At 47.8% G+C, this 263,401-nt stretch overlaps 6 protein-coding genes across 20 annotated transcripts; all 6 read left to right on the top strand.

Annotated features, from left to right (window-relative positions):
• Window positions 1-10,782: 10,782 nt before the first annotated feature.
• OXSR1 (oxidative stress responsive kinase 1) lies at window positions 10,783-102,059 on the top strand. Its single transcript, XM_066244626.1, has 18 exons — window positions 10,783-11,189; window positions 34,078-34,190; window positions 40,311-40,419; window positions 47,247-47,388; window positions 63,546-63,601; window positions 70,260-70,369; window positions 72,625-72,726; window positions 75,135-75,268; window positions 78,967-79,015; window positions 79,671-79,736; window positions 82,456-82,578; window positions 87,019-87,051; window positions 89,626-89,808; window positions 91,717-91,790; window positions 94,991-95,043; window positions 98,017-98,085; window positions 98,899-98,963; window positions 99,380-102,059. Exons 1-18 carry the CDS (start codon window positions 11,120-11,122, stop codon window positions 99,452-99,454), a joined length of 1,626 nt encoding a protein of 541 aa, XP_066100723.1. The 5' UTR covers window positions 10,783-11,119; the 3' UTR covers window positions 99,455-102,059.
• Window positions 102,060-108,793: 6,734 nt separating this feature from the next.
• SLC22A13 (solute carrier family 22 member 13) lies at window positions 108,794-117,727 on the top strand. 2 transcript variants are annotated; one of them, XM_066245190.1, is made up of 10 exons: window positions 108,794-109,213; window positions 114,074-114,177; window positions 114,373-114,527; window positions 114,744-114,912; window positions 115,126-115,246; window positions 115,333-115,427; window positions 115,906-116,120; window positions 116,251-116,359; window positions 116,885-117,100; window positions 117,353-117,727. In XM_066245190.1, exons 1-10 carry the CDS (start codon window positions 108,836-108,838, stop codon window positions 117,444-117,446), a joined length of 1,656 nt encoding a protein of 551 aa, XP_066101287.1. In that variant the 5' UTR covers window positions 108,794-108,835; the 3' UTR covers window positions 117,447-117,727. The 2 variants fall into 2 exon arrangements, with proteins under 2 accessions (XP_066101287.1, XP_066101289.1); XM_066245192.1 differs by lacking the exon at window positions 116,885-117,100.
• A 135-nt stretch (window positions 117,728-117,862) lies between these two features.
• On the top strand, window positions 117,863-135,882 carry LOC136314381 (solute carrier family 22 member 14-like). The gene is made up of 12 exons (XM_066245189.1): window positions 117,863-119,328; window positions 124,208-124,293; window positions 126,690-127,190; window positions 127,512-127,615; window positions 127,822-127,976; window positions 128,723-128,891; window positions 129,705-129,825; window positions 130,067-130,164; window positions 130,442-130,656; window positions 132,188-132,296; window positions 132,912-133,115; window positions 135,528-135,882. Exons 2-12 carry the CDS (start codon window positions 124,210-124,212, stop codon window positions 135,613-135,615), a joined length of 1,848 nt encoding a protein of 615 aa, XP_066101286.1. The 5' UTR covers window positions 117,863-119,328; window positions 124,208-124,209; the 3' UTR covers window positions 135,616-135,882.
• Window positions 135,883-139,950: 4,068 nt separating this feature from the next.
• XYLB (xylulokinase) lies at window positions 139,951-210,414 on the top strand. Of its 10 annotated transcripts, XM_066246083.1 has the most exons (20): window positions 166,624-166,726; window positions 167,667-167,751; window positions 168,285-168,367; window positions 170,969-171,038; window positions 173,588-173,668; window positions 176,431-176,517; window positions 177,109-177,237; window positions 178,052-178,117; window positions 179,397-179,469; window positions 181,717-181,835; window positions 183,316-183,397; window positions 185,363-185,403; window positions 185,926-186,041; window positions 186,805-186,920; window positions 187,814-187,887; window positions 189,169-189,265; window positions 195,423-195,481; window positions 197,045-197,132; window positions 199,908-200,002; window positions 205,673-210,414. In XM_066246083.1, exons 2-20 carry the CDS (start codon window positions 167,686-167,688, stop codon window positions 205,748-205,750), a joined length of 1,620 nt encoding a protein of 539 aa, XP_066102180.1. In that variant the 5' UTR covers window positions 166,624-166,726; window positions 167,667-167,685; the 3' UTR covers window positions 205,751-210,414. The 10 variants fall into 10 exon arrangements, with proteins under 10 accessions (XP_066102182.1, XP_066102181.1, XP_066102183.1 ...); XM_066246085.1 differs by lacking the exons at window positions 166,624-166,726; window positions 167,667-167,751; window positions 168,285-168,367 and adding exons at window positions 139,951-140,110; window positions 142,053-142,135; XM_066246084.1 differs by lacking the exon at window positions 167,667-167,751 and having other exon boundaries at window positions 166,572-166,726.
• LOC136314741 (solute carrier family 22 member 14-like) lies at window positions 143,715-162,648 on the top strand. 3 transcript variants are annotated; one of them, XM_066246080.1, is made up of 12 exons: window positions 143,715-144,082; window positions 151,006-151,091; window positions 153,880-154,380; window positions 154,702-154,805; window positions 155,012-155,166; window positions 155,909-156,077; window positions 156,892-157,012; window positions 157,257-157,354; window positions 157,616-157,830; window positions 159,365-159,473; window positions 160,093-160,296; window positions 162,358-162,648. In XM_066246080.1, exons 1-12 carry the CDS (start codon window positions 143,719-143,721, stop codon window positions 162,476-162,478), a joined length of 2,247 nt encoding a protein of 748 aa, XP_066102177.1. In that variant the 5' UTR covers window positions 143,715-143,718; the 3' UTR covers window positions 162,479-162,648. The 3 variants fall into 3 exon arrangements, with proteins under 3 accessions (XP_066102177.1, XP_066102178.1, XP_066102179.1); XM_066246081.1 differs by having other exon boundaries at window positions 160,206-160,296; window positions 162,358-162,495; XM_066246082.1 differs by lacking the exon at window positions 143,715-144,082 and adding an exon at window positions 148,800-148,873.
• Window positions 210,415-219,274: 8,860 nt separating the features above from the next.
• ACVR2B (activin A receptor type 2B) lies at window positions 219,275-258,948 on the top strand. 3 transcript variants are annotated; one of them, XM_066244495.1, is made up of 11 exons: window positions 219,275-219,545; window positions 245,494-245,701; window positions 246,084-246,193; window positions 246,346-246,497; window positions 246,587-246,730; window positions 247,570-247,713; window positions 248,082-248,230; window positions 249,805-249,919; window positions 250,639-250,777; window positions 250,874-251,004; window positions 252,902-258,948. In XM_066244495.1, exons 1-11 carry the CDS (start codon window positions 219,494-219,496, stop codon window positions 253,094-253,096), a joined length of 1,539 nt encoding a protein of 512 aa, XP_066100592.1. In that variant the 5' UTR covers window positions 219,275-219,493; the 3' UTR covers window positions 253,097-258,948. The 3 variants fall into 3 exon arrangements, with proteins under 3 accessions (XP_066100592.1, XP_066100591.1, XP_066100590.1); XM_066244494.1 differs by lacking the exon at window positions 219,275-219,545 and adding an exon at window positions 224,039-224,228 and having other exon boundaries at window positions 246,370-246,497; XM_066244493.1 differs by lacking the exon at window positions 219,275-219,545 and adding an exon at window positions 224,039-224,228.
• The last annotated feature ends 4,453 nt before the right edge of the window (window positions 258,949-263,401 follow it).

Below are 263,401 nucleotides of genomic sequence, written 5' to 3'. Positions count from 1 at the left end.
TGGGTTAAATTCTTGGTCAGGCCTGAGCAGGCGGAGGCGCAGTGGATAGAGTGTCGGACTGGGAAGCGGAGGACCCAGGTTTGAGACCCCGAGCTCACCAGCTTGAGCGTGAACTATCTGGTTTGAGCAAAGAGCTCACCAGCTTGGACCCAAGGTCGCTGGCTCCAGCAAAGGGTTACTCGGTCTGCTGAAGGCCCGCAGTCAAGGCACATATGAGAAAGCAATCAATGAACAACTAAGGTGTCGCAACGAAAAACTGATGATTGATGCTTCTCATCTGTCTCCGTTTTTGTCTGTCTGCCCCTATCTATTCCTCTCTCTGACTCTCTCTCTGTCCCTGTAAAATAAATAAATAAATAAATAAATAAACAAACAAACAACAAAAAAAAAATTATTGGTCAGGGCATTCTGTAGGACACTTTTATGTAATTCCACCTGAGAGGTCAGTGTGGACTTCATTATCTTCATGTCCAACTAGATGCTGTGTGGGAAGATGTTACGGGGAGATAGGGGGGTTGCTTCAGGTTAGCACTTACTAGACAAGGTTATTTCCAAAAGACTGAGCAGAAGAATCTGATCATAGTAGGCTAACACCTTTTCTGTGTGCTGGGTGGGTAACCGCAGCAGAGACTCTGTGCTAAGGTCACGGAGAGCCCTCCCTCTGGTATGGTCTACTGCTATTTCCCAGGAAAGTAATAGTAATTCTGGAGTCCTGGTCCCTTTGGCTGGTGGAAGGCAGTCTCCTCATTAGACAGACTGCTCACCACTGTATACATAGAGAGTAGTTCATAAATGTTTGTGCACACTGCATTTGATAGGGTATTTCGCTGTCCTCATTTTTTATTTAAATTTTTTAAAATTCATTTTTAGAGAGAGGAAGGAGGAGACAAAGAAACATTGATTTGTTGTTCTACCCATTCATGCATTCATGCTCTGACCAGGGATTGAATCTGCAACCTTCGCATGTCGGGACAATGCTGTAACCGACTGAGCTACCAGGCCAGGGCTTGTCCCCATTTCTTGATGTCCTGAAATTTCCAATTCAATGCCCAGGCCTTTCCAAGTGAGAGGAGGAGAGATAGAAAGACAGACTCCTGCATGCGTCCTGACCAGGATCCACCTGGCAACCCCGTCTGGGATAAATGCTCTGCCCATCTAGGGCCATGCTCACAACTGAGCTATTTTCTTCCTGAGGCAGAAGCTCCATGGAGCCATTCTCAGCACCTGGGGCCAATGTGCTCAAAGCAATTGAGCCATGGCTGTGGGAGCAGAAGAGAGAGGGAGGAAGTGTGGAGGAGAAGCAGATGGTTGCTTCTCCTGTGTGCCCTGACCAGGAACTGAAGCCAGGACATCCACATGCTGGGCCGACACTCTTACTACTGAGCCAACCGGCCAGGGTCAATTTTTAAAAAATATTTTATTTATTGGTTTTTAGAGAGAGAGAAAGGAGTGGGAAACAACTTGTAGTTGCTTCTCTTATGTGCAAGCCCGGGGTTTCAAACTGGCTGCTTCAGCATCCAGATTGATGCTCTAACCACTGCACCACCACAGGTTGGCCGTGGCGGGGGCAATCTCTCTAATTTTGGTAGACCTGAAACCCAGATTTGCTTATTCATGTTTGGTGCTAAAGGCAAACAAGGCTTCCCAATCCATTGAGTAAGCCTTAATTTCCTTAATCAGATTTTGCAATAAGAAATGAGGCAGTGCTATGAGCAGCAGTGATTCAGCAGAAGTAATGAGAAGCACATCATGCGGATGGTGGTTGGAACCTGTCTTTCCTGAGTAAGCAGACCTGAGTCAGATATATGGTAGGCACAGTTGCTGAACCGGCATTCCCATAATGCTTTAGAAATGTTCTATTCCCACCGACTAATAAATAACAGTTATTACCTTACTGAACATTTACCACAAGCCAGGCACGCTGCTAAGCATTGCCAGGAATTCCTGGAGGCAAGTTTCTTAACCTTTCTCAGTCTGTTTCCTCATCTGTGAAACCGGCATAAAAATCTCACAAGGCTATTTTAGTGACTGCATGAGGGATTTATATTAGCGCATTGCCTGGCCAACTATAGGCACTTAAATGGCTACGAAGATTTTATTGTGCTTTTTATCTGAATTTATATTATGAAACTAGGCATTAAATCCCATGCTGTCTGAATTGACTCAGTCCCTGAGTTCAGAGCGTGAGGGATACCAAGTTATCAGAAGATAAATATGAGTATTCAGTTCCTGAGCTTACTAGTGAGATAGCTGTATTTTTGACTGTTTTTATAAACCACACCCATGCCCTGCAGATTCTGATACTCCTGCCTAAGGTTGATGATGAAATAGTATATACATTTTTGCAAATTTTCCTAAAAAAGGAGAGAAATGTTGCTCTTCATAAATTTCTAGACAGCCCTAAGGTAGGCAAAAACCCAGCCAGACCCCAACTCCACAAAATCCTTTACTTCCTTTCTAGTGATAGGGTACCCTCCCCCCCGCCACCTCACGGGTGACCCACAGCCTAATTTGAAATGCAGAATATTTGCAAGAAGGAAAACCTGTGGGTACGTGGCAGCACAGGCCAAGTGCCCAGAAATGGTCTGGGTAAGGTGGCAAATGTACATGACTGCCCTCGGGGCCGGAACAACCTCAGAAAAAGTATTCCAAGCAGGGGGAGAGGCAGGGGACCCATCCACTGAACCTAGCAGGGCCAGTGAGACTTGTGCTGGCAGAGCAGAAGAAAAGCAGCATTCCTGGAAGGAGGAGGACCCACCTGAACAATGGGGCAGAACGGGGCACAGTGAAACCAGGCTGACGAGAGCATTGAGGAAGAGATATCATCCTGGGTATCCTAAACATTGGCACTGCAAGGCATGAGACACGAGAAACCAAACTTTAAAGCAGGGGTCCCCAAACTACGGCCCGGGGGCCGCATGCAGCCCCCTGAGGCCATTTATCTGGCCCCCGCTGCACTTCCGGAAGGGGCACCTCTTTCATTGGTGGTCAGTGAGAGGAGCATAGTTCCCATTGAAATACTGGTCAGTTTGTTGATTTAAATTTACTTGTTCTTTATTTTAAATATTGTATTTGTTCCCGTTTTGTTTTTTTACTTTAAAATAAGATATGTGCAGTGTGCATAGGGATTTGTTCATAGTTTTTTTTTATAGTCTGGCCCTCCAATGGTCTGAGGGACAGAGAACTGGCCCCCTGTGTAAAAAGTTTGGGGACCCCTGCTTTAAAGGATGAAATATATTTTAGCAGAGCACACAAACATATATGAATAGTCAAGGACTTGTATCCCCATCAGCAGCTTAAAAACCAGAATGTTACCTGAATCTTGTAAGTCGTTGCGTATCCTGCCCTGGCTGCGTCCTTCTTCTGTCCCCTAGAGCTAACCACCTAACTAATTTATTCGTTGTTGTTTCCTTGCTCTTCTTAAGCATTAAAAAAATTTTTGTTTTAATTTTTTATTTTATTGAGGGTACGTAGGTGGGAGAGAGAGAGAGAGAAACATTTTTTGTTCCTCTTCTTTATGCATTCATTAGTTGCTTTTTGTAGGTGCTCTGATCTAGGATCGAACCTGCAACCTTGGTATATCGGGGATGACGCTCTAACCAACTGAGAGGTACCTGGCCAGGGCATTCTCTTCTTAAGAATTTAAACAGCCTGACCAGGTGGTGGCACAGCGGATAGAGCGTCGGACTGGGACGTGGAGAACCCAGGTTCAAAACCCTGAGGTTGCCGACTTGAGCATGGGCTCATCTGGTTTGAGCAAGGCTCACCAGCTTGAGTCCAAGGTCGCTGGCTTGAGTGAGGGGTCACTGGGTCTGCTCTAGCCCCTCCACCCTCCCACCCTGTCAAGGTACATATGAGAAAGCAATCAATGAACAACTAAGGAGCCTCAACGAAGAGTTGATGCTTCTCATCTCTCTCCCTTCCTGTCTGTCTGTCCCTCTTTCTGACTCTCTCTCTCTCTGCTCTGTCAAAATAAATAAATTAAATTTTAAAAAAAGATTTTTTTTTTTTTGTATTTTTCTGAAGTTGGAAACGGAAAGGCAATCAGACTCCGGCATGTGCCCAACCGGGATCCACCTGGCATGCCCACCAGGGGGCGATGCTCTGTCCATCTGGGGCGTCACTCTGTTGCATCCAGAGCCATTCTAGCACCTGAGGCAGAGGCCACAGAGCCATCCTCAGCGCCTGAGCCAACTTTGCTCCAATGGAGCCTTGGCTGCAGGAGGGGAAGAGAGAGACAGAGAGGATAGGAGAGGGGGAGGGGTGGAGAAGCAGATGGGCGCTTCTCCTGTGTGCCCTGGCCGGGAATCGAACCCAGGACTCCTGCATGCCAGGCTGACGTTCTACTACTGAGCCAACCGGCCAGGGCAAAAAAAAAAAAAAAGAATTTAAACAGAAAATTTTATTCCATTGTGATTACTTTTGACCTTTTTTTAAAATTTTTTTATTTATTTACTTTTTTTTTAGAATTTTTTTAAAATTTATTCATTTTTATTAGAGAGAGAGGGGAGAGAGAGAGCGAGGGAGAGAGAGAGAGAGAGAGAACAGGGGGAGGAGCAGGAAGTATCAACTCCCATATGTGCCTTGACCAGGCAAGCCCAGGGTTTTGAACCGACTTTTGACCTTTTTGTGAATGCAATCATACTGTATGTATTCTGTTAGTTTGTTTCTATTAGCAGTGTTTTGAGGTTCAACTGAGTTGTTTTATATAGTTGTAGTAAGTACATTTTCACTGCTGTTTAGTATCCACTGTTTGAATATTTTTACATTCTATTTGGGTGATTTCCTTTATTTAGCTATCTCAAAACATGATGAGTTAGGTATTCTTGCATATATTACTTAGTATGTATGAACAAGAGTTTGTTTGGGCAGGGGTAGTCAACCTTTTTATACCTACCACTCACTTTTGTATCTTTGTTAGTAGTAAAATTTTCTAACTACCCACCGGTTCCACAGTAATGGTGATTTATAAAGTAGGGAAGTCACTTTACTTTATAAAATTTATAAAGCAGAGTTACAGTAAGTTAAAGCGTATAATGATAATTACTGACCAAGTACTTTATGTCGGATTTTTGCTAAGTTTGGCAGAATAAATCTTTTTTTTTTTTTTAACAGTGGCAGAGATAGACAGGGACAGACAGACAGGAACGGAGAGAGATGAGAAGCATCAATCATCAGTTTCTCGTTGCATGTTGCGACTTCTTTTTTTTTTTTTTTTTTTTTTTTTTTTGCATTTTTCTGAAGCTGGAAACAGGGAGAGACAGTCAGACAGACTCCCGCATGCGCCCGACCGGGATCCACCCGGCACGCCCACCAGGGGCGACGCTCTGCCCACCAGGGGGCGATGCTCTGCCCATCCTGGGCGTTGCCATGTTGCGACCCTCCTGGGTGTCGCCATGTTGCGACCAGAGCCACTCTAGCACCTGGGGCAGAGGCCACAGAGCCATCCCCAGCGCCCGGGCCATCTTTGCTCCAATGGAGCCTTGGCTGCGGGAGGGGAAGAGAGAGACAGAGAGGAAGGCGCGGCGGAGGGGTGGAGAAGCAAATGGGTGCTTCTCCTATGTGCCCTGGCCGGGAATCGAACCCGGGTCCTCCGCACGCTAGGCCGACGCTCTACCGCTGAGCCAACCGGCCAGGGCCATGTTGCAACTTCTTAGTTGTTCATTGATTGCTTTCTCACATGTGCCTTGACCTTGGGCCTTCAGCAGACCGAGTAACCCCCTGCTTACTTGGACCGAGCCAGCGACCTTGGGTCCAAGCTGGTGAGCTCTTTGCTCAAGCCAGATGAGCCCGCGCTCAAGCTGGTGACCTCGGGATCTCGAACCTGGGTCCTTCCACATCCCAGTCTGATGCTTTATCCACTGCGCCACCACCTGGTCAGGTGGCAGAATAAATCTTTATAAAACAACTTACTATAGTTAAATCTATCTTTTTATTTATACTTTGGTTGCTCCACTACTGCCCACCATGAAAGCTGGAATGCCCCCTAGTGGGCGGTAGGGACCAGGCTGACTACCACTGGTTTATGTATGTGGAAATGGAATTGCCAGACTATAGGAGAAGCATAGGTCCTGCTTTTCTAGGTAATACCAAAGTGCTTTTTCAAAGAGGTTGCATTAGTTGACATTCTAACTAGCAAAGGACCAGAGTTTTGTTGCTCTTCATCTTGACTAATACTTTAGTATTCTCTGTTTTAAATTTTGCCTATCTGGTGAGTGTAAAATGGTATTGCATTTAATATTACTTTTCATTCCCTGGATTATTAATGCAGCTGGGGTTTATGTAAAGGGTCCTCGAAATATTTTTGTGGAATTGATCTTTTTTTTTTTTTTGGAATGATCAACTAGTTCTATGTCTTTTTTCATTTTTTTTTATTTTTTTAAAATTTATTTATTAAATTTAATGCAGTGACATTGATAAATCAGGGTACATATGTTGAGAGAAAACATCTCTATATTATTTTGACATTTGGTTGTGCTGTATACCCCTCCCCCAAAGTTAAATTGTCTTCTGTCACCTTCTATCTGGTTTTCTTTGTGCCCCTCCTGGAATTGATCTTAATGAATTGCTTTAAAGAATGCACATCATTAGTGTTATACAGTATTGGAATATTTTCTGCTTATAGTTCAAACAGCACACATAAAGCAAATGTGTATTACACCTCTGTGCATCTACCAGACCTTATTCTACAATTTACATACGGTATGTTACGGACCAGTGTCTGTGTATCCCCCAAATTCAAGTGTTGAAATCCTATCCACCCAATGTGATATTAATAGGCAGGGCCTTTGGGAGGTAATTAGGTCATAAGGGTGGAGCGCTTGTGAATGGGATTAATGTCCTTATATGCAGAAACAAAAGAGCTTACTCCAGCCCACTGTCCTGTGTGGATGCAATGAGAAAATGACTATCTACAAGCTAGGAAGCAGGTCCTCACCCAATGCCAGATCTGCTGGCAGCGAGATCTTGAATTTCTCAGACTCCAGAATTGTAAGAAAAAGAGTTTGTGGTTCAAGCCACTCAGTCTATGGTAATTTGTTATGGTAGCCAAGACTAAGGCAATGTAGAAATCAAATTTATCTACAATAGGCTTGTTTACCTTAATTGCTTGCTCACTTAGCTTGAGCTCATCACGTTGGCATGGTGCCAGTCTGGGTGAACCTGAAGCTACTGTCTGGCTCAAAACAGCTTGATGCTGAGACTCTACTTTCTGCACGGGCTGATTTTTTCTCCCTGTGCGCCCACCTGTTTCTTATAGGCTTTGAGCGTCTGTTACCATGGACTTTCATTTGAGCCCTGCAACATGTTATCCTTGATGATGTCTTCTTTAGGTGTACTTATAAGATTTCCCCCTCATTTGTCCAAGTAAAAGCATTAAGGAAAATCATATATATATCAGCCTGACCAGGCAGTGGCACAGTGGATAGAGCATTAGCCTGGGATGCAGAGAACCCAGGGTTCGAAACCCTGAGGTCCCGGCTTGACTGTAGGCTCATTCAGCTTGAGCACGGGCTCACCAGCTTGAGTGCGGGGTCTCTGGCTTGAGTGTGGGATCATAGACATGACCTCATGGTCGCTGGCTTGAACCCAAGGTCACTGGCTTGAAGCCCAAGGTCTCTGGCTTGAGCAAGGGATCACTGGCTCAGTTGGAGCCCCCCCCCCCATCAAGGCACATATGAGAAAGCAATCAATGAACAACTAAGGTGCCGCAATGAAGAATTGATGCTTCTCATCTCTCTCCCTTCCTGTCTGTCCTTTGCCCTCTGACTTGCTAAAGAAAAAAAAAAAAAAGCAAAATATATACATCAGCTCCCCCCCCCAAGGTATTAGCTTTCCATGGGGCTCCAGACCCCTACCTTGTTCATGTCTCCCCTATTTTCATACCCCATCTACTTAATAAACACTATGCCTGAATGTGTGTCTGTGCAGGACACTCACTGTTCCAGGGACAGGCGGGAGGCACACCTATGTGAGGTATGGCTGTTGTCCTTCTCAGAACAAGAATAAGGGATGACATTATACCACATGTGACATGTGCTAAGGGATAGATGGGAAAAAGACTCTATCAGTTTAGTTAGTTCTGGCACTGACATAGAACTGCTGAGAAAATCAGCTCATGACAGAGACATGAAATTTTGCTTTTCTTTTACATTCGGGTTTCTCATAGTGTACACAGAATTTTCTAGACTTCAAAAACTTTCATTAATGGTGCCCATAAAACCTGAATTAGTGCAGCTGTAATTACTGCTTCAAGGCATCATCAGGCGTAAAATCAGTCTTTTCCCTCCTACACTGCAGGTGCTAAAAGCAGAGCACAAGGCAGATAAGTTGCTTTTAAAGGCAAGAAAGGCCTGACCTGTGGTGGTGCAGTGGATAAAGCGTCGACCTGGAAATGCTGAGGTCGCCGGTTCAAAGCCCTGGACTTGCCTGGTCAAGGCACATATGGGAGTTGATGCTTCCTGCTCCTCCCCCTCTTCTCTCTCTTACCCCCTCTCTCCTTTCTAAAATAAATAAATAAATAAATAAATAAATAAATAAATAAAAATAAAGGCAAGAAAGGAAGAAAGGGAAGTGTGTATATATATTTTCTCTCCTGGTTTTTCAGTGAAGACAGTGATTCTCAATTTGTGGGTTTTTGTAGTATTATAGATGCTGTCTATACTGCTCATATACTTTGGGCCTTCTACTCTGAAGTTTGCTTTCAGAGAGTTCTAGTACATGAGAAAGACTGCCTGTGTCTCTTACCTAAGTGCTTTGGTGACTTCAGGAATGCGTTGAGCTGGGCAGAAGTGCAGGAGCATTAATACATGAGAGAAAGGAGACGGTGGGTGGGAAAATACCTCACCTTTCTTGCCCGTGGGACAATTCTGATGTGTGTTCATTATTCATATGGTTCACAGCAGGACTGAGCCCACACAACCACCTCTCATTAATGTGCCCTTTAATGACATTCCTTCCTTTCTTCTCTTACTCCTTCAGAGTCCCTCTTAGCGTCACCTCCTAAATAAACTATTTGCACCCGAATCCTGGTTCAGAGTCTGATTTTGGGAGAAATCCAAACTAGGACAAGGCCTCCTTTGAAAATGTGTGGAAAAGCAAGGTTCCTCTCCCCAGGAAACTATGTCATGCTTTTAGGAAACCTAGGTAAGATTTGGTGATACTTTGGTATTCGGGCCAGGGTTCCAGAACCACCCTAACTCCCCCATCCTTCCCCAAAAGATTACTGAGGGAGCCATACACAAGGACCAGCAGCCTAACAAGAAATGAGAGGATTACTTTATTAATAGCTTCAAAGTGCCTAAAACCCCTTTATACCCTGCTTCAAATACTGTGTGTGGCTGGCCCCCTTTCCGTTTCTCTTCCAGCGGTCCCCTCCAAACTCCCTCACGCACGGCAGGGAAAAAAGATGTCAGGAGCTATGTCTGACACCCATTTTGTCTACAGCAAGAGTCTGTGGTATGCTTTCAAACCTGGGAACTCGGGCACCTTTGCTGGGGCTGGAATAGTCTATGCTCTTAGTTTCCACCAGTTGAATTAATGTTTCCGTTGCAGGGTCTGGCACAAATGCCACCTCCTCTGGGAACCGTTCCCCAATCCCACCAGCCAAGCGGAAACCTGACAGCTCCATTCCCACAGGGTCCCAGGGCCGGTTTGGGTTCGGATTCCGGTCCCTGATCAGTGAGCCTGCCATCTACAGCGCAGCACAGGGCTTCTAGGGCCTGGCAGGTCCAGGTCCAGGTCCAGGTCAAGGTCAAGGTCTCTTCCTTCAGGATTACCGTTGGTCCGCAAGATGTCCAATAAGAACAGTTCCGCACCAAGCCAAACCCATGTTGATACGCTTCTTTTCCATTTTACCAAGCGCATTCAATGTTCACCGCATTCATTTCCCCAGTGGGTCTAAGAGGTCCCCCTGAGAAAAATGAAGTTCAGTGAGGTCATACAAAAGTCAAAGCCCTTGAAACCGGCCAATTCTCAACTGTTTAATGGCCCAACTTTCCAAAGCCCCCACGACAGATGCTCCAGACCCAAGGATGAATGAGAATGAGCGCAACTCGCTCCCAGCCCAGTAAGGTGGTTGAGAACCGCGACGGGCGCTGCAGCAAGAACTTCCGCCCGGGAAAAAGTGTCGTCATGGGGCAAGTTTCCAGTTCCACTCTGTCCGTAGCCCAGGGCCTTTTCTCCTACTTAGCAGCCTTCCACACTCCAAGGCTACCCCACCCAACTACTCCCCCCCGGCTTCTCCACACCCTGCGAAGCCGTTTGGACGTCTCGAGGGTGTGACGATTACGCCGTGACGTTGCTCCCGAGAAGGGCAAGCTGGCAGTGTACTAGCGATCTTGAGGGACTGGAGCCCTAGCGCGGAGAAGCGCGTGAAAGCCTGGAGGCAGGACTAACGTATGACTGATGTTCACACGTACCCATTGCCTTTCGAGTCCTTCTCAAACCAACCAATGAATGTAGTAACGTAGACGGCAACGTGCCCCCGCCGCCAGAAGTGACTCCGCCCCCTCCACTTGACCGCCCGTGGTCGCCATGCTTAGTGTGGCTACAGTCTCTCTGCAACTTGAGATTCTTCTCTGGCTCTCCGATATCCTCGCTGAACTGTTTCCTAAGCATTCCTTCCCTGGCATTGTCAACTTCCACCTTCTTGGGCTACTTGCTTGCTCTCTGCTAATCCAGCCACACTTGAGATGGCGGCCGGGAGGCCCGGGGCTGAGGCGGGGCGTGACCGGCGCGGTGACGTCAGCGCGCTGCGTGTCGGCAGGTGAAGGGAAAGTTTGGCCCGTGCGTGGGGCTGGGGTAGAGGGCGGGACAGAGGGGCCGGGTCCAGGCGAAGCTCTTTCGGCTGCTGCAGCGGAGGCCGAGGCCGAGGCCGGGACCTGGACCGGTCCAGGGAGTGCTGGAAGTGGAGGAGCGGGAGGCGAGGTCCGCCGGAGCTTCAAGTACCCGCTGCTCTGTCGCGCGGTGACCCCGCACCCCGGCGTCCTCCGGACCCCGTGGCTGTTCTCGAGGAGATTGGTGGGGTCGCGGCGGCAGCGGTTGGGGGTGGGGAGAGGCGCGGCGAGGAGAGGAGAGAGGTCAGCGATTTCGCCGCAGGACCGAGATCTGTGCTGCCGTCATGTCCGAGGACTCGAGCGCCCTGCCCTGGTCCATCACCAGGGACGATTACGAGCTGCAGGAGGTGATCGGTGAGAGCTGGCGCCACTGAGTGGGGAGGTACCGTTCTGGGCAGCGGGTGACCCGCGCGAGCTCGGGGAGCGCAGGACTCACAGATAGTAATGGGCACTCGCGGGTCCCGGGGGTGTGTGTGGGGCGCGTGGGTGAGGCTCCGGGTTTGTGCAGCGCGTGTCAAGCAGCGAGGGGGCTTTGAGTGGCGCTCCCGTGGGGCAGGGTAGGTTGGGTTTGAGGGGCACAGGGTACGTGTTTGAAGCTGAGCGACAAATGTGTCTTGGAGAGAAAGAAAAGTGCAGGCGTGGGGCAGGCCCTCACAAGGCTGTACAATAAGCGGGACATTGGAGTCGTGGCACGGCCACCTATTTTGGGGATTGTGGGAGAGGGTGCTTTAGTTCATCCCGCATCGGTGCGAGAACCCTGGAGTGCCCACGAAATGCCAGGCGTTGCCGGGGTGGAGCTCGGGGTCCTCTCCAGACGAAGCTGCAGGTACCGTGCTGAGCAACGTGGACACAACTTCCGATTGCTTGGAACTGACTTTCTAGCCGGAGAGGTCGACATTTAAAGAAGTAGGCAAATAAATTACAGGTTTTGGCAAGTGCTAGGAAGGAAATAAGATGTTCTGATAAGGAATAACCTGGAGACCTCGTTAGGGTGATTTCAAGGAAAAATCCATTTCTGAGGCATTTAAGTTGAGCGCAGAAAGATGAGAAGGAGGCTGAAGAAAGAGCATGGGGAAGATTTTTCCTACTGAGGGGTGAGAAAATGCAAGGTCCTGAGGAGGGAGAAAGCTACACGTGTTTTAGGAGCTGCAGGTGGACTGGGGAGGATGGAAAGAAACGTAAGGGAGAGGCCAGATCTTCGGGACCTTCTCAGCCCTGGTAAGGATTTTGGGATTTTAAGTGTTATTGGAGGGCTTCAAGCAGGGACATGACATGATCTAGTGCGTCTGGCTATTGTGCGTGGAGTGGATTTGAAGGAGGGCCGGGAATACCAGTTGACAGAGACTGAAACTTGCACAAACATAGATTGTAATTCTCAGAGGTACAGTGATTGGGGGAGGATAGGGACTGGGGATGATGAGGGGAGTACTGTTGAACAGCAATAATCCAGTGACTTTAGAAATAACAAAGGGGTGGGTTTAGCCACACAGAAGCTCAGTCCAATTGAACGAGCAGACCGCTGTGTATTGGATGAATGAGATTGTCTACCTGCTAGATCAGCATCCTGTCGTAACATTGGTTTTATAACAAAGACTGGCTGAAAACTCCCTAGTTGTTTTGGGGATGTGTTTATTGTACTGTATCTGTGTTTTAGAGACACTTTGTCATACGTATTTTCCTTCACTTGCCTCTTGTATCAAAACAAATCTGGGCCAAGTTTTATCTGAAAGACATAATTTTTCTTAAGTCATTTCATGGGCTTGTTTTCTTGCTACACGCTGAGTCTTGACATGTACTGGTTGGTTCTAAAGACAGTGAGCTAGGTCTCTGTCTTGATTGATTGCTCTGAGCCCCTCAGAGTTTCATACTGAAGAAAGGGATTAAATGGGAGATTCCAAAGTGATGTCTGAAAAGTAAAGAAAAAAGTCCCTAAGATCATTTTAGATGAGTCTGCTTTCTTGTGTGGTGTACATCTTTCTAGGGAGAAGAGAATGCTTGTGGTCATTCTTAATGTTTTTACTATTAAGGGGACATAGGGCTCTAGAAATTTAGAGACTGGTGTCCTCAGACCAAAAAGGTTTCCATGAGTGGAGAAGGGGAGTCTCAGTTCCCTGGGATAGGGTTAGTCTTTATCTCATTCTCAGAGTGGTCTATGGATGAAAGGGTAAGAACTACAATGTAATTTTATTTCATTTATTTATTTATTTTTTCAATGTGAGAGAGAGAGAGATAGACAGAAAGGGAGAGAGATAAGGAGCATCAATTCTTTGTTGTGGCACCTTAGTTGTTCATTGATTGCTTTCTCATATGTGCCTTGACCTTGGGGGCTCCAGCTGAGCCAGTGACCCCTTGCTCAAGCCAGCGACCTTGGGCTCAAGTTAGCGATCTTGGACTTCAAGCCAGTGACCTTGGGCTCAAGCCAAGGACCATGAGATCATGTCTATGTTCCCATGCTGATGCTAGTGGCCCTGTGCTCAAGCTGGCAACCCTGTGCTCAAGCTGGGTAAGTAAGCCCACGCTAAAGCCTGATGAGCCCGCACTCAAGCCAGGGAGCTCGGGATTTCAAACCTGGGTCTGCAGCATCCCAGGCCAATGCTCTTTCCAGTGCGTCACCGCCTGGTGAGGCTTATTTATTTTTTTAAAATATTGATTTTACAGAGAGAGGAGCTGGGGGGAGCGAGAAGTATCAACTCCTAGTTGCTTCACTTTAGTTGTTCATTGCTTGCCTGTAGTATATGCCTTGACCATTTGATGTATGTGCCTTGACCAGGCAAGCCCAGGGTTACAACGCGGCGACCTCAGTGTTCCAGGTCTGCGTTCTATCCAGTGCGCCACCATAGGTTAGGCCATTTTAACTTAATACCATAAATTTCACACATTTTTAAGTGTAAAATTCAGTGATTTGTCTGACCTGTGGTGGCACAGTGGATAAGGCATTGACCTGAAATGCTGAGGCTGTCGGTTCCAACCCCAAGCTTGACCTGTTGAGGCATATACAAGAAACAACTATGAGTTGATACTTCCTGCCCCCCCTTCTCTCTCTCTCCTCTCTCTAAAATCAATAAATAAAACCTTTTTTAAAAAGCATATAGAAAAATTTACTGATTTTTAGTAAATTTACTATATTACACACCAATCAGCATAATCAAGCTTTAGATCATTTTTATCGCCTCATTGAGATGCCCTGTGGCTGTTACAGTTAACTCCTGCTCCACCCCGGGCTAGGCGACCACAAACCTACTTTCTGTCTCTATAGACTTGCCTCTTTTGTACATTTCATATAAATGGGATCATACAACATGTGGTCTTTCGTGTTTGGCTTCTTTCACTTAGCATAGTACCATTTTTCGAAACAATTTTATGGAGATATAAGTTACATACCAAAAAATCCACCTGTTTTAAATGTATCATTCTATAGTTTTTTAGTGAATTTACAGAGTGGTTCAGTCATCACCACAATCCAATTTCAGAACATTTTCATCATTCCATAAAGATGCCTCATGTCCAGTTGCAGTCACTCCCTGTCTCCACCCCTGCTGCACGCGGCCACAGATCTGTTTTCTGTTTCTATGAATTTGCCTTTTCTGGACATTTCGTTTTTTTTTTTCAGAGACAGAGAGTCAGAGAGAGGGATAGATAGGGACAGACAGAACGGAGAGAGATGAGAAGCATCAATCATTAGTTTTTCATTGCTACACCTTAGTTATTCATTGATTGCTTCCTCACATGTGCCTTGACCATGGGCCTTCAGCAGACCAAGTAACCCCTTGCTCGAGCCAGCGACCTTGGATCCAAGCTGGTGAGCTTTGCTCAAACCGGATGAGCTGTACTCAAGCTGGCGACCTCGGGGTCTCAAACCTGGGTCCTCCACATCCCAGTCTGATGCTCTATTTGCTGTCCTACCACTTGGTCAGGCTGGACATTTTTTTTTTTTTTAACAGAGTCAGAGAGTCAGAGAGAGGGATAGACAGACAGGAACGGAGAGATGAGAAGCATCAATCATCAGTTTTTCATTGCGCGTTGCAACACTTTAATTGTTCATTGATTGCTTTCCCATATGTGCCTTGACCGTGGGCCTTCAGCAGACCGAGTAACCCCTTGCTCGAGCCAGCGACCTTGGGTCCAAGCTGGTGAGCCTTGCTCAAACCAGATGAGCCCTCGCTCAAGCTGGCGACCTCAGAGTCTCGAACCTGGGTCTTCCGCATCCCAGTCCAACGCTCCATCCACTGCGCCACCGCCCAGTCAGGCTGGACATCTCTTATAATCATATATGATCATTTGTGTTTGATTTTTTTTTTTTTTTTTGTATTTTTCTGAAGTTGGAAACGGGGAGGCAGTCAGACAGACTGGGATCCACCTGGCACGCCCACCAGGGGGCGATGCTCTGCCCACCTGGGGCGTCGCTCTGTTGCAACCAGAGCCATTCTAGCGCCTGAGACAGAGGCCACAGAGCCATCCTCAGCGCCCGGGCCAACTTTGCTCCAATGGAGCCTTGGCTGCGGGAGGGGAAGAGAGAGACAGAGAGGAAGGAGGGGGAGCGGTGGAGAAGCAGATGGGCGCTTCTCCTGTGTGCCCTGGCCGGAATCAAACCCGGGACTCCTGCACGCCAGGCCGACGCTCTACCACTGAGCCAACTGGTCAGGGCTTGTGTTTGATTTTTTTTTTTGTTTGGCATAATGTTTTTCTGAGGTTCATTCATGTTGGAGCCTGTACTATGCATCGTCTCCCCCTTTTCCAGACACCACTTGATGGACGTTGGGTTTCTGTTTTTTGTTTGTGAGCAGTCACATCAGATCTTCATTTGAACCTGTTTCCTTTTTCTTGCATGTAATTGCTGGGTCATATGGCAAATTTATGTTTTAACTTTTTAAAGTGACTGTACCATTTTACATTTTCATTAGCGATCTACAAAGGTTCCTGCTTCTGTGTATTCTTGCCAGCATTAGTTGTCTGTCATTTTGATAGTAGCCATCCTAGTGGGCGTGGAGTGGAATCTCACTGTGGTTTTGTTTTGCATTTTCCTAATGACTAATAATGTTGAGCATCTTTTCATGTGCTTATTAGCTTTCCAGATATCTTTGCTGAAATGTCTATTCAAATCTTTTGCCCGTTTGGGTTGCACTCTGCGTTCTTTTCTTATTGAGCTTTAGGGGTTTGTGTATATATTCATTCTGGATATATAATACATGATTTCAAATATTTTCTCCCAATCTGTAGCTTGTCTTTTCAGTTTCTTAATGATGTCAAAATACAAAAGTTTCAAATTTTCATAAACGTTTACCACTTATTTCTTTTCTTATTTTTTCCCCCTTCTTTTCCAACTCAGAGGAGATAGAGAGACAGACTCCCACATGCACCCCAACTGGGATTCACCCGGCAACTCCCATCTGGGGCTGATGGCTCTGCCCATCTGAGGCCATGCTCATAACTGAACTACTTTTAGTGCCTGAGGTGGAGGATCCGCAGAGCCATCCTCAGCACGTGGGGCCAACATGCTCAAATCAGTTGAGCCATGGTTGCAAGAGAGGAAGAGAGGGGGAGAGAGAGAGAAAAAGAGAGAGAGAGAGAGGAGAGGAGAAGAGAGGGGGTGAAGAAGCAGATGGTTGCTTCTGTGCCCTGATGGGGACTCAAACCCAGGACATCCACACGCTGGGCTGATGCTCTACCACTGAGCCAAACACAGACAGCCAGGGCTATTACTTTTTTCTTTATTGATTGTGCTTTGGTGTGTAGTAAAGAAATATTTACTAATCCAACATGACAAATATTTTTCTTATGTTTTATTCTGAGTGTTTGTTATAGTTTTAGCTCTAAGGTTTAGGCCTCTGATACATTTTGAGTTAATTTTTCTGTATAGTGTGAGGTAAGGTGAACTGGCTTGTTTTACACATGAAAACATAGGCAGAGAAGGGTAAAATGACTTGTGTAAAGTCATAGAGCTAATTAGTGGCGGAGCTAGTACTGGTATCCAACTCTCCTGGTGCCTATTTCAGGATCCTTGTTCCTGCATCTGTATTTGATTGGTTTTTGGATATAAACTGGAAGATGGTGGTCAGAGCCCGACAGATTAAAGGAATAACATTACAATGAAAAAACCTGACAGGAGCAGATAATTTTGTTGATAACCCTTTTGTATGTAGTAGGGTAGGATTTGTTCCCTTTTTTTTTTTTTTTTTGTATTTTTCTGAAGCTGGAAACGGGGAGAGACAGTCAGACAGACTCCCGCATGTGCCCAACCGGGATCCACCTGGCACGCCCACCAGGGGGCGACGCTCTGCCCCTCCGGGGCGTCGCTCTGTCGCGACCAGAGCCACTCTAGCGCCTGGGGCAGAGGCCAAGGAGCCATCCCCAGCGCCCGGGCCATCTTTGCTCCAATGGAGCCTCGCTGCGGGAGGGGAAGAGAGAGACAGAGAGGAAGGAGAGGGGGAGGGGTGGAGAAGCAGATGGGTGCCTCTCCTGTGTGCCCTGGCTGGGAATTGAACCCAGGACTTCTGCACGCCAGGCCGACGCTCTACCACTGAGCCAACCGGCCAGGGCCAGATTTGTTCCTTTTTGTGTATTCTATTTTATAATTTTTTAAAAATGTTCTACCTCTCGTTAGTCAATTTCTACTACTCTACTCCTCACACATTCTCACTCCATCTTCCCAACAGGGATGGGGAAAAAAAGAGTTTCCTTGAAACTAGTACAAGTGGCAAGCCTAGTACAAGTGGCACGGCTCTATAAAGCAGTTTATTCTTAGTCTAACTGCTTCCTTACCAAAATGTTTGGAGTACAGTGTTTTATAATAATCAGTGGTCTTCAAAATAAATTTTTTGATTTCTTCAGATTACATTCAATTTTTACGGAAAACATGATCAGAGTCCAGAAAAAGAAAAGGTTATAGGGGGTTATTTGAATTTTCTGTCTTCAAGGGATTATATTTTAAGGAAATGGTATAATGATGTCTCCTTTCTCACCAAAGCACATACATTAATTTGAACTGTAATTTTTTTCATACATGCTATTTAGCACTATAATATTTGGGGGATTAATTTTTTTTTAATTAAGTGAGATTGGGGAGACAGAGAGACCGATCCCCACATGTACCCCAACCAGTATGGCAAGTCTTCTATGGGGCAAAGCTCTGTGCATCTGGGGCATTGCTCTATTGCTCAGCAACTGAGCTATTTTTAGCACCTGAGGTGGAGACCACAGAGCCATCCTCAGTGCCTAGGGCCAACTTACTAGAATCAATCCAGTCATGGGTGTGGCTGGGGGAGGGGGAGAGAGAGGGAGAGAAGAGGAGGGGTGGAGAAACAGATGGTCACTTCTCCTGTGTGCCCCAACTGGGAATCAAATCCCAGACATCCACATGCCAGGCTGACACTCAACCACTGAGCCAACTGGCCAGGACCAGTGGGATTAATTTTTTACATTCTATTTTGTTTTCTCTTTTATTTTTAAAAAATTTTTTTGTGTTTTGCTACTGTTTTCTTTTTCTTTTTTTTATTTTTTTAATTCATTTTAGAAAGGAGATAGACAGGGAGAGACAGAGAGAGAAGGGGGAAAGGAGCAGGAAGCATCAACTCCCATATATGCCTTGACCAGGCAAGCCCAGGGTTTTGAACCGGCGACCTCAGCATTTCCAGGTCAACGCTTTATCCACTGCGCCACCACAGGTGAGGCCTATTTTGTTTTCTCTTTTTCTGGCAAAATCCTACAGAGAAAAGAAAATTTTCTTCCTCTAACATAATAAAAGCATACAGATTGGGAATTTAAAGGACTTAACTTTTAAAGAATTTTATTATCTTAAACATACTTTGGCAAGATTTGAAGTTCCTTAAGTATGTTTACTTGTAAAAAACATTAGTATTGTTCTCATTATAACATCATCTTTTTAGTGTTTTTGATCTCTTTTATTATATTAGAGTTTCTGACCAGGTATTGTACTGTATTTGACATGTTGAAACCACTGCAAGAGCATGGGCTTTGGGTTAGACTGACCTGGATTCAAATTCTGCCTTTTCCTGTGACAGCCTGTGTGATCTTGGACAATTCATGTAATGGTTTTAGTGTCAGCTTTTTTCCTCTAAAATGGGATAATGGTACCTACGTCATTGGGGCTGATACATGGATTAAGTGTGATTGTTTGTAGAAAGTGTTTAGCTTGTATTAAATGCAAAGAAGGAAATTTGTTTTTCTTCTTGTCTTTACATTTCCTACTTTTTAATATTGCCGTGAAATACGAGATAGGATCAATTTGAAATCTTGTAACACAAATATTTTGAATTTGTTTTAATGCTATTGGATAATCTTTCCATCTTTTACTTCCAGATCTCATTGAGGTTTGGATGGATTTAAGGATTTATGTTGGACATGGTAACACAGTGGGGTAAGGCTCTGCTACCCACGGTATTACCCACAATGCAATATGACGGCACTGTGGGGAACCAGTCTGTCAAGGGCTGTGCCATGTGCCTTTTATTGGAATGCATCTTGAAAGGTCTCAGTAGACACTGACTGTTTACCTCAGACTAAGTGTAAAAGTGTTTAAGGTCTGTGTTTAGTAAGGTAAGATTCCTCTAGTTTTGACACTGGTGTAGGTGACCCTCTAGCTTGATTCTCTACTTTCCCCTCTCCTTTTTTATTTTTAATGATTGTTCACTTCTAAAATAGTGGTTTCCAAATGCAGATTCCAGGACCCCACCTCTAGCTTCTCCATAAATGTGAACGACATCATTCTCTCAACAGTGATGCTTAATGGTTAGTTACGGTGACATTTTCAAGAAGGCCAGCTTTGGGCCAACAACGTCATCGGGTTGTATCAAACAGGGATTTCATTTGGCTGCCCCAGTGGAAAATAAATAATAATAGCTTAATAAAATACTTTTCCTCCTTTATATCACAAGAAAGCTGGGGTGGCCAAGGTGCCGGGAGGTGCCCAGGCTCTTCGTTTTTCTCTCCTCCACACGCAGCCCACGAGTCTCATTCTCACCGTTCAAGGTAATTGTTGCACCTGTAGACTCGCGATTGTGTTTCAGGCAGAAAATTATGGCGAAAGGACAAAGGCGCGTGACAGCTTAGTTGGCTCCCATCCAAAGGACTTTCTTTCCTGGAAGCCTTAGAGACGTCCATTTCAATTTTATTGACCAGAATTATGTAATTTAGCCATTTGCAAGGGAGGATGTGAAGTGAAACTTGTTAGCTGGCATGTTATTATTATTATTATTTTAGCTGGGCATATTATTACTTCAAATAAAGCTAGGTGGACGTTTTGTTATTAAAGAAGAGGAGAAAATTATAGGTTGGACAGGCAACTAAAATAGTTGGCCTCTTTTTTTAAAAATTAAAATAGTTAAATAAGCCTGACCAGGCTGTGGCACAGTAGATAGAGCGTCGGACATGGATGCGGAGGACCCAGGTTCGAGACCCCGAGGTCGCCAGCTTGAGCGCAGGCTCATCTGGTTTGAGCAAAAGCTCACCAGCTTGGACCCAAGGTCACTGGCTCGAGCAAGGGGTTACTGGGTCTGCTGAAAGCCCACGGTCAAGGCACATATGAGAAAGCAATCAATGAACAACTAAGGTGTTGCAACGCGCAATGAAAAACTAATGATTGATGCTTCTGATCTCTCTCCGTTCCTGTCTGTCCCTGTCTATCCCTCTCTCTGACTCATTCTCTGTCTCTGTAAAAAAAATAAATAAAATTTAAGAAAAACAACAACAACTAAGGTGTCTCAATGCTCAACGAAAAACTAATAATTGATGCTTCTCATCTCTCTCCGTTCCTGTCTGTCTGTCCCTGTCTATCTCTCTCTGACTCTCTCTCTGTCTCTTAAAAAAAAAAAAAGAAAAGTTAAATAAGACATTGGAAGTGAATAATTTAACCTGATACATAGTAATCAGTTAATAAATGTTAGCTTTAACCTAAAGAGGAGTTGCCTACCAATTAAGAGCATGGTGTTGAAACATCATGTAGTTCTGGTTTTAGGCCCTACCCTGCCTCTTACTAATTTATGACCCAAGTTTTACACTTGCTTACATTGCTTTCCTTACATTACTTTGTAAAATCAATAATGCCTAACACATGAGGTTTTTGTGAGTTGAGAAAAAGAAACCTAATCAATAAAAGTGCTCAGCACAGTACTTGGCACACAGAGCAAGTGTTCAACAATGTTCATACTCACAGTGCTAATTGTGAGGTAATGCCCAAGAATACTGGACTGTTTTTGTCTTTGTTCTGTCCCACACAGGTAATTTTTTTTTTCTTGAAAAGATATGGCACTGCTTGATTGATTAATTTGTTGAGCACATCCCGAACTCCTTAGATGTCAGGCACCGTTCTGGATGCTGGAGATACAGCAGCAAAGCAGACAGACGGAAGTCCCTCTGTTTTGGCGTCAATAATCTAGTGGTGAAGGATAGCAATAGAGCAGGGAAGGGATTAGGGACTGCTCGGGATAGAGGCGAGTTTTAAATAGATCAGTGGAAGCCTCACTGAGCCTGTGACATTGAGGAAGGACTTGAGAGTGGTGAAGAAGCGAATGTTGTCCTTACCTGCAGGAAGTTTGTTCTAAGCAGAGGGGGCAGGAGGCTCAGGGCCCTGAATGGGAAGCATGCTGAGGTGACTAAGGAGTAAGAAGGCGGGAGAGGCTAGGGCACAGTGACACACAGTGTAGAGGCAGACAGGTGAAGAGATCACGAGAGTCAGGTGGCAGGGACGTGTGGTCCTAACCATCAGGTCGTGTGAAGCCTCATAAACCATTGTGGGTATTTCTTTTGCTTTGAGTAAGATTGAAAATCATTGCTGGGTTTTAAAGAGAGAATTAATATGATCTGGCTTATGTTTTTTTTTTTTTTTTTTTTGCATTTTTCTGAAGCTAGAAACAGGGAGAGACAGACAGACTCCCGCATGCGCCCGACCGGGATCCACCCGGCACGCCCACCAGGGGGCGACGCTCTGCCCATCCTGGGCGTCGCCATGTTGCGACCCTCCTGGGTGTCGCCATGTTGCGACCAGAGCCACTCTGGCGCCTGGGGCAGAGGCCACAGAGCCATCCCCAGCGCCCGGGCCATCTTTGCTCCAATGGAGCCCTGGCTGCGGGAGGGGAAGAGAGAGACAGAGAGGAAGGCGCGGCGGAGGGGTGGAGAAGCAAATGGGCGCTTCTCCTATGTGCCCTGGCCGGGAATCGAACCCGGGTCCTCCGCACGCTAGGCCGACGCTCTACCGCTGAGCCAACTGGCCAGGGCTGATCTGGCTTATGTTTTAAAAGGATAACTTGGGCTGCTAGGTGGAGGATAGTTTTGTAAAGGTTCAAGGGTGAAAGATGAGGATATCGGTGAGAGAGGTAGTAGGGGAGGTGGTGAGAAGCAGCCAGATGCTGGCTGTAACATTGAAAAATTAGAGAAGTGTCACTGGATTAGATGTGAGAAGACTTGAAGATTTTTGGCTGGAGCGTCTGGGAGGATGGCATTACCATCCATTGAAGTGGGAAATCACCAGAGTGGACGGGAGAGAAAGGGATGAATGTTGCAAAACCATCGGGCCTGCCTGAATAAGTACCCAAAGCATATAGCGGGTGTCTTTTCTTTCATCTTCGTATGGAGAGAATGGCGTAATTTTTGTGATGACTATTCTTACTGCTGTTTCACCAGTTCTAGAAGCTTTCATTTTCAGCATAACTCTGATAAGAGGCTTTATTTAGAAAAGGGTTTACAAAATTGTAAATTCCTATGTTTTGCATGGTTCAGGTGACAATGCCTTACTCATCTTTTATAATGAACAATCTGGGCTAGCTCTTTAATAAATGCAAAACCTTACTAAAAATACTTAAAAACAAAATCTTTAGAATGTGTATCTGTTGTCATGATGGTTGATTAAAATTTGGGGGGAAATATCTTCAAATGATTTGGTTCATTTGATAGGAATAATACACAATTTTTGCTTTCTCTTTTAAATTCCTGGGTCTAGTAAAGTGTAGAGAGACTGGACATTTTTTATTCCCCATCATGCCTTTGGGCAGGTCCTGTTCCGTGTCAGTAGGTGAAGTTACCCAGTTTGAAGGATTTCAGGAGAAAGTTCATTCATATTTTTGTGCCTTAGTTCATTCTGCTGTGTGATGTGCACTCACTCTGCAGGTAAAGAACTGACTGGCAGAGACGGTACAGTGGGGATAGAGGGAACGGGGCATTGTGATGCACAGCAGTGGAAACAGGTGAAAGTTTGAACTAGGATATTTTACTGGAAGTTGTTTTATACTTGCTGTTATATTCTTCGTATTAGGCAGAGGCTCATTCGAGGTCATTGGAGTAGTATAGCTTTCACACCTTGACTAACATATTTCTAACATACCCTTTACATGTTTGCATGTGTATTTGTGCTGAAATAAACATTTTCTAAAATAATTTTTTTTACTATGTGCAGTGCATACTAATGTTTTCTGCTTTATTCTATTTACTGTAAGAAAAATGATGGTTGAAGCCAGTAAGTTGACTTGTAGTTTGAAAAATTCCACATGAAAGAACCTGTTTGAAGAAGAGATGGAATAGTTTCAAAATTTGTATCTCTAATCCTGTTTGGTGCAGACACTGTGGAAAGCAGTATGGAGTTACCTTAAGAAATTAAAAATGGAGCCTGACCTGTGGTGGCGCAGTGGATGAAACTTTGACCTGGAACATTGAGGTTGCTGGTGCGAAAGCCCCAGCTTGCCTGGTCAAGGCACATTCAGGAAGCAACTACTAGGACAGGGGTCCCCAAACTTTTTACACAGGGGGCCAGTTCACTGTCCCTCAGACCATTGGAGGGCTGAACTATAAAAAAAAAACTATGAACAAATCCCTATGCACACTGCACATATCTTATTTTAAAGTAAAAAAAAAAAAAAAACAGGAACAAATACAATATTTAAAACAGGGGTCCCCAAACTTTTTACACAGGGGGCCAGTTCACTGTCCCTCAGACCGTTGGAGGGCCGGACTATAAAGAAAACTATGAACAAATCCCTATGCACACTGCACATATCTTATTTTAAAGTAAAAAAAAAAAAACAGAACAGGAACAAATACAATATTTTAAATAAAGAACAAGTAAATTTAAATCAACAAACTGACCAGTATTTCAATGGGAACTATGCTCCTCTCACTGACCACCAATAAAGAGGTGCTCCTTCTGGAAGTGCGGTGGGGGCCGGATAAATGGCCTCGGGGCCGCATGCGGCCCGCGGGCCATAGTTTGGGGACCCCTGTACTAGGAGATGGTGCTTCCCGCTCCTCCTTCCCTTCTCTCTCTCTCCCTCTCTTTCACCTTTCTAAAAAAAATCAATAAATAAAATCTAAAAAAAAAATGTTTCTTTAAAAATGGAACTGCCTCTTAACCCAGCAATTCCACTTCGGAGAATGTAGCTGAAGAAACCGAAACACTAGTTGGAAAGAACACATGCAGCCCTACGTTCATTGAAGCCTTATTTACAACAGCCAAGATTTGCAAGCAGCCCTAGTGGCCATCAGTAGATGAGCGGATAAAAAAGCTGTGGTTCATTTACGCAGTGGAATACTACTTGGCTATAAAAAAGAAGGAAATCTTACCCTTTAGACCTGGAGATTACTGTGCTAAGTGAAATAAGCCAGTCAGAGAAAGACAAGTACTGTACCCTATTATTTAACTCATATGTGGACTCTAATGAACAAAATAAACTAACTAAAAAAATAGAAACGAACTCACAGAGAACAGACTGACAGGGGAGGAGGGTTGTGGGACTGGGTGAAAAGGTGAAAGGATTAAGCAAAAAAAAAACAACAAAAAACAAACTCAGACACAGACAACAGATGGTGATTACGGGAGGGAGAAGGGGTGGGGAGAGGCGAAAGGGGACATGGGGGTGTCAGAAAGTGATGGAAGGGGATGTGACTGGGCTGGTGAACACAATACAGTGTACAGATGTATTACAGAATTGTCCGCATGAAACCTGTAACATTTTATTAACTGGTGTTACCCCAATAAATTCAATAAAATTTCTAAAAATTCTTTTTAAACTTTATTTTTTAATTACAATTTACATTCAATATTTTGTATTAGTTTCAGGTGCACAGCACAGTTATTAATTTTTACAAAAATTGATGAGTTGTTAAAATCATTATAAATAGCCTGACCAGGCGGTGGCGCAGTGAATAGAGTGTCGGCCTGGGATGCGGAGGACCCAGGTTTGAGACCCCGAGGTCGCTGACTTGAGCACAGGGTCACCAGCTTGAGCACGGGGTCACCGACTTGAGCAAGGGGTCACTGGCTAGGCTGGAGCCCCCTTGTCAAGGCTCAGATGAGGAAGCAATCAGTGAACAAGCTATGGTGCTGCAACTTTTATTATTTTTTACAGAGAGAGAGAGAGAGAGAGAGAGTCAGAAAGAGGGATAGACAGGGACAGACAGGAACGGAGAGATGAGAAGCATCAATCATTAGTTTTTCGTTGCACATTGCAACACTTTAATTGTTCATTGATTGCTTTCTCATATGTGCCTTGACCGCAGGCCTTCAGCAGACCGAGTAACCCCTTGCTTGAGCCAGCGACCTTGGGCTCAAGCTGGTGAGCTTTTGTTTAAACCAGATGAGCCCTCACTCAAGCTGGCGACCTCAGGGTCTCAAACCTGGGTCTTCCGCATCCCAGTCCGACTCTCTATCCACTGCACCACTGCCTGGTCATATAAATAAACTTTTAAGATAGTCTTCTCTATCATATTTACATTATTTGTTGCTATTTTCTGTGAAGTAAAATTTTTCCTAATGAAAGATGGAATACCAGTGGGCATTCTGAATTAGTGGTGTTAAAAGTAGTAAGTTTTTTTTTTTTTTTTTAAGATTTTAGAGAGAGAGGAGAGAGGGAGAGAAAGAAAGAAGGGGGGCTGTTGAGGAGCAGGAAGCATCAGCTCGTAGTAATTGCTGCTTATATGTGCCTTGACCAGGTAAGCTCAGGGTTTTGAACTGGCAACCTCAGCGTTCCAGGTCAATGCTTTATCCACTGCGCCACCACAGGTCAGGTGCAAGTAGTATGTTTTCACTGCATTACAATAATCATTTATGTTAATTCCTTAATATATTTTTCAATTGTAGCATTGGAGCCCTGGCTGGATAGCTTGGTTGTTTTGAGCATCATCCTGATACGAGAGGTTGCGAGTTCGATACCCAGTCAGAACACATACGAGAACAGATAGATGTTTGTGTCTCTCTCTCTTTAAAATTAAAAAAGAAAAAAAATAGGCAAATGATCCTACAAGTCTCTTTATTGTCAGGCATAGGAAACATTAACAAGCTGTCTTTTGACCATTTGTTAATTATAGCAGAATTTAATGTCTTGCTTCAAGGGAGTTTTGTTTATTGAGTGAGTCTTTGAGTGACAAAAAATTATTTTGGTATATAAACAATTATGATCAATAATACCTAGGTTTAGTGTTTCATTATTAGTGAAATTATATATGTGTTTAATTATGACTAGAAATTAATAACAACTCAACTTAAAATCACATGTTCCTATATCTATGTTTTAACCCCAGGATGGTTTTGATTTATGTAGGACATGACACTAGTATATTTAAAGCTAGTATTCAGGTTTTATGTGTATAAGAAAAAAACAATCAATGTTGAATTATCCAGGGTAGAATAACTAGTTTGAGAATTAATACTGGTTCATAAGAATTCCAATCAATCAATCAAATAAGAAATAAAATAAAGTAAAAGTAAAAAGAATTTCACCAGATAGTACACTTGTGAAAATTAAAATAATAATGAATCAGGGATCACCTTGGCCGGTTGGTTCAAGCGGTAGAGCGTTGGCCTGGCGTGTGGAAGTCCTGGGTTCCATAACCGGCCAGGGCACACAGGAGAAGCACCCATCTGCTTCTGTACCCTTCCCCCTCTCCTTCCTCTCTATCTCTTCCCTTCCCACAGCCAAGGCTCCATTGGAGCAAAGTTGGCCCAGGCACTGAGGATGGCTCCATGGCCTCCACCTCAGGTGCTAGAATGGCTCTGATTGCAGCAGAGCAATGCCCCAGATGGGCAGAGCATTGTCCCCTGGTGGGCATGCTGGGTGGATCCCGGTTGGGCATATGCAGGAGTCTGTCTGCCTGCCCTTCCCCCGTGCCCCCCCTTCTCACGGGAAAAATATTGAATACAAAAAAAAAAAAAAGAATCAGGGATGACATCTATATTAGAAGATGTTTGTTATTTGAGACCAAAGGTACTCTGTAGAGGCACATTGTATCTTTTGTGATTTGAGAATGCCTCACAGTTTAGGTCAGGGGTCCCCAAACTACGGGCTGCATGCGACCCTCTGAGGTCATTTATCCCGCCCCCGTCGCACTTCCGGAAGGGGCACCTCTTTCATTGGTGGTCAGTGAGAGGAGCATAGTTCCCATTGAAATACTGGTCAGTCTGTTGATTTAAATTTACTTGTTCTTATTTTAAATATTGTATTTGTTCCCGTTTTGTTTTTTTACTTTAAAATAAGATATGTGCAGTGTGCATAGGGATTTGTTCATAGTTTTATTTATTTATTTTTTATTCATATTAGAGGGGAGGAGAGAGAGAAAGAGTAGAGAGAGAGAGAGAAGGGGGAGGAGCAGGAAGCATCAACTCTCATATGTGCCTTGACCAGGCAAGTCAGGGTTTTGAACTGGCAACCTCAGTGTTTCCAGGTTGACGCTTTATCCACTGCGCCACCACAGATCAGGCCTGTTTATAGTTTTTTTTTTTTTTTTTTGTTTTTACAGGGACAGAGAGAGTCAGATAGAGGTTATAGACAGACAGACAGGAACAAAGAGAGATGAGAAGCATCAATCATCAGTTTTTTGTTGCAACATCGTAGTTGTTCATTGATTGCTTCCTCATATGTGCCATGACTGCGGGTCTTCAGCAGACTGAGTAACCCCCCCACTCGAGCCAGTGACCTTGGGTCCAAGCTAGTGAGCTTTTTGCTCAAGCCAGATGAGCCCGCGCTCAAGCTGGCAACCCCGGAGTCTCGAACCTGGGTCCTTCCGCATCCTAGTCAGACGCTCTATCCCCTGCGCCATCGCCTGGTCAGGCCATAGTTTTTTTTATAGTCCAGCCTTCCCACGGTCTGAGGGACAGTGAACTGGCCCCCTGTGTAAAAAGTTTGGGGACCCCTGGTTTAGGCAGACAGGTATGTGACTTCCTCTCTGGCATTTCTCAGAGGGAGGCAATGGACTCCGACTGAAGGAGAGAGAGAATTACGTTTTCTTCTGGGTTTGCACACAGAAGGAGCTAAGAGAGGAGCTGCCTGACTTTGACCCATACTCATTCCAAATAAAGAGCTCAGCCAAGAAGCAAACTGCAAACTGTTTCCAGAGTAGCCTATTAGATCTTTTCTTTCTTTTTGAAAGTTTGTAGCAGCTTTATTCATAATTGCCAAACTTGGAAGCAAACAGGATGTCGTTCATTCAGTAGTTAACAGTATTGGATGGTTTTTATCAAGCATTGTGTTAGTGTTCCTAAACTGGTGTCAAAATAACTCAAGTACACTATTGGATGATGTCACTGAATGGTAAATGTTTTCTCGTATATTGAATTTTATTTTGAATTTTGCTTTACATGAACTTTGTGCAGAGTTTTTACTTAGTTTGTTTCATTGTGATGGTTGTATGTGTGGCTTTGGTCAGAGATTAACAAACAAAGTCTGTTAAATTGTATAGTTACATATATAAATTGTTTTGTTTTAATGTTCATAGCATGTTAATGTTAACAATTTGGTGGCATACTTGAAGAGATTTTTTAATAACAGATTTATTGATATATAATTCACATGCGAAATTTTCCCTTTTAAAGTGTACAATTCAGGCCTGATCAGGTGGTGGTGCAATGGATAGAGTGTTGGACTGGGACACGGAGGACCCAGGTTCGAAACCCTGAGGTCGTCAGCTTGAGCATAGGTTCATCTAGTTTGAGCAAGGCTCACCAGCTTGAGCCCAAGGTCGCTGGCTTGAGCAAGGGGTCACTTGGTTTGCTGTAGCCCCCTCCTTGTCAAGGCACATATGAAAAAGCAATCAATGAACAACTAAGGTGCTGCAACAAAGAATTGATGCTTCTCATCTCTCTCTCTTTCCGTCTGTCTGTCCCTGTGTGCCCTCTCTCTGTCCATCACCCCTCCAAATTGTTTAAAGTGTACAATCCAGTATATTCATATAGTTGTTGTGCAACCATCACCAGAACATTTATTGCTGAATAGTATTTCTCTAACAGTGTTTGTTTAACCATTCATCTGTTGTGCAATATTTGGGTAGTTTCCAGCTTTTGGTTATTATGAATAAAGCTGCTATGAATATTCGTATATGGGTTTCTGTGTAAACATATTGATATGTTTTTATTTCTCTGGGATAAATACCCAGGTATACAAGTGCTGAGTTGTACAAATCCACTTTTAGTTTTAAAAGAAGTGGCCAACCCTGGCTGGATAGCTTCGTTGGTTAGAGCATCATCCAGAAAGTGCAGAGGTTGCTGGTTTGATCCCTGGTCAGGGCACGTACAGGAACAGATTGATGTTCCTGTCTCTCTCTCTCTCTCCTTTCTCTCTTGCTAAAATTTAAAAAGAAAAGAAAGGAAAAGAAAAAAGGCCAACCCTGGTCACTTAGTTCAGTTGGTTGGAGCATTGTCCCAATATGCCAAGGTTGTGGATTCCATCTCTGGTCAGGGCACATGCCCAATGAATACATAAATAAGTGGAACAAAAAATTGATGTTTCTGTCTCTCCCCTTCCCTTCCTCTCTCTAAAATCAATAAAATAAAAAGAAATGGCCGTAGAGTTTTCCAGAGCGGCTATAGCAGTTTTTATATTTCCACCAGCAATGTGTGAGTGATCCAGTTTCATCATATCTTCACCAGCATAATTTAGTATTATTACAATATATTTTAGCTGTTCTGAAAGGTTATCAGATCTCCATTGAATTGCTTTTGCACCTTTGCCAAAAATCAATGCACCATTGGTGTGAATCTTTTTCATGGTTTTCTTTTTTGCTCTGTGTGTGTGTGTGTGTAGCCCTCTGCCAGTACTGCACTGTCTTCATACTCTTTTTTTTTGTAAGCGAGAGACAGACAGGGAGAGAAATCAGAAGCATCAATTCTTCATTGCAGCTCCTTAGCCTAGGGGCTACAGCAGAGCGAGTAACCCCTTGTGCAAGCCAGTGACCTTGGGCTTTAAGCAAACAACCTTCAGGCTCCAGCCAACAAACATGGGGTCATTTCTATGATTCCATGCTCAAGCCAGCGACCAAGTGCTCAAGCTGGTGACTTTGGGGCTTCGAACCTAGGTCCTCAGCATCCTAGCATAACGCTTTATCCACTGCACCATTGCATGGTCAGGCTATTATTTATTTTAATTAAAAAAATTTTTTGAGAGAGAAACATTGATTTGTTGTTCCACTAATTTATGCAACTTGTTGGTTGATTCTTGTATGGGCCCTGACTGGAATTGAACCTGTAAGTAACCCTTGTGTATGGGAATGATGCTCTAACTGAGCTATCCAGCCAGGGACTGCCTTTTATTTTTATTTTTCTTTATTGTGGTTGCTAGGATTTCCAGTACTGTGATCAATAAGAGGGATGAGAATGGACATACTTGCCTTCCCTTCCACTCTTCCAGGGAAAGCATTAAATTTTTCTTCATAGAGTATGTAGCTTACCTATTAGGACTTTTTATAGATATTCTTTATGAAGTTGAAAAGGTTTCCATGAGGTTGAAGAAGTTTTTCTCTATTTCTACCTAGTTTTCTAAGAGCTTTTTATCCTGAATGGTGTTGGATTTTTTTAAAAATGGTTTTCTGTGTTAATTAATATCATAAAATTTTTCTTCCTTAACCTGTTGGTATTGTCATTAATTTTGATTAAAAAGATCAAATATATTGCTGAATTTGATTTGCTAATACTTTGTTAAGAATTTTGCTGCTAAGTTCATGAGAGATACTGGTCTGTAGTAGTCTTAGGATGTCTTTGTCTGGTTTTGGTTCTTGTTCATACTGGCTTCATAACATAAGTTGGGAAGTGTCCCGCATTTTCCATTTCTGGAAAACATTATGAAAAATGGCTATTAATTTTTCTTTCAGTGTTTGGTAAGATTCTTCACTGAAACCATCTGTGGTGATTTTTTTCTGAGAACTTATAAATTACAAATTTGATTTGGAAAATAGTTACAGGATTGTGTAAGTTACCTACTTCATCTTGGCTGAGTTTGGTACTTGTTTTCAAAGACTTGGTCCACGTTTTTCTAAATTGTAGTTTAAATATGAGTTAAAATATTTTGAGAATTTTAGAGAATATGTAGAGAATTATGAGTTAAAATATTTTGTAGTATTTTTTTAATTGAGATAAGTCACATAACATGAAATTTACCATTTTAAAAGGGTACATTCAGTGGATTTTAGTATGATCAGTGTTTTGCAACCATCACCACTGTCTGATTCCAGAGTATATTCATCACCCCAGCAAGAACTCCTTTACCCATCCAATAGTGACTTCTCATTCTCCTCTTCTCGCAACCATTAATGTATGTTCTGTCTCTGTAGATTTCGCTGCTCTGGACATTCCATAATAGACCATATTCCCCCATGTATAAGACACTCCCTTTTATAAGACGCACCTTAATTTGGGGGCCCGAACTTTGAAAAAAAAATGTATTGCATAAAGTTACTAAACTCAAGTTTTATTCATCATAAATTTCATACAACTCCTCATCACTGTCAGAACTCCCATCCATTAGCTTATCCTCGTCTGTGTCTGATGACGAACCACTGTCTTCAACAATGAGTGCAAAAACAAGCCTGAAAAAGCGGGAAATGCAAGTAAAAATCTACAATCACTGTATAAGACGCATCCAGTTTTTAGACCCCAGATTTTTAGGAAGAGGGTGCGTCTTATACATGTGGGAATGCGGTTTATGGAGTCATACAGTATATGGTCTTTTGTGACTTTTCTTTCTTTCATAGCATGATGTTTTCGTGGTTCATCCATGTCGTTCCACAAATCAATACTTGCTTCTTGGCTCATGGCTCGCATTATCCTGACCTGTGCTTTCAGGTATCATATCCTTCTCTGATCTTTCTGCTTCCCTTTTTTTTAATTTAATTTTTTTTTTCTGCTTCCCTTTTATAAAGACCTTTCTAATTACATTGGGCTCAACCAGGTAATCCAGGACAATCTTCCTGTCCTTAATTTAACTTAATAACATGTGCCAAGTTTTTGCAATATAAGGTAACATTCACAGGTTTCAAAGATTAGGACATGTACATTTTGGGGAAAGGGCATTCTACCTACCACATAGACTTTAGAAATTTTATTATTATCCCACTGTTCCCTGAGGCTCTCTCACTCTCTCTCTTTTTTTTTTTTTTGACTTAAAGATTTTTATTTATTTATTTATTTATTTTGTATTTTTCTGAAGTTGTAAACGGGGAGACAGACAGACTCCCACATGCGCCTGACCGGGATCCACCCAGCATGCCCACCAGGGGGCGATGCTCTGCCCATCTGGGGCTTCGCTCTGTTGTAACCAGAGCCATTCTAGCGCCTGAGACAGAGGCCACGGAGCCATCCTCAATGCCCGGGCAAACTTGGCTCCAGTGGAGCCTTGGCTGCGGGAGGGGAAGAGAGAGACAGAGAGGAAGGAGAGGGGCAGGGGTGGAGAAACAGATGGGTGCTTCTCCTGTGTGCCCTGGCCGGTAATCGAACCCGGGACTCCTGCACGCCAGGCAGACACTCTACCACTGAGCCAACCGGCTAGGGCCGGCTCTCTCTCTCTCTTTTTTAATAAATATTTATTTAAAAATTTTTTATTATTATTTATTCATTTAGAGAGGAGAGAGAGAGAAAGAGAGAGAGAGGAGAGACAGAGAGAGAGAAGGGGGAGGAGCTGGAAACATCAACTCCCATATGTGCCTCGACCAGGCAAGCCCAGGGTTTTGAACCGGCGACCTCAGCATTTCCAGGTCCGGCTCTCTCTTTTAAAGTCTGCTTTCTCTCTGTTGTTTAGATTGAGTAAATTATTTTGGAAATTGAATTTCTCAGTTGTATGATCTCCATTTAGTACTTTTTTATAACTTCTATTTCTTTGCTGAGATTTTTAGTTTTTAAAAATTTTTAAAAAGAAGTCTTAATTCTTAAAGCGTTTTTATCATGGCTGCTTTAGAATTGTCCAACCTGAGATTCATTTTGGTGTTAGGATCAGTGTGAATGTCTCTTTTCATATAAGTGTTTCCTGGTTCTCGGTATGACATGTGATTATTATTATTATTATTGTATCCTGGACGTTCAGGGTACTTATGTTAGGAGATCTTGATTCTGTGTAAATCTTCTGTCTTCCTCGGCAGTTACTCTGTGTAAGTTGGGGCATAGGCCTGGCCTACTTTTGTCAGCTGTGTCAATCCTGTGATAATTTAGTTTTCAGAGCTCTCACAGTGCCAATCTTTTCTGCTTTATTCTTCTGGCGCCGTAGGAACTCCTGTTTGAGCTGTACACGTGTTTCCTGGGCTGACTGTTGGGTGTGGGTCCTCCATTCTGCTGCTACTCAGGGCAGGTTGGCCAGACGTTGCCCCGGGTGACAAGGATGTTTCCCCAGGCGTTGGTAATGCATGGGCAGGATCTAGCCTGTTGCTGTCTGGGTCTGGGGTGGCGACCCAGCTGTCCTGGGTAGGGACTGGGGAATCTGTCTCCCTCTGCATCTCTGCTGAGCTTCCCTTTCACAGTCCTTTGGCCAGAAAACAAGGTTTTCCCATTTGTTTGTGAATCTGCCTGTCTGTCCGTATTGCAGGTTTCGGGTTGCAGTCTGTTCTGGTGCCCACTCGTGGGTGTGTGGGGCATGAAAGCGCAGTTAGCCCACAGCGGTGCTCCTCACACTCCGTGGTCCCTAGCAGTTCACCGTCTTTCTGCATTTCAGAGGCAGTTTATGATGTTGAATTATTTCCAGAGCATTAGTCGTGCTTAGAGGAGTGGGGAAATGCGGGCTCACACCATCACATTCTAAACCGGAGCCCTGGCAATTCTGATAGCTTTCTTTTTTTTTTTTTTTGTTCGGTACTGGTGTTTATTAGCAAGTTTATGAAATGGTTGAGGCTTTTGCTTTTACAGAATCCCACTTCTTAGAGTGTTCCTCTGCATCTATTGGGTGTAAGAACAAGATAAGGGTTAACTTCTCTTGTTTAAATAGTGTGGAAATAAGAAATGTCATGTTTTTACCTATCCATCTATTTATTTGCTCATTTATGTATTTATCTTTAGGGAGTGGAGCAACGGCTGTGGTCCAAGCAGCGTATTGTGCCCCTAAAAAGGAGAAAGTGGCAATCAAACGGATAAACCTTGAGAAATGTCAAACTAGCATGGATGAGCTGCTGGTAGGCACGTCTCCTATTTCTTAAATGGAGAGATATACTGTGTACGTTCATGTTAGAGTGGGAGGCACTTGAAGCTTTTTATTCCTTTTCTAAAAGTTTGTGATTTTTTTCATTAATAGTTAATGTTTATTGTAAAACACAAAAATTCAGGTAAGTAGAGAGAAAATGTATAGTTATAATCCTGTCATTCTGAGATCAAGCTTGCTATATAATCTTTCAGACTGCACATTTAAACATCTTTGTATATTCATGATAATATAACCATACACTTTCTCTTTTTATTGAAAAATTTATCACAATTCCTTCTGTGTCTATAAATATGAATTCATGTAATTTTCAATATGTGTGTAGTGTCCCATTAAATATGTAGACCACAATTTATTTACCATATTCTCTGGTATTGGACAATTACCTTGCTTTCTCTTTTTTATTGTTAATAAGTGATGCTTGCTTATTTTTCTCTTTCCTTAAAATAATATCATGCAGTTGTGATTTCTGGGTCAAATGGAATATCCTTTCAAAGGCTCTTGGCCTCCTACGAACATGGTTTGGATCTGCATTCTGATCACTGATGCGTGAGGATGGATAGAATGACCCTGCAGCATGGGCTTCTGCAAAGGCCAGAACAGGGACGAGAAGAGGAGTCCCAAGGGTTCCTGGCTGCAGGAACTGTTCTGTGGCATTAAAGCTAGTCACACAGGGAGTGTTTCGTGCTGCTTTTATGCACCATGACACCCAGAGTAGTTTATAAGTAATGTAGTAAGTGTTCAGCAAGGGACATAAGGTAGATTTTCGAATCACTTAACTTTTTAAATGCTCAATTTCTTTGACTTAAAATTGACTTCATGAGGTTTTTTTCTTGAAGATCAAGTGCCAGAGTACTTGAGAACTATATAAACTGCCATACAAATATGAACTCGTATTATTATTTTATTAAGTAATTTCTTGGAGATTATATACAGCTAGCAATAGAAAGAACAGGAATTAGAATGTGGCTAATCTGACAGTCTAGAAGGTTTTTCCAGTGCCCCAGACTGGATTTAATTTCTGGTGTCGTCTGTACCGAGTATTAGGGAATAATCGAAATAAAAGGAAAAGAATGAGTAGAATTAGATCTTGAACTTTCAGAAGATGAGACAAGTATGTTTCCCCAGGCGTTAGTAATGCACGGGCAGAAGCTGGAGAAGAAGTCGGTTGCCAGAGTGATCTTGAGGTGTCTCTGGTAGGAGAACACACGCTTGCCTGATGGTCTTGGCTTTACGAATGCCAGCAATACTGAACAGCAGTGATCACAAAAGAAATCTAAATCGTAAACTAATTCTGTTAAAGAAAAACAGTATTTTTAACTTATACAGAGAGGGTGGGGCAAAAGTAGTTGTGAGTATGCAAAAGTTTATTCTTGGATTATTTATTAATTATTGTATTATTTTTCCATATGAACAACTGTAAACCTATTTTTGCCCCACCTTGTATATTAAACCAGTAATCTAAGAAGTCCAGTATAAATTCCTATTATTTGCCAGTTATTTTACATAATATGTAGATAATGTGAAGATGAATGAAAGTTTTATAATACTTCATGACTAAAGAAACTGAGGCTCAAAGTTTAAATAATTTCACTAAGTTCACATGAAGATAGTAGCGAACGTCTTTTTGGAGCTAGGCACTTAATGTGTATTTTAACCTCATAACCACTGCTGTGAGATAGATCGGAGTTCCATTTGATAGGCAGGGAGAGTACATCATATGATAAGTGTGACAGTCTGGATTAAAAATCAGGTCTTTCTGACTATTTTCCTACTTCATATAATACTAAAAAATGATTATAATCTTAATTCAAGGTTAGAACATCTTTTCTCAAATATCATTTGACATTCTTGAAAGTAGTATTTGTGATATTACAGTAGGACCTTTTAGAGGAATGGAACTTTGACATAGTTTAATTAGAAAAAACATTAGTTAGCCTTCCGTAAATTTTGGCCACATATTTCAGTAAGCTTTATGTTGAAAATGTAGTATTTATATATTTGGCAAATAAGTAAGCGTTGGAGGAAGTGACATTTAATAAAGCAAGTTTAAGATAATTATTTTTTTGGGGGGTGGGTTGGGGGGGCAAGCAGGTAAGTCCCCACTAAACCCAGACACATGAGGAGTATAAATCATGCCTGGCTTATTGGTGGTGTTCATGCTGTCAGAACCCAAGTCTGAGTACTCCATTTTGGAAATATATGAAGCCCTTGAGTTTACCTTAAAAAGTCTTAAAAAAAAAAAAAAGTCTATAATTAGATCAGCATAGTAGACTTTAGATGTGCTGATTATATAGTTCATTTTCAGAATTATCTTTATTTTAATGCAGAAGGGTGCTCTGGGTTCTCCAGAGAGTACTGATGGGAACTGACTACAGGGGTGTCGTCTGTGACAGTTATCAGAGGAGACGGCGCATTGCTCCTTTCTCCTGTCAAAATGTTTTCTTGTCTGACAGCCTTTGCAGAGTGTGACGGGAAAACCAGCTGTCAGAGCTTACCACATTTATTTTCTGCCGAGATTTTCCTCACAGGCTTTTCTTTAAGAAGAGCACACAGTGCAGTATTTTGAGGTCTTTCTCTTTACTAGCTGCCAGGACAAACATCTGAGGGCAACATTAAGAAGCTTAAAATGTTTTTCCTTCTACCCCAGAGGCTCACAATGTAGTCGGAGCCTAGATGCTCTGTGTATAAGGCAGAGCATGGCGAATGCCGGGAAGGCTCTCAAGTTATGCAGAAGTAGGAGGAAGAAGCAAACTCCCAGTCACGAAGGTGTTTGTGTCTTGGGCCTCCGGGGCTGGGGAGACTTTGAACAGGCAGAGATGGAGACCTTGCCTGGCTGGGGTTTAGAATCAGGAATGAATAGATATTCATACACATATTCATAAGTATTCGGGTAACTGAAAAACATTTGTATAAAACAATTCTTAACTATATTATGTGGAATGCACTCTGTTTTTTTATTGTTTTCCTTTTTTTTTTTTTTTTAACACAACTGGATTTCATGATTCATATGAGCTACAACCCACAGTTGGGTCATGAAATTTAGTTGCTTTTCATATGTGCTTTGACTGGTGGGCTCAAGCCGAGCCAGTGACCCCTTGCTCAAGCCAGTGACCATGGGGTCACGTCTCTGATCCTGCACTCAAGCTAGGTGAACCGCGCCAAGCCGCTGACCATCAGGGTTTCCAACCTGGGACCTCAGGGTCTCAGGTCGATGCTGTATCCACTGTGCCAGCACTGATCAGGTAGAAACCTAGATTCTTTTTTTTTAATATGACTTAAAGATTTTTTTTTAATTTTTAAAAAATATTTTATTTATTCATTTTAGAGAGGAGAGGGAGAGACAGAGAGAGAGAGAGAGAGACAGAGAGAGAGAGAAAGGGGGGAGGAGCTGGAAGTATCAACTCCCCTATGTGCCTTGACCAGGCAAGCCCAGGGTTTCGAACTGGCGACCTCAGCATTTCCAGGTCGATGCTTTATCCACTGCGCCACCACAGGTCAGGCAGAAGCCTAGATTCTTGAACACAGTCCTTGTTGATGTGGTCCAGATAATTAACCAGAATCATTAAAAACCTATTTATCTTTTCTATTTTAGTGTCAGTTGAGTCGGACTTTGTATAGGAAGTTTTCCCTGATAATAACTCCTATTTTCTGATAATTTGCCTCTTGGATGAAGTCATGCAGTGTCTTGTACTTCTCTTATTAAACTATTAAACTGTTTACCAGTCTGTGTTGTAAATTAGTATTTGTCTAATTTCTTTACCAGACTGTAAGTTTCATGTGGGCTCACTATTTTTAAATTTTATTTTATTGAGAGAGAGAGACACAAGACAGAGAGAGGAACGGATAGGGACACACAGGAAGGGAGAGAGATGAGAAATATCAGTTCTTTGTAGCATCACATTAGTTGTTTATTGATTACTTTCTCATATGTGCCTTGACGTGGTAGGGGGGCTACAGCTGAGCCAGTGACCTTGGGCTCAAGCCAGCTCCTTGGGCTTCAAGCCAGTGATCTTTGGGCTCAAGCCAATGACCATGGGGTCATGTCTATGATCCTACACTCAAGCCAGCAACCCTGCGCTCAAGCCGGATGGATGAGCCTGTGCTAACTAAACTAAGACCAGCAACCTCGGGGTTTTGAGCCTGAGTCCTCTGCATCGCAGGCCAGTGCTCTATCTACTGCGCCACCGCCTGGTCAAGCTGGGCTCACCATTGTGGTCAAGCACTTAACATTGTGCCTGGCATACAGTCAGCACTGGGTAAAAATCGGCTGAGAGCATGAGCTGCTTACCCCAGACAGGCTTGCTCACTGTGTTTTATAGTCCCGCTTGCATATTTCATCTTTTGTTTTTGTAATTACATATGCCTTTCACCTTGTATTGCTCTAATATCTCCACATCCAGCAGAGCTGAGCCTAGTTTCCACTTCCTCTGTGAAGCCTTCTTGCCTGCCCTACCTGTTTTCTCTGGATTTTTTTTAAACATTTATTATCTTTACTACTCTTTGTCATATATGTGCCTCCTGTGTACTCCCTCTCATATGTACTTATCTCTTCGAATCTGTATAACTGTGTCAGCAGACAGGTGCTCACTTTAGTTCCTTCTTCCTTTGCCTCATATTTACTTAGCTTTTAGTACAAAAGACTCTGCTAGTAACCTAGGGGATTGCAGAAATATGTACTGTAAGGTCCTTGCCATAAAGCCATTTGAGTAGAGGAGATAAGAAAAGAAAAAGTGGCATTTATTGAGCATTTCTTTGAATCAGGGCTGTGGGCAATTTTTACATGATTGATTTTACTGAACAAATACCAAGGTCATAGGGCAAATCCATGAGTCAGTAAAAAAGCTGTATAAAGTGCTGTAGGATTTGTTCATTCAACAAATATTTATTGAAGGTGTACCATGTGCCAGGCACAATGACAAGTACCAGAAATACAGAGTCTTAGCTCTCATTGAACTTGCAGTTTTGTGAGGGACACTGAAATGTAAACAGGTAGTCACAGTACAGTATGACAAGTTAGTATGTCATACAGAGCAGTGTGGCGAGTTCCACAGTGCTTAGGAATCCACTTTTAATTACTTGTCTTCATGGCACTCTTTCTGGTAAGGAGGGACAGACACACAAGCACCCAGGGTATAGTCAGTACCTGTGGGCCATATTCAGGGAGCTTAGAAGCCGAGAGAAGGGACCCCTAACTCAGCCTGGGGAGCTGAGAGGAAATTTCGACTGAGTTCAGAAGGAAGAATTGGTGTTTCTAGCTAGGCAAAAATAATGAGAGGCATGTACTTGAGGCAGAGGAAACAATACGGTTAAATGTCCACGGTTAGAAGAAGCGTGACTCATTTGAAGTGACTGTGGAGGATCACAGGGCCGAGGTATGGGGGAGGGGGGTGTGAGGGAGCAGCAGTGAGGCTAGAGACCTAAGCAGGGCCGAGGTATGTGGGGGGGGTGTGTGTGTGAGGGAGCAGCAGTGAGGCTAGAGACCTAAGCAGGGCTCTGCTCACGCAGGGCTTTGTAAGGCATTTCGTCAGGTCAAATCTAATGTAAATTCATGAACAGAGATTGTGTAAGCTTAGACTTCTGGCTCAAGTTTCTACTTTGGATTTAGTATGACCTTGCTTTGTTTCGGCATATTTCTCGTTAGAGTGAGAATTGTTAATCATTTCACAAAAATGGCATAAAACAATATTTTGAAAGGAAACCCACAAACAAACAAACAAAGCCACCCTCTGCTTATTAGTAATGATCCTCTGTGGCTGTAAAACCAGATTTCCCAAGATGATTTTTCAAGGACACCTTGAAGTCAAAGTATATGTCCCTGTGGAGGCCTCTGTGGTGCTGTGCCCGTCACGGGTGTGGTAAATAGTTTGTGTTTCTAGTTTCAAAGATTACTAGTGTGAGTGGAATGAGTAGAGTCACAGTGGACTGAGGGAGACTTAGTGGTTTTCATATTGACCATTCTTGGAGATGTCAGGGCCACGGAGATCCCAGGACGGTCATGGCATAGTCTTGGGGTTCCCATCTGTGTTCACTAACTTGTAGTATTGTTCTAGGCTTGCATATAATGAGTTTCCATGTTTTCTTTTCTTTGTAGAAAGAAATCCAAGCCATGAGTCAATGCCATCATCCTAATATTGTATCTTACTACACATCTTTTGTAGTAAAAGATGAGCTGTGGCTAGTCATGAAGCTGCTAAGTGGAGGTGAGTAAAATAAAATGAAATGTTAACTTCCATGGGTTGGAAAGTTAATAAAAATGTTCTTCTATTCTGGTTTGGTTTTCATGGACATTTGCATTTGAGGAGATACTAAGAATAGTATCTGCTAATGATACTAATATACGAGCTGAGATGAGTCTCACACATTGCATTTGGTTGTCATGCCTCTTAGATTTCTCTTAATCTAGGACGGTTCCCTCCCACTCTCTGTCTTCTGTGACAGGTTTGCTGAAGGGTCTGGTGTGAAAGGTCTGATGGTAACTATCTTATGGACTGTTCCTCATTCCGGACTTATCTAGTTATTTTTTTTTTCTTTCCTAGTTATTTCTTGATGGTGATGCTTGAACTTGATTTATATTCCTCTATTCTTTGCAAATTGGAAATTGATCTAAAGCCTTGATTATATTTAAGTTAAATATTTTGTGCGCAGGATTTTGTAGGTGATGCTGTGTATTTCATATTGCATTGGCTGGGAAGTATTTGTCACCTGGTTGTCTCTTTAAGGGTGATGTTAATTTTGATTGCTGAAGATTGTGATAGGCCACTCCATGGAAAGGTTAGCCTTTTTTCCCTTTGCAGTGAGCAAGTACTCTGAGATGATACTTTGGCACTGTGAGTATTCTAGTTGCTCATAAGTCTTTTGTCTGATGATTTTAGCATCTATTAACAATCCTTGTTAGAATCAATTGTTTTGTCAGGGGTTGCAGAATGGTGGTTTTTCTTATTGCATCCTTTCTTTTACATTTATAAACTGGCATTCTTCTGTGTAGAGGAACTTGACCTTATTAACTGGGGCTGTTTGAATAATCTGTGTTGTAGTTCCTACTGAAAAGGCAAGTTGAATACTTGGTTCTTTTATTTTAAGGACCAGTTTTTGAGTGTAAAGAGTTAGTTTAATAACCACCTCCAGAGGTAGCAAATGAGGGGGTCCCCCATCCCCATTTTAAGACTGTCAGATTTTTGAATATTATTACATAGACTGAAGAATTTTTTTATGTTCAGTGTCTTTCAGTCAATTATACTCTGTTCTTTTGAAGCTCAGGTTGGCCAAAATTTTGTCAGTGTGAGTCCCTTCAGGCTTGCTCTTGTGTCCTTTGGAAATGAATCCGTCAATCTTTGATAACTTCCTTGTTTTTTGATCCAAGAATTCCTAGACTCATGTTTCTATTGCTTTTCCCAGATTAAGGACCAGCCAGTATTCTTGGGGGCTCTGAGCTTTTTATTTTATGGGGAATGGTATTTCGAAAGCATAACTTGGATGCTTAGGATGCTTTTGCTGTTACTTTGTTGTTGCTTCTAGTTGAAAGAGCTTGGAAATGATAGTATATTAAAAACATGTGATGATTTTATAGTAATGCTTCCAATTCAAGTTTAATACTACAGACCTTTAAACTTTCTTCTTTTTTTATAAAAAAATTATTAATTGATTTTAGAAAGAGAGGAGGGAGAAAGACAGAAGCATCAATCTGTTCTTATATGTGCCCCGACTGGGGATTGAACCCATGACCTATGCATATCAGGACAATGCTCTAACCAAACGAGCTATCCGGCCGGGGCTAAAACGTTCAAATACACTTGAAATTGTTTCTCTTACACAGAAATTCTTGGTCCCCAGCATTAACATGATTAATTATGTGCTTCATCCTGCAGTAAATATACAGTTATTTCTGCTTTAGTCCTTAGAGTAAAATGTAAGTATTGTGATAGCAGCAGTGGACCTTTGGCGTGTGGAGAGTGGACATTTTGTTATGGTTACTTGAAGGCCCATGCCAGGTAGTAAATTAGCCATTTTGCTAAGGCATGGAGGCCAGGTGGCAAAAGTATGAGAGGATTAATGAGTGATGGAGCCACCTGACTTTCCCATTGCTATTCTGCTTGGTTTTGTTGGCATGTATATTTTGTGGGAGCATGGTTTTCCATTTTAGAATGCAGGATTACAGAAAAGAAAGCCCATATTTTTTTGCAATTTTAATATCATACCTCGTTAAACACTTTACTTCCCCAGAGAGGTTGTGAAGGAAAGAGCCCAGGCTTTAGAATGAAATTCTACTTTCTTACTTAGCAGATATATATCATTGGGCAAACAATTTCAACTCTTTGAACCTGTTTACTTGTTTGTTAAATGGGGATACCTTCTGCATTTCAGGGTATTGGGGACGAGTGAATGAGATGTTTGTAAAACCTCCAGCACTGTGCTAACATGTAGTAAGGTGCACGAGAAATTTTAGTCATTAAGAATAATAACCCCTTGTTATTTGATGCTTTTCAGTGTAGCCAGAATCACCTTTTTGTTTCAATCCCATTAGTGACACACTGGAGAAACTGGATTGCTTTGTTAAAGGCCCTGTTCATATGATGGTTGGAAGCCTTGCTAACACCAACCACCTTTCAAGATGGTGGTCAAGCATGGTTCTTTCAGTATGGACAGATATGGGAATATTAGGTAATAATACTGTGTCTTTCGTTATTGATCACGTATAGCATAATTTTTTTATTGTAATTTACAAAAATGTGTAATACAAAGTTTTTTAATGTTTTGCTAAAAGGTTCCCTGATGAATAGGAATAAATTGTCTGCTTCACTTTCTGGTCCAGACTTGTATGCCAGCCTGTCCTTTCTGCTGCCCTCTTTTTTTTTTTTGCATTTTTCTGAAGCTGGAAACAGGTCTGCTGCCCTCTTAAGCAGAATGGTTTATGTATAGATATAAAGAATCCATGTTCTCTTAGTGAGCATATGTCCTGATCACCGAGGGGGCAGGACATATATCTGGGTGGTGTCTTAAAGGTCCCTCTCTGTCCCTCCTGGTCTTAGGTTTCCTGGCACAGTGTTCAGTTCAATTGTTTTTAGCCTAGCACTCAGCACCTTTCCTGGAGTATAATTTTCAAACATGTTTCAGGCATTCTTTTTATATGTTTATGAGTCAGCAGAATCTTACATCTAAATCATTTTTTTTTTGAGAGGTAGGGAGAGAGATGAGAAGCATCAACTCGTAGTTGCGTCACTTTTAGTACTTTAGTTGCTCATTGACTGCTTCTCATATGTGCTTTGACGGAGGGAGAAGGGCTTCAAGCCGAGACAGGGACCTTAGGTTCAAGCCAGCTACCTTGGGCTTCAAGCCAGTGAGTGACCTTGGGATCATGTCCGTAATCCCATGCTCAAGATGGCAACCCCGCACTCAAGCTGTATGAACCTGCACTCAAGGTGACAATCTTGGGGTTTTGAACCTGGGCCTTCAGTGTCACAGGTCGCTGCTCTGTCCATTGCGCCACCACCGGTCAGACCATCTAAATCTTTTAAAATAATAAAAATTTTGTATTTCTTTTAGGAAAATGAAATCTTGCATTTATAGTTACAGAGTGAATACACATTTAAACTTGAGATAAATTATGCAATATTAGGAAACAGTAGGTAGAACTAAGCACTACTTTAAATTTAAAAAAATTTTTATTTTAATACTTTAATTTGTTTAATAAGAGGAAACTGTGTCAAGATAGCTCAATTAAAATTCCATTCATCAAATAATTATTGATCACCAACCAGCACATTGGTGAATCGGACTGTCAGTTTCTTGCTCTTATGGATCTCCTAGTTCATAAGGAAAAGTTACAGTTAACTAATTGTTAGTGTTTAGAGTGCCCTGAGGAAACAGGTGCCAGACTTAACCTTACTGAGGGAGAATGGATGTGCTGGGTTAACGAAGCCTTCCCTCCAGAGGTGATACTCAGCTGAGACTGAACAGGAGGTGAAGTGGGAGGTGGAGATGGTGCCAGTGGGAGGGTGGAGAAGGGGTCCAGACAGAGGGAACACTGCACAGAATTGTCTGGAGGTGGGATGGAGGAATGTGGTGTCTTAGGAGCTGGTGGAGAATCACAGCTGGAGCAGGGAGAGCAATAGGAGACCTTTGAATAACTAAAAAATGTATACACCCAGAATTAACAAAATGCATAGGTTACCTTCTTTCACATCAACTTTTCCAGCCCAGATATTTAAAGCAAAAGCATATTTTTGATTACGCAACATTGTACTGATACAGAATTTAATAAGCTAATTAAATCTTAAAATGAATTGCAGCTGTCACTCAAAGCCATCAACCAAATAGACATTATAGTTAAAATAAGCTTAAGTTTGTCAATATTTTAATTCATGTTTTCTTGTAATTATAATATTCTTTTCTTTTGCTAATTAAATATCTAATCTTGAATAATTAGATTTATCAGTATAGGAAGTTAATATTTAGAAATTAGAAGCACTTTTGATCTAAATAGCTATTTCTACAGTTTATAAGCTGCAATATAAGAGTTTTAGAAATCAAAGTAACTAATGAAGCTTTTGAAAGGAAAGAGAAAGGAGTACTTGTTGTTAAATGCTGCCACATGCTAAGGACATCGTATGGAAGAGAAGGGGCAATTTTCCAGGACCAGTATGTTTTAGTCAAGGATGTTGATCTTACTGGATTGATCATCCCTCCACTTATAAAAATCATATCGTTTGGAGACAAACTGAAAAGACATTGTTATCACAGGGGCTTCTTATCTAGCTTGTTCGGAGTATCTGTTCTGGACGTAGACTGGGGCTGTGCATTGCTTTAACTTCCCCATTGATCAGTAGATGATGTGAAATTAATAAAAATCTTCTAAGATTTTGAAAAGGAGTTCCTGCTTCAAACTTTTAAAAACTTTTTATGTGCCCTAGGGTCTTTATTGGTTTATTTCCTCAGTCCACCAGACTGAAGTTTCATAAAAACCAGCAGTCGTGCCATATATATCTTAACATACTCTCTGGCACTCAGTTCTAGATTTCACGTAATAGGGCTTAATTGTTGAATGAATAAATTGTGTTAATTTTTGATTCCTAGTAGGAATTTCCCTCCCCCTTTGTGGATCAGTCTTGTGAATCCCAGCAGTGAAGAGGGGAAGTGAGGTAATGTATTAGAAGTTATCTGGTGTCTGCAGCCTCTCTGAGTCTTTGTCTACAGAGTAAACCGCCCATCTCCTGCTGCAGGTGCAGAAGGTGGCCTGGCTTCCAGAGAGGGAGGGAAGATCTGGGAGTCCTATTTTCCCTTATGAACTTTCAATCAGTTTTCCTGTTTTCCCTTCTTTCAGTTCCCCCTCACTTGCCCTTATGTGATCCTTATATTCTGAGCTTTTTTGAAGCTCTTGGTAGAGATCACTTTTTCCCAATTGGCATACTTCTCTGTAGGCATTCAAGTTTCAAATTTCTTCACTCTGCTGAGTTACTTTTTCTGCTTTTCCTCTTCCAGAATATCGTCTCTTTTATCATTCTTGTTCTCTTTGTTCTGGCTTTATGCCCTTTAAAAAAAAAAATCAAGTTTATCAAGTTAATGGATTTCAAGTGGGAATTAAAGTAAACATGAGTCAGTCTCCCATGTTTTTAAGGATTTCATCTAGACTACTTCTTTTTTTTGTTTTTTTGTTTTCATTTTTTTTACAGAGACAGAGAGAGAGTCAGAGAGAGGGATAGATAGGGACAAACAGACAGGAATGGAGAGAGATGAGAAGCATCAATCATTAGTTTTTCATTGTGACACCTTAGTTTTTCACTGATTGCTTTCTCATATGTGCCTTGACTGTGAGGCTACAGCAGACCGAGTAACCCCTTGCTCGAGCCATCGACCTTGGGTCCAAGCTGGTGAGTTCTGCTCAACCCAGATGAACCCTCACTCAAGCTGGTGACCTCGGGGTCTCGAACCTGGGTCCTCCGCATCCCAGTCCGATGCTCTATCCACTGCGCCACTGCCTGGTCAGGCTAGACTACTTCTTTACATCTCTTTAGAAGTACATTTTTTTGTTTTAAGTGTGTAAAATAAAAAGTGCCCACCAGGGCAAGTTTTCAACAGAAGCAGGTATTTGCTTTAATTTTAGTCTTGATCATGAAGGTCTTGAATTTTAGTCTTGATCATGAAAGTCTTGAATTTTAGTCTTGATCATGAAGGTCTTGTGCCAAGAAATGGGCATCCGGTATTTGTAGTGCAGTTTATGTTATGTTCCAGTGTTCTTGGTTCAATTTCTAATATTGAAGGTGGTTTTGTTTTGGTTCTGTGATCTTCATGGGCTATTGTACTGACAAATCTTACAAATCTCTACCAAACTTAACAATTAGCATTCTGTGATTTAATTACCATATAGGTATTTTTTCCCTCTCTTCCCCTAATTTTTAGTAGGAGCATTATTTATCATCCTGGAAAGAAAGGGCTTGGTCATTCATCTGAGCTATTAAGAAAACTACCATTTTTATTTTTTTCATGTTTTTCTTTGCCTTCCCTAGTTTCTTTCCATTATTTATTAACTTGAAACATAATTTTAACGCTTAAGTTAGTTTGAATAAAAATGTGATCTTTATTTTTTAAGTATTCTGTAGTTTGACTTGCATTTCAGTTTTATTTTTCTATTTTTATTCACACAGTGTTGCATTCTTTAACCTGATGTCAGAGCCTAAATTGGTTTGTGATATCTTGTATTAAAGTGTTAATTGATGGGCATGGTTAACCGAGGCATTCTTCAGAGGTGGTTAAAAATTCTCTACTACCTTTCCCAATTTCTAATTAGAGGTCTGAAGATGACGCTGGTGTGACACTACTGTTTGGGTATTAGCAGGCTGCTTTGTGTTTTAGATTGGAATTGAGCATAAATTATTAATTTTAAACTTTTGTATTTCTTTATATTTTCTAGTTTTTCTTTCTTTCCCCACACAATTAAATTTATCAAAAGGTTTACATGTGTTCTGATTTCAAAATGGCTCTGAATCCTTGAATAAGTTAAGAATTTATGGGAAATTGTGTCTTCTGTTTTTAGGTTCTGTTCTGGATATTATTAAGCACATTGTGGCGAAGGGGGAACACAAAAGTGGAGTCCTAGATGAACCTACCATTGCGACAATACTCAGAGAGGTGTTGGAAGGGTTGGAATACCTGCATAAAAATGGACAGATTCACAGGTATGTGAAAGACAGTATCTTACCGTTTGGATAAGTACAGTGGTATTCGTGCTGTATCATTTCATTGAGACCATTTCTCATTCTTTTGCAGAATTAAACATAAGCTGAGTGCTAACGTGGTTATTTGTATTACTAGTTTCAGTACATCGTGGTTAGGGGTTTAATTAACACAGCTAGTAAGTATTTTAAAATACAAAACCAAAAATAATTCCTAATTTCTTATTTTATGGAACATAATATAAATTGCACTGAAAAGACTGGATCCCATTTCTTGGCATAAGACCTTAATGGTCAGTCACTGCAATCACTGACTAACAGTTTGGAATGTTTCCAGTTTCTTTTATGTGCTAAAATTTTTTAAATCAAAATTGTGTATAATTTTGTCTGTTGCTCTTTTGTTTCTTTTAATTATATCTTGAATATTTTTTCATATTGTAAAGTAACATTTTTATTAAAACTTCAAAAAAATAACACTTAAAAAGCTATGTTATACAGTAGTACAATGATAGTTGGGGATTTTAATACCATATATCAGTGGCTAGATCATCTAAACAGAAAATTAATGAGAATAATGGCCTTAAATGTCACATTAGACTAGATGGACTTAACAGATATTTATAGAACATTTTATCCAGCTGCAGAATATATGGTTTACAAATGCTTATGGAACATTCTCCATAATAGACCACATATTAGGCAAAAAAATAAGCCTTAAGGATGTGAGGGCAATCTGGCTGCGACATCTGTCACCCTGTTGATCTCCGGGGTTGATTCCGCTGACCTGGCCGGCTAGGTGGGTGTCCCCTTACTCCCTCACCGCTGTATGTGTGTCCCTCCTGAAGCTGCGTGCTCCGTCAAAGAGGGTGACCTTCCCCCTTAGAGGAGAGGACCGTTCTTTGGTCAACGATATACGAGTAGCTGCACTCCCCTGCTAGAACCTCCAAACAAGCTCTCAAAATAAGCTTTTAGGAAAGAAAATTGAAATCACATCAAGAATCATTTCTAACCACAAAGGCATGAAACTAGAAATCAGCTACAATGAGAAAATTGGAATAAACACAAATACTGAAGACTAAACAACATGTTACCAAACAGCCAATGGATCGAAGAGGAAATGAAACAGGAAATCAAAAACTATCTAGAAACAATTGAAATGGAAAACACCAACTTTTCAAAATTTATAAGATACAGCAAAACTGTTCTAAGAGAGAAGTTCATAGCTATCCAGGCCTATCCCAAAAAATGAGAAGAATCTCAAATAATTCTAACTCTACGCCTAAAGGAACTAGAAAAAAAAGAACAGACAAAACCCAGAATAATGAGAAGGAAAGAAAGAGTAATGATCAGAGTCGAAATAAACAAAATACAAATTTAAAAAACAATAGAAAAAAATAAAATTAAAGCTGATTTATTGGAAAGATACATAAGATTGACAAACCTTTAACTAAGCTCATCAAGATAAAAAGAGAGCCCAAATAAAATCATAAATGAAAGAGATGTTACAACTGACAGCATAGAAATACAAAGAATCATTAAAGACTATTGTGAACAATTGTATGCCAACACATTTGATAATCTAGAAGAAATGGATAAATTTCCAGAAGTGTGTAACTTTCCAAGACCGAATCACAAAGAAATAGAAAATCTGAAGAGACCAGTTACTAGTGAGGAGATCTAATCAGTCAGAACCTCTCAGCAAACAAAATTCCAGGATTGAATGTCTTCACTGGAGGAATTTACCAAATTTTAAAAGAAATACAATAATCCTTCTCAAACTCTTCCAAAAAATAAAACAGGAAGGAATATTTCCAAACTCATTTTACAGGGCTGGCATTACCCTGCCAGATACCAAAGCCAGACAAGGATACTATAAGAAAAGAAAATTACAGGTTGATGTTTCTCATGAACATAGATGCAAAAATCCTCAACAAAATATTAGTAAACTGAATTGAACAATACATTAAAAGAATCATACCATAATTGAGTAGGATTTATTTCAGAGATGTAAAGATGGTTCGACATTTGAAATTGATCAATACGCTCTGCCACATTAACAAAATGAGGGATAAAAATCATGATCATCTCAAAAGATACAGAAAAAGCATTTGATAAAATTCATCATCCTTACATGATAAAAACTGCTACCTGGGTCTGGAGGGAATGTACCTAACATAATAATATGTTATTATATTATTATACTATGCCATAATAATATGACAAAACCACAGTTTGCATCATGCTCCGTGGTGAAAAGCTAAAAGCTTTCTCTAAGATCAGAACAGGACAAGGATGCCCATTCTTGCCACTTTCTTTTTTCATTTTTTGAGAGAGATAGGAAAGGACAGATGAGAAGCATCAGCTCATAGTTGCATGACCTAAGTTGTTCATTGATCGCTTCTCATACGTGACTTGACCAGGGGGCTCAAGCTGAGCCAGTGATGACCCCTTTACTCAAGCCAGTGGCCTTGGTTGGGTTCAAGCCAGCGACCTTGGGATTTATGCTCGTCAAACTGACGAGCCTGTGCTTAAGCTTGCAACCTCTGGGTTTCAAACCAGGGACCTCAGCATTCCAGATCAACTCTCTATCCACTGTGCCACCACCCACCAGGTGCACCCTGAGCTCTGTTATTGAACATGTCACTGAAAGACCTAGCCAGACCAAGTAGGCATGAAAAAAAGAAACAACATCCAAATCAGAAAGGAAGAAGTTAAACTCTCTTTGCAAATGGCCTGATATTATATATAGAAAACTCTAAAGACTGTATCAAAAAGTATAACTAATAATTTCAATAAAGTTGCAGGATACAAAATCAATGTACAGAAATTAGTTATGTTTCTAAACACTAAGAACACTCTATCAGAAAGAGAAATGGAAACAATCCCAGTTACAACAGCATTAAAAAGCACAAAACACTTAGCAATAAATTTAACCAAGGAGGTAAAAAAATCTGTTGACTGAAAACCTTAAGACGTTTATAAAAGAAATTAATGACACAAATAAATGGAAAGATAGGTTAGAAGACTTAATATTGTTACAATGTCCATATTACCCAAAGTGATCTACAGCAGGCGTCCCCAAACTACTGCGGGTCCGCATGCGGCCCCCTGAGGCCATTTATCCAGCTCCCACCACACTTCCGGAAGGGGCGCCTCTTTCATTGGTGGTCAGTGAGTACTGTATGTGGCGGTGCCACAAAATGCAGCGTCACTCACGTACAGTACTACTTCTGGTGACGCCGGACGCATGCGTCATGGCTCCGGAAGCGCGTCATATCACGTTACGGCTAGCAGTGACAAATATGGAACCGGACATTGACCATCTCATTAGCCAAAAGCAGGCCCATAGTTCCCATTGAAATATTGGTCAGTTTGTGAATTTACTTGTTCTTTATTTTAAATACTGTATTTGTTCCCGTTTTGTTTTTTTACTTTAAAATAAGATATGTGCAGTGTGCATAGGGATTTGTTCATAGTTTTTTTTTATAGTCCGGCCCTCCAACAGTCTGAGGGACAGTGAACTGGGCCCCTGTGTAAAAAGTTTGGGGACTCCTGATCTACAGATTCAATGCCATTTCCATCAAAATTGCAATGGCATTTTTCACAGAAATAGAAAAAAACATTTCTGCTTGACCTGTGGTGACACAGTGGATAGAGCATTGACCTGGAATACTGAGGTCACTGGGTTCGAAAACTTGGGCTTGCCCAGTGCAGGTACATAAGGGAAGCAACTACAAGTTGAAATAAGAAAAAACATTTCTAAAATTCATATGGAACCACAAAGACTCCAAATAGCCAAAGCAATCTTGAGAAAGAACAGCAAAGCTGGAGGCATCACAGTTCCTGATTTCAATCTATATTATTGGCATAAACACAGACACATAGATTAATGGAACAGAATAGAGAACTCAGAAGAAATACATCCATGCAAATATGGCAAATTAATTTTTGACAAAGGAGTCAAGAATATACAGTGGGAAAAGGATAGTCTGTTCAATTACTGCTGCTGGGAAAACTGGACATCCTCATGCCAAAGAATGAAACTGGACCCTTATCTTACACCATAGACAAAAGTCAACTCAAAATGGATTGAAGACTTGAACTTAAGACCTGAAACTATAAAGCTCCTAGAAGAGCCCTGGCCAGTTGGCTCAGTGGTAGAGCATCGGCCTGGCGTGCAGAAGTCCCGGGTTCGATTCCCGGCCAGGGCACACAGGAGAAGCGCCTATCTGCTTCTCCACCCCTCCCCCTCTCCTTCCTCTCTGTCTCTCTCTTCCCCTCCCGCAGCCGAGGCTCCATTGGAGCAAAGATGGCCCGGGCGCTGGGGATGGCTCCTTGGCCTCCGCCCCAGGCGCTAGAGTGGCTCTGGTCGCAACAGAGCGATGCCCTGGAGGGGCAGAGCATCGCCCCCTGGTGGGCAGAGCGTCGCCCCCTGGTGGGCGTGCCAGGTGGATCCCGGTTAGGCGTATGCGGGAGTCTATCTGACTGTCTCTCCCCATTTCCAGCTTCAGAAAAATACAAAAAAAAAAAAAAGCTCCTAGAAGAGAATATAGAGGGTAAGCTCCTTGACATTGTTCTTGGCAATGATTTTTTTTGGATTTGACACCAATAGCAAAAGCTACAAAGGCAAAAACAAACCACTGGGACTACATTAAAAAGCTTCTAAAACAGCAGAGGAAACCATCAACAAAATAAAAAGGCAGCCTACTAAATGAGAGGAAATATTTTCAGACCAGATACCTAATGAGGGGTTAATGCCAAAATATACAAGGAACTTACACAATTCAGAGGCCAAAATAACAACAACAGAAACCCAACCCAATTAAAAAATGGGCAAAGGACATGAATATACATTTTCCCAAAGAAGACAGGTAAATGGTCAACGGGTACATGAAAAAATGCTGGACATGTATGAGGGTAATGCATATGAAAACCACAATGAGATGTCATCTTACACTTGTTAGAATGCCTTTTAGCAAAAAGACAAAAGATGCTGAAAAGGAAACCCTTGTGCACTGTTGGTAGCAATGTAAACTGGTACGGCCACTATGAGAAACAGTATAAAATTTCCTCAAGAAATTAAAGGTAGAACTCCCACATGATCCAGCAGTTCCATTTCTGGTATATACCCAAAGGAAATGAAATGACTGTCTCAAAAGAGAGCTATACTCCCATATCCATAGAAGCTTTATTCAAAATAGCCGAGATATGCAAACAACTGAAGTGTCCATCAATGGATAAAAATATGGTATGTATAGAAAAAGGTAAATACCACATGGTACCACTTATAAGTGAAATTAAAAATAAAATGTTGAACTAATTGAAACAGAATAGAAAAGTGGTTGCCAAAAACTGGGGTGTGGGAGAACTAGGGAGAAACTGGAAAAAGGATACAAACTTCAAATTACAGGATGCATAAGTTCTGAGGATCTAATGTATAGCATGGTAGCTATCTATATATGCAGTAAATTCTCAGTTAACGGTAGATTCTGCAACTTTTAAGCAAAATGATGTGTAATGAACTCAATTTTACCATAAGCAAATTGATATAAACAAGCATTGAGTCGATGCAGCATCTCATTAATATTATAATGAAAAGATGTTGAACAAAGGACATTAATATAGCACTGGCTGTAATTGGTAACAATATATTGTATTATTGCAATTTGCTAAGAGACTATAATTTAAATGTTTCCGCCAAGAAAAAAAAAAAAGAAGTAAATATGTAAAGTGACAGATGTGTTAATATACTCAGTGGGGGAAGATTCTTTCTCAGTACATAACATATCAAACCATCACATTGTACACTTGATATATCTTACAGGTTAGTCAATTATACCTGAATTTAAAAATTGCCTATTTAATCCTAATCCCTCAACAAACAGACAGCAAAAGCCCAGAAAACAACTGATTAAAAGATTGACTACCAAGTTGTAAAACTGAGGTTTTAAGGCAGGGATAGTCAACCTTTTTATACCTACCGCCCACTTTTGTATCTCTGTCAGTAGTAAAATTTTCTAACCGCCCACCGGTTCCACAGTAATGGTGATTTATAAAGTAGGAAAGTAACTTTACTTTATAAAATTTATAAAGCAGAGTTACAGCAAGTGAAAGCATATAATAAGAATTACTTACCAAGTACTTTATGTCGGATTTTTGCTAAGTTTGGCAGAATAAATCTTTATAAAACAACTTACTATAGTTAAATCTGTCTTTTTATTTATATTTTGGTTGCTCCACTACCACCCACCATGAAAGCTGGAACACCCAGTAGTGGGCGGTAGGGACCAGGTTGACTACCACTGTTTTTTGTTTGTTTGTTTTTTTGTTTTGTTTTTTTCATTTTTTCTGAAGCTGGAAACAGGGAGAGACAGTCAGACAGACTCCCGCATGCGCCCGACCGGGATCCACCCGGCACGCCCACCATGGGGCGACGCTCTGCCCACCAGGGGACGATGCTCTGCCCATCCTGGGCGTCGCCATATTGCAACCAGAGCCACTCTAGCGCCTGGGGCAGAGGCCAAGGAGCCATCCCCAGTGCCCGGGCCATCTTTTGCTCCAATGGAGCCTTGGCTGCGGGAGGGGAAGAGAGAGACAGAGAGGAAAGCGCGGCGGAGGAGTGGAGAAGCAAATGGGCGCTTCTCCTGTGTGCCCTGGCTGGGAATCGAACCCGGGTCCTCCGCACGCTAGGCCGACGCTCTATCGCTGAGCCAACCGGCCAGGGCCGACTACCACTGTTTTAAGGAGTTATCAGAACACGGAGAGAAAAAGCAAGGTTACCAGCTCACACATACACACTTTTGAATAGGTTACTCTGAGAATTGCAGCACTTTAAAGAAAATCAGTGTAAATTGGGTGATATCAGCTATTTATAGAAACATCTCATTCTAAGAAAAAAGTGAGTAATTCTTTCTGATTGTCTAAATTATCTGGCCAGCTTTAAGTCTTACAAAGAAAAACAAGTTCTCATTTATGAAGTTTAACGGAAACAGTTAACTTAAAGTATTTTTCATCTAAATTTATACTAGTTTTATACAAAGTTACAATAAGGTGTTAACAAATGACTTAAAAAGGAGGACTAAAGAATGGGCATTTGGAAATATATTTCCCACACTGTCAGGAAGAAAAGGTGCCCTAAGAACAGGACTCCTGTCCTTTGGATGGTGAACACGTACCTCGATACTGGCAGTAGACATGACACAGTTACTGTCTCACAGTTCTGATTCTGTGTTCGTCACGCAATGTTCTCGAAATAAATGTGCCAGAGGCTGTTTACTGGCCCCCAATATGACTCACCTTCTTGAATTAAAAAAAAAAGCCATTTTTACTGGGCACATGATCACCATAAGAAAGGCAACATTTCATAGCCATCCATGCAGGTCACTTAGAACCAAAGTGCAGTGCACTATTTACCAGGTTTTAGCACTACTGACTTTGGGTTCATCAGTTCTTTCTTGTAGGGGCTGTCTTGTACATTGTAGGATATATTTCGCAGCATTTCTGGCTTCTACCTATCACGGCAGTAGCACCTCCCCCCCAGTACCCACTGTGACAACCAAAAATGTCTCTAGACATTGCCAAATTCCTGAAAACCACTGCTAACGGAAAGTGGCATAACCTGTATTTCCTCTTTCCTTCCTGTCATTGAAATGTGGATGTGGTGGTAAGCCATCATACACTATGTAGCAAGAACTTAGAGATGGTAGAGCAATAAAATGGAAGGAGCGCAAGTCCCTGACTCTGTGGACTACCTACTGGGCATGTGGACTGATGTTACTAACACCCAGACTATTATGTGATGAGAGAGAAAAAATTTTTTTCTATAGCCGTATAGCTGGTCAGAGATTGACAAACTATCCTACAGGCTGGATCTAGCCTTATGCCTGTTCCTGAAAACAAATTAAAGAAACAACAACACACACCCATTCATTTTCAGACTGTTTATGGCTGCTTTCCTACTACAAAGACAAAGTAATGGTGACAGGAAATCTGTCCCACAAAGCCTAATCTATTTAATTCTCTGGCTTCTAGGAAAGTATTTGTTGACCTCTGGTATAGATGATAATGACAACTAGTATCCACTGAAATGTGTATATTAAAACTACTCTAAATGCATTGTCTACATTACCTCATTTAATCTTCACCGTTAATTCATGAGGTAAGGACTATTATCCCCATTTTACAGATAAGGAAACCTAGGCCAAAAAGTGAGTTAAGTAACTTGCCAAAGGTCACCTACCTATAGACGACAATACTGGGCATGTGGACTGATGGGTATACATTTGTTCAATATCAGTTATACATATTTGTAGCTGCTAGCTCAATAGAATTTAGAGCTGCCACTGGAATTATTTAAATAAACCAAATGGCTTATTAAATGTCAAAGTCTTCACTTCAGAAAACAATAAAAGTATATCTTTTTCCTAAACCTTTACATATGCAGAATTTATATAATTAATAGTAAATTAAGCTGAAATACACATCATGGTCCCTGGCTTTTTTAGAAAGCAGTGAATTGATTCACATGAAGTTCAGGCACCAATTTAGTCTGTGCTCAATTTTTTATATGATTTTAACATCTACTTTGTAAAATAGATCAGCTCTCATAAATGAGTATAAGAGACAGAAAAAATATTGAAAGAAATAATGGCCGTAACTGCCACATTTGAAGAAAGACAGTACAAATTAAAGAAGCTTGAAGGAACTACAGTTAAGATAAATACAAAAAGGTTTATACCTAGACTCCTCTTAGTCACACTGTTGAAATCTGAACACAAAGAAATATCTTGAAAGCTGCAAGAGAAAAACAGCTCCTCATGTTTGTGGGGAGGGAGCTTTATATTGAATGTTTGTGTCCTCTCAAACTTCATATGGTGAAAGCCATTCTCCAATGTGAATGGAGAGTTAGAGGTGGGGGTCTTTGGGAGGTGATTATGTAATGAGGGTGGAGACCTCATGAGTGGGATTAGTGCCCTTATAAAAGAGGCCCCAGGGAACTCCCTTGTGCCTCTGACGTATGAAGACACAGCAAAAATATAGTCTGTCTCCCAAGGCTCACAGCTCTGGTTCTTAAACTGCCCCTTTTTATTTCTGAAACCAGGATTTCCTTTTTTATTTTATGTTCAGTTATGTGACACATTTCCCCCTAACCTCGCCAGCAGCTCTTTGTGTTTGTGGCGAGGGAATAGTGTGTTTTGATGCAAAGGCCTGTGCAGTAATGATGAAAGCCGTGTTTGCCTCGAATCGTTTGCTCTGTTGCTGGAATGGATGTTCTCTAGGTCAGTGGTCCCCAACCCCTGGGCCGTGGACCAGTACCGGTCTGTGGGCCGTTTGGTACCGGTCCGCAGAGAAAGAATAAATAACTTACATTATTTCCGTTTTATTTATATTTAAGTCTGAACAATGTTTTATTTTTTAAAAATGACCAGATTCCCTCTGTTACATCCATCTAAGAGTCACTCTTGACACTTGTCTCATAAGTTCGACAATTATATTTAAAAATACCACAGTTTTTACGCCGGTCGCATAATTTTATTTTGTGCATTTATCTGTCCCACCCTAAAGGCCGGTCCGTGAAAATATTTTCTGACATTAAACCGGTCCGTGGCCCAAAAAAGGTTGGGAACCACTGCTCTAGGTCACTCTCTAAATCAGGGACTTTTTTTTTGTATTTTTCCAAAGTTAGAAGTGGGGAGGCAGTCAGACTCCTGCATGCGCCTTACCGGGATCCACCTGGCATGCCCACCGAGGGGCGATGCTCTGCCCATCTGGGGTGTTGCTCTGTTGCTGCTAGAGCCATTCTAGCACCTGAGGTGGAGGCCATGGAGCCATCCTCAGCGCCTGGGTCAGCTTTGCGCCAATGGAGCCTTGGCTGCAGGAGGAGAAGAGAGAGACAGGGAGGAAGGAGAGGGGGAAGGGTGGAGAAGGAGATGGACGCTTCTCCTGTGTCCTGGCCAGGAATCGAACCTGGGACTTCCACACACTGGGCCAATGCTCTACAGCTGAGCCAACCAGCCAGGGCCTAAATCAGGGACTTTTTAACCTTGACTACATATTGGGACCATCTGGGGAACGGTAATAAGTACCAATTTCTGGATCCACCATGTAAGGCCAGTGGCTGCTGCCATGGCCATGCAAATTCGCATTGAATTTGGGCTGATGGTAAAGGGACTATGGAGCCAGAAAATGGTGGGCCATTTCGTTTATTAGTCTCCTAATGGCGGACGAGCAAACAGGAAGGGAAGACCACTTCCCTCTCACTCAGGGCTCCCAAGCCCCCACTCTTTCTCTGCCTTTGGGGACTCACAGGCCCCCACTTGCCTCACCAGGGCTCCCAAGCCCCTCAGCACTCTAGCAAAACAGCTGGGTGGAAATACACCTTTTCTGGCAAACAGTCGCCTCCTCCCTAGGGAGGCAGGCAGTTTGCAATTTACAATCTGCTGCCCTGAGGGCAAGTACTGCAGCCTTCAGTAGACTATACACTCATGGTGCTGCCCAAGCCAATGCAAAATACAAGCCGAGCAAACCTAAACACACTTGTTTACCCAACATACCGCTAAAAATTCATTTAATTGATCTGGGATGAAATTTTGGTACTGGGACTTTTCAAACCTCCCCAAGTAATTCTTATATGCAGCCAAGGCTGAGAACTGCTACTATACTTAGCTTAGAGGTATGCTGAGACTTCAGTAGGCATGGGGGGGAGTTGTTTTACTGGGAAACAGAGATAGGTATTTGTTGGGCAGATAAAATATATTATGCTCACTTTGTTAAAGATGGCTCTGCCCATGTGGAAACCCATCGCCCAGGTGATATTAATGTGTGTTGGGGGTGGGCTGTGGGCAGGCAGGATCCTTGTAGCCTGGGGCTTGGTTTTAGGACTAAGCCTTTCCCACCCTTTTTGATGTGGGGTGGTGCAATCCCATCATGCCTCAGATAAGTGACTTTGTATTAGAGACTTCCCTATTTTGTATATTGGATTAAAGGTTTTGATTTCTGCATTATAAAGTGGGGCAGACCTGGAGCTTGCTCTCTCAGTTCCTGAGATTAGCATTAGAGGAGAAAGCAGAGAGGAGAGCAGAGAGAGGCCACGTGGAGGAGGCCAGGAGAAGCAGCCAAGATGGCAGAGTGTTGAAGTAGAAGCCAGTTTGTGCAGAGAGAAGGAGATGGGGAACAGAGGTGAATAAGGCTGGTGAGCTAGAAATCTTTAATTCTAGGAAACCTGGATAAGTCAGTAGCTTTGTGAGCACTGAATGAGTGGGTTTTGGAGCCCAATGTTTGTTTTACTTGCCTGCAGGTTGCAAGCTAGGATTAAAGTTGATGGCCCACCAGTTCTTGGCTCCATTGTTTCTTTACCGACTATCCGAATCCAATGCGAACCTGCATGGGCCAAGCAGCTATGATGGTGGCTGTGGCCACTGGCTTCACAGTATTTTTAGTAGGTTTTGCTACCTCACATCTCTTTAAAGTCCAGTTGTTTCAGGTTGATTTGTGTTAGCCTAGTGGATCAGGTCAAATAGTTTTCCTCCATCTCTGCTGTGTTTTCCCTTGGTCCTCTAGACTTTAGAGCAGGAGTCCCCAAACTTTTACACAGGGGCCCAGTTCACTGTCCCTCAGACCATTGGAGGGCCGGACTATAAAAATCTATGGACAAATCCCTATGCACACTGCACATATCTTATTTTACAGTAAAAAATACAAAATAGGAACAAATACAATACTTAAAATAAAGAACAAGTAAATTTAAATCAACAAACCGACCAGTATTTCAATGGGAACTATGGGCCTCCTTTTGGCTAATGAGATGGTCAGTGTGCTCCTCTCACTGACCACCAATGAAAAAGGTGCCCCTTCCGGAAGTGTGGCGGGGGCGGATAAATGGCCTCGGGGCCATAGTTTGGGGACCCCTGGTTTTAGACTGGGGTGAATAGGTCTCTAAATTAGATTTATACTTTTCTCTCTGTGTCTACTTACCCAAGTATTTTTCCCAGTAAAGAATTTAGCTCTAACAGAAATGTTAGCTGTTTAATCAGTTTAATATGCCTACATGTAGTGTGCTTGCCAGCTTTTGTTATGATTTGTTTCTTTTGACCTTTTCTAAGTTTTCCATAAACTGTTTTGATTGATGAGTCATAAAAATGTTATGGGGAAAAACTTGTGTGCTGTACTAATGAGAAAGTCAAGCATGTCTATGGTATTTCTTTTCATTTTAAAAGGAATTTGTAGCTTTGGTGCAATAGTGACATGTGAGAAATGGCAGTAAGCCGTGAGAAACAACTCACCATTCTTACTATTTAAGAGTGGATGGGGCACCTGGGTTGCTTGATACTCTTTGTGGCAGAGTAAAAACAGTTCTTGAATCAAGAACTGGATTGATCGCCAGATATTTAGTTGAAAACCGTCTTGAAAGTTCAGTTGTCCTGGTGGTGTGTGAGGACAGATTGGGTGTGTTTGGTTGTCCAGCGAGCCATTTTGCTGCATGACTTGCCTCTGCTTCTCCGGGAAGCGGTTCTGTAGATTGTGCATGACTTTCCTCTGCTCCTCCGGGAAGCGGTTCTGTAGATTGTGCTTGCGGTTTCCAAAGGGAGTCATGAATTCATTATCTGGCAGATGGCTCAGGAAAGGCAAAGGCTCTGCTGAAAAGGGATGACTGACTCTCCACTTATGAAAGACAAAACTTAGGAAACGTTATTAAATAGCTAATACATATACATGTCTTAAAAAGTTCAAACAGCACAAAAGGGCATACGATAAAAAAAAATAAGCCTCCTCACTATCAGCTGTAGCTAAATTATGCTGATACTGTATACTCTTGAGATGATGTGATGAAATGCACTTTACTTCTGTGGTTTTCCCTCCAAGAACTCATAACACCCGTCTAATCATGAAGAAAACACACACATTCCATTAGATGGGAGTCCTACAGGACACTAGATCGTTACTCCTGAAAACTCAATGTCAGGCGTCCCCAAACTACAGTGGGCCGCATGAGGCCCCCTGAGGCCATTTATCCAGCCCCCACCGCACTTCCGGAAGGGGCACCTCTTTCATTGGTGATCAGTGAGAGGAGCACTGTATGTGGTGGCTCTCCAACGGTCTGAGGGACAGTGAACTGGCCCCCTGTGTAAAAAGTTTGGGGACCCTGCTGAAGGTCATCATAAACAGGGAAAGTCAAAGAAACCATCACAGGCAAGAGGAGCCTAAGTAGAAATAACAACTAAATGTAATATATATACTGAATAGGATCCCCTGGAACAGAAAACGGGCATTAGGTATAAACAAATCTGAGTAAATGTTGGAGTTTTACTTTTAGTTAATAGTAATGCATCAGTACTGGTTTGTTAATTGTGGCAAAAATACCATAATGATGTAAGATGCTAACAGTAGGGGAAACTATACTAGGTTATGAGAACTCCTCCACACTGTCTACTCAATTTTTATGTAAATCTAAAACTGTGCTAAAAAATACAAGTCTTCCCTGAACCTCTAGTACTGTGGTCTGAAGGGAACCCACTTCTTGCCATTTTCTTGTGACTCCTTGTGGAGAGGTTTTAGGCCAATATAAACATAATGTGTGTATTCCTCTTCCTCCTGCTTTAAAAAAAAGGCAACATGCTACCTGTAATATTCTTCACTTAAGATTATATTTGGAGATAGCTCCATGTTAACACATATTATATTCATTAGTATTCATAGTATTTCGTTATATAGATATACCACAGTTGAACTGATGTCCTATTGATGAGTAGTTCGGGTCGTCCTATTTGACTGCATTGTATTGGTTTATAACCTTAAGGTTTGGAACAGAGTTAGGAGGAGCTGGCACGATGGGAGGGCATAATCAAGTTTTATTTTGATATTTAGTTTCATTGCTTGTTTTCATACTTCATTTTCTCCAGAAAACAATCAAATTTTATTTTAGTGTTTTGTTGGGTTTATTTAATATCACACTTAGTTCCATAAGAGGTTGAGACAGGCTGTGTCCTTTATGCTTATTGAAATCTATTTGATGAATATCTGGAAGATGCTTCTATGTCCTAATCATAATACTAAATAAATAAGTGCAGGTGATACAGAAATGTATTTTGATATAGGAAGTGAGATGGCTCATGATGAAATGAGAAAGACCCAGAAGTATGATCATATTTTCATGATCTGTATTAACATTGTATTATAACCTGATGTAAAGCACAGAGAAGGAAGTGGCTAAACTATACATTGTTTTTTCCATTGAGTTTTAGGTGACATCCAGATGAGCTCAGAAAAAAAGAGAGTTGAAGGTTCATGGTTGACTCAGTTGAATGGTCTTTGTCACCAAGGGAAGGGAATGTCCTCAATTTTCTCCTGTTCATAAGTATCTAGAGTCAGAAACTTCAGGTTTGTAGAGCAAAGTAAGTTAGCCTCCACTGTAAGTCATCCTCTGGGAAAATGTCCTGTAAATTGTTTGTATTTATAAGCAGTACAAAATACTCAGCAACATAATTTTCTTATGCTTTAGTATATATTCAGGAAAGGTATTGCATACTCTGGTATGGTGATGCTGCTACCTACAGTTGTGAAAACTGTTGTTCCTTGTTTACCAAGGAATGGTGATATGTAAAGATGGGAGAGAACAAGATGGACAGGAAAGGGATAAAGAATTGTGCCAAACGAGGCCTTCCTCCATGAGCTAGCCTTGCTTTTCTTTCTTGTCTAGATTCAAGGGCTGGCTCTCTTTTGTTTATTTAATTATACATGTTTTTAATTACAAAATAAATAGATGAGTCTTTTCCTACAAGATATCCAAACACAGTTCCCCTTGACTACAGTCTCACTCCTTTCCACAAAAGGAACCTATTCATTGCTGTCCGTTTGGTGTATTCGGAAAGGTGTATGTGCGTGTGTGTGTTTGTATTTAATATTAATGGTGTCATGCAAAGTGCACTTCTGTTTGATTTGTTCACTTTGCAGTATGTATTAGAGTAGTAGTTTTCAAACATTATTTTCCTCATGGTACACATAAACTAATTACTAAGGAAAAAGAGGGGCACTGACCTTTTCTTTCCTTAGTAACTAATATATTTGTGCCATGAGAAAAAAATGGTTGAAAAGTGTCTGTATTAGAGGGCATTGCAAGCCGTAACATGTTGAATGACTTTGTTCAGATCTTGGATATTAACAGGATTAATTTAACCTTTCTGCTGTTGTTGGCTTTCTAGGCTGTTACCATTTGGGGTTGTTATTCCAAAATGCTCAGTGAACCCCCTAGTCCATTTCCTGTACATTGTAAGAGTTTCTCTAGGTTATCAAGAAGTGGATTTGCTACTCACAGAGTTTAAGGACTTAAAATTTTGCCAGATACTACTAACATGTTGTTGCATGAGAAAAGCAAGTTATAGATTGGAATGGTTAGCATGATATCATTTGTGTTGGGAAACCCTCTCCCTCCAATTATATTATAAGAACATATTCCATTAATCCAACTGATAATGGTTGAAAATTTGGAGGAAATACTAGACTTGAGAATAGTTGTAAAAGGGACTTTGGCTTTTTCAGTGATGTTTAGTTTTATAACAGGAATATATTCATGTATTACTTGAGTTGCTATAGTAACCAATAAAATATAAGATGTTTAAATAATTTATATCTTTATGTTACAGTCATATAATAATTTCTTTTTACCTTTTTTATTTTATTGAATTTATTGGGGTGACATTGGTTAATAAATGTATGTAAGTTTCAGGGGTATAATTCTATAACAGTACATCATCTGTATATTGAATAACCCGTTTTCAACCACATACCGACCACTTAAAATTTTTGATTATATATTAAGGTGTAGAAAAAAAATCAATATATTTAACAAAGTAGAATAGGTGAGGGTCAAATTTTTTGGCCACTATTATTATCCACATCGCATATTTAATCACCTTGGGTTTTCTAGATTTTATACTATAGTAAAAATCTATATGTTGTTATTCTAGCTTTCTATTTATAATGTTTGGAGTCTAGTAGAAGTGACTAAAATTTAAAATTTTTTACTATTGGCCTTAATAGCCTTTAATGCAAAATGCAGCAGTTAAATATTGCTGTGTTATGTGAATATAGTAAACAGTTGCTTAAATTATATGACTCCAAAGAATACATGTTATTTTAATATGTAACTTTTGTTTTTCTTAAAGAGATGTGAAAGCTGGAAATATTCTTCTTGGAGAAGATGGCTCAGTACAGATTGCAGGTAATAATTAGTATTTCTTTTTATTTTTGATTTAATGGTCAATGGAACCACATTACTCATCTTTGTGTTTTCTTCGTTAATTTGCTCTTCTCTTCCCTGGACCTAGTTTCTAGTCAAGAATCCTATGTTGGCACATTGCTGCTGACTCTCAAGATACTCTTCAGTACTCAATCTTCATTTCTGATCGTAGACATTTCTCTGACCATTCTTCATTACCTTCTAGTTATCCACTCTTTTTACCTCATTAGGTTCTCCTATGGGTTCTTGTAGCATTCTGTTACTTTCCTTTAAAGGAGAACTAGTCAAGAAACCTCACTGAGTTTAAGAATACATATGCTATAGAAAGGTGATTCCGAGCTGCTTCTGTACTGGGAAAGATGGGGTATTTGCCAATTAGGAAGAGGCATCTGACAGGTAGAAGTGCACTTTTGGGAGGTTCAGAGCCTAAGAGATAAGAGTGGGAGTCCAGGGTCTGCCAAAGGTGCTGCTATGCTGGTAAAAGAACCCTTGCTTCAGGCTGAGAATCCAGAATGGCAGACCCCGGGCTGTTGAGCAAGCAGATTACCTGAGAAAACCTCAGCTTGGTCCCATGTACACTGTAATAGCAGTCAGGTGCTAGGCAGGAGGACAATAATCACCAAAACTTGGTTCTTTCTTTAGCTTTAGAAGATAACTGCGACACACATTTTCATGTCCTAAGGTAAGGGAATATTTAACCTAGTCACATAGTGCTTTAACAGAAAGGAAAAGATCAATAAATTTAACTCTTAAAATTAGCAGCTTCTTTTCATCACAGAAGCAACCAGCAGTTTGTCCCCATTAAAAAGGCAAACCACAGAATAGGGAAGGCATTTGCAGCATGAATACTGGTAAAGGGTTCAGATTTAGAGAATATAAAGAACTTACTAAGAAAAAAATCTGATTAAAAATAGATTTAAGATGTTCCAAATGAAGACATCAAAACATAAATGTAATAATACAAGGTGTTCAGCCTCACTAGTAATCAGTTAAAAGCAAAGTAGAATAACATTAGAATATTATGTTATACTGATTGAGCTGGCAAAAACTTCTAGCAATACCAGTTGTTAGGTTTTTTTTAATTTTTATTTATTGCTTTATCTTAAAGGAGAGGAAGGAAGAGAGAGAGCGAGAAACATTGATTGGTTCCATTTATTTACGTATTCATTGGTATCTTGTATGTGCCCTGACTGGATATTGAACCTGCAACCTTGGTATATTGGTGTGACACTCGAATCAGTCGGACTATCCGACTAGGACATACCAGTTGTTAGTTTTGATATAAAGCAAGGAAAAATTTTATACTCTGAGTGTGGGACTGTAAATTAGTACAAACACTGTATTAAGTTAAAGCTATGCATACTCTAAGACTTTGGCTTCTAGATGCATGGCCTAAGAAACTCATGGTGCTTATAAGCATTAAAAGTTTGAAACAGTCCCAGGCCCTTCATTAATATTATAGAATGGATAAATTGTGGTTAGTATATATATTAGAATACTGTCTAGTGATGAAATTGAATAGAATTACAGCTATATACAAAAACATTAATAAATTGTAAAGACAATGAAATAAGCCAGTCAGAATACAGGGGTTGGCAAAAGTAGGTATATAGTTGTGAGTATGTGAGTTTGTTTTTGTATTATTAATTATTGTGTTATTTATTATTATTAACTACTTTTGATTACCCCTGTATATAGCACGTGATTCTGTTTATGTAAATTCAACATGGGGCAATTGTGCTGCATTGCTTAGAGAAGCAAAATGAAGTGGAAAAAAACTAAAGAGGATTCTGGGAAAATGGTGACTAGGAATCACCAAGAATCTGTCTTCCCACATAGACAGCAATTGAAGTCGTAAAATCTGTCTGATATACAGTGAGGTCCTCGAATAACATGCTATGCATCATTTTGTTATGATATTGATGAGATGCTGTAGGAACTTAATTCTTGTTTGTATCAGTTAGCTTATGGTAAAATTTGTTTCATTATACCTTGTTTCACTTGAAGTCACAAAACCTATTGATGTTAAGTGAGGACTTACTGAAACTGTTTTGCAATTCCATAGTCCTTTGAAATCTTGAAAATTCTAGAGAAGATCTTGGAAGTTAAATTTTGGTTATTTTGGTCAATTTCAGAGCCTCTCATTCCTCTCCTATTAGCCACATTGCATATGTTTTTGGAATAATTTGCACAGAGCAGGAATCCTGATGGGTGTGATTCCCAAAAACAAAAGCTTTCTGTTCTCCAAATATCAGTCATCTGTGTTCTGATCACTGATTGCTGCTTCTGACATCAAAGGTGCCAGGATTAGAGGCAGGCATCCATTATGGTTGCACCCTGCCACCCCAAATGGTTTCCGGGGGATTCACAAGCCAATACCTTTTTTCCTTTCTAAAATTTTTTTCTTCTTCCCTCTTTTGGAATTAGACATTTAATCCTGGAACAGTAAACAAACAACTACATTTGCCTTAGGTGGTAGGTCAGTTGGGAGCATGATCCCAATATGCCAAGGTTGTGGGTTCCATCCCTGGTCAGGGCACATAATACAAGAATCAACCAATGAATGCATAAATAAGTGGAACAACAAATCGATGTTTTTCTTTCTCTTTCTTTCTTCCTCCCTTTACCCCTCCCTCCCTTCCTCTCTTTCAAAAAAATAGAAATGTTTAAAAAAAAACAAACTACTACATTTACAGGGAAAATTGGAAAGTGACTGCACATGCCAAGGAAAAAGTGCAGAAACGATCTGAGAAGACCTTAAGTTTATACCTCAAGGTGATGTTTGACATAGACACAGTCTACAACAACCTAAAACACAAAAACATTAACAAAAAAACAGCAAACCTTGGAAAGGGGGTAGAATCTGATCTCCACAGTTGCCATATTATTAGATTCAAATCTCCAGTTTTCAACAAAAAAATCAAAGGCATTCAATGAAACTTCAAAGTACAGCTCATTCAAAAGAAATACATAAACCAACAGAAATGGTCAGTGAAAAAGACCTGAAGGCATATCTACTAGACAAAGATTTTAAAACAGCGATTTTGAAGATGCTCAGAGAAGTAAAATGAAAACGTCATTGGAAGAGTCACTTGTGGATTTGAGTTGGCATAAGAAAGAATTGGTGAGCTCGAAGATAGGGAAATGGAAATTAGCAATCTGATGAATAGAAAGGAAAAGGCTTGAAGGAAAGTGAACAGAGCCTGAGGAACTAGTTGGACACCAGTAAGTGGACCAGCATACACATTGTGGGAAGCCTGGAGAAGAGAGAAAGAGGCAATGAGAGTATTTGATGAAATAATGGCTGAAAATTTCCCAAATTTGATGTAAGACACGAATATAAATATCTAAGAAGCCCAATGATATCCCAAGTAAGAAAAATGCTTAAAGACTTACACAGAGATACATTATAACCAAACTTATAAAAGCCAGGGACAAGAATCTTGAAAGCAGCAAGAGAGAAGTGACTCATCACAGAAGGGATACTGAATGAAGTTGTCAGCAGATTCCTCATCAAAAACTTTGGAGGTCAGAAGGCAGTGGGCCAACATATTCAAGTGCTAAAAGAAAAAAATTATCAACCAAGAGTCCTGTATCTGGTAAAACTCCATGAAAGTGAGGAATAAAAAGCATTCCCAGATAATAATAAAAGCTGAGAGAATATGTCTCCACTAGGCCTGTCCTACAAGAAATGCTCAAAGTGTCCGGCAAAGTGAAATGAAAAGATGCTAGACAATAACTCCAGGCAGTATGAAGAAATAAAGATCCAATAAAGGTAAATACATGGGCAAGTATAAAAGCTGTTATTGTAAGTATTATTGTAACAATGGTTTGTAGCTCTTGTTTTTGTTTTCTACATGATTTAAGGGACTAATGCATTTAAAAGAATTATTCATTTATGTTTTTGAACACACGATGTTGTAAGATGTAATTTTTTGGCTTCATCAACAAAAAAGTGTGGGAACAGGGCTGTCAAGGAGAAGAGTCTTTCTATGTATTGAAGGTAAGCTGGTATACATTGAAATTAGAATGTTTTAATTGTAGAATGGTAAATGTAATTCCTGTGGTAGCCACATAGAAAATAGCTATAGAATATAGACTAAAATGAGAAAAAAAAATTAAGCTTTTACAACAAAAGCAACTAAACACAAAAGAAGTAATGCAGGAAATGAGGGACAAAACTATAAGACAAAGAAAATAAATAACACAATGTCTAATGTATCTTCATATCAGTAATTGCTCTAAATGCAAATGGATTAATTCTCCAGTCAAAAGACAGAGATTGTCAGAGTGGCTGAAAAACACATGATCCAACCACATGCTGTCTATACGGGTTTTCAGTGAAATTTTTCATAAGTCAAAATGGCTTAAAGAATATTGCCCTCTTTCAGAAAGTTATCTTTAAGGCACTTGCTTTCACAAAAACACCTGCATTGGTATAATGGCTTTTTTGGTTAAAGTGAAAATTTTCTTTGGGCTTCTTTTGGTTAGTGAAAACCAGTACTCATATAAGTCTTTTATAAAAGCCAAGTAGCATAACGCAAACTATTATAGAAAGGAGGAGATAGCCGTATTGTTAAAATGTCAGTGCTACCCAAGGTGATCTACAGAATCAGTGCAGTCACTATCCAAATCCTGAGGATTTTAACCTCAAATAGTAAAAATAGTCTTGAAAATGAATGGCCAGAGCTGGAAGATTGACATTTCCTGTTTTCAAAACTTAATGCAAAATGACAATAATAAGAACCGTATGTTTAGGCATAAAGATAGAGACCAATAAAATAGAAAAGAAAGCCCAGAAATAAACCCTCACAAACAAGAAGTGGCAAAAATAGGTTTACTATTGTTCTTATGGAAAAAGAGTACAAAAATAATAATACAAGAATAAACTGTTTTGCCTACTCGCAACTGTAAATCTACTTTTGCCCTACCCTGTATATGGTGAAAAATGGTGTTGACAAGGGTGCCAAGACCATTCAGTGGGGGAAGGACAGATGGTGTTGAGAAAAATCATACTCCCGTGAAAAAGACCCATAACACGATATACCGAAATTCACTCGAAATGGATCACAGGTCTGTCTATATAAGACCTAAAACAGTGAAACTCTTAGAAGAAAACGTAGGGCAAAAGTTTAATGACATTGGATTAAGCAGCGATTTCTTAGATAATGATGCCAAAGAAGAAAAAGTAGACAAATTGAAAATTAAAAATTTCTGTGCATAAGACATTACCATAGAGTCAAAAGGCAACCCATGAAATGGGAGAAAATATTTGCAAGTCATATACATGATAAGATACTAATAATGTCCAGAATTTACAGAGAACTAAAACTTAACAACAAAAGAACAAGGTATTTAAAAACGTGCTTGAATAGGCGTTTCTCCAAAGAAGACATACAAATGGCCAATAAGCAGATAAAAAGCTGCTCAACATCACTTAATCATCAGGGAAATGCAAATCAAAACTACAAGGAAAGGCCTCCTGGCCAGGTTGCTCAGTTGGGTGGAGCATCTTCCTGATACGCCAAGGTTGCAAGTTTGATCCCCAGTCAGGGCACATACAAGAATCAACCAATGAATACGTAAATAAGTGGAACAACAAATTAATGTTTCTCTCTTTCCCTTCCTCTTTCTCTCTAAATTAAAAAAAAAATCCAAGGAGATACCACCTCTCCCCTGCCAGGATTACTATTGTCAAAACAAAACAAAATAAAACCCCCAGAAAATAGCAAGGATATGGAGAAATTAACATCCTGTTCACTCTTAGTGGAAGTGTAAAATGGTAGAGCTTGCAGTGCAAAACAGTATGGCAGTTCCTCAAATACTTAAAAATACTGTCTGATCCAGCAGTTTGACTTTTGGGTACGTAGCACCAAAGAACTGAAAGTAGGGAATCAAACAGGTATTTGCAGACCCATTTTTGTAGCAGCATTATTCACAGTGGCTGAATCCTGGAAGCAAACCAAATGTTCATCAGTGGATGACTCAATACACAAAATGTGGTTTGTGCATACATAAAATGGATCATTACTGTATTCAATTTATAAAGGAAGAAAATTCTGACATACTGCGTATGACACAGATGAACCTTGAGGAAAATATGCTAAATTAGGTAAGACAGTTATAAATAGAAAAATACTGTATGACTCCACTTCTATGAGCCACTTAGAGTAGTCAAAATCTAGAGATGGAAAGCAGAATGCTGGTTGCCAGGGACAGGAGGAGGGGCATTGGGGAATTATTGTTTAAGGGGCAGAGAGTTTCATTCTGGGAAGATAAAATGAAAGAATGGAGTGGAGCAAGGAGGTGAACCTGAGATGCTGATGATGGTGTGTGGGGGTAAAGAGGAGTGGAATGAAGGACCTGATAAGCTGGGTTTTAACTTAGTCTAGAAATGAAGCGGTGGCAGGAACTCACTCGAGCTGGCCTGTCCACTCGGATGTATACTTCTTGTTTCTTGCACAGTGGCGCCGCGTCCTGGCCTCTTTCTTTTTCTCTACCCGAATAAGACTTCCTTTGTTCACACACACACACACACACTCAACAGAAGGAAGATGTCATGCTGTTTGTATATAGAACTTTTCATTTATGTTGCTAACTGTTCTTTTTAATGCCTTGCGGCTGTTGTATTCTATTTCAGACTTTGGTGTTAGTGCTTTTTTAGCAACTGGTGGTGATATCACCCGAAATAAAGTGAGAAAGACCTTTGTTGGAACCCCTTGCTGGATGGCACCTGAGGTCATGGAACAGGTACTGTGTCTTTTTTGTTTGTTTGTTTTTAATTAATTAATTAATTTATTTAGTTGTATTTTTTCTGAAGCTGGAAACGGGGAAAGACAGTCAGACAGATTCCTGCATGCGCCCAACTGGGATCCACCCGGCACGCCCACCAGGGGCGAAGCTCTGCCCACCAGGGGGCGACGCTCTGCCGCGACCAGAGCCACTCTAGCGCCTGAGGCAGAGGCCAAGGAGCCATCCCCAGCGCCCGGGCCATCTTTGCTCCAATGGAGCCTTGGCTGCGGGAGGGGAAGAGAGAGACAGAGAGGAAGGAGGGGGTGGGGGTGGAGAAGCAAATGGGTGCTTCTCCTATGTACCCTGGCCGGGAATTGAACCCGGGTCCCCCACACGCCAGGCCGATGCTCTACCGCTGAGCCAACCGGCCAGGGCCACTGTGTCTTTTTTAAATGGTTTAGGCTGTTGTTATGAAATGGAAAAAACCGAGCAGTGTTTGCCTTTGTTTAGTGTACAGTACTAGTTAGCTTCAGGAAATACATGTCTGTTTCTCGGTTAAGACTTTCATCCTCCCTTATAAAAAACAAACAGAACTTTACAGAGGATGTATGAAACTAAGGGTTTATACCTTAGTACGCATTAAATGACCTGATCATTTTACACACAGTCTTGCTGTTGTGGTTCTGGAGGGACTGGTTTTCTCCACGTGCCCATTTCCTGTTTGCTCTCAGACAGCAGCAGTCTGATGTCACTCACCCATCACCTTATGGAAACTGTTAAATCTCAAAACCAGTTCTCATTTCTCATCTTGTCCTCTCTGTGGCATTTGGCACTGGTGGCCATTCCCACCTTTCCCTTCCTTACCTGTCCAAGTGTCGTTTTCTGATCTTTTCTGCTTGTTAGGCCAGTTCTTTAACTTCTTCTCTGGCTTTCCTTCTACTGCAAAGGACACTGCTTTCTAGGGCCTTGTTCTTGAACTCTTCTCTTCTCTGACATACTCATTGGATATTCTCTTTGCTTCCCACTTACTAATTATTTCTAAATTGTATCCAATCCAAGCCTTTGGATAGTTATTTCTAACCCTCTGGACGTGTTTTGAAGAAATGTCTTATTTGTCTATCAAACTCAGTATGTAAAACAATTTCCTTTTCGCTCTGTTACATAAATGCCTTTATTTTCCCTGTTGATGAGGGAAGGATTCCCACAGTAGGGTCATGTGGATGGTTGAACACAACACCTGACACTGGACCGATGAGATGGATAGCAATTTGTTAGTGGCAAACCTACATAGCTGTGGAGAGGAGGACACTGCCCACCACACAGGCTTGCCTTCAGGAAGAGCCCGAACAGCTGCTGTGGGGGACAGGTTTTGTGGTATCAAGAGAGTGAAATGCCCCTTGGTTTCCTTGTGAAGATATGATTGGCTCATTTGAATAATTCCAAGGGCTGGCAGGTAGCGGACACCTGCTACTCAGAATAAGCTGGAATTGTACCTGGTCCATTTGATAAGTAGGGTTGTTGGGCTAGGGGACCGTATCCTCAGGCACAGAGAGGGGAGGGGAATTTGCACTTAGGTTATTAGAGGCCCTCCTATTTACCAAATGGGGTCCAGACAGCACACAATATGGAGTTTTTATTTTAGGTCTCATATATTCTCCAAATCTATTTTTCCTCCATATTTATTGCTTAGAATAGAAAATTAAACTACTTAGTTATATAATGAGCTGGTGACAGTATAAGAGGAGAGGAATTTGGCAATATATTCATACCAACAGCTTTAAAAATATTCACACCCAGCCTGACCCGTGGTGGCGCAGTAGAGAAAGCATCAACCTGGAACGCTCTGGTCGCTGGTTCGAAACCCTGGGCTTGCCCCGTCAAGGCAGAAGGTTACCTGTATAATATTTCTTTAAGTGAACATACCATACTTAATAATTAACCCATTGTTGGTGAACATTCACTCAAGTCACCTCTTTTTTTTTTCTTCTTCTCCCTGTTCCCAAGCATATTTAGCTTTTGCCTATTTTAGATATGTTAGGCCGTAGCTGGGTAGCTCAGCTGGATAGAGTATCATCCTGATTTGCGAAGGTTATGGGTTTGGTCCCCGTTCAGGGCACATACAAGAGTCAACCAATGAATGCATAAATAAGGGGAACAACAAATCAGTGTTTCTCTCTCCCTCCCTTCCTCTTTCTCTAAATGTCAATAAATAAAAAAATTAGGAGTACTATTATGGTGGTAAAAGTAATTGAGTACATCTCTGTTCTTCACAGGTCCGAGGTTATGATTTCAAAGCTGATATCTGGAGTTTTGGGATCACAGCGATTGAACTGGCCACAGGGGCAGCTCCTTATCACAAGTATCCACCAATGAAGGTGAGGCTCATACTCACAGTACTATCCTAGCTCATGTCCCAATTCCAGTAGCAGTTAAATCTGTATTAGATATGTGGTGTTTAGTATTGAATGTACCTGTATTGTACATCGTAGTTGACCTTTTTATATGATGACAGTCTATCCCTGACTCAGACTAGTTGATATTAGGATCTGCTGCCTCTAATTTTAGTGTGTGTTTCTGACAGTCACCTTTAATGGAGATGAAGAGCCTTAATGGGGATGATGATCATTTCCATTTCATAAGGCTGTTGGAAGGGTCACAGAGTAATAGTAATTCTAGCTAACGTTCATTGAGGTCTTATTTTGCCAGGCACTGTTGTAAGTGCTTTTCATGTCTTAAATAAGTGTTCATGTGCCATGTATATGTCTTGTTCTTGTTATTCTTGAATGAAAGTTCAAATAGAAGTTTGCTTTGTGGTAGGACACAAAGCAGCTTTTATTAAAAGGCCTGTTGTTATTATTTCCTGATGTAGTAGTTATCTGAAACAGTTGTTAATCCTGTGCCCAACATTAGCAACAGAATAGCTTTTGTGTTCAAGATGGTGCTGCCAGTACTGTGGGTAACCGTTTTTATCTGCGACCCCTTAGTTGTAATCTGCACATGAATTCTATTCTTCTGCTTGTAGCTGTAGCTATTGTTTATAGTTCTTCTTGCCAACTTTGCAAGCTCTCCTGTGACTGTTTAAAATGGCAAACCACCATTGTGAATTGTTGTCGTGTTGATAGTATTCCGATCTGTGTGAGCTGGTGCACTTCAGAACCTTAAAAGATGTCATCCTGCCCCTTTATGGCTCGAACAGTTTAGAGAGGGGCAAAACCAGTAAAAGGGTATATGAAAAACCTCTTTCTCTATGTCCAACACACACACACATAAACACATATATAAATACGTGTTTGACAGGTAAAGTTTTGATTTTGTGGAAGGTTAGTGATATTTTTAAGACCATGGTTTACCTAAAGGCTGAAGACTCCTAAGAGAAAGATTTTAAGAAGGATTTTTTTTCATGACTATAAGGTAGGAGGCTAATTTTAGGCCAGAGAAATGGCTTATTTTTATTATTTATTTAGTATTTTTCCGAAGTTAGAAGGGGGGAGGCAGTCCGACTCCCACATGTACCCAACCGGGATCCACCCGGCATGCCCACCAGGGGGCAATGTTCTGCCTATTTGAGACGTTGCTCCGTTGCAGCTGGAGCAATTCTAGCATCCGAGGCAGAGGCCATGGAGCCATTCTCAGCGCCTGGGCCAACTTTGCTCCAGTGGAGCCTTGGCTGCAGGAGGGGAAGAGAGAGATAGAGAGGAAGGAGAAGGAGAAGGGTGCAGAAGCAGATGGGCACTTCTCTTGTGTGCCCTGTGAATCAAACACGGAACTTCCACATGCCAGCCGATGCTCTACCACTGAACCAACTGGCCAGGGCCCAGAAGTGGCTTGTTTTTAAAATGAAGGTTGGAGGTGAAAGAATGAGGTTCACTTTCCATCCATTGTAAGCTGTGACTCCTGCAATTATTGCACAAACATGCAGTGAACCTGTTTGCTCAAAATGAGATCACCAACCTCAGTAAGTCTGTTTCAATAAATGTAAATATGAAAAGCAGATAAACATAAGTAATAATTCTGTTGTAGGCCCCTTTTATTTTTTAGTGTTGATTTTATATTTAGAAAAATAGCTTACCATTTTACAAAAACATGGCAAACAATATAGATAAACACAAATCACCAAAGTCCCATCACATAAACATGCCATCTATACCCACATCTCTGCATTCAGCTAGTGTGTTGCCATGAAAGTCAGAGAAGGCAGGAATGGGCAGAATAGAAATTCATCCAGGGGATGACTTGCTGCGGGTAATGTAGGAAGAAGGAGAACTAAGAAAGGCTCTAGGTTTGTTAACTATGACATCATCAGAGAAGGCCAAGATTACAAAGTATCAAGTTTAAACAGCCATAAATAGGTAAAGTAAGCAAGTTTACACTCTGAATTTTGCCATAGTTTAAAGTTTTTCAAAGATAGTTTGGCAGTATAGGAGTGGGGACAGAAGACATGAAGAAAGGATTCTAGTCAAAGGACGTACAGTGTGGACACAGTTGAGCCCTGGTGGGCATGTCATCTGGGAATCCAGGGTGTTTTTTTAAAATTTTTTTTAAATTAAAAAAAAATTTTTTTATTTATTCTTAATTTTTTAAAATTTTTTAAATGGAATCCAGTTTTTTATAGGCTATTGTTTATGTGGATAACTCTGGGTTCTGAATAACTGACCTAATTGTAAACTTTTAGAAAATAAAGTCTGCTTGTCTGTTGGGGGTTGTCTGTATTAAAAAATCTTGGCCACAGTATTTAATTTTCCTTTGAGTCTTCAGAAGTTTTATTATATTGAAATTCTTACAGGTTTTGATGCTGACACTGCAGAATGATCCTCCTTCTTTGGAAACTGGTGTTCAAGATAAAGAAATGCTGAAAAAATATGGAAAATCATTTAGAAAAATGATTTCATTGTGCCTTCAGAAGGATCCAGAAAAAAGGTGAAATATGAGTTATAGCTTACTTTGTTGCGAGGGAGACAGGGACAGAGAAAGAGAGGAGAAGCATCAGCTGGTCGTTGCAGCACTTTTAGTTGTTCATTGGTTGATTTCTCATACATGCCTTAATGGAGGGGCTCCAGCTGAGCCAGTGACCCCTTGCTCAAGCCAGCAACCTTGGGCTCAAGCCAACAATCTCAGGCTTCAGGCCAGTGACCTTTGGGCTCAAGCTAGCAACCATGGGGTCATGTCTAGGATCCCATGCTCAAGCTGGCAATCCGGCACTCAAGCTGGTAACCCTGCACTCAAGCTGGTGAGCCCACACTCAAGCTGGAAAGCCTACCATCAAGGGCAACCTTGGGGTTTCAAACCTGGGTCCTCAGCATCCTGAGCCGATGCTCTATCCACTGCACCACCACCTGGTCAGGCTCCACTATATTTTATTATTCTGTTTCATATACATACATATATATATATATATATATATTCATATTTGACTCAGTTTCTTAGAAACTGAACTAAGAGCACTTTAGTTTTGACTTCTCTAATGATCAACAAAAATAAATGATTTAAAGCAGGCATCCCCAAACTACGGCCCGCGGGCCGCATGCAGCCCCCTGAGGCCATTTATCCAGCCCCCCGCCGCACTTCCGGAAGGGGCACCTCTTTCATTGGTGGTCAGTGAGAGGAGCACTGAATGTGGCGGCCCTCCAACGGTCTGAGGGACAGTGAACTGGCTCCCTGTGTAAAAAGTTTGGGGACCCCTGATTTAAAGTGACTAGAATATTTAATGGGGCTTCAGAATTTGCTGTTGGAAATACTGGAAAGGGTAAGAAAAACTGGGAGCAAAGTTCAAACCTGTGTTTTTTCAGACTTTCTGTTTCTGAATAAATTGTTATAAAAGATAGGGAACACTTTGCTTCTGCCACATTAGTTGACTAAACTGAATTCTCTTACTACAAATACCCACAAATGCTGGATAAATCTATCAAACTTAACAACAACAAAAAATCCAGAGGTGAGCTTGCGATACAGGGAAGTCCTCCTATGTCAGAAATAATGAGGAAGCCAGAAATTCGAGAAGAATCCCGAACTAACCCTGTGGCTGTCCACGGCTGTCCACCCCACTTCCCCATGGAGACTGGAAGTGAGACTTAGGCTCGCCCAGGAGAGATTTTTTTTTCCTGTATTTTTCTGAAGCCAGAAACAGGGAGAGACAGACAGACAGACTCCCGCATGCGCCCGACCGGGATCCACCCAGCACGCCCACCAGGGGCGACGCTCTGCCCCTCCGGGGCGTCACTCTGTTGTGACCAGAGCCACTCTAGCGCCCGGGACAGAGGCCAAGGAGCCATCCCCAGCGCCCGGGCCATCTCTGCTCCAATGGAGCCTTGGCTATGGGAGGGGAAGAGAGAGACAGAGAGGAAGGAGAGGGGGAGGGGTGGAGAAGCAGATGGGCGCTTCTCCTGTGTGCCCTGGCCGGGAATCGAACCCGGGACTTCTGCACGCCAGGCCGACGCTCTACCACTGAGCCAACCGGCCAGGCCCCAGGAGAGATTTTGAATTGTGTCTGTGTCTTGAGGGAAAGGATAGACCAGAAAACAAAAAATCTGTCCTTCATCACAAAGACACAATAAAAATCTGCATGATCAAGCCCTTAACCAGCATAGTCTTCAGTGTACCGTCTGAATTTTATACTGCCCACGTTATCCGGGAAACCACAGGATTGGAAAGTAAAATTATTACCAAATCAGTTTTATTTTTGGCCAAAGCAGTCACAAAACTGCACTATTAGAACACTGAAAAGTTCAGGACTGAGATCCTTGCACATGATGCCTCACTGAAGAGAAGAGAATAACTCAGAATTACAGAACACAGTGAAATGCGGTACCGTGAGCTAGAGTCAGCAGACAGCAAGCAGAAGCAGTAGTTCTCCAAACACTTTGGACAGTAATGCAAAGATATCTAAAAAGGCCACTAAATAAGTGTATTTAAAATAACTTAAAATCATAAGAGAAATCAAAACCATAAGAAAAGAATATGACTATGACAAAAGAAATCAAATAACTGCTAGAAATGACAAATAACAATAATAAAATTTAAACTTAATGGATTTCCTTCAGGGTAGATCTGACGTTAGTGACTTGCTTTTGATGACTAGGAAATGAAAAGTGGGAAAGCAGCTTTAGTACAGAGAAACCAGGTAGAAACCTTCTTCACCAAGTGAACAAGGTTGCCACCACCATTAGTAAGACATATCAGTTATGATATACTCCCTGAGATGATGAAGTGAGAAGGTACATTACCTCTGAGGTATTCTTCCCCCAAATCTATGCCTTCATCTATAATGAGAAAACATCAGGCAAATTGAGGAATATGCTACAGACTACCTGACCAGTACTTTAAATCTAAGTGTAAAGGAAACGAAAGACCAAGGAGGTGTTACAGGTGGGAGGAGACTAAGGAGAAATGTCTGACCTGTGGTAGCGCAGTGGATAAAGCGTCAACCTGGAAACACTGAGGTTGCTGGTTCAAAACCCTGGCTTGCCTGGTCAAGGCACATATGGGAGTTGATGCTTCCTGCTCCTCCCACTTCTCTCTCTCTCTATCTCTCTCTCCCTATCTCCCCCCTCCTCTCTAATATAAATAAATAAATAAAGAGAGAAATGAAGACTAAATGCAACATGATATCCTGGATGAAATCCTAGACATTAGTGGAAAAATTGAGGAAATCTGAATAAAATTTGTAGTTTAGTTAATAGTATTATACAGTGTTAATATTTTTAGTTAATTTTTTTTTCTTAAGTGAGAAGCAGGGAGGCAGAGAGAGAGACTGCCGCATGAGCCCCGATTGGGATCTACCCAGCAAGCCTCCTATGGGGCCGTTGTTCAGCAACTGAGCTATTTTAGCCCCTGAGGCGAGGCCATGAAGCTATCCTCAGCACCTGGGGCCAACCTGCTCCAACCAAGCCATGGCTGCGAGAGGGGAGGAGAAAATGGGGAGAGGAAAGGGAAGAGAAGCAGATAATCACTTCTCATGAGTGCCCTGACTGGGGATCAAACCCGGAGACTTACACACGCCAGGCCAACGGTCTTATCTACTGAGCAAACTAGCCAAGTATAGTATTGTTTATTCTTTATTCTCAATTGTACTCATTTAAAAATTTGTGAAATTGATAATGATGCCTTTTTACTCAAATAAAATAAGTAAGACTAATGCACAATTGAGTTAAAATTGAGTTTAGATTAAATTTGGGGAATATCTATTACATTTAGAATCTTTAGTTTTTTTAACGGATATACATAGTTAACCAAGTTGAAGGGTGCAAAAAGCAGAGGACTTTGAGAGTTTAGATGTATTTTTATACCTTGTTAAAGTAAATTGTTTAGCCTACTTCTTGGAAAATAATATTAAATAGCAAAAATATTGGAAGCCACTAAGAAATTATGCTTTCAAAAGAAACATTTCACTAATGATATGTCAAAGAACTTATAATTATTATCAGAACATTTCTGTATGAGTCATTATTGTATTTAGTGTCCTGTACCAAGTTTATCCTACCTTTTTCTTTTCAGCAGGTTAAGGAGTGGAGTACACTGAATTTTATCTTAATGCTTAAGAAATCATTTTCTCGTTTTTGAAGATAAAAACCCACATTACACTTGAATTAACTGTAAAAAACTTTCTTTTCTCATTTTAGACCAACAGCAGCAGAACTGTTGAGGCATAAATTTTTCCAAAAAGCAAAGGTAGGAAATTCTAACCTCAGATTTTATATATTTGTTTGCTCTTCCTCAGTTACCTAAATTAGGTTCCCTGTTCAGAAGTTGTATTATCTTAAGATGAGTTAGATAAATTTAGCAGAATGATAGTAGGTCAAATAGTTGCTGAGGGCTGGTCTGTACAGTCTTTGGTAATTCAGATACATGCTTTAGAATAAGTAAATTTACTTTTTATATAAATTAAATGTCAACAGGTTAAACTTATAACAGAAACAATGAATATTACATTTTGCCTTTATAAATATAATCTGTGAAAAAGACTGAACTCTCATTTCAGCGTTTACTACTAAATAAGTAAACATCTCATTTCCCAAATATATCAGATAAGTGAGATGGTACTGTAGTTGGAAATAGTGCAACTATAATCCCAAAGGACATACGGTGGAAAGCAGACTTTTCATAGGTAATGGTTTATAGCAGTGCACCAAAGCTGTCTGAGTTTATAAACCCGGGGTGGTAATGACCTAAAAGAGTTTAAGATAAACGAATGGAAGCTTTTCTCAAACTTCTTTACAAAAGTTACTTTGTCACATTTTAATATTGGTGAACATTTCGTTGGCGGATTTTTTTTAGTTCAATAAAAACTTCTTGTAAACATAAAATACTTGTATTTTCTATCCAGAATAAAGAGTTTCTTCAAGAAAAAATATTGCAGAGAGCACCAACCATTACTGAAAGAGCTAGAAAGGTAAGTGGGTATTTAACTCCATTTTCCTGGGAAATTTCTTAGAGTGGGTTTACTTTTGCATTTTGAAAGTACAATTAAGTAATACTTTGTTAACAGTATGGGTATACTTTCTTTCAGCCATTTCTTTAGCATTCTTTGATACATTTATTCAGTAAATATCATTAGTTTGCTGAGTGCCTTAGGCATTCCTCTGCTTGTCTACTAGACTGAAAAGATATGTTAGACATTTGATGAGTTAATTCTAAATTGTTAAATTACTACAGTGGTATGAGATACAAGTGGTTGAGATATGAGCAGACCAACATACAAATTTTTAAGATACAAGCTGCGACTCAGTCTGTATTTTTGCTCGAGATCTAAGCGAAATTCTGAGATACAAGTCGTGAATCGGAAGCTGCCGCTGGTTGGCGTGTTGGCTCACGGGTCCAGTATCAGCAGCACAACACCAGCATCTCGTTTTTTTCTCACGTGTTACCTGCACAATCAAGTCGAATCTCACACACTGTACTCGTTCTTGCATCATTTTTGCATTTTTACTACCTTTTTTTGTGCTTTCATGAGGTTGAAGAAAGTGGGTGTAAAGGACAGTGGTGAGAAGAAGAGAATGATGTCGATAGAAGTAAAGCAAGAAATAATAGAAAAACATGAACGTGGTGTACGAGTGATTGAACTGGCAAGGCTATACGACCGCAATACATCTACAATTTGTACCATCCTTAAACTAAAGGATGCCATCAAAAGCGCAAATCCAGTGAAAGGAACTACAATTCTGTCCCAGTTAAGGAAAATATCCATGATGAAATGGAGAAGCTTCTGCTGGTGGAGAGAAAGAGCTGGCAGGAGATATGGTGATGGAGACTGTGATATGTGAAAAGGCACGTATTATTTATGGCGACTTGAAGAAGAAAGAACCATCAACCTCAAAAGAGGCAGCAGAAGATACATTTAAGGCAAGTCACGGCTGGTTTGAAAATTTCAAGAAGAGATCTGGCATCCACTCGGCGGTGAGGCATGGTGAAGCTGAATTATATACTTTAAATTGGTTGCTTATATGGTATATGGATTATTTATCAATAAAGCTGTTATTTATTGAGCATTTTGAGAAGGGCAGCACCACCAACAGAAAGCTCTTGGAAACTGACAATATTATAGTAGAAATAAAACACAATACAAACACTATAGAGTCAAGGAAATTTCACAGAAAACAAGAATCAAAAGGCCAAGAAATAAATAACAGAGAGACAAGACAAGAACATCAGAGGATCATACGAAAAGGTTTAACAGATGAGTAAAGAGAGTTCCAGAAAAGGAGAACTTAAAAGAAGAAGGAGGAAGAAGAAGAAGAAGAAGAAGGAGGAGGAGGAGGAGGAGGGGAAGGAGGGGGAGGAGGAAGAAGAAGAAGAAGAAGGAGGAGGAGGAGGAGGAGGAAGAAGAAGGAAGAAGAAGAAGAGGAGGAGGAGAAAATAATAATAATTCTGGAAAATCTCTAAAATTAATGGTCATGAATTTCTAGATTGGAAGAGCCTAAGTACCTAGCACGATGAATAAAAATAGACCAACACTAAGGCCCATTACCACGATAGCTTGGAATACTGAAGGCAAGAAAGATTATAAGAGAAGGAGGAATGTTCACAGACAGATCAGGAGTCAGAAGCACCCTGGAGACCAGATCACGCTGGAGCAGTAAGGTTCCGCTTTATCAAAGAAAATTATTTCTAACCCAGACTTTTGTTTTGTGTTTTAACCAGACAAACTGTCAGTGAAGTGTGGAGATAGAAAAAAGATATGTTCAGAAATGCACGGCTTTAGTAAGTGAGCCATGCTGATAGTATAGGAAGTACACTGAGAACAGGAAGCACGGTCCTCTGGATGACGGCAGAGTGAAGTCTGAAGTGCCGGAACTGGTGGGAAACCTTTCCCAGGGTGGAGCAGGTCGGGAGGCTCTGTGGGAGGCTTCCTCAGGAAGATGAGGTTGATACAGAATATCTCGTGTATATGAATGTGCTGAGAGAGGATTCATGTAGCTGGGAGAGAACTGGGGAGTAAATTTGCCAAGTACTTAGAAATAAGCAACTGTTAACTCCAGGGAAAACAAAACTGTTATGCAAAAAAGAAAAGTAACTATATGGTATAATAAGACTCAGCTGTATTAATTATATAATCAGGTTATATAAATACTAGGTATTGATTTAAACACAATTACAATATATCTTGAGAAAGTAGAGGGCTTATAATAGGGTTAAAGACTCATCTTCCATAGTGGGAAATCTAATAGATAATTCCTAAAACCAAAAAACTCCAGGGGTAAATAATGAGACCATGTTACACAGAGAGGTGAATGTAAAGTCCAAAAGAATAAGCTAAAATGGGTTTGAAATGGTTGCTTGTGGCAAAAAAAATGAAAGGTAGGAGGTTGTTGTTTTTTCTAAAAAACTGTACAAGTATAATCATGATTTCAAAAAAGAAAAAGAAAAAGTAGAATACTCATTTGGCCGATGATGTCACATAAGAAGGACTTGCATGATGTTCGGGTTCAGGGTTTAAAAGTGTGGGGAAATCAGTGGTTGTGAGTAAGAACGGGATTGTGAACAGAGCCAGCAAGGGGTGGAGTACTTACAGGGAAAATGATGATCCACATACCGTCTCAAAGAATAGAGGGAGACAAACATATGGCAAATGTCAACATTATTATAACCTACCTCTCTCTTCCAATGAGCAGGTTCGGAGGGTACCAGGCTCTAGTGGCCGTCTCCATAAGACAGAAGATGGTGGCTGGGAGTGGAGTGATGATGAATTTGATGAAGAAAGTGAGGAAGGGAAAGCAGCAATTTCACAACTCAGGGTAAGTTTTGTTAAAGTACATGCTCTAGTTAGGCCTCTTTTTGTCTGAAGCCTCTGAGGCTATCTATATTCTGTGATTCCCGTCAGCCTGTCCAGCTAAAATATACAGTTTACAAAGGTGAGGGATATTTCAAAAATGAATATGCAGTGATAAAATATACCCTCATTTTTGTGAGCAGTATATAAAAAAATGCATATGTTAGTGACAGAATATATTTTGAACAACTTCTCAGTATCAGGAGCCCCAATTAATTTTACCTGGAAAAGTGGACTGGCAGGTCTGTTTGAATATGCTAATATTTAGGAATATGCAAACGATTATAATCTCAAATCGAGAGATGAAGACTACTACAGTGTCTAAGATGAAAATACATTGAGTTAGGAATAATGGCTTGATTATACATTGCAAGGAAAAGATTACTGAACTTGAAACACTAACAATAATAGAAACTTTGTCCCTGAGGTCTGCCTGCCTTCTATCTGACAAATAATAGTGTATCTCGTGTTCAGTTGGTATCTCTTGGATTGGAGCGGGAGGGGGGGGTTTTGCTAGAAACAGTGAAGATAGGGGTCTTATTTTTGTTTGTTTCATCACTCTTGCCTAAAGTTAATGCCCCAAGTTGAGCATTAGGACTCAATCCCAACAATAGAAAAAAACAGAAAATCAGATTTATAGAATATTCTAATGCCTGAGATGGAAAAGAAATTGAATAGGATTAGCAGCAGATTAGACACTGTAGAAGAAAAGATTAATGAATTTGAAGGCTAGCAATAGGAATTGCAAAATTAAATTGAGAAAAAAAATAATTAAAAAAAAATGAAAATAGACTCAATAAACTAATACAAACATTAAGAAGCTTAATACATGTTATTGGAGTCTTCAGTGTTTATAGGAAATACTAATTTTGAAGTCATTCTAGCCTTGTGACTGCTCAGACCTTTTGTGGGATAAGAAATGGGTGATGGTATATCTTGGCCTGCTTCTTGGAGAAATGGCTGATTCCAGGGCTTAATGCAGGTAATATACAAGATGAGTCTGGAATACCTTCTTTTGTCAGAAAGAAAATATTTCTTATTAAAACAGAAAGTCATAATAATATAAGGCTGTTTGATGGAGCTCCCAGTGGCCAAATTAATGAGAGTTTAACCATCAAAATCATCAAATGCAGTAATAAATTATAAATAACTTGAAAAATAGGAATCTACGAACCCATACCAAAAATTTGAGTAAAGGGGATAGTTTTTCATTATAGTAAACTGCCAGTGCTGACTTGTAAATGTTGTGGAGTGTTGGAGAGGAAAAGTTATCATTATCATCATAAAGATTAGATCAGGCAAGGGTGATTGATCATCAGATGCTAAGTATAGGGGAAGATTTTGAATAGCAAGATATTGACATGATTTTATTTTTAATTTATTCATTTTTAGAGAGGAGGGAGAGAAGAGAAAGACAGAGAGAGAGAAGGGGGGAGGAGCTGGAAGCACCAACTCCCATATGTGCCTTGACCAGGCAAGCCCAGGGTTTCGAACCGGTGACCTCAGCATTTCCAGGTTGACACGTTATCCACTGCGCCACCACAGATCAGGCGATATTGACATGATTTTAATGTGTCTCTCCAAAGTGCCTTTTAGTTGCAAGGGACAAAGTAGTTTCTGCATACTGGAGAAATCAGAAAATGCCCTGAGTAGATGATTAAAATGAACATCACTAATGAGGGGCAGATAAATGTATGATTCCCTAAGACAGGGGTCAGGAACCTTTTTTGGCTGAGAGAGCCATGAACGCTACATATTTTAAAATGTAATTCTGTGAGAGCCATACAATGACCCATGTACATTAAGCATTATCCAATAAAAATTTGGTTTGTCCCGGAGGACAGCTGGGATTGGCTCCAGCCACCCATAACCATGAACATGAGTGGTAGGAAATGAATGGATTGTAATACATGAGAATGTTTTCTATTTTTAACATTATTAATTTTTTTATTAAAGATTTGTCTGCGAGCTAGATGCAACCATCAAAAGAGCCACATCTGGCTCACGAGCCATAGGTTTCCGACCCCTGCCCTAAGATATGATATCCTAGGAAGGGCACATCTCTGTGTAGAACCTAGCTGAGAATTCATATAATAAGTCAAATCAAAAGGAGTCATCAGATAAACCACAGATCAGGAGAATTCTATTCAAGTAAAGTGTGTATGGGGTCAGGGGAGATATTCTTCAAAAATATTTATGTGCTAGATATAAACAGTCTGAAGAGACATGACAGGCCTGACTTGTGGTAGCGCAGTGGATAAAGTGTCGACCTGGAATGCTGAGGTCACCGGTTCAAAACCCTGGGCTTGCCTGGTCAAGGCACATATGGGAGTTGATGCTTCCTGCTCCTCCCCCCTTCTCTCTCTCTCTCTCTCTCTCTCTCTCTCATCTCTCTAAAATGAATTTTTAAAAAAGAGAGACATGACAGCTAACTGCCATACAGGATCGTAGAGAACATCCTATTTTGAAAGAAAAACAAAAAGACATCATGGAGTTGATTGAAAAAGTTGGATTATGGATGATAAATAAAATTTAAAAAAATATTATTACCCTGGCCGGTTGGCTCAGTGGTAGAGCATCAGCCCGGCATGTGGAAGTCTCAGGTTCAATTCCCAGTCAGGGCACACTGGAGAAGCACCCATCTGTTTCTCCACCTCTTCCCCTCTCCTTCCTCTCTGTCTCTCTCTTCCCCTCCTGCAGCCAGGGCTCCATTGGAGCGAAGTTGGCCTGGGTGCTGAGGATGGCTCCATGGCCTTTGCCTCAGGAGCTAGAATGGCTCCGGTTGCAGCAGAGCAACGCCCCAGATAGGCCGAGCATCACCCCCGGTGGACATGCTGGGTGGATTCCAGTAGGGCACATGCAGAATCTGTCTGTCTGCCTTCTCCCTCACCCCATCCGCTTCTCACTTTGGAAAAAATACCAAAACAAAAAAAATAATAATATTGTTAAATTTACTGAAGTTGGTAACTTCAGCAGTGTTCTGTAAAAGAATGTCCCAATTAAGAAATACTCAGTGACTATTATTCATTGGTAAAAGCTATGATAATATGCAGCATATTCTCAAATGATATGAACAATATGATTAATGGTATTATATATATTATATATGTATATCTTTAAAAAGAGAGAACATGAGCATTGAAATAATAAAGTAGATGAGTAAAGGCTATGAGTGGGTGAATCTAGTAAAGGGTATACTGGTGTTCTTTCTGTTGTTGTTTTTTTTATATAAGTCTGAGATTTTTCCTAAATATAAAGTTGGCAAAAAAATGGTTTTGGGTTGGCCACATACTTGCTGTGATACATTAGCTATTATCCAAACCTGGATTCTCCTTAACAAAATAGTGATGAAAATTTTAAAACAAGCCTAAGCTTACCTTTTAAACAGTGTAAATTGATATTTGATTAGGGAGAAGAGTTTTCTTTTAATCTTGTAATTCTTCGGTAGTATCCAGAATTACTTCTGGTTTTGATTTTTTAAATAAATTTAGCCTAGATTATTTTCATTTGGCAGATTATAATTGGTTTTTCAATTTTAGTTCAAGAATTTTCTCCATTAAGACCCTTACTCAAAATTACTCTGTGTTAAGAATGTATTAAGTAGACCCTGGCCGGTTGGCTCAGTGGTAGAGCATCAGCCTGGCGTGCGGGGGACCCGGGTTCGATTCCCGGCCAGGGCACATAGGAGAAGTGCCCATTTGCTTCTCCACCCCCCCCTTCCTCTCTGTCTCTCTCTTCCCCTCCCACAGTCAAGGCTCCATTGGAGCAAAAAGATGGCCCGGGTGCTGGGGATGGCTCCTTGACCTCTGCCCCAGGCGCTAGAGTGGCTCTGGTCGCAGCAGAGCGACGCCCCAGAGGGGCAGAGCATCGCCCCCTGGTGGGCAGAGCGTCGCCCCTGGTGGGCGTGCCGGGTGGATCCCGGTCGGGCGCATGCGGGAGTCTGTCTGACTGTCTCTCCCCGTTTCCAGCTTCAGAAAAATACAAAAAAAAAAAAAAAAAAAAAGAATGTATTATGTATTAAGTAATTAGCTTGAAGGTTGACATTGGTTTGGGATATTATGCATATGTGTTTATAATTAGTTGTAAGAATTGTACTTTGAAAAATGTGACCTTTCTACTATCTGAGAACTCAGTCTCATTATGTTTGCTTATAAACGTCAAGTTGTGATTTCTTCAAATACTATGAGCACAGCCACCTGGACAAGGAATACAATAGTATGATGACAGTTTTCTTTTTCCAGAAAACTTGCGGTAGAGTTACCAGTGAGTTTTCAGGTGTGGATCAGAGTGAAACGGAGTTGACTTGCATTTCAACATTCCGTGCAGTTTGGAACTGACTGCAAGTAACCTGAGTTTTGAATTAACAAGCCTTTTTTTTTTTTTTTTTTTTTTGTATTTCTTTTAGTCTCCCCGAGTGAAAGAATTATCAAATTCTGAGGTAAGTGGTTGTGATTATTACTTCATTAAAGTACATGGGCTTTTGGTTTGGTTTTAATGTTTAGCTGATTTTTTTTAAATGTGCCCAAAATGGGAATGAGACTTTAAACAAGTCAGATTTTATCAGAGATATCAATTCTGAGTTTGAGTGGACCTTTGTGCACTCATTTTAAAGGCGGCCTAAGAACCCAGAAAGTTCCCCCTTGTTAGCTTGACTTTATGAATTGCATTTTTGGCTTGGGCAACTTGAAGTAAAAAGTAACCTTTTGGCATTAATCTGTCCAGAAATGTGTCATATGCCACCTTTACATTTTTGGATTTTTTCCCTAGCCTCTTAACTATATAGATTCATGTGTCTGTAGTGACTACCTCAGTGTGGTGGAGAACCCCACTGGACAGAATCCTGATGGGCTGGCCTGCCCGATTCTCAGTACCTGACAGAGGCATCGTTTCCTGGCTGCGGTGTCGTGCGTTCTTCCACCGGCAACATTTGCATTCTGAGCTCAGTGTTGGTTTTAATGGCACAAGTCTGGCTCTTAAACCAATTTGTTCTTGCCCCTGTGCTTAAAAGTAGCTTTTTTCCACTTTATTTGTGTGCATAGTTTACAATTTAGGTTCACGATTATGTATAGGATTTGTGTGCATAGTATTATATTGTTTAAGACTAAAAATAAAAACTACTTCAGCATATTAACTGGCCGTATCTGACAGTTTATACCAGTTAGAACTGTTCATTAAGATCTCTGGCTACTTCTCTTCTTGGGATGTGATCGAATTGCGTTCCCCGGCCACTTGAGGTTATGCGCGGCCGTGGCAGTTACTTCAGCCAGTGAAATATGAGCAGGAGGAGCAGCCACTCTTTGGTCCGCTGGCTCCCTGGCCTCTGCCACCATGACTGGCATCCCTGAATGAAGAGGATACCTACCTTAGCCTCCGCTGGCCAGAGTAGACATGAAGTGTGTGCAAGCAACACCTTTTGTTCTTGTCATTACTGAAAATTTAAGATTGTTACCCTCTAACTTACTACCTTGACTAATTTTTAGTTTCTCTGAAATTGAATGAGGGGGTATTTTAGAGATTATCCAGTTTTTCTTTTTAGTCTTGTTCCTTTACCTAAATAGCATCTATCATTGCTCATACTTACATTCTCATGCTTATTACTTTGTTGTTGATTTTTAAATTATGGTAAAATATGTATAACAAAATTGACTACCTTCACCATTTTTAAGTGTACAGTTCAGTGGCATTAAGTACATTTCACACGGTTGTGCAACCATCACCACCATCCAACTCTAGAATTCTTTTCATCTTGCAGAACTGAAACTCTGTCCCCAATAACTCCTCAGTTCTCTCCTCCCTGCAGCTCTGGGTAACCACTACTTGTCTCTGAATTTTACTACTCTGGACATCATATAAGTGGAATCACACTGTATTTATCTTTTTTGTGGCTGGCTTATTTCACTTAGCATAGTGTTGTCAATGTTCACAAATGTGACATGTATTGGAATTTCCTTACTTCCTTTTTAAGATTGAATAGTACTTCATTGTATGTACGTATCCTCTTCATTGACCCATTCGTCTGTTGGTGGACATGCAGATTGCTTCTGTCTTTTGAGTATTGTTAATAAAGCTGCTATGACTAGCTGCATAAATGCTTATTTGAGTTCCTGCTTTCAGTTCTTTTGGGTCTGTACCCAGAAGGGAATGTCTGGGTCCTGTGGCAGTTCTAGTTTTAATTTTTTAGGAACCACCATAGTGTTTGCCCGATAGCTGCACTGTTTTATGTTCCCACCTGCAACACACAAGTTTCTAGCTTCTCCATAGTCTCTCATTATTTTGGTCTGTATAACCTTTTTGTCTTTATTTTTGGTAAATATATATGTGCATGTTTCATTCTGAAATAGTATTAATAATTATATTAACATTTGATAACTCTTGGTTTCTTCTATATGAAGCTAAATTAACACCAAATTTTACTTCCTTGATTTTGTTTCTCTGTTATGGGCTGTTAGACCTCTCTTATCGCCCTTCTAATGCTTTTTCTCTTTTAACTCTAAGTTTTGGCCATTGCATTCATTTCTTTTCACTTTTTGCCCTCCAAGTTACATAATTAGAATTTATAAAATATTTCAGACATGTAAAATAATATATATAATGTCTGTATTAGTTATAAAATTTTATATCCATTTTGAAAAAGCCTTTAAGATATGTTAAGGAATTGTTGGTTGATTTTCTTTATAAGTAATGGACAGTCCCTAGACATAGAAAGAAAATGTAGCTTATGTAATTTAGTGTTGCATACTTAAACCTGTGTTTTGGACATGCAGTTTTGCTGAGTAAAGGGGACAGATAGATGGAGTTAATAAATATGATACAATGAACGGCTATTCTGAAGAAGAAAATAAAAGTGAATGGCTAATAAATGCTGCCGCATCACCAAACCTCAAACAACCGTGCTCAGTGGAAGTTGCCAGAAACAAAAGAATGCAAGGTTCTCTGAGGTTCAGTCCACCTCACTCGGTGGCGCTGAGTGAAACATTCCTCAAGGACATGCATCTGTGTGCTTTTGTTACAGCTGTTTCCAACAACTGATCCTGTGGGTACTTTACTTCAAGTTCCAGAACAGACCCCTGCTCACCTACCTCAGCCAGCCGGGCCGACACCCACACAGCCAACTCAAGTCTCCCTCCCGGTCCCGGTTCCGGTCCCGGTCCCGGTCCCCGTCCCCGTCCCTGCGGAGCCCGCCAGACCAGCTCAGGTGAGGCAGGCCCACTTCGCGCTGGTCTTCCACGACGCTGAGCGTAGAGGGATGTGGGACACGACCCAGTGTATAAGGTTGATGTCTTGGTAGATTTTGAAACAAGTTAGAATTCTTTTTTCACAGTGTTAAATGTATGCAGATAAGAGAGTTTTATAAGGATCATACAGGTTTCTAAGCAAAAAATAGTAAGTTAACAATGGAAACATTTCAAACATCAAAAATCTGGGAGTTAATTTATTGTCAGCTTTTTATTAGATTATTATTCTGTTGACTTCATAAGGCAGCTGACAGTTACCTTGACACTAGGAAGTTCGTTACCTGTTTTGTTCCCTTGCATTTGTGTTATTTATTGATACTGTCTCCCATTCATGATGTTCCTGTGTTACTCTTTTAAAGATACTTGTCAATTTTGTGAGGGTTGCTCATATTAAAATGAGATATGTAGCCTGACCTGTGGTGGCGCAGTGGGTAAAGCGTCAACCTGGAAATGCTGAGGTTGCCGGTTCAAAGCCCTGGGCTTGCCTGGTCAAGGCACATATGGGAGTTGATGCTTCCAGCTCCTCCCCGCTTCTCTCTCTCTGTCTCTCTCTCCTCTCTAAAAATGAATAAATAAAAAAAAACAAAACTTAAAATGAGATATGTAATCTGTAAATCCATGTGATCAGGCGCACAGAAGCTTCTGAAAGCAGCTGAGGGAGTGAGGCTCCCACTGCTTCCTCAAGAAACCCGAGACCCTGCGCAGTGTGGGACCTCTGCTCCAGGGTTAGAGGAAGGGTTTACGTGTCTAGGTACTTGTTCAGTATTAGAGGCTTCATTTTTTTCTAACTTTTAAAAAAATTTTATTTTATAGAGAGAGAGGGGAGGGACAGACTGAGAGGAAGGGAGAGAGATGAGAAGCATCAACTCATAGTTGCGCAACAGCACTTTAGTTGTTCATTGATTACTTTTTCATATGTGCCTTGACCAGGGTGCTCTGGCCAAGCCAGTGACCCCTTGCTCAAGCCATCGACCTTTGGACTCAAGCCAGCGACCATGGGGTCATGCCTGTGATCTCACACTCAAGCCATTGACCCCGCACTCAAGCTGGTGAGCCCTGTGCTCAAGCCTGTTACCTCGGGCTTTTGAACCTGGGTCTTCAGCATCCCAGGCCGACACTCTATCCACTGCACCACAGCCTGGTCGGGCTTTTTCTAACATTTTATATGGAAAGAACTAAAAATGGGAGTTGTGATTTTTTTCTTTTACGCCCCAGTGGTGGTCTGCCTTTGGAGACCCCCAAGCACTTCCAGTTCGTCATGGTGCTAGCTTCCTGTAACCTTTTCATCACCCAAGCTGTCCATTTCTGCCACCATGTGAGAAAAGATAAGGTTGTCTTATGAAGACTGATGCCAAGATCAGATTCATTTTATAAACAACTTAAATAGAATGTATATCATCCAGTAAGCAAGAGATGGCTGTCCGATTCAGAAAGGATTAGTTTAGCCATTCTGTAAGACCTGGAACCTCCAGGGTGGGTGGCTTTCTGATGGGGCCAGTTTAGACCTGACCTGTGCGTCGTCCTAGGATACACGGGCAGATTTTTTAAAGGGAAGAGCCCAGCATTGTGGTTTTCACCCTGCCGAGAGAAATACAAATCTGAAAACATGCAAACTTTAACTGTGGCCATGTGCAGTTTCATGTGGATTTGAGGTTATCTTTCCGATCGTGTGTGACTCAGGCTAGCCTTCAGCTCTTGCTCCCTGGAGTGCAGATCCTCCCACTGCAGGGAGCACCCAAGGGCCTGGGATGGCCACACCTGGAGAAGGAGAAAATGCTGCCAAGTGGACAGTTCCTGTGCAGACGACCAGCGGTCACCTCCGTGCCTGATGGTCTCGGCACTGACTTTCCGCCTTTCAATGTTTTTAGGCTCAGTCTTCAGGAGGTTCGGGAGCAGGTTCACAAGAAACCAAGATCCCCATCAGCCTCGTACTAAGATTAAGGTAAGTAGACAGCTTTGTTCTGTTTGTTTTCTGATACTCTGCACATGCTGTTTTCTCTTCGAAAGTGACTCCTTGTTCTGTACCTGAGCTGTCTGTGCCTGAGAGGAGCCGGATGGGATCGTGTGCTATTTGTCTGCAGGTGTAGTATTTCCCTCAGAAATAGTAGCAAGCGAGGCCCTGATGTCAGCAGGCCAACTGCTACATTCTTTTAGTTGTTTCTCCACTAATAGTGACAAATTTGTGCTTTTGCGATATAGGTAGTGTAGGTTAGGAATACGGTCTTTAAATGAGGAACAGCTTCTAAGGGAGCAGCATGAAGTTGGCTTATATGAAAATTAGTCTTGTAATTGTAACCATATAAATATCCTGGACTCTGGCCCTGGCTGGTTGGCTCAGTGGTAGAGTGTCAGGCTGGCGTGCAGGAGTCCCAGGTTCGATTCCTGGCCAGGGCACACAGGAGAGGTGCCTATCTGCTTTTCCACCCCTCCCCCTCTCCTTCCTCTCTGTCTCTCTCTTCCCCTCCCGCAGCCAAGGCTTCATTGGAGCAAAGTTGGCCTGGGCGCTGAGGATGGTTCTGTGGCCTCTGCCTCAGGTGCTAGAATGGCTCTGGTTGCAACAGCGGTGTCCCAGATGGACAGAGCATCGCCCCCCTGGTGGGCATGCCAGGTGGATCCCGGTTGGGCGCATGCGGGAGTCTGACTGCCTCCCTGTTTCCAACTTCAGAAAAATACAAAATATATAAAAATATATCCTGAACTCTGAGATCAGCTAACCCAAGAGTGGAGTGCTTTCTGACTATGATAGATTGAATGAAGGCCTTGTTCTTAACAATGAAAGGGGAAACCTCTAAGCATGTATTTGGTCTGTTTCTTTATTTTATTTATTCATTTTAGAGAGGAGAGGGAGAGACAGAGAGGGGGGGGGGGAGGAGCTGGAACATCAACTCCCATATGTGCCTTGACCAGGCAAGCCCAGGGTTTTGAACTGGCGACCTCAGCATTTCTAGGTCGACGCTTTATCCACTGCGCCACCACAGGTCAGGCCTGTTTCTTTATTTTAAAGCAAGTGCTCTAAGCTGATGCTTCTGGGTGGCCATGACAGATTGCTCAGAGGAAGCGCCATGGGTGGTCTGTTCACATTAACCCTCCCTCTCTTTGCAGGCAGTTGGGTTAGGATTCCAGAGCATTCTTACCAGGATAGTAAAGAGTTCTACTAAATTACATCAACTGTTCCTCCTTCCACCTATGAATTCCTAGTCATCTTCTCAGTCTGACACTGATTAGAAGTAGAGAGGTAGCCAGAGCTGTTTTGAGAACGTTTTGTTTTTACCACTAGGAGCAATGAAGTAGGCCACAAATGTGAAGGAAGCAGATTTGGTTCCTTTCCCACATAGAAGTCTGCTCACTACACCTTGTCTCATCTCAAACAGTTCTGAATTAACAGAATGTTGTAGTAATCTCATCCTACTTAAATTGTACATAAAGAAGACCACTTATCTCTTTTTGAAAATGTTTTGATGTCTTATGGCAGTCAGTAGTTATAGCAGTCAGTAGGTATAGCAGTCAGTAGACAGTACAGGAATCCTCTTTGACTTGTGCTTCAGGAAGAGACTTATAATTGATGTGGTCAGCTTTTTAAGAGGGTGGTTTTTTTCTTTTTTTAGTGTTTGTTTTATTGATTTTGGGGAGGAGGAAGGGGGAGAGAAAGAGACAGAGAGAGAGAGAGAGAGAGAGACAGGAACATCAGTCTGTTCCTATATGTGCCCTGACCAGGGATCAAACCGGCAACCTCTACACTTGGGGTGATGCTCTGGCCAACCAAGCTATCCGGCCAGGGCGAGAGGGTGGTTTCTTAATGGACTGTGTTGCAGTTCTATGTATAGAGGGCGAGGCTTGACTCTTACTGTCAGTGACGAAGACTTTGAAGTTAAAAGAGTAGAATAGATTTAGGCCAAATAGTATATTGTCTTTAAAGGTATTTGTGCTTGGCATGTCAATTAAATCAGTGAAGTGATGCTGAACATTTTATCTCAATTTCAGTGAGCTTCGGGAACAAATAGATTGAACAATTAGGTAGCTAGCAGACTATCTATAGCATTCTTAGCTATTGTGGAAGTATACCAAGAAAGCAGAAAATGAAATACTTCACTTGATAATTGAGTCTAGGTTGGAAGTTGATTTGAATTATTTATTAGCATAGCTAAAAACAAAGTTCAGGTAGTATACATGCAGAAGTGTAAGTCTGTAGATACACAAATGTGCAGAGAAAGCAGTGCGAGGGACAGAATCAGTGGGGGCAGATTGTTTTGGAAATAGGAAGCTGTATTTTAAGCTCAATTTCAGGAACATCCTCAGGTATTTGTCAGATAGACCTAAGCCCTCTGCATTGCTTAGATAAAATGGATTTGGGTCCTCAGTGATCAGATATGTGTGCTGTTAGACATAATGTTCTGATTTCTCCACCTTCAACCAGAGCCTCCAGGGAGCCTGGTTAATCTTGGTGCATGGTGTGTGTGGTGAGTGAGTGCTGTCATTGTCCTCACCAGTCACATGTGTGAGTGTATGGAGTCATGTATTAACTCTGCCTATATGGGCCCAATTGTTTTTCTGTCTTCTCAGACTGCCCAGATCCTACCTATCCATTATTTCCAATCTAAAAACTACTTCTAAAGTTTTTTCTTATCCCATTAGGATCAATCATATGATCTATCCTGGAACAAACCAGTCATTTTATTTATTTTTTGTATTTTTCTGAAGTGAGAAACAGAGAGGCAGAGAGACAGACTGCTTGTGCCCAACCAGGATCCACCCGGCATGCCCACTAGGGGGACAATGCTTTGCTCATCTGGGTCTTTGCTCCAATGCAACTGGAGCCATTCTAGCGCCTGAGGTGGAGGCCATGGAGCCGTCCTCAGCGCCTGGGCCAATTTGGCTCCAGTGGAGCCTTGGCTGTGGGAAGGGAAAGAGAGAGTTAGAGAGAAAGGAGAGAGGGAAGGGTAGAGAAGCAGATGGGGGCTTCTCCTGTGTGCCCTGGCCGGGAATTGAACCCGGGACTTATACACACCAGGCCAACACTCTACTGCTGAGCCAACCGCCAGGGCCACAATCCTTCTTGAGGTACAGCTTTCCTGATACATGTTGGCAGAGTCTTGTGCGTAAATTCAGAAACTGACTTCACACATTCTGGTTTTTTTCCCATAGGAATTCCAAGAAAGAACTAAATGATATTCGATTTGAATTTACTCCTGGGAGAGGTGAGTTATCAAAAACATTGGAAACAAAATAACTTCTGATTTGTTTAGTGAAATGTGTTAAGTTTTCATCCTTGAGATATATATATATTTTACTATGTTAAAGGATGATAAAAATATTCCTGATTCAAAGAATTTTTAGGGGCATGTGAATAAAATTAAAATGTAATTTATTTACTACTGACCTCATTGAGAAAACCTAGTACGGTTGACCTGTGGACAGCATGAGTTTGAACTCCATAGGTCCACTTATATACGGGGTTTTTTTTTGTCTGGTTTTTTTGGGTTTTTTTTACAGAGACAATAGTCAGAGAGAGGGATAGACAGGGACAGACAGACAGGAACAGAGAGATGAGAAGCATCAATCATTAGTTTTTCGTTGCGCATTGCAACACCTTACTTGTTTATTGATTGCTTTCTCATATGTGCCTTGACTGTGGGCCTTCAGCAGACCATGTAACCCCTTGCTCGAGCCAGCAACCTTGGGCTCAAGCTGGCGACCTCGGGGTATCAAACCTGGGTCTTCTGCATCCCAGTCCGACACTCTATCCACTGCGCCACCGCCCAGTCTACACGGGTTTTTTTCAGTAAATACTGTGAATATATTTTGTCTTCCGATTTTCTTAATATTTTCTTTTCTCTACTTTATTGTTAGAATACAATATATAACACATAAAACATACAAAATATGCATTACTTGACTGTTATTGGTAAGCCTTCCAGTCAACAGTAGGCTATTTGTGGTTAAGTGTTGTGGGGAGACCAAAGTTATACATGGATTTTCGACTGCAGTGGCGGTCAGACTCTAACCTACCCACACCCTCCGCATTGTTCAAGGATCAGCTATATTATAGCGACAGTAATTAGAATAGCTCTAATTTTCTGCTTATTGTAAGCCAGGCGTGTGCTCAGATAATGCACATTATCTCATTAAATTCTCAAAACAGACCCCTAAATAAACATTATTATCAACATCGTATGGATGATGAAATCAAGAGAGGTGAAACAGCTTGTTGCAGTTCAAACAGCTGGAAAGCGGTATAGCTGGAATTCAAACCCACACCTGTCATAGTGCAAAGTTCCTGCTCTTATCACTGGACTTGGTGTTCTCCCTGACAGTAAAGAAGAAACAAGGCACCCAGTCTCCTGTCTCCTGAGGCTGAAACTGAACCAGTTGTGCATAGTTTCTGGCCATGAACTTCTCCCTGTTTGTCACTCAGGGTTCAGATTTGGGGAGTGGCCAGCAGCAGACACATACCTACCTGTCCTTGGTGCCATGCTCAATCTTCCTGCTGTCTCGGTCTCATCAGCAACTAACTCTCAGCAGACACATACCTACCTGTCATGCTCAATCTTCCTGCCGTCTCGGTCTCATCAGCAACTAACTCTCAGCAGACACATACCTACCTGTCCTTGGTGTCATGCTCAATCTTCCTGCTGTCTTGGTATCATCAGCAACTAATTATCAGGGAGAGTAGATGCAGATGTACAGAGGTGTGTTCACCTTACTTTTTGTTTGTTTGGGGGTTTTTTTGTATTTTTCTGAAGCTGGAAACTGGGAGGCAGTCAGACAGACTCCTGTATGCGCCCAACCGGGATCCACCCGGCATGCCCACCAGGGGGCGATGCTCTGCCCATCCAGGGTGTCGCTCTGTTGCGACCAGAGCCACTCTAGTGCCTGAGGCAGAGGCCATGGAGCCATCCTCAGCACCCGGGCCATCTTTGCTCCAATGGAGCCTCGGCTGCGGGAGGGGAAGAGAGAGACAGAGAGGAAGGAGAGGGGGAGGGGTGGAGAAGCAGATGGGCGCTTCTCCTGTGTGCCCTGGCCGGGAATCGAACCCGGGACTCCCACACGCCAGGCCGACGCTCTACCACTGAGCCAACCAGCCAGGGCTCACCTTACTTTTTAAAAACCAGGCAGAGTCACATATTCAAGAACTAATTCAAATCACTGGTTGTCTGCACAAGTATGTACACCCCTTCCTGAGGTCCTCCCGTTCCCTCTTTGAGGCTCCTCAGTAGGGGCAGCACTGAGTCAGTTGCAGGCGAGATTAATTGGGGATACTCTTTTTTTTTTTTTTTTTTTTTTTTGAGACAGACAGACAGTAACGGAAAGAGATGAGAAGCATCAGTCACTAGTTTTTTGTTGCAACACCTTAGTTGTTCACTGATTGCTTTCTCAAAAGTGCCTTGACCATGGGCCTTCAGCAGACCGAGTAACCCCTTGCTCAAGCCAGCGACCTTGGGTCCAGGCTGGTGAGCTTTTTGCTCAAACCAGATGAGCTTGCGCTCACACTGGCGACTTCAAGGTCTCGAACCTGGGTCCTCCGCATCCCAGTCCGACGCTCCATCCACTGCGCCACCACCTGGTCAGGATGGAGATACTCTCTCTTCATCCTTTTAGTTTCTCTTTACACCCATTGTTCAGATTATACCACTCAAAATAATTAGCTATAAAGAAAAGCTCATCATAATAAAAAGTGATTTTAGCAAAAAACTCGGGGTGTGATCCCCCAAAACAAGAGATATCCTTTTGGTTTTTCAAGATTTAATTGTGAAAAAAATGTCATGGTTTTATTTGCCCTGGAGACATTGCAGACGCGTCGTCTGGTCTCAGCTCATCGGGCTCTGGTCCAGGGCTGCCCTCGGATGGGAGTTTCCACTGCAGAATCCCTGCTGGGTGTTCTCCCAGCAAAGGCCTGAAACCCACCTAAGTGACACCATTATTTAGAAAGGTATCTGTACATTGAGCTGATCGTTGCTGTCTGGGTGTGTCACCTTGCCCTGTAGCTGATCTGTGAGAATCCCTCACTTGAGGTAATCTTGGTGGTTGGAAAACCTTTGTGTGAGAGGAAGATCCCCCCACCTATTGGTTCTGTAGATTTAGCAGCTGAAGTCTGGCAGTGCGGACACCTGTGCTGAGAGCTAGTGTGCCGTGCACGCGCAAGAAATGGAGTGCCTTCTTTGTTCTTGCAGATACCGCGGAGGGTGTCTCTCAGGAGCTGATTTCTGCTGGCCTGGTCGATGGGAGGGATTTAGTCATAGGTAAGTCATTCTTTGCCCCTGTGTGTCTGCGTCTGCACTTAGGACCAAGAGAGCCAGACTTTCATTGCATTGAGATGCCAGTGGTTCTTGGAATGATTCTTGGCTTGGCTAAAGTAACTCATTGGGGACAGTTTCTTGCAAAAAAGAAAATGTCACTTCTGAATTCGCTTTGTGACCTCCAGTGGTAGTGAAAGCCTACCCAGGTCTCTGGGAGACTCCAGTAGAAGTGATGACAAAAGTCACAAGGTAAAGTAAGCTTGGCCATGTCTAATCCATTGTGGAGGATGAACTCTACCCTGTGGAGCTAAGAGATAGGCAAAAAATTCTTTAGAGATATAGTCCTAGAAAAAGCAAGAAGTAAGAAAAGGCACAGTCTGGCCATAGGGACATATTCTTAAAGACCAATGTCTAGGGCAAGTCAGTAAAGGGTCAGAGTACTAGTTTAGGCTTTGTGGGTCATGTCCAGTCTTCATTGTTTTTAAACCATTCTGAGCTCGCAGACAGAACAGAAATAGGCCACAGGCCCTGGTTTGCCGACTCTCTGGTCAGAAAGCGGCAAATCATGCCTCTTTCACCTGAGTGTCTTTCCTAAGTTAATACAGCATCTTAAGGCTCATTTGACCATGATTCGAGATTTATTTGTGCTACTTGGGAGTTGAATGTAAAAGATACTTTAACTTGGCAGTGACTTAACTTTCTGCTTCCATTTTAATTGTACATAGAAGATTCTAAACTACCATTGAACTGCTTAAAATATGGTTGAAAGTGGGTTTACTAAGCTTCTCATTACTTTCTCTGTTTGTGTGATTACAGTGGCAGCTAATTTGCAGAAAATTGTGGAAGAACCTCAGTCAAATCGATCTGTCACTTTCAAACTGGTACTCATCCCTTCCTCATTAAACCATCTCCCTTTTTCCAGCCAGCCGCCCTGCAGACCAGCTTCCATAGCCTCCGGGGGATGAGAACTGTAAAATACCGGGACTTGTGTTCACCTCACTGCCTCCCCAAGGCCCTGGGCGGAGTCCTCCTCCGAGTGGGCTCCCTTCCTCTGCCCCTCCCAGGAAGCCTCCTGGCCCAGACCCTGACTGCCCTCAGTAGAGATTGTGAGGCGTTTGACTCCGGACACGTGCCCATCCCCCATCCTTTCTGGAAGAGACCCTGTCTCCTGCCTCCTGTTTCTATCGCAGGGACCTGTCTCCCACTGCCTGCCTTCCCACAGTCCCCATATCAGTTTTAATTGTCACCTGCCATCTGTTTAGAAGTAGCCACAGCTTCTCATTTTGTTGTTCCGTAGGCATCTGGTGTCGAAGGCTCGGATATTCCCGATGACAATAAACTCATCGGATTTGCGCAGCTCAGCATCAGCTAAACCCAGCCCTGGACGAGGAGGTCTCAGGAGAGCCCACACATGCGCATCTCTGTCGCTTCCGTTGGCCTAACCCACTACTGCCAAAGAACCCAGCAGCAACCTCCCAGATAGGAGCTTTAGGACTCTCTCTTTATGTTCTCCTGCCTCCACCCCCCCTTTCCCACAGGGAGAGGAAAGTTAGGTCACCCGTGGCCAGCATCCCTTTAAAGAATTCCTTCGGAAACGTACTGCCCACGCCCAGTCTCCCTCCGTCTGAGGAGTGGCCCGTGTGCCCCCAGCCCAGAAGGGACAGCCTTCAGCTCACCTTGCCTTACTCCAGCGATGGCGCCAGCTGGGAAGTAGCAGCTGCACTGGGCCTCCCGGGCTGCCCGTCTGCCCGCACCCGACAGGCTCTGGGCATCGTGGGATATCCCTGTACCCCACTGAAGTAGCCATGAACAATGGACTGTTCAGCTGGAGCCCAGAGAATTTAATTTAGGGATTTTTTTTTTTTTTTTGTATCTGGTGTGTATTCTAGCAGCCTTTGTTAGGGAAAAGCACAGTCTCGGGCGGAGGCGGCCGAAACTGTCTTCTAGTTTTGTTCGTGCTGTTTCTAAGCATTTTGTGGAAGCTGCTCTCAGGCCCCCTCTTCACTGCTCCCTCCAGAAAGGGAAGCGAGCCTTAACTTCAGCTGGTGCAGGACGTCGGACTAGTCCACCTTCAGCCATCGGATCCTTCACCGGGGAGCTTGGAACACATCAAGTCTTGACTTGAAAAAGTGAATTTTCCCAGCAGTGGTTTTTGGACAGAAAAATCATAACTCATATCATTGTGGAAGTTAATTTATTTTCAGAATTTAAAAAGTTAAGTTGAAGAAAAACTACTCCTCACGCCTCCTGTGAAAATCAGTTTGCCTGGCCTCGGAGTCATGGGGAGGCAGACAGAGGCTGAGATTTCTACAGCAATATGGAGCCTCGTGCTGGCCGGAGAGGCCCCCTCTGCGCCCCCCGCACTCACCCTCTGGGGCGCTCTGAACCCGACCGCCACGGAAACGGAAACCACATGTGCCGTGACTTAGGATTTCTGAGTAGACAGTATTCATTTGATTTTCTACAGAAATAATATAAATTATTCTTTAGGTTTTAAAAAAAAGAGCACTCATAATGCAATATGTGAATAATCAGTGGGGTTAATTTTTTTTTCCTACTGTTTCACAGCCGGCCTTTGTCTAGCTGCAAAAAGCCCTCACACTTTGTATAGGAAAGGGGCCCTCAATCTGGCCTTAAAGACACACAGACAGGGTTGTTGGCCCCTGGGAGTGGGAAGAGCCACCTCTCCCCAAGTGGCTTCAGTCCTTTCCGCACTGTTGGTCTGTGAGTAACAAGGTCGCTTCGCCTGATTCCCTTTGGTGCATCTCTGGAAGTTTCCCCCACGATTGACTTGTCGCAGTTCTTGTTTCATCCTGAGCTTGTCGTTTTAGTCAGGAGCTTTCTTCACCTAGAGCTTTCTTCACCTACCGGGGTGCAAAGGCATGTTGGGAAGGGGGCGGATGTTGGGAGCAGGTGAGAGGATGAGGTTGAGACGGGCTTTGGGAAGAAAGGGGACTAGAGGGTCAGACACCAAAGCCTTTGGTCCCAGCGGGACTGGTAATCGGAGGGAGCCTGCCCAGTCGGGACGGAAGGAAGAGGTTGATTGGCTTGTTGGAAAGAAGATTTAGCTTTTCCTTTTTCTTTGTTTTCTGTTTGTTTGTTTGTTTGTTTTTGAAAGTGGGTAGCGGGAATGAGGACAGGGAAGTAGGAATACGTTTGAAAAAGAGGTAGTGTCTCTGGCACAAGACTAGTGGCTTACCATATATAGTCTGTGTTTTGGTGTCAAATAAGCCCATCATAGTTACTTGTTTATGAATCCAGGGGGCGTGGCATCACTGCTCCTGGAGTGATCTGTTTGGAGGTGATCCGCAGCCCAGGCGGGGGGTAAGCAGCTGCCCACCATTGGGCCAGTTTCTCCAGCCAGCCATCACCTGTGAACCGCAGAGGGATGGCCGTGACAGTGGGAGTGGGCTGGGGCTCTCTCCTTCCTTTCAGTTCATTTCTTGCCCTGCTGGGAATTAGGAGGCAGTCACCGAGCCCTAGGACTGTGTTCTTTCTTCTGCATGATGTACGGTGGACTCTTTGCTGACTTGCGCAGTGATGCTGATAAAATTAAGTGAACAGAAACTTCCCAGGTGGGACAGCACGTGACCTAGTGAGACCTCGCTCCTTTTCAGGAGTGGTGGGTGTTCAGGGCCCACCTCTGTCCTGAGATTTCCAGGATTCCCTGGTCCCTGGGGTAGGGACTGATTTTAGCACAAAGTAACACGTGCCAATGCTGTTTGTGAAATGTATGGTCTTTCCGAATGACTATTGGATTTGTTTGGGTTTTTGCTTAAGTTTTGAACCAAATCCTAGAGCCAGCTGATACTATTTAATAATCTGGAGGATAGAATAATGGTGAATCAATAAATAGAGGTTCTCCTTTTGATGTATGCTAGATTACAGAAGATGTAAAATATTTGACCCCCCCTTTCTTTGACTTTGTATTTTGCTGCATGTTTCCTTCATTTTTAATCAATAAAGAATAAATTGTCTGTGGTGGTGTAAGGAATCTTTACTTCAGCAGCCAGGAGTGGGTCAGGGAGTCACCACTAACTTTAATTTTTCATGCAAATACAGAAAAGCCAACTTGCACATAAACTAAAAAAAAAAAGGTTTGTATTGATCTACAAATTAGAACAGCTTAAACTCTTTGTACAGATGGGGGACAGATCCCAAAAGGGGAGAGAGGGGATCTGCCCAAGGAATTGGACTAGTTGGGATAAAGAACTTCTGGATGAGTCTTCTCTGGTTCTGCTGGTGGACTGGGCAGGGGCGAGATGTTCGACTCAAGCTCTCGGGCGTTCCTTTTGGAAGAAGCTCAGAGCAGGGCTGAATTTGTCTCCACTTGGCTTTGATACACAACGGTGGGGTTTCATGGAAGATTCTAGGCCCGTCTCTATTCCTCCACCTCCTAGATAAGTAATCTCTGACCCATAATTCCTTCCCAGCAAAGGTGGCCTTTGACCAATGATTGGACTGCTTGTGGGTCTTGGTAATTCAGAGCTTGAGCCCTGGAGCCTGGGAATTGGCATTATCAGATCTGATTGGATTTGCTTTTAAGATAAGCAGATCATAAAAGTGGACTCTGACTATTGTGGGACAGAGGAGGTGCTGGTGATTCAAGGGGCCGTGGTGTGTGGGGGACGGGGACACAGCAAGCATGAAGAGCACCTCCCCACTTGCCTGTTCTCTGAGATCAGGTCTTGTCGAGAGGCCTGATCCCCTAGCTCTGCCCCTTAATAGTAGCAAGGCTCAGTGCAAGAGTTCGGGATGCCTTCTTTGAGTCAGCTCATCGACCCCTGTAGTTTTTAGAGCAGTTTTAGTGTCAGGGAAATAGAGCGGGAAGTACACAGAGTTTCTGTATACCCCCTGCATCCACGTGCACGGACCTCCCCACTGTCAGCATCCCGCACCAAAGTAGTACGTTTGACAGTTGGTGAACCTACGTTGAAAGTCATTATAACTCCAAGTTCATAGTTTACATTCAGGTTCACGCTTCCTATGGTGCATTCTGTGGGTTTGGATAAATGTATAATTACATGTATTTACCCTGACAGTTTCGCACATGGTAGTTTTACTGCCCTAAAATCTTGTGTGTTCTGCCTGTTCATTCCTCCCTGCCCTCCAGTTTCTGGTAACTGCTGATCTTTTTACTGTCCATACTTGTGCCTTTTCCAGAATGTCATGTAGTTAGAATGATATCATAGACAGTCGTCCCTTGCCATTATCACGGTTCACTTTTCACAGTCTCACTGTGTCGCAGATTTTTAAATTGTATATATCTAACTTTGTATAGTGGATTTTTCATTATATCGCGGCATTTTACAGAATATAGGTATTTTTATATATTTATTATTTTAATTATTTTTGCAGTAAAATAAGCATTTTCTAGCCTAAAAAATTGAAAATATTTAAAAATAAAAAATGTTAATTAAAATGTATTAAAAGAATACTACTATATATATTCACTGGTGAGTACCCATGTAGAATTTTATATGCTGTTAAAGTTACATAGGTTTAAGAGCGTAGAAAGTGTTTATAAGAGTGTGGCAAAGGTGAAGAACAGTGTGGGAAAGGTTTATAGGAGTGTGGGAAAGGTTTGTAAGAGTGTGGGAGGGTTTATAAAGCCTTAAAATATATATAAATAATGAAATAAATATAAGGTCACTACTTTGCAGATTTTCCCCTATTACGAGGGGCTCTGGAACCGAACCCCCATGACAGATGAGGGACCGCTGTATAGCCCAGGGGGTCCCCAAACTTTTTACACGGGGCCAGTTCACTGTCCCTCAGACCGTTGAAGGGCCGGACTATAAAAAAAAACTGAACAAATCCCTATGCACACTGCACAGATCTTATTTTAAAGTAAAAAAAACAAAACGGAAACAAATACAATATTTAAAATAAAGAACAAATAAATTTAAATCAACAAACTGACCAGTATTTCAATGGGAACTATGGGCCTGCTTTTGGCTAATGAGATGGTCAATGTGCTCCTCTCACTGACCACCAATGAAAGAGGTGCCCCTTCCGGAAGTGCAGTGGAGGCCAGATAAATGGCCCCAGGAGGCCTCATGCAGCCCATGGGCCGTAGTTTGGGGACCCCTGGTATAGCCTTTTCAGAATGGCTTGCTTTTTTTTTTTTAAGTGAGAAGAGGGAAGATAGACTCCCACATGTACCCCAACCAGAATCTACCCGGCAACCCCTGTCTGGAGCCAATGCTCAGATCAGCTGAGCTATCTCAGTACCCGCCGCTGACGCTTGGACCAGTCGAGCCATTGGCTGCCAGAGGGGAAGAGAAAGAGAAGTGTGGGGGGGAGAAGCAGATGATCACTTCTCCTGTATGCCCTGCCTGACCAGGATCAAACCTGGGATGTCCACACGCTGGGCGACATTCAATCCACTAAACCAACTGCCCAGGGCCCAGAATGGCTTTTTTAATTTAGTCATATGCATTGAAGATTTCTCTATGTCTTTTCATGGCTTGACAGCCCATTTCTTTTTAGCACTGAATAATGTGCCATGTCTCGATGTGGCAGTTTATTAATCTGTTCACCTACTGGTTACTTCTAGGTTTTGGGCAGTTAGGGATAAAACTGCAGTAAACATTCGTTTTGTGCGGATATGAAGTTTCAACTCCTATGGGTAAATACTAAGGGGTCCAATTGTGGACAGTGTGGTGAGTGTATGTCTAGCTGTCTTCCCAAGTGGCTGTGCCATTTTGGCTTCCCTCCGGTGAGTGAGAGTTCCCATTGCTTCACATCCTCGCCAGCATCTGGGATTGTCGGTGTTTTAGATTTTGGCTCTCCCGACAGATATGTAGTGGTATCGTGTTTTAATTTGCAATTCCCTTATTCAGGACATGATCTTGAGGATCTCTTCATATGCTTATTTGCTACCTGAATATATTATTTTGCTGAGGTGTCTGTTAAGGTCCTAATCCCATTTTTAAGCAGGTTGGGTTGTTGTTTATTGTTCACTTTTAAGAGTTCTTTGTATAGTTTGGATAACAGTTCTATATCAGGTACTTCTTTTGCAAATACTTCTTTTTCCAGTCTGTGGCATATCTTCTTCTTCTCTTAACAGTGTTTTGTGTAGAGCTGAAGGGTTTAATTTTAAAGAAGTCCAGCTTATCAATTATTGCTTTCATGGATCATGCCTTGGATGTTATAGCTAAAGAGGTATTACCAAACCCAGCATTATCTAGATTTTTGCCTATGTTATCTTCTATGAGTTGTAAAGTTTTGCAGTTTACATTGTGGTTCGTGATCCATTTTGAGCTAATTTTTGTAAGAGTATAAGGGCTGAGTTTAGATTTTTTTTTTTTTTTTTTTTTTTTTGCCTGTGGATGTCCAGTTGTTCCAATTCCATTTATTGAAAAGACTGGCTTTGCTCCATTTTATTGCCTTTGCTCTTTTATCAAAGATCAGTTGAGGCCCTGGCCCAGTTGGCTCAGTGGTGGAGCGTCGCCTTGGCGTGCAGGAGACCCAGGTTCAATTCCCGGCCAGGGCACACAGGAAAAGCACCCATCTTCTCCACCCCTTCCTCTCTCCTTCCTCTCTGTCTCTCTCTTCCCCTCCCGCAGCCAAGGCCCCATTGGAGCAAAGTTTGCCCGGGCGCTGAGATGGCTCTGTGGCCTCTGCCTCAGGCTCTAGAATGGCTCTGATTGCAGCAGAGCGACACCCCAAGATGGGCAGAGCATCGCCCCCTGATGGGCATGCCGGGTGGATCCCAGTCGGGCACATGAGGAAGTCTGTCTGACTGCCTCCCCGTTTCCAACTTCAGAAAAATACAAAAAAAAAAAAAAAAGATCAGTTGAATCTGTGTGTCTGTTCCTAGACCACTGTGTTCCATTGGTCTATTTGTCTAGTCTTTTGCTAATACCATATTGTATTGTAGCTTTATAGGAAGTGTTTTGAAATATATTTATTTTAGAGAGAGAGAGGATGGAGAGAGAGAGAGACAAAGACATTGTTCTATTCCTGTATGTGCCCTGACCAGGGATTGAACCCACAACCTTTGTGTATCAGGACAATACTCTTAACACCAACTGAGTTATCTGGCCAGGGCTATAGTTAGTCTTGATGTCAAGAATTGTCAGTCTTCTGACTTTATTCTTCTTCAATATTGTGTTAGCTATTCTGGTTCTTTTGCCTCTCTACATAAACTTGAGAATTAGTTTGTCAATATTCCCAAAATAACTTGCTAGGATTTTGATTGGGATTGTGTTTAATTATTAGATCAAGTTGAGAAGAATTGACATCTTGACAATACTGAGTCTTCCTATCCATGAACATAGAATATCTATTTATTTAGTTCTTTGTTGTTTTCCTTCGTCAGAGTTTTGTAGTTTTCCTTATATAGATCTTGTACACAGTTTGTTAGATTTATTCCAATATTTTATTTTGGGGTGCAAATGTAAATGGTATTATTTTTAATTTCAAATTCCACTTGTTTATTGTTAGTAAATAAAAAAGTGATAGTTTTTTGTATTTACCTTATATCCTGCAATACTGCTATAACCACTCATGAGTTCCAAGAATATTATGCTGATTCTTTTGGGTTTTTCATATGGAAAATCATCATCGGCAAATAGACAGTTTTCTTTTTTCCTTCCCAATCTATATACCTTTTATTTCCTTTTCTTATATTATTGACTTATCTAGGATGTCCAGAATGATGTTGAAAAGTATTGGTGAGAGATGACGCTGCCTTGTTCCCGAAAAGCTTCTAGTTTCTCACCACTAAGTAGGATGTTAGCTATAGGCTTTTGGTAGACATTCCTTACCAAGCTGAGGAGGTTACCTCTAGTCCTGGTTTGCTGAGAGTTTTTATCATGAATGAGTATTGGGTTTTTGTTCATGCTTTTCTACATTATGGATGAGTTCGTGTGATTTTTTTCTTCCTTAGACTGTTGATGTGAAAGATGACATTTCATTTTCAAATGTTGAACTAGCTTTGCATACCTGGGATAAATCCCACTTGGTTGTGATATAAAATTATTTTTATGCATTGTTGGATTCAATTTGCTAGTGTTTAGTTGAGGATTTTCAGCACCCTGTTCTTGAGAGATCCTGCCTGGTGGGGAGTTTGGGATGGGCGTAGCGAGGAAAGGGCTCTCCTTATGCAACATCACGTACCCTTTCCTCTGCTTTCCATGGTCTGCCCTGCCTTGACCTGCTCTGCATGCTGACCAATTAATAGACAGCCAGAGGCTGTGCCAGAGAGTCAGCCAGACACAGGCATACTGTCTCCAGAACTTCCCTTCACAACCCGGCCTCCTTGGATTCCCTTCAGTCACGTTACTCTGCCTATCTCTTAAAATGCTTCAAAACTAAAAACAGCCCTGGCCAGTTGGCTCAGTGTTGGAGCATCGGCCGGGCATGTGGATGTCCCAGGTTTAATTCCCAGTCAGGGCACACAGTAGAAGTGACCATCTGCTTCTCTATGCCTCCCCTCTCCCCTTCTTTCTTTCTCTCTCTTTTCCCCTCCTGCAGCCATGGCACTATTGGTTCAAGTGCATCAGCCCAGGTACTGAAGATGATGGCTCCATGGGGCCTCCACCTCAGGTGCTAAAAATAGCTTGATTGCAAGCATGGTCCCAGATGGGCAGAATATCGGCACCAGACGAGTTGCCGGGTGAATCCTGGTTGGGGCACATGCAGGAGTCTGTCTCCCTGTCTCCCTTACTCTCACTTGGAGAAGAAGAAAAAAAATTGAGAACATGAAAAGGCTTTTCCTATGCATACACAAGCAAGTATGTGAATATGTATGTATATACACGTGTATTTTCTTCCCTAAAATTCTCTTTAATTCGTCATTCTCAAGATCCCATGACTGAGCTAAATGCCTTCCAAGACCTGAGTCTTCCTCTACCACGTAAGACTTCTCCCAGGGGTAAAAGAGGAGGGTCTTTATCTTTGGGAAATTCATCTTTGAAGTCCTCCCAGTCCTAGGAGAGTCCTGACTCCGGCAGAATTAGCAAGGGAGACATTGTCTTGTGTTCATTTGTTATCACTAAGGCTGGCACCGTGTTTGTGGATGATTCCTGATCAGAGGAGAGATCAAAATGCAACTCTTGAGTCCACTGTAATGGCTCTGCAGTCTTGAATTGTCCTTGGTGCCAGAAAGGCGAGGCATTTATGCCCTTGGTGTTTCCTGGCCTTCAAGCTACCCTGGGGTTGACTGGTGTTGCGTCCCATCAGTACCAGGACCCGCGGTAGAAAGATGAGCTCATCAGAGTCAAGAAGCTAGGGTGGTCCTTGCGCAGAGTTAATAGTAAGTATACAGGCTGGGTCATTGCAGCTCCCCTGACTTGTCCTCCCTGGCTTAGTATGGGCTGTTGCTAGAAGGGACTCCGCTGTCCCTTCGGGTATCGAAACTACTCTCAGAATTCGGGTTATGTTGTGATGATGGGTTTGAACTGGGGACAAATTGTCTAGAATCTGTCGGGGCAGAGGGAGGGGCTGGGGGTGTGCTGTGTCCTTTACAATGTTTGGTAAAGCTCTGTCCTGTGTGCTGGGCCTGAGGTTGTCTTCGTTCTTGTGATGCCAGTGTTGATCACATAGTCAGTTAAACGCCCGCCAATTCTGCAAGACAGAGCGGACTGTTTGATCATGTCTTTCCTCGACAGGGAGCCGAGATGTGAAGGTGGAGCTGGTTTAAACATTAATGTAGCTGTTACCACAGCCAAGGAGAGCAGGTAACACAGGGCCAAGGGTCAGAGCTCTCTGCCGTCCTAGGCTGAGGACGTGGTGACCAGTAGACATGGCTCAGTTTTCCCAGGTCCTGGCTGAAATAGGCGACTTCGGTCGCTTCCAGCTACAGCTGTTGGGGCTGCTGAGTGTCCCCAACTTCCTGAGCGCCTTCTACATGTTTGGCCAGGTCTTCATGGCCCTGGATGAGACCCACTACTGTTCAGTGTCCTGGATCAAGAACCACACCTTGAACCTGAGCGATGTGGAGTGGCTGTCCCTGGCTGTGCCTCTGGATGACGCAGGCAACCCTGTGCCCTGCATCATGTTCCGGCCGCCCCCTGACGACGCCAGCCCGGAGGACATCCTTGCGCACCGCTTCAATGAGACGCAGCCTTGTGACAGGGGCTGGGACTATCCTGACGGCAGGCCCCCGTCCCTAGAGAATGAGGTAGGCTGCCTCTTTGGGCTGTCCCCTTGTTTGGGGTCTGTCAGTTCCTCTGCCTTACGCTCCGCTGGCAGTCACTGGGGTCACTGCCTTGGTCTTGCTCGTGTGCCCCTGTGCCCAAATGACTGTGACCGTTGTTACAACTGCTTGTCCTCTTGCCAGTCATCCTGCTTCTCTTTGTCCTCCGCCTCCAGGCCTGTCTACCTCTCTATCCATTTTCTCTCCTGGGCTTTCTGCCTGTCTGTCCATTCATCTTGGCCTGTCTCTTTGTCCTTCCTCCTGCCTTCCTTCCTGTCCCCTCTTGTTTTTCTGTCTTGGTGCGTTTCCATGTTGTCATCTGTCTGTCCATTTGCCTCTGTGTTTCGTTCAGGCTGCGCTACATGGATGCCTCCTTCCCGACCTCCCTGTGTTCTCCCTCTCTGGTGCTCTTTCCCTGTCCACGCAGCTGCCTTTCTGTTCGCTTGACTTGGCCTGCCTACCTTTTAGCTTCTCTCTCTCCATCTCCGCCTCTAGCACTGGTCTCTAGGGCTTGTCCTGCTGAACACTGATCATTTGCTCTTGTTCATTCATTCCCTTGGAGGCGCCCAGACAGAGAAGCAGAGAGATTTCCCCCTCCAGCCGGCTCCTATTGATGGAGCAGACCCCTTGGAGATCATCTAGACCCCCGATGGTGGGAGGAGGCTCGCAGTGGGCCAGGACTTTGCCAGGGTGGGGTCATGGGCTAGCCGTGGAGTGGGACTGGTGCGGCTGCTGCTGCCCCGTTCCCTGCAGGAGTGGGACGGTGGACGTTCTCGAGAGGGGCCCTGCAGCGCCCGCCTTGATGGTGACAGGTCCCAAGCCTTGTGGAGAGGCCATCTGGAGTCCAGATATTAAACATTACTTTTTACCCTTGTGAGTAAAGATGTTATTCTTTTCTAGAAGCTCTCAGAGGATAATGTTTTAACAGAGAGCAAACGGTTCACTTTTAATATGTGACGGTGTACCAGTCTGTAGAACCTTGGCCGTCTGGGAATACGTTTTACTGTCTTCGTCCTGTCACCGCGTTCCACCCCACAGGGAGAGAAGGGACCTGTGAGCTCTCCAGCCTCTGGATCTAGGCCAGCCTAGCCCAGTCTGCCACTCCCTGGCCTCTCCGCATCCAGCCTTCACTGGCCTCAGAGCTGGGGGGGGGGGGTGCCTGCCTCTACAATGCTTATGAGCTCTGCCAGCCTGGCCTAATCCCACCCCCCTTATAGCAGCCCAGGAAAACATCCAGATTGCGGGAAGCCACCTACCCGTCGTTCACAGCCTGGGCAGCACTGCTCATGTATTCTGTTCAACCAAACGCCCCCAAGTATTAACTGTACAGGGAACAGTCAGAGGCGGGGGCCCCCTGCTCCCTTTCTGAGACTTCCCCCTTCCCCGAGGGGCAGGGAGATCTGGGCTCCTCATACAGGGAGGAGGGGCGGGGTGGACGCTAGGCTGGAAGTTGCTTCCTCCTGAAGAGGAGACGGCAGATACCGCTATGTGAGCTGGGCCCCAGGACCAGAAGAATGAAGACAGAGAGAGAGGGAAGTCCTAGGCCCACAGGACAGCAAAGGAGAGGCGGCAGCAAGAAGCAGGCGACATGCCCGGGAAGCAGCAGGGACGTGGTGTGTCTGGAGTCAGCGAGGGCAGGCGTGTGGGACTCGGTGAGGAAGCCCTGAGGATTTAGGGGCTCTCTGTCTCTCCTCAGTCACCATCCTCCACTGTGCCAGCTGTGGGTCTGGGCCGTGGACTTCTTGCCCTTCTCTGACCTACTCCCTCCCACCCCCATCCTGCCAAGGATTGTGAATCCCAAGGGAGGTAACGAATTGGTGCTTTGGGCCCTGCACCACATGAAACCCCTACCTCAGTTCCCGAACAGAGCGACTCTGGGGTGAGATCCCCGCCTCTGTTTCTGTTTGCGAGGAGGGGCTGAGTGACACTGACAGAGGGTCCTCTCTGAGCCGACATCAAGTTTCCTTCTTATAGCCAGCATCTTCATATTCAAACTGAAATACAGACAGTCCTCACTCGAGAAGAAAAGAGCAGGTTTTCCTTGTTGGCTGTGTGTTCTTGAAGGACGGAGTCCATTTCTCCTTCTCATCATACCTGCCTAACATTTCCTGGGTGCCCGTCCTTGGTAATAGAAATGGTGAAATTCTGAATAGCGACAACAGGGTGCTCTGTCCTGGGACCAGTGATGGGCCGGGCTGGGAGGGAAGGGGAAGCAGACAGAGCAGCCAGCTCTGGGGTCTGGGGGCGTGAACGTGCCTGGCGGGTCTGAGGAGTGCCAACATACAAAAGCAGTTGGGACATAGGCAAAGGCCACCTCCTCAGAGGTCTTAGATACAGTGCTGAGGAATTTGGGCTTTCTCCGAGAGACCAAAGGGAGCCACGAAAGGTTTTGGAACAGGGGAGGCAATGTGATGGGGTGAGCTCCAAGAAGGGGGACAGAATTCTCTGGGTCACCGTGGCAGGTCCCAGACAGAACCATCCCATCCCCCATGGGTGTTGGGGCGGGGGAGGTCGATGACAAGTCCTAAGTGGGAGCCCGTTTCATCTCAGTGGCATCCGCACCGTGACACGACCACGTGAGTTTAGGTACATACATCTTGGCATGTCTCCAAGCCACGGTCTTTGATCCTGCACAGTGGGAATGATAAGCCTTCATGGGGTTAGAATGATGATTTGATAAGGGGTATATGAACTTCAGGGAGGACGTGAACGGCGGTCACTGAGCAGGGATGCCAGCACTGGAGTCGTCCAGTGGCTTGGCACCCACGCCTTCAGATCACTATAGCTCCTGTGTCTGAGAAATCTGTCACCAGCTGTGAGTTCCGTGAGCACAGGGGCAGTGCACCCTCAGCTGAACTAGCATGCACCAAGAGCTTCCTAGGATGCTGCTGTGCAAAGAGTGTTAGGTGATTTCATTCTTTGAATCCCACCAGGCGATACTGTTACTGCCGTTTTGTACATTGGAAAATAAGACACCAATGGATTAGCTAACAGGCTCGAAGACACACACGTCCCTCAGTTCTGGCTGCAGAGGCGGCAGCAGGCTCTTACTTATTATTTACTCTAAATAGCATCGAGCTACACAGGCAATCTGCGGCTGCTGAACAAACACCACACTGGAAAGAGTTGGGTGAGACGTTTTCGTCCAGTCGTGCCCTGCTTCGCTCCCGGGGGGCTCTGTAGCTGACGGGGATCGGCTCGTAGGCTCGCTGTAGGGATTAGTTGATCAGTCAGTCAGTCAGCCAGGCAGCAAACATTCTCCTAGCTTTCCCTCAGTCTCATCCCCGTCAGGGGAAGCAGAGATGTCTGAACACCACTGACATCCTTCCGTGGGATTCAGGATTAGCTGCCTAACTCTCTTTTCTTAGGGGAATAGTAATAAGTCAAGGATTATTGTCAGAATTATATGAGACATTGTATGTAAAGCCCTGGTCATAGGACCCAACACAGATTAAGCACTCAAAAGGCATTCCTTAGTCATTGTTGTGACCTCTGGAGGACCACTCACATGTCATGGTCCCCACAAACATTTGTGTATGGAGCTGAGCTGCGTGCAGGGTCACAGAACTCCGTGGGGGGCCACGAACCAGTGGGGGTAGGGGTGATCTCATGGACTCACTGTGTGGGCACATGCAGTAGATAGACCTGTGCACAGAGTTCTGTCGACAGGAATATTTCTCCCAGGGGTTTCCCAGGCTGTCAGCGTTCTCTCTGCACTTCTCCAGGTGCGTTTCCACTCCGCCCCCACCAGGTGGCGACCTCACCTCCTCAGTCCTAACCTCCTTCCTCAAGGGGTGTGTGAGGTCCCTTAATAATCTGATCGTCTGAGACTTAACCAGGTGATGGTGCAGTGGATAGGGCGTTGGACTGGGACACAGAGGAACAAGGATCGAGACCCTGAGGTCTCCAGTTTGAGCGCGGGCTCATCTGGTTTGAGCAAGGGTCACCAGCTTAAACCCAAGGTCCCTGGCTTGAGCAAGGGGTCACTTGGTCTGCTGTAGCCACTTCTCCGCCCCCCCCACCCCGTCAAGGCACTGAGAACTTAGGAGCTGCAACAAAAAATTGATGCTTCTCATCTCTCTCCCTTCCAGTCTGCCTGTTCATCTCTCTGTCTCTGTCACAAAATAAAATAATAATAATAATCAGATTGCCTGAGAACGATGAGAATTTCAGGGTACTTTGCTTCCAGGTGGGTCCCAGCGGTGTCCAGGCTGTGAGGAAGAGTCAGAGGTCTTCTGTCCGATGCCCCCAAATTCTGCATTCCCAGTGCCTCAGAAATTCGCCATGGCATCTCCAGGCCAAAAGAAATACATAACTGTGTTACATATTATGTAATTTTTGACCCTGAAAACAGCATAAATATTTGTATCCTAACAATTTAATACCGTTAAAAGAAACAAAGATTCTTGAATATATACAGATGTGAGTCTGTTGGGAACGGCAAATTGTCTCAACCCTTGAACACCGCCGCCCTCATTTTCTCACCCACATTGATTTTCTCACTGCGCTTGCTTTTTTTTTTCACGGCAACGGCCAGAAACACAGCTTCCCGTAGATAAGACATCACAGAAAGGAACACACGTGACCTCAGGTTGAAACAACTGTCCTGAGTTGGTAGTTCGTGTGCTAGCATGCTGATGTGAATTTAAGTATTGTTAGGTTTTTTTCTCCTTCATTGTTTAAATATCATGCCATGCCCCATAAGGTCACTCCGATTCCCCGGGACACCGCGGCACACAGCGTGGGAGCCGAGGGCCTCACCCGAGGAGTCTGTGGTGGGTAGCCTAGGTGATGAAGGTCTTGCCCAGCTGCCCCTAGACTCACATGTGCCCATGTCTGCCTCAGTTCAACCTCGTTTGCGATCGGAGGTACCTGAAGGAGACCTCGCAGTCAGTGTACATGGCTGGGCTCCTCGCCGGCGCTGTCATCTTCGGGCCCCTCACTGACAGGTAAGAACCGTGACCGGTTCATCCCTTCCCCAGCATGCTCTAGGCGTCTGGCACGGGGCCGGAGGTGCCCTCACCTGGGCTCCCAGGGTAGGGCCCTGGGTCCTGCCTCACACAGGGAGCCCGGGGCGGCGCTGGGTGTCCCTTGCGTCCTCCCCACAGAGACCCCTTCCTGGACCTGTCCCCTCTTTGCTTTAGGATTGGTCGCAAAGCCAGCATCCTGCTACAGCTGCTGCTCTTTGCCCTCTTCGGCTTGAGCACAGCCTTTGTGCCCAGCTTTGATCTCTACATGGTCATGCGCTTTGCTGTGGCTATTGCTGTCTCTGGATATACCATGACCAATGTCACCCTACGTGAGTATCTGGCACTAAGTCTTCAGCCACGAGGTGGGGAGGGGGTCTTGGGCACTGGCCTCATTCCCCAGACTGCCTGAGGGGGCCTGTCAGGTACCCACACCTAACGTGGTCACACCTGTGCTTCCTGGGCTGGCACTGAAGCCCAGCCCTGTCTCTCGGGAGAGGGGGAGTGAGATGGGAGGGTCCTCCCGGTCTCAGCCCCTGTGCTCACAGTTGCAGAGTGGGTGGGGCCCTCGCGGAGGACACAGGCCGTGGTCCTGTGTCAGGCCAGCTTCGCTCTCGGGCAGATGGCCCTCGCGGGACTTGCCTATGGCGTCCGTAACTGGAGGCTCTTCCAGATCGCTGGTACTGCGCCCGTCTTGCTGCTCTTCTTCTACCTCTGGTGAGGAGCTGCTGCCCACGGCAGCCGCCCTGGATGAGCTGTGCTCCTGTGGGCTTGGAGTGTGGCACTCCCGTTCCCCTCGTGGGACACTCAGGGGGCTCATCGGGGAGAGGGAGCCTGTTAGGGATTCAGTGTGCACTGGAACCGCTCCTGGGGGGCTGAGGAGGCTCCAGGACCCCATACCTCGCAGTCATAGCCATTTCTGACCTCCAGGGCTCTGCCAGAATCCGCCCGGTGGCTCCTGGCTCGGGGGAGGGTGGAGGAGGCTAAGCGACTGATTCAGAAGGCAGCCTCAGTCAACAGGCGGAAACTCTCTCCAGAGCTCCTGAGCCAGGTACTTACAGCAGGGGGCCCCGCCTGCCCCTGATCTGACCCACACAGACCATTCTGCTGGCCCCTCACTCGGCATCTTCTTCCCAGCTGGTCCCAGAAGAGACAGGCCCCTCAGGGAATGCCCTGGATCTGTTCAGACACCCCCAGCTTCGGAAGGTGACCCTGATTCTCTTCTGCGTCTGGTGAGGGCATGGGAACCCGTGCGCCGCCCTGAGGCCCGAGCCAGGGGCTGCCCCATCCCTGGCTGTGCTGCAGGGGGAGGAGGGATGGCGGCTCTCTGGCTGGGCCGGACTCCGCAGGAGTAACGGGGTCTCTCCCTGGCTGTGCTGCAGGGGGAGGAGGGATGGCGGCTCTCTGGCTGGGCCGGACTCTGCAGGAGTAACGGGGGCTCTCCCTGGCTGTGCTGCAGGGGGAGGAGGGATGGCGGCTCTCTGGCTGGGCCGGACTCTGTAGGAGTAACGGGGGCTCTCCCTGGCTGTGCTGCAGGGGGAGGAGGGATGGCGGCTCTCTGGCTGGGCCGGACTCTGCAGGAGTAACGGGGGCTCTCCCTGGCTGTGCTGCTGTCCTCCTGCTGTGACGTCTGGCCAAGTCAGACTGTCTCTCCGAGTGTGATGGTGTCTCATCACCCAGAAGTGACAGGGACCTGTGGGTACTCTGTAGGTTTGTGGACAGTCTCGGGTACTTTGGCCTGAGCCTCCAGGTGGGGGACTTCGGCGTGGACATCTACCTGACGCAGCTGATCTTTGGAATTGTCGAGGTGCCCGCGCGCTGCTCCAGCACCTTGATGATGCAGTGGTTCGGCCGCCGGTGGAGCCAGCTGGGGACTCTGGTCCTGGGTGGCCTCATGTGTATCACCACCATCTTCGTCCCAGCAGGTAGCAGGACTGGCTCTGCCCTGGGTTCCGGTACTGAAGGGATGAGGCATTTTGGTGGACGTGGCCGGGAGCAGCGCCCCGGTGGTGGGGCTGTCTGCGCTCCGTGTGGCTGACGAGCACCCTTCCCCAGATCTGCCCATAGTGAGCACCGTGCTGGCCGTCATCGGAAAGTTCGCCACAGCTGCTGGCTTCACGATCAGCTATGTCTACTCTGCTGAGCTCTTCCCCACGGTCATCCGGTAAGGGCCGCAGTGCGACCCGGCTCCTCGGCTCCCCCGCCCTCCCCGCCGTTCCACAGAGAGCTACCGGGGCTGGCTCTGCGGTGGGGTCCAGGGCCACCGTGCGCGTCGTCCAAACCCCAAGCTGTGCCCAGGCTGGTGGAAGGACAGACAGAGAGGTGGGCCTTGCCCTGGCTGTGTCAGGGCTGGAAAATGGGATAACGCTAGGAATGAATGGCTCATTAAAGGAGCCGTCAGGTGAGGGGAGGGGTATTCAGGAGGCGCAGCCTCCGACCTGAAACTGGAGAGCTGAGCTGATGTGCAGCCGGCTGTCCGGGGCCTGGGGGTGGCAGCAGCAGAGCACTGGGTTGGACTCGGGAGCTCAGTGCGCAAGGGGAAGCCCAGGCGGTTCTGCATGAGCCTGGAGGCCCGCAGGCCTGTGGGGCCAGCGTGAGGGGTCTAGGCTCCTCCAGGGAAGAGTTCTGAGCAGGCGCCAGGCTTAGAGCGGAGGCCGACCCGCTCAGGTGGTCCTGGCCTATCCCCCAGGCAGACGGGCATGGGGCTGGTGGCCATCTTCTCGAGGGTGGCTGGCATCCTCACGCCCCTGGTGATGCTGCTGGACTACTACCACGAGGTCATCCCGATGGTCATCTACGGCAGCCTGCCCATTGGGGCAGGCCTGCTCTGTCTGCTGCTGCCTGAGACGCGTGGCCAGCCCATGAGGGACACCGTCGAGGACCTAGAGCAGGGGCCTCACGCACGGTGAGCGACCCGCTTTCCCCCAGTCCAAGACCCTAACTCCAGGGCTGCGGCCTCTATCTCAGAAGCCCAAGCCTCTACCTCACCATTGGGCCACTGGCACTTAGAGACCAGTAGGGGGCTTGGGTTTGGAAACCGCAGACATCTGACTGGCAACAGGTTAGAGTCCCCCTACGCGGGGAAGGGGCAGTAAGGGACATTGTCATGTGAGGGACCAGTTTCTGGTCAGTCAGGGTGGCTTTTTGCTCCCCCTAGGCCTGTGAAGTTAGCGTCCTCACAGAAGGAAACGGAGGCCTCAAGAGGAACCCCCGGCCCAGGGGTGGCCTTTGTGAGCAGCACATACTTCTGATTTCATTCCCTGGGGCCCTGGGACCCGGCCCAGGGCTGGGACTGGGAACAAGATCGGCTTTGCGGGCAGAGACGACACAAGGGGACATGCGCCACCACCAGCGCCCACTGCCCCGCCTGTGGCGGGGACTCCCAGCGGCCTCTGGGACGGGCCTCTCTCCTCTCCTTCCCTTCCTTCCCCTCTGAGCCACACCCCCCTGTCGCAAACCCGCTCGACAAATAATTTTGTAGGTTTCCTGGAACAGGTGGAGGATTAGAAAATAAACACAGAAATAAAAAGGATGGAATTGGGAGGTCTTATGGTGGCTGATGGCCTACCAAAAGCGCCTGCACTCCCAAAAGCTTTCTTTTTATAGTGTAAAACAGTCATTTGCAAATGAAAGAGAGCTCTGAGACAAAGTCACATTTCCCAGGAAAACCCAAGAATTCTCCCCAGTACAGAAAACCCCCACCATGCATAACATCTTTTTTTTTTTTTTTTTATTCATTTTTAGAGAGGAGAGAGAGGGAGAGAGAGAGAGAGATAGGGAGAGAGAGAAGGGGAGAGGAGCTGGAAGCATCAACTCCTATATGTGCCTTGACCAGGCAAGCCCAGGGTTTCGAACCAGTGACCTCAGCATTTCCAGGTCAACGCTTTATCCACTGCGCCACCACAAGTCAGGCCATAACATCTTAACTTCACAAAACCAAGCGTAAAGAGAAAACTGCCCCCAGTCTCTCTGGGACATAGGGGATAGGACAACAGGAACAATCCTTCGCACCTAACATGGGGGTGTGGAGAAGGGCATGTAAATTGCCTTTACCAACTCACACAGTCAGAGGTTGTAGGGAAGAGCTTAGCCTTTTGCAACTTAGTCAGGCGGGCGAGGTGGGGGATGGGCATCTAGGACCCTGTCAGCTTCCTGCCTGTCCCCCATACCTCTTTGTCCCCCACAAATCTAAATTCCAAAGACCCTGTCAGCTTGCAGTCTCCAACACTCCACACCCTGTTCTGGGTGAGGGTCTTGGTCTCAACTTGTTCTCTGATAATCTTGGGGGGTATGACTGCCCTGACCCCCTCAGTCTGGGGCCCGCCTCGCCTCTGAACACAGTCAGACCCGGAACAGACACCGCGCTGGGGCCTTTCCAAGTGTGTGCAGTCGGGGTGGAAACAGCGAGGCTGTGTTCCCTCCCCGGGCAGGAGGGTGGAGAGGCTTGGCCAAGGGAAGGCGGTGCTGCTTTCTAGCGGCTGCACCAGGCCCCTGTGGCCAAGGCAGGGGCCCTGTGGGACATTGGATCTGCCCAGAGAAGTCTCCGTCCAGTGGAAATAGGAGCTTCAGTCTTGTTCTCTTCAAAGATCCTCTGTCCCGGGGCTGCACCCAGCTCACACCTAACCTGTGTGGCTCAGGGACCAAGGGGCCCTGGGTTCTGTTCCTCTCTGTGCCCCTCCCCTCTTCCCGAGCCTGCTGCTTCTGGGTCCTGAAGGGCCAGGTTGGGCGAGGGGAAGAAACACAGAGAGCTGCAACCTGGCCGCTTGCCAGGGCAGTTCTGACGGGGTCCTGGTAGCTCCTCAGCGGTCAGAGCACTCCTTCAGGCATCTGGAAGTCAGCTCTGTCCAGCGATCTTCTCAGCACCTACTTGCTGTGACCAGTGGACACGCCACTCACCACGGGACGCTCTGTGGCGCCTGTGCCCTGCACAGCTGCCCGCATCCTCTCTCTCACTGCTGGCCTTCCTTCCTTTAGAAGCCGGCCCTCTGGGGCGCAGTCCCTCAGGGCAATCTACCTGGCCCAGCCCCTACCTGGCCCACGGGAATACCATACATCCTTGTGCCACCAGCAGTGGAAGAGGAGCTTGGTTGGGGACTTCCCCTTCCTTTGTCCAGCCTGCAAATGTGTCCCCAGGTGACCCCCCATCCTGAGACAAAGGTTCCAGCCTCTCCTTGTCACAGGCAGCACTGTCCGAACTTCCGTCCCTCAACTTCCCTTCTCTATGGAACCTGAGGTGGAGGCAGCTGTTGGCCCAGTTTTCCTCCCTTGTGCGCCCACATAGATGCGTCCAGCAACTCTCCCTGGAACACATGGACGGTTGTTCCTCTCAGTTCTCAGTGGTGAACAAAAGTCCCATTGGGCTTCCTGCTGCGAACTCAATCACAGAGTTCCAAGCTGCAGTCTTCCCTTGGGGACACTGAGAAGTCTTTCTTGACCCATGGTGGCACCCAGGCTGATATCTCCAAGATGGGAAATGAAAAACCCGGAGAGGATCGGAGGGACGGCCGTTCCAAAGCTGAAGGCCTCGTCCCGCTGGAGGATGTGGACACTTGCATCCCTCTGGCACAGTGATCTCTGTTCCTGGAAAGAGACCTACAGGAGCCCTTTATTGACACAGGCATAAATGCAGCTTCACCTACTGCCTCTGGGCCATTCTGCAGAGATTCCCTTTGCTTAGGGATTATGGGCCACTGGGGAGCAAGGTCTTTCCCTGGATAGAGTACAGAGCCCTGTGGCTTCCAGTCTGGGCAGAGGGAGGGGTGCTGCTGAGACCTCAGGGGACAAGTCGGGCAGCCCTGATCGGCTGGACCCAGAGGAGCCGGCCAGAGCTGGGCTGGGACAATTCTCCCTGGGGTGTGGGTGAGCACAGAGGAACCCCAATTCAGGGACATGCTGGCAGTGGGCCCATTACTCATCTTACGGTCTGTTTGGGGGGGGTTAGGGGAGGACTCCCATCTGAGGTTTGAGTTCAAGGGTCTTTCTACTCAGGCCCCAGGCTTCCCATTTTTAAATGGATGATTTTATGGCCCCTTAACACCAGTCCTCAAGGACTTGAATCTTGGCCTGGTGTGAAAGGCAGAGGGGGCTTCAGCAATCTGCCCCCAGGGTCCCAGGAGATAGTAAAGGAGGGTACACTCCATCGGGCGCTGCCAGCCACGGGGCTGGGCATGTTCTCGAGCATGGCCCTGACTCATAGACCCCTGGACTTGGCCTCGCTCACTGCCCACACACCCACTCACCTGTCGGGGGAGCCCAGGTGTCCTGCCTGGCCTTTGGAAGCTCACCGAACCCAGAGGTGGACAATTCTCTGAAGCTATGAAACTGCCCCCAGAACCTCAGAAGGGTGCCATGCGTGAAGAGGGTGGAGCCCTGGGGTATTAACAAGGCAGCTGAGCTCGTGTGCACCCCCGAGGTTGGATGTCTGGGCAGAGAACTGCAGGCCAGGTGAAGAGAAGGCAGGTTCTAATGAGGGCTCTCTTCTTGGCTTCCGGTCAGCCACCTCACTGTGCCCTCACCAGTGTTTCTTCTGCGTGCAGGTGGAGGGAGAAGGAGCTCTCTCTTCTTACAAAGCTACCACTGATCTCATCAGGAAGGCCCATGCTCATGACCTCCTTAACCCAAGTCGCCTCCCCAACACCCAGCTCCAAATACCACTGGGAGCTAAGGCTTCAACATATAAACTTGGGAGGCTGAGGGAGGACACCGGCATTCAGTCCACAACGCCGTCCTTAGCCTCATTGGGCCCTTGTGGTCTGTTGGCCTTATTACTGCCTCCCCACCTCTGTCCTCAGATTTGAAGAGGTAACCAGCACTTTAATTTCTATTGAGAGATAAGGATCCTTTCTCTCTGTGTCCAAAACCTTGTATTTTATCCCTCTCACTCTCTGGTTGAACGCAAACATCAGCCGAAGAGCCCAAACATTTACATTCATTCTCCCGGCCCCTAGCCCACTGGGCACTGCTGGAGAGGGTCCCCTGCCTGTGAGGCTGTTCTGTAAATTGACGGTCATCAGTCTCCACGGGGTCTTTCACTGCGCCCAGCATTCCCACCCGATGCCTCTGGTCAGCTGGTCCTCCTGCTCCCACCAGTGCCTTTTCTCACCACGCTCTGCACCCCTCCCTTCTGCCTCCTCTCAGAGAAGGACAAGCCCTTCCGACGCAGCTCCCCACCATCTCACCACCCAGCCTCCTCCCTCCACAGCCTCCTCCCTTTCGGTTGCAGGGACAGGACTGTCCTGCGCAGTCGCAATGCCACTGCTGGGTCCTCCCTGCCAAAGCCGTGCCTCACCTCCGCCCCCTGGTCTGGGCGCCGCTGAAGTTTCGGCCGGTTCCCCCTCTGACTGTCCCCACCACCCCCACCTGACGCGTGGGGATGAAGATGGATAACTTCTGTCTGGACCGATGGGAGAATCTCCCCAGTGGAGGTGAGACCCTTAACGGGAAGGCAGGGGCTCCAGGTGCCAGGAACAGTCTGCACAAAGGTATGGAGCTGGCTCCCGTGGAGACTTTCCCATCCTGCCTTGCCCCATTCTGTCCCAGGTTCTGCAGGCAGTTATGCCCCTGGAGTAGAATGCTGCTCCTCATCATTCCTAGCCCACCCAACGGACATCCCTGCCCATGTGACACTACTGGCCACCAACGGAACACATAAAGGTTCTGCTGCCAACGGTCTTACTGGTCCTGGATTGTGGTCCGGTGGGCCCTGGCTTGGCTGGTGATTTTGTCTCCAGGACGGAGGGACGAGGAGGGTGTGGAGGGTGGCTGTTGTGAGGCCACATTCTCAGCACAGAGGTGAACAGGAGCCTGCCAGAACCCGTTAAGACTGCGGGGCGTGTGTGGACGGAGCAGGCTGCCCGCACGGAAAGTGTGAATTCTCCAGGGTGGCATCTGGCCATTTCCTGCCCTCAGACAGAGGTGCCCCGGGCTGTACTTTTCTAGGCCTCAGTTTCCTCTCTTGTACATTGAGAGCCAATTGCCTGGGGCCTGTCTACCTGGCAGGGGACCTGTGGGGTCAGTAGAGGGAGCAAGTGTCTCAGGTCCTGGCAAACTGTCACACCCGTGTGGGTGTTCAGGGGATGCTGGGGGGTCCCTGAAGGAGGCCTGCAGGGCACAGTGGGTACAGCGGGCTCCAGGACTGAAAGCCAACTCTCTGGGAGGAGAGCAAAGGTTCCCTTCCTCCTCTCCCTCCCGCCGGGAAGTCTCCTCTGCCCACCTCCGCCCGCTCCACCCTCACACACACTCACCCTGCACTGCTGTCCTGATGCTGCTATCGCAGATTACTGCTAATTTAGTAGCTTAAAACAACACCCGTGTATTATGGCAGTGGTCCCCCAACCCTCGGGCTGCGGACTGGTACCAGTCTGTGGGCCATTTGGTACCAGTCCGCAGAGAAAGAATAAATAACTTACATTATTTCCGTTTTATTTATATTTAAGTCTGAATGATGTTTTATTTTTTTAAAATGACCAGATTCCCTCTGTTACATCCGTCTAAGACTCACTCTTGACGCTTGTCTCGTAAGTTCGACAATTATATTTAAAAATACCACAGTTTTAGCCCTGGCCAGTTGGCTCAGCGATAGAGCGTCGGCCTGGCATGCAGGGGACCCGGGTTCGATACCCGGCCAGGGCACATAGGAGAAGCGCCCATTTGCTACTCCACCCCCACCCCCTCCTTCCTCTCTGTCTCTCTCTTCCCCTCCTGCAGCCAAGGCTCCATTGGAGCAAAGATGGCCCGGGCGCTGGGGATGGCTCCTTGGCCTCTGCCCCAGGCGCTAGAGTGGCTCTGGTCGCGGCAAAGCGACCCCGCGGAGGGGCAGAGCATCGCCCCCTGATGGGCAGAGTGTCGCCCCTGGTGGGTGTGCCGGGTGGATCCCGGTCGGGCGCATGCGGGAGTCTATCTGACTCTCTCTCTCCGTTTCCAGCTTCAGAAAAAAAAAATAATAATAATAATAATAAAAAAGTAAAAACACAACAGTTTTCACGCCGGTCGCATAATTTTATTTTGTGCATTTATCCGTCCCACCCTAAAGGCCGGTCTGTGAAAATATTTTCTGACATTAAACCAGTCCGTAGCCCAAATAAGGTTGGGGACCCCTGTATTACTGTATAGTTCGGAAGGTAAGAGTCCCAAATAGGCCTCACTGGGCTAAAGTCACGGTGTCAGCGGGCTGTTCCCTTGCCGGAGGCTCTGGGGGAACCTGTTTCCTTGCCTTGTCCAGCTTCCGGAGGAGGCTGCCCGCGTTCCTCTGCTCAGGGTCCCGCTCATCCTCAACCAGCCATAGCCTGTCAAGTCGTAATGGATGTAGCTGAAATGAATTTGTTTTCACTGCTGTGTTATAGTCCACTCTCTAAACATCCCTGAGTTTATCTATTCTTCTGTCAATGGGCATCTGGGCTCCTTTTTCTAATATTCTTAGTGTGTTATTGCCGACCTGTCTTGGTTCAGTGGATGGAGTGTTGGCCTGGGATGCTGAGGTCCCAGGTTTGAAACCCTGAGGTTGCTGGTTTGAGCGTAGGCTTGTACGGCTTGAGTGTGGGATCACTGGCTTGAGTGTGGAATCATCCACATGAGGCCAAGGTTGCTGGCTTGAGCAAGGGGTCACTGGCTCTGCTGGAGCCCCCCAGTCAAGGCACATATGAGAAAGCAATCAATGAACATCTAAGGTGCCACAACTACGAGTTGATGCTTCTCATCTCTCTCCCTTCCTGTCTCTGTCTCTCTTTCTCTAAGAATCAATAAACAAAATCTTAAAAAAAATTTTTTAGAATTATCTGAACAAATTTCACAACCAATATCTTTGGGATTTTGACAGGAGTTGTTGTACTGATTGTGCAGATTAATATGGGGAAGAAGAAACAGCTTTAATTCATGACCTTGAGACACCTCTCTGGTTTTTTTTCCCTAACATATTTATTTAAGTTTTATAATTATTTTTCACAAATGTCTTACACATATGTATTTGTATACCATTTTCATTGTGATAAAATACACATAAAATGTTTCTTTTTAGGAATGACTGGCTTGGCAGCAAGTGATCCTTTGAGGAAATCTACACTGACAGGTCCAACGGCAGAGGCAAGCCAGGGAAACCCACAGGTACGGAAGTGCCGATTGAAATGAGCATCCGGGTAACAAGGGATTGCTCAACATGGTGGTGAAGTTTAAGACTGAGTTCCCAAATGAGACACAGGTCTCATTTGATCTTCCAAACATCAGACAACCAAGTTGAACAAAGTAATCCCTTCCTACTCCTAAGTGACTCTAGCTTTTGAACTCTTCCCATTGAGTTATCCATCATCCCTGGGCTCCAAGATTCCCTCTTTCCCTTGGCAGCCATGACGAATACAGTGTGTGCTCCTTGGGTGGAGAGCCGGCCTGGTGGGCGGCAGCCTGGACAAACAGCTGTTTTACAAAGGTGTGGACTTTGGGGTCGGGCCTGGCCCTGAATCCTGCCGCTAGAGCTGGCGGTTGGACCTGGAGCAAGTCACTGACCCTCCTGTGTTCACTGCCTGTCAAGGCCTAGAGCAGGCCAGGCTTATAGTTCTGGTTTACTTTGCTGTTGTGCTGGTAGTACATAATAAGTTTCCAGATTTCAAAACAAGGTTATATTGTTCACATCCATTTTCTCTTTTCAATCTTCTTAAGGAGACCAACTCTAGCATTTGAATAGGTGTCAGGCCTTTATCCAGGTATAGGCCCTCACTACATTATCCAAAATCTTTCCTAAAGAACATGGAGGAAAAGATGCCATATATAGAAAATGGTCATTTTTTTTGTTTTGGTTTGGTTTTTTTGCTCTTTTACTGAATTCTTTTATTTTTAAAATTTCTTTTCACATAATTACAAATTTTTATTGAGATAAACATTATATTTTTCCTTTTCTTCTGTTTATGTCTTCAGTTCTTTATTTATATCAGCATGGACTCAGATATATTTGTCTAATGGGTTATCTATTGCAATCATCATTTATTTTGTTGCTCTAACTGTCTCAGGTTTGGTCATTGGTGACTCTGTCTGTTTGGCTCCTTTGTCCTTTTGGTACACCCTGTCATTTGGGCGACAATTCCTTACCTCTGGCAACATAAGACCTCTGTACTTTCTCTGCTCCAACCCTCAAATCCACCACTCCTCCAAAGAAGCCTGGTTCGTGTCCTTAGAAACCAAGATCTGAGTACCAGCTGTGACCACCGCTGTGAACGTGCACTGCTCTTAGGCTATCTCAGTGCACAGAAATAGAAAGTGCATCCACACACGTGTTGTACAGCAATGTAAAATCATGAGTTCAGTCTCACTCTATAGTTTCTTGTTTCTGCTGACTCAGAATGGCTTGCCTTCTCATGTGTTTGAGAATTTCTGTTTTGAGCTTTGCTTCATCTTAATCTGTAGGAGCCTTGTGGGCATAATTTACAGAAACTTTCCTTCAGCACAGGCTTGCTTCAGGGGGTAGCCAAGGGTTGCCCTAATCCAGGACCTCTTCAGCCGTGCTCAGGGTTTTGGCTCCAAGCAGAGATTTCAACTTAGTTCCCCACCTTCCTTATTGCTGTTCCAGGTAGCGTCCTTACAGTCAGTGTTGCCACCTAACGCCTCCCCAGAGCTGCCGCTGGCTAGGTGCTATGCTGCGGTATGCCATCCTACTGTCTAGGCGCCTCCCGACACCAGCCCTGGCTCCCCACCTCTGTGGCTATGGCTTCCAGCCACCACCCTGGGCTTTGCTCTGGCCACTCCTGATGCAGATCTGAGGGCAGGGGCGGGGAGGAGAGGATTATTGGTTTTTGTTCCCTGGAGAACTCTTCTTTCGCCAGACAGGTAGTGCCTTGGTGTGTGTGTAAAAAATTGAAGTTGTGGCCCTGGCCGTTTGGCTCAGTGGTAGAGCGTCGGCCTGGCGTGTGGAAATCCCGGGTTCGATTCCTGGCCAGGGCACACAGGAGAAGCGCCCGTCTGCTTCTCCACCCCTCCCCTCCCTTTCCTCTCTGTCTCTCTCTTCCCCTCCCGCAGCCAAGGCTCCATGGAGCAAAAATGGCCCCAGCGCTGGGGATGGCTTCATGGCCTCTGCCTCAGGCGCTAGAATGGCTCTGGTCGCAACAGAGCGACGCCCCGGATGGGCAGAGCATCGCCCCCTGGTGGGCGTGCCGTGTGGATCCCGGTCGGGCACATGCGGGAGTCTGTGACTGCCTCCCCGTTTCCAGCTTCAGAAAAATACAAAAAAAAAAAAAAAAAAGTTGAAGTTGTGAGAAAGTTATAGCAGAATTCCTGAGGACTTAGCACAGCATTTCCTAAAGCATTAAAAAATAGAGATGGGTGGGCCAATGGGGGACAAATTATGTTAACTAAGAAACTTCTGAAGCAAAGAAGGGAACTACCGAGCGCAGCTTGTTTGGGATCCAAACTGTTCCAGCCGAGAGGCTAATTTCTAGCCAGGGGTTCCCACAGCAGCCCCTGATGTCTAGGAAGTGGTGTCAGTAGAGACTGAACTGTGTCCTTTCTTTGAACAGATGGCAAGCAAGGACAACTTGAGAGTGGAGCTCAAAACCCAGAATGCTCCCAACAACTTCAGTGTGGCTGCAGAGCAACCCCAGTCCGAATCTCTGAGGACGGAGCTGAGGGCCATCAGCACCACGAAGGATGACATCATTGCCCGTGTCCTAGATGCAGTGGGGGGATTTGGCACATTCCAGCGGACCCTGGTGGCCCTAGGCTTTGTACCCTACTTGCTGTCTTGTTTTTTTATGTTTATTGACATGTTCGTGTTCTCAGCCCAGAAGGCCTATTGCAATACCAGCTGGATTCTGGCAGTGGGCCCGAACCTGTCAGAAGACGAGCAGCTGAATCTGACCCTGCCCCGACATGCCAATGGCAGTTTGGACACCTGCAACATGTATTTGCCTGTGTCCTGGGATCTGGATTCCATCATCCAGTTTGGCCTCAACCAAACGCAATCGTGCAGCGATGGCTGGGTCTATCCCAAGAGCAAGACACGATCGCTGGTCAATGAGGTGTGCCTTGTCCTGAGTTGTGTGTAGCTACCCCACAGGCCCAGAGATATGCCCTCACCGTTACCAGTCAGGGGCGGAAACTGAGGTTCAGAGAGAGGAAGCAATTGGCTCAAGGTCACCCTGCAGAGGAAGGGCCAGGGCAGAAACGAGGGTCCCTGTTGCAGAGGTCACAGAGCTGAGGCAGGCTATGCACACAGAACCTGTCTCCGTCCCAAGCCCCTTGTGCTTGAAGGCCCACCCTGGGAGGAGGCTCAGCCTCTGGACCCAGAAGGCTGACCCTGGGGTGGAGGCCTGTGGCCAAACCTTACGTATAATTCCCAGTTTGACCTGGTGTGTGCAAAGGAAATTAAATATGAAGCTCAGCAGACCGTGTTCATGGCCGGCCTCGTGGTGGGGGCACTCGTCTTCGGGACCCTAAGTGACAGGTGAGTCTCCCAAGTTTCTTCCGGTCCCTGGGATGCCCTTGCCTCCTCCTCGTGGGCATTCAGAGTTGAGGAGTCTGGGGCTGAGGAAGGCGAGGGGAGAGGCATTCTGGAGGTCCATGGATGGCTCAGGCCCTGGCCCCAGGGATCCGGCTGGGGCCAGACGGGGAGGCCTACACACTTGGAGCAGCCCCCTCACATGCCCTCAGGTTTGGCCGCTATCCTACCATCTTGCTGTCAGTCATGGAAATGATGATCTTCGGCTTCGGGTCAGCCTTCGTCAGTACCTTTCAGCAGTATCGGATCTACCGCTTCATGGTGTCCCAGGCGTTGGTGGGCTACTGCCTCAGCAGCCTATCTTTAGGTGAGTCTGAGCTTCGCACGGAAGGGGGCCATGGTCAAACCTGCAGAATGGAGTTGAGACTCAAGCCCGCTTGTGGTACAGAAAGGAGCCTCCACTCCAGGCTGCCTGGAGGCGCAGAGAATCCGTGCCCAGACGGCCCTTCCACCCTCATTCTCCATTCTGACCACCTCCACCCTACACATTCCCCTTTCACGACTCCTGATACACCACCCACTGCCCCACGCCTTACAGTTATTAAGCCCTGAAGAAGGGCCCACACACTCATTCAGCCTTACAGCTGCCATCTCCTGATGTGCTCACGGTTCCCTGGCAGGAGACCCCAAAGCCCGGCCAGAGGGATCGGGTTCCTCCACACAGGCTCGACCAAAGTGGCGAAAGCACAGATGCACTAAGAACAAAGAAAAGGAGAGCGATTTCTTGTCTCTCCATTTGGCAGTCACGAGGCCCAGAAGCAGGCCTTCCAGTGACGGGCATGTGGTCAGGCAAGAGGTGGACAGGGAGCAGCTGGGCTGACAAGGGACCGGAGGCTATAGCTGTGGTTGGGAGGTCAGACAAGGGGCCGGGACTGTGCCTTGGAGGACAGAAAGGCACTCTGCCTCCTGGCTTTGGAAGGCTGTCTCTGGACATAGGGCAGATCATGAGCAGGCAAAAGAACCTTTGCTCAGCCTGAACTGTCTCAAGCAGGGCTGGGCATCTCAGGAGGACCCTGAGCTGACCGTGATGCTGTCCTCTTGGCCTCTGTACAGTGACTGAGTGGCTAATGGGGGAGCACCGGGTCCACGCCGTCGTCCTGGACCAGTGCTTTTATGCCTTTGGGTTCCTGTACCTGGCTGGGCTTGCCTACACATTTTCCCACTGGCGGATGCTGTACCTGATTGGGGCGTCACCTATATTTTTTACCATCTCCTATATCTGGTAAGCAAAGGGGCACTGGGCGTGCACAGGGTGGGGCCCGGAGGACTGGAGGTTGAGGGGTGGGAAGGGTCCTTGGAGGGCTGAAGGGGTAGAATGTTCCCCGGAGAAAGTATGAGTGGATGAGATGAGAGAGAGCCAGGGGCAGAGCCTCTGGACCCCAGCTTGCCCCTCCTCCGAGGATACCCTTCAGGAGATGTCAGAGAACCAGAAGGGATAGTGTCATATAGCAAGATTCAAGGTCAGGGAAATGGTCAGGATTGAAGATAGAGAAAAAGGAAAATTGAGGCTGACAAAGACTCTGTTGTCCTTCCTAACCGCGAAGTGGCCCCTGTGATGTGGCAGGGGGCCGTGGAGTTTTTAGGAGGGCCCCAAAAATGGGGCTGTCTAGGAAAGGACTCCTTCCCCGTGTTGGGCTGAAATCCCACCTCTGAGAATGAGGCTCCAAGCGTGGGTGTGGGCATGGGTGTGCAGGACAGTGCCCTCGGCATTCCTGGGCCAGTGGGGATGACCCTGAGATAGAAAGCAGAGAGCCTTCAGAGTAGACAGAGGGGAAAGAGACTGCGGGCAGAGGCAGTGTGTGGCCAGGGTGGCACCGAGCACCAGTGCGGCGTGTGTGTGGCTTGGTCAAGGGCGGGGCGATGACTACCAAGGAGAGAAGGAGGACACCTCCAGAGTGATGGCCACCTCCAAGGCCTCCGACATCTGAATGAGCTCAGGCTGGAACGGGATGGCCACCATGGAGGCGGGAATGGGGTCCATTTCGGTCTCTGGGGCATCTTGGAGTGATGGATGAGGGAGGGGTTTGCCATGCAGGATCCTCCCAGAGTCCCCTCGGTGGCTGATGGTGAAAGGGAAGATGAAGCAGGCCAAGCACATGCTGCGCTATGCGGCTGCTGTGAACAACAGGAAGATTCCTTCAAGTCTATTGGACCAGGTAAGAGGCCTCGGACGCAGAGCGAAGCCAGGCAGGGGGCCGGGGAAGGACCTCTTCCCTCCTCATTCTTGTAGGTGAGACCTTGGCCCAGAGGGTGTCCCCAGCAACATGAAATCCTGTCAGGAGAAGGCCAGAGACCAGGCTGCACTGGGCAGGGGGGAGGGAAGCAAGCTGGTTTTGTGTGTCCTGGAGCAAGCTGGGGTCTGCACCCTGCCTCTGGCTGATCCTGTTTGTCCTATAGCTAAAGGTACCCAGAGAGCCATTGACTGACGCCTCACTCCTAGACTTCTACAACAATAGGCAGCTGTTGAAGGTGACCTTGGCGATGTCCTGTGTGTGGTGAGTATAGGGCTGGCCGGCTGGGACTGCAAACAGCCCTGCCTGCCTGGAGCTCTGGTGAAGGCAGGGGTGTGGCCAGGCTGCAAGGGAGCAGGCCCCCCGGGCCCTGGCTTGGCCCGCAGTTCCCAGACGCGTGCATATTTCTCTTCTCCCACCCTGCCCGCTCTCCTCTGCTTCCATCTTTACACTTTGCCCCGTCCGCGTGTCGCGTGTGTGCATCTGCGTCTGTCTCTCTGTCTCCTATTCTCTCTGAGTGTTTCCCTCCTCTTCATTCCAGCTTTAGTACTGGCTACACCTTTATGATGCTGGACTTCACATTGAACGAGTTTGTCGTGAACCTCTACACCAGCCAGATCGTTCATGGCATCCTGGGTGTGCCCGCCCGGCTGTGCGCCATCTTTCTCCTGGTGCAGATTGGGAGGAAGTGGAGCATGGCTGTGACTCTTTTCCAAGGCACCTTCATGAGCTTGCTTGCCGTTAACTTCCTCTCAGGTACAGCCCACCTTTCCCAAAGCACGTCCCCCCATGCCGTCTGTCAAACCCTCCCTCAAGCCTTCTGCACCCAAAGCCCACCTCCCCTGCACTGGCCCTGCAGGCCAACAGCCAGTGCTGACTGCTAGACCATTGCCATCCCCGGCCGGCGGTGGGAGGGTCCAAGTCGGGGCGCTCACAGCTCTCAGAGGCCCAGGAGAGGGCGTGCTGTCCAGAGGACTTCCTGTGCAGGCAGGAGAGTGGGCAACCTTCCATCGATTCCAACCCACCTCACATCTGGTGGTTCAATGGGGGCACATGCGTCAACAATCATTTTACTGTCCCGCCCCTGGGCCTCTCATCTGTAGCCTGTGATTGGGAAATACGAGTTAAGCTGTAACTTCACCAGGAAAGCAGAGCCCACTAAAGCCTGCATGCGTGCGGGATAGCTCTTAAGTCTCAGAAGTTGCTCTTGCATGGGGACCTCTCCTTCCCTGGGGAGTACGCTGCCCTAGTACCCTGTGGGCTCAGAACTAAAGATGGGAAGTTGGAGGGAGTGTTTCAACATTTCACAGAACCGTAGGGACATTGACTATTCCCAGGTCACATCACAGGGCTACCAAGTGATCGGACAGAGGATGTGGACATTAAGTTGCAGGTGTTCACCCGATCAATCGCTACCCATAAGAACCCCCAGGGCTGCTGGGGCCTGGGCTAAGGCTGAGCTGGGGCTGCTGTGTCCAGCATCTGCCTCAAGGGGGCTCCCTCTCTTTCTATGGGGCTGGGCTGGAACTGTGAGCTTCTTGACTGAGTGGGACCTTTCTTGTAGGGATTGTTGGCTGTGTGAGCTGGCTAAAACAGAACGGACAAACCACTTTGTTGTTGAATTTCTTTTGCTTCGTTTTTCTTTTTTTTTTTTAAGTGGGTCTGTGATAAGTCAAGCACAAATGTTTAAAACTCGCGAATGTGTGAGAGAAACTAGGAATAAAATCCCATCTAGATAAAACTAGATCTCTGTGATTACATCCCAGAGCCAAGAAAAGCTGGACCAGAAGTGGGGAGTGCGAGAAGGCTGGGCGGGTCCAGCAGAGGTAGACAGAGGAGGAGCTGCGAACTCCAGGCCTCAGGGCAGTGAGCAGGGACACAGGTGCCTGAGCTATGGCATTTCCTGGGTCTTTTCTTCCTCCTTGGTGGCCTTGCCTCTGGGTGAGGATGTGGGAGACAGGAGAGAGCCTATTGGCACAGGTGTGGGGGTTGAGTCCAGCATAGTAGACGGTGGCCTGAGAGGCCACATGGGTCCCCACGGGACATCCAGACCCACTGGCCAACTCTTCCGCTGCAGATTTTCTAACTCCCAGTCTGACTGGGCCTTGGCAGGCTGACCCTCCACTGACTGAATATCTGAGTCGGCTGACCAGGTGTGGGTGGGGTGGGGGTGACCGGTTGAGATGCCTTCTGAGAGAGACCCAGGGAGAGCCGACGGGAGGCCTCCCCCACCGGGCCTGATGGCAGGGTGACCCCACAGTCAGGCGCTCACGTTGTCTGACCACAGAGTTGAAATCCGCAAAGCTCCTGATGATCCTGCTTGGAGAATTCACCATACAGTCCTCCATCGCTGTGGAGTTCATCTACACTGCCGAGCTCCTCCCTACTGTCCTCAGGTACGAGCCTGGGGGGGGGGGACGGACCGAGGGGGGTGAGAGGTGGGACAAAAACAAGATGGATTGCAGCAGCTAAGATTGGGCATTCACCCGGTGATGGGCACCGTGCTGAGAAGGTTACTGGATTATCCCAGCTAACCCTTACACAAAAATTCTACCAAACAGCATCGTTAGCCATACTTGAGACAACGAAATCAAACAGGTAAAGGCACTGGCTCAAGGTCAGACAGAGCAAGAGACAGAAGTAGCATTGGCCCTGGGCAGTCTGACTCCAGCTTGGCATCGACTGTCTGAGATTTGTCTGGGTCGCTGTGAGTCCCAGGCCGTTCACTGCCTGAGACCTCGCTGCTGGCGACAGTGCCCTCCCCTGCGCCGTCTCTCTGTACACCCCCTCAGTGTTGGGTCTTATCTCTCCCACTCCTGACCCCATGAAGTAGGCCCAGAAAAATTACTTCCCACTTTGAATCAACGAGAACTACATTCTCCAAGGTCACACTGGCAGTGGGGGCAGGGCAGAGTCTGGAGGGCGTAGAGAGTGGAGGGGCTGCTGCTTCCACTCTACCCCGCCTCTGGGACCATCAGGTCCCCCGGACAAGCTCTGACCTTTCCTTCCAGGTCGACAGGTCTGGGGCTGGTGACCATGGCCTGGGCGACTGGAGGCATATTGTTTCTGGCACTCCTTGGCCAGAGAGTCAGTTCCCTACCGGGTATTGTCTGCGGCCTCTTAGCCATCAGTGGTTTGTTCCTCTGCGCCATGATTCCGGAAACGCATGGGCAGCCCCTTGTTGATAGCCTGGAGGACTACGTCTTGAAGACAAGGTAGGTGTGTAAGGGCCCTGGGCTCTGGCCAGCACAAGGCCTGGTTCTGTAGCTCTCAGCACTGACAGTGTGTCCATCTTGCCCCTTTGTCCAAAGGGCCTGGGATACAGGAGCCACTGTGTCCATAGCAGTCTCCCCAGCTCTCCTGGGCGCTGGGTAAAGTTGCCACCCAACTTTATCCAGCCCAGCCTCTGTTCTTCCACCTGGTTCTTCTGACCCAGCAGGGGCCAGGTCCTCTACTTTCTTTGCCTCCTGGCTGCCTGTCTGGACTGGCGGGTTGCCTTACAGATGCCCTGGGCTTCCTGCCCTGCCAGGGCAAAGGACACTGGGTTGGCATCATCTCCCTGAGTACTTCTACTGTTCAGTACTTTCCTATCTGAACCCAGTCTTTTTTATTGTTTTTATTTTTCTGAAGCTTGAAACGAGGAGAGACAGTCAGACAGACTCCCGCATGTGCCCGACTGGGATCCACCCGGCACGCCCACCAGGGAGCGACGCTCTGCCCACCAGGGGGCGATGCTCTGCCCCTCACGGGCGACACTCTTTCCCGACCAGAGCCAATCTAGCGCCTGGGGTAGAGGCCAAGGAGCCATCCCCAGCGCCTGGGCCATCTTTGCTCCAATGGAGCCTCGGCCGTGGGAGGGGAAGAGAGAGACGAGAGGAAGGAGAGGGGGAGGAGTGGAGAATCAAATGGGCGCTTCTCCCTGGTGGGAATCGAACCCGGGACCTCTGCATGCCAGTGAACCCAGTCTTGATTTATGACTTTGGCCTCTCGGCCTCAGCAGCACAGGAATGCCGTTCAAGAACCTGGCTCTACCCCAACCCCTCCATGGACACTTCTAGCCCTGGTCTCCTAAGTGCCCCCTGGAGAACACTTGTGTCCTGATTGGGAGAACCATCACTTTGGGGATTTGGGCCAACATAGTACATCACTCTCTCCCTGGACCTGAGGGGACCTGGGCAACAGTGAGGGGCAGAGGCTGCCTGATGTCCTCCAGGGCCTCTGCTCGTGCTACAGAGGTCACTGCCTCGGGCCTCCTCCTCCACACCATTGTCCTCCCTCCTTCCTCAAGTTCTCACTGGCACTGTCAGGGTCGGACTGTCAGAAGTAAAAAGTCTTTAGTCTTAAGCAAGCCGTAGTTAATGGGGAAACAAATATACAAACAGTTATCACTGATGGCCTCTGACAGAGGGATTTGGGGGACATACCGGAGCCCCAGTAGAGAGGAACTTTCATCTGGGGAGTTGGGGCACACTTCACAGAGGAAGTGACATGTGAGTTGGGCTTTGCACTGTAGAGAGAGGAGGTGCAATGCAGCAGAGTAATAGCATGTAGTTAGGAGCACAGGCTAGGATCGCAGGCTCTGAGCCAGATGGCCTGGAGTTCCATCTCTTCTACTGCTTCCTAGATGTGCACAGGGAGGTTACCCAATACCTGTGAGAGTCTTCATTTACCCCTGAGTTTCTTCATTTGCAAAATGCAATGATGGTATAGTATTAACAATTGCTAGTAGGTATGGAACTTTTATTTTATTTTTATTTTTTTATTAAGTGAGAGGCATGGAGGCAGTGAGACATACTTTTGCATGTTCTCTGAACCAGGATCTACCTGGAAAGCTGCCTACTGAGCGATGCTCTGCCAATCTTGGGCAGTTGCTCTGTTGCTCGGCAATTGAGCTATTTTCGCATCTGAGGCGAGGCCATGGAGCCATCCTCAGCACCCAGGGCCAACTTGCTCCAACCGTTAGAGCCATGGCTGCGGGAGGCAAAGAGAGAGAAATAGGGTAAGGGGAGGGGTGGGGAAAAGCAGACGGTCGCTTCTGTGTTTTTGATGGGTTATCAAATCTGGGACATCCACATGCTGGGCCAACGCTCTACCACTGAGCCAACCAGCCTAGGCAGGGTAAAACGTTTATTACGTGTCAGATCCTGTTCTATACACATGTTTTCACACCTCATCCTAACCACATGCAAGGTAGGTCCTATCACTATTTCCTATTTTACAGGTGAGGACACTGAGGCACAGACAGTTTAAAAACGTGTAGCCTCGCCTTCCTGTCTCACGGGGTTTTGGGATGATTGAACGTACATAAAATGGTTGGCACTGTGTCTGACATGTGGCAAGTGCTCAGTAAGTACTAGTGATAAAGACAGCAGTCAGAACCTTAAAGATGCAGAAGACAGACTGCAGGGTCAGGAGAAGAAAGTGGCCTGGTCATAGAGGCGAGGGTCCATCACAGGCTCCTAACCTACAGGCATGGGAAAGCCCCAGCTCTGGGGACCTGCAGGCATGGAAAAGCCCTAGCTCTCAAGAATGCAGAGTCAGTTATGGCCAGAGCTGCCCCAGACTTGCTGCTTTTTTTCAGCTCTGAAATATACAGATCATGACTTGTTCTCCAATGGTTTGTTTAGGGACATGAACCATGATCGGGTATCTGAGAATGAGTCACGTCATGATGGGACTGAGGAGAGGCGAAGAACACCGGTCTCAAAGCCATGATGCTGAGTTTGATACCAGAATCTCTCCACACTGAGTCTTTGCAGGCCGAAGAAGAGACCGCAGCCGGACAGGATGACTGAGGGCCAGGCTCTCAGTCAATCTCGGGGAGAGTTGAGTGGCTGGGTTTGGGGTCTTAGATTTTTTAGGCCACAAATGCTGGGTCTAGTCCAGCTTGGGGGCCATAGTCAGTCCTGCTCCGGAGTCAGCCCTCAAGATCCAAAAATGGCTTGTTTGTGGGGAGCCAAGGTGTGATGTATTCTAATAAAGATACCCTGTTGGAATCGAGACGGCTAGGTCCAAATTGGCTTTGTCTGGAGAATCCAGAGACCCAGGCCCAGAAAACTGTGGGCCGGACAGGCTCATCCAGAGTCCTTAATGTCTTTAGCTAACTCTTGGGGACAGCAAGGAGCTCTCTGGAAGGGGTATGCAGTAGGCCACGTCTGTGAGGGCCACGAGTGGGCAGGGGCAGGACACCTTGACACTGCTCACACCCTCCAGCCCCGGCATCCACTGGTCAGGAGTCAGTGAACTTTTTGGCTGAGAGAGCCACGAACGCCTCATATTTTGAAATGTAATTTTGTGAGAGCCATACAAGGACCCGTGTACATTATGCATTATCCAATAAAAATTTGGTGTTGTCCCAGAGGACAGCTGTGATTGGCTCTAGCCACCTGCAACAATGAACATGAGCAGTAGGTAATGAATGGATTGTAATACATGAGAATGTTTTATATTCTTTCTTTTTAAAGATTTTTATTTATTCATTTTAGAGAGAGAAAGAAGAGGGTAGGAGCAGGAAGCATCAACTCCCATATGTGCCTTGACCAGGCAAGCCCAGGGTTTTGAACCAGCGACCTCAGCATTCCAGGTCGATGCTTTAGCCATTGCGCCACCACAGATCAGGCTTGTTTTATATTCTTAACATTATTTTTTTTATTAAAGATTTGTCTGCGAGCCAGATGCAGCCATCAAAAGAGCCACACCTGGCTTGCAAGCCATAGGCTCCCGACCCTGCACTGGGTATTCTTTCTGCTCCAGTGCAGGCAGAGGACAGATTTCACAGTCCTACTGTGTATACCTTCAAGGCAGGGCTGGAAGGTGAAGGAATCATAAGAACTCCGATTTATACGATTGCACGGGGCTGATAGGTTTTTCTAGTGAAAATGAATCTTGCTGAATAAGATATGTGTCTGCAGAATGACTGAACACATGAGAAAACAATTGGCACGCAGGCAGAAGCCATAAACTGGAGGGTTTACCTTCGATTGATGGAGCTCTGTGAGAAGGACTGGACATTTGTTCACAATGTTCAAAGAGGTGATATAACTCCTACGACACGAATATGGAGAAGGACACTCATAAAGACTAGAAATGAACAATATAGCAGTTGAGTAAAAAAAAAAAAAAAAGAGAAATGAAATTGGAATTGATCCCACCGAAGAAAGAGTGACTTATTAAATATTCTGTATAGGTTCCTGACTCATAGAATAGAGCCACCCCCATCTGGTAGTGGCCTGCGGTAGACTGCACTGGTGGCCAGAGTTCTTTTTTTTTTTTTTTTTAAAGTGAGAAGCAGGGAAGCAGAGAGATAGACTCCCACATGATCCCGACAGGAATCAACCCGGGTTGCCCACTAGAGGGGTGATTCTCTGCAAGTGGAGCCATTCTAGTACCTGAGGCAGAGGCCATGGAGCCATCCTCAGCGCCCAGGCCAACTTTGCTCCAATGGAGCCGTGGCTGCAGGAGGGTAAGAGACAGATAGAGAGAAAGAAGAACGGAGGGGTGGAGAAGCAGATGGGTACTTCTCCTGTGTGCCCTGGCCAGGAATCAAACCTGGGACTTCCACATGCCAAGCCCAGGCTGTGCCCATAGGTCTTCACCCCTCCTGCGTCACACCCTCACCACGGCCTCATACCTGCCACTTGACTTTGGGCTGGCCATGAGACTTTGGCTGGTGGCAGAGAGGCGGAAATGCAGATGCCATTTCCAAGCCTAGAACATCAGAGGCTTCACACCTTTCCCTGGCCCTCTACGCTCTGCTGCTTTATGAGAGGTCCATGCTGGGAGTACTCTGCTGGCCCCAGAAAGAGAAAGAAGAGAGACACATGGAACAGAGCCACTTGAACAGATCCTAGCCTACATCTGCTCACCCACACTGACCTGCTGATGTCTGAGGGACAATACAATATTACTGCTTTAGCCACCAAGTTTGGGGGTATTTTGTTATACATCAACAGTTAACTAACCAGATCACCAAAACCAGAAGTCTGGACGTTACCTTTACCTCTGCCTCTCTCAGTTCACAAAGTCCCCAGAGCTTCCTAAATATCTCTTGAGTCCACCTACTCGTCTCCATCATTAACACCCCTGCCCCAGGTCAGGCTTCTAGCAACCACATTTGGACCAACTTTTCCTTTCTCCCCCTTTGTCCCCATTCTCCACATAGCAGCTTGAGTGTGCTTCCTAGTATTCAAATCAGATCACGAGACTCCTCTAGTGTGGGTGGGCTTTGCCTATTTAGGGCCTGAATAAGGAGAGGAGCCAGCTGAGACTGGTGACAAAAGGAAGGTATAAAGTCCAGGCGTTCCCAAACTATGGCCCACAGGCCGCAATGCGGCCCCCTGAGGCCATTTATCCAGCCCCCACTGCACTTCTGGAAGGGGCACCTCTTTCATTGGTGGTCAGTGAGAGGACCACTGTATTTGGCAGCCCTCCAATGGTCTGAGGGACAGTGAACTGGCCCCCTGTGTAAAAAGTTTGGAGACCCCTGGTCTAAACCAAGGGTTCCACAAAATCCTTCTACTACTGGATGCCCCTTTTCAGGACATCAACAAGGAAGACAACATGAGAGGCCCTGACAATTAGGAATTAAGATGTCTGCCTTCATTCCTTGCTAATGGATCAGGTCGTGGACGTGCGGTATCCTTATGTAAGCAGATGGGCTTTCAGACCTCCAGTTTCTCTGTGACCGCAGTGAAAGGCCTGTTATATCAAGACACTTGACTTGGGTTGGTCAAAACACAATGCAATTGTACAGATGATGTATTATAGAATCATACACCTGAAACCTGTATAACTTTTAAATTTTTTTCCATTGATTTGAGAGAGAGAAAGAGAGAGAGAGAGAGAGAGAGAGAGAGAGAGAGAAGAGGGGAGAGAGAGAGAAGCATCAACAGGTTGTTCCACTTAGTTATTCCATTTAGGTGTGCATTCATTGATTGTTTCTCATATGTGTCCTGACTGGGCCCCCAATCTCAATGCACCGGGACGACACTATGCATTGAACCACCCAGCCAGGGCTTGGAACCTGTATATTTCAATAACTAATATCACTCTAATAAAACCAATAGAAAATATTTTTTAAAAAGATAAAGGAGGAGTCACCAGAATGGCAGAGGTGCCACAGCCCAAGAGAAAGGTGCCCTGAGCCAGACAAGGCCTTCCTGTGAGGCAGCTGAAGGAAGAGCCAGCAGCCGTGGCCTTAGTGAAACAGCTGTATATTGCCACGGGCCTTCTCACAAGGCTGCCCAGCAAATTGTCTTGTTCAGTAGTTAAATGTGGATTCTGGAGTCAAACTTACTGGCTCTGTGCCCAGCTGTGCTGTTGACCTTGGGACCTTTGGCCAAGAGAAAGATCCGAGCTGCGGGCAGTTTTGTAAGAGGGAGACAGGTGATCAGACCATTGGATTGCATCAGGAGCTGTGGTGGGCTGGGAAGTTCCAGGAGATGGGGTGGGGTGCGGTGGGGTGGGGGGTGTTGGTAGAGCTTCAGGAAGAAGTCATTCTTCCTCAATGGGATGAAAAGGCCTTCGCCAAGGTGAAATTAGGGAAGGTGTCCTCAGTTCCAAGAAGAGAAGGTTCTAATCCCCCCTTTACCGTGCCTGGCACACATTAGGCCATCAACACCCGCTGACAGCAGGAACAAATGAGCCCTGACCAGGCATCGGAAGTTCTGGTTTGAAACACAGAGATGGGTGGGATGTGGCACATGGGGAACCACTCCGATTGTCTGGGTCAGGATAAGACCTGCTGGAACCCAGTGCTTCCAGCTCCAGGGCATACTTCCCTGTGACCCCTGAGTAACCACCACGGATGGACAGCTGTTCCAGTACCCAAGTCTCCAAGCACAAGGACACCAGAAAGGCAAGGACAAGCTGGCTGAAACTTGGAAGGGGAGAATGGACGGTGTGTTGATGTGGGAGGGAGCGGGCTGCGCAGAGGTATCAGGTCTCTTGCACAGATTCCAAGTCCCGGGTCTCAGCCGGACGCGCGTCCACGCCCGCTTCGCCCAGCAGGCGGAGCCAGAGCGCAAGCCGCCGGTGACTCGGGCCCGGGACTGGGCGGGGTGAGGGGCGGGCCCATCGTCTCGGGACGTTGGAGCGCGGCGACAGTCACGCCGCGGGAAGGACGGACAAGCGCTCCGCAGGACCCTGCGCGGCCATGGCCGAGCCCGGCACTCGCCGCTGCTGCCTGGGCTGGGACTTCAGCACGCAGCAGGTACTGTTGCCCGCCGGGGTTCGGGGCGGGGCGGGGCCACCTCTTCCGCGTCGCTGAGCCGGCTGGCGGGACCCCGGTGCCGAGTCACCTGGGACGAGCCGCGGGCGCACCTCCCTCTCTGACTTCTCCGAGACTTGCGCCCCTGCCCGACGACGCCTTACCAGTGCTGCCCGCTGGTGAGATGAGACAGCGGTCGGCCCTGTACCCCGGCCCTCCCGGAAACGGCCTCCTCCCCCCACCCCGCAGCGGGTGGATCCTGGGGACTTGTGGTCGGGAAGTGCCCAGAGGCACCTGGGGACCTGGCGGGCTTGCGCGCCGTTCTGGCCACTGAGTGACAGGAGCCCGAAGGGACTCAGCTAATGTAAGATGGGGAAACAGACAGACATCCGTACAGATGAGTACACAGGCATAATCCGTGACCTGGAACCAGATCACCGCTTGAAACTTTTTTTTAACTGAAATGGGCACAAGGTACAAATGACCTTTGTATCATCCTTTACACCGGCGTGCCCAGCACTGCTGGCCAGTGGACTGGCTGTGCTCCTTCCTCCAGGACCCCTGCAGACAAGCGTGCAGTCAAATTTGCCTTCCAGCCTCGTGTGGGTGCCAAGGCGCTCCCCCTTAATCAATACAATCAATACAATGTAGTCAGGCTTCCCTTTGCAGACAGGCCAGGGAGGCAGGCCAGTCCGTGACCATAAAGTCCTGTGGGACGCTGGATGAGTCAGATTGCCTTGCAAACCCTCAGTTTCCTCATCTATCTAGGAAAGTAACTGTACCCCTGGATTTGAAGGTCTGCAGCATTGGGACAGTATATGTCTCTGGACCATGGACATGGCCTGCTTGGGAACAGCCTAGGGGTGTTTGCATGGTCTCTCAGATCCCTGCAGACATGGTCCCTAGAGACATCTCCAAACCCTAATTCAGGGGTCCCCAAACTACGGCCCACGGGCCACATGCGGCCCCCTGAGGCCATTTATCAGGCCCTCACCGCAGTTCTGGAAGGGGCACCTCTTTCATTGGTGGTCAGTGAGAGGAGCATAGTTCCCATTGAAATACTGGTCAGTTGGTTGATTTAAATTTACTTGTTCTTTATTTTAAATATTGTATTTGTTCCCGTTTTGTTTTTTTTTACTTTAAAATAAGATCTGTGCAGTGTGCATAGGGATTTGTTCATAGTTTTTTTTATAGTCTGGCCCTCCAATGGTCTGAGGGACAGTGAACTGGCCCCCTGTGTAAAAAGTTTGGGGACCCCTGCCCTAATTGTTCCACTTCTTGGCCTCCAGGGATTTTTCAGGTTCCTGACGAGGGGCAGGAACCAGCTCATCTGTGAATATTCATCTGTAGAGGGCCTTGGCTTTGGCTATTTGGTGGACAGAGTGATTTTTTGAGCTACATAGGTGTTTCTGCTCAGTCCCAGCTTCTTCTTCTTCTTCTTCTTCTTTTTTTTTTTTTTTTTTTTTTTTTTTGACAGAGACAGAGAGTCAGAGAGAGGGCTAGATAGGGACAGACAGGAACAGAGAGAGATGAGAAGCATCAATCATCAGTTTTATGTTGCGACACCTTAGTTGTTCATTGATTGCTTTCTCATATGTGCCCTGACCGTGGGGGCTACAGCAGACTGAGTAACCCCTTGCTTAAGCCTGCAATCTTGGGTCCAAGCTGGTGAGCTTTGCCCAAACCAGATGATCCCGCGCTCAAGCTGGTGACCTTGGGGTCTTGAACTTGTGTCCTTCGTGTCCCGGTCTGACTCTTTATCCACTGTGCCACCGCCTGGTCAGGCTTAGCTTCTTCACTGTACTTAATCTTTGGGTATGTCCCCACATGGGGCTTTGTTGCCATGGTTATGACAATGCACCCCAGCCTTCCAGGAAGTCTGCAGGTTGGACCAGTGTAGAATCTGAGGAAACTTCTCTACGCCATGTTTTCAAATGCCTTGCAGGTGAAGGTTGTTGCTGTCGACACAGAGCTGAATGTCTTCTACGAGGACAGTGTACATTTTGACAGAGACCTTCCACAATTTGGGTATGAACCTAGTGTATATGTTTCGGAGCATGTGTAGGGGGGTTGGTTTTTTTGGGGGGTCTTCACTCAACCTTTTACATTCATAAACACTCTGTCTGGGCTTCCTCTAACTGCAGGAGTGGTCCTCTTGGTGGAACTCTCAGCAGCTTTTTTTCTGTGCCTGGAATGCGCGCTCCTCAATTCCTTCCCAGTCCCATCCCTTCGTTCATTCATACAGTCCTGCATTCATGCATATATGTAGTGGGGACCAGTTGGGACTTTGCATCAGGTACTGTGCTGGGTGCTGAGAATTTTATATAAAGGGAATCATAATTATATATTCTTTTTCTCTCTGATATTTAAAAATTCATTTAAGTATAATCATTGAGATTCATCCATGTTGTGACAGGTATCAGTAGTTTGCTATTTTTATTGCTCAGTAGTATCCAGTGTATGAATGGATCATAATTAGTTTATCCATTCACTTGATGAGAAACATTTGGGTTGTTTCCACTTTTTTATTATTATACGTAAAGAGGCTATGAAATTCACATAGAAGTGTTGGTGTTGACATAGCTTTCATTTCTCTTGGAAATGAAACACTCAGAAATGGCTAAGTCGTATGGTAGGGGTATGTTTAACTTTTTAAGAAGTTGGGAGTTGATGCTTCCTGCTCCTCCCCCCTTTCTTTCTTTCTCTCTCTCTCTCTTTCTCTCTCTTCTCTAAAAAATGAATTAAAAAAATAAAAATAATAAAAAAGAATGTTCACACTTTAAAAAAAAAAAGGTTTGTTTTGAATGAATGAATAGATTAGTGAATGAGTGAGTGAATTTTAGGTTATATGAGCAGTATATTTAAATAGAATTTACAATGGCACCAAAATCCAGACCCATCATTCTTCCCTGGAGCCTTCCTACAAGTTGTGAGGTGGACGGGACAGAGTTCCTCCCCATTTTACAGACATGAAAACCAAGTCTCATGAAGAGGATGAGTTCTGTGACTAAGAAGGCAGGGCCGGCCAGGCGTCCAGTTCCCTGGTGTGTGGTCTGGGGTGTTCTTGTGTCTCGGAAAGGCTGTGACACCAACGTGAGGCGTAATTAACATGTACTTGGGCTTCCCCTGAACAGCAACACGGAAGCATATACTGGAAAGCTGGGGCCAGCCAGGTGCTGACAAGCCTGTCACCAGACCTCCCGTTAAACGAGCAGCTGCAGGTAACTGGCCAGGGTGGGGCAATCAGAGAAACTTCTGCAGAGGGGGAGGAAAGGCCACGAAGCCCGGATCTTTTATGCATGGTCAGGGTGCAGGAAGGAGGCTGGGGCACTAGCCCTGCGAATGTGGTCTACCCTCCCCCCTGTGTGGGCATACCTGGGGTCTACCCTGCCCCCCTGTGTGGGCATACCTGAGGTCTACCCTGCCCCCCTGTGTGGGCATACCTGGCGCCTGGAGGAAGGGTCAGGTGCGAATAGCCCCCATCACATGGTGCCTTCCTGCCCAGCTTGACTCCGGCTTTGTACCCCCTTGAGAATATCCCCTTGGGGCATGATGCCTGCTGTGGCTGCTGGAAGGCCAGCTCTGACTTGTCACCTTCTCTCAGGCTCCAAATGACCCCAGCAAAGCCACACGAGCCGTTTCCTGCCATTTCCTGCATCTCCTGCAGCGCTGGAAGTCAGCTCTGTCCAGCGATCTTCTCAGCACCTACTTGCTGTGACCAGTGGACACGCCACTCACCACGGGACGCTCTGTGGCGCCCGTGCCCTGCGCAGCTGCCCGTATCCTCTCTCTCACTGCTGGCCTGCCTTCCTTTAGGAGCCGGCCCTCTGGGGCGCAGTCCCTCAGGGCAGTCTACCTGGCCCAGCCCCTACCTGGCCCATGGGAATACCATACATCCTTGTGCCACCAGCAGTGGAAGAGGAGCTTGGTTGGGGACTTCCCCTTCCTTTGTCCAGCCTGCAAATGTGTCCCCAGGTGACCCCCCATCCTGAGACAAAGGTTCTAGCCTCTCCTAGTCACAGGCAGCACTGTCCGAACTTCCGTCCCTCAACTTCCCTTCTCTATGGAGCCTGAGGTGGAGGCAGCTGTTGGCCCAGTTTTCCTCCCTTGTGCGCCCACATGGATGCGTCCAGCAACTCTCCCTGGAACACAGGGACGGTTGTTCCTCTCAGTTCTCAGTGGTGAACAAAAGTCCCATTGGGCTTCCTGCTGCGAACTCAATCACAGAGTTCCAAGCTGCAGTCTTCCCTTGGGGACACTGAGAAGTCTTTCTTGACCCATGGTGGCACCCAGGCTGATATCTTCAAGATGGGAAATGAAAAACCCGGAGAGGATCGGAGGGACGGCCGTTCCAAAGCTGAAGGCCGCGTCCCGCTGGAGGATGTGGACACTTGCATCCCTCTGGCACAGTGATCTCTGTTCCTGGAAAGAGACCTACAGGAGCCCTTTATTGACACAGGTATAAATGCAGCTTCACCTACTGCCTCTGGGCCATTCTGCAGAGATTCCCTTTGCTTAGGGATTATGGGCCACTGGGGAGCAAGGTCTTTCCCTGGATAGAGTACAGAGCCCTGTGGCTTCCAGTCTGGGCAGAGGGAGGGGTGCTGCTGAGACCTCAGGGGACAAGTCGGGCAGCCCTGATCGGCTGGACCCAGAGGAGCCGGCCAGAGCTGGGCTGGGACAATTCTCCCTGGGGTGTGGGTGAGCACAGAGGAACCCCAATTCGGGGACATGCTGGCAGTGGGCCCATTACTCATCTTACGGTCTGTGTGGGGGGGGTTAGGGGAGGACTCCCATCTGAGGTTTGAGTTTAAGGGCCTTTCTAATCAGGCCCCAGGCTTCCCTTTTTTTTTTTTTTTGTATTTTTCTGAAGCTGGAAACAGGGAGAGACAGTCAGACAGACTCCCGCATGCGCCCGACGAGGATCCACCCGGCACGCCCACCAGGGGCGATGCTCTGCCCACCAGGGGGCGATGCTCTGCCCACCAGGGGGCGATGCTCTAGCCCCTCCGGGGCATTGCTCTGCTGCGACCAGAGCCACTCTAGTGCCTGGGGCAGAGGCCAAGGAGCCATCCCCAGCACCCGGCCCATCTTTGCTCCAATGGAGCCTTGGCTGCAGGAGGGGAAGAGAGAGACACAGAGGAAGGGGGGGGGGTGGAGAAGCAAATGGACGCTTCTCCCATGTGCCGTGGCCGGGAATCGAACCCGGGTCCCCCGCACGCCAGGCCGACGCTCTACTGCTGAGCCAACCGGCCAGGGCCGTCCCCATTTTTAAATGGATGATTTTATGGTCCCTTAACACCAGTCCTCAAGGACTCGAATCTTGGCCTGGTGTGAAAGGCAGAGGGGGTTTCAACAATCTGCCCCCAGGGTCCCAGGAGATAGGAAAGGAGGGTACACTCCATCCCCAGGTCGCTGCTGCCACGGGGCTGGGCCATGTTCTCGAGCGTGGCCCTGACTGATACACCCCTGGACTTGGCCTCGCTCACTGCCCACACACCCACTCACCTGTCGGGAGAGCCCAGGTCTCCTGCCCTGCCTTTGGAAGCACGCCAAGCCCAGAGGTGGACAATTCTCTGAAGCTATGAAACTGCCCCCAGAACCTCAGAAGGGTGCCATGTGTGAGGAGGATAGAGCCCTGTGGTATTAACAAGGCAGCTGAGCTCATGTGCACCCCCGAGGTTGGATGTGCGGGAAGAGAACTGCAGGCCAGGGTAAGAGAAGGCGGGCAGGGTGCTGACGGGCTTCCCGAGGGAAGAGCAGCAATGGGCAGGGGCTGCAGCGTCCAGGGTTTCTGTGGGTGCAGAGACTGACCCAGGTGGGCTGGGACGGCCATAGCCTTAGCTTTTGAACGTGTTCTGAGGGCAATAAAAGCCATCGTTTCTCTTGAAGCATGAGAGAGGCTCAGTAAGTTTTGTATTTGAGAAAGTACTCTCGACCTGCAAAGTGTGTTAGCAGAAGCCAAAAGTAAGAAACAGGGAAATCAGGCCGGGCATTGTGACATCAAAATGATTGCCAATTTTTATGACCTCAGTGGATCCTGACAGCTTTCCAATGAGGAAATGGGTGACGGCACCAGAACTGAGGGGAGCTGGGACAGAGGGCCAGTGAGGAGGTGAAGGCCCTTTGTTCTGGGTGGTTGCTCCCCGGGCCTGTGCCCTGGGCACACAGGCTAGCTTCTCAGTTTCCTCTGCCCCTGGGCTCAGTGCCCACCGTCCTCAGAGAAACCCCTGAGATAGACCATTATCCTATTATGCCTCTTGTGTTGATTATGACACTGTCAAAAGTCTAAGGCAGCCCCACGCTTCCTCGGCCAACTCCTCTACTTGGACTGCAGTCCACTGACCTGGCCCCAGCTACACCCAGTTGCAACCATGGTCTCCTAACTGTCTCTCAAATGGCTGCTTTGAATTTAGCAGAAACTCCTGCGTCCTCAGCCCGTTCAGAAAGGTCTCCCGCCTCTTCCCGTGGTCACACGTCCTCTCCACGCCGGGGAGGTGGGGTGGGCACCTCTGTGCTCCCCGATGCTGCTGCTCGATCCTCTCAGCCCTTCGCACTTGTACAAACCTCTTGTAGAAACCCATGTCTTCCTTGCTTCCGCCGACTGTGCTCTGGCTCACACAGCCTCATTCAGCTAACGCCTCCTGGTCCGTGCTTGTTCCAGGCGCTCCGGCTCACACCGCCTCATTCAGCTAACGCCACCTGGTCCGTGCTTGTCCTGTGCGCTCCAGCACCCACCATCAGCTTGGGAAAAAACGGCTCTACTCCTAACATCTCAAAAATGTCTGACATATGAGCGAAGGAATACTTATTCAGGAGTCCTCTCCCCTGACCAGAGCATCCCACCTTCGGAATCTTTGCACCATTCTTCCCTTCTGCCTTCTCCTGCCCAGGCTGCAATAACAAGAGCACCCAAAATTGGTGTCTTTTTTTAATTTTATTTATTTTTTTACAGAGACAGAGAGGGAGTCAGAGGGATAGACAGGGACAGACAGACAGGAATGGAGACAGATGAGAAGCATCAATGATTAGTTTTTCATTGCACGTTGTGACTTCTTAGTTGTTCATTGATTGCTTTCTCATATGTGCCTTGACTGCGGGCCTTCAGCAGACTGAGTAACCCCTTGCTGGAGCCAGCGACCCTGGGTCCAAGCCGGTGAGCTTTTTGCTCAAGCCAGATGAGCCAATGCTCAAGCTGGTGACCTCGGGGTCTCGAACCTGGGTCCTTCTGCATCCCGGTCCAACGCTCTATCCACTGCGCCACCACCTGGTCAGGCAATTGGTGTCTTTTGAAACAAATTTATTCTCTCACGGTTTGGAGGCTGGAAGTCCAAGATCAAGGTGCCAGCAGGGTCAGGTTCTGATGAGGGCTCTCTTCTTGGCTTGTGATCAGCCACCTCCTCGCTGTGCCCTCACCAGTGTTTCTGTGTGCAGGTGGAGGGAGAAGGAGCTCTCTGTTCTTACAAAGCTACTACTGATCTCATCAGGAAGGCCCATGCTCATGACCTCCTTAACCCAAGTCACCTCCCCAACACCCAGCTCCAAATACCACTGGGAGCTAAGGCTTCAACATATAAATTTGGGAGGCTGAGGGAGGACACCGGCATTCAGTCCACAACGCCGTCCTTAGCCTCATTGGGCCCTTGTGGTCTGTTGGCCTTATTACTGCCTCCCCACCTCTGTCCTCAGATTTGAAGAGGTAACCAGCACTCTAATTTCTATTGAGAGATAAGGATCCTTTCTCTCTGTGTCCAAAACCTTGTTCTTTATCCCTTTCACCCTGTGGTTGAACGCAAACATCAGCCGAAGAGCCCAAACATTCACATTCACTCTCCTGGCACCCCGGCCCACTGGGCACTGCTGGAGAGGGTCCCCTGCCTGCGAGGCTGTTCTGTAAATTGACGGTCATCAGGCTCCACGGGGTCTTTCACTGCGCCCAGCATTCCCACCCGATTCCTCTGGTCAGCTGGTCCTCCTGCTCCCACCAGTGCCTTTTCTCACCTCCACTCTGCACCCCTCCCTTCTGCCTCCTCTCGGAGAATGACAAGCTGTTCCATCGCAGCTCCCCGACTTCTCACCACCCAACCTCCTCCCTCTGCAGCCTCCTCCGGTTCAGGTGCAGGGACAGGACTGTCCTGCGCAGTCGCAGTGCCACTGCTGGGTCCTCCCTGCCAAATCCGTGCCTCACCTCCGCCCCCTGGTCTGGGAGCCGCTGAAGGTTCGGCTGGTTCCCCCTCTGACTGTCCCCACCACCCCCACCTGACGCGTGGGGACTGAGGTGGATAAGTTCTGTCTGGACCGATGGGAGAATCTCCCCAGTGGAGGTGAGACCCTTAACGGGAAGGCAGGGGCTCCAGGTGCCAGGAACAGTCTGCACAAAGGTATGAAGCTGGCTCCCGTGGAGACTTTCCCATCCTGCCTTGCCCCATTCTGTCCCAGGTTCTGCAGGCAGTTATACCCCTGGAGTAGAATGCTGCTCCTCATCATTCCTAGCCCACCCAACGGACATCCCTGCCCATGTGACACTACTGGCCACCAACGGAACACATAAAGGTTCTGCTGCCAACGGTCTTACTGGTCCTGGATTGTGGTCCGGTGGGCCCTGGCTTGGCTGGTGATTTTGTCTCCAGGACGGAGGGACGAGGAGGGTGTGGAGGGTGGCTGTTGTGAGGCCACATTCTCAGCACAGAGGTGCACAGGAGCCTGCCAGGACCCGTTAAGACTGCGGGGAGTGTGTGGAAGGAGCAGGCTGCCCGCACGGAAAGTGTGAGTTCTCCAGGGTGGCATCTGGCCATTTCCTGCCCACAGACAGAGTTGCCCCGGGCTGTGCTTTTCTAGGCCTCAGTTTCCTCTTTTGTACATTGAGAACCAATTGCCTGGGGCCTGTCTACCTGGCAGGGGACCTGTGGGGTCAGTAGAGGGAGCAAGTGTCTCAGGTCCTGGCAGACTGTCACACCCGTGTGGGTGTTCAGGGGATGCTGGGGGGTCCCTGAAGGAGGCCTGAGGGCACAGTGGGTACAGCGGCTCCAGGACTGAAAGCCAACTCTCTGGGAGGAGAGCAAAGGTTCCCTTCCTCCTCTCCCTCCCCCCGGGAAGTCTCTGCCCACCTCCGCCCGCTCCACCCTCACACACACTCACCCTGCACTGCTGTCCTGATGCTGCTGTCGCAGATTACTGCTAATTTAGTAGCTTAAAACAACACCCGTGTATTATGGCAGTGGTCCCCCAAACCCCGGGCTGCGGACCGATACCAGTCTGTGGGCCATTTGGTACCAGTCCACACAGAAAGAATAAATAACTTACATTATTTCCCTTTTATTTATATTTAAGTCTGAATGATGTTTTATTTTTTAAAAATAACCAGATTCCCTCTGTTACATCCGTCTAAGACTCACTCTTGACGCTTGTCTCATAAGTTCGACAATTATATTTAAAAATACCACAGTTTTGGCCCTGGCCCGGTTGGCTCAGCAGTAGAGCGTCGGCCTGGCGTGCGGGGGACCCGGGTTCGATTCGTGGCCAGGGCACATGGGAGAAGCGCCCATGTGCTACTCCACCCCCACCCCCTCCTTCCTCTCTGTCTCTTTCTTCCCCTCCTGCAGCCAAGATTCCATTGGAGCAAAGATGGCCCGGGCGCTGGGGATGGCTCCTTGGCCTCTGCCCCAGGCGCTAGAGTGGCTCTGGTCACGGCAGAGCGACGCCCCGGAGGGGCAGAGCATCGCCCCCTGGTGGGCAGAGCGTCGCCCCTGGTGGGCGTGCCAGGTGGATCCCGGTCGGGCGCATGCGGGAGTCTGTCTGACTGTCTCTCCCCGTTTCCAGCTTCAAAAAAATCCAAAAAAAAAAAAAGTAAAAATAACACAGTTTTCACTCCGGTCGCATAATTTTATTTTGTGCATTTATCTGTCCCACCCTAAAGGCCGGTCTGTGAAAATATTTTCTGACATTAAACCAGTCCGTAGCCCAAAAAAGATTGGGGACCCCTGTATTACGGTCTAGTTCGGAAGGTAAGAGTCCCAAATAGGACTCACTGGGCTAAAGTCACGGTGCCAGCGGCCTGTTCCCTTTCCAGAGGCTCTAGGGGAACCTGTGTCCTTGCCTTGTCCAGCTTCCGGAGGAGGCTGCCCGCGTTCCTCTGCTCAGGGTCCCGCTCATCCTCAACCAGCCATAGCCTGTCAAGTCGTAATGGATGTAGCTGAAAAGAATTTGTTTTCACTGCTGTGTTATAGTCCACTCTCTAAACATCCCTGAGTTTATCTATTCTTCCGTCAAAGGGCATCTGGGCTCCTTTTTCTAATATTCTTAGTGTGTTATTGCCTGACCTGTCTTGGTTCAGTGGATGGAGTGTTGGCCTGGGATGCTGAGGTCCCAGGTTTGAAACCCTGAGGTTGCTGGTTTAAGCGTAGGCTTGTACGGCTTGAGTGTGGGATCACTGGCTTGAGTGTGAAATCATCCACATGAGCCCAAGGTCGCTGGCTTGAGCAAGGGGTCACTGGCTCTGCTGGAGCCCCCTGGTCAAGAAACATATGAGAAGCAATCAATGAACATCTAAGGTGCCACAACTACGAGTTGATGCTTCTCATCTCTCTCCCTTCCTGTCTCTGTCTCTCTTTCTCTAAGAATCAATAAACAAAATCTTAAAAAAAATTTTTTAGAATTATCTGAACAAATTTCACAACCAATATCTTTGGGATTTTGACTGGAGTTGTTGTACTGATTGTGCAGATCAATATGGGGAAGAAGAGACAACTTTTATTCATGACCTTGAGACACCTCTCTGGTTTTTTTTCCCTAACATATTTATCTAAGTTTTATAATTATTTTGCACAAATGTCTTACACATATGTATTTGTATACCATTTTCATTGTGATAAAATATACATAAAATGTTTTTTTTTTAGGAATGACTGGCTTGGCAGCAAGTGATCCTTTGAGGAAATCTACACTGACAGGTCCAACGGCAGAGGCAAGCCAGGGAAACCCACAGGTACGGAAGTGCCGATTGAAATGAGCATCCGGGTAACAAGGGATTGCTCAACATGGTGGTGAAGTTTAAGACTGAGTTCCCAAATGAGACACAGGTCTCATTTGATCTTCCAAACATCAGACAACCAAGTTGAACAAAGTAATCCCTTCCCACTCCTAAGTGACTCTAGCTTTTGAACTCTTCCCATTGAGTTATCCATCATCCCTGGGCTCCAAGATTCCCTCTTTCCCTTGGCAGCCATGATGAATACAGTGTGTGCCCTTCGGGTGGAGAGCCAGCCTGGTGGGCGGCGGCCTGGACAAACAGCCTGTTTTACAAAGGTGTGGACTTTGGGGTCGGGCCTGGCCCTGAATCCTGCCGCTAGAGCTGGCGGTTGGACCTGGAGCAAGTCACTGACCCTCCTGTGTTCACTGCCTGTCAAGGCCTAGAGCAGGCCATGCTTATAGTTCTGGTTTACTTTGCTGTTGTGCTGGTAGTACATAATAAGTTTCCAGATTTCAAAACAAGGTTATATTGTTCACATCTATTTTATCTTTTCAATCTTCTTAAGGAGAGCAACTCTAGCATTTGAATAGGTGTCAGACCTTTATCCAGCTATAGGCCCTCACTACATTATCCAAAATCTTTCCTAAAGAACATGGAGGAAAAGATGCCATATATAGAAAATGGTCATTTTTTTTGTTTTGGTTTGGTTTTTTTGCTCTTTTACTGAATTCTTTTATTTTTAAAATTTCTTTTCACATAATTACAAATTTTTATTTAGATAAACATTAAATTTTTTTTTCTTCTGTTTATGTCTTCAGTTCTTTATTTATATCAGCATGGACTCAGATATATTTGTCTAATGGGTTATCTATTGCAATCATCATTTATTTTGTTGCTCTAACTGTCTCAGGTTTGGTCATTGGTGACTCTGTCTGTTTGGCTCCTTTGTCCTTTTGGTACACCCTGTCATTTGGGCGACAATTCCTTACCTCTGGCAACATAAGACCTCTGTACTTTCTCTGCTCCAACCCTCAAATCCACCACTCCTCCAAAGAAGCCTGGTTCGTGTCCTTAGAAACCAAGATCTGAGTACCAGCTGTGACCACCGCTGTGAACGTGCACTGCTCTTAGGCTATCTCAGTGCACAGAAATAGAAAGTGCATCCACACACGTGTTGTACAGCAATGTAAAATCATGAGTTCAGTCTCACTCTATAGTTTCTTGTTTCTGCTGACTCAGAATGGCTTGCCTTCTCATGTGTTTGATTATCTCTGTTTTGAGTTTGCTTAATCAATCTTAATCTGTAGGAGCCTTGTGGGCTTAATTTACAGAAACTTTCCTTCCGCAGAGACTTGCTTCAGGGGGTAGCCAAGGGTTGCCCTAATACAGGACCTCTTCAGCCAAGCTGAGGGTTTTGGCTCCAAGCAGAGATTTAAACTTAATTCCCCACCTTCCTTATTGCTGTTCCAGGTAGCGTCCTTACAGTCAGTGTTGCCACCTAACGCCTCCCCAGAGCTGCCGCTGGCTAGGTGCTATGCTGCGGTATGCCATCCTACTGTCTGGGCGCCTCCCGACACCAGCCCTGGCTCTTCACCTCCATGGCTATGGCTTCCAGCCACCACTCTGGGCTTTGCTCTGGCCACTCCTGATGCAGATCTGAGGGCAGGGGCAGGGAGGAGAGGATTATTGGTTTTTGTTCCCTGGAGAACTCTTCTTTCGCCAGACAGGTAGTGCCTTGGTGTGTGTGTAAAAAGTTGAAGTTGTGGCCCTGGCCGGTTGGCTCAGTGGTAGAGCGTCAGCCTGGCGTGCGGAAGTCCCGGGTTCGATTCCTGGCCAGGGCTCACAGGAGAAGCGCCCATCTGCTTCTCCACCCCTCCCCTCTTCCTCTCTGTCTCTCTCTTCTCCTCCTGCAGCCAAGGCTCCATGGAGCGAAGATGGTCCGGGCGCTGGGGATGGCTTTATAGCCTCTGCCTCAGGCGCTAGAATGGCTCTGGTCGCAACAGAGCGACGCCCCGGATGGGCAGAGCATCACCCCCTGGTGGGCATGTCGGGTGGATCCTGGTTGGGCGCATGCAAGAGTCTGTGACTGCTTCCCCGTTTCCAGCTTCAGAAAAATACAAAAAAAAAAAAAAAAAAAGTTGAAATTGTGGGAAAGTTATAGCAGAATTTGTTAGGACTTAGCACAGCATTTCCTAAAGCATTAAAAAATAGAGATGGGGCCCTGGCCGGTTGGCTCAGCGGTAGAGCGTCGGCCTGGCATGCAGGGGACCCGGGTTCGATTCCCGGCCAGGGCACATAGGAGAGGCACCCCTTTGCTTCTCCACTCCCCTCTTCCTCTCTGTCTCTCTCTTCCCCTCCCGCAGCCGAGGCTCCATTGGAGCAGAGATGGCCTGGGCGCTTGGGATGGCTCCTTGGCTTCTGCCCCAGGCGCTAGAGTGGCTCTGGTCGCAGAAGAGTGATGCCCCGGAGGGGCACAGCATCGCCACCTGGTGGGCAGAGCATCACCCCTGTTGGGCGTGCCGGGTGGATCCCGGTCGGACGCATGCGGAGTCCGTCTGACTGTCTTTCCCTGTTTCCAGCTTCAGAAAAAAAAAAAAAAATAGAGATGGGTGGGCCAATGGGGGATAAATTATGTTAACTAAGAAATTTCTGAAGCAAAGAAGGGAACTACAGAGCACAGCTTGTTTGGGATCCAAACTGTTCCAGCAGAGAGGCTAATTTCTAGCCAGTGGCTCCCACAGCAGCCCCTGATGTCTAGGAAGTGGTATCAGTAGAGGCCGAACTGTGTCCTTTCTTTGAACAGATGGCAAGCAAGGACAACTTGAGAGTGGAGCTCAAAACCCAGAATGCTCCCAGCAACTTCAGTGTGGCTGCAGAGCAACCCCAGTCCGAATCTCTGAGGACGGAGCTGAGTGCCATCAGCACCACGAAGGATGACATCATTGCCCGTGTCCTAGATGCAGTGGGGGGATTTGGCACATTCCAGCGGACCCTGGTGGCCCTAGGCTTCATGCCCTACTTGCTGTCCTCTTTTTTCATGTTTATTGACATGTTCGTGTTCTCAGCCCAGAAGGCCTATTGCAATACCAGCTGGATTCTGGCAGTGGGCCCGAACCTGTCAGAAGACGAGCAGCTGAATCTGACCCTGCCCCGACATGCCAATGGCAGTTTGGACACCTGCAACATGTATTTGCCTGTGTCCTGGGATCTGGATTCCATCATCCAGTTTGGCCTCAACCAAACGCAGTCGTGCAGCGATGGCTGGGTCTATCCCAAGAGCAAGACACGATCGCTGGTCAATGAGGTGTGCCTTGTCCTGAGTTGTGTGTAGCTACCGCACAGGCCCAGAAATATGCCCTTACCTTCACCAGTCAGGGGTGGAAACTGAGGTTCAGGGAGAGGAAGCAATTGGCTCAAGGTCACCCTGCAGAGGAAGGGCCAGGGCAGAAACGAGGGTCCCTGTTGCAGAGGTCACAGAGCTGAGGCAGGCTATGCACACAGAACCTGTCTCCGTCCCAGGCCCCTTGTGCTTGAAGGCCCACCCTGGGAGGAGGCTCAGCCTCTGGACCCAGAAGGCTGACCCTGGGGTGGAGGCCTGTGGCCAATCCTTACGTATAATTCCCAGTTTGACCTGGTGTGTGCAAAAGAAATTAAAATAGAAGCTCAGCAGACTGTGTTCATGGCCGGCCTCGTGATGGGGGCGCTCGTCTTCGGGACCCTAAGTGACAGGTGAGTCTCCCAAGTTTCTTCCGGTCCCTGGGATGCCCTTGCCTCCTCCTTGTGGGCATTCAGAGTTGAGGAATCTGGGGCTGAGGAAGGGGAGGGGAGGGGCATTCTGGAGGTCCATGGATGGCTTAGGCCCTGGCCCCAGGGATCCGGCTGGGGCCAGACGGGGAGGCCTACACACTTGGAGCAGCCCCCTCACCTGCCCTCAGGTTTGGCCGCTACCCTACCATCTTGCTGTCAATCATGGAAATGATGATCTTCGGCTTTGGGTCAGCCTTCGTCAGTACCTTTCAGCAGTATCGGATCTACCGCTTCATGGTGTCCCAGGCGTTGGTGGGCTACAGCCTCAGCAGCATATCTTTAAGTGAGTCTGAGCTTCGCGGGGAAGGGGGCCATGGGCGAACCTGCAGATTGGAATTGAGACTCAAGCCCGCTGGTGGTAGAGATGGGAGCCTCCCCTAGGCTGCCTGGAGGTGCAGAGAATCCATGCCCAGACGGCCCTTCCACCCTCATTCTCCATTCTGACCACCTCCACCCTATACATTCCCCTTTCACGACTCCTGATACACCACCCACCGCCCCACGCCTTACAGTTATTAAGCCCTGAAGAAGGGCCCACACACTCATTCAGCCTTACAGCTGCCATCTCCTGATGTGCTCACGGTTCCCTGGCAGGAGACCCCAAAGCCCGGCCAGAGGGATCGGGTTCCTCCACACAGGCTCGACCAAAGTGGCGAAAGCACAGATGCACTAAGAACAAAGAAAAGGAGAGCGATTTCTTGTCTCTCCATCTGGCAGTCACGAGGCCCAGAAGCAGGCCTTCCAGTGACGGGCATGTGGTCAGGCAAGAGGTGGACAGGGAGCAGCTGGGCTGACAAGGGACCGGAGGCTATAGCTGTGGTTGGGAGGTCAGACAAGGGGCCGGGACTGTGCCTTGGAGGACAGAAAGGCACTCTGCCTCCTGGCTTTGGAAGGCTGTCTCTGGACATAGGGCAGATCAAGCAGGCAGAAGAACCTTTGCTCAGCCTGAACTGTCTCAAGCAGGGCTGGGCATCTCAGAAGGACCCTGAGCTGACCGTGATGCTGTCCTCTTGGCCTCTGTACAGTGACTGAGTGGCTAACGGGGGAGCACCGGGCCCATGCCATCGTCCTGGACCAGTGCTTTTATGCCTTTGGGTTCCTGTACCTGGCTGGGCTTGCCTACACATTTTCCCACTGGCGGATGCTGTACCTGATCGGGGCGTCACCTATATTCTTTACCATCTCCTATATCTGGTAAGCAAAGGGGCACCGGGCGTGCACAGGGTGGGGCCCGGAGGACTGGAGGTTGAGGGGTGGGAAGGGTCCTTGGAGGGCTGAAGGGGGTGGAATGTTCCCTGGAGAAAGTATGAGTGGATGAGATGAGAGAGAGCCAGGGGCAGAGCCTCTGGACCCCAGCTTGCCCCTCCTCCGAGGATACCCTTCAGGAGATGTCATAGAACCAGAAGGGATAGTGTCATATGGCAAGATTCAAGGACAGGGAAATGGTCAGGATTGAAGGCAGAGAAAAAGGAAAATTGAGGTTGACAAACACTCTGTTGTCCTTCCTAACCGTGAAGTGGCCCCTGTGATGTGGCAGGGGGCCGCAAAGTTTTTAGGAGGGCACCAAAAATGGGGCTGTCTAGGAAACGACTCCTTCCCCGTGTTGGGCTGAAATCCCACCTCTGAGAATGAGGCTCCACGCGTGGGTGTGGACATGGGTGTGGAGGACAGTGCCCTCGGCATGCCTGCGCCGGTGGGGATGACCCTGAGATAGAAAGCAGAGAGCCTTCAGAGTAGACAGAGGGGAAAGAGACTGCGGGCAGAGGCAGTGTGTGGTCAGGGTGGCACCGAGCACCAGTGGGGCCTGTGTGTGGCTTGGGCATGGGCGGGGCGATGACTACCAAGGAGAGAAGGAGGACACCTCCAGAGTGATGGCCACCTCCAAGGCCTCCGACATCTGAATGAGCTCAGGCTGGAACGGGATGGCCACCATGGAGGCGGGAATGGGGCCCACTTCGGTCTCTGGGGCATCTTGGAGTGATGGATGAGGGAGGGGTTTGCCATGCAGGATCCTCCCAGAGTCCCCTCGGTGGCTGATGGTGAAAGGGAAGATGAAGCAGGCCAAGCACGTGCTGCGCTATGCGGCTGCTGTGAACAACAGGAAGATTCCTTCAAGTCTATTGGACCAGGTAAGAGGCCTCAGACGCAGAGCGAAGCCAGGCAGGGGGCCGGGGAAGGACCTCTTCCCTCCTCATTCTTGTAGGTGAGACCTTGGCCCAGAGGGTGTCCCCAGAAATATGAAATCCTGTCAGGAGAAGGCCAGAGACCAGGCTGGCACTGGGTGGGGGGTTGGGGGGGGGAGGCTGCTTTTGTGTGTCCTGGAGCAAGCTAGGGTCTGCACCCTGCCTCTGGCTGATCCTGTTTGTCCTATAGCTAAAGGTACCCAGAAAGCCATTGACTGATGCCTCACTCCTAGACTTCTACAACAATAGGCAGCTGTTGAAGGTGACCTTGGCGATGTCCTGTGTGGGGTGAGTATAGGGCTGGCCGGCTGGGACTGCAAACAGCCCTGCCTGCCTGGAGCTCTGGTGAAGGCAGGGGTGTGGCCAGGCTGCAAGGGAGCAGGCCCCCCGGGCCCTGGCTTGGCCCGCAGGCCCCAGATGCGTGCTTATTTCTCTTCTCCCACCTTGCCCGCTCTCCTCTGCTTCCATCTTTACACTTTGCGTGTGTGCATCTGCGTCTGTCTCTCTGTCTCCTGTTCTCTCTGAGTGTTTCCCTCCTCTTCATTCCAGCTTTAGTACTGGCTACACCTTTATGATGCTGGACTTGACATTGAACGAGTTTGTCTTGAACCTCTACACCAGCCAGATCGTTCATGGCATCCTGGGTGTGCCCGCTCGGCTGTGCGCCATCTTTCTCCTGGAGCAGATTGGGAGGAAGTGGAGCCTGGCTGTGACTCTTTTCCAAGGCACCTTCATGACCTTGCTTGTCGTTAACTTCCTCTCAGGTACAGCCCACCTTTCCCAAAGCACGTCCCCCCATGCCGTCTGTCAAACCCTCCCTCAAGCCTTCTGCACCTAAAGCCCACCTCCCCTGCACTGGCCTGCAGGCCAACAGCCAGTGCTGACTGCTAGACCATCGCCATCCCTGGGCGGCGGTGGGAGGGTCCAAGTCGGGGCGCTCACAGCTCTCAGAGGCCCAGGAGAGGGCGTGCTGTCCAGAGGACTCGTTCCTGTGCAGGCAGGAGAGTGGGCAACCTTCCGTCGATTCCAACCCACCTTCCATCTGGTGGTTCAATGGGGACACATGTGTCAACAATCATTTTACTGTCCCGCCCCTGGGCCTCTCATCTGTAGCCTGTGATTGGGAAATACGAGTTAAGCTGTAACTTCACCAGGAAAGCAGAGCCCACTAAAGCCTGCATGCGTGCGGGATAGCTCTTAAGTCTTAGAAGTTGCTCTTGCATGGGGGCCTCTCCTTCCCTGGGGAGCACGCTGCCCTAGTACCCTGTGGGCTCAGAACTAAAGATGGGAAGTTGGAGGGAGTGTTTCAACATTTCACAGAACCGTAGGGACATTGACTATTCCCAGGTCACATCACAGGGCTACCGAGTGATCGGACAGAGGATGTGGACATTAAGTTGCAGGTGTTCACCGGATCAATCGCTACCCATAAGAACCCCCAGGGCTGCTGGGGCCTGGGCTAAGGCTGAGCTGGGGCTGCTGTGTCCAGCATCTGCCTCAAGGGGGCTCCCTCTCTTTCTATGGGGCTGGGCTGGAACTGTGAGCTTCTTGACTGAGTGGGACCTTTCTTGTAGGGATTGTTGGCTGTGTGAGCTGGCTAAAACAGAACGGGCAAACCACTTTGTTGTTGAATTTCTTTTGCTTCGGTTTTTCTTTTTTTTTTTTAAGTGGGTCTATGATAAGTCAAGCACAAATGTTTAAAACTCGCGAATGTGTGAGAGAAACTAGAAATAAAATCCCATCTAGATAAAACTAGATCTCTGTGATTACATCCCAGAGCCAAGAAAAGCTGGACCGGAAGTGGGGAGTGGGAGAAGGCTGGACGGGTCCAGCAGAGGTAGACAGAGGAGGAGCTGCAAACTCCGGGCCCCAGGGCAGTGAGCAGGGACACAGGTGCCTGAGCTATGGCGTTTCCTGGGTCTTTTCTTCCTCCTTGGTGGCCTTGCCTCTGGGTGAGGATGTGGGAGACAGGAGAGAGCCTATTGGCACAGGTGTGGGGGTTGAGTCCAGCATAGTAGACGGTGGCCTGAGAGGCCACATGGGTCCCCACGGGACATCCAGACCCGCTGGCCAACTCTTCCGCTGCAGGTTTCCTACCTCCCAGTCTGACTGGGCCTTGGTAGGCCGACCCTCCACTGACCGAATGTCTGAGTCGGCTGACCAGGTGTGGGTGGGGTGGGGGTGACCGGTTGAGATGCCTTCTGAGAGAGACCCAGGGAGAGCCGACGGGAGGCCTCCCCCACCGGGCCTGATGGCAGGGTGACCCCACAGTCAGGCGCTCACGTTGTTTGACCACAGAGTTGAAATCTGCGAAGCTCCTGATGATCCTGCTAGGAGAATTCACCCTACAGTCCTCCATCGTTGTGGTGTTCCTGTACACTGCCGAGCTCCTCCCTACTGTCGTCAGGTACGAGCCTGGGGTGGGGGGGGGAACGGACCGAGGGGGGTGGGAGGTGGGACAAAAGCAAGATGGATTGCAGCAGCTAAGATTGGGCATTCACCCGGTGATGGGCACCGTGCTGAGAAGGTTACTGGATTATCCCAGCTAACCCTTACACAAAAATTCTACCAAATAGCATCATTAGCCATACTTGAGACAGCGAAATCAAACAGGTAAAGGCACTGGCTCAAGGTCAGACAGAGCAAGAGACAGAAGTAGCATTGGCCCTGGGCAGTCTGACTCCAGCTTGGCATCGACTGTCTGAGATTTGTCTGGGTCGCTGTGAGTCCCAGGCCGTTCACTGCCTGAGACCTCGCTGCTGGCGACAGTGCCCTCCCCTGCGCCGTCTCTCTGTACACCCCCTCAGTGTTGGGTCTTATCTCTCCCACTCCTGACCCCATGAAGTAGGCCCAGAAAAATTACTACCCACTTTGAATCAACGAGAACTACATTCTCCAAGGTCACACTGGCAGTGGGGGCAGGGCAGAGTCTGGAGGGCGTAGAGAGTGGAGGGGCTGCTGCTCCCACTCTACCCAGCCTCTGGGACCATCAGGTCCCCCGGACAAGCTCTGACCTTTCCTTCCAGGTCGACAGGTCTGGGGCTGATGACCGTGGCCTGGTCGACTGGAGGCATATTGTTTCTGGCACTCCTCGGCCAGAGAGTCAATTCCCTACCGGGTATTGTCTGCTGCCTCTTAGCCATCAGTGGTTTGTTCCTCTGCGCCATGATTCCGGAAACGCGTGGGCAGCCCCTTGTTGATAGCCTGGAGGACTACGTCTTGAAGACAAGGTAGGGGTGTGAGGGCCCTGGGCTCTGGCCAGCACAAGGCCTGGTTCTGTAGCTCTCAGCACTGACAGTGTGTCCATCTTGCCCCTTTGTCCAAAGGGCCTGGGATACAGGAGCCACTGTGTCCATAGCAGTCTCCCCAGCTCTCCTGGGCGCTGGGTAAAGTTGCCACCCAACTTTATCCAGCCCAGCCTCTGTTCTTCCACCTGGTTCTTCTGACCCAGCAGGGGCCAGGTCCTCTACTTTCTTTGCCTCCTGGCTGCCTGTCTGGACTGGCGGGTTGCCTTACAGATGCCCTGGGCTTCCTGCCCTGCCAGGGCAAAGGACACTGGGTTGGCATCATCTCCCTGAGTACTTCTCCCTTCCTATCTGAACCCAGTCTTGATTTATGACTTTGGCCTCTCGGCCTCAGCAGCCCAGGAACGCCGTTCAAGAACCTGGCTCTACCCCAACCCCTCCATGGACACTTCTGGCCTCTGGTCTCCTAAGTGCCCCCTGGAGAACACTTGTGTCTTGATTGGGAGAACCATCACTTTGGGGATTTGAGGCCAACATAGTACATCACTCTCTCCCTGGACCTGAGGGGACCTGGGCAACAGTGAGGGGCAGAGGCTGCCTGATGTCCTCCAGGGCCTCTGCTCGTGCTACAGAGGTCACTGCCTCGGGCCTCCTTCTTTGCACTATTCTCCTCCCTCCTTCCTCAAGTTCTCACTGGCACCGTCAGGGTTGCACTGTCAGAAGTAAAAGGTCTTTGGTCCTAAGCAAGCCATAGTTAATGGGGAGACAAATATGCAAACAGTTATCACTGATGGCCTCTGACAGAGGGATTTATAGACATACAGGAGCTCCAGGAGAGAGGAACTTTCATCTGGGGAGTTGGGGCACACTTCACAGAGGAAGTGACATGTGAGTTGGGCTTTGAACAATGAATAGGCGTCTGCCCCACTGTAGAGAGAGGAGGTGCAATGCAGCAGAGTAATAGCATGTAGTTAGGAGCACAGGCTAGGATCGCAGGCTCTGAGCCAGATGGCCTGGAGTTCCATCTCTTCCACCGCTTCCTAGATGTGCACAGGGAGGTTACCCAATACCTCTGAGAGTTTTTATTTACCCCTGAGTTTCTTCATTTGCAAAATGCAATGGTGGTATAGTATTAACAATTGCTAGTAGGTATGGAACTTTTATTTTATTGTTATTTTTTTATTAAGTGAGAGGCATGGAGACAGTGAGACAGACTTTTGCATGTTCTCTGAACCAGGATCTACCTGGAAAGCTGCCTACTGAGCGATGCTCTGCCAATCTTGGGCTGTTGCTCTGTTGCTCGGCAATTGAGCTATTTTCGCATCTGAGGCGAGGCCATGGAGCCATCCTCAGCACCCAGGCCAACTTGCTCCAACTGTTAGAGCCATGGCTGCGGGAGGGAAAGAGAGAGAAATAGGGGAAGGAGAAGGGTGGGGAGAAGCACATGGTCGCCTGTGTGTTTTTGACAGGTTATCAAACCTGGGACATCCACATGCTGGGCCAATGCTCTAGCACTGAGCCAACCAGCCTAGGCAGGGTAAAACGTTTATTACGTGTCAGATCCTGTTCTATACACATGTTTTCACACCTCATCCTAACCACATGAAAGGTAGGTCCTATCACTATTTCCTACTTTATAGGTGAGGACACTGAGGCACAGACAGTTTAAAAACGTGTAGCCTCGCCTTCCTGTCTCACGGGGTTTTGGGATGATTGAACGTACATAAAATGGTTGGCACTGTGTCTGACATGTGGCAAATGCTCAGTAAGTACTAGTGATAAAGACAGCAGTCAGAACCTTAAAGATGCAGAAGACAGACTGCAGGGTCAGGAGAAGAAAGTGGCCTGGTCATAGAGGCGAGGGTCCATCACAGGCTCCTAACCTACAGGCATGGGAAAGCCCCAGCTCTGGGGACCTGCAGGCATGGAAAAGCCCCAGCTCTCAAGAATGCAGAGTCAGTTATGGCCGGAGCTGCCCCAGACTTGCTGCTTTTTTTCAGCTCTGAAATATACAGATCATGACTTGTTCTCCAATGGTTTGTTTAGGGACATGAACCACGATCGGGTATCTGAGAGTGAGTCACGTCATGATGGGACTGAGGAGAGGCGAAGAACACTGTCTCAAAGCCATGATGCTGAGTTTGATACCAGAATCTCTCCACACTGAGTCTTTGCAGGCCAAAGAAGAGACCGCAGCCGGACAGGATGACTGAGGGCCAGGCTCTCAGTCAATCTCGGGGAGAGTTGAGTGGCTGGGTTTGGAGTCTTAGATTTTAGGCCACAAATGCTGGGTCTAGTCCAGCTTGGGGGCCATAGTCAGTCCTGCTCCGGAGTCAGTCCTCGAGATTCAAAAATGGCTTGTTTGTGGGGAGCCAAGGTGTGATGTATTCTAATAAAGATACCCTGTTGGAATCGAGACGGCTAGTTCCAAATTGGCTTTGTCTGGAGAATCCAGAGACCCAGGCCCAGAAAACTGTGGGCCGGACAGGCTCATCCAGAGTCCTTAATGTCTTTAGCTAACCCTTGGGGACAGCAAGGAGCTCTCTGGAAGGGGTGTGCAGTAGGCCACGTCTGTGAGGGCCAAGAGTGGGCCGGGGCAGGACACCTTGACACTGCTCACACCCTCCAGCCCCGGCATCCACTGGTCAGGAGTCAGTGAACTTTTTGGCTGAGAGAGCCATGAACGCCACATATTTTGAAATGTAATTTTGTGAGAGCCATACAAGGACCCGTGTACGTTACACATCATCCAATAAAAATTTGGTGTTGTCCCAGAGGACAGCTGTGATTGGCTCCAGCCACTCGCAACAATGAACATGAGCGGTAGGAAATGAATGGATTGTAATACATGAGAATGTTCTATATTCTTTTTTTTTTAAGATTTTTATTTATTCATTTTAGAGAGAGAGAGAGATAGAGAGAAGAGTGGAGGAGCAGGAAGCATCAACTCCCATATGTGCCTTGACCAGGCAAGCCCAGGGTTTTGAACCAGCGACCTCAGCATTCCAGGTCGATGCTTTAGCCATTGCGCCACCACAGATCAGGCTTGTTTTATATTCTTAACATTATTTTTTTTATTAAAGATTTGTCTGCGAGCCAGATGCAGCCATCAAAAGAGCCACACCTGGCTTGTAAGCCAAGGGCTCCTGACCCTGCACTGGGTGTTCTTTCTGCTCCAGTGCAGGCAGAGGACAGATTTCACAGTCCTACTGTGTATACCTTCAAGGCAGGGCTGGAAGGTGAAGGAATCATAAGAACTGCAATTTATACGATTGCACAGGCCTGATAGGTTTTTCTAGTGAAAATGAATCTTGCTGAATAAAATATGTGTCTGCAGAATGACTGAACACATGAGAAAACAAATGGCACGCAGGCAGAAGCCATAAACTGGAGGGTTTACCTTCGATTGATGGAGCTCTGTGAGAAGGACTGGACATTTGTTCACAATGTTCAAAGAGGTGATATAACTCCTACGACACGAATATGGAGAAGGACACTCATAAAGACTAGAAATGAACAATAGCAGTTGAGTAAAAAAAAAAAAAAAAGAGAAATGAAATTGGAATTGATCCCACCGAAGAAAGAGTGACTTATTAAATATTCTGTATAGGTTCCTGACTCATAGAATAGAGCTACCCCCATCTGGTAGTGGCCTGCGGTAGACTGCACTGGTGGCCAGAGTTCTTTTTTTTTTTTTTTTTAAAGTGAGAAGCAGGGAAGCAGAGAGATAGACTCCCACATGATCCCGACAGGAATCAACCCGGGTTGCCCACTGGAGGGGTGATTCTCTGCAAGTGGAGCCATTCTAGTACCTGAGGCAGAGGCCATGGAGCCATCCTCAGCGCCCAGGCCAACTTTGCTCCAATGGAGCCGTGGCTGCAGGAGGGTAAGAGACAGATAGAGAGAAAGAAGAACGGAGGGGTGGAGAAGCAGATGGGTACTTCTCCTGTGTGCCCTGGCCAGGAATCAAACCTGGGACTTCCACATGCCAAGCCCAGGCTGTGCCCATAGGTCTTCACCCCTCCTACGTCACACCCTCACCACGGCCTCATACCTGCCACTTGACTTTGGGCTGGCCATGAGACTTTGGCTGGTGGCAGAGAGGCGGAAATGCAGATGCCATTTCCAAGCCTAGAACATCAGAGGCTTCACACCTTTCCCTGGCCCTCTACGCTCTGCTGCTTTATGAGAGGTCCATGCTGGGAGTACTCTGCTGGCCCCAGAAAGAGAAAGAAGAGAGACACATGGAACAGAGCCACTTGAACAGATCCTAGCCTACATATGCTCACCCACACTGACCTGCTGATGTCTGAGGGACAATACAATATTACTGCTTTAGCCACCAAGTTTAGGGGTATTTTGTTATACATCAACAGTTAACTAACCAGATCACCAAAACCAGAAGTCTGGACGTTACCTTTACCTCTGCCTCTCTCAGTTCACAAAGTCCCCAGAGCTTCCTAAATATCTCTTGAGTCACCTACTCGTCTCCATCATTAGCATCCCTGCCCCAGGTCAGGCTTCCAGCAACCACATTTGGGTCAACTTTTCCTTTCTCCCCTTTTTCCCCATTCTCCACATAGCAGCTTGAGTGTGCTTCCTAGTATGCAAATCAGATCACGAGACTCCTCTACTGTGGGTGGGCTTTGCCTATTTAGGGCCTGAATAAGGGGAGGAGCCAGCTGGAGACTGGTGACAAAAGGAAGGTCTAAACCAAAGGTTCCACAGAATCCTTCTGCTACTGGGTGCCCCTTTCCAGGACATCAACAAGGAAGACAACATGAGAAGCCCTGACAATTAGAAATTAAGATGTCTGCCTTCATTCCTTGCTAATGGTTCAGGTCGTGGACTTGCAGTATCCTTATGTAAGCAGATGGGCTTTCAGACCTCCAGTCTTTTCAGTGACCGCAATGAAAGGCCTGTTATATCAAGACACTTGACTTGGGTTGGTCAAAACACAATGCAATTGTACAGATGATGTATTATAGAATCATACACCTGAAACCTGTATAACTTTTAGATTTTTTTCCATTGATTTGAGAGAGAGAAAGAGAGAGAGAGAGAGAGAAGAGGGGAGAGAGGGAGAAGCATCAACAGGTTGTTCCACTTAGTTATTCCATTTAGGTGTGCATTCATTGATTGTTTCTCATATGTGTCCTGACTGGGCCCCCAATCTCGATGCACCGGGACGACACTATGCACTGAACCACCCAGCCAGGGCTTGGAACCTGTATATTTCAATAACTAATATCACTCTAATAAAACCAATAGAAAATATTTTTTAAAAAGATAAAGGAGGAGTCACCAGAATGGCAGAGGTGCCACAGCCCAAGAGAAAGGTGCCCTGAGCCAGACAAGGCCTTCCTGTGAGGCAGCTGAAGGAAGAGCCAGCAGCCGTGGCCTTTGTGAGTCAGCTGTATATTGCCACGGGCCTTCTCACAAGGCTGCCCAGCAAATTGTCTTGTTCAGTAGTTAAATGTGGATTCTGGAGTCAAACTTACTGGCTCTGTGCCCAGCTGTGCTGTTGACCTTGGGACCTTTGACCAAGAGAAAGATCCGCTGCGGGCAGTTTTGTAAGAGGGAGATAGGTGATCAGACCATTGGATTGCATCAGGAGCTGTGGTGGGCTGGGATGCTCCAGGAGATGGGGTGGGGTGCAGTGGGGTGAGGGGGTGTTGGTAGAGCTTCAGGAAGAAGTCATTCTTCCTCAATGGGATGAAAAGGCCTTCACCAAGGTGGAATTAGGGAAGGTGTCCTCAGTTCCAAGAAGAGAAGGTTCTAATCCCCCCTTTACCGTGCCTGGCACACATTAGGCCATCAACACCCGCTGACAGCAGGAACAAATGAGCCCTGACCAGGCATCGGAAGTTCTGGTTTGAAACACAGAGATGGGTGGGATGTGGCACATGGGGAACCACTCCGATTGTCTGGGTCAGGATAAGACCTGCTGGAACCCAGTGCTTCCAGCTCCAGGGCATACTTCCCTGTGACCCCTGAGTAACCACCACGGATGGACAGCTGTTCCAGTACCCAAGTCTCCAAGCACAAGGACACCAGAAAGGCAAGGACAAGCTGGCTGAAACTTGGAAGGGGAGAATGGACGGTGTGTTGATGTGGGAGGGAGCGGGCTGCGCAGAGGTATCAGGTCTCTTGCACAGATTCCAAGTCCCGGGTCTCAGCCGGACGCGCGTCCACGCCCGCTTCGCCCAGCAGGCGGAGCCAGAGCGCAAGCCGCCGGTGACTCGGGCCCGGGACTGGGCGGGGTGAGGGGCGGGCCCATCGTCTCGGGACGTTGGAGCGCGGCGACAGTCACGCCGCGGGAAGGACGGACAAGCGCTCCGCAGGACCCTGCGCGGCCATGGCCGAGCCCGGCACTCGCCGCTGCTGCCTGGGCTGGGACTTCAGCACGCAGCAGGTACTGTTGCCCGCCGGGGTTCGGGGCGGGGCGGGGCCGCCTCTTCCGCGTCGCTGGGCTGGCTGGCGGGACCCCGGTGCCGAGTCACCTGGGACGAGCCGCGGGCGCACCTCCCTCTCTGACTTCTCCGAGACTTGCGCCCCTGCCCGACGACGCCTTACCAGTGCTGCCCGCTGGTGAGATGCGACAGCGGTCGGCCCTGTACCCCGGCCCTCCCGGAAACGTCCTCCTCCCCCCACCCCGCAGCGGGTGGATCCTGGGGACGTGTGGTCGGGAAGTGCCCGGAGGCACCTGAGGACCTGGCGGGCTTGCGCGCCGTTCTGGCCACCGAGTGACAGGAGCCCGAAGGGACTCAGCTAATGTAAGATGGGGAAACAGACAGACGGGTAGATGAGTACACAGGCATAATCCGTGACCTGGAACCAGATCACCGCTTGAAACTTTTTTTTAACTGAAACGGGCACAAGGTACAAATGACCTTTGTATCATCCTTTGCACCAGCGTGCCCAGCACTGCTGGCCAGAGGACTGGGCTGTGCTCCTTCCTCCAGGACCCCTGCAGACAAGCGTGCAGTCAAATTTGCCTTCCAGCCTCGTGTGGGTGCCAAGGCGCTCCCCCTTAACTACAATCAATACAATGTAGTCAGGCTTCCCTTTGCAGACAGGCCAGGGAGGCAGGCCAGTCCGTGATCATAAAGTCCTGTGGGACGCTGGATGAGTCAGATTGCCTTGCAAAACCTCAGTTTCCTCATCTATCTAGGAAAGTAGCTGTACCCCTGGATTTGGAGGTCTGCAGCATTGGGACAGTGTATGTCTCTGGACCATGGACATGGCCTGTTTTGGGAACAGCCTAGGGGTGTTTGCATGGTCTCTCAGATCCCTGCAGACATGGTCCCCAGAGACATCTCCAAACCCTAATCGTTCCACTTCTTGGACTCCAGGGCTTTCTCAGGCTTCCTGATGAGGGGCAGGAACCAGCTCATCCGTGAACATTCATCTCTAGAGGGCCTTGGCTTTGGCTGTTTGGTGGGTAGAGTGATTTTTTGAGCTACATAAAAAAATTTCAGTCCCAGCTTCTTCTTTTTTACAGAGACAGAGAGTCAGAGAGAGGGATAGATAGGGACAGACAGGAACGGAGAGAGATGAGAAGCATCAATCATCAGTTTTTTGTTGCGACACCTTAGTTGTTCATTGATTGCTTTCTCATATGTGCCCTGACCGTGGGGGGCTACAGCAGACTGAGTAACCCCTTGCTTAAGCCTGCAATCTTGGGTCCAAGCTGGTGAGCTTTGCCCAAACCAGATGATCCCGCGCTCAAGCTGGTGACCTTGGGGTCTTGAACTTGTGTCCTTCGTGTCCCGGTCTGACGCTCCATCCACTGTGCCACCGCCTGGTCAGGCTCAGCTTCTTCACTGTACTTAATCTCTGGGTATGTCCCCACATGGGGCTTTGTTGCCATGGTTACAATGATGCACCCCAGCCTTCCAGGAAGTCGCCAGGTTGGACCAGTGTAGAATCTGAGGAAACTTCTCTACGCCATGTTTTCATATGCCTTGCAGGTGAAGGTTGTTGCTGTCGACACAGCGCTGAATGTCTTCTACGAGGACAGTGTACATTTTGACAGAGACCTTCCACAATTTGGGTATGAACCTAGTGTATATGTTTCGGAGCATGTGTAGGGGGGTTGGTTTTTTGGGGGGTCTTCACTCAACCTTTTAAATTCAGAAACACTGTTCTGGGCTTCCTCTAACTGCAGGAGTGGTGCTCTTGGTGGAACTCTCAGCAGCTTTTTTTCTGTGCCTGGAATGCGCACTCCTCAATTCCTTCCCAGTCCCATCCCTTCGTTCATTCATACAGTCCTGCATTCATGCATATATGTAGTGGGGACCAGTTGGGACTTTGCATCAGGTACTGTGCTGGGTGCTGAGAGTTTTATATAAAGGGAATCGTAATTATATATTCTTTTTCTCTCTGATATTTAAAAATCCAGTATAATGATTGAGATTCATCCATGTTGTGACAGGTATCAGTAGTTTGCTATTTTTATTGCTCAGTAGTATCCACTGTATGAATATATCACAATTAGTTTATCTATTCACTTGATGAGAAACATTTGGGTTGTTTCCACTTTTTTATTATTATATGTAAAGAGGCTATGAAATTCACATAGATGTGTTGGTGTTGACATAGCTTTCATTTCTCTTGGAAATGAAACACTCAGAAGTGGCTCAGTCATATGGTAGGGGTATGTTTAACTTTTTAAGAAATTGCCAATTCTCTTCCAGAGTGGTTATTTTAATCTGGTTCTTGTAAGATTAAATTTCTTTCTATATAAAAATATTTTGAGTTTATTTAGGTACATGGCATTACATTTATATGTATATAAATTTAATTTTTATCAGATGATCCTTTAATTGTTTTAACACAATTTTGTTTAGTAGTTCATCTTCACTGATGGAAGACAATAGCTTTATCATATGCTAAATTTCTGTGTATGTTTAGGTCTAGTTCTGGTCATTTTCATTTGCTGTATTAGCTCGTGTTCATGAGCGAGTAACACAGCGTTTTCATTATTCCAGCTTTATAATAGAATTTAATATCTGGAATTGTTGGTCCCCTTTGATTGTTCTTTTTTTTTTCCAGTTTCCATGGGTACTCTACCTTCATCAGTATGTACTTTAGAATTAGCATTTTGATGTTCCAGAAAGCAAACTTGTTAGTATTTTTATTGAGGTCATATTACATATGTAAATTAACTTTGCAGGAAATTGACAAGAGAGCAAGTCTTCCTGTCTAAACACATGCCGTGTTTTTCCATTTGTTCAAGTCTTCTTTAGAGCACTTCATGTGTCTTAATATGCTTAACATATGGATTGTGCACACTGTAGTATATTGCAAAAATGACCGTAATTGTCCACGTCTCCCTGTACCCAATCCCTTTTCTTTTCTTTTTTTTTTTTTTTTTTTTTTTGTATTTTTCCGAAGCCAGAAACGGGGAAGCAGTCAGACAGACTCCCGCATGCACCCGACCGGGATCCACCAGGCACGCACACCAGGGGGCGATGCTCTGCCCATCTTGGGGCTTCGCTCTGCCCCAATCAGCGCTATTCTAGCACCTGAGGCATAGGCCACAGAGCCATCCTCAGCGCCCGGGCAAATGCTGCTCCAGTGGAGCCTTGGCTGCGGGAAGAAAAGAGAGACAGAGAGGAAGGAGAGGGGGAGGGGTGGAGAAGCAGATGGGCGCTTCTCCTGTGTGCCCTGGCCGGGAATCGAACCCGGGACTCCCACACACCAGGCCGACGCTCTACAACTGAGCCAACCGGCCAGGGCCCCAATCCCTTTTCAATGTGACATTGTAGCTCCTTTCATCAAGAGGTAGAATAATTTCCCAACCTGTTGATTTTAATGAGTAGAATGTGGGGGAAGTAACATTGTGCCAATTCTAACCTTAACCCTCAAGAGGCTTTGTGTGCTTCTACTCCCATTCTTGGGGTCCTGTGTGGCCACCACATAGACAAGCTCAGGCTAGCCTACTGCAGTATGAAAGACTTTGACCTGGTTAGCCCCTACCCCCAGGGAAGAGAAGCAGAATTCAGCCCCCAGAAGCACAGACCTCTAGCTACAGTTAACTGACCACAGATGCATGAGTGAGTCCAGGGGAGAGCAGAAGAACCACCCAGCTGAGCCCAGCCCAATGACTGACCAACAGAATTGTTAGCTAAGTAGATTCAAGCCACTACATTTTGTAGTGGTTTGTAATAAGGCAAAATCTACCCAGTGAACATAATTTAAAAATCTTCTCTTTTATCATTATGTACAAGGGTCTTATAGGGATGAGGAGGAGAAAGATAGGTTTCCATGTAACCTTCTATGACTCGTAATCCAAGAACTCGGTCTGATAGCCAAGAAATTTTCTTACAGATGCAGCACCTCCTGTAGCCATACGTCCACCTCTCAAAAAGCAATGGATTTGGGAGGGTTTCTCATCCAACACCATGCTCCCCCAGTCCCTTTCTGGCATTGCACCAAGTGACACCATGCCTGCTTTCCAAGGCTTGCTTTTGCCGACGCTTTCTGTGAATTGCCGCCTCTGGGCCGCTCTTTCCATCTCACTCAGCATTCGTGCCTGTTCTATCTCGAATCCCCTCTTGATGTTGGGGACGGGAGCATGTCTCCTTCCACTGGAGGTATCCGGGATCTGCCACCTCTCTCTGTCCCACATTCTCTCTTCTTCTCCTTGAAGGACTCAGGGTGGAGTTCATGTTCACCAAGATGGTCTAACAGTGACTTCTCCTGTCCTGATGTGGGTCCAGGTAAGCACAGGCATTCCTGTCCCTCTCCTGTCCCCAGCCTGTCTTACCAGCACACCTAGCAATTTGCTAGGGAGCCCAAAGGTGGCAGCTCATGGGAGCATCTTTTGAGACCAAGTCCTCATGGGGAAGTGGAGTCCATGTGGTTCCTCAGCTGGTACCAGTACTCCTGAGCTGAGAGGACTCACAAAGGGCTTCTAGGTTCTGGAGACATGGCGGCTGGAATTCCAGCCAGTCTCCATCTTTAAAATCCCACAGAGCAGACCTTTCCCAAACATTCTGTAGTCAGGCCCTGCGGCAACTCTTGTACCCTGAGATCCAAACACAGCCTGGGGTTCTTAGTGCTCACTGCCCACACCCCTCATTTCCCAGGAAGGGGCCCCCAGAATGGTAGTGTGACCTGCCCTGCTAGTCACCATCAGGTTCAGATGATCCCAAGCAGGTCTGCCCACTCAAGACCAATGAGAGGAAGATGGCTGTTGTCAGATCCAGGTGACCCATGGGGCCCCCAGACCTGGGGTGTGGCCTGCACAGACAGGTATGATAGGACTGGGGGCTGCCTGCTGTTCCCCAGGGGGACCTGAGGCCCTGAAACAGGAGGGCAGCCCAAGCTGGGACCTAATGTGTCTTCCCAAAGCTTTTATAGTCCTCCAACACGTGTTTATTCAATTTCCTGTACAAAATTCTTTCTGTTTAGATAGTGTGCTTTCTTTTTTTTTTATATTTTTCCAAAGTTGGAAATGGGGAGGCAGTCAGACAGACTCCTGCATGCGTCCGATTGGGATCCACCCGGCTAGCCCACCAGGGGGCGATGCTCTGCCCATCTGGGACTTTGCTCTGTTGCAACCAGAGCCATTCTAGCGCCTGAGGCAGAGGCCATAGAACCACCCCCAGCTCCCAGGCCAACTTTGCTCCAATGGAGCCCTGGCTGCGAGAGGGGAAGAGAGAGACAGAGAGGAAGGAGAGGGGGAGGGGTGGAGAAGCAGATGGGCGCTTCTCCTGTGTGCCCTGGCAGGGAATCGAACCCGGGACTCCTGCACGCCAGGCCAATGCTCTACCACTGAGCCAACCGGACAGGGCTAGTGTGCTTTCTTTTCTATCAGTTTCACCCTGGTTCATACTGGAGGAGTGGAGTAGAGGATAGATTTCCACCAGGGAGGCTGGCCGGAATGTACTTCTGAGGGCTGAGCCAGACTGTGCGGCCGTGGTGGTGGGGACGGGAGTGACAGGCAGGGGTCGAGGTCTAGAGGTCCCAGTGTTGATGTTACGACCTTGACTTGGGGAGGTGAACAGTGGGTACAGAGCCAGGCTTGGGGCCAAGGCCAGGGTGCTTTCTAATTCCAAACAGCCCCCCGGACGGGAGCCATTCTAGGTGTGCAGTCCCTGTCCCAGCTATGCGACACTTTCGCATGAGTAGTGGTTTGACAAGCAGGGTTGGAGTTGACAGGCACAGCCAGGACTATGAAAGAAGTCCTCCCCTCGCAGGGTTGCGATGGCAGGGTCAGCCAGAAGTACATAGGGTTCTCTACCCACAAGGACATCCCAGCCTGGGGTGACTCTCTTCACTGCTGCTGTGAAATCTTAGGGGTAGTATTGAGCTCTGCTGGGCGCTGCCTTCCATCCCCGCCATGGGGTCTTGCAGAAAGAAGATTCCAGCCGGATGCTGGATGGGGGAGGGGTTGGGACAAATGGCTGCCAGGTCTACCTTTTCTGTCCCCGCCCTTGCACTCCTGGACACGGAAATGGGGCCTGGATCCCCATTCTGCGGGGTGCTCTACTTTTCTCTCCACTTGTCCATTTCATTGAAGTCACGTCACTCATATGGTGGGTTCAAATCGCAAATAAAAGGACCAAAATTGGAGCCACTCTGTTTTCTCTCTTCTGAGGGCTTACACGTCACCAATCGAGGAAACAGGATGTAAGGATTAGTGGTTTGTGCTTCCATTTTTGTAAAATATTTTTAGCACAGTTCAGCTTTGTGTTTGATTGATACTGGCCTGTTGAGCTAGCGTGTCCATTCCTCCGCGTCACCTCCGCTGCCATGGCGGGCCTTCCCACTTTCAGCTTTTTTTTTTTTCTTTTTCTTTTTTTTTTTTGTACTTTTCTGAAGCTGGAAATGGGGAGAGACAGTCAGACAGACTCCCGCATGCGCCCGACCGGGATCCACCCGGCACGCCCACCAGGGGCGATGCTCTGCCCACCAGGGGGCGATGCTCTGCCCCTCCGGGCGTCACTCTGCCACGACCAGAGCCACTCTAGCACCTGGGGCAGAGGCCAAGGAGCCATCCTCAGCGCCCGGGCCATCTTTGCTCCAATGGAGCCTTGGCTGCGGGAGGGGAAGAGAGAGACAGAGAGGAAGGAGGCGGGGGGTGGAGAAGCAAATGGGTGCTTCTCCTATGTGCCCTGGCCGGGAATCGAACCCGGGTCCCCCGCACGCCAGGCTGACGCTCTACCGCTGAGCCAACCGGCCGGGGCCTCAATTCCAGCTTTGAAGCTCATGTCCCTGGATCCATGATTCAGCTCTGTCCCCGTGAATTCTGTTTTCTTCTCAGGCATTGGATATCATCCTGGAGAAGATGAAGGCTTCCGGCTTTGACTTCTCTGGAGTCCTTGCCTTGTCTGGGGCAGGCCAGGTCAGTCCACATCAGCCCGCATGGCCCACACGAGGGCGCTGCCTTGGTCAGCGGGGCCGGTTCCAAGGTGCCGGCTCCCTCTGTGCGCGTGCGTAAGAACCACCGCACGCATTTCATTGTTAGGACAATGCCTATAACCGTTTTGCCTTGGAGGGTGGATGGCTTGGCTCTCGCAGAAGGACCTGAGATAGTTCTTGTGACTCATCAATGTATAAGATAGAACAGTGGTGAGGATAGAGGTTCTCTGATGGGTGGTGGGAGCCATTGGCATGAATTTGTTATGACCGGGGCACTAAAATTGCTCTTTCATTTCCTGGAAGCAAAAGCCAAGTGAGAAATTATGCTGACAATGATAGCAGTTTTAGTAGTAGAGATATTAGCGATAATAATAACAATGCACATTGACTGAGCCCTTAGTGTATGCCGGGTGCAGTGCTGAGCCTTTTATGTAAACCATCTGGGTTCTCATACTATTTCTACAAGATGGTATCAGGGAGTGGTGACGGCAGTGACCCGGGACACGTCATCCAGCTCTCTGTTGCCCCTGTGCCCTCATCTGTTGTACACCCAGTGTGATAAATACATAGAACCGTTTCTAGTACATAAAATAGTAAGTTTTAGCTGCTGTTTTTATTATCATTGTCATTTACATGGGGGACTGAGGCACAGTCAGGTCCAACGTCACATTGCTGCTAGGAGGAGAAATCAGGACCCAAGTCTAGTTTCGTCCTTGGAATCACTTCGCTTCTTGCTAGATTAGCCCTTGTTAGAGAGTGCTCACTAATTTTTTCTGAAGATGCCTCTTCTTCCCCCTGACCTAACAGGGGTTTATGGCTCCTGTCCTTGTGAAACTAAACAGAGCCCCTGGGTGATGTTGTCTGCCTCTCACCTGAACCCAGGCCGAGACACCCTCTCCCTGCTAGAGATCCCCCTCACTCCTGTGGCCAGGTGTCTCAGACTTATCCTGTCCCAGACTGAGCACCCATCTACCCCCGGACCTTTTCCTTGGGTTCCCTTTCTCAGGAGTTCTCCCCTCCGCCCAGGGCCACCACCTGTAGTTTCTGTCGTACACCCAGTGTGATCAATACATAGAACAGTTCCTAGTACATAAAATAGTAAGTTTTAGCTGCTGTTTTTATTATCATTGTCATTTACATGGGGGACTGAGGCACAGACAGGTCCAACGTCACATAGCTGCTAGGAGGGAAATCAGGGTCCCTGCTGTAGTTTCTCCAGGACTCTTGAATCTACTGCCTCTTCTCCAGCTCTGCTTCTGTTGCCCAGGCCTGGTGTCATCATGGTTCTATGGGCCTCTGCCCCAGCCTCTCTGCCTCCAGCCTACCTTCTCCAAGATTCCCACAGGCCTGTTCATATGTTCAGCCCTGGCCACATCCTGCTAATCCAGAGTTCCCACCACCTCTGTGATTAACCCCAACCTTCCAAGCGTGGAAATCAGAGCCCTGGTGCTGCCAAGGTCCCTTCCCCTCCAGCCCCGTCACCTACCTCCTGCCCAGCTTCATAACCACTGCGTGGAATGTCACCCTTCTGCCCGGTTCTCTCTCACCTGTGTTCACACTCTGCTGGAGTGCCCAGACCCTCGGCTCTGGGACCCTTTCCTAATAATCACATCTGCTTCTACCCAACTGTACCCCCAGCTGGTTAGATGCCCCTCCTCTCTGTTCCCACAGCCCTGGCCCTGCACCTCCAGTGTTTTGTAATTGTACATTTGTGACTTTTTTCCTCACTCAGCTCCAATATCTTGCAGAACTGGGACAATACCATCTTTTTTTTATATATATATATTTTTCTGAAGTGAGAAATGGGGAGGCAGAGAGACAGACTCCCGCATCTGGCAAGCGCACCAGGAGGCAATGCTCTGCCAATGTGGGCCGTTGCTCCACTGCCACTGAAGGCATTCTAGCACCTGAGGTGGAGGCCATGGAGCTATGCTCAGCGCCTGGGCCAACTTTGCTTAAATGGAGCCTTGGCTGCGGGAGGGGAAGAGAGAGATAGAGAGAAAGGAGAGGGGGAAGGGAGAAGCAGATGAGCGCTTCTCCTGTGTGCCCTGGCTGGGAACCCGGGACTTCCACATTCTGGGCTGACCCTCTACCGCTGAGCCAACCTGCCAGGGCTGGGAAATACTCTTATTCATCTGTTCTATGCCTGCCATGATTGAGGTACTCAATAAAGGTTTGTTTTGAACCTGACCTGTGGTGGTGCAGTGGATCAAGCATTGACCTGGAGTGCTGAGGTCACTGGTTCAAGACCCTGGGCTTGCCCGGTCAAGGCACATATGGGAGTTGATGCTTCCTGCTCCTCCCCTCTTTCTTTCTCTCTCTCTCTTTCTCTCTCTTCTCTAAAAAATGAATTAAAAAAAGTAAAAATAATAAAAAAGAATGTTCACACTTAAAAAAAAAAAAGGTTTGTTTTGAATGAATGAATAGATTAGTGAATGAGTGAGTGAATTTTAGGTTATATGAGCAGTATATTTAAATAGAATTTACAATGGCACCAAAATCCAGACCCATCATTCTTCCCTGGAGCCTTCCTACAAGTTGTGAGGTGGACAGGACAGAGTTCCTCCCCATTTTACAGACATGAAAACCAAGTCTCATGAAGAGGATGAGTTCTGTGACTAAGAAGGCAGGGCCGGCCAGGCGTCCAGTTCCCTGGTGTGTGGTCTGGGGTGTTCTTGTGTCTCGGAAAGGCTGTGACACCAACATGAGACATAATGAACATGTACTTGGGCTTCCCCTGAACAGCAACACGGAAGCATATACTGGAAAGCTGGGGCCAGCCAGGTGCTGACAAGCCTGTCACCAGACCTCCCGTTACACGAGCAGCTGCAGGTAACTGGCCAGGGTGGGGCAATCAGAGAAACTTCTGCAGAGGGGGAGGAAAGGCCTGGATCTTTTGTGCATGGTCAGGGTGCAGGAAGGAGGCTGGGGCACTAGTCCTGCGAACATGGTCTACCCTGCCCCCCTGTGTGGGCATACCTGGCGCCTGGAGGAAGGGTCAGGTTCGACTAGCCCTCATCACAGGGGCCCTTCCTGCCCAGCTTGACTCCGGCTTTGTACCCCTTTGAGAATATCCCCTTGGGGCATGATGCTTGCTGTTGCTGCTGGAAAGCCAGCTCTGACTTGTCCCCTTCTCTCAGGCTCCAAATGACCCCGGCAAAGCCGTCCGAGCCCTTTCCTGCCATTTCTAGCATTGCCTGCAGCGGTCAGGCTTCCTCACCAGAACCTCCAGCCTTGACCTTTCTGAGAGAGATGCCAGTGGGCCAGGCTGAGGTGTGGGCATGAAGGGCTTGCTTGTGCGTGATTCTTCCAAGGTCTCCTCCGGGGAAGTGGCGCCCTCACCTGCTCTGATGGGCAGTGTGAGCGCCAGTCCCAGAACCAGAAGACTGAGCCCAAGCCTGAGCCCTCGCCCCTTCTTCCCAGGCCTGTTTCTCCATCAGCGACTGCCCGGTGTGGATGGACTCCAGTACCACAGCCCAGTGCCGCCAGCTGGAGGCCGCCGTGGGCGGGGCCCGGCCGCTCAGCCGCCTCACTGGGTCCCGAGCCTATGAGGTGGGTGGGACTCGCCCTGGGCTGGAACTGGGTCTGGTCCCGGGAGGAAGGTCTGCTCATTGGCTCTGGTCCCTTATTTCTGGGTGTCTGGGAGGACACAGCTGGTGGCTGGCCCCTGTGAGGATCACGTGAGGCTGTGTGGGTGTTGTCTCAGAGGAGCCAGGACTGGGCATTCCGGAACCTGGTTCCGATCAAGGTCGTCCTGCCTCTCTCTGCTGCTGCCCATGGAGCAAGGACAGGCCTTTGTGTGCGTGTCCCCAGATTAGAGCTGAGTTGTGAACACGGCTGTGCTCCTCACGTCAAGCCGACGTGATGCTGGCATCTCAGTTTCAGCCTCTCTAACCTGGGGGTAAAAGCAGCCCTTATATTTTGGGCAGTTGTGAAGTTAAATGAAACAGTTCCTGTAAGACATTTAGTGCAAAGTGAGAATTAAGAAACAGTGGCTCTTTCCTGCTGGCTCCCCCCGTGGCCCCACCCCATGCCACAGGCTGGCTGGGGCCATGCGACCCTTACTGGAGTCGAGGTTTCGGGGAGAGAGGGCCAGCCCTACTTGGGTCACCTGAAGACAGATGTGGGTGGGAAGATACCTGAGTCCCCTGCACAGGTGCCCTTGGGCAGAGCAGCCCCTGTGCTGTGTGTAAGTCCCTGAGCAAGGCTTACTTGCTAAGGGTGGTCAGCAGAGAGCAAGCATTACGAGGCCCTTTGCGAGCCTTCACTGCTCTGATACCCAGAGCGTGCTACACTACCCTCACGCTATGGAGTTGACCATTCCGTGTAGGATCTTGGTTTTTAAGAATTTTCCATCTTTTTCCAGCGATTTACAGGAAATCAAATTGCAAAGATTTACCAGCAGAACCCTGAGGCCTACTCACACACGGAGGTTGGTTAAACGTTCCTACTTGATTGCAAGCCACAGTTGAAGTTCTTTTATCATACGTACCTTTAACACAAATACGTGCACTGAGAAAAAAACAGATTAGTAGACATATTCAGTTTGCTTTTCCCCCATTTAGAAACAGTTGGCTTGTTTCCAGAGAGGAGGGAAAGAATGGAATTGTGGTAAAGAGAAGTCAGGTCTCTGCTGCTCAGGAAAGGTGGAGGTCAGGGTCAGGGTGGGAGCCGCAGGGACTGGTGACCTCCTGGGACATCCTGAGTGAGAGATCTGGGTGCACGTTAGGTCTGTCCACTCAGTTTCCCGAATGGTTAATGTGGCATGGCTACCAGGGTCTTGACTGGTGTGGGGGCAGTGTTTTCTTAGGAGATTTGTAAAGCGGGACTGATGTGTCCCTAGCCGTGGCCTCCAACCTGAGCCTGCGCCCCAGGGAACCTAGATTTGCTTCTTGATCCCCAGTTGCTGAAAGCCAGTGCTTAATGCCACCTGAGAAGCAGCTTGGCATCCTGGGTCGTGGTGGTTTCCATCTCTGAGTGCTTAGAAAGTGATCGGCTTGTGTGAAAGCAAGGGGCTTTTTAAATCTTGGAACTCAACATCCAAGTTAGTATTTAGTGATTCAAGATTACTCTGCAGTGTTAGCCATGTACGTTGGGGGTGGAGATGAGACAGCCTCTCCAAATTCTGTGTGAAACAAAGGACAGAGGTGGCCTGGCGGGGACAGGACGGGTCAGCATTCTCTGCCCTGGTCCAGGCGCCCGTGATTCTCATGTGGAAGCCCCGACCCTCGGGCTGACGTTTGAAACCTGTATCAGTTCTTGTAGCTTATGTCTGGGGTCTGTGGCTCGCAAGGGACTGGCTCTCACTGACACTTGCACTGAACTCCGGAGAGTGTTTTTGTTGGTTCTGGGTCCTGTGGCCACACATCCCACTTCCCTTGTGACTAGATAGAAAGACCACAGAAGTGGAGGAAGGAAATCCGGGCGCCACACTCTCCGGATTCCTGGCGGAAAACGCACCTCCCTAACTGTGGCTTTTCATAGGGCCTGTTGCTCTCTGTCTCTGTTGAATTTGACAGTTTTATGGCCTGTCAGAAACTGCAGGGTGAGATGCCACTACCATTGCTGGGGGCATCCTGCTCAGAGTTTCCACGCTCCGCCCAGTTTAAAACTCTTCGTGTGTGTGTGTGTGTGTGTGTGTGTGTGTGAAGTGTTCAGCTGCTTAGGGCATAGGGGAATGAATCGTATCTCGCCGTTTCCTTCTCTTACAGAGAATTTCCTTGGTCAGTAGTTTTGCCGCTGCCCTGTTCCTTGGGTCTTACAGCCCTATTGACTACAGTGACGGTAAGCCTTCAGAGTCCTGGGCATGTGCCCGCGCAGTGGGCGTGCGGGCAGGGTGAGTGAGCCTCGTCCCCCTGGGCGGGTGCCAGCCTTTCAGCCCTCTTATCTGTTGCCAAGAAGGGAGGGTATCTGTTATCTTTTGTTGTGTGACATATGACCGCAGCCCTCAGCAGCTGAAGATCAGAGATGTCTCTCATCCCACAGAGCTCCTGCAGGTCAGGAATCTGGGAGCAGCTGAGCTGACTGGTTCTGGCTCAGGACCTCTCCCGAGGGCGCTGTCATGCTGGCGGCCAGGGTTGCAGTCCTGTAGTGGCTTGACTGGGGCTGGAGGGTTCATGTCCGGGGTCACTCACACATGTGGCTGTTGGCCAGAGGCCTCAGTTCCTCACCATGGGAGGCTCCCGGGGGAGGGGGCTGTTAATGACTGCACAGCTGGCTTCTGCAGCACGGGGTGGGGGAAGGGTGGGAGAAGGAGAGCGTAGCCTGGCAGAAGCTGCAGTTTCCCTTCCCAGTCTTGGAAGTGCCCTGGAAGTGCTGTACCATCACTTTCACTCCAGCCTTCGGGTCCCACAGACCTACCCAGGTGACTGCCCGGGCTCGGGGGCGAGCCTTCTTGGATCGTGGCTCCCACAGAAGTTCTTTACTGAACTTTTCGTTTGCATGTGGGAACTCGTGAGAGCTGTGCGCTCCTGGAATCAAAACCTGAACAGAAACCCATGGAAATGGTCCCCGTGCAGAAGGAAAGCTGGGAGGAGGTAGTGAAGGAGCCCTGGGAGGAGCTGAGACCTAAAGGAGTGACCGGAGGTGCCGAGACCATAGAGCAGGGGACCCCAAACTTTTTACACAGGGGGCCAGTTCACTGTCCCTCAGACCATTGGAGGGCCGGACTATAAAAAAAACTATGAACAAATCCCTATGCACACTGCACATATCTTATTTTAAAGTAAAAAAACAAAACGGGAACAAATATAATATTTAAAATAAAGAACAAGTAAATTTAAATTAACAAACTGACCAGTATTTCAATGGGAACTATGGGCCCGCTTTTGGCTAATGAGATGGTCAATATCCGGTTCCATATTTGTCACTGCTAGCCGTAACAAGTGATATGACGTGCTTCCGGAGCTGTGACGCCTGTGTCCCGTGTCTCTGGAAGTAGTACTGTATGTGAGCGACGCTGCGCTTTGCGGTGCCGCCACATACAGTACTCCAGGAGCACAGGATGCAGATGCACTGACCACCAGTGAAGGAGGTGCCCCTTCCAGAAGTGCAGCGGGGGCCAGATAAATGGGCTCAGGGGGCCGCATGCGGCCCGCGGGCTGTAGTTTGGGGACCCCTGCCATAGAGCAAGAGCCCAGACCCGTGCAAGGGGCTTCAGAAAAGAGTGGTGCTCTGAGCCCCCTGGAATTCCCCTGGAGTTTTCCCCAGACACGGTTCTAGGTTTTAGGGAGAGTGGTCCCGAGCTTCACTCTCAGTCTGGAGAAGAAAAGGTCCCCACAGCTCCGCGCACAGAGCTGGGACCAGCAGAACCTTAACCTGGACTAGCCTGTGTGCCTACCTGTGCTCTCCACTCCCACCTGGGGCGGGTCGCTGCCCCTGTGGAATGACACCGCCGCTGCAGTAGGTACGTGGGAGGGTCGCGTTCCTCCCCCTCCACTGGCCCTCCACCCTGCTCACCCGAGGGAACACCTCCAGATATCCCAGCAGTCTAACGTCCTCACGTGGACCTGTGACGCCCTCCCTGTCCGAGCCCCCTCTGCCTCCAGCTGCACTCCGGGTTCCCTTCCCCTCCCCCACGCTGAGGAAAGCCTTGGCAGAATTAGATTGTTTCAGGAAAGACTTAGTGAACAGGAAGAAGGTTAGAGGAGTCTGAGAGCTCTCCTTGAGTTGGATGGATGTGATTGGGACTTCCCTGAGGGCTGGCTGCCTTGAAGTAGACACCTTGAACCGCAGGGGACAGGAAGAGCTGATCCTGGTCAACCTGTAGTCCCCTCCTGCGCCCAGCCTCAGAGCAGCAGCTTCCCAGGTTCACTGTGGTGTCAGAGCTGGTGCCGAAGTTGTTGGAGGAGGTGGTGGGACCCTGTGTTTCCAAGGGCCCTGCTGGCTTCTGGTTCTCTGCTTCCAGCCTGACCCAGGCTCACGGTATACATGCCATCGGTCCAAGTTTGCTGCAGGGGCAGGATTGGCTCTCTGCCAGACTTTGTACGGGTTTTCGAGATGTTTCTGATTCCTGTTTCCTTCCTCCCTTAGGTTCTGGAATGAATTTGTTGCAGATCCAGGACAAAGTCTGGTCCCAGGCTTGTCTGGGGGCCTGTGCACCTCATTTAGAGGAGAAACTTGGTCCCCCGGTGCCGTCATGCTCAGTTGTGGTAGGTGCTCGTTCCGGTGATGCAGCTGCCGGGGAAGCAATGCAGTACACGCACGCGCACGCACACATGCACGCGCACGCACACATGCACGCGCACGCACACATCCATTTATACTCGGGACTTGCAGTCTAGTATAAAGGCTGGTAAAGTAACATGTCTGCATCAGTGCCTTGCACTTAGTAGGTACTTAGGTGCAGGTGTAGATCACTGCCTTGTGACAGTGGAGGTGGGGGTAGATTTGGAAAGTTCCACTAGAAATGCATTGGAATAGAAAAAAAAAAGACGAAGGCATACGTTTTGAGTGATTGTACTCCTTAGGGAAAAATGCACAGAATGTTGCAGTTCTGGGGCTAGGGACCACCCCCGGACTGCTTGGGCTGGAATCCTGGCTCTGCCACTGACCAGCCTTGAGGCTTAAATCTGTGCCTCTGTTTCCTCATCATGTCCATTGTTTCCGGAACAATTAGAATAATAGTGCTTTCTATCTCACCTGGGGCTTTTGTGTCAAATAAAGGGGTTGATACTTTTAAAAGTACTTAGGATACTTAGGATGGTGCCTGGTCCTACTGTAATTGTAAACACATTTAAGCATTCAGAATGGACCCTGGCTGTGAATGTTTGGTTGTGCCCCAGGTGGCTGGCTCAGTTCTTGGCTGTTCTGAGGGAAGAATGGAGTCCAGAGAGACCTGGGCCATGGCCTCAGGGCTCTTTGGCAGGAAGCTCAGTTCATAGCCAGAACAGCCAGACATTCCAGGTAGGACAGAGAGGAAGAAAGAGAGTCCCCGAGGCCTGGGGAGAGGCAAGGAGCTGGGGGGGGGGGGTGGACCAGGAGGAGACCAGGGCTATAAGAAGCGCTCCCCTGGGGGGTCCCAGCCACAGAAGCACTTGTCTGACATCAGCACTGACAAGCTGGAAACGGCCTTTGTCACTATGAGCAGAACCACCAAGCCACACCATTGCCAAGGGGGGGGGGGGGGGCATGAGGCCAGCACACGGGGCTTAACGAAGGGCAGCCTGCCCTACAGAAGCAGATGGTTCAGGACCCAGGCACGCCTCAGCACGGTAGAAAGGCCGAGGAAGGGTGAACAAGACACAGACCAGCCTTGGGGGGTGGGGGGGCATTCCACGCACAGTTGTTAGTTTTCATGTGAGGTGGAGAGCAGTGTTTTGTCCGTGGCAGCAAGCGCTGTTTCCTTACGCCAGGAACACTCACCTGGCAAGTACCAGTTGCGGATTGCTTTGCTCTGGCGACCTTGAATCTCAAAATTCCAGGAGGTGGGATGGCTTCCTGTTCGTGGATCCAAACCTGTGCAGGGCTCCACTGGCTTTTTGTGACAGAAGGGACAACATCCCTGGTTTGCCACGGGGAGTGATGCGACTCCGTGGCCCGGTGCCGGGACCGTTGCTGTGGCCTGAGGGGGAGGGCTGTGCTGGGCCCCGGGGTGCGCCTCAGCAGCGTGGGCTGGCCTTCCCTCCACAGGGGGCCGTCTCTTCCTACTACGTCCGGCGCTATGGATTTCCCCCAGGTTGCAAAGTGGTGGCCTTCACTGGGGACAACCCAGGTGAGTACCGCGGGGGCTCTCACTCTCCAGGTAGCCTGACTTGGTCCATGCTGGACAATTGAGAATGCCAGGCCAGCCTGTGGGTGAGGCCCTTCTGTGGTGGGACCCCTCCCTCCCTGACTGTAGGCTCCACCTCTGAAATGACTCCCTGGACCTACCCTACCCTGGCCCTGCCTGCCCTCCGGGGCCACGCACGGCTGCTTCCACCCCAGGAGAAAACTGACCCGTGATTAACAAGTCAGTCGTGCTCACCCCTCCCTGTCCTGCCATTTCTGTTCTAAGCTAAACATCTCAGTTCCTCCAACCCTTCCTCTAGGACAAGGATTTGAGACCCTACCCTGTCATTTGATCTATAGTGGGATATATCCATCAGCCACACACCTGGCTGTCTTTCCAAATGAAATAACTCCCCTGCGTCTCATTAGGAACATGTATTAGCTCTTGGACCTACTGTAGCAACTAGCAGCATGTCAGGGAGCATAATGGGCCTGCTTTTTAACCCCCGAAGTGTGCGTTTCTGGGCACATTTGAGCTGGAACGACACAGGAGCAGCTTGCTACCCTTTTCCTTGGACTTTGGTTTCAGGCTGTTGGAGCTACCAGGCCGTTAACCCTCAGCTGGTCCCTCCCTGAGTCTGACCTTTACTTTGCTGTTGCCTTAAATAATACGTTATTTGCACCTTCATTAAAACAACAATAATAAGCACATTGATTACCAAAGATTTATGCTTTCTCTTTTTCTTTTTAATTCACAAGGGATTACCCCTCGTTGCAGAAAGAAAGTTTTAAATACTGACAAACCAAAGGAAGGATGTAAAAGTCACGCAGAACCCAGAGATAACCACAGTTAAAACAGAGTGATGGCTGTCCCTCCAGCTTTCTTTTTTTTTTGTATTTTTCTGAAGCTGGAAACGGGGAGGCAGTCAGACTCCCACATGCACCCGACCGGGATCCACCCGGCACGCCCACCAGGGGGCGATGCTCTGCCCATCTGGGGCTTCGCTCTGTTGTGACCAGAGCCATTCTAGCACCTGAGGCAGAGGCCACAGAACCATCCTCAGCGCCCGGGCAAACTTTGCTCCAATGGAGACTTGGCTGCGGGAGGGGAAGAGAGAGACAGAGAGGAAGGAGAGGGGGAGGGTGGAGAAGCAGATGGGCGCTTCTCCTGTGAGCCAACCGGCCAGGGCCACCAGCCTTCTTTTTATGTCCAACCGACCTGGGCCATTTTTTTGTCCGACATAATAATGGCTGCCTCGGGTTCAGTTGTCCTAGCATTTGTGTCACCGGTTCCCTGGGAAGGAGGTTGGCGTGGCTTCCAGTGCCAACAATGTGGAGATGCACGTCTTGTGGTGGGTGTATCTTGTCCCCATAGGATAAGATGTTGGAGGGGGTTCCCCAGGCCACGGCTCTGACACGCTGCTGATTGCAGCTCACCAGCAGTGTTTAAGTGCACCTGTCCCCATCCTTCTCTTTCATATTCATTCATTCTCCCGATGTTTAGTGAGCACCTGCTACATGACAGGCCTCCTTTCACTTATCAGTGAGCAAGGTGGATCAAGATGGCTGTGTGGGCTGCATCACCTGGGCCCCTTCCCTGCCCCTGGGGCAGAGGACGGCCCCTCACTCCTGCCTTGCCTTTGTCTTTGTCTGGTGTTTCCTGGTGTCTTGACCTGGCCCCTCGGTTCTCTCTGCTCCTGATATGCCTGACAGTGGGTGGGGAGTTTGGACTACTTTAGGGAAAGGGTCCCACCCCAAAGCAAAGGCCCTGCCCGTAGGACCTCCGCCCGAGGACGCCTGGGCCCTCCTTTTGGGACCCCCTGAGCACACAGCTCACCCTGTTCTTGCCTCTACCCTGAGCATGGGGATTCAGGTGGGAGGGAGGGGTTGCGCTCCCATCGAGGGGGGTGACTGTTGTTTGTTCTGCGGCCCCCATGTGGCTAAGCAGAGGCTCTTCTCCCATTCTCAGCATCGCTGGCAGGCATGAGGCTGGAGGAAGGGGACATTGCGGTAAGGTGACTTCTCACACCCACAGGTAGAGCCAGCTCTTTCTGCCCTGGGGGCCATCTTTGCTGCCTATCAGAGGGTCTGCTGGCCCCAAAAGGCAGCTGAGGGAGGGGATAGGGATCCCAGGACCTGCCCGTATTCCCTCTGCCTTGTCCTCTGTGTGCCTCAGTGGTGACCAGTGTTGGTGGGCACAGGGGCAGAGGTTCAGACCTTGGACCAGAGGGAGGACTGTGAGCTCCTAGATGAATAAGGAAGACATCACCCAGGCCCTCCTAGGTTTAGTGGGAAAGCCACTTGAGGAATCGGTCATCACCCACAGCACGAGTTAGACGCTGTTGTGGGAAGTTCTAGGAAGTCAGCCTGTAGAATCTGGGGCGCTGACCTCGGACTCCTCTGGGTGGAAGGGTCAAAAGAAGTTTTCTCCGAGGCAGTGGCATTTAATCGGCCGCGTGAGGAGTGAAGTGAGGGGGTCCGGGCGGCGGAGTGGACAAAGGCTGAGGCGCCTCCCCCCGCCCGTCTCCCCAGGTCAGCCTGGGCACCAGCGACACCCTCTTCCTCTGGCTCCGCGAGCCCACGCCCGCCCTGGAGGGCCACATCTTCTGCAACCCGGTTGACCCCCAGCACTACATGGCGCTGCTGTGGTAGGTTGGGTGGGGCGGACGGAGGTGCGGACAGGTGTGCTCCCGTCTGGAACACCCCGAGTTGTCCCACTGAGCAGGCTCTGGTGGGCATCTGAGACCCCCCCCCGGGACTCATCTGGGCTTGCTGACGGCAGAGCTGGATGGGGAAGAACCGAGGACCCAGAGTCCCCCAAACCCAGGTTCAAATTCCAACCCTGCTGCCCACATCCTGCGTGGCCTGGGGCAGACGCCAGAGTGTGTCTGAGCCACCCTTGCTCATAAAATGAGGAGAAGGAGGGCATTTACTTTGTACTGTTATGACGTGTTTGGCACGTGGTAGATCAACAAACGGTAGTAAGGACATGTTGCCTTCTGACAGTCCTTGTAGAAAGGGTGCGCTCTGCACCCTGACCACAGGCCTCGGAGACTTGTGGGAGGTAGTGAGGGCCGGTTCTGAGCCTCTGGGCCCCGGGAACTGCTGGGGACTATGTAGCCAGCCCCTCCCTGTTGTCCAGGTGGTACAGCGTGCAAAAACCCTCGCCTCCTGCCCCTCGCTGGGCTACTTTGTGGCAACCTCTTCTCTAAACAGCCCCAAACAAGTGCGATCTCCAGTGATTCCTGGAATGTGAGCTGGGCCTGACTCCCGAGGGAGAACCACAAATCCCTGCCACGCCGTGGCTGGGGGCTGTGGTCCAGCCTGACCTGCAGCCCCTCTACCGGGCACCACGTGGGCCCAGTCAGCCAGCACGGGGACCCTCCCTCAGGGCGGTGTGTACTTCTGCAGCTTTAAAAACGGCTCCCTCATGAGAGAGCGGATCCGCGATGAGGCAGCTTCCTGCTCCTGGAGCGAGTTCTCTAAGGCGCTGCAGTCCACGGAGATGGGGAACGGTGGACACTTGGGTAGGCTGTTTGGTGATGCCTAGGCCTGTGGGAGGGGCGGGGCCTGGCGCCCCAGGAGTGGGGGGAGAGGAGGGCTGGGGAGAAGCCGAGGAGAGCCCTGTGTGTCTGCACTCCTGCTCCAGGGGCCTTGCAGCTGGTGTGAGACCCCGTGTTCTGAGTGCAGCAAGGCTGTCTCTCCAGGCCCTGAGTGGGAGATGAGGCCATAGCTCCTAGTGAGAGCATCAGAAATGGCGGCCACAGTGCCTGCTCTATCCCGGTGCATCCCTGTACACAGCTTTCTGCTGCAGACACAGGGTCCTGTTAGGAAAAGTGCCCAGTGGCTGGAACGGCCTTTGAGCAGGGAGGGAATGTGCCTCCCTTGGTCAGAGCTGTGCGAGTATTCCAGGGCTTGTGGGGCAGGCACCCCCAGTCTGGCTGCCCGGTGAGCGTAGGAAGCGCTAAGAAAAGCTAGCCTGGGCCTGACCTGTGGTGGCACAGTGGGTAAAGCATCGACTTGGAAGGCTGTGGTCACCAGTTCAAAACCCTGGGCTTGCCTAGTCAAGGCACATACAGGAGTTGATGCTATCTGCTCTTCCCCCCTTCTCTCTCTGTCTATCTCTGTCTCCTCTCTCTAAAATGAATAAATAATTAAAAAAAGTCTGCTAGATTTGAAACAACAGGGAATTAAAAAGAAAGAAAGAAAGAAAAGCTAGCCTAGGCCTTTGCAGTCGCCCGCTGTCCTACCGGAGAGAAGGGAACACAGGGTATTCGCAGATGTCTTCCGGGGGCTGCATGGGGCGCAGGGGACAGGGACGTGGGGTCACGGTCACTGCCCCCTGCCCTTTTCTATGTCTTGAGAAACCCACGTTTTGTTGTTGTCGACTGACAGCTCCCCTCCTCCTGGTCTGTTTCAGGTTTTTACTTTGACGTGAGGGAGATCACCCCTGAAGTGACTGGGCGGCACAGGTTTAGTGCAGAAAACCGTCAGGTATGTGTGCATCTGGTCCCGGGGCTCCAGCAGCTCCGTTTCTGACTATTAAATTTAACAGTCATCTATCAACGGATGCTCCTTGTAGGGGCTTCATTCATTCACTCGTCCACTGAGAAACAGACATTTCTGATGTGCCAGGGTGCATGCTCGGTGCTGGGAGTCAGCAGGATCTAAGACAGACGCCATCCTTTCTCTTGAGAGAAGAGAGCAGAAGGCCTAAAGGGTGTCCCCCGAGCGAACAGGCTCACACTGATGATCCCGGAACATGGGAGAGCCCGGTTCCTCGCTGAGCTTTATCCCACGCCTACCAAGCACACACCTGGATGGGGGGACCAGATGTCTGAGGAGGTGGCCTTGAGGCGGGCAGAAGGAGCAGTCTGAGGCGCTGAAAGCAGGTGCATCAGGTTGGGGAAGTTGGAGAGAGAGAAGCGGGAAGATCCATCGCTGGTTTCAGGGGCCAGAGAGACAGGCCGGGTTGGAGTGGCACCCATCAGCGTTAGCCTGAGGACACCCCACCGGCGTGAGTTCACAGTGTAAGCTCCTGGCTCTCACTTAGTGTCAGATACACAGACCAGACTCTGTTGTTCACTTTGATTATTTTAACCCTAAGGCCTTGGCCGGGTAGCTCAGTTGGTTAGAATATCGTGCCAATGACACACCAAGGATACAGGTTTGATTCCCGGTCAGGGTACATACAAGAGTCAGCTAATGAATGCATAAATAAGTGGAATAACAAATCATTGGCCTGACCAGGCGGTGGCGCAGTGGATAGAGCGTCAGACTGGATGCAAAAGGACCCAGGTTCGAGACCCCGAGGTTGCCAGCTTGAGCGTGGGCTCATCTGGTTTGAGCAAAAAGCTCACCAGCTTGGACCCAAGGTCACTGGCTCGAGCGGGGGGTTACTCAGTCTGCTGAAGGCCCGCGGTCATGGCACATATGGGAAAGCAATCAATGAACAACCATGGTGTCGCAACGAAAAACTGATGATTGATGCTTCTCATCTCTCTCCATTCCTGTCTGTCTGTCCCTGTCTATCCCTCTATCTGACTCTCTCTCTCTGTCCCTATAAAAAAATTAAAAAAACAAAACAAAAAAAACCAAACAAATCATTGTTTTTCTCTCTCCCTTCCCCTCTTTCTAAAAAGTAATAATAATAAACAAAATAATAAACAACAATAATAAACAAAAACATCTTTATAACACGAGTACTAGTGTTATCTCAGTTTTGTTAAGACCATGAGAGTTTTTCACTCTGTGCTCCCTTTCTCCTGGAGACAGGTCTCAGAGTTCCCCAAGGATGTGGAGATCCGAGCACTGATTGAAGGACAGTTCATGGCCAAGAGGATTCATGCTGAGGGCCTGGGCTACCAAGTCAGTAAGTGAGCTGCCGGCAGGCTGTTTCCTGGGGTGGGGCCCAGGGTCCCACCCACACTGAGGTGCTTGAGATCCTTTTCAGCCGTCAGACCTGGCCTGGTGGGACACTGTCCGCCTGGCCACTCACATGAGTGTGTTTATCATTTCAAACAATGACTGATGCAGAACACATGACTCGGGCCTCCAGTGGAGCTGGTGCATAGCTGGGATCCCGAACCACTCACTGCCTGTCACACGCAACTCACAGCTCACACACAGGTGCTCACAGCCTCATGTGGGTATCACTTTGGGGAGTTTGTTACCAGGAGCTGCTGTCTGTTAAGGCTCCATTGCAGGGGCCTCATGCAGGAGAGAAATGGAGCCTGGAAGTTGTGGGTAGACATACAGTAGGAGACAAGTTTTTCCTGCTTCTCTGCTCTGTCCTCAGAAGCCAGATCTCCTGACCAGGAGCTGTAGGACTTGGGAGGTCTTTCTGTTACCCTAAGCTCCAACCTGCAAACTGAATGGCTCCGAGCTCTGGACCCTGAGGACATGGTCAGTGCAGGTGGGAAAGGTCTGGGCTGGAGCCGTGACTGGACCATGACCTCCATCTAGCCTGGCCCGGCCCCATCTGCCTGGAGGGCACAGTGGGAGCATTTCAGTTTGGATAGGGGAGAGTGGGCACATAGAGCCGCTGTCCGAACTGAGAGGTCTGGAATGGAGTGGAGTGGCAGAACCAGGGCTGGGGGAGACTCCTGGGGAGAAAGGCATTTCTGGGAAGTTGGGCCTTGCAACGGTTAGCTTTGGGAGCTGAATGAGCTCCCTGCACTGGTGGCATCGGAATGCGCTGGGTGTTCTGCAGGGAAACCAGGTCTGAGAGGTAGTTGTCCCTCTGGGCAGCAGCCGTTACCGCTAGAGAACGCAGAAAACCCCGGAAGCCTCTTTGCTTGATGGCCTCATGGTACTTTTATGAGAAATCTAAGTTCTATGTAGTATATGTGTTTGTTATGTTTTTGAAACCACCAAGTAAAAGGATATCATAAAAATAAGCATTAGGGGAACCTTTTGAAAACCTGTTAATCAGCCCCTACTAAAGCCGCATGCATCCCTCTTGGTGAGTGTGAATCAGTAATGTGTACACATGTTCTCTGAGGACGTACAGGAGACCATTCAGCATGGCTCCGTGCTTGATAGGCCCACACGGGAAACAGCCCAGTGCCCACTGGTAACGCAGGATAAGAGCAATGTGGGTGCTCACGCCACGTGATACTACACAGAAGCAAAAACGAACCAACCTCAACTACACTCAGCAGAATTGATGGATCTCGCAAATGGAACTTTGAGCAAAAGAAGCCAAACACGGAGTACATATGGCAGGATTCTGTGTGCATCAAATTCGAAAGCAGACAAAGCTGTTTGCTGTGGTTGGAAGTCAGGATAGTTAGCAGCTACCTTTCAGGAAGAGGAATATGAGAGGGCCTCTGGGGTACTGGTGATGTTCTGCTTCCTGGGATAAATGGGTGTTTCATTATTATTGTTGTTGTTGTTATTATTTAGAAAGAGAGAAAGAGAGAGGAAGGGAGAGAGATGAGAAGCATCAACTCATAGTTGCATCACTTTAGTTCATTGATTCCTTCTCATCTGTGCCTTGACCAGGGGGCTCCAGCTGAGCCAGTGGCCCCTTATTCAAGCCAGTGACCTTTGGACTTCAGGCCAGCAAGCAGAGGATCATGTCAATGATCCCACACTCAAGCTGGCAATCCCACGCTCAAGCTAGTGAGCCTGCGCTCAAGTCAGAAGAGCCTAAGCTTAAGCCAGCAACCTTGAGGCCTTGAACCTGGGACCTCAACCTCCCAGGTCGACGGTCTCCCCCACCACAGGTCATGCTGGGTATTTCATTTGTGAAAATTTGTCTGATTGTCAGCTTATGATGTGTATGTAGGTTTTTCAGGATGTGTGCATGTGCAATAAAAATGTTAAAATGGCCTGACAAGTCAGTGGCGCAGTGGATAGAGCGTCGGACTGGGATGCGGAAGGAGCCAGGTTCGAGACCCTGAGGTCACCAGCTTGAGTGCGGGCTTATCTGGCTTGAGCAAAAAAAAGCTCACCAGCTTGGACCCAAGGTCGCTGGCTCAAGCAGGGGGTTACTCGGTCTGCTGGAGGCCGCAGTCAAGGCACGTATGAGAAAGCAATCAATTAACAACTAAGGAGTCCCAACGGAAAACGGATGATTGATGCTTCTCATCTCTCTCCATTCCTGTCTGTCTGTCCCTATCTATCCCTCTCTCTGACTCTCATTCTGTCCCTGTAAAAAAAAAAAAAAAAGTTAAAATGCAATCATACGCCGCATGGTGTCAGTCTATGGCAGACCACATACAGGAGAGTGTTCCCATAAGATTAAAACATAACTGAAAATTCCTATCACCTAGTGACAGGTAGTCATGATAACGTTGTAGCGCGGCACATCCCTCGCATATTTGTGCTGCTGCTGGTGTGAACAGACCTACTGACTGCCGGTTCTCTAAAAGTACAGCACCTTTTCTATGTTGAGATTTGTTTAGATACATGCATACTTGCCATGGTGTTACAGTGGCCTACAGTAGTCACTAAGTAACATGCCGTACAGTAGGTTAATAGCCCAGGAACGGTAGGCTGTACCATACAGCCTAGGTGTGTAGTAGGCCAGACCATCCAGGTTCGTGCAGGTACACTCTATGATGTTTGCATAATGAAATCAGGTAACAATGCACTTCTCAGAACGTACCCCCTTGGTAAGCCATGCATGCTTATAGATAAATGAGCATTGTAAACATGCCCGTTCCTTTCCATCCTTGCACTCAAACTCTAAAAGGAAATTCCCCAAATGTCTCCAAGATCTCCTAGCTTCCTGAGATCAGGTGAGCAGGGCAGGGATGGTGCTGAGGTTGGTAACAACGGTCCAGCATGAAGGGTTCTCTGGCTGTCAGGAGTGGTCAGTTCGCAGGGAGGGGACTTTCCCAAGCAGCTCAGCATGCAGGGAGAGGCAGGGAGAGGCAGGCAGGGCAGAGCAATCCTCCTGGGCTCAGCAAGGGCAATGTGATCATATCACTCCCAGTCTCTACTAGAGCATTTCCTGTGCAAAACAGCATCGAGTCATTTATCCTCTTAGCAAGCTTTCAAGCACAGTCGGTCCTGCCTTGCCGGCTCTGCTGGGTTCCTCTCAAACAAGGTCATGTAAATGAACATGCTTGGAACCACGGAGGGCCGTGCTCCGAAGGGCGTCATTTTCCCAGTTGCTGTGTGGATTGACCCACTTTGGTTTCGTTCTTGATCAGCCATAATCTTGTTATAATAGTGTTTAAGGAGAATAAAGAGGCACTTCAAGTAAGACTGATGATTATGACAGTAATAGCTGCTAAAATTTATTAAGCACCCACTGTGTGCCCAGCCTGGTTCTAAGCACTTAATTCTTATTAACAACAGTGCTCTGAGGTAGGTGCTGCTATTACTCCTGCTTCCCAGAGTAGGAGACAGAGGGTTAAGTCACTTGTTCGAGGCTGGCAGGGCTTCTGAACCGCGCGTCTGGCTCCGGACTCTGGGTTCTGCATGACTGGGCTGCATCTGCTTTGTGTAAAGAGCGGTCGCTCTCTGGATGATTAGACACCATCAGATGTGCACCCATCTGCACTGGGCTAAAGCCATGGTTTCTCATCAGCTTATGTTTCTACATATATAAATATTTTATTTTGTTCAAGTTGATTTGTAAAAGTAATTAAGACCTTATCTTAGCAAGTTTAGAAAATAAAGAAAACTCCTTGGAATCCCATCCCCTCTTCCAGCCACTTGTGTACCATCTGGAAGGCATTTGCATTGTTGGTACCTGAGCCTCAAGGCTCTATTTCAGCGGTTCTCAACCTGTGGGTCGCGACCCCGGCGGGGGTCGAACGACCAAAACACAGGCGTCGCCTAAAGCCATCGGAAATACATATGTAGAACTGTTGCTCTATTTCTTTTTCTAGTAATTACCCTTAAAATTTTAACACAGATCCCCAAATGTGTAGTTTTTGATGAACATTTGGAATGTATATTCTATTCCATGATTACATTCCCACTAGAAGAAGACATCATGTTCCCTCTCTCCCCCTTTCTCCACCTTCCATGTTCTGGGTTTAGAATGTTACTGATTTGTGAGCATTAGACATCAGTAATTACTACACAAGCACACTTGACTCAAAGGAACCACTGAGCTAAAGCCGGCCCCATCAGTGATTAATTACTGTTTTCTTTGATCACTACTCTTTATTATATTACATATCTTTTTTTAATTGATTTTAGAGAAAGAGAGAGAGAGAGAAACATTAATTTGTTGTTCTACTTGTTTATACATTCATTTTAGACAGAGAGAGGGAGAGAGAAGCATCCATTTGTTGTTCCACTTAGTTGTGCACCCATTGGTTGCTTCCTGTATGTGCCCTGACTAGGGATCGAACCCACAGCTTTGGTGTATTGGGACAAGCCTCCAACCAACTGAGCTACCTGGCCAGGGCCTTATATCACACATCTTATCATCCAGAAACAAATTGGTGTTTTTTTTTGGTACCATAATAACAGTTTCAATTTTGTTTTCAAAGAGACCTTTGAATTCTTTGCTAAGGTATTTTTTCATTCCATTACCTTTGTGGTTGCCATTGTGAATCGTAGTTTATTTTCTATAACATATGCTAGTTGATTACTGCTAGAAATGCCATTGATTATTTTAAGTTGATTTTGTATCTGGCAACCTTATTAAACTCTAAAAATTATTTTACTTATTTACTTATTTATTTTAGGGAACAAGAGAGAGAAACATTGATTTGTTGTTCCACTTATTATGCTTCTATTGGTTGATTCTCATATGTGCCCTGACTGGGGATCCAAATCAGCCTTGGAGGTCTCTCGACAATGGTCTAACCAACTGAGCTACCAGGCCAGAGCCTTCAACTTTTATGAGTGTGACTATTTTCAATTTTTCTAGATGGCCTATTGAAAAATTATATGTCTGTAGATAATGGTAGTTGTATCCTTCTTTCAATTTTTATGTTTTATTTGTTTTTTTTTATAGCACTGCCTAGAATAGCTAGTAGTACATAATAGTGTATTGGATAGTATGAATCTTTATTTTGTTCTTAGTATTGGTTATCTATTGCTGTATAACAAATCTCAGAATGTAGTGGCTTGGGACAACAAAGAACATGTATCACACAATTTCTGTGGGTCAAGAATTTGGGGTTCACACAGGTTGTTGGTTCTGAGATGTCTCCTGAGGCCGAGCTGAGGATGTCATCTAGGGCTGTAGTCATCTAAAGGCTTGACTGAGGCTGTAGGATCTGTTTCCAAGCTGGCTGTTGGCAGGAGGCCCCTGATCCTCACACCATGTAGACTTCTCTATAGCTTGAATGTTTTCAAGACATGGCAATTAGCTGCCCTCAAAAAGAGTGATCCAAGAGATAGTCTGTTTCTGTTAAGAATGATGTGTGGGCCCTGGCCGGTTGGCTCAGCAGTGGAGCGTCGGCCTAGCGTGCGGAGGACCCAGGTTCGATTCCCGGCCAGGGCACACAGGAGAGGCGCCCATTTGCTTCTCCACCCCTCCGCCGCGCTTTCCTCTCTGTCTCTCTCTTCCCCTCCTGCAGCCAAGGCTCCATTGGAGCAAAGATGGCCCGGGCGCTGGGCATGGTTCTGTGGCCTCTGCCCCAGGCGCTAGAGTGGCTCTGGTCGCAACATGGCGACGCCCAGGATGGGCAGCCTGGTGGATCCCGGTCGGGCGCATGCGGGAGTCTGTCTGACTATCTCTCCCTGTTTCCAGCTTCAGAAAAATGCAAAAAAAAAAAAAAAAAAAGAATGATGTGCGTTATAAACTTCGGATATATAGCCTTCCTTAGTTTAAGTAGGGACCCTTCTATTCCTGTTTTGTTGTGAGATTTTGTTTGTTTTTTACTAATTAGAAATGAAAGTGAAGACAGTGAGAGGTAGGTGGGTCAGCAGCCTCACAAGCAGATTTCACAGGACAAGCCTGCAGGCACAGAACCCCCATCCTGTATGATGAGCAAGAAGCAGTGTGCCCACACCAGCCCCTTGTGGCTGAAGGACACGGGAAAACAGCCTTTCTGCCTGGGGCGTTGTCATAGCCATTACATTTTTTTTTTTTTTCGCTTTCCTTGCAGTGCCCAAGACGAAAATTTTGGCCACTGGAGGAGCCTCTCACAACAGAGACATATTGCAAGTAAGGACCTCTTCCCTGTCTGTTACTTCTAAGAGCCAGACACTCAGCAGTAGGACTGCCTCTGTTCTCACTCCTCTCCCAGGGAGCCAGCCTGTCGCCTTACAGCTCATACTGTGAGAAAGTTGTCTTAGACGCAGCTGAGATCCACTGCCCTGTGTAACTCAACTCTGATGATATCAGCACTGGCCTCGGTAGCCCCACAGAAATTGCCTGTCCCACGTGTCAGACCCGACAACACAAGCCAGTACTCTTGCCTTCCTAAAAGTTTTTCCCTTCCAACTTAAAGATCTCTGACTTCCCCAATCATTCCTCTTATAATACCAGATTTTGTCATTGTCTTTCTGGTCCTCCATTCTGCTAGAAATATGTGACCAAAATTGGAATCAACCTGCAAATGTTTGACAATCAAGCTATTACATCTTGTAATAGAGGCTGTAATGGTCTTATTGGAACACTGAGTATTTTCACGTGTAGCCTGAGGCTACCTTAGCTGTTTGAAAATGACATCAACTCTTAACTTGTAATATACCTGTCTTAGGTAAGATCCTCTAGAAGCAGAGTCTGCACTGGGCATTTTTCTGAAGTGCTGTGTTCTCCAGGGAGAAAGGGAGTGAGAGGTGCAGGCAGGGCAGGGGAAGAAGGGCAAGCAAGGATGTGGTTTGGGCTGGAGTCAGCTTTAGCTCCATCCATGGGAGATCTAGAACAGGAATTATATACCACAGACTTGTTTCCACCTTGGGGTGAGGGGGCCAACTGGTCACTCTGGGGAGAGGTGAAAGTAGCCTCCCGTGAGAGGAGTCTTCTGGTCAGCTGAGAATCGTCCTTTTAAGGAGAGGCACCTGTGAACCATTAGCAGCCTGGGGAGGGATGCGTACCAGTCCAGCTGTGGGATCCCCCCCCCCAAGTCTTTTCCAAGTGAGCTGCTCTTAGTATATTTCCTCCATTCTAAGTGTATGCAATTTATTTGAGGGGCCTAAATGGAAAACTTGATCTTTATTCCTAATAGGCATCCCCAAACTACGGCCCGCAGCCGCATGCGGCCCCCTGAGGCCATTTATCCAGCCCCCTGCCGCACTTCCGGAAGGGGCACCTCTTTCATTGGTGGTCAGTGAGAGGAGCACTGTATGTGGCGGTCCTCCAACGGCCTGAGGGACAGTGAACTGGCCCCCTGTGTAAAAAGTTTGGGGACCCCTGCTATAAAACATGCCCCTTGTTAGTTGGTTTTGGGCTTGTTAATGAGTCTGATACCCAGTTGTCTCCGTTCTGACCATTTGCTAAGCACACATCCTAAATTTTCCTCCTTGTCTTTTGATAAAATGCTTAAGCAGTACAGGGACGACCTGGAGAGCTGTGGCCCCCCACTAGAGACTGCCCGCAGGTCATCCTGAACCTTTTATCACCAGGGTGCAAGGCCAAGTATACCCCTTGTAAGGCAGTAGAGGTGGGTGGCACGGAGGCATCAGAAGACGTGTGAGGAAAGAGGGCCTGGAAAGTGCGTGCCCGCGTGTCCGTGTTCCCCTCTGAGCAATGACTTGCCACAGTCAGAACCTCTGTCCTTTCCAGGTGCTTGCTGACGTGTTTGGCGCCCCAGTATATGTCATAGACACTGCCAACTCGGCCTGCGTGGGCTCTGCGTACCGAGCTTTCCACGGTAGGTGGATGGGTGGGGAAAAGATGCCTCCGGAAGAGGCCAGGGCTCTGGCTGGGCCGAGGAAGGTGGGAAGGGGAGAGTGGGGTGTACCCAGTCCTCAGGCACAGTGAAATCTTGCGGGCTGCGGCTTTATTTTTCTCCCTCCCAGCAGGCGAGAACCAAACCTGATTTTCTTTTTTCTTTCTTTTTTTGTATTTTTCTGAAGCTGGAAATGGGGAGAGACAGTCAGACAGACTCCTGCATGTGCCCGACCGGGATCCACCCGGCACGCCCACCAGGGGGCAACGCTCTGCCCCTCCGGGGTGTCTCTCTGTTGCGACCAGAGCCACTCCAGCGCCTGGGGCAGAGGCCAAGGAGCCATCCCCAGCGCCCGGGCCATCTTTTGCTCCAATGGAGCTTCTGCTGCGGGAGGGGAAGAGAGAGACAGAGAGGAAGGAGAGGGGGAGGGGTGGAGAAGCAAATGGGCGCTTCTCCTGTGTGCCCTGGTTGGGAATCGAACCCGGGACTTCTGCACACCAGGCCGACGCTCTACCACTGAGCCAACCAGCCAGGGCCCAAACCCGATTTTCTACTTCTTTATTTTCTACTTAAAGTGGGGGAAGAGGCAGGGTTGTCACTGGATGAGGCCTGGTCACAGTCAGGCTCGGCACTGGGGCATTGAGAAAGGACACAGGGCATGCTGAGGACACGCGGGCTTGGGTGTGGACAGGTGGTGGGCAGGAGAGGTGGATGAAGTCCAGAGCCATCAGCGAGAGCAGGAAATTGAGACAACTGTGAAGGCTTCAGAGCCAAGCACTTCAGGACCCTGGACAGCACCACAGCCCCCCTGGGCCGGCATGAAAGCCTCACTCGGGCTAATGAAGGAATCTCCCCACCTAGGGAAGTTCTGGCCTGAGCAGTTGGGGCCCACGCGGGTGTTCCTCCTTCCACTTGGTCCATTTGCTCCGCCCTCTGCCTGCTCAGGCTGCGCTTGCGCTTGAAGGGCTTTGTCTTTTCCTTCTAGAAGTTTCATTCTTCACACATTTACTCTTACCTCTTTAAACGCACCTTTTAAAACTTATTTCTGTCAACACAGAGAATTAATTTGAGACCATATCCTCCTCTTAATAATTCACTTCTTTCTTGTTCTCCTCCCTCCACACCCTGTCCACCTCGCACCACTTCATATCACAATCACTGGGCACTTTATTTCCAGATTGTCATGTGTTTAGTTAAAATTTACCTAAGACTGGGTTTTATTTGTACTTTCCTGTGAGTTTTTCTTTCTTTTTCTTTTCTTTTTTTTTTTTTTTATCACTCTACCATTTCTCCTACAGGCCTATGCTCATTTTCTTGCCGTATCCAACCTAAATACATCCCCCCCCCGAGGGAATTCAGTAGGTGATCATTTTCTAAGGCCTCAATGTCCAGCAAGGGCTTTGCTTTGTCCTCCCACAGAATGTGACCTCGGCTGGGCAGAGGACTCTTCAGTTCAAACTCAACTGCTCACAAAAATTAGGGGATATTTTACCGCTTCATATTCACTTTGAAATATCTCCTCATTTTTGTGCGCAGTATACTTGTCTCCAGAACTTTGGAAACACTTGCAAAATCTGCCAGCCTTCAGTGTTGCTCGCAAGAAGCCTGGGGTCTCCTTCTGCCAGAGCAGGGGAAGGACTTGCGGGAGGGACCGTACTGCCAGGCTGCACTGTGGCTCTCTCTCGTTTTTCCTTTCCTTTCCTCAGCCACTTACTTAGAGACCTGTTCTCTCCCCCCCGCTGGGTTGGGGGATGAGTTCCACACGCAGCCAGTCTGTGAACGAGTGGGAAGGGAACAGATCTTTCCATTAATCTCCCCACTGCCCCCCCCACACACACACACTTATTCTCTTTGCTCATCCATACAGCTCCGAGCAGGGATATGCTCGCATTCTAATAGAAAATGAGACCTCGCCTCTTCCGGGGGGCCCTCCTGGTGGTGGTGTCTTTCCCTGTCAATCCAATACCACTCCTCCAGGTGCCTAGAAATGCTTCACTGTTTCTGGCCCCCTGTGGCAGCCTTCCCTCTTTTCCAGCTGAGCCATTGGTTGGTTAGGTGAGTGTTTACTGAGCGCCTCCCGCATGCTGGTAGTGTGGGCGGTGCCCGAGCTCCCCTGGAGACCCAGTCTCTAACCCCACAGAGCAAGGTAGGGACTGTCAGCAAACCTGTGGCCGGAAGCTGTGGGAAAGGCTCTGAGGGAAGCAGATGGGGCTTAGGCGTGGAGGGTTAAGGAGCTTCCTGAGCCAGTGATGTTCTTGCCTGCACCTCATTGGTGAAGAGAGTAAGTGGGTAGAAAGAGAAGAGTATTCCACACGGTGAAAAGGCTCCGAGGCAGGAGGAACTGAAAGCCGCCTAGGCCGCTTGAATGCAGTGAGTGACGGGCAGATGACGGAAGAGACTGGTAATAGGAGGGGGGAGAGGCAGGTGGCCCTCCCCTTCTGTTACATGTCAGGGTTCAGCCGCTGGTTGTGACAGGTGCCATCAGTGAGCGAGACAAACCCGGCGCTGCTGAAGAGGCCTGCGCTTGACATTTCTCTCTCTCTCTCTTTTTAATGGTTTTATCGAGGAATGATTCTATGACAGAATTCCCCAGTTTTAAGTGTACAATTCAGTGATTTTTAGGAAATCTACCGAGTTGTGCAGCCATCACCGTAGTCCAGTATTAGAACATTTTATCACCCCAGAGATAAAGTGCTATTTCCGGTTAACGTCCTTGTTTGCAACACACGCTGACATGACATGTGCTTTCCCTTCTAGGCCTTGCAGCTGGGACAGATGTGCCTTTTTCAGAGGTTGTGAAGTTAGCCCCAAACCCCAGATTAGTTGCTACCCCACACCCAGGATCTTCTCAGGTGAGAGATACCATCAGAACTGGCTTATAGCCTTTGCACTGTGAAAACCAACGGGGTTGTTTTCCCCCCAAAAGTAAGTTTTTCTTTGTCACCTGCTTTCATGCTGATGTGCTCAATGAGAAGGGAAATCCTCCTTTTGTTTTAATTGTGGAAGTACCAGAGCAGAAGAAGCCAGGTTGTCAACTGAGGTTCACAGAGACTGCTGGGTTTAGAGCCCCAGGGGTCGGATAGATTGCTGGTCACATCTCCGTTGCTGCTTGTGCCGCAGGGCAAGCCCTTCATTTCACCAGTTATGGAAGCCGCTGCAAAGACTGTCACTTAAGCACACGGCATGTTGGGTTTCTGGTACTCAGATCTGAAGTCTGAATCTAAGACAGCTGTGCAGTTGCTCGGGCCAGGAAATCCCCGTGAGACAGGTCCCACTGTTACAGGTTAGGCTCCCTGGAAAGCAGACTCTAAAATGTCGATTAAGGCTGCAGATTTCTGAAAGGTGCTCTTGGGATCTAGCCTGTGGAAGGGAAAGGCGGAGGAAGACTAGGCAGAGGGAGGAGGTTAGCTGCAGTGAGTCTCGTTGGAGCCCTCAGCCGTCCGTACAGGAACTTCTGAAGCTGGGACGACCCATTAGAGTTTTACCCGTTTGGGGTGTGTGGGCCAGGCCTTTATACCCCGTGTCAACCAGTCATTGCGTGTAGGCTGCAGCCCCCGCCCCAGGATGGGGTAAGGCAGCTCTCTATAGCTGAATCACTCCCACAGGGGAGCCGTCAGCCAAGGGCTGGGAGAGGAAGTTCTCCGTTCCTACAGGGCAGTCTGGGTGGCGTGCCACAGCCTCCACCGCACACCGTTGTGTTTGCAGAAGGCCCTGCAGCCCAGGAGCGGAGCAGGGCTGGCACGGACTGAGGGTTTCATTATTCACAGTGGCCCATCAGGGCAGCATGAGCTTCATGCTTGCCTCAGATTTCTTGGGCCCTGAAGTGCCCTGGGGTGATGCAGAGTGGCCCAGGTGGACACTGTGCATGTACTATGTCACAGCTGAGGGACCCTGAGCTTAGAAACACCCAACCTTATAAAGGAGTGGCCAGCAAAGCTGCCTAACCTTTGCCCCAATAGGAGACCCTATCTTTATTTTCCCCATCAACTAACTAACTAACTAAATGAATGAATGTTCCCTCTGCCCCCAGAGGGCGACACTGTCTCTGTCTTCCGTGGCTGCTATACAAACATCCACTGTCTGCAGACATATAGAACACACCGAGGAGAATCGTTCCCAGCATATCTGGCAAGCAGAAGCACATGCTTCCCAGGTGACAGGGTAACCCACACACATAAGTATACCCAAGATTTTATTATTTACTGTCGTGTGTCCTTATGTTTGAGAAACAGCTCAATGCAGGAAAAAGGTCCTCCATTGGGATAAAGGGCTTTTGGGTTCCGGACTTATTCTGCCTCTCCCTTCCCGTCTGATCTTCAGCAGATCAGACCTTGAGCAGCACTCCTCATCACTGAGCCTCTGTCTCTTCATCTGTGAAGTGAGGAAAACATCTGTCTGGCCTCCTTTTAACCTGCCAGTTGTGAGGCTTAAAGAGAATCCTTGACTATTTTAGCTTTATTGCATAACAGGAGGTCTAAGGGCTGTTTCCAGCGTTGGTTCAGTGGTTCAGCAGTGTCAGGACAGTGGGTCATGATCCCTGAAGTTCTCCAGTGAGCACTGGACAGTGGGAACCTCAGGAGAGCCACAGGGGTTCATTTCAAATTTCCTAGCAGTCTCATTAAAAAAAAAATGTAAGAAGAAATAAATGACTACTTTTAATAATATATTTTGTCTAATCCAGTATGTCCAAAATATTGTCATTTCCACATGTAATCATTAAGAAAAAGTGCTAATGTGATATTTTGCTGCCTTTTTCTTTCTTTCTTTTTTTTTTTTTTTTGCTTGGAGCTTTTGAAATCTGGTGTGTACTTAGAGCACTAGTTACATTTCAAGTGCTCAAAGGCACATATGGCCAGCGACTACTGTATTGGATCCTGCAGCTTTAGACGTGCTCCAGATGGTCGCAGGATGTCTGCAGCTGCTCCAAACATCATGTCTCCCCCACAACTGCATTCACTGGGCAGAGGGTCTCTCTCCTCACACATTGCTTAAGACACACTGGTCTGTTCCCCTCAACTCCCCAACAGACTACCACGTGGTCATAGCAGAGGCTGGGGCAGGGACTGGCTCTTTCATTCTCTCTGGAAGGAGGCCAGCAAGGAGGAAGGTAGTTGGGAGCAGCCAAGGAAACAAGCCGCTGCACCTGCCTCGTCCCGGGTAGCAGACAGTGTGAGCACCGCCACCCTCCCTGGCTTGCCCATGACCAGTCACGAAGAGCTCGTGACACTCTTTACCATTAAACCCACGTGTAAACTCAGAATCCTTCTCAACTCCAGGTTGCAGGTAGTGACAAGTCTATGATTGTTGACATAGGTGACTTGTTTGAGGACTGGGTTGTACGTTCCTTGAGAGCAGGGTGACATCCTGTCTTCTCTCCATGGTGCCTCCAGCCGTGCTGTGCTCAGGTGGGAACTCGAAAGAGTGACGGTGTTTTCTCTCTGCGCTCAGCTCGATATTGCAGTTTCTTCCTGGGAGGGGACATGCAGGCCTCCTTGCTTTCTCTGTGTTCACAGACAGCTGCTCTGGCTGCACCAAGAGCAGGTCCTAATTGCATGATCACTTACTGAAGTACTTGACTTTAAAGCTAAGTAAGCCAAATTAAGAAGGAATGGGTTTGGCGTGAACTAGTGGTGTTTGTGAGTCCAGAGGAAATCCGGGGCCCACGGTCTCAAGTGCTGCTTGTCTGTAGGACAACGCGCAGTCACCTGAAGTGCACCGTTTCTCGGGTAAGGCTTAGGGAGCCACAGGAAAAAACAGCTTTAAAAAAAATGAATGGGCCTGACCTGTGGTGGCGCAGTGGATAAAGCGTCGACCTGGAAATGCTGAGGTCGCCAGTTCGAAACCCTGGGCTTGCCTGGTCAAGGCACATATGGGAGTTGATGCTTCCTGCTCCTCCCCCCCTTCTCTCTCTCTGTCTCTCTCTTCTCTCCCTCTCTCTCTCCTTTCTAAAATGAATAAATAAAAAATTAAAAAAAAAAGAAAATATACTAAAAAAAAAATGAATGAAGGGTAAGAATGTGGGGTTGTATTTCTTTGCGATCCCCCCCCCCATCCTTTTCCCCTCGTTGGTTTTTGGTTTGGATTTGTTATGCAGCATGCTGTATATATAACATTGTAGCACTTTAAAAATGCTACATCACCACATAAGTATTTACATTCTTAAAAATGCGCATACACATTTTTGATGACTGCATAATATTTTCTCTGGCTGATGAACCATAATTCACTTGAGCATTTTCCCTGTCTTAGAGCAGTTGCTCTTTTCTTTTTTGTTTTAATTTGGTGAGACAGAGAGAGAGAGAAGGGAGAGAGATGAGAAGCATCAACTCGTAGTTGCGTCACTTTAGTTGTTCATTGATTGCTTCTCGTGTGTGTTTTGATGGGGCGGTGCTCAGCCAAGGCACTGTCTCCTTGCTCAAGCCATTGACCTTGGGCTCAAGCCGGCGACCTTGGGGCCATGTTGATGATCCCGCATTCAAGCTAGCGACCTCAGCATTCCAGGTCGACATTCTGTTCACTGCACTGCCACCAGTCAGGCTCTTCTTATTTTTCAATTATTATAATCAACTCTACGTGGGTAAAGAGTTAAGAAACTCTTTTCCTATTCTATTACTTTTCTAGCTCTCTTTCCTTTGAGATTTAATTCAAAGGAAAGTCAACAGTATTACTAGGCAACATTGCTTATGTAAAAAGGGCCTTTAAGCCTGACCTGTGGTGGCGCAGTGAGTAAAGCGTCGACCTGGAACACTGAGGTCGCCGGTTTGAAACCCCGGGCCTGTCTGGTCAAGGCACATATGGGAGTTGATGCTTTCTGCTCTTCCCCCTCTTCTCTCTCTCTGCCTCCCCCACCCCTCCATCCCCTCTCTCTAAAATAAATAAATAAAATCTAAAATAAATAAATAATTAAATTTTTAAAAAGAGGGGCCTTTAATTGGGAAACTGCACCTGGAGTGGGAAAACCATAAATACTTGTTGGGGGCCTGACCAGGCGGTGGTGCAGTGGATAGAGCATTGGACTGGGATGTGGAGGACCCAGGTTCGAGACCCCAGGGTCGCCAGCTTGAGCGCAGGCTCATCTGGCTTGAGCAAAAAGCTCACCAGCTTGGACCCAAGGTTGCTGGCTCGAGTAAGGGGTTACTCGGTCTGCTGTAGCCCCACGGTCAAGGCACATATGAGAAAGCAATCAATGAACAACTAAGGTGTTGCAACGAAAAACTGATGATTGATGCTTCTCATCTCTCTCCGTTCCTGTCTGACTGTTCCTAACTATCCCTCTCTCTGACTCTCTCTCTGTCCCTGTATAAAATAAACAAACAAACAAACAAATAAATAAATAAATACTTGTTGGGGGGTCATAGTTAGGGCCTTAGGGCCTCCTTGAGTGCAGTGAGTTCTTCTGGGTGTGTCTCTTGCCCAGGGAGTGGTGCTAAGCGATACCCCGGTGGGACATGATATTTCAAAGCCAGGTGGTCTTATACCCGTTCAATGTGGATGTCATCACCTTGCACCTGAGCTATAACCTGGGGGCAAGGAAGGGAGAAGGCAGGGAGGCAAAGGGACCCTCATCTGGACCCCTGTGTGCACTGCTGTGTGGCTCACCCTGTGGTCTCCCTTTGAAGAGGCACACCCGAACCCACTTTGCCAACAGGTACATTTCTCCAGAGTATCCTCCTGGGAGCCAAGGTGTGGTCCATGATAGTTTTATGAGCCTGAATATTTCTTGGTGTCTAAGGAGACCTTTGGTGGGTCTGGTTTCCTGCATTTAGGATTATTCCTTAGGAGGGCTTCACAGAAGTAGAATCATTGGGTTAAAGGCTATGGGCATTTTCAACCTTCTTAATACCGGTGTAAAGTCAAGTTGATGTCCGAAAGGGCTGCACCAGCCACTCCACCAGCTGGGCCGTGAGACAGCCGTGTCCAGGTCTCTTCACCAGAATTTTTTTTTTTAATTTTGTAGATTTGATTTAAAAAATTGGCTTCCTGTTATAATTTGCTTTTTAAAAGTCTTTAAACTACAGGCTTGGGAATAGTCACATTTCCTTTTTTTTTATGAGTTGACGCTTCCTTTCTTTTGTCCAGCAAACAAACTAAATTGCAAGTAAATAGGATGTACAAATTTTATTTTATTTTATTTTGTCTTGTTTTATTTTGTTTTAGCGAGAGGGACAGACAAGGACAGACAGACAGGAAGGGAGAGAGATGAGAAGCATCAACTTGTAGTTGCGGCACTTTACTTGTTCACTGATTGCTTTCCCATGTGTGCCTTGACCGGGGGTAGGGGGGCTCCAGCTGAGCCAATGACCTCTTGCTCAAGCCAGCAACCTTGGGGTTATATCTATGATCCCATGCTCAAGCGGGTGACCACAGGGTTTCAAACCAGGGTCCACAGCATCCCAGATGGAAGCTCTATCTACTGCACCACCACCTGGTCAGGCAGATGTACAAATTTTAAATTCCAAGTTGCAAAGAGATGGAAGAGGTACCTCCCCTCCTCATTCTAAACGCTCTTTCTGCCCATCCAGGTCTATGCTGCCCTCCTCCCAAGGTATGCCCAGCTTGAGCAGAGAATCCTGGCCCAGCCCCCGGGCCTTCTGCAGTGAGTTCTGCAGGCCCGGGAGCCCTGGTGATCCTGCCTGCCCAGACTTGCTGATCCCATTTGGAGCCGTGGCCCTGGACAGCGAGGATCCTCTTCCCTGTTCTGCGTGCCTGCCACCTGACTCGTGACGTGCTGCGGCCCCGGCAGGGACCACCTTGAAGCCTTAGCACATCTTCCAGAACATAAACGGGCTGTCTGTGTCCCTGTGCTCGGGGCAGGAAAACAATCTCTTTTCCTGTCTTGATTTCAGGAGGCAGGATAACACTGAGCGCCTGGAATATCACCAGTAAAAATTGTGACTGTTTCCTTTTCAAAAGCAGAAGTATAGCTAATCTAGGGACTTTAATCAGCAGAATAGGGGACACAAAGCCATGTCACATACCCTGACCCCAGCCCATCCCCTTCTTCAGTTCTGACTCTCTGGCCACTCCTCTCCTCCAGCCCTAACCCACAGCCACGAGCCCAGACCCCGACCCCTGTCCGCCCTCTCCCCCAGCCCTAACCCACAGCCACGAGCCCAAACCCCGACCCCTGTCCGCCCTCTCCCCCAGCCCTAACCCACAGCCACGAGCCCAGACCCCGACCCCTGTCCGTCCTCTCCCCCAACCCTGACCACCCAGCCGAGTCTCCCCCCCATCCGTCCTCTCCCCCAGCCCTGACCACCCAGCCAAGTCTCCCCCCCCATCCGTCCTCTCCCCCAGCCCTGACCACCCAGCCGAGTCTCCCCACACCCAGACCCTGCTGCTTCCTCCCTCATTTCAGCTGTGCCAAGTGCCTCCCCGCTTCCTGTCTTCCCCAGCCTCACCCCTCCTTCTGTATCTTGTCCCCACTCCATCCTCATCTCTCCTCCAACCTCCCCTGCCCGCCTGGTGTAACTCACCACCTCCCACCCCAGACACCTGATGAATGTGCTTCAGCTCTAGCCGCAGGCTGCCTGCCTCTCGGGCACAGCAGAGCACTGGGAGGCCCAGGGAGGCCAGCTGGTCACCTCCCTCTTCCTACCTCTCTCCTTTTTTCTCTCTCTCCCTCTCTCTCCTTTTACAGTTCTCTTGCTGGATCATTGGGAGAATTTCCCACACTCTGGGTTTTGTTGATTCTATCCCTGTGGTGTCATTTAACATGTTCTCTATCTTCTATATTTCCCATAAATCGGTGGTTGGATCTAATATAGGGTTTCCCAACCTCATCACTATTGATTTCTGGGGTTGGATGATTCTTTGTTTTGGAGGGCTGCCCTGCCCACTGTAGGATGTTAGCAGTGTCACTGGCCTCTACCCACTAGATGCCAGTATTATTCCTCCCCAAGTCATGATAATAAAAAATGCCTCCGGGTATTGCCAGATATCCCCTGGTGGGTGTGCGGGAGCAAAGTTGCTCATGATTGAGAACCACTGACCTAGAGGCTTGATCAGATGCATATGGTAATATTCATTTTTATGTTAGACAACTTCAGCGATGATGTTGTATTCTTCCATCAGCAGGCAGATGATGTCTGGCTTTCTGTCTTTTCTGTGATGATTATGCCTAACTTTGTTAGTTTACTGGAGATACAGTTTTGTTATCCTTCTTCATTTATTAGCTAGGATTCTCCTCTCTCTCTCTCTCTCTCTCTCTCTCTCTCTCTCTCTCTCTATATATATATATATATATATATATATATATATATATAAAAATTTTTTTTGTATTTTTCTGAAGCTGGAAACGGGGAGGCAGTCAGACAGACTCCTGCATGCGCCCTACCGGGATCCACCCGGCATGCCCACCAGGGGCGATGCTCTGCCTATCCAGGGCATCGTTCTGTCGTGACCAGAGCCACTTTAGCGCCTGGGGCAGAGGCCAAGAAGCCATCCCCAGCGCCCGGGCCATCCTTTGCTCCAATGGAGCCTTGGCTGCAGGAGGGGAAGAAAGAGACAGAGAGGAAGGAGAGGGGGAGGGGTGAAGAAGCAGATGGGCGCTTCTCCTGTGTGCCCTGGCCGGGAATCGAACCCGGGACTTCTGCACACCAGGCTGACACTCTACCACTGAGCCAACCGGCTAGGGCAGATTCTCCTCTATATTAAACATCCCCCATGCAGTTATCCAGTGGTATTGTTTACATAGAAAAGGCAGAATAAATTCCTTTGCCAGTTTTCAGAATAATTAGTTGATTCTCAGGCACCCTCTAATAGCAACTAGGTTTTTATTTTTAGTATTAATAATGATACATTTAGCATATTTTTTGTGTGTTTTCATCCATTGCAGTAGTTATCCTTCTCCTTGACTTCTTTCTGATAGCCAACTTTTCTCCTGCTTTCCTCGCCTCTCACTCATTCATTCATCACAGAATTCTTGCGGGGCCCCAGCTCTCTTCTTGGTCATCTCTCCCTCTCACTCTGTCCTGTCTTGTTGGATGATTTCATCTGTTCTTGGGGCTTCAGTGATGACTTACGTATCCGTAAGGCCAAGACCTGAGTTTGCAGCCAGAACTCGCCCTGGAGCCTCCCAGCATTCCCCTTCGACTCCACTTCTCTTCTCTCACTCTTCCCCGAACCTCCTCCTCCAGCGTCCTCGTTTTGGTGAAACTGCGATGCCATCCATCCATTCCTTCAGGAACTCAAACCTAAAACTCAGATGTCCTTTCTCTTTCCACATCTGGTCACCAGGCGATTTTGGTCATTCCTTTGAGTCTCTCTTTCATAACTCCTAAAGCAGTTTTTTATCTGCCTCCTGTAAACACCTCTAGATTTTCCTTCTGTCATAGGGCCGACGTTGGCACTTCAGTTAAACCAAACTGTGGTCTCACCCAGAGTGGAACATACTGCCAGTGGGTCTGAGGCCTGGTGGCTCAGAGCAGTGGCTAGTGGGGAGTCAGAAGGAAGGGGTTGAGAAGAAAATGAATGGGACCCCTGGCATCACTTCCGAGAGAGATGAGGTCATCTTCAAAGGGAGCGGAACCACTGGCCAGCTTGATGAGTGATGGAAAAGGGAAGTGAGGAGCTGGAGATGGAACTTGATGTTATGTTATTGGACCAAGACATTGAAAAAGCCACTGTTCGTTAGCATTGACCTCTGCTGTGTAGAGTTGCCTTGTTCATGTAAGTGTGTAAATCCAAACAGAGAAAGGAACTCGCCATCTATCCAAATATCGGAAGAAAACAGTGAGATCATAACTTTTCTAGCTGATGAAACAACTCCACAGTAAAAAAGGACCAAAGACAGGAAGTCAACGGAAACAACCCCTGATCATGAATTTTAAAATAACTTTAAAAAACAATTATGGATAGGAAAGTATACCACAGATTGGAAACTCAAAACCTCAGAAGGAAAATCAAAAAGCAATGAGCATAGGTGAAAAGGGAACTGACCAAACTTAGGAAAGAATGAACAAAGAGATAAAATCATCAGTTTTGAAGACTGAATTACAACATAATCCAAACGAAAATTAACCCCTTGGCAGGGTTTCTCAGTGGGTAGAGCATCGTCCTGGCATGCAGAGGTCATGGAGTTTGATCCCCGGTCAAGGCACATATGAAAAGCAATCAAAGGCCCTGGCCGGTTGGCTCAGCGGTAGAGCGTCGGCCTGGCGTGCGGGGGACCTGGGTTCGATTCCCGGCCAGGGCACATAGGAGAAGCACCCATTTGCTTCTCCATCCCCTCCCCCTCCTTCCTCTGTGTCTCTCTCTTCCCCTCCCGCAGCCAAGGCTCCATTGGAGCAAAGATGGCCCAGGCGCTGGGGATGGCTCCTTGGCCTTTGCCCCAGGCACTAAAGTGGCTCTGGTCGCAGCAGAGCGATGCCCCGGAGGGGCAGAGCATCGCCCCCTGGTGGGCAGAGCGTCGCCCCTGGTGGGCTTGCCGGGTGGATCTCGGTCGGGCGCATGCGGGAGTCTGTCTGACTGTCTCTCCCCGTTTCCAGCTTCAGAAAAAAAAATACAAAAAAAAAAAAAAAAAAAGCAATCAATGAGTGCACAACTAAATGGAAGAAGTAAGTAGGATTCTACTAAAAGACAAACTCCAACCACCTAGGAGATGATTGGGGAAAGAAACTAAAGCAGAAGGACTAGTAGAGAGCATTGAATATCTTTAATTTTGGGTCTAAGACCAAAATGAAAGTGGGGATAAGGGTGGAAGAATCGTATCAAATGGGATATGCTTTGACAAGGTAGAAGTAACACAACTAAATAAATGAAAAAGAAAGGAGAGAGGAAGAGGATAGTCAAAGAGCTCTTTGTTGCAAAGGCAATTCGTGTGATTCAGTGTCATTTAAAGTTGACAAAGCAAATAGTTGAGGCTTCAATAAGGAAAAAGGAAGACAAAGCATTTTATGAAGGTAACAGTGTAATATAAAGGTAATCACTAGTACAAAATAAACACCTCCCTTGATGCCCAAACAATAATAAAGGCTATGGATCATGTAGTGAAAAAAATGCACTAACTGTAGCACCATGCACACAGCAATGTATGTGTCTAACAAGGTAGAATTCAGGAAAAATTAGACCTATCAAAGGACATTATAACGTTAAAAGCTATGACATACAACGAAGAATACTAGTTGTGTTACAGCCTCAACTACTGTATTTGCTTTGTTAATTTTCAGTGATAGTCTTTGATTCCCACCTATAGATTACAACAGAATCTATAAATCTGAATATATATGGAGTTTTGCACTTTATAAGGAATGACAATAGAGAATACACCTTTTTTCTCACTCAGAAAAATCGGTCTTTTATTATACCATCTGTAATTTCCATAAACCAGAAATAATACAACCTTCTTTCATCACAATGCAATAAAATGAGAAGTTAATAAAGAAAAGATATATGTATTTTAAAGTCTCACCTGGAGAAAAATTTTCTATGAAATGACTCTTGTGGTAAACAAGAAATAGAAGCCAAAAGTTCAGAGCCTCTAATAAATGGTTGATGAAATCTATGGAATACATTAAAGTAGTAGCAGGTGAAACATAGCTTCAAATACCGTAACAGATAAAAAGGAATTAGAAATGCAACTGAAAAATCAAAACAGTGAACAAAAGGCAACATAAATATGAAGATCACACATTAACCATTGAAGAAAACAGGAAAAAGAATAATTGAACAGTATTTTGAGTCTGAAAAGCTCAAAATAGGTAAAATACTAGTTAGCAAAAAGGGAAGAAAGCAGTAATGCATAAAAATAATAGTGAAAATTTAATATTAAAACAATTTTTAATATTAAAGACTATACAACTATGCAAATAAATTTGAAAACCTAGATGAAATGATAAAGACCTAGAAAAATAACGTTACTAAAATGACTCCAGTAATGACAGTTAAACAGCCTAATTTTCACAAGAGAAATAGGAAAGATTGTCAAAGGACCACCCTATAAAAAAAGCACTAGGTTAGGCCTTGACCTGTTGACTCAGCGGTAGAGCGTCACCTGGCCTGTGAAAGTCCTGGGTTCAATTCCTGGCCAGGGCACACCAGGGCACACAGGAGAGGCGCCCATCTACTTCTCCACCCTTCCCCCCCTCCTTTCTATCTCTCTCTTCTCCTCCTGCAGCCAAGGCTCAATTGGCCCAGGCGCTGAGGATGGCTCCCTGGTCTCTGCCTCTGGTGCTAGAATGGCTCCAGTTGCAATGGAGCAAAGACCCATATGGCCAGAGCATTGCCCATGCCAGGTGGATCCTGGTCGGGTGCATGCAAGAGTCTGTCTGCCTCCCCGCTTCTCACTTCAGAAAAATACAAAACAAATAAAAACACGGCACTAGATTATATAGTTCCACAGGGGAGGTCTACTAAACCTTCACAGAACATTTAATTCCTATGCTGCATCATGTATCCCAGAACATGGAGTGACAACACTTACAGATTATTTTTATGAAGCAAATATAGCGTTGTTCTCCACATAGATTGCAAAATACCCCAGTTCTTCACTTCTCTCTATACCCATGTATTTTGGAATTTTGTTGTGCTTTCTCTCTCTGATTCTGGACGCAGCTCTGCAAGTCTGGCCAATGAGATTTTCTTTTCTTACCTGTTTGTTTGTTTGTTTGTTTGTTTGTTTTAGTGAGAGGAGGGGAGGCAGAGAGACAGACTCCCGCATGCTCTCCTACCTGGATCCACCAGGCAAGCCCACTAGGGGGCGCTGCTCCTTTGCAACTACAACCATGTTTTTAGCGCCTGAGGTCAGGCCACGGAGGCATCCTTAGCACCAGAGGCCAACTTGCTCAAGTCAATCGAGCCATGGCTGCAGGGGGGGGAGAGAAGGGTGGGTAGAGAAGCAGATGGTTGCTTCTCCTGTGTGCCCTGACCAGGAATTGAACCTGGGACTTCCACACACCAGGCCAACACTGTACTACCGAGCCAACCGGCCAGAGCTGGGATTTTCACAACCATGATGTAAGCCAGGGCTTGCAAAACCCTTATGCAGTTGAGATTCTCACTTTGCTCTCTGCCTTTTTCATGACAATTCTGTGCCTAACCTAGCCTGAGCAGATCTACCCTGGATCATCCATAGGGTGATGGACTGTCTTAGATATGGGAGTGAGTTCTGATGAGAAGAATCACCTGGCTAAGCCCAATATAAATCACCGCACTATAGATTCATGAACCAAATAAGTATTATTTTAAAGTATGGAGACTGGCCTGACCAGGCTGTGGTGCAGTGGATAGAGTGTTGGACTGGGATGCAGAGGGCCCAGGTTCGAGACCCTGAGGTCACCAGCTTGAGCATGGGCTTATCTGGTTTGAGTAAAAGCTCACCAGCTTGGACCCAAGGTCACTGGCTTGAGCAAGGGGTTACTCAGTCTGCTGAAGGCCTGTGGTCAAGGCACATATGAGAAAGCAATCAATGAACAACTAAGGGTCGCCACGAAAAACTAATGATTGATGCTTCTCATCTCTCTCCGTTCCTGTCTGTCTGTCCCTGTCTATTCCTCTCTCTGACTCTGTCTCTGTAAAAAAAATTAATAAAGGCCTGACCAGGCGGTGGCGCAATGGATAGAGCATCAGACTGGGATGCGGAGGAACCAGGTTCGAGACCTCAAGGTCGCTAGCTTGAGCATGGGCTCATCTGGTTTGAGCAAGGCTCACCAGCTTCAGTCCAAGGTTGCTGGCTCCAGCAAGAGGTTACTCGGTCTGCTGAAGGCCCACGGTCAAGGCACATATGAGAAAGCAATCAATGAACAACTAAGGTGTCGCAACGAAAAGCTAATGATTGATGCTTCTCATCTCTCTCCATTCCTGTCTGTCTGTCCCTATCTATCCCTCTCTCTGTAAAAAAAAAAAAAATGAAGTATGGAGACTTAAAGTGACATATTGCACAGCAATAGATAACCAACACAGAAAATGGTGCCAAAACAAAAAACTAATATATGTGACATTGAAACTGGGGTGTGGGTGGGGACAGGAGAAATGGTGAGAAAATCATTCTAGGAGGCTAAGAAAAATGCAAGGAAACTGAGGGCTGGTGGTAACTTGGAAGATAGAAAGTGCACCTACTGAACATTTGGGCTTGAGGAAAGAAATTTCTAGGCAGAATATTGAAAATCTCAGCTGACTATTAGAAAAAGACTAGCCAGATTTCAAGTAGCATTTAGAGGGAATATAAAGATGCTAGAATGAACAAAATAACTTTCTCTTCTTCTGTCCCTTTAAGCTAATAACAGATTATCAAATATAAGACATGGCTTTTAAAAAAACTAAGACTTCTGAAAGAATCAGGCATTGTCTGACAGAACCTTTCCAGCTGATTAAAATGACTTTCAGGAAACAAGATTCTTGTCCCATAGCATCCTTTTATACCGAAAGAATCAGGGATTGAGCAGAGAGAGAGAGAGAGAGAGATCTCGAAGATAATTATGGAGATGGCTTTTGGTGCACGGAGCGAATTCAAATGAGACCCAAAGTTCACAGAACATTTTAGGGAGCTACACTAATAAAAATGACATCAATTAGATAAAAAGAGAGTCAATGTAAAAAGACTTTGGGTCCCCAAGTTTCTGTGGGCAGGAAGCTGGGTGAGGATGTTGCTCAAAACGCAGTTTCCATTGTCCTCTTTTTTTTTTTTCTTTTCATTTTTCTGAAGCTGGAAACAGGGAGAGACAGACAGACTCCCGCATGCGCCCGACCGGGATCCACCCGGCACGCCCACCAGGGGCGATGCTCTGCCCATCCTGGGTGTCGCCATGTTGCGACTAGAGCCACTCTAGCGCCTGGGGCAGAGGCCACAGAGCCATCCCCAGCGCCTGGGCCATCTTTGCTCCAATGGAGCCTTGGCTGCGGGAGGGGAAGAGAGAGACAGAGAGGGAAAGCGCGGCGGAGGGGTGGAGAAGCAAATGGGCGCTTCTCCTATGTGCCCTGGCCGGGAATCGAACCCGGGTCCCCCGCACGCTAGGCCGACGCTCTACTGCTGAGCCAACCGGCCAGGGCTCCATTGTCCTCTTTAGCAGTATTCAAGGAGGGCAATGCCAAGTGAAAGATGCGGCTGGACCAGCGAAGAGCCATGGGCCACAGCAGACATGGGTGACGCCTTCCACGTGGCAGACAAACTCCAGTATGTCCTACAACAGGGATCCCCAAACTACGGCCCTGCGGGCCGCATGCGGCCCCCTGAGGCCATTTATCCGGCCCCTGCCGCACTCCTGGAAGGGGCACCTCTTTCATTGGTGATCAGTGAGAGCAAAGCGTAGCGTCGCTCACATATAGTACTACTTCCGGTGACACGGGAGGCACGTGTCACGGCTCCGGAAGTGCGTCATATCACTTGTCTTGTTATGGCTAGCAGTGACAAATATGGAACTGGACATTGACAATCTCATTAGCCAAAAGCAGGCCCAGAGTTCCCATTGAAATACTGGGCAGTTTGTTGATTTAAATTTACTTGTTCTTTATTTTAAATATTGTATTTGTTCCCATTTTGGTTTTTTACTTTAAAATAAGATATGTGCAATGTACATAGGGATTTGTTCATAGTTTTTTTTATAGTCCGGCCCTCCAGCGGTCTGAGGGACAGTGAACTGGCCCCCTGTGTAAAAAGTTTGGGGACCCCTGTCCTACAACGATCCCTGCCTCCTGGTGTTCACACCACTGTGTAATTCTCTCTTGAGTATGAACAGGACCTGTAACTTGCTTGTAATAAGTAGGATATGGCAAAGGTGATTGTATGTCACTCCTGAAATTATGTTACATAAAATCATAACTTTCATCTTTGGAGCAGATAAGAGTATTCCAGCAGTGGCAGTGGGGATTGTGGGGACTCTAAGGCAGAAACAATCTTATGTTTTTTGGTTTTGTTTTGTTTTTTGTTGTTTTTGTATTTTTCCGAAGTTAGAAGTGGGGAGGCAGTCAGACTCCCGCATGCCCCGGACTGGGATCCACCCGACATGCCCACCAGGGGGCGATGCTCTGCCCATCTGGGGCGTTGCTCTGCTGCAATCAGAGCCATTCTAGCGCCTGAGGCGGAGGCCATGGAGCCATCCTTAGCACCTGGGCCAGCTTTGCTACAGTGGAGCCTTGGCTGCGGGAGGGGAAGAGAGAGATAGAGAGAAAGGAGAGGGGGAAGGAAGGGGGAAGGACTTGGAAGTCCTGGGTGCTCTGACCAAGAACCAAACCCAGGACTTCCACATGCCAGGCCGATGCTCTACTGCTGAGCCAACCAGCCAGGGCCAACCTTATGTGTTTGAAGACAAAAAGCAGTACAGTGTAGCCTGACCTGTGGTGTTGCAGTAGATAGAGTGTTGACCTGGAATGCTGAGGTCCCTGGTTCAAAACCCCAGGCTTGCTGGCTTGCCTGGTCAAGGCACATATGAGAAGCAACTACTAAGAGTTGATGCTTCCCGCTCTTCTACCTTTCTCTCTCTCTCTCTCTCTCTCTCTCTCTCTATTCTCCCTCTAAAATCAATAAATAAAATCGTTTTTAAAAAAATGCAGTACAGGGCCTGACCTGTGGTGGCGCAGTGGGATAAAGCATCGACCTGGAACACTGAGGTTGCCGGTTCGAAACCCTGGGCTTGCCTGGTCAAGGCACATATGGGAGTTGATGCTTCCTGCTCCTCCCCCTTCTCTCTCTCTCCCCTCTCTCTAAAAATCAATTAAAAAATCAATAAATAAATAATAAAAAAATGCAGTACAGTGTGTTCTGGCTGATAATGATGAGATGGGAGAGGAAACAGGGCTGATTCAGTAAAGCTTCATTAGCTATCATGAGGGGATGCCATGGGAGGATCTTAAGCGAGAGGTAATGTGATATGAGTCCCATTTTTAATAGTTCATTTCAGTTGCTGTAAGGAAGATGTCTTATAGCCAGGCAAGAGTAGAAGGTGACCAGTTATGATCCCTTTCAGTTCACTGCTGTCACATTGGTCCAGATGCCAGATGTTTGGTGTTGATGGTATATGGTTATATGTAGCTGGATGGTGGAAGCCAACTTGCTGATGGACCAAATATAGGAGTAATCAAGAATGACTCATAGAGTTTTGATATGAGAAGTTGGTTAGTTGGTCATGCCATTGATTTAGACAGGGACCACAGAAGAAGAATAGAGTTATGGGGGAAATGAGGAATTCTGCTTTGGCGAGGTTAAGTTTGGGATACCTAATAGGCTGCCAAGTAGGGATGTTAAGTAGGCAGTTGGATATACAAATTTGGAGTTCCCATAGACATCGGGGTGAAAGACAGATGTGTTGCCAACTGGGACTTCTCTGAGTTCCTACTGTGATAGCCTGCCGGGGTGGGGTAGGAGAGAGAGGAGGCAGCCCGTCTAATTGTTGGCATGTGGATTATGGTTGGTAGCTTCCAATCAGGAGGAGGCAGTGATTTATCCTCCCTAAGAAAGACATTTACAGCAGGTCCTTGTATAACATTTTGTTCAATGTCATTTTGTTAGAATGTTGATGAGAAAAAAAAGAATAAATTCCCAGCAGGGGCCACTGTCTATGTGAAGTTTGCATGTCCTCTCAATGTCTTTGTGGATCTTCTCAGGGGACTCAGGGTTCCTTCCACAGCCCAAAGATGCACACATTAGGGTGAATTGGTGTGTCTGCATTGTCCCAGTGAGTGTCCAGGTGTGTCAGTGGCCCTGCAATGGAAGGATATCCTGTCCAAGACTGGTTCCCGCCTTGCACCCCGAGCTGTGGGGATAGGCTCTGGCCACATGTGACCTTGAACCAGAATAAGCAGGTTGGAAAAAAATTATCTAACTTGTTTGTTTGTTTTTTTTCTATCTAACTTGTTTATATTAATTTTCGTTAAATATCTGTATAGCTCACATTATTTCAAAGTCTAACATTAGAAGTGGTTTTTTGGGTGAAGTTTTCACTTAAAAGTTTTGGTGATGTTTTTGTGACCAGAAATATACTGCAAGAACTTAACTATTGTGCATATCACAGCCTATGGTGAAACTGGTTTAATTATACCTCATTTTGCTTTTAAGTCCTGTTTCCAATAATCTGTCTTTGATGTTAAGTGAGGACTTACTGTATTCAGGATATGGAGTTGCTTTACCTGTCATCCTGAGTCTATCAGTATAGCCTCCTATGGGATTAGGTATCCCATGCTACACTGCTCTTTGCTCAGTAGCGTTCAGTTCTGCCTTAAAAGTCCTATAGAGCCCTGGCCGGTTGGCTCAGTGGTAGAGCGTTGGCCTGGTGTGCAGGAGTCCCGGGTTCGATTCCTGGCCAGGGCACACAGGAGAAGCGCCCGTCTGCTTTTCCACCCCTCCCCCTCTCCTTCCTCTCTGTCTCTCTCTTCCCCTCCCACAGCGAGGCTCCATTGGAGCAAAGATACCCCGGGCGCTGGGGATGGCTCCTTGGCCTCTGCCCCAGGCGCTAGAGTGGCTCTGGTCGCAACAGAGCGACGCCCCGGAGGGGCAGAGCATCGCCCCCTGGTGGGCAGAGCGTTGCCCCCTGGTGGGCGTGCCGGGTGGATCCCGGTCGGGCGCATGCGGGAGTCTGTCTGACTGTCTCTCCCCATTTCCAGCTTCAGAAAAATACACACACAAAAAATAAATAAATAAAAAATAAAAAAAAGTCCTATAGAGGATTGTGTGGCAAGGAGGCTCTCATTTTATCACAGGCTTTTCCAGAACTGGAAGGGACCCTTAGAGACCTAGAAATCTTTCTGGGTAGTGACTCCAAAGTATGGTCTCTGAAGTGTTCCTGGTGCTTTGCAAACTGGAGGTGATGGTCCTTCATTTAAATTTCAATCAAGGTAATATGCATTCTATAGGGTGGACTTTTACATATGATTTTGTTTGAATAAGGTTTCAGCAATGTAAAAAATGCAAAGTACAGTGGTGTCTAACCCCTTCACTTTCTGTAGAAGGAAACGGAATCAGAGAAGTGAAATAACGGAGACTTCCAGGCGCTGCCTCTCTCCTGGCTGCTCTTGCCCTGCTCCTACCCTAACAAAGGCTGTGACAAGTCAGAAGAGGGAGGACAATTTCTGTATCCAAGGATCCTGCACCCCTTCCCTGAGCTGTGACGGGCTTTCTTCCCTCCTTAGCTGGGAGCCACATCATGACTTCCAAGCTCTGGTTGTGTGATAGAGGATGGAATCCGAGATGGAGTACAACCTCCCGCACCGAGGACCTTGGGGGAGGTGAAGAGGGCAACGAAGCCATTAGCGAGACAGATCAACTGCGGGGACTACAGGCAATTGAGAAGTTTGAACGGTGCAGATTGGAGCATTCGGGGCAGGGTGTGAGGGCTGAGGACCAGTTGGAGTTGAGGGTGGGAAGCAAGTTGCAAAGCCCTTTTCTGTGGGCATCTGCCCTGCAGGGCGGCACTCTGCGCGCTCCCTCACTTGCAGGGGGCTCCAACCCTAGGATCCCCAGCTCCGCCTTTGTGTGTGTGTCTAGGGAGGTCCTGGGGGTGTAGACGTGTGGGCCCTCTTGTCATTTCAGAAAAGACAGCCTTTTTCTGCCGATTAATTCGCACGACTCAACTATGGTTCATTGTGACCCTAATTTCATATAGGGTAACCCGGGCGCGGAGTGGAAGCCAGGCCAGAGTTCGGGGTCTCTCCACCCACTCTGAAGTCGCAGGGCAGGATGAGTTCGGGAGTGTGGGCTCCAGCGCGCGAAGCAAGGATTCAGGGTTCGGTGCTCACGGGGTCCCGGGGTCAAGTGGTCCAGGACCGTCACCTCTGAAGCGCACCTAACCCAGAGCTCCTATCTGGTGGTTTCTTCGCCTCCCCTGGGAGGGCGCGGGCGGGAGGCGGGGCCTCCTTGTTGTTGTTTCTCTGGGGTCCCGCCCCTAAGGGGGGCGCGGACCACGCGGCCGGAGGGCCCGCCTCCCCTCCCCCTCCCCGCCCAGCTCGCCCGGCTCTTTGTATCCAACATCCGGGTTTCCCCGCTGGCTCGTCTCCGCGGCCGCGGCTCAGGAGCCATTTTGGACTCGGTTCAGCTCCCCTCCCCCCCACCCCTCCCCCAGTTCATGGCCCCTCCGGACTCGGCCCCTGCGCCCGGGGCCCGGGCCCAGCCCCGCCGCGCTATGCCTGAGTCGGGCGCACCCCGGCCCGCGCCCCGCCGCCGCCCCCCGGCCCCCGCGTCGCCCCGGAGCCCGGGCCGCAGCCTGTGCCGACCGCAGCGGCCCTGAGCCCGGCCCCGCCGCTCGGCCCTTGGAGCCCGCACGCTGCTCGGGGACGAAGGCGCAGGAAGCGCGCGGGGAACGAGACCGAAGGAAGGAGCGGGAAGGAGAGCGCGGCCGCCGCCGGGCCCTGCGCGCCCCGGGAGCGCCGCGCGGCCCTGCCCGCGGGCTCCGGGTGTCCGCGGGGCGGCGCCGCGGAACATGACGGCGCCCTGGGCGGCCCTCGCCCTCCTCTGGGGATCGCTGTGCGCGGGTAAGGACTGGGCGCGGCGTGGGGGGTGCGGGGAGGGCGCGCGGGGCCGGCCTCGGGCGGCGCGCGGTGTTTACCAACAAAGGGCGGGCCCGCGGCCTCCTTGCCGCGCCACCTGCACCCAGCTTGCACCTCCTGGGGCGGGGACGGGGGACGCGCTCGCCGTCCCGCTATCTGATCTTGTGGGGACGTTGTTGACTGTGCGGCGAGCTGTAGGTTCCGGTTCGCAGAGGCGACCCCACGATGGGGGGGCCTGGATCCGGAGCCCCAGGGTCGGGGTTCGGGCTACGTGGGCGCGGGGAACCCAGGGAGAGTGAGAGGAAAGCCTGAGCGTGGGGAACCTAGCCAGGCGGGGCGGGCGGATCTAATTCGGGGTGGCAGGATTGTAGGTGCAGCAGCAGCTATGGGGAGGGCTACGCGACCCTCAGTTACTAATTGTAGCGAAGGGTGTTTGTTTTTCATTGCTCGGAGGAGCCCCCGCGTCGCGTTCCGCGCAAAGCGGGCCGCTGGCACCCGCTCCCACCTGCGCCCGCTTTCCCCGCTGCGGGCCCTAGAGCGCGAGGTGCAGCCACCCCGCGGGACCGCTTTGCTTTGGGCTCCTGGGAGGGGAGGTGGGGCGCGAAGGAAAACCAACAGGTCCCTTTTCCTTTTGGCCTCCAGGAAGCACGTGGCGGGGGTGGGGGTGGATGACCCGCGGGACTAGCGTTTGGCTCGCGCGCGTGTGGTTGAGTGTGTGCGGGTGTATATATGCGGACTTCTACGGGGAAGGCGCTTTTCCCCCTAATGCGGGAGCACCCATTTCCCTCTTTTAGCGTTGCAGGGGCTCGCAGCAGGGGCCAGGGCCACGCTCTGGTTGGCTCTGGGTAGCCCTGGGAAGCGTGAGGAGTCGTGCACTGAAGCTCCTGGGAGAAGTCCGAGGCCGTCGGGCGGCTGATGCGCGGCAGCTTGAGCGCCGGGTCCTGCGCGTCTTTGTTCCCAGCCCCCATTACACATGCAGCGCGGGTCCCTAGCTGCCCGCGGTGGTAGCCGCGCGGAGTCTGGGAAACCCGCGAAGGGCGGGGTCGGGCGTGCAGGGGCGGGACTGGGAACCCCGCGCTGTGCGGGGGTGGGGATCCGGGATCTCCATCCCACCCCCGCACTGCCTGTCTCTTTTGCACTGTTGCTTGACTTAGCTGTCTGTCTACATCAAAGCAAGCGCGTTCTCTCTCTGTGGGGCTTGGTGCTTCTTAGCCACAGCGTAGGGACCAGAAGATAGAGACCTCCTCGCTGGTACCTAGGCACCCTGGAAGGGAGCATCATGACTCCTTTGGAGCCATTTCCTGTGCGGTGGAGGCGAAGTGGTATTGGATTTGTTTCCCTCTCTGCCCCGAGTCCCTTTTAAGTGCTGCTTTGAGATTGTTTTTCCTAAGGAAAGGGAGGTATTGGCTTGTAGAGGGGAGGATGGCAGCATGCTGACTTAATAGGCACGCAGAGCTCACCTGGCTGTCTCTAGAATCCTCCTGGACATTCCTGGGATTTGGGAACCCTCTCATTTGTCTGAGTGTGGTCTCACCAGCCCTCACCTCTCACACAGGTTAGGTAGGCAGGTTGGGTCCTACCCCCACCCAGACTCTTTCCTCCCGTACTCCCTCCTGGTTTGGGCAGTGCCCTGCAGAGTGGGGCAGCTGGAGTTAGACTGAAATTCAGTCACCTGTGTTCCTGCCCTGGGAAGAAGCTGGGAGGTTTGTGTGTCACTGATTATTTCTTGTAGTCACACCAACCATTCCTCTGGCGGCCACTGCTCTGACCTTTGAGAACCTGTTGGAAGTGCTGCCCCACGTCTAGGTGGATACATCTGTATATTCCACAGGAGCTCCTGCCATCTGTCTCTGTACTGTGCTTGGGGCTCAGGTCAGGGCCTGTAGGGCCACGTGGAGAGTGTTCTGAGTGGAATGTCAGGAGCCACTGGCTGCGGAAGGGGATCCGACTCCCATCTGTCCTTTATGAAGTGCAGGTCTGCCTCCTCTTTCCCTCGCCTGCCCTCAGGCTGGCTACTCTGACCCAACGTCCAATTCCCGGGGAGAGAAGTGTGTGTATACTGTATAAGGGAAGTGACGCTCAGGCTCAGTGTAAATGGTAGCTGTCAAGGATGCAGACCACAGAGCTACAGGCCATTAATGCCCCTCTACAGGGAAGGGTATTATCCCCTTCCTGTCCTTGTTCCTGTTGGGCACTCCAGACTCTGTCCTGTCTTGCTGGCTAGGCTGCCCTTCAGGAAGACTGGGTGGGCACCCTCCTCAGCTGTTAGCATAGGGATTGGGAACCTTTTTGGCTGAGAGAACCATGAACGCCACATATCTTAAAATGTAATTCTGTGAGAGCCATACAACAACCCATGTACGGTATGCATTATCCAATAAAAAGTTAGTGTTGTCCCGGAGGACAGCTGTGATTGGCTCCAGCCACCCGCAACTATGAACATGAGCAGTAGGAAATGAATGGATTGTAATACATGAGAATGTTTTATATTTTTAATGTTATTATTTTTTAATTAAAGATTTGTCTGTAAGCCAGATGCTGCCATCAAAAGAGCCACATCTGGCCTGACCTGTGGTGGCGCAGTGGATAAAGTGTCGACCTGGATTGGATTTGTTTCCCTCTCTGCCCCGAGTCCCTTTTAAGTGCTGCTTTGAGATTGTTTTTCCTAAGGAAAGGGAGGTATTGGCTTGTAGAGGGGAGGATGGCAGCATGCTGACTTAATAGGCACGCAGAGCTCACCTGGCTGTCTCTAGAATCCTCCTGGACATTCCTGGGATTTGGGAACCCTCTCATTTGTCTGAGTGTGGTCTGAGGTCGCACACTCAGGTCGCCGGTTCAAAACCCTGGGCTTGCCTGGTCAAGGCACATATGGGAGTTGAAGCTTCCAGCTCCTCCCCCTGTTCTCTCTCTCTAATAAAAAAAATGAATAAATAAAATTAAAAATAAAAAAACCCCCAAAAACCCACAGAGTTAAAAAGAAAAAAAAGAGCCACATCTGGCTCACAAGCCATAGGTTTCCGACCCCTGTGTTAGAGGCTCTTTCAAGGTACATCATGTGAGCAACTTGCCTGTTTTTCCAGGCCCTACATCTGGGTGAAAACAAGACCTGGAACATCATGGCCTCTGTAGTGTACTGCGTCGGGGTTTTTTTTAGGCATGGAGACCTCCAGGTAGCACCGGACTTTCCCCGGCTCTTCAGTGAAGGATCTTCCTTTTCAAGGACCCCAGTAAAGAGGCCCCCGTCCTATACTGCAGTCCTTTGTATCATGGGCTTCTCTGAGAATCTGAAGAAAGACGTGGACCCTTTCCCCAGGAAAATACAAATAAGTGTGTGTGCATGTGTGCACACATGCACACACACTTATATTTGATGCTGCTGTTCTGCACGGATACCAGGAAACTGTCCTGGCCGCCTTGCATATACCCATTGAACCTGAGGGGGAAATTGCTGTTCTTGGATGGGGGGGTATTGGCCTTGTTCCATACCCACCTTGGGCTAGTCACTGGAAATGATTTCCCCTTTACTTCTGCTTTTTGTTCAGATTATGTCCAATGTTTACATTCGGCTCTGGTCTCCCCCTCTTCCTCCTCGGCCTCTTCTTCCAGGAGGCCCTTCCCTGAATGCCAGTACATTTAGCTCCTGGCCTTGGAGCTCAGGGGAATACGAGCGGGGACCAAGGGACATCAGGGCAGAATGTGGATCCACTTGCAGTTTGTGTCCTGTTACCGTAGCCTGGGATATGGGATTGTGGGGGTGCTGGTCTGGGTAATACTGGATAGAACGGCACTGGATAGACGCCTTCAGGGGGGGTCATGGCTCGGTGGGCCTCATTCTAGCACAGGCTTTCTCAGCCTAGACACTGTTGACAGTTTGGAGCTGATGATTCTTTGATGTGTGTATGGGATGTGTGTGTGTGGGATGCTCTCTTGTACTCTGTAGGATGTTTAATAGCATCCCTGGTACCCACTAAAAATGCTAGTAGCACTTCCAATCATGACAACCAAAAATGCCTCCAGGCATTGCCAAATGTCTAGGCAGAGGGGGTGCAAAATCACCTCAGGTTGAGACCCCCTGATCGAAATGTTCTCACGCTTTTTAAAGAGACAGACAGTCGTGCGAGGTGGCCTTTGTGGCTAAGGCCTGCCCCTACTGCTGCCCCATTGGATCCAGGGCCGGAGGTTAGCTTTTCCTGAAAGGCGAGGAGAGTCAGTGCCTCGCTAAACCTGCCCAGCGTGGGAGAGTTTGGTTGGAAACTAGTGGTTCTGGAGTACCGCTGGCCACCGAGGAGAATCCTGGCGTCCTTGAGTTTTCCCAGAAGTGGTTCGGGTTTCAGGGAGGCGGCGGTTGTGGATGGCTGGGCAGCCTGCCCGCCCGCACCCGCCCACCTGCCTCTGACCGCCGCCTTGAGGTTTGCACTCGCGCCGCTCCCTCCCACACGCGCAGAATGTCAGCACAGGCCTGCTGCTGGGGCCCGGGAGCCGCTGGAGCTCGGGCTGTCCGCGTGGGCCCGGAGCAGCGCCGGCGCTACTTGTAGCCTGACGCCGGCATGCCCTTTCCCCCGAGCGGGCCAGCGGCGTGGCGCCCGGAGGAGCAGCTGTGGACCTGGAGCTCCGAGTCTGAGTCCGAGTCTGGGGACGCCAGAGCAAGGGGGCAGCCTCTCCCCAAAGGTATGGGCACAGGTCTCTACCCTGGCCTCAGAGTTGGGAGGGCAGAGCCAGGCTTCCTCCTCTGGACCTGGGGAGGTGTGGATAGAGCTGCCCCTGCCCTGCCGGCCCTGAGGCCCCGAACCAAGGGATTGATTTCTAGGGGCGCCTGTTTGCTGGGCTCGGCAGGCTGGCAGTCCCTGTGTTTGTTCTGGGCTCCTCCTGTCCTGCCAGCTCTGCTAGGAGGTGCTTTCTGGGGGGCTCTGCTCTGATCTCAGCAAGACATAGCCTGCTGCATTGGGAACTGATTACAGACCCCGGCTTGGGGTGGGCGGAAGCACCCCCCAAGCTTAAAAGCCTTAGTTCCCAGGTACTTCGCATCCCTGGGGCGTGAAGGGCTTATGTAAAAGGGTTGCTTGCTGGGTTGAGACTTGCCAGTTCCATCACTTCAGGGGTCTTTCCAAAGGAGCTCGGTTGCCCTCTCGGAATTCTCTGTCTTCTATTCCTTCCCTCTCATTCTATCGCCAAGTCCTTGTCCCGGAATGGACACCCACCCCTGGTTTAGGGCTTCCTTTTGGTGTTGTCTTTCTTCACCACCCAGCCTGAGAGGTGGCACCGCTTCTGAATGCCAGGTGGTTAGATGGGGATGGGAGTGGGGTTGGGGGAGAGGAGATGCTTCCGTCTTCTTCCGAGTCTTTTTTTAATGTTTCCCAGTGATGTCTTTGCTTAAGACAATGGTGGGTTCTTGAAATCAGCTGATAATGCAGGTTGGGATATTTGAGGGTCATCCATGCCTCCTCCTGGCTCAGGATCAATCATGGCTTTCCACCTTGAGCCACGTGCTTTGCCCTGGTTATTCCAGGCTCGCTCTGCACATACAAGTGCCTTTTCCAGACTCTGGGAGGCTGGCAGCCCTACCTGCGTGTCTTCATTCATGTACACGTGATCACTTGCAGCTGGTGTTGGAAAGGGAGCCCGTCCCACTGGGCCGTCGTGCATCCCTCCTCCCAAGGGGACCTTCTCTAGGGGCCTGGCTTGCCGCACAGCGGGTCTTCTCTCAGGCCCGTTTCTGGGCTGGAGATGAGATGTTTTGTGAGGTGAGCTCATGCTCTTGTTTGCAAACGTTTCTCTGTCCACTATTTCAGTTCTACTCTGACAACCAAGGAGGCTAAAATTAGTTCTGGGGAAGGAAAAGGAAGGCTGGTTGGAAACCCAAGCCCTTGGCTGGAGGATGGAGGAGGCTGCTTCCCGGGTTTTGTGGCCGAGCATTTCAGAAGATGTGACCAGACCAGCTGTTGTCTGTCCATCTAAGGAGAGGGAGGGGCCCTTGTTTGCCTCCTAGACCTGAACCAATGAAAACAGGAGGCTGATTTGGAAGCTGACTCTCTTGAGTGTTGATGCTAGGATGATTTTTCCTTCTGGCTTGCAGAGTGGTGCACACTGTTTTCAGGTATGAGGACAATGCCTTTTTATGTCCAAATGTCATTGACAGCCCCCCAGACCCCTCCCCACCCCCGCCATTGATTCAGGAAGCATGCACGAATTCTCAGAGTCCTGGACTGGTAGCCAGGGGTTAAGAAAACCTATCTTTATGTGCTTTAGGAGAATTTTCTTCTCGCCCAAGTTTGTTTTTTCTTTTTCTTTCTTTCTTTCTTTCTTTCTTTCTTTCTTTCTTTCTTTCTTTCTTTCTTTTTTACAGAGACAGAGAGAGAGAGTCAGAGAGAGGAATAGACAGGGACGAAGAGATGAGAAGCATCAATCATTAGTTTTTCATTGCGCATTGCAACACCTGAGTTGTTCATTGATTGCTTTCTCATATGTGCCTTGACCGCGGGCCTTCAGCAGACCGAGTAACCCCTTGCTTGAGCCAGCAACCTTGGGCTCAAGCTGGTGAGCTTTTGCTCAAACCAGATGAGCCCACGCTCAAGCTGGCGACCTCGGGGTCTCGAACCTGGGTCTTCTGCATCCCATCCCAGTCCGATGCTCTATCCACTGTACCACCGCCTGGTCAGGCTCTCCCAAGTTTTGACATTCCCTTCAGGTGTTCACCAGCCAGGCACACCAGGGTCCCCACTTGGAACTGTTGGCTTGGGTGGGGTATGAGTTAGAAGGGAGCCCTGTGGCTCAAGTCTCATAAGGAGGTCCAGTTTCTCTGTGCCCTGAGGACAAGAGGGTTCAGCGTTCATCTGCTCAGAGGCTTAGAAAATAGAGCAAGAAAGTTAGATGAATTCTGGTTTCACACCTGGCCTGGGTCCTCTTCTGGGCCCTGCAGCTGGAGGGCCACTTGGGGGAAGAAGGAGACCCAGAGCAGTGCAATCCTGTCTGCTCTGCCGTGAAAAGCACATCCAAACCTCTCATCCAGAGAGATGTTTGGGCCTTCTTTCCAATCCCTGTGGCTCTACCTCAGTCTTTCTAAGAGCTGTGTACAAGTCCAGAGTTTGAATATATGGACTACATTTTTTTTTTGTATTTTTCTGAAGCTGGAAACGTGGAGAGACAGTCAGACAGACTCCTGCATGCGCCCGACTGGGATCCACCCGGCACGCCCACCAGGGGCAACACTTTGCCCACCAGGGGGCGATGCTCTGCCCCTCCGGGGCGTCGCTCTGCCGCGACCAGAGCCACTATAGTGCCTGGGGCAGAGGCCAAGGAGCCATCCCCAGCGCCCGGGCCATCTTTGCTCCAATGGAGCCTTGGCTGCGGGAGGGGAAGAGAGAGACAGAGAGGAAGGGGGGGGGGTGGAGAAGCAAATGGGCGCTTCTCCAATGTGCCCTGGCCGGGAATCGAACCCGGGTCCCCCGCACGCCAGGCCGACGCTCTACCGCTGAGCCAACCGGCCAGGACCTTAACTTGTCTCTTACTGATGGACTTTCTTTTTTTTTTTTTTTTTTTTCTTTTTGCATTTTTCTGAAGCTGGAGACAGGGAGAGACAGTCAGACAGACTCCCGCATGCACCCGACCGGGATCCACCCGGCACGCCCACCAGGGGCGAAGCTCTGCCCAGCCATGTTGCGACCAGAGCCAGTGTAGCGCCTGGGGCAGAGGCCAAGGAGCCATCCCCAGCGCCCAGGCCATCTTTGCTCCAATGGAGCCTCGGCTGCGGGAGGGGAAGAGAGAGACAGAGAGGAAGGCGCGGCGGAGGGGTGGAGAAGCAAATGGGCGCTTCTCCTGTTTACCCTGGCCGGGAATCGAACCCAGGTCCTCCGCACGCTAGGCTGACGCTCTACCGCTGAGCCAACCGGCCAGGGCCCTGATGGACTTTCTGATCGTGTACAATGTATACAGATTGTTTCTTTAGGATAGGTGACAAGAAGAATAATTTTCTGGGTTGTAGGATATGTTTGTTTAAAATTTTAATAGAGACTGAGAAATGGCCGTATGGTTTTTTGTTTTCTTTCTTTCTTTGAGGCTACCCAGTTGATGGCAATGGGGCCCAAAGCTAGGTGAGATGGCTGGTGGTCCTCTGTAGTAAGTGACCTGTGAGCGTCTCCTCCCCTCTAGAAACTCTAGATTAGAGTTGGGAATAGCCCACTTTGTGAAGGGCGCCGGGACAGGGAGGGTGCCCACTTCCACTGGTGAGTGTCGGAGGAGAGCCAGAGTCTCCCAGTTACTGTGGTGACAGGGCCTGGGGAGGGCGGGCATGGGAGGCGGGTGGCAATGCATCAGCCAGGACGTGCTGGTCTGGGTTCGGGATGACATGCTCGTGCGTCTGTGTGCTCGCTCGCCGTGCTCCGTGCCGCTTCCACCCTCCAGGGGGACTGAGCGTCTCGCTGAAGGTTGCTGATGAGCTGTGGGTGACGGGGCGTTAGTGAGGACCCCAGTGAAGATCCTGATTTCACACATGGTGATAATGGTGGTAGGGGCTATGGGAGAGACCTGTGGAAGAATTATCGTAGAGTCTGGGGCCCTGGCGAGCTTCATTTCCTGGCCTCTCGAGAGTATGTGCCTTGTTCCCTTGTACGATCTCCTGCCACAGTCGACTGAAGACGGAAGGACGACCATTTGAGATAACCTGTTCTCCAAAGCCCTTGCCTTCCTAGCCGCCTTCTGCAGCATGGTGTTTACCTTTTCACTGTGGTTTTCCTGGGATTCCTTGTGGAAGCCACTCGTAAGGCCCCACTTGTAGATTTCGGTGACACTGGGTTTGTGGCACTGTTTCTGGTACCAGTGATGTCTCAGTAAGCTTTCCCACATTGTTCAGGTGATGTATACTGTCTGGATGTTAGTCTGCTTGGACTTCCATAACAGAATGCCACAAGCTGGGTGACTTAAACAACAAATTCATTTTCTCACAGTTCTGGAGGCTGGAAGTTCAAAACCAAGGTGCTGGCAGGATTGGTTTCCCATGAGGCCTTTCTCCTTGGCTTGCAGATGGCTGCCTTCTTGCTGTGGGCTCACGTGGCCTTTTCTCTGTGTGTATACACTCCTGGTGTCCCTTCCTCTTATAAGGAGACCAGTTTTATTGTGTTACAGCTCCACCCTTACAACCGTATTTGACTTGAATGAACTCCTTAAAGGCCTTATCTCCCAATACATCACAGTGAAGTTATATAGGGCTTCAAACTAGGAATTGGGGGGAGGGCACAACTCAGTCCATAACAAGTCTGAAACAGTAAAGTTGATTAAAAGTGAATTTTGTTTTCTTCTTTAGCTACTCTGTAGAGGTTACTTTTTTCATGACTCTGCCCTGGGTTCTGTGTACTTAACACTTTCCATGGGCAGTTGTGTCTGTGCTGATAATCTCTGTTTCCATGTATATGTAGATGTATCTGCTTTGGGTGTACTATCCTGAAACTATGTCTAAAAGTGGGTAAAAAGTAGATATGGAGACTTCTTCTTCTGACAATCAAGAACAACTCTCTTTCTGAAGGCACCTTAAAAAGGTGAACAAAGCCTGACCAGGCGGTGGCGCAGTGGATAGAGCGTCAGACTGGGATGCAGAGGACCCGGGTTCGAGACCCCGAGGTCGCCAGCTTGAGTGTGGGCTCATCTGGTTTGAGCAAAAGCCCACCAGCTTGAACCCAAGGTCGCTGGCTCCAGCAAGGGGTTACTTGGTCTGCTGAAGGCCCGTAGTCAAGGCACATATGAGAAAGCAATCAAGATATTGCAACGCGCAATGAAAAACTAATGATTGATGCTTCTCATCTCTCTCTGTTCCTGTCTGTCTGTCCCTGTGTATCCCTCTCTCTGACTCACTCTCTGTCTCTGTAAAAAAAAAAAAAAAAAAAAAAAAAAAATTAAAAAATAAAAAATGTGAACATATTAAGAACATATCTCTGGTTGAAAGCATTGTATAGCTTAAGAAGCTAGTGAACACCTAGTAGGCCAGGATCTATGTGAGAACACAGGCCTTGGGTGGTACCAGACTTTGGCATTTGAGTCTGTATTTAGTCCTTCTATATGGGCAACTGAGAGGCTGAGAATTGCATTTGATAGCCTTGTGGGGCTAGGAAGATAGGAATTGGAGTTAGAAACAGAGAATGGGCATAGTGAATCCCTTCTTCTGAGTTGGAACCTCAAAGACATAGGAGTGAGCGCAGGCCAAAAGAAGACAAACTCAAGTTAGATTAAGGTGTTATGGAATTAATGGTACCCTTAGCTGCTTGCCAGAAGCACACATACCATCCTTCAAAGAATACAACATTATTTGAGGCCTCAGGTTATTTCTACAAACAGTTTTGCACATAGAATGACTGACTGATCATGTTACATAAATAGCTAGCGGAAACATCATAGTTGAAGCAGACTGGGATGAGCTCCAAATTGGAATGACCATACACATGCTGAAAACTAGCAGTACTCGCTGTCCTTGAGCAGCACTCACGGAAATGAAGTGGGAAAATCAGCAGAGAGCTGGACAAGTATATAATAACCAGATGAAAAATCTGTTATACAGCTGACCTGTAGATGAAAAGAAAAGAAGAACTCAATGAATGATTTTATCAGGAGATTAGGTGCAACTGAAGAGAAAATTAGTGAACTGGAAGATGGATCAGAAGATAATGCCTGCCTGACCTGTGGTGGCGCAGTGGATAAAGCATCGACCTGGAAATGCTGAGGTCGCCGGTTCGAAACCCTGGGCTTGCCTGGTCAAGGCACATATGGGAGTTGATGCTTCCAGCTCCTCCCCCCTTCTCTCTCTCTCTGTCTCTCTCCTCTCTCTCTCCTCTCTAAAATGAATAAATAAAATAAAATAAAAATTTTTTTTAAAAAAAGAAGATAATGCCTGACCAGGCAGTGGTGCAGGGGATAGGACATCGGACTGGGAGGTGGAGGACCCAGATTCGAGACCCCAAGGTCACCAGCTTGAGCGCGGGCTCGTCTGGTTTGAGCTCACCAGCTTGGACCCAAGGTCACTGGCCCGAGCAAGGGGTTACTTGGTCTGCTGAAGGCCTGTGGTCAAGGCACATATGAGAAAGCAATCAGTGAACAACTAAGGTGTCGCAACGAAAAACTAATGATTGTTGCTTCTCATCTCTCTCCATTCCTGTCTGTCTATCCCTTTCTATCCCTCTCTCTAACTCTCTCTCTTTCCCTGTTAAAAAAAAAAAAAAAAAAAAAAAAAAAAAAAAAAGATAACATACAGGCCCTGGCTGGACAGCTTGGTTGGTTAGAGCATAGTTCTGAAGCACAGAGGTTGCTGGTTCAATCCCTGGTCAGTGCACATACAGGAACAGATCAATGTTCCTGTCTCTCTCTTCCCCTTCCTCTCCACTAAAATCAATAAAATAATAACAATAATAAATTATATATATTAAAAAGAAGATAACATACAGACTGAACCACAGAGAGACAAAAAGATGGTTATAGATCAGAGAGAATGTGTTGTGAAATTGTGCACCTGAAACCAGTATAATTTTGTTAACCAGTGTCACCCCAATAAATTCAATTAAAAAAGAAACAGAAAGATACAAAGAGAATGAAATGAGAAGGTCTAAGGTCCATGTAATCAGAGTCACAGAAATAAAGGACAGAGAAGGAGGCAGAAAAGATAATAACCGAGAACTTTGTAACATGAATAAAAGATATTAAGTTACAGATTTAAGAAGCCCTGTAACCGTAGATAATAGGAAATAAAAATTTCACACGTATTCTTATCACAGCCAACATCTGAAAACCAAAGAGAAAAATCTTAAAAAGCAACCAGAGGAGGAAAAAAAGGCATTGTTATCAAAAGAGCAATGTATTGGCAACTAATTTCTCAAAAAAAAAAAAAAAAAAAAAAGAAGCTAGAAGACCATGGAATAATAAATAGCTTTAAGTTCTAAAAGAAATAATTGTCAACCTAAAAGTCGATAATTAAGAATGAATGAAAAATCTGTTACAGAACTGACCTGTAGATTAATGGAAAATAAGAACTCATTGGGCCCTGGCTGGTTGGCTCAGCGGTAGAGCGTCAGCCTGGCATGCGGGGGACCCGGGTTCGATTCCTGGCCAGGGCACATAGGGGAAGCGCCCATTTGCTTCTCCACCCCGCCCCCCTCCTTCCTCTCTGTTCTCTCTCTTCCCCTCCCGCAGCCAAGGCTCCATTGGAGCAAAGATGGCCCGGGCGCTGGGGATGGCTCCTTGGCCTCTGCCCCAGGCGCTAGAGTGGCTCTGGTCGCGGCAGAGCAACGCCCCGGAGGGGCAGAGCATCGCCCCCTGGTGGGCAGAGCGTTACCCCTGGTGGGCGTGCCAGGTGGATCCCTGTCGGGCACATGCGGGAGTCTGTCTAACTGTCTCTCCCCGTTTCCAGCTTCAGAAAAATACAAAAAAGAAAAAAAACACAACTCATTGAATGATTTTTATCAGGATTATGTACAATTGAAGAGAAAATTAGTGAACTGAAAGTGAACTATTCTTCAGGCAGAAGGAAAATGATCTAGATGGGTGGTCAGAGATGCAGAATGGAATGAAGAACAATGAAAAGGATAAGTATACAGGCAATTATTTTATGAGAGAAATGTGTTACTCAGTTTGAAATACATATAAAAACAAAACAGATAACAGTGCCATATAGAAGAATGGGGTGACAATGGAATTTAATTGTTCTAAAAATTCTTATATTACCTAGAAAGAGGGTATAGTTACCCATTAATAATAGATTTTGGTAAGTAAGAAGACATGATGTAATTTCTAGGGTAACCACTAAAGGATAGGAAGATTATAATTTTCAAGTTAATAAGGGACAAGTGGAATAGTAAAGAATTCTCAAATTTGGAAGAAGGCAGGGAAAGATAAGGGAACAAAGAGCAGAAGAGATACATAGAACTGGCCTGACCTGTGGTGGCGCAGTGGATAAAGCGTCGACCTGGAATGCTGAGGCTGCCGGTTCAAAACCCTGGGCTTGCCTGGACAAGGCACATATGGGAGTTGATGCTTCCTGCTCTCCCCTCCCCTTCTCTCTCTTTCCTCTCTAAAATGAATAAATAAAATCTTTATAAAAGTAAATAAAAAAAGAAGAGATACATAGAACTAATATCCCTAATAAACACAAGATGCAGACATTTTGAAAACATTCTGCAATAGAATCCAGCAATATGTAAAATAATAATACATCAGGACCAAGGATTTTTCTCCCAGAAATGTATGGTTGATATAACAATTGAAAATGGAATCCATCATGTTAACAGAGTTAAGAAAAACTGTAGGATTCTCTCAGTAGAGGCAGAAAAAGCCTTTAGGATTTTATTTTATTTAACATTCAGAATCAAACCATTTGGAAGGGCAAGGGTCCCAGAGCTAAAGGCTGTTTTTGAAGAAAAAGAACACAGTGCCCCTCCTGGATGTCAGGATCTACTGTAAAGCATTACAACAGTAACCCCTTTGGGTGCAGGACAGGTAAACAGACAATGGGAATAGAAGTGTACTCTGGCCTCCAGGTGTTGGCTTCTAGAAGTTCAAAGCCGTTCTGATTCCTGGTCCATTATAGGTGGCATTTCTCTCTCGCTAGACATTTGCTGTAGGATCTTTTCATGTTCCCACTCTTGTGAAGGTTCCCAGTGGTGTGTCTTGGTGGGGGCCCTGTTTCAGCCACTAGGCTGGGCTTTGATTTTTCTCTTGTTTGCTCTTTCTGGAACTCTTTATTATTTAGGTATTGAACTTCTGGGACTGGGCCTCTAAATTCCTAGTCTTTCTTTTTTTGTCTCTTAGTTTCTATATCTGTGTGTTGGCTTTAGCTTTTTTGTAAGATTTCTTCAACATTATCTTAATTTTTCTGCTGATTTTCATTTCTGCCATCAGACACAGGTCTTTTCATTTCCTGAGAGCTTCATTGATTGTCCTCTAGTCTTTTAACAGTGCCCCCTAGTGTTGAGGGGTGCGCCTCCAGTTATCTCTCTGAGGATATTGATACAGTTGTTGGAAGTTATCTTCCTGCATGATCCCTCTTTTCTCCAAGTTGTTCTTTTTCTGCCTGTTTTGATCTGTCTTTCAGGTAAGTGGCTTTCCTAGACTTGTTCGTATTTAAGGATAGTCTGAATATTGATTGAAATCTGAATATTCTGAACTCGTGCGTGGAACTTGCTACGATGATCTGATTGGGTTGTTTCTTTCTTTTTTCTTTTTTTTTGTATTTTTCTGAAGCTGGAAACAGGGAGAGACAGTCAGACAGACTCCTGCATGCGCCCGACCGGGATCCACCCACGCCCACTAGGGGCCACGCTCTGCCCACCAGGGGGCGATGCTCTGCCCCTCCGGGGTGTCGCTCTGCCGCGACCAGAGCCACTCTAGCGCCTGGGGCAGAGGCCAAGGAGCCATCCCCAGTGCCCGGGCCATCTTTGTTCCAATGGAGCCTTGGCTGCGAGAGGGGAAGAGAGAGGCAGAAAGGAAGGAGGGGGGGTGGAGAAGCAAATGGGCGCTTCTCCTTATGTGCCTTGGCCGGGAATCGAACCCGGGTCCCCCGCACGCCAGGCCGACGCTCTACTGCTGAGCCAACCGGCCAGGGCCTGATTGGGTTGTTTCTTAAGCTAGTTAGAATCTCCTGAGAACCATCTTCTGTTTTCCGTGGAGCGGTGGGTACTAATAGGCCCGCTGCCACCATCCTGGGAGCCACAGGGGGAAGGGAGCTGGGGGTTCCTGGATCTGGTACATGGTTCGGTCTTACTCTTTTTCCAGTGTGGTACCTGCACTCTCAAGTTTGTCCTCCCTGTCCGGAGGCTCTCTAGTTTATCTTCTTTAGAGCATAACCTTCCACACTCTGCTGCGTTGAGGGAGGGGCAGCCCCTAGTCACAAAGAGGAGTAGCAGTTGGACTCATTTGTACCCCACTCTTCCAGAAACATGTGCTGTCACAAATTCCCAAGTCTCGCAGGGTTCTGTGGTGGACATCCTGTTGCTTCTCCGCTTTCTCTCCAGCCCCCTTAGTCGTCTGTGTGGTCGTTGACCACTTGGTATCTGCTTTCCAACTTCAAAATTTTCATTTTTGTGTTTCTTTCCTGTCGTTGCCCTTATAGGTTTATACCTTAAAAGAATTTTTTTTTTTTTTGGTATTGTGGCTTTTGTGGGATTGCAAGAGGGAACAAAAATATCTGTGCCTAATTCTTGACTTTTACCTGGAAACTCTCCAGTCTTCTCAGAAATGATGGGGCCTGAAGAAAGGCACATAGTGCAGGGAAGGGCCCTGGAGCCCTACCTTGTTCTGTGGGAGGACGGGGCCACGGCCTTGTTTATACAGTTGAGGTTGAAAGTGACTTGTGGAAGCAGGGTTGACCGCTTGCTCCTGGGCTGGGCTTCTGAAGGCAGACAGAGCTCCCTTGGAAGTGCTCCCGGACTTTCATTTTTAGTAATAATAGTGAGCAAAACAGCTGAAAAATCTGCTCAGGAAAGACACATAGAAATGGTGGGGGGAAGTATAATAAATATCCTTTTTATTTTTATGTATTTTTAATTTTTTTTTCATTTATTGATTTTAACGAGAGAGGAGGGGAGGGGGGAGGGAGAGAGAGGGAGAGGAGCACAGGAACCACAGTCAGTTCCTGTGTGTGCCCTGACTGGGGATGAAACCAGCAACCTCTGCGCTTCGGGGCAGAGCTTTAACCAACCGAGCTAAGTGGCCAGGAGTCCTTTATTTATCTCCTTCACTTCCTCCCTCCCTCCTGATGGGGCGGGATACTCAAGCTGAGCCTGTGACCCCTTGCTCAAGCCAGCAACCTGGAGCTTCAAGCCAGAGACCCTGGGCTTCAAACCAGCAACCTTTGGGTTCAAGCCAGAGACCATGAGATCATGTTGATGAGCCCATGCTCAAGGCAGCAACCTCGGGGTTTCGAACCTGCGTCCTGAGTGTTCCAGGTTGTAGCTCTATTCACCATGCCACCACCAGTCCGGCTAAATATCCTTTTTAAATGCATATGCTTAAGAAATTAAGGGAAAAGCAAGAGGGGGCTGGAAACCAGAGCTCTACATCTCCACTAGCTAAAGTTGCTGCTTTCTGGGTAGGCTTGCCTTGCTATCATTTAGAGGTGTGGGGTTTAGTAGCAGTGTGTGAGGCACAGGAGATAGGGTGTAGAATTGAGACTGAGGCCGCCACGTGCTAACGCTTCCATAGGGACATACCTTCAGTGAAAGTACGGACTAGAAGAAACACCCTTTTGCTGACAAAGGGAATAGATAGTGAAGTTGCATTGGTCTAGGTTGGCAGGTGGGAGCGGGGTGGGTACTTTCCTGTGAGAATTTTTTTTTTTTTTCTAAATAACTTACATTATTTCTGTTTTATTTATATTTAAGTCTGAACGATGTTTTTTTTTTATTTATTTTATTTTATTTTATTTATTTTATTTTTATTTATTCATTTTAGAGAGGAGAGAGAGAGAGAGACAGAGAGAGGAGAGAGAGACAGGGGGGAGGAGCTGGAAGCATCAACTCCCATATGTGCCTTGACCAGGCAAGCCCAGGGTTTCGAACCGGCGACCTCAGCATTTCCAGGTCGATGCTTTATCCACTGCGCCACCACAGGTCAGGCTCCTGTGAGAATTTATAACTAAAGGTTTGTGGTTACATGAGAGTGGCGTTGAAGTTTATACCATCTGTGTTCTCTGGGAAACTTGAAGTTGAGAAATGGAAGTTATTCTAGATTCATAATATCTCAGAGAATTTGACAGAAACAAAAATATAAATTATCTCTGGAAGGTTGCCCCCTCACACTTGACCTCACAGTATGCCCACAAAAAGGCCCTGTTGAACATAAACTCAGTACCCCAGATTTCCAAGCACATATGAGTGAAAATCATCAAAAATAACAATGGCAGAAATAAATGTTCAAGAAGTTATATTATGGAACTATAAGATAGGGATTTGGAAATATGACAGAAGTATCAAAATTAAGAAGGTTTTTTAAAAAATAAAACTCTAGAAATGAAAATGTAGGTTAATTGAATTTATAAATTAAGTAGAAGAGCTAAATGGCATATTAGATAAAGCTAAAGAGAAAATTAATGAATTGGAAGTTAGGCCATATGAATTTATGGAATTACCTATACAGAAAGAAGAATTGACCGGGTAGAGTGGGAAGGTCTAAATTACTTGGAATAGGAATTTTAGAAATGGGAGCTGCAATATGAAAATTGATAAATGCCAAGAATTTTTCAGAAACACAAATCATTACATTAAAAGCATATTCTTTCAAGCAGTGCAAATAAATTTACACGATCTCTTTAGACACATAGCTTGTAGTGAAGTTGCAAATAGAAGATCTGAGAAAGCAACCAAAGGGCCAGAGTTTCTACAAGTTAACCCTTTGAGTAGTGAGTTTTTTTCATGCTCGCTGACCCCTGGGAGTGAGTTTTTTTTTCTCCAAAAAATGAAATTAGTTCCAGTTCCAGTTTTATTAACTTAAAATCATGTTTGTTTGCTAACCAATTTATGGAAACACGAAAAACATACATTTGCCTTTTTTTTTAATGTTGCCTTACACATTTTTAGAATAAATCAATCATACTCTGGATGGTCAGGAGGCACGAGGACGTACATAAACGTCCGTGCTACTCAAAGGGTTAAACTAGTATCAGACTTTTCAGCAACAATCATAGAAATCAGAAGATAGTGGAGTAACATCTTAAAATGCTGAGAGAAAATACTGCATCCTGAAAGTTTACATTCTTCTAAACTTGTCAATTATAAAAAAAAGATAAGGCAAAATCCCATGTTCAGAAAAGCACACAAAGACTTCTCTGTCAAAAGCTCGTGCCAGAAGGAGGATGTTCTTCAGGAGGACGGTGGGCCCAGGAGGAGGAACAGAGACGCAGGAGGGGTGGGTGAGCAGACAGGCTGGTGAGCAGGTGGATGAATAAAATACTGACTGGATAGAACACAAGTAAGATCTGCTTTGGGAGGCAGATAAAAACAACAATAACAGGTTAAATACTGAATACAAATGTTATGTTAAACAAGCTAAATGTAAGCTGCAAGGAGATCATTGCAGTTAGACCAGTTAAGATCCTGTGAGGGATGGTAGAAAGGGTGACTAACTTTAGGCTTTTAGGATAAATGTACATATTAAAACTGAAAGGCCAGCCTATAATAGAATAGAAATAGATTGTCTAACATCCAGACCAGGAGTAGCTGAAACATGGAATTAAAAGATCATTCAAAGGTAGTAGCAGTAGAGAAAAAATATTTAAATACGTATAGGCCCTGGCTGGATGGCTCGGTGGGAGAGCGTTGGCCCGGCATGTGGAAGTCCTGGGTTCGATTCCTGGTCAGGGCACACAGGAGAAGCACCCATCTGCCCATCTGCTTCTCCACACCTTTCTCTTGCTTCTCTCTCTCTCTTTCTCTCTCTCTCTCTCTCTCTTCTCTTCCTCCCCTCCCACAGCCAAGGCTCGATTAGAGGGAGCGCTGAGGATGGATCCATGGCCTCTGCCTCAGGTGCTAAAAAACAAAACACTCCGGTAACTGAGCAAGGGCCCCGTGTGGACAGAGCTTCACCCCCTAGTGGGCTTGCTGGGTGGATCCTGGTCGGGCACATGTGGGAATGTTTCTGCCTCCCCTCCTCTCACTAAAAATAAAAAAAAAACCCCAACATTTAAATATATAAGTAATCATATACATAATGGGACTCAAATCTAGGTCAAAGATCATGTTAGAGTGCGATGGAAAATAAAGATACAGAAATATTTAAAATAAAAGTTGGGAAAAGACACATTGGGAAAATACTAAGCACAAGAAATGTCAGCCTGACCTGTGGTGGCGCAGTAGGATAAAGCATCGACCTGGAACCTGAAGTCGCAGGTTCGAAACCCTGCACTTGTCTAGTCAAGGCACGTATGGGAGTTGATGCTTTCTGCTCCTCCCCCTTCTCTCTCTCTCTCTTTCTCTCTCTCTATCTCTCTTTCCTCTCTCTAAGATGAAAAAAAAACATTGTAAAAAAAGAAATGTCATACAGCTATGTTAGCATCAAAATAGACTTTGGCAAACATAAAATAGATTTTTTGGCAAAGAGCAAATGAACAAATGAAGAAGGTTAGGTTACTACATAGTAAGAAAAGCTCTGTCATCAAGAATATATAGAGGTTTTACAACTCCAAGGGAAAAGCAACTCAGCTGAAAAGTGGGGAAGGATGTGAATGTGCAGCTCTCAAAGGGAGAGTCTAAAAACACACACACCAATCATCAGTCTCCCAGGCAATCAGGAGATGGGGATTAAAGCCCACTTCACACCGGCCAGGTGAGCAGGTCCTGGGCTGGGGCTCAGTGGGCTTGCAGTCTGTTGGGAACATAAGTTGGTACCTCCAGTTTGGAGACCTGTTACATGGTATGGAATCAGTTGAAGCTGTTCATCCCGTGTGACCCAGCATCTCTAACCTGTGGGGGGTATATTCTATAGACGTGCCCACACGTGAGCGTAAGAAAACTCACACTGGAGGATCCAAGAGGAATCATAGTGGCTTCATCAGCTTAAGTCAGCAAATGTTAAGAATAACCTAAAAGTCCGACAGGAGGACGGCAGCTTAAGTTGTGGGAAGTCCTCTGGTGATTGCAGAGTGCGTGAAGGGCGTGAAGGGCGTGCCTGCTGGGGCCCAGCTTGCCAGGGATCCAGACCTGTTTTTGATGCTTAAAGGACCACTTGGTTCGGTTACTGCACCCACCTCTGTGCCTCAGTTCCCTCGTCTGGAGCAGGAGGACCCTCGCAGGGCCGTCATGAGGAGTAAATAAGTTATTATTTGTAAAGAGCTTAGCGTAGTGCCTGCTCTGTTTGCTAAGTAAACATGTATTGATTTGGCTAAAAAATAATGGGTGTGGAGGAAAAAAGCACCACATGTGTCTGTCAGAGGGTATGTTTGGCTGCTAGAAACAGATACCCAAGCTGCTCTCTTATGTAAAGAAACGTAAAGATAAAATGTAGGTAGGTTTTGGATTCTTTTCAGCCCCGTGGTACGCGTGTGCCATCCCACAGAGCGTGTGTGTGTCCGTCTCACTCTTCAGCCTCCCCCCTGCAGCTCCCCCGCCTCCGTAGGTTTCCTGAGTCCCAGCGCCCCTGCCCTCCGCGCTTGGTGGTGGGGATGGCGGTGAAGATGCTGCGGTGCAGGCTGCAGCGGAGAAGGCGGGAGCCCAGATCCCGCGTGGCCCCTCTGGAGGACCTGGTGGGGAGCAGGCGCTTAGCACACTGCAGGGCTGCCTTCCCAGGGGGCCAGGGCTGGGATTGAAGCAGGAGCCTCCCCTCCCCGAAGGCCCCTGTCTGCAGGGGCGGAGGCATGGCTGCCTGTCCTCGCTGGGCAGACCTGGAGCCGGGCGATGAGGAGGACACTGGGCTGCCTGAGAGTCATCCTCCCTGGGCCACCTCCCGGGCATGGAGGCCTCTGGGAGGCTGTGCCTCGGCGTTTTGGTGGCAGGGGCCTGAGGTGGATGTGGGGCTGGGGGCCAGCTCTCTGCGGGGCCTCCAGGGGCCGCTGGGGTCTGCACTTCCTCTGGGAGGTGTTGGTTGGGTTGGACACACCCTGAGCCTGGAGCTGGGGAACCCCAGGGGGCACATGGCTACTGGGCTTCAGATCCCCCCACCAAGTCCCTGTCTTGCTCACCCAGCACTTCTCCATCTGTCCGTCAGTCCTCCCTGTCCCCACTGTACCGGGAGTCCCTCACAGGCAGACCCGGTAGGATTTCTCCCTCTTCTCTCAGGTGCATAGCGGGGCATGTCCAAGGCCACCTGGACCGGGAAAGCCGACCTCCCAGCGCTTTTCCTGGTGTGTCAGAACGGCTCCCCGGGTCTGTTCAGAGTGGAATATGCATTTATTTTTTTGGTGGTGGTTATTGTTGGTTTTTGGTGGTGGGTTTGTCCAGGAGTGGGGTTTCTCTGCCCTACCTGGACTGCGGGTTTGGAGAGCGTGGGGGCTTCTTTTCACCAAGGCGTAGGCCCCTTGGAACATAGGGACTGCCTGCTGGGGACATTGACACTTGTGTACTGGCTTCCTTTGGAGGCCAGCGGTTGGGCTGGCCGGAGAGAGCTCAGGGATACAGTGAGTCCCTTGCCCAGGTGTCTGGGGAGCACCTCTAGTCGGGACTTTGAGGCAGCAAGTCGGAGTGGGGGCACCACGGGGTCCCCCTTCCTCTCCTACAGGATGGGTGAGGGAGCTGGAGGTCAGGGGTAGTTTCCTGTGTGGGGTACCCTGGCCCCCTGAGTGTGGGCAGGAGCCCTGTGTCTATTAAAAGGCAGAGACGGCCTTGTGGTTGGAGTGTTGCCAGGGGCTATAAATAGCTGAGTGTGTGCAGAAGCAGAGTTTGCCAGGGAGGAGGGAGGGAGAGGGAGGCCCCTGGGTCTTCAGCTGGCAGCAGAGCCTGGGTGTGGTGTGGGAGGGGCCTAGAGCCTGCCTGTCTCCTCCGGTCCCCCTCAGGTCCCCCTGAGGCTCTGAATGCAAAGCTCTTGCAGGACTGGTGTGCACACTCCCCACTGGATGGGCTGGAGGCCTTCGAGGGGGGCTTGTCCTGAATAGCAGGGGAAGGGCATGAGTCTTAATGTAACAGCTAATATGCCCAAGCCAGGCATTGCTCTAAGCCAGGTGCAGTCAACCTTTTTATACCTACCAGCCACTTTTGTATCTCTGTTAGTAGTAAAATTTTCTAACCGCCCACTGGTTCCACAGTAATGGTGATTTATAAATTAGGGAAGTAACTTTACTTTATAAAATTTATAAAGCAGAGTTACAGCAAGTGAAAGCATATAATAATTACTTACCAAGTACTTCATGTTGGATTTTCGCTAAGTTTGGCAGAATAAATCTTTTTATAAAACAACTTACTATAGTTAAATCTTATCTTTTTATTTATACTTTGGTTGCTCCGCTACCGCCCACCATGAAAGCTAGAACGCTCCCTAGTGGGCGCTAGGGACCAGGTTGACTACCACTGCTCTGAGCTAAGCACTCTTAAAATGCAATAGTTCATTTCACTCTTGAAACAGCCCTAGGAGTACATGCTGTTATTACCGCCTTTTCACAAGTGGGGCAACAGAGGCATGGGTAGTTTGGTAACTCGCCCAGGGTCACACCGCTAGGATTTGACCAAAGCCTGACAACTAACCCATTGCTGCATTTCCTGGTCACCTGTAGGAGGATCTGGTCAGATGTGGGCACGATGACACCCCAAGCCCTTGAATCCCACCCCTGGAGCCTTGAGATTTGGAGTTGCCAGCCCTGGGCACCTGGGTCCTGCCCATACTGGTGACCAGAGGGGTCCCTGCCCGATGACCGGCCTGGAGAGGAGCTGGGCCGCTCTCAGTGTCTGTTGGTGCCCCTGTTCCGGCCCCTGGCCTTGCGCAGGGGTTGTGGCTTGTTTGAAGGGGGATGAAAACTCCCGAGAGGACCCGAGAACTCGGGCAGCTGGCTGAGGTCACCCACCTCCAGTTGTCCCCTGCCTTTAATTTCCTGCCCTAGCCGGGAAATAACTGTGTCCTTCTTGTCCGTTCCTTGGTCCTTCTGTCCATCCATCTGTTGTGTCCAGAACGGGTTCTAGCACTCCAGGCCAGTGGTCGGCAAACTCATTTGTCAACAGAGCCAAATATCAACAGTGCAACGATTGAAATTTCTTTTGAGAGCCAAATTTTTTAAACTTAAACTGTATAGGTAGGTACATTCCTTATCGAGGTAGCGCCCGCATGTGGTATTTTGTGGAAGAGCCACCCTCAAGGGGCCAAAGAGCCGCATGGGGCTCGCAAGCTGCAGTTTGCTGACCGGGGCTCTAGATAGTCCAGGCTTCTGCCTTCATCAGCTTTGCCATCTTGTGGGGAAGCCTGACATTTAAAAAGCTATTGTAGCCTGACCAGGCAGGCGGTGGCACAGTGGATAGAGTGTCAGATTGGGATGCGGAGGACCCAGGTTCGAGACCCCGAGGTTGCCAGCTTGAGTGCGGGCTCATCTGGTTTGAGCAAGGATCACCAGCTTAGACCCAAGGTCGCTGGCTCGAGCAAGGGGTTTCTCGGTCTGCTATAGCCCCATGGTCATGGCACATATGAGAAGACAATCAATGAACAACTAAGGTGTCGCAATGAAAAGCTGATGATGCTTCTCATCTCTCTCCATTCCTGTCTGTCTGTCCCTGTCTATCCCTCTCTCTGACGCTCTCTGTCTCTGTAAAAAAAATAAAATTAAAAAATAAGTAAAAAGCTATTGTTTGGCGCATTCGTAATATTTTATTTCTTATGAGAGAATTCATTGTTATTTTCCCTTGGGGATTATCTTTAGTTATATCATTTTTACACTTTTTGAATGTCTGAAATATTCTTTTAACAACAGGCAATTAGCCTGACCAGGCGGTGATACAGTGGATAGAGCGTTGGACTGGGACGCGGAGGACCCAGGTTCAAAATTCCGAGGTCACCAGCTTGGGCATGGGCTCATCTGGCTTGATGGCTTGAGCAAAGGGTCACTCGGTCTGCTGTAGCCCTCCGGTCAAGGCACATATGAGAAAGCAATCAATGAACAACTGAGGTGCCACAACAAAGAATTGATGCTTCTCATCTCTCTCCCTTCCTGTCTGTCTTGTCCCTATCTGTCCCTCTCTCTGTCTCTGTCACAAAATAAAATAAACAACAGGCAATTAGTCAAGAGCGATCAGCTGGATTTTGGAGGAAGTCCGAAAGCATGTAGCAGTGGAGTCGCCCTGGTCTGCAGGGACAGGGAGAGCTGAAGTGTAGAGGAGAAAGCGGGCGCTCCCTGCAGCCAGAGGCAGTTCGTTGCTTGTGCCCAAGAGCCCAGCATGTTCGAGGGGCTGGCAATGTGGTGTGACTGCAACAAGGGGAGGCAAGTGGGTAGTGCCCGGCTCCCCCGTTACCGGAGTCTTGGTCTCTGGGGACCCTCTGGAATTGCTGCTGTGAATGAAGCGAGCCCCCAGGCCGGGAGGGGCGGCCTGTGCGCTGTGGACTGCCCTGGGTGCTTTGCATGGCCCAGCCCCCAGGCGCTGCTGCAGGGGGGTCAGGGGCCTGTGTGTGCACTGTGGGAGCCAACCTGGGTCCTCGCCCTGCTGGGCTTGCTCAGCCTGTGGTCTCCTACACCCACCCCACTCTCAAGTTCGCTTCGCAGACCTTAAGCCTTCAGTTGGCTTCAGGGGCTGGCTGGGGGGAGCCAGTGCGCACCCTGCATGAGCCCCTGTGTGGACCCCGATCCCCTGTGGACCAGGTCAGGAACCCACTCTTTTTCTTCTCACTTGTGTCTGAGTCTAGGCCCCATGGCATTGGCTGGCCAGAGCCATAGCTAGACACCGGTCTTCTGGTTGGGTGATGTTCTGAATCTAAAGTCCTACTTGGGGCTTTGAGATTTGGGGCTTGTCTCTGGCCTGGCCCTTCTAGAAGGAACCTCCCATCACTGTAGAGAGATAAGGGGGTGGGGGGCTGACAGAGAATGGCCGCCCCGCTGTGGGCCCCTGCACCGCCGACAGCACTGTCCTGCGCCCTGGGTGTACCCTGGGATGTCGGGCTCTGTTCAGGATGGCCTCTGATGGGGGTGGGGGCGGGGAACCTTGGGCCCTGCTAGGATTCAGGGTCTTTGTCGCCTTGCTGCTGCAGCCAGCTTTCCAGGCTGGTGGGTGGTGAAGCAGGACTCCTGGCTGCCTGTGGGCTGGCCACTGCCCTTCCGGGGAGGGGGTGCCCTGGAGCCCTCCTTCCGGCTTCCTGGGGCGGGACTCGTTGGAGGGGAGTCCAGCCAGGGGTGGTGTCGGGTCACCAGCTTACAGTAGGCCTCAGAAGTGCGAAGAGGACAGGAGGTGTATGGAGCTTTGGCAGTGATGTGGTAAATGCCGCTGCTGCCTTTGGTCAGGGCACCCGGTTAAGGGACTGGAGCAGAGCAGTCCCAGACGGAGGCCTGGGGACACTTCACCCTGGACAGCAGGTCAGGGGTCAGACCGCTTTCCCGGAGCCTCCTTGGGCCTCTCCTTCCTCTTCCCTGTCACCTGTCACCTGTCACAGGGCTGAATGGGCAGCGAGGCAGATCTGGGGGTGGGGTCAGGGTGTTGTTTTGGGGGGGATGGGTGAGAAAGATGGATCTGGTGAATGTTGTAGGCCATGTTTGAAGGGGCAGTTGAAGACCAGAGTTTCAGCCACCCGGATGGCACTTGTGCAGGGGGTGGAAGAGGGCACAGGAGAGGGTGGGGAGGCCCACAGGGGTCTCAGGGGCCATCACGGCTCAGCCACCAGCCGGCCCTCCCTCTGCTTGGGAGATGTATTCCCTGTGGTGACTCTGGGAACTTGACCAGGATCGCAAGGGTGTGATACTTGATAATCTTCTCCAGCTCTTCCAAGCACCAGGAGTGGTCACTGGGTGCAGAAAGGATGCTGGAGGGTCCTTGCTTCCCGTCCAGTGTGGGCGGTGGTGGGGGTCATGGGGGATAGGCCAGCAGTGTCTCCCTGGGGGTCCCCGGCAAGTGTGGACCGAGGCAGAGACAGCAGCTGCTGGGCCCCTTGAGGTCTGTGTCAGAATCTCTTGAGCCAGGGGCGATCAAAATGTAGATCTGCCCCCATTCCAGTTGTGGGTCTGGCTGGAACCCCCCTGCCACCCCCCCACAGGCAGTGCTTCTCGCGTGCTGTGAGGTTTGAGGCTCCCTCTCTCCGTGGCTGCTGCAGGGGGGCAGCCCCCCCAGGAGCCTCAGGCATTGCGTCTGGCCCTCCGTCTGGATGGCTGTCTCCATCCTGTGCTGTTTGGCGTGTGGCCTCTTCCCTCTTGATTGGGCCTGGGGGTGTTGCAGGGCAGAGAGTGAGGTGCGGACTGGCACACTAAGCTAAGAGGTGTCACTGGGCGGGGGCTGACACCACCGCCTGGGTGGCCTGGGCCCAGGACAGGGGTCTGGGGTGGGTGCAATGCTCAGCAGGCCTCTGACCTCCGGGTGGGTCGCAGGTTCCGGGCGTGGGGAGGCCGAGACACGGGAGTGCATCTATTACAACGCCAACTGGGAGCTGGAACGCACCAACCAGAGCGGCCTGGAGCGCTGCGAGGGCGAGCAGGACAAGCGGCTGCACTGCTACGCCTCCTGGCGCAACAGCTCGGGCACCATCGAGCTCGTCAAGAAGGGCTGCTGGCTGGATGACTTCAACTGCTACGACAGGTACCCTGAGCTCCCCTCCCCGCCCGCCTGCACACGCCCCGACCTCGCCCTTGCTGGTCTGGGTGCCTGGGAACCGAGCCTGGTGCTCAGGGTGGGCAGGGAAAGAGGAGGGACTCTCGGGAGCTGGGACGAGCAGGGAGCTGCAGGTTCCCAGCCTTCGGGAACGGGGTTCACCCAGCCTCAGTCCCGGGGAGGGCTCTCAGGGTGCGTCCACCTTGCTGTTCCTTCCTGGTGTTGGGTCCCTCTCCTGGGGAGGGGGTTTCCGCTGCTCCCGTGGTCGTTCCCCATGAGGGTCTGTCTGTGGGGAGGGGTTTGGCCGGCCGGGCCCTGGACGGTCGTGTGTCCCTCAGCTGAGGGGGTGTTTGGAAAACTGTGCCTCCAGGCAGGAGTGTGTGGCCACTGAGGAGAACCCCCAGGTGTACTTCTGCTGCTGTGAAGGCAACTTCTGCAACGAGCGCTTCACCCACCTGCCGGAGGCTGGGGGCCCGGAAGGTGAGAGCCGCGGGAGGAGCAGGCCTGGGCCCCTCCTTGGCCTCAGAGGAGCCCTGCTCCTGAGTTGGGCGTGGCGTGGCTGCCAGGCTTTCTGGCCCTGGAGGTGCAGGGGTGGGCGGGCTGTGTGACACAGGGCTCCATGTGTCCCCCAGTCACGTACGAGCCACCCCCGACAGCCCCCACCCTGCTCACGGTGCTGGCCTACTCGCTGCTGCCCATTGGGGGCCTCTCCCTCATCGTCCTGCTGGCCTTCTGGATGTACCGGCATCGCAAAGCCCCCTATGGCCATGTGGACATTCACGAGGTGAGAGGCCAGCTCAGGGCAGGGCAGGGCAGGGCAGGGGTGGAGGCGGCGAGGCCAGAACAGACTCTTGAAGCCCTGATCTCCCCCAGGACCCTGGGCCTCCACCCCCATCCCCACTGGTGGGCCTGAAGCCACTGCAGCTGCTGGAGATAAAGGCCCGGGGGCGCTTTGGCTGCGTCTGGAAAGCACAACTCATGAACGACTTTGTGGCTGTCAAGATCTTCCCTCTCCAGGTGAGTGTTTGAGGGGTGCCAGGCCGTCCAGGCCTGCTGGGCCTGAGCTCTTCCGGGCGGTCCAGGCCCCATATAGGGGGATGACGGAGAAGTGGTCCCCCTTGAGCAGGAGTCGGGAACCTTTTTGGCTGAGAGAACCATGAACGCCACATATTTTAAAATGTAATTCCGTGAGAGCCATACAACGACCCATGTACGTTAAGCATTATCCAATAAAAATTTGGTGTTGCCCTGGAGGACAGCTGTGATTGGCTCCAGCCACCCGCAACCATGAACATGAGTGGTAGGAAATGAATGGATTTTAATACGTGAGAATGTTTTATATCTTAACATTATTTTTTTTTATTAAAGATTTGTCTGCGAGCCAGATACAGCAATCAAAAGAGCCACATCTGGCTCGCAAGCCATAGGTTCCCGACCCCTGCCCTTGAGGGTGGTGAAATTTATTTTGCGCCTAGGTAGGGCTTTGTGGGTCCTTGATCCACTCTGGTTTTCAGGGTTTTGTTCCTGACGTCAGGTTCTACTTAGAGGTTCTGGACACCATGCTGCCCCCATCAGTCTCCTGAGCCCCTTTGCAAAGCCAGGCCCAGCTGTGTCTCTCACTTTTAGGTGATACGGGGCCACGCGGTCCCGTCTGAACCTCAGGGGGCCCGTGGGCCCATCTGTAAATCAGGTGCTGGTCTTCAGTGATCTCAGGGATCACCCCTGATGCATGCTCCGGGGCCTGGCTCGGTCCAGGCCTCCTGCCTCCCTCTCTTACCAGTGCTGAGGCCCAGGGCGTGGGGGACGGGCTGAGGGTGGTGTGGCTGCAGTGGGGCTTAGCCGCGTCCCCGCCACAGGACAAGCAGTCGTGGCAGAGCGAGCGGGAGATCTTCAGCACGCCTGGCATGAAGCACGAGAACCTGCTGCAGTTCATCGCCGCCGAGAAGCGAGGCTCCAACCTCGAGGTGGAGCTGTGGCTCATCACGGCCTTCCACGACAAGGTGAGCCACACCATGGACGTGGACGCCCGCATGGAGGTGACCCCGACCGCGGTCCCCTTCGTGGCCTTCCCCAGTAAGGTCCCCAGTCCTAGGTGTGGATGTAAGTGTCTACAATAAGAACCCTCAGTTCTGGGATAAATTCTTACAAGAGTTGGGACTTAATAACCTAGATCTCAGAACAGCCCCCCACTCCCACCCCAGCCCCCAACCCTTTTATGTCTTCCTGGCCTTATATGTATCTTCCATATCCCTTCCAGCCTCCCAGGAGAGGAGCCCCACGGTCGGTCCACTGAGACAGCCTCCCAGGGCTGGCCCGGCCCTGTCCCGTACCCAGAACCTGTGCCCAAGTTCTGTGCTGTCTCCTCCAGGGCTCCCTCACGGATTACCTCAAGGGGAACATCATCACGTGGAACGAGCTGTGTCACGTGGCAGAGACCATGTCAAGAGGCCTCTCGTACCTGCACGAGGATGTGCCCTGGTGCCGTGGAGAGGGCCACAAGCCGTCGATCGCCCACAGGTACCTGGGTTAGCCCTGGATCTCCCTGGGCAGGGCCCGGAGCCACCGAGAAGGTTGGAAGGCGAGAGCAGGGCTGGCGGAGGGTGGGGAGGGTGTCTTCGTTTCATATACAGGCCTGACCGCCCTATGGTGTGTCGGGAGTGACTGGGCCCGAAAACCTGGGCCCGAAAACCTGGGCCCACCTGCCGCTGCGGGCCTTCCACCTTTCTGTGGGGCTGGCCTGGCCCTGCAAGCTAGTCTTATGGTGCCCTCCAGTGGCCGTGTGAGGGAATGCTGACTCCGTTACTTTGTTAGAGTTGGCACAGCGATTCCAACTCTGGTTCAAATCCCTTTTCACTCTTAAAAATCACTTTCATATGTGTGGCTGATTTCTATTGATACCTGCTGTATCCATTGATGCACATTCCATTAACTGTCATAGTGACATCACATGTATGTAGCCTATGGAAAACGGTATACTCTTTAGAGAATGAGCATAATTTGGCCATGAAGATTCCCTGAAACAGTCTCAGGACCCTCTGGGGACCTTGGGCTACACTTGGAGAGCCACTGTGTTAACTCCTCATCTCCATGCTTGCTGTCCGGCAGGCAGTGCCGGGAACAGTGAGAAACACTGGCGGCGCCCTGTGACGTGGTTTTCTCAGCCCCATCTCACGGAGGAGGGAGCAGTAGTCCAGGGAAGTCGAGTTTAGCTGTGCCTAGTTGAGCGTGGTTCTCTGGCCGTGAGGGAGGGAACAAACCTCCGTTCCAGGGCTCAGAGCTGAAGGGTCCCTAATGGTACTAACAGTAATGTCATCAAAGGTTGACTGTATGAAATTGCCATTTTTGTAGGTCAAAAACGGTTGAATGTCGACTCTTCCATATGGTTCAACCTAACAGTAGTGCATAGTAAGTGTGCCAGGGGCGGCCCCGAGCATGTGTACTTACTCCTCCCCCGGTTTAGCCCTCACCACAAGGCCGAGACAGGCCCTGGGGAGACGGAGGACCGAAGGTCACAGCTAGTGAGAGGCGGGGCTGAGGCACACACCGGGCGGCCAGCTCCTGCCTCCTGCCTCCACGGGGGGCTCGCGCCCCTTGGTTCTGCACAGAAACCCGGGCACGTGCAGCTTCTGTGCTCGCTCACATCCTAAGTACTGTCATTTCTTCTCAGAAAACACGAGTCCCAGGTCGGTACGCCTGCCCTCAAACCCCGTGGGAGAGCGAGGGCTGGCCACTGAGCCTGTGGGGTCCGGCATGGGGTCTGCCTGGCCAGGTGGGGAAGGTGTTCTAGCAGCTGTGGGGGAAACGCAGTCAGGGAGTCTCATACCAGAGTTGGGGGGGGGAGGAGCATCCTAAAATGGCCCACCTGCCGTTTCCGGAGCTCCGCCCATGCTTCCTGGAGCTCCGCCCCCACTTCCTGGAGCTCCGCCCCCGGTGTCCACCCTGCTCCCCAGAGAGGGGGGCATGGCCAGCACCGGGGGCGCTGGCGGCTGCGGGACACAGGCTCCAGTATCTTCAGAGCCAAGATGGGAAAGTGGGAGCAGGCAGGTTGGACCGTGATGTTCACCTTCATCTCAGTCCCCTTGTCTCCTCAGGGACTTTAAAAGCAAGAACGTGCTGCTGAAGAGTGACCTCACGGCTGTGCTGGCTGACTTTGGCCTGGCCGTGCGGTTTGAGCCAGGAAAACCGCCCGGGGACACCCACGGGCAGGTAACGCGACTCGGGGTGCAGGCAGGGGCTGGCACGGGTGGCATTGCCCTTCTGATGCTCAGCTGGCAAGGGGCAGGGGTCGCTGTATGAGCTCAGATCTGCCCAAAATGCCCAGAATGGTGCTCTCGTTCACGGGTCCCGAGGGCAAGGCCTGGGGCGACCGGGTGAACCCCACGGACAGCTGAGAGCAGCGGGTTCCCGGCTGGGGTTTTGGTCGCCTGTCCTTGGCACTTCTGTCTTTCTCCTTTTCCTCTCAGTTGTAATTATTAAGCAAGCTAAAATAAGAGAGCAACACACTAAGAATCCAAACCCAAAAACCTAGATGAAAGCAACTGAAAACCAAGCCTAAACAAGTCATGCTAAACAGTCCCTGTTAATATTTTTACCCATTGCTCGCCTGTTTTTATTTTGGGTGTGAATCTCAGTAAAGCACACATCTCTGTGGCCCGAGCGGTGTGGATGGGGTGGAAGCGGCAGTTCTAGGCTAGCGTCCCGCTGTCTCCAGTTTGTGACCGTTGAGGTGCCGCTCACACTGTGACCTCTCCCGTGGGTGACCCTCCTGTGAATGTGGCGCCTCCAGCCTTGCCATCACTGTCAGCGTCCTGCTCTGACTTCTGCCGCCTGCCCCCTCTGGTGCACGAGGGATGTGGCCCCTGTCCAGCTGGGAGCGCACCTGTGCGTGGTCGGTTACGGTAGAACCCCCCCCCCCCCCCGTGTAGGTGGGCACACGGCGGTACATGGCCCCTGAGGTGCTGGAGGGGGCCATCAACTTCCAGAGAGACGCCTTCCTGCGCATCGACATGTACGCCATGGGGCTGGTGCTGTGGGAGCTCGTCTCCCGCTGCAGGGCTGCCGACGGTGAGTGCATCGGGCAGGCCCAGCGCCCTGTGGGGGGCGGGGAGCAGCGGGGCCCGCGGTGACCCCCGGCCCCCCCGGGCCCGTTCTCACCCCCAGGGCCAGTGGACGAGTACATGCTGCCCTTTGAGGAAGAGATCGGCCAGCACCCCTCGCTGGAGGAGCTGCAGGAGGTGGTCGTGCACAAGAAGATGCGGCCCGCCATTAAGGATCACTGGCTGAAGCATCCGGTGAGGGGCGGGGCGGGAGAGCGGGGAGGGGAGCCCCCTCCACGTGTGGAGGGAACCTGAGATACGGCGGTGTGGGGCAGAGAGAGGATGCCTCAGGCAGCGAGACAGACCCTTCCGCCTCGGCCAGGCCACAGGACACTTGTGCCTTTTCTCCTTCCCGCCCCCTGTGCAGTGGGGCCTCCTGGCCCTGGGACTGACCCGTCTGGGCTTGAAGCCTGGAGGTGCCAGTCAGTAGCTGGGGGACTTCTGGCAAATTGCTTAATTTCTCTGAGCCTGTCTCCTCAGGGTAGTAATAAATTTCATGAGTTACCGTTCATTATAAGTCATTTGGCAAGGCACCTACCGTATAAATACTTAATATGGGTTAACTCGGATTAAATAGTCTGTTTTCTGCCTTCATCATTTTCTGGGCATGGACTGAGCCGTGTGGCGCCCAGACTCCTTCCCTCGGGGGATATTGAACGAAGACCCCAGCCGTGTGAACCACTTCCTGCCTTGGAAGGATATTTGACTTCAGTTCCCTTGGTCCCCACCCCTGCCCATCCAGGGTTAGTTCAGATAAAGGACAGCCTGGAGCCTCTGGGGGCTGGCACTCGGCCATTCGTCCATCAGGGGTCGTTTGCTGTGGAGGCCAAGTTCAGCCGCCACACCGCTCCCTGGAGCCCAGGGCTGCAAGTGGAGGAGGTGCAGGTGGGGCCGCAATCTACCTTCTGCCTCAGACTTTCTTGGTCTCGTGAGGCGGAGGTGCTGGGGTAGCCGGTCCGGTTCCCTGATGAGCCCAAGGTCCAGAGTCCTCTATCGCTGAGCAGGCCGGAGCTCTGGGTGTGGGTGTTCTGTCCATGCCGTCCCTGTGACAATCACTCTGTCTGCCCCAAGAGGGGCCTGGTACCCCCCCCCCCACACACACACACCTGCCCCACCACATACACATACACACGCACACACACACACACACCCCTCTCCTGGTACTCCCGACACACACACACACACACACACACACACACACACATACACACATGTTCAGTGGACCTTCCATTGGGGTTGTGGCAGGAGGCTAGTGGGCTCAGGATGGTGACTGCCAGGAGGGGTGGCACCCTGACTCCTGCAGTGTCCCCCAGACCCCTGCTCATTGACTACCATGGGTTGGGCCACTCCTGGGCTCTGTCCCATCCTTGGAACATCGTCAAGTCTGCTGTCCCTCAGCCATGTCCTCGCTGAGGGCACTAACCAGGCTGTCCCTCAGCCATGTCCACAGAGGGCACTAACCAGCTGTCCCTCAGCCCTGTCCTCAGAGGGCACTAACCAGCTGTCCCTCAGCCCTGTCCACAGAGGGCACTAACCAGCTGTCCCTCAGCCTTGTCCTCGCTGAGGGCGCTAACCAGCTGTTCCTCAGCCCTGTCCACAGAGAGCACTAACCAGCTGTCCCTCAGCCTTGTCCTCGCTGAGGGCACTAACCAGCTGTCCTTCAGCCCTGTCCACAGAGGGCACTAACCAGCTGTCCCTCAGCCGTGTCCACAGAGGGCACTAACCAGCTGTCCCTCAGCCTTGTCCTCGCTGAGGGCACTAACCAGCTGTCCTTCAGCCCTGTCCACAGAGGGCACTAACCAGCTGTCCCTCAGCCGTGTCCACAGAGGGCACTAACCAGCTGTCCCTCAGCCCTGTCCACAGAGGGCACTAACCAGCTGTCCCTCAGCCGTGTCCACAGAGGGCACTAACCAGCTGTCCCTCAGCCCTGTCCACAGAGGGCACTAACCAGCTGTCCCTCAGCCCTGTCCACAGAGGGCACTAACCAGCTGTCCCTCAGCCCTGTCCACAGAGGGCACTAACCAGCTGTCCCTCAGCCGTGTCAGCTGAAGGCACTAACCAGGCTGTGTTCTCCTCCCCACTCCGCATGCAGGGTCTGGCCCAGCTCTGTGTGACCATCGAGGAATGCTGGGACCACGATGCCGAGGCCCGCCTGTCTGCGGGCTGCGTGGAAGAGCGGGTGTCCCTGATCCGGAGGTCGCTCAACGGCACTACCTCGGACTGTCTTGTCTCCCTGGTGACCTCCGTCACCAATGTGGACCTTCCCCCAAAAGAGTCGAGCATCTAAGCCCAGGACGTGAGCGGATCTCCAGACTCAGTGGATCTGAAGAGGAAAGGAAGAAAAAAAAAAAAAAAAAAGGTTGTGTTTTGTTTTGGAAATCCCATAACACCAACAAACACATAAAATGCAGCTGCTATTTTACCTTGACTTTTTATTATTATTATAATTATTATTAATATTATTTTTTTGGATTGGATCGGTTCTACCAGCACATTGCTCTACTGTACTGCAAACAGCGGACACGTCGGCAGGCGCTGAGGTGCTGAGCTGGGGAGCCGAGCCAGCGCCATGCTGAAGAGCCTCAGCTGCCTCCTGTCCTTCGGGGTTCGTGTTTCCTGCTTCCTCTTTGTCGTCTCAGAATCTGTGACACAGAGAAACCCATCCTCCTGTCTTAGGAAACTTAATGCTGCAAACTCTCCCTAGAGGAACCTTTGAAGACTGTTACATAAGGACACACCTTCTTCCGGAGGAGTTTCCTTCTGCGCATCCTCCTCCCTCCTCCCCTCCCTGTGTTGTGCTCTCTCCTTTTAGACAGTGGGTTTAAGAAACAGCAGATGTGTCTTTCACGGATTAACGGGTGTTGTCCTGACCGAGGCAGAACTGGGATGAGGATGAGGATGGTGTGGGCCGGAGTTGGAAGGGGAGGATGGAGCCGGGGGGCGGGTGGGTGAGGGTCTGGAACAGAGCTACACTGGACTTGGGTACATTCGCAGCAACATCCTTTGCTATGAGGCTACTTCTCAGGTAACCAGGAATTGAGGGGAAGGGCCGCTTGGAGGCCGAGCATTAATGGCAAGAGCGGGGTTTGGAGAAAGTCCAAAAGCAGGCGGGGCTCTGACCCATCTGCTGGCCCTGACCAGTCTTTTCCACTAAGTTGAGCTTGGGCATAGGACAGAACATCTTCTCCTGCCCTCTTTTAAGGTTAGGCGAGGGGAGAAGGCATGGTTTAGTGAGGACATTCTGCATAACATATGATGCTGTTGATATCTTTAGAGGAGGAAAAGGTGAAATAGTCTATTGCTTCCTCCTGGAGCAGTTCAGGGAAATGCCCACAGGGGGGCGCTCTGCACAGCCTGGGCAAGAGGGTTTCCTTGGTGGGGCTCTCTGAGGCCCGCCTCTCTGGAGACCCTGAGAGTCCTGCAGCCCTGGTTTTACCCCACGTGGTGACATTACTGTCCCCTTTATGTGGCTCATGGATAAGGCTTTCTCCAGACCCCTTAAAGTGGTGCATATTCTAAAAACCCTTTCTCTGTTACGCTATAACTTTGCTCTCGTCAGTGAATGTTCCTAATGCTGCTGTTTCAACATTTGACCTTTTTAAAAATTTTAATTTATAAAACATGCAAAATTACAAAACAAAACAAAACACACACATCCACATATACACACACGCTTTGCTATGTGGCTTCCGAAGTTTAAATTTTGAAAAGAAAATAAAAAGAATTAAAAACTTCACGACCACAGACCACCTCAAACCAGAAATACCTCAGAATTTTCTACTTGTGTAAGTTTTATTATATATTTTATTAGTTGTGTTGTCTTGTAATAAGTATATTTTAATGTAAGTTGGCTTTTATGACAAGAAAAGTTTAAAAGAAATAGAGAAAAAAAAAGAAGTTTGTGTCTTCTAGGTAGCGCCGCCGTTTTCACTTGATAACGCCCCTTGTAAATAGCTGTCGTCCCCTGTAGGTTGGTGGGCTGTCCGGGCCGTGTCTGGGCATTCATCAGTCTTGTTTGTGAAGGCTTTTCCTTCTGGTTTCGTTAGACCATTTTTTATTTTAAAACTGGATCTCTTAATCTTGAGGGGAGTTGGTGGGCGATAGGGAGAGATGGACTTGGGTGAGAATGGGAAGGGGCGCCTCCTTTTGGGTGGTGTGCAGGTTCACGTGCTCCCCTTACTTTGATGGGGCGATGCTCAGAAGGACTGGGAACCCCACTGTCACTTGGTAAAACTGGGGGCTTTAGAGACCCGCCTGAGGTCATTTTACTTGAGGTTTAATTTCTTAAGGACGTTAGCAGCAGTGATTGCGGACAAGAGCCACAGTGTCTCTGTGACTGCACGCTGTGACGCGGGGGAGGGCCCTGCTGGAGTGGCGGGTCGAGTGGGGGCGGTTCTCACCCACTGTCTGGAGTTCCCAGCCTGGGGGCGCTGCTGCACTCATTTGGGGGCCCTCTGCCGCCTGCTGGGCACGCGGTGGCGGGGGGCGGCCGCTAGGCGGCGCCCTTCCCTGTGCCGGTTGGGACACGGAAAGCGGGCCTCCCTCCCAGAGCTCAGTTTTTGTTTCAAGGGTCATAATGTGAGCCGGCCAAGGTGGTTACAGGGATAGGTTTTTTTGTTTGTTTTTGTAAGCTATGTTGTTGTTTACTTAAAAAAAAAGAAAACTATTTTGTGCTGTGGTATTTTTCTTCCCTTGGAATAATTTTTAACAGCCAACCAGGCCTTACAGCAGTTGCTTTTCTTTTTCACTGATTTCTTTAAGAAGCTTTAAAATATTTATTGAGAAGTGCCATATCTAATTTCTTTAGCTTTCTCTTCAGGCGATGCCGGGCGTCTCCACCGTTCTCCCTCCGAAACAAAGGCGCCACTTCCACGTGGGGCTCACTGGCCGCGGGAACGGCCCAGCCCATCCATTGCGGCGCCCCCGCCTCTCCGCAGGGTGTCCGATTTCCTGGCGCGGTTTTTTCTTTCGTGTGCCGGCTTCAGTCTTGTGAGAACAAACTAGGGCCTGGCCGTGACCCTGGCGGGGTCACCTGCTAGTGGGGACACAGTGCAGGCCAGCTGGCCTTCCTGGTGGCCTGCGGCCCCACTTCTCTGACCCCGTGCTCAGCTGCCCTGGCATCTGTGTCTCTGGGGCTTTGGCACCAGAAGGATGTGTCAGGAGATGGGTCTGCTTGATGTGGCAGGGGAGAGGGGACAGTCCGGACTGGGGAGGGGTCTGTGCCAGCTCTTGGGACCCCGGGCTGCCTTTCCCTCTCCAGCTGCGAATGCCCCTGTGTGTGGTGTTCCTGCGTGGGGGGAGGGGGGGTGCTGGCCGGAAGGTGGGGGATCTCTTCCCAGGGCCGGCCAGGGGGGTCTGGCCGGATCCTTTGCCTCAGATACGGTGTTTGTCTGTTTGCTGTCATGCATTCTTTGGGGAGTGGGGCTCATAATTCTATTCCACCCCCCCAGCCCCTCCAAGCTCTGGGGGAGACTGGGAGGAATGGAGTCCGGCACCGTTTTCTTGGTCCATGGGAGAGGCTGCCCCAGCTACTCCCGAGCTGGGAGAAAGTGGCCGAGGCCCCTCGCTCCTTCCTTTCTGGTGTCCCGTCGTCCAAGCAGGCTCCCGGCTGTGGGATGGGCCGTGTGGAAGGATGGGCACTGTTTGAAAACATCCGTGATCGCTGTGGGAGGACATCCTCAGCCAGAGAGGTCCAGCAGTGAGCAAGAGGAAGAGGAAGCAAGTGGGGACAGAAGCCTCTGTGTCAGACAGTGTCCCGCAGAGGACTCTTAACGACGGGGGGAGGGGCAGCGAAGGCCATGAACGTTGTCATTAGGTGTCCTGGGCTGGCACGAGCCAGGTTTTCTCCGAGGACCGTTGGTCCCTACCAGGAGTCGTCTGAGTGAGTTACTCAGAGCGAGGGCTGCAGATAGACCGTCCTTAGGAGACAGGGAGACGGGAGACTTGGCTGTGAGGGGGTGGGGTGGGGAGCATCATCGGCCTTTGTTGGACCGCATGGCTTCCCTGTCCTGTTGGCTCCTGGTGGATGCCCAGAGGGGTCAGTCCCACGTGTGCCAACTGCTTCTGACTCAGGATTCATCCTGTCCAGACTTGGCACCTGCTTGCAGGACGAGGACCTAGTCTAGCCTGGAACATCTTCAGACACATAGCCTCAGACAGGGGGAGGGTCTCTCATCTCCAGGCCTCTGAGACAGTTCTTCCAGGGCCCCTTGGGGCCAGGCCAACCCTCTGGCTGTGTCATGCTTTAGAAAGCAGAGCAGGTGATCCTGCAGTTCTGCTCTGACACCTTTCTCCAGTTGGCCACGTTCTCGCTCCCTGCACAGGGCGCTCGGGCTGTGTGTGTGTGCTCTTCCTTGGTGGCAGGCCCAGCTGGGTATTGAGTGTCCACCCTGCGGTGCGTGTGGCTCAGAAAGCCTGCCACGGGGCCCACTCTAAGCCACAAGGGCAGGGAAGTGGCTGTCCCATCCAGGGAGGGAGGACCAGATGGCCCTCTTGCAAATGGAATTTTTGCCTTTTTTTAAGAATGCCATGTAAAATCCCCAGGCCCGGTCGGTAATCCGAGGGTTTCTGTTGTTTAGTAATAAGTATGGAAGTATTTAGAGTCGGTCCTAGAAGTCCAACAGCCAAGGCAGTATTCCTGAAGACCGGACTCCCTAGAAACATCCCTAACTTGGAAGGCATTTTCCAGAACTCGACATGGTTTGATCATTACTCCCAGCTATTTCCATAGCCTGTTGGGTTCTTAATGGCTCAATTTTGGGGAGACGGCCAGGCCAGGCACAGTGGCTGTTTATGTGAACTAACAAAATACCGGGCAGCTCCTTCCTGTGTTCAACCAGGAAATGACAAGTCTCGATGAACTGGAATGCTTTTCGTAAAGAAATAGGCCCAGTAATTCAGTTGCTGGAGCGTTTTCATCTTCTTAGTCTAGATTTGTAAATGTTTAATGAATTCAGGGTCATACCCCAAATTTTTTAAGTAAGATTCCTGGTTGTTGATGTGTAACCAGCAATTCACCTATGAATGTATCCCAAACCCTTTGAACGCTTGGACAGGTTTTTTTTAAAAAAATAATGCTTTGGTTTTGTAGGAAAGAGAAACTGGAGTTTAAAAACCCCCACTTCCCTCCTTGGAAATTCAGTTTGACTCAGCTACATTTCAAAAACAGCTCGTGGGTCCAAGAAGACCCACAAACTATCAACAAATAAAAGTCCAATGCTCGAGTGGGCTATTTTTAATATTCCTGTTTTATACTCATTTTGGGTCTACTATAATCTTTGGTTTGGACAGGATTTTGAATTGAAAGGATTTACCACTGTTTGTTTTTTTACCAAGCTTACACGTTCGTGTGGGCATCTTCCAGGTGTGAATGAAGCAGGGGTTTGATTGTGGTACTCTGTGTGTCGCTGTGGTGCCTAAAGCAGCATCTTCTATTTGCTCCTAGGGCAGCTCATGTAGAGATAACGCTAATGGTTTCTTCCTCCAGAGTTAACAATGCCTATTTTCTCAACGGCAGTGTGTGGTGATGCCCCGGGCTTGCCCTTCTGTCTCCAGGGGGTGTCTGCGGGCTGCCTGGGGTCCTGGCACTTCCGAGAACTGCTAGCCAGTTACAGGATGCTAAAGAAACATAACCGTGGACGTACGTGTGTTTGCAGGAGAGTATACAGATGGGAGCTCTTCTGGACGTCTGTGGAAAAGTGTCATGTTCGTTTTCAAAGTTTACATTTTGAGCTCACCGTTATGAAAAATATGACCCATTAGCTAGTGCTTTCCAGACCGGTGAGGATAGGTTGTGTTTTTTTGGGTTTTTTTTGCAAGTGGATGAGTTCTGTCTTTGAGTTCTGTGAATTTCTGCTGTTGGTTGGGCAGGGGCTCATTCTCTTTCTGTTCCAGTCACGTTTGCATCGGAATGTTGTTAGCTAGCATTGTAAATAAAAGAATAGGTTCTATAATAGGAGTACGACAGTTGAAATTTTACTTTAAAAAGAAAAGAATCTATAGCTCTACATATATATTTAGTTCTATCACCTGACAGAGTCCTTCTGCACAGGGTGGAGATTGTTTTTATACCAGATTATTTTTATAAAAGTCTAGTGAGTTTGCATAAGGACGATTTTGTAACCAGAGTAATGAGCTTTACCTTTCAAGATAAATGTACACTGGAATGTTAGAGGTGTGGAGTTTTGACTCATCGATCGTGGGGATTCTCGTGACACACTGGTGGGCCGGAGTCCAGTGGCAGGTCTTGTTTGGTCACAACTCCATCGCGGCTGCGCAGGTCAGCGACGCTCAGGCTGGGCACCTTGCAGAGACAGGCGAGAGGGCCTGGTGGTGGTTTACGCTGGCGCATCCTCCCGCGACTTCTTTTGAACAAAGGGTTCTGAAGCTAAAAATTAGTGTGTACAGATTGGGGCAGGTTGGGACTAGAGAAAGAATCAGGGCTGCACACATTGGAAATGAGGGTGATGTGAGTAATTCGCCAGACTGAATTATATCCAGGACCAAATTACCCAGTTTTCAGGACAGAATTTCCAGTCGAGTCATTATTCGGAAAGGGGGAGGTTGAAGGGGGGCGTGTCTGTGGATATGGCGATCCAATTAAATGGAGCACGGCCAGGCGCCCTGTGTCGGAGCTGGACGCTGGTCGGGTGAGAGGTGAGAGCCGGTTAGTTCGCTGTTTGAACCCAGTGAGTCAACCCAGAGCGCGTCACCGAAGCTGGGAACTCGGTACCAGCAGGGCATCCTTCCAAAGTCCATACAGGTTCCCTGCTCTGACCCCGCAGTCCGCGGCACTGCCATCGCCCGGGAGGCGGGCTTTGAATCATGTCAGCCTTTTTATTTTTCGGTCGAGAATGGATGGTTACTTGGGTGAGCCTTTCTGCTGGGGACAAAGGCGGGTGAATGATGAAGATCCGTCATCACCGGTTCCCAGGCCCCGCGTGGCGGGCCTGTCCCCCGGACCTGCCTGCTGGCGTCGGGCTGCTGCGTTGATCGGCCCGTTCTGTCCAGGGAGCCCCTCCTGTGTCATTTTAAAATCAGCTGTGCTTCTTACTGAGTCTGGCTGAGAGTGACGCTTCCACTCGGGATGAGTTGAGTTCCGGCAGATCCAGTAGCTCTCCAGCCCCTCTTGGGAATGTAATTCTGTTGTGCCTTTGTTTCTGTCACCTGCCTCCCCCCAAAAGCAACTGCTGTAAGCTGTTTGTTTGTTTTTCTTTTCTTTTCTACATTTCGAGCCCCCAACCCCACCTTCTCCCCTTTTCCCTTTTCCCAGCTGTCATTTCTGGGTGCAGCTCTGTGCTCCAGGTAGTTTAAGAGCCAGTTACCTCAGACCTCATGTTGAACAGTGTCACCGTCTGGGTCCTCGCGAGACCGCAGGCTTGTAATGTGCGCCGGCAGGAGCCCTGCCAGGTGCGGGCACTTACTCGTTGTCAAGTCAAACTCTTCCCAAGGACTGAACAAGGGCGCTTCTGGCAAGCTCCTCAGGGCACTGTCGTGGGTGGGACTCGAGTGTCATCTGAACGGTGCTTCCTGTGTCCCTCTTTGAATCCTGCCATTTTCAGTATTCTCGTGTCTGAATGGGCAAAGCGATTCGATTGACTGGTCTTGCACACAACTCAGTTCCAAAGACGAGCTCTTTGTAGCGCATTGCCAGTCGCTAAAGCTCACGTGTGCCGAACATTCCTTTAAATGGCAGGCTTATATAAACCCACCGCCCACCGCAGTGCATTTTGGGAAGATGTCTGTAGCATATGTTGCTGTGAAATTAGGCCTTGCGGGATACGGCTGTTTTGTCATTTTGATGTATTTTAAATAAATATATATATATATATTTTTTAAAGAGTCTTTTTTACCAGTTCAAAAAGTTTAATTAACCAGCAGTCACCACATCTGAATTTTTGTCTCTGGGGCGTAGATGGTAGACCAAGACTTAAAGTGGTAGTTCAGCCATATGACGGTGGGCCGCCTGTGTGGGCTGACCGGCTGACCGTGCGGGACACCGAGGTCACTGTTGCCACGGGGTCCTGACTCGGCCCTCGTTGTGTCTGGTCTCTGCCCTGTTCAAGCGGACTGTTGACTTTAGCCCCTGCAGCTGCTTTAGCCCAAGTGGGGTATTCTCAGAGCACTGCCTCGAGTTAAGTGTATGTTTAGCCAAATAATTTTCTCCATAAGGGAAAACCACGCTCATCCAAATTTTTACCAGCAATGACAAGAGATGAGAGTAGGAAAGAGCAGGCAACATTTGGGTTTTGATTTGGAAAGTGTCCAGGTCATTGTCAAATGCCACCTGAGAGCCAGTGATCATACAGAAATTCCTAGGAGATCTCATCTGAAAGTGTTAAGACCTCCTGTGAGGGGAGGGATTGTTAAAATGCCATTGGCTTCCCCCCCTCCCCCCCACTTTACCCTAGAATTTTTTAAAAATTGCAAAGAAAATTGAGTGGTACTTGAGAACTGAGGATGAGGGTTACCGCAGACTAGAAACATACTTGTAGAGTTCAGTTCCACGCCACAAATCCACACAGTGCCGTTTTTCAACTGTACAAGAGAATCTGCTTATGAATTGGACATGATCTTAACGGTAGCATCAAAGGCCGAAATTTTCACCTGTTAATATTGCCCCACATTTGTCCTTGAACCTGAATAACGACACAGTACTGTAAACATAACTGACATTGAGTTTGATATCGATTCTTGTGAAAAGAGCTTCTGCCTGCAACAGACACATCAAGAGCACAGCAGAGCATAGACTCTGCACGACCAAGTTCGGAACCATCAGAAAATGTCACCTCTCATTTGCCATCTTATGTTTCAGTTTACCATCTACTTCTAAATATGTACATTCTCTGTAAGGAGAAGAAAACCCTAAGACTTGTCTTAACTTAGTGGAGAATGTGTGTGTTGGGTTTAGGATGATAGTGAAGTCTTTATTGAGCTGTGTTATCTAACTTATATATACATATATAAAAATTGTAATTAAAAGGTTGGATTCACCTGTTTCTTGCAGTTTAAAACGAGTAATTGCAAACTCTGGAAATGTGACTAATATTGGATTTCAGGCTGTAGAAGCGAGGAAGCTCTTCACGTGCTAAAACTAAAGACTTCTAGTTTTTTGGCTCAAATTCAGTAAAGTACTGTTTGTATGCCAGGATCTGTGAGATGTAAATGAAATAGGTCACTTTCACCCTTGTAGCTATAAAATTAAAAAAAAAATTTTGTAGAACAGATATAGCTTGTACTACTGAATTAACAAAAGTTATACTAAAGTATCATGTTTTTAAAACTATATAATACAGAGTTAAGCTTGTTGCCGTTACCCTGTCTGGATTTGAAAAGTGTGCTGATATATATATATATATATATATATATATATATATATATATATATAACACACAGAGACACATATATATTATATACATGCACACAGTTAAAATGGCCTAAAGCAGACATCCGTGTAATTACAGTTGCAAAATGAAGACATTTTGAAAAGAACATTGTATCATAGTTCATCCATTTGCAGTTGATCTTTGTTCCTTTTTCCTGTGGTAATTTTAGAAATGAGTGTCAAGTTTGAAATTAGATCTGCTAAGTTGGGGTTTTGCTGCTTGAACTCTGCACTGGGTCCTCAAACCGATGTGAATGTAGTTTTTTTCCCCCTTGTGTGAAGAAGCAGCCACACCCCAACAGAATAGGAGGAGAAATCTAGAACTATTTCAAGTTTTATCTTTTTGTATATGAAAATAAAATAATAATGATAATAATAAACTCCTGTTGTCTCTCTTACTCATAACCGTGAGGTTTCTTTTCACGGGACTTGGGAATGAGTAAAGCGGTGTCCTCCCCCGGGCAGGGTTGACTCGGACACCCCTGTGCGTTCCTGCCTGGTGCACAAGTGCTTGTGAATGGTTGAGTGGTTCTACCACGGCCCTGGGCGGGCTGGGGCTAAGCACAGGTCTCCATCTCTGCCCTTCAGAAGCGGGGCCCAGTTGGAGATACTGGGATTCTCCTCAATCTTGGACTGTCCTGGGACTTGGGCTAAGTTCCTGTAGGGTCGGCAGGGGAATATGTTTGTCAGAGAAGCCTAGAAAGTCAGTTGTACTCAGGACTGCTGCAGAGTAGAATCTCTTCCAGCCTCAATCAGGGTTGAGCACCAGGGGCACTTGCTGAGCTATTAAAAAAATACTAGTTCCGGCCTGACCTGTGGTGGCGCAGTGGATAAAGCGTCAACCTGGAAACACTGAGGTTGCCGGTTCAAAACCCTGGCTTGCCTGGTCAAGGCACATATGGAAGTTGATGCTTCCTGCTCCTCCCCCTTCTCTCTCTCTCTCTCTCTCTCCCCCCCCTCTCTAAAATGAATAAATAAATAAATTAAAAAAAAAAATACTAGTTCCGGGCCACCGCCCTAGTTGTGAGTCAGCAAGCCAGGTCTCACGTTTTGGAGTTTCCTGACTTATCTCACTAAATGAAACAGTTCTTTGCTAATAAAATAATGGTAGTCTCTGCTACCTAAAAAAAAAAAAAAAAAAAGAAAAGGTCCAGAAATCACTTCACTGCTTTCTGCAGTAACAAAAGAATTTGTTGGCCTATTACTGAT

This window comes from Saccopteryx bilineata, chromosome 10 (assembly GCF_036850765.1).
Source record: "Saccopteryx bilineata isolate mSacBil1 chromosome 10, mSacBil1_pri_phased_curated, whole genome shotgun sequence".
Classification (NCBI taxonomy): domain Eukaryota; kingdom Metazoa; phylum Chordata; class Mammalia; order Chiroptera; family Emballonuridae; genus Saccopteryx; species Saccopteryx bilineata.
The sequence above is the reverse complement of the archived record's forward strand: the minus strand, read 5'-3'. Positions and strand labels throughout refer to the sequence as shown.

What these genes read in the sequence shown, in the direction of transcription:
- OXSR1 (XM_066244626.1), top strand. Translation starts at nt 11,120, where the DNA reads ATGTCCGAGGACTCGAGCGCCCTGCCCTGGTCCATCACCAGGGACGAT. An exon ending in CTAGCATGGATGAGCTGCTG is followed by an intron (nt 34,191 to 40,310) that starts GTAGGCACGTCT and finishes TTTTCTTTGTAG; the next exon opens with AAAGAAATCCAAGCCATGAG. An exon ending in CATGAAGCTGCTAAGTGGAG is followed by an intron (nt 40,420 to 47,246) that starts GTGAGTAAAATA and finishes TTCTGTTTTTAG; the next exon opens with GTTCTGTTCTGGATATTATT.
- ACVR2B (XM_066244493.1), top strand. Translation starts at nt 224,108, where the DNA reads ATGCCCTTTCCCCCGAGCGGGCCAGCGGCGTGGCGCCCGGAGGAGCAG. An exon ending in GGAGGCTGGGGGCCCGGAAG is followed by an intron (nt 246,194 to 246,345) that starts GTGAGAGCCGCG and finishes TGTGTCCCCCAG; the next exon opens with TCACGTACGAGCCACCCCCG. An exon ending in GCCATGTGGACATTCACGAG is followed by an intron (nt 246,498 to 246,586) that starts GTGAGAGGCCAG and finishes GATCTCCCCCAG; the next exon opens with GACCCTGGGCCTCCACCCCC.
- LOC136314741 (XM_066246080.1), top strand. Translation starts at nt 143,719, where the DNA reads ATGACCCCAGCAAAGCCACACGAGCCGTTTCCTGCCATTTCCTGCATC. An exon ending in CAAGCCAGGGAAACCCACAG is followed by an intron (nt 151,092 to 153,879) that starts GTACGGAAGTGC and finishes TTCTTTGAACAG; the next exon opens with ATGGCAAGCAAGGACAACTT. An exon ending in TTGGCGATGTCCTGTGTGGG is followed by an intron (nt 157,355 to 157,615) that starts GTGAGTATAGGG and finishes TCTTCATTCCAG; the next exon opens with CTTTAGTACTGGCTACACCT.
- SLC22A13 (XM_066245190.1), top strand. Translation starts at nt 108,836, where the DNA reads ATGGCTCAGTTTTCCCAGGTCCTGGCTGAAATAGGCGACTTCGGTCGC. An exon ending in CACCATCTTCGTCCCAGCAG is followed by an intron (nt 116,121 to 116,250) that starts GTAGCAGGACTG and finishes ACCCTTCCCCAG; the next exon opens with ATCTGCCCATAGTGAGCACC. An exon ending in GAGCAGGGGCCTCACGCACG is followed by an intron (nt 117,101 to 117,352) that starts GTGAGCGACCCG and finishes TGCTCCCCCTAG; the next exon opens with GCCTGTGAAGTTAGCGTCCT.
- LOC136314381 (XM_066245189.1), top strand. Translation starts at nt 124,210, where the DNA reads ATGACTGGCTTGGCAGCAAGTGATCCTTTGAGGAAATCTACACTGACA. An exon ending in CCTCAGCAGCCTATCTTTAG is followed by an intron (nt 127,977 to 128,722) that starts GTGAGTCTGAGC and finishes GCCTCTGTACAG; the next exon opens with TGACTGAGTGGCTAATGGGG. An exon ending in TTTACCATCTCCTATATCTG is followed by an intron (nt 128,892 to 129,704) that starts GTAAGCAAAGGG and finishes TTTGCCATGCAG; the next exon opens with GATCCTCCCAGAGTCCCCTC.
- XYLB (XM_066246083.1), top strand. Translation starts at nt 167,686, where the DNA reads ATGAGGGGCAGGAACCAGCTCATCCGTGAACATTCATCTCTAGAGGGC. An exon ending in CCCTATTGACTACAGTGACG is followed by an intron (nt 179,470 to 181,716) that starts GTAAGCCTTCAG and finishes TTCCTCCCTTAG; the next exon opens with GTTCTGGAATGAATTTGTTG. An exon ending in ACAACAGAGACATATTGCAA is followed by an intron (nt 195,482 to 197,044) that starts GTAAGGACCTCT and finishes TGTCCTTTCCAG; the next exon opens with GTGCTTGCTGACGTGTTTGG.